The sequence below is a fragment of the Tachypleus tridentatus genome, chromosome 10, assembly GCF_004210375.1.
Source record: "Tachypleus tridentatus isolate NWPU-2018 chromosome 10, ASM421037v1, whole genome shotgun sequence".
NCBI lineage: Eukaryota > Metazoa > Arthropoda > Merostomata > Xiphosura > Limulidae > Tachypleus > Tachypleus tridentatus.
In genome coordinates, this window is record NC_134834.1 from 30,486,878 (window position 1) to 30,775,235 (window position 288,358).

Here is a 288,358-nt window from a genome sequence, read left to right on the forward strand (position 1 = left end):
ATACTAAAGGAAGAAAAGCTTCAACAAAGGCTGGTTGTAATAATTCACAGAGATAACATACTAAAGGAAGAAAAGCTTCAACAAAGGCTGGTTGTAATAATTCACAGAGATAACATACTAAAGGAAGAAAAGCTTCAACAAAGGCCGGTTGTAATAATTCACAGAGATAACATACTAAAGGAAGAAAAGCTTCAACAAAGGCTGGTTGTAATAATTCACAGTGACAACATACTAAAGGAAGAAAAGCTTCAACAAAGGCTGGTTGTAATAATTCACAGAGATAACATACTAAAGGAAGAAAAGCTTCAACAAAGGCTGGTTGTAATAATTCACAGAGATAACATACTAAAGGAAGAAAAGCTTCAACAAAGGCTAGTTGTAATAATTCACAGAGATAACATACTAAAGGAAGAAAAGCTTCAACAAAGGCTGGTTGTAATAATTCACAGAGATAACATACTAAAGGAAGAAAAGCTTCAACAAAGGCTGGTTGTAATAATTCACAGAGATAACATACTAAAGGAAGAAAAGCTTCAACAAAGGCTGGTTGTAATAATTCACAGAGATAACATACTAAAGGAAGAAAAGCTTCAACAAAGGCTAGTTGTAATAATTCACAGAGATAACATACTAAAGGAAGAAAAGCTTCAACAAAGGCCGGTTGTAATAATTCACAGTGACAACATACTAAAGGAAGAAAAGCTTCAACAAAGGCTGGTTGTAATAATTCACAGAGATAACATACTAAAGGAAGAAAAGCTTCAACAAAGGCCGGTTGTAATAATTCACAGAGATAACATACTAAAGGAAGAAAAGCTTCAACAAAGGCTAGTTGTAATAATTCACAGAGATAACATACTAAAGGAAGAAAAGCTTCAACAAAGGCTGGTTGTAATAATTCACAGAGATAACATACTAAAGGAAGAAAAGCTTCAACAAAGGCCGGTTGTAATAATTCACAAAGATAACATACTAAAGGAAGAAAAGCTTCTATTCTTGTGCTTAAATAAACTTCTCTGATAAATGTAAAGAAAAAAATAGAACCTCTATTTATCATACTTTATGAGGCCACAAGGGTTAAAAAAAGAAATATGCGTGATTATAGTCTAACACTAGTTTCAAGTATATTCAGGTAAATTCCATTGTAACGGTTGATACATGATTTATTACATGTCGACTTGTAGTAGTTATGAGAATCAGTAGAGCAAAAGAGTAACCAGTCCTACAAACATATTGTTTATGCGCAACCAGCCCATCAATATTTTTCCTTATTTGTGTGTAGGCCAGGCATGGTCAGGTGGTTAAGGCACTCAAGTCGTAAACCGAAGGTCGCGGGTTCGAATCCCCTTCACACCAAACATACTCACCCATTCAGCCGTGGGGGCGTTATAATGTTACGGCCAATGCCACTATTCGTTAGTAGAAGAGTAGCCCAAGAGTTGGCGGTGGGTGGTGATGACTAGCTACCTTCCCTCCAGTCTTATACTGCTAAATTAGGGGCGGGTAAGGCAGATATCTCTTGTGTAGCTTTGCGCAACATTAAAAAAAAAAAACTTTGTGTAACTATCTTATCGCAATTGTGATTTAGGATTTTATATTTCAATTGCAAAAAATTTTTTTTAAAGTAGAATTTTCAGTTCAATTTAAAATTGAAAACCAATATACTCACTTAAACATAATATTAAACTGTAGTTGATTCAAAAGGCTTTTTTTCAACTAAGCTATTACAAAAATAAAGTACTGTAACTGTATTAATTGTTTCTCATCCAAATTAGCTGAAGTAACACTTCAAAAGTATTCTCTATATTCCACATTTAATTCCAATGTTAGTACCTACTGCTTGTCGTAGTAAACTAGTTTTGCATAGTAAAGTGGGAAAACAGGTCTTGAGAGACTGTGTTCCAGTTCACTGTTATGGAAAAGGTCAAATTGGTTTGAACTTGCGTAAAATTACACGAGGGCTATGTGCGCTAGACATAAAATATTTAGGAGTGATTGAAAAAAGGAAAGGCAGCTAAGAAAGTACTATCCGCCACCAATTCTTAGGCTACTCTTTCATGAACGAATGACGAGAACGACTTTCATGTTATAATACCTCACAGCTGAAAGGACGAGCATATTCGGTGACGGGGATTCGAATCTGCGACCCTTAGATTACTGTTACAGAGAAAAATAAAAGTTATAATCGACATTCCTCTGACGACGTGAAATGTCAGTACTACTGTAACGAGATGTACAAGTTCTTCCTGTCATTGTTATTGTTATCAGTATGTTTAGGGTTAGCTGTTATTGTTATCAGTATGCCTAGGGTTAGCTGTTATTGTTGTCAGTACGTTAAGTGTTAGCTGTTATTGCATCAGTATGTTTAGGGTTAGCTGTTATTGTTATCAGTATGTTAAGTGTTAGCTCTTACTGTTATTAGTATGTTTAAGGTTAGCTGTTATTCTTATCAGTATGTTAAGTGCTAGCTGTTATTGTTATTAGTATGTTAAGTGTTAACTGTTATTGCATCAGTATATTAAGTGTTAGCTGTTATTCTTATCAGTATGTTAAGTGTTAGCTGTTATTGTTATAAGTGTGTCGAATGTTAGCTGTTAATGTTATCACTATGTTAGGTGTTAGCTCTTATTGTTATTAGTATGTTAATTGCATGTATCACGGAATACAAGTTATGAAGACCCAACATACAATATCTATCGTTGAACAATCTACTGAAAGTACACGCAAATATTTTCCTTTATAAATATAAATTAGGACAAAATTATGTTATTAGATTTGTGCTATACTAAGTTAATGCACTGAGGCTCGTGTATTTTATATTTTTCAGAGGGTAAGTAGCTATAAAGCTCATCGTTATTTATTTTATTCTATTTATCTTTCAACTTTTCCTTGCTCTATGTAGAACATTTTAGAACACTTGGGGAAAATGATAAAATTGGTGACCAAGAACCAAGGGAAACAGTCTTAATGGAAACAAAAGTATATTCTGTAATCCGATTATAATGACACGATATTTGAAACCGTGGCTAATTTACGTAAGCTTCGTGAAACAAGTATTTCATTCAGTTTGTTCAGCTAATTTGATTGTTTGTTACATCTGAGAACAAGCGTGTTTCTTTTTCTTTTAATTTCAGCGAGCAGTTTCCTTACCAGTTGTACATTACGAGTCAATGCATGTAATTCCATACTTGAAACATTAATTATTATGTTTAAAGTCTCAGGTAGATGTATTTTACCACATGGAAGGTTTAACATAAAGATATAGCAGGTTGACCTGAACTATGCAGTGGTATACAGACTAGGTATGTTAATAAGTTTGGTTTATTTCAAATTTGTCGTAAAGCTACGTGAATGACAAGAGGGAAGGGGAGCTAGACACACCAATTATCACCCACGGCCAAAGCAGGAGCTATTCTTTTACCAACGAATAGTGGGATTGACCATCACAGTATAGCGCCTTCACGGCTGAAAGGACGAGCATTTTGGTGGGACGGGAATTCGAATTCGCGATCTCAAGTTGCGAGCCAAGTGTCCTAACCACCCGACCATGCCAAGCTGACATAAGAAGGAAACTTTTAATGTTTTCTATAAAGGGGCAGCGGAGTTTAGGATCCAAACAACAGGATCCAAAACTAAATTCCGAGAACCAACCTGATGTAGAACCTCTGTCCACAAGAATAAGGCTATAATAATGAAAGAAAATATTTCGAAATACAAAAAGAACAATAATAAAAGTTGCTACATGAAACTATATACCGTTATGATAAACTGAGATTTAAAGTTTTTAAAAGCACAGATAATTCAAGCCACGCTTAACAATAAGCAACCGACTTCAAGAGAAAGATGGCTGGAGTTTCATTCTACCACATAACTTCAACTTCGGGGGATGTTTGTGGTTTCGGTATGCTCAAACATGAAAGAAATGTTTACAAAGAAACGGAGGGTAAGAAGTTTTCAAAATATGTGGTCTAAGAATAATCTCACCATCTCTTTCATAAGCTTGTTACAATAGGCACTGGACAGCATCTTGTAAGATCATGACAATCTGACTACCTTACCTGGACTGTGCACTGACAAGCGTGCCGCGACGAGAGTTTATAAGTGGAGTGAGTGGTGCTCGTGCTTTGGCTGATACAGGTAGATGTTCTTCTGATCCCTAGCCCCTACCCCATTCAGTGGCACCACAGTATGCTTACAATGCTAGAAAACGCATTTCGTTACTCATGGTGGGTCCGTTGTTTAGCATTGTCCTTAATTACAAACAAACGAGTTTTTAATGGCTTTCTGTCATATTAATATGTAGCCAGAGCTTTCAAAGAAAATAATTTCGTTGAAGAGGTTTTAATAAAAATAGTAGTAATCACAGAATAAGGAATCCGAAGACCGGAGATGCAAACTTTCTTTCTTAATTTATCATTTGATAAAAAAAACACACCAAAGCTTGACATTAAATTGTTTTGATGATAAACAACTCACTGGCATGCTTCAAAATCCAGCTTCGATCTGCCTACGAATCAGATTTGGCAGTTCGCTGTCAAAGCTTACTGGAAGAGAATGAATTATGACTGCCAAATGATGGCATGTCTTCCGAAAGAGCAAATGTATCCCTAAAAAAAATATTTGTTTGTCCTCGAATTTTCATGCAAACCTACTCAAGGACTTTCCACGCTCGCCCATATTTCGAACGGATACGTCAAACAGGAAGGCAACTTGTCAGCAACATTCACCCCAACTATTAGAATACCATTGTTTAACCGAATAGAGGGATTTCACTGTAATCTTTAAAATGCACCCAGAGTCCAAAATTGTGGACCGAGATTTTTATTTTATTTTTTTGCTAACCAGTGAGAACTGGTATGACAGCAACGATATGTGTATTGTGTGAACTGTACAACAATAACAATATAAGTATTGTGAAGTTTAGTAAAAAGTAATAATAAGGGTATCGAAGAAACTAGAAGAATAGCAATAATTTTGTTTGTTTGGGAATTTCGCACAAAGCTACTCGAGGGCTATCTGTGCTAGCCGTCCCTAATTTAGCAGTGTAAGACTAGAGGGAAGGCAACTAGTCATCACCACCCACCGCCAACTCTTGGGCTACTCTTTTACCAACGAATAGTGGGATTGACCGTAACATTATACACCCCCACGGCTGGGAGGGCGAGCATGTTTAGCGCGACGCGGGCGCGAATCCGCGGATTACGAGTAGCACGCCTTACGCGCTTGGCCAAAAAAATAATACAATGATTGTTAAAAGTAGTACAACAATAACAAGACAAGTATCATGATAACTAGTACAACAATAACAAGACAAGTATCATGATAACTAGTACAACAATAACAAGACAAGTATCATGATAACTAGTACAACAATAACAAGACAAGTATCATGATAACTAGTACAACAATAACAAGACAAGTATCATGATAACTAGTACAACAATAACAAGACAAGTATCATGATAACTAGTACAACAATAACAAGACAAGTATCATGATAACTAGTACAACAATAACAAGACAAGTATCATGATAACTAGTACAACAATAACAAGACAAGTATCATGATAACTAGTACAACAATAACAAGACAAGTATCATGATAACTAGTACAACAATAACAAGACAAGTATCATACAACACATGATAACTAGTACAACAATAACAAGACAAGTATCATGATAACTAGTACAACAATAACAAGACAAGTGTCATGATAACTAGTACAACACATGATAACTAGTACAACAATAACAAGACAAGTATCATGATAACTAGTACAACAACTAACAACAATAACAAGACAAGTATCATGATAACTAGTACAACAATAACAAGACAAGTATCATGATAACTAGTACAATAATAGCAATACAAGTATCATGATAACTAGTACAACAATAACAATACAAGTAGAAACAAGATGTCTTATTTACAGATACGCCCCCTAGTGGCACAGTGGTATGTCTTACAAGTAGTATAAAACCCTATCAAAAATGACGGAAAACAATTCATGACGGCTGGTATGAGTATTAACACTTTTACCAAAAGTAAATGTAGCGATTTCTTTTCCGGTACTTTGCCATGTTCCATATTTCTGTTTTGAAGTGTGCTACTGCTTGGAAAAGGAATTTGAATCTTTTAATATTTTTTACTCTAATTTTAAAATCAAAACTACTGTTTCAAATTTTTTATTGCTCAAGGTTCATTTTACTCGCTTGTTACCATTATGACCGTATTCCGATAAACACGTGAATTTCAACGTTGTCAAAAGGAAAACAAAACGTTTTCTAGTTTTACATAACCCGTCGCTTTAAATAAAGCTTCATTTTGAGTAGTCATTTTGCATATATTGCCACAATTACTTATTTTTTGTTTTCGAATTTCGTAAAAAGCTACACAAGGACTACCTGCGCTAGCCGTCCCTAATTTAGCAGTGTGAGACTAGAGGGAAGGCAGCTAGACCAACTCTTGGGCTACTCTTTTACCAACGAATAATGGGATTGATGTTGTCGAAGCATTTAACGTCCACCAATCGCTTTTTGTTGTCGTTTCTAATTATGAACTACTTGTCAGAATGAAAGCAACTGGCCAGAAGCACCTTAATGTCCACCAGTCGCTTTACGGGACTAAGTGTTAATTATAAATTTATCTACAACTTAAAGTGTCAGGAATATTTTGTGGTATTTCAAGGATTCAAACCGACATCGCCATCTCTGAAATCTAGAGTCCCTCAATATGTATAGAATATTTTTGTTTCTTTGTTTTTGAATTTAACGTAAAGCTAACGAGAGTTATTTGCGCTAGCCGTATCTACTTTTAGCAGTGAAAGACTAGAGGAGAGGCTAGTCATTACCACCACCGCTTGCTCTTTTACCAACGAATAACGGGATTAACCATCACATTATAACGCCTTCACGGCTGAAAGCCCGGGCATGTTTGGTGTATTGAAGATTCAAGCCCGAGACCCTCAGATATTGTCGAGTCGAGTACCTTAACAACCTGACCATGATGGGCCTATTCCCACAGTCATAAGTAAGCTATAAGTATAGTTTTGAATTTTGCAACTTCGCTAAAAGTCTTAAAAATATATAAGAATGATACTATAATAATGTATAGTAAATTAGGTAAAATAATTAGAAGAAATAAATTGCTTTCATATAAAGAAATGTAGTAATTATTGATAATAAAATAATTTCATTGATTCAAAAGCAGTAGTTACTAATAATAATGAAAAGTTTTTGTGTGATAAGTAAGAGGTTATCAAATTCATTGCGTGACCATGGCTTTAGGGCTTAGCTTACAGTATTATGACATTCACCGTTGAAAAACCATCAGTTTTTGTAAGGTTTGATTGTTTGTTTGTAGTTAAACGCAAGGCTACATAATAAGCTATCTGTGTTGTGCTCACCACGGGCATGGAAACCCTGTTTTTAGCGGTATAACAGCGCAGTCTTACCTTTGTGCCACTGAGGGGCGTTTATTTGTGTACATTTACTAGATGCTCAATTCAATGCTGCCACACAGCCCTGAGGAACACCTTCCACAAATGCATGTGAAGATATTTTATATCGCGGAGTTTTATTGGACAACGACACATCCTGAATATGTCTGATTTCATTAAGTGATAAAAAAAAAATCCCAAACTCTAAAATTACTCCTATAGGCGATCTAGTTTACAAATATGAAAGTGTGGGGAAGATATAAATATATGGTTTATAGTAAAAACGATAAGTGTAACATAAAGCTGCAATTGAAAAACGAAAATAGAATGAAGTTCCGAAAAAGTGAAATGAGATAAAATCGTTTATGAGTATTTATAGTCACTTTGATTTTCTTATGTACATGGAGACTATTTCACACTATAGGCTTTAGACAAAAGTAACAACTTTCTGTTCTTTAGAAGAAAGTTCAATTTACTTTACTTTAAAATAAAATGATAACTTACTGCGATTTAAAAGGTATTCGGTGTCGTATTGTTTTGGTCCAGCATGGCCAGGTGGTTAAAGTACTTGACTTGTAATCTGAGGGTCGCGATTTCGAATCGCTGTCACATCAAACGTGCTCGCCCTTTCAGTCATGGGGCAATGTGACGGTGAATTTCACTATTCGTTTGTAAAAAAGTAGCCCAAGAGTTGGTGGTGGGTAGTGTTGACTGGCTGCCTTCCACCTAGCCTTACACTGCTAAGTTAAGGACGGCTATCGCAGATAGCCCTCATGCAGCTTTGCGCAAAATTAAAAAAAAAAAAGAAATATTATGTACATGTAAAACATAGACTGCGCCTGTGCAGAGACTCTAGATTTCGGAGACGGTGATGCTGGTGGGAATCCTTGAAATACCACAAAATATTCCTAACACTTTAAGCTCTGGATAAATTTATAATTAACTCTTAGTCCCATAAAGCGATTGGTGGGCATTAAGATGCTTTTGACTAGTTGCTTTCATTTTTACCAGAAGCTCATAATTAAGAACGACAACAAAAAGCAATTAGTGGGCGTTAAGGTGCTCCTATGACAAAAAACTTAATATGAAGATTGCCAGGAGTAAAGTTTATCAGACGCGTTAGTTGATTATAAGACCTGCTGTAGTTAACGTCCATTCAAAGTAACACACGAAAGTCATTGTTTTGTTTGTCATGACTAGTTAGAGGGCGACCTTGGTGAATAAATAAATAGAAAAATCAAAATTCCACGCACAGTATAATATATTACACGTAGGAATGTCCTATTAACTTGTGAAATTATGTGTAGAGCTTTTGTGATTTCTGTCTCCTCTGAATAGTTAGTTAAATTTGTGATTATTGAAATTGTACTTTAATTGAAAACGGAAAACCTCTGTAACGTTATTCACTCATGTTTGTTTATTTGTTGAATTTCACAAAGCCACTTGAGAGTTATTTGCGCCTATCATCCATAATTTAGAAGTGATAGATTAGGGAGAAGGCAGTTAGTCAACACTATCCACCTTCAACTCTTAGGCTTATAGGCTTAATTTTTACTGACGAAAAGTGTGACAAAATGTCGCATTATGATGTACAAACGACTGGTTGGTGACAGAAGTCAGGTTGCAAATCAAGTGCTTTTGTCACTGGGCCTTGTAACATAAGCATTTCTTCTGTTTATTTACTAGATGCAACTTTTTTTTCTCTAAAAATCTACTCTCAGTGTGAGACATATTTGGCACCTATTTTTAACCTTGTTTCATTTTATGGAATATGAGGTATTGTGTATTTCTAACTTAATTAATACAGGCATCGCAGTGACGTTAATAAATGAAACTGATTTAAATTATTGCATAAATATATTTACCATAACAGGAAACTTTATCCAGCTGTACAAGTAGGTGTTTATGTATTGCGGATAGCTGTCATTAACAGTTTTCCACTGTTTTAATAAAATTGGTAAATATTTATTTTAGTTACTTTTTTCCATTGTGTTAATAAGAAGTGCCGTTTTGTTATACATGTAACACTGGTCGACGACCTCACGTACTGTAATAACACCACTAATTAAGTAGATAAAGTATGGTCTTTGCACAGATAAATATTTAATGTATTAATTTACTGTGGTAAAAATACAAATATTTGTAATATGTTAAGTTAACAAAGCAACTGCCTGTATTGAGACATATTATAATCAAAGGATTTCATGCTAGTTTGGTTTGGTTTTAATTTAGTTTGTTTCGAATTTCGCGCAAAGCTACACGAGGGCTATCTGCGTTAGCCGTCCCTAATTTAGCAGTGTAAGACTAGAAGGAAGGCAGCTAGTCACCACCACCGACCGCCAACTCTTGGACTACTCTTTTAAACAACGAATAGTGGGATTGACCGTAACATTGTAACGCCCCCACGGTTGAAAGAGCGAGCATGTTTGGTGTGAGGGAGATTCAAACCCACGACCCTCAGATTACGAGTCGAGTAACATAACCACCTGGCCATGCCATGCCTTTTATGCTAAAAAATATAAATTATCCATGTATGCTCAAATACATAAAATCAAAATCAACGAAGACATTTAGGTGAAAGTTTGACATTTAGAAAACAGTAAAAATTGACTAGTTTTAATTTAATGAAATTGATATTTGTACAATTATTGAAAACGTAGACTTTTTATATGAAATATTAGTTAGTACCTGCAAATATGAATTACAAATGTACTATATGTTGAAACACTGACAGATTTTGATATTAGAACTAAGGGAAGAGACCCGCTTCCCGTGTCTCAGAGCCTCATGAAGCTAAAAATCGGATTCTGATAACCACGATTGGCAGAGCATATAAAGATCATTGTGATTTTTGTTGTTCTTAATAACAAACAAACAACATAGTATTTAAACATACACTGTCAGATTTGATTTCGTTTGTTTCAGGTATGCGCGCGGATTTGTACAAAGGTTTATGCGCCTGCTGTTCCTAATTTTAAATTGTTTGTTTGTTATCAAACACAAATACACAATGGGCTATCTGTGCTATGCCCACCAAGGGCGTCAAAATTCGATTTTTAACGTTATAAGCGCTTCGAGGGACCTTGTTTGAAATAGTAAAGAGAAGACAGCTAGTAAAAAGCATCTATCCCGAACACTTGAGTTATTCAGTTAAAATGTTGAACTATGATCGTCTCTCTTATAATGCACCCTCGGCCCCAAAGTGTGAAACTTTTTTTTTTCATGCAACTACAGAACACGAGCCAGGTTTTCTCGGATCCACAATTCTACACGCTAACCATTAAGCCACATCCAGCCCATGTTGTAAGGAAGTATGAGAAAGATAATTTATTATGTGTGTGCCTTAATATGAGAAGTAGTAATTACAAAACGCGAAAATGCCATTAAGAGGAGTCATAAGTATACATTAACGTAATGTTTTACACTTGAAATTAAAAATACTATATGGTCAACAATTCATAGTTTCAAGTCCATTACGACTCAAGCAAATCTTTAAAAGTTTTTAAGAGGTTTTGAAGTAACCATAATGGATCCTTGTGGTTATTTATTGAAATAAAATCTCTAGAGTTTTACTCCATTCGAGAAGAAAGTCGAGAATGCCTTTTTAAACGAAATAATGGAAAAACAAAATTAAAACTAAACAAAAGGAAGAATGCACTCTATAATCTTCTAGTGGTCTATCCTTTAAGAATCACCATTACCAAAAACGTCGCTCGTTTTTATCTAAAACTAAGACATGTGACGTTTATAAAAAAGGTAATAAAATTATTTAATTAACATTATTATTATTATCATTATTCAAATGTGTCTAAATGTTAGCGGTGGGACATAAAATAGCTTTATCGATTGATTTATAAACATATACAGTTGTAAGATGAGTGAGCTATTTGAATTTTACACAAAAAACGAAAACAAAATAGGGGTTAGGACAAAAGTAGTGCTCCACTCGTGAAAATGAGCTTCATGTAATCAGTATTACATTTCAGTCGTTTGATTATCAGACCCATACGTGTGGAAACCCCATGTTGTATCGCAGACAGTCAAATATGGTTTCTTACGTTTAAATTGGACAGTAAAAATAACTCAAACAGTGAACTTGTGTACACAGAGATTATTTTATCTAATTTTGAACTGATGCATTAGAGGGAAGACAGCTCTCTACCCCTTACTACCTAATCTTGTCTCACAAGGTAGTAGAAGTGGACCGTAAGTGTTATAGTGCATCCACCTCCCAAAGTGCGAAGCGTGTTTCTGTGGCTATTGAATGTGAACCTTTAACCTTTGGAGCTTTAGTACGTTAATAATTAAGCTGCATCCAGCTTGTTACCACCAGGATTAAAAACAAATCGTTTCTGAGTTCAAGGTTTGAGTTTGTCCAAGAAATGTCGATGTTTTTTAAAGTTAACTGCTTTTCAACTCCTAAATGTTTAGCATTACAATAAATGTCTCTCAGCTATTTAAAAATAGGTTTAAAAGAAGAAGTTTCGTGACATATGATACATCACTCATTGAGATATGTTCATACATCATTCATTGAGATATGTTCATACATCATTCATTGAGATATGTTCATACATCATTCATTGAGATATGTTCTACAGAAATCATTGAGATATGTTCATACATCATTCATTGAGATATGTTCTACAGAAATCATTGAGATATGTTCATACATCATTCATTGAGATATGTTCATACATCATTCATTGAGATATGTTCATACATCATTCATTGAGATATGTTCTACAGAAATCATTGAGATATGTTCATACATCATTCATTGAGATATGTTCTACAGAAATCATTGAGATATGTTCATACATCATTCATTGAGATATGTTCTACAGAAATCATATATGTAAAAAAACGGCTGGTATGGGTAGAGAAAGCTCTATATAGACGAGCGAACAACGTTTCGACCTTCTTCGGTCATCGTCAGATTCACAAAGAAAGAAAGAGGTAACTGACCGATAGCTGACCATATGGTTAAAGAAGGTTGTGTAATTGAGTGTAGGAATATAGAGGGCGTGTTAGATGTTGGAATATATTTATTAATATAGGTATAAAGGTGTTCCTTTGTATTGGTTTATTTTGTGCTTGAGTTGTTGTATAAGTAAGGATTCTTTAATTTTGCGTTTGTTTATATTTGTTTCTTTATTTAGTATTTGAGTGTTTTCTATGGTTATGCTGTGTTTATTTGATTTGCAGTGTTCGAAAACGTGTGAAGGTGACTTTTGTGTTCTTTAAATCTGGTTTCCATTTTTCTACTTGTTTCTCCATTATAGAAGTCGTGGCAGTTATCACATTGTATTTTGTAAATAATGTTGGTGTGGTGTTTGTCAGTGTAGTTTTTATATAGTATAGACCTCAGTTTTATGCCTGGTTTTTGAATAAATTTGGTATTAACTGGAATGTCATATTTTGTTAATAGTGTTTGCCAAATGTTGGTTATTTGTCTGCCGATGTCGGGAATATATGGTATGCAGCAGTATATGGTTTCGTGATTTTTTTGATTCGTGAGATATATTTACTTTAGTTGGTTGATTTTGCTTTTTGTCTAGGTGTGTGCGTATAATGTTTTCTACGGTTTGTGGAAACTTATTGATGTTGATGAAGTATTATTTTATTTTGTCTAATTGATCGTTAATTTTATCTGGTGAGTATAGTTTTATGGCTGTGTTTATTTGGTTTCTTAGTATGTTGAGTTTTTGTTTTGTTCTACAGAAATATTTTTGTATAAAGTTCTTGAAAGTATTTTTTCTTCCAAACCAAGTTCCATTTGAATATGTTTTCATTTCGTTGGAAGGCATCTTTGAACATCTCAATACTACTGAACTTTCCCTTCAAAACTGATGGACGTTTTTTTTTTCTCTTCTAGACATCATTCCAATGTGTTCTCTACAACACCTTTTTGTGTGTACGAATTTCGAATAAAAATAAGGAGTGGAATTACAAGATCCTATTCCATTTGGAATTGATTTCTACCATTCACCGCTTTCTGTAACGATCTCGTGGCGTGATGAGCACGAGTTCTTGAAAAGACCGCCTTTACACCTGGCTCTGGAGTTTCGTATTCAGAGGGTTCACAAGCCACGAATTGCAGAATCGAAAAAAGCACGCGAGATGCAGGTTTATGTCGAAGTCTAGGAAGATATTAACTCGCTCCGAGTTCAGTTAATGAACAATTCGCTCGTTAGAGAGAAGGTTTTGGTGTTAGAAGACCCCATTCTGTGGCTATATAATTGCTGTAGTTGTCAGGTTTTAGTACCCCCGTGTGAGCTACATCTGTCTTTACGAGCTATTACCTTTGTAGCTCTGCAGGAACCTTTGAAAAACGACGTTCTTAATAAATAAAACTACTATAAATTTCTTGAGATTAATTTCGACTGTGACGGTTTAATCTCAGCTCAGTGATCTGTACCGGTTAAATAAAACTGTTTAATGTATCTTTACATGAAACCTAAATTTGGTCACAGTAGAGAGTATTAAAAAAAAACAGCAACAACACGACCGAACTAAAACGTGAGTGAGATATTTACGAGCATTACTATCTTTGTATCATGTTAGACATAAAATAACTAGACGATAACAATTTCAAAAATTAAGCAAATCTATTTGTTGTATTTAATACTTGCCTGAATAAGGTACGGCCCGGCATGGCCAAGCGTGTTGAGGCGTGCGACTCGTAATCTGACGGTCGCGCCAAACATGCTCGCCCTTTCAGCCATGGAAACGTTATAATGTGGCGGTCAATCCCACTATTCGTTGGTAAAAGAGTAGCCCAAGAGTTGGCGGTGGGTGGTGATGACTAGCTGCCTTCCTTCTAGTCTTACATTGCTAAATTAGGGACGGCTAGTACAGATAGCCCTCGAGTAGCTTTCTGCGAAATTAAAAACAAACAAACTGAATAAGGTACGAACAAACTGAATAAGGTAATGTGTTTGACGTTTTTTTCTGTTCATTAAGTGATATCATTTTAAAAAGAGAAACAGTAATTGCAAACAAATCCGTTTTTTTCAGGGCTGTATTAATTTGTAATTGACTAAATATTTAACCTGAACATTTTGTTTTAAGAAGCAAAGAAGTGTAGTGATGATAATATTGGTATTTTAATATGTCTTTGCATCCTTGGTTAGTGTGATGGATCAACATGTCTTTATGTTCTTTGTTCGATTAATAGTCTAACATGTCTTTACATTATTGATTCGATTAATAGTTTAACATGCATTTACACTCGTACTTAGAATAAAAGTTCACGGCCCTTTATGGCCACGTGGATAATGCACTCGACTCGTAATCTGAGGGTCGCGGGTTTGAATCCCCATCACACCAAACATGCTCGCCTTTTCAGTCGTTAGGGAGATATAATGTGCGGTCAATCCCACTATTCGTTGGTAAAAAAGTATCCCAAGATTTGGCGGTGAGTGGTGATAACTAGTTTCCTTTACTCTAGTTTTACACTACAAAATTAGAGACGACTAGCGCAGATATTTCTCATGTAGCTTTGCGCAAAATTCAAAACAAACCAATAAAAGTTCACATGTTTTTATGTTCATATTTAAAGTAAAAGTTCAACATATCTTCATGCTCATGTTTAAAGTGCAACGTCTCTTTATGTACCTGTTTAAAGTGAAGCACTTTCACTTCGAAAGACGAAAATTCGTTTTCATCATTTTTTATTAGAAGTGTTTTATACTAAACTTAACATTCTTCGTCTCAGCAACTTACATAATAAGGGAATACACGTTTTGAACTAGGATGTTCGTGAGATATCTCGTTTTTTACGATCATATTTGACAGTATTTGTTCATAGCATGGAGTGAAATGGCTATAGAAGGCAATATTCTCTTTCCTGGGGGACCCAATGATGCCCTGGAAGGAAGTTAGTGATTTGCCCAACACACTTATGCTGTCAAACTCAATGGAGGCAAAGCGGTGTTTAGCGATCTACAGAACTACAGAACAGTCTTTGATATTCGTTCATTCGTGGCCAAAAAGTCATCGTTTCTACATGTTCGGCGCCTAAGGGATCACCGAGAAAGATCAAATTCTCCATGATCGATGTTACCGCTCCCTCAAGACGATAGGCATCGATGTTCATGGCCTCGAGGCCAATTCGACTTGGTTAGAAAGCAGCTTGCGTCTAGCAAAGCCGCAGGAGACTAATATGGTCGCTGAGTTTTAATGGGCATCGGTTAGCTACGATTATTGTTCTTTTCTCAAACTGCCTCTCAGGGAACAAAAGTCCAAAGGAAAAAAAAAATCTGTCTATAGATACACGATGCGTTTGTAAAGTTCTTTTTTCTTTTCTCTCTTGCCGTTCTTTGAGTTCTCTCCTAAAGCAATGGCCCGTAAATAACTAGTTGGATTTGGCCACGGTAGTTAACTTTTAAATACAAACCGATGTTCATAATTAGTCATGCAAAACGAACTCAGTTCACTGTGTAGAGCCAAGCTATGATAGTTAGTCAACTCCTCGAGATTTGTATCTTTGAGACTGCAATACAGCTGTTTTTATTCATCGTAAACAAAGGTTTTAAATTAAAAACAACTGAACAATTTCACCTCAATCCTACCTTTGCAAGGATTGTAATAATGCAACTCGCGTCTTTGCTTTTCACGTTAATAAATGATACAATCGGTTAATTAAACTTTTAGAATTTTGAGTTAAGACATTTGTATCTGGTGTGTTGAGAAATCATTCAATTTTTCTTAACATGTTGATATTGATTACTCATATTATAATAAATTATTAATAGTTATTTTGGTAAATATGTCATGGATATGTAATTAAACATCAAAGCATTAGCGTATTTCACGAGGGTTAATAGAGCTTTATTATAGTGATCTAACAAGATACATTCAGATCCTGCCTGTTCACACACAGAACCCATTTATAACCCTCGAGAACAAGCATTTTTATTAGGCCAGACACTGAGTGTAGAAACACTTAAATCGTGTAGTATGTAATAAATATGACAACTGTAATTTTGAAAGTGGGTTTGATACATGTGTAGAGGTAAAAATCGAACACTGCTGCTCGTGTTTGTTACACACGGTATCTTTACTCTCGTTACTTCTTCAAGGTAATTTTATCAGTTTTCAGCTTAGAGTATTTGTTACTCATTTTGACTTTGGTTTTATTCTCAGTATTTATGTTAATGGCTTAATAGGTAGAGATTACTTAAAAATCCTTATAGATACGTAACCTACATAGCTTAATGTTATGATCTTACAAGCATGATTAAATATCCTGTAAGAGAAGTTATTAGCTGTATCTTAAAATGGTGTGTATACATAAATGTTTTAACTGATTTTTGTGTGTGGGAAAAGTATATCAGTCTGTGACATACATTTATGTTTTACTTCAACAGCTGGCCGTAGACCAATCAGACTTTTTATTTAATCAAAATTTGTCAACCGTAAGCTGGTTCATATAAGTTTAAAACTAGCTACACTTCTTCAAAGACAACTAAAATAAAGTATTCAAACACAGATATATGTGATATACATATGTGTATTTCATATAGGTAAGTTTGAACCTCATTATTGCAATAGCACATTTGTTAGTTCTAAGTGTTATCTAGCACTTTACTCAAATGACTCAAGTGCTACTATGCTCACCCTGTTAATGATTAACTAACGATAGCCTTATAGCTTTATCTTTTGTATTAACACCAAACTTTATGTATACAATTTGTGTGTTAAAGTCTACAGATCTCCTATAGGAGTCATATTTTGGTCTTAAATAGTAATTCTGTATAATTTAGGCTCAGAGTCATCTATAATGTTTTACTTGGGAGGGCAAGGTCTAGCGACTAGTGTGTAAGACTGGTTGGTTTAAGAGTCCTGTTCAGTTCCCCATTGCTCTATGTATTTTGGGCACGGGAGTAACAATCAAACCCCACTATTCGTTGAGAGTAGCTCAAAAGTTTGTGTATTGTTTGTTGTGAGTAGCTATATTCTCTCCAATCTACCATCTCAAAACCAACTAGGAATAGTGCCGCTTTGTGTAGCTTTAAGTAAATGTTCTATAGAAACAGTACTGTAAAACTGCTATATGCAGAAGACATATTTAGAAAACCAACAGCAGTTTAAGACTTGTATTACAAAGTTCAATAACCCAACTCTTTTTGCCATCTAAATCAAAGCTTAATAAACTTTTATAAAGCATTTGTTTCTCGTAAAGCAAGGGCCCTACATGGCGAGGTAGTTAGGGCTCTTAACTTGCTACCGGATGGTCGCGGGTCCGAATTCCCGTTCCATTAAACATGCTTGCCATTTCAGCCATGGGGATGTTATAAAGTGTCTGTCAATCCCACTAGTCGTTGCAAAAAGATTATCCCAAGAGATGACAGTGGGCGATCATGCCTAGTTGTATTCCCTCTAGTCTAGTTGTATTCCCGGCTAGCGAAGATAGTTCTCGTGTAGTTTGCGTTGAAAGAGCCAGCATGTTTGGTGTGGCGGGAATTCGAACCTGCGATCCTCGGCAGTTTAACTGGAACAATCTAGTGTGTCGTTTAGGTTGCTCGAACAATAACAAGCAACAAGTTAAGATTTTTAAATACCCGTCTAAAGTATGATTTCGGCCTTGAAATGCTTTTTAACGTTTCAAACTTCTGGGAACGGTTTGAATATTGAAGCGGAAATGATTCCGTACATTTGCTAAACGCAACTGAAAATATAAATTTTACTAGGTTTGAAACGCTTGTTGTCACAAGTAGTACGGGTGTTTTTGTACATTTGTGAACTTATGTTTTTCTATGAAGTGTTTTTTAAAATAAGGAAAGAAAAACGGCGTAGAGATTTCATGTGTCATGTACTTTTATCAGTTGCATTTAAGTTATTATGAACTTAAAAAAAACGTAAAAAAAATAATATGTTTAAGATTTCCTATTACATCTTTATTACGGCTGGGTCGAAATACAATTCTGAATACAATATTAAAATGATAAGTTGTACATAATTTGCTGAAAAATTTTTGTTTATGCATAAAAAAAATAGTTCGTGATCCAAAGTATGGAAGTCAATATAGAGTCAAGCAAATTTTAAACGTCTGTTAGGTTGACTGTCCTCAAGCATTGTAGTTCTGTTTTCTCAAATTTAACATTTTCATAAAATAGGTTCACTTCAAAATCGATTTCACAACTCAGAATGTAAAAGCAAGCTATCGGAAATTAACTTTAACTTTTTTCTATTTATTCGACATCTGGTTTAGGTCATTACATTGAATTCTCTCCGAAGAAAACTCTTTTAACTTTTCCCTCGCTACGAACTTAGAGTGATGGTTAAAAAAACAAAAAAAAAACAAGTAGTGACAATTCGCTCGAGACTGTAAGCAGACTAATTTAAATCATATACATGAAAGTTTGTTTTTTGTAAAAGTTTAGACTCGATCTCCTTCTCTGGCATGCTTCAATCCCAGATTTGAATCTAGATTTCTGTCCTGAATTAAGCGTTTTGTGGATTTTAATTCTCCAATTGAAGCTACAAATAGTTGTTCATGGTAGGAAAGTGAATTTTAGTCCTAAACTTATAAAATGTTTTGAGGTCTGGAAAGTGAAAAGTTGGTTAGATTTCTGAACATGAAAACTGAGTGTTTGACTCGTAATCTGAGGATCGCGTGTTCGAATCCCCGTGACACCAAACATGCTCGCCCTTTCAGCCGTAGGGGCGTTGCAATGTTAGGTCAATCCCACTATTCGTTGGTAAAAGAGTATCCCAAGAGTTGGCTGTGGGGGTGATGACTAGATGCTTTCACTCTAGTCTTACACTGCAAAATTAGGGACGGCTAGCGCAGATAGCCCTCGTGTAGCTTTGTGCAAAATTAACAAAAAACTAAAACAACAGTCTTGGACTTATAAATTGGATTTTACTGTGGACATAAAGGTCACTTTCATTCCTTAAAGCTTGGAGTACGTTCTACTCCTAAAAGCGTTTTGGGAATTTTAACTCTGCATGTAGTTTTATAACTACTTTTATCTTGGGATTGAAATGAACTTTCAGTTTTAAACAAATATCGCGGGTCCTGAACATTTAAAATATTGATTTTTTTTATTTTCTCGCAAAGCTACTCAAAAGCTATCTGCGCTAGCCGTCCCTAATGTAGCATTGTAAGACTAGAGGGAAGGCAGCTAGTCATCACCACCCACCGCCAACTCTTGGGTTACTCATTTACCAACGAATAGTAAGACTGACCGTCACATTATAATGTCCCCACGGCTGAAAGGGTAATCATGTTTGGTGAGACGGGGATTCAAACCTGCCATCTAAAGAAGATGTTAGTTTTAAACATAAGGTTATAAATAACTATTTCGGAAATGAAACTGAATATCAGTCTGTAACATGCGAAGCGGATTTGGGTCCTGAACATTAAAGTGGATTTTATTTTATAATGTGTAACCTGATTATTAGTCTAGAACATGTAATGGTGCTACAGTCCTGAGCATGTAAGCTGAACACACAAGTTGGATTTCAGTGCCGAATTTGAACGTTAGTTTCTGTCTTGAACGTTTTAATTGGGTTTTACTCCCGAAAGTGTTTGATAGATTTTAATCACGTTAGGAGTAGTTGTATTCGAGACACTAAACCGAATTCCTGTCAGTTTTACTCCAGAACAGGTAAGCGGTTTTAATTTTTAAAGTAAGTGTCTGATGGATTTTGACTCTTCATGAGACGCTACAATTAGGTTTTTTAGGTAAGGTAACTGAATTCCAGTTTTGAACACATAAAGTGGATTTTTTTGTTCATAAAATAGTACTTAAGTAAATTTTTCAACATTCTCTTCCGTACAAAGAAGATGGACTAAAGTTCTGAAAACTTAAGATGGATCTAAATCCTGAAATTTAAATTTAGGTTTTACCCCTGAACATTTGAAGACATTGTTTATAATAGAGCTTAACATAAAGCTGTTATAATCATACAAGATTAAACTCACTAATGTACAATAATTACATTAAATTGTATAATTTTCTGAGCAATGAGAAACGATTATTCAATGTAATATTATAATAGAACTTTGTAGGGAAAACAGCTTTCCTTGCGTGGTAGATTCTTAATCTTAAATGTATGATATTATATTCATTGCGTAGATGAAGCATTTTCATAATAACTTTGTTATTGTTAATTATATGGTTAGTTTTGTAGTTTTCACATCTCACCTGTAAAGTATAATTTTGTACTTATGATATTTGATTGATTATAGAATTATTTGGTTTAGTTATGAAAACATATTATTTAGACTGATAAATTACACATTTAACATATTTTTGCATCTCTATATAAACATTATCATCACCGCGGGTATGTTTGGCATTTTTGTCATACTTCTGTATTATATATTGTATATTCTGTGTTAATCATACGAACGTTTCGTGTATTTCAGTATTTTCTGTGTCAAATGCATTAGTTATTTTCTTATTTTTCACCTCTCTGTGTATCGTCACAGGTATTTCCATTACAACCGTTTGGATTTCCTACGTCACGCTTCTGTTGTGTCTTTACTCCACGTTTATCTGAGTGTGGATTTCAGATACATGAAATAACAATTCACGTTCAATGCTATTTTTATCCTTTCATTAAATTATACGTCACGGAAGGTGCTGCTACATTATGTTTTACAACAGCAACATCGTAAACAAAAATAAAACAAACTAAAAAATGCCGGAACACCTGAAGCTTATTGTCACGATAATATAACCCTAAAGAAAGCTAACAACTCTTTCAATCAGTTTAGATTTTTAGTGAAGAACATGTTTAATTAAAGATGTCTCTGTCAATTAGTTCTTTTGACTTGTGAAAGGTAAACTTTTTGTTTCAGCTTAGCAGTATGACAGTTACATTTTTTCTTCCTCTCTGTTTTGTTGGAGAGTCAGTGTTCACGAGATAACACGTAACCCTGGTAACTTAAGGTAAGACAAAAGAAGATAAACGAGTATGGGATTTTTGTTAGAGGCAAGTAAATCACTTACAGCCACAAGCAGTCGCTTGTCCTTATTGTATCGAATCTATAGAAACTAATTCGGCAGAGAGTGTGTTATGGGCACACGACTAGTCAGGAAAGACGCACTAGATAATTACGCTGTCTATCAAATCACAGTATCTTCAGCCGCAAGGACGGACAAACTTCCCAACAACTTGCAGCCTAATGGCCCTCTAGAGGCCAAAAGATGATGAGATTTTATTCGGAAGAGTCGGCTGTTGTTGTCATTTCGTTTTTGTAGATACACCTACCGCATCACACTTTTGACTCTGTAAAAGTGTTATAATCAAATGTCTATCGATATATATTTCATTAGAAATTCTGACATGTTCAAAGAAAAAGAGGGAGACAGAGAGGTTTTGTTGGGCATAATTAATGTCTCTGCATAGTAGCTAATCCTAATTATACTGAAACAAGTAGACCCTGTGTATGTAAACAATGGAGTAATCAGAAGGTACACATTCCAGTTATGAAAAAAAACTAATAATCAGAAAACAAAACGATAACATAAAATTATTTGTTTCTCGAGTAAATAGTATTCATGTGAATTTTTTTCTTTTATTATCTACTTATTTACAATCTCGTTGTATGTGTGCATTAAAAAATTGCAATTATGAAGAAAGCTGCACGAATCTTATGAACAAGTTGGGAAACAAGGAACAACAAAATGAATGCACTAATTCACACATATTTCACTCTAATGTTATATGTAGTTTATGTAAAAAACAAACAAACCCAAAACTACTAGCTTATTCATTAACTTGACTTTTGATCTTTTGTATCACAAGCTATCGCAAATTTTCAGGATGTGTGAAAATATTTACAGCGGAATGTCTGCGAACTCACACCGCTAAAAACTGGGTTTTGATACCCGTGGTGGGCAGAGCATGGATTATGTAATTTTGTGCTTAATTCTAAACAAAGAAACAAATATTTTATTGAGTTTTCAGGATGTCTGAGAAGTTTTACAGCATCATTGTACCGAATGTTTATCTTACAACCTCTTTCTTACCAGGAGAGCAAGCAAACAAACTGGTACGTATTACTGAATTCCTTACCCATAAGCAATAAAGTATAAGTATCAGAATAATCCCCGAGAATCTGTGAGATCGTGCACAGAAAACAGACGTACACATGTTTATACAAAAGTATAAGCTCCTGCATCAGGTGTATCTGGCTCCAAGCCTTAACAATGTATCATTCTACTTCATGTTCGTCATGGACATACAGATAGCTGTGATATTATATCGAATTAATCCACTTTTAAAATGTCACACAGAATTAAAGTTTCTTCTTAAAATAAACGTCGTCACCTGGTGAAACCTGAGTTCTGGTCATTTTAGTTGGGTGGAAATAATTTGATAAAGTTACTCTTGTTTATATCCAGTCTAAATGTAACTGTTAAGAAATAAGACAAAACTGATGTAAGATCATCATTTACGGATTGGAATTTTCCAGTAGAACAAATATTCTCTTTATTTTTACTGACTTGATATGTCCTGGAAGATAGGAACTGAGAACACTATTCCGAAAATCAATAAATTAATTAAGGTTTTCTGATTTCATACACGACCATTAATCTCCCTGTCCTATCCAAGTTTAGAACCTCGTATTATTTTGTCAAGATAATACATGTGTGATAAGCAAGATATTAATAGTTCAGTTCTAGGAATCCTTAATTAAGGAAAGAACTAATTATTGGAGTTGGAAGACAAGGCAATTTCCAATTTTAAATAAAACAAGATAATAACGGAAAAGTGCCCTAAAACAGTTGTTTTTCTGTAAATAGAGTTCACGTTTTCTGTAAATCTAAGTTACTTTGCAAAATGTCTTTGCCAAAGAGTTTCGCCCGAGTAGTTTACATTAGATTTTTGTAATGATAATAACAACAAATTTTATAATTCCTGTGTTTATTTGTTAATTAAAGAGGAAGACAAGTAATGGGAAAATACGTGTTTTAGTTTTATATTAGCTCAGAAGATTAGAAACGGTAAATATCAACTAACGTTGCGATGCTATTCGTTCATATGCAACTAGCTTAACGACATTTGGATTTAACAATTTTATGTTCTGGGGATTTTTGCAGGCTGTTGCCTAATGGCTGGCGTTCCTGAAATGTGAATCCAAGGTTTATGGCTCTTGTCTGGTAGTATCCCACCTAATGCTTTCAGCGCTTTGGGGTCGTATAATAGGGGTGGCTAATACGGTCAGAGTTGGCAACGATGGATACTGTTAATTAGGGGTATTCACTGCCATCTACCAGTTTAAAATTATTAGGATTTAGCTTGTACAAAAATTCTCAAACAAAACCTACTGTTGTTGTTTTTTTTTTGCAAGGATGAGCTTACATGTTAAGACTGCATATGTATATATATGTATACATGTTAAGAAATCTTTAATAATTTCACAGTTCGATCGAAATATCGAAGATTTGACTATTTTTAGACCATTTTCAAATCAAGAACACAACGTCTCGGTCTGCAGTGGAATCTGTTTCAAGTGGATTTTCTCTTATATAAATGGCCCCATGTTTACAAGACTTACTGAACAGTTCGCTAGAGATAGAGGTATTGAATGTTCGAGTTCTGAGATGTAAGAAACTGCTTACACGAACAGAGAAGAGCACAGTAAGCAAAACTAGAACTTTATATTTTTTTCTTTTTTCTTGAGCGATACGAAAGATTCTTGCCACGTAATCCATTCCCTTTCATCTGGCACTGATTGTCTGCCTTAATCTTTCTATTTTGTCGCAGCTGAGAACACACGGGACTGGCCTTTTAGCATCGTCGCACTGGCTCTTCCATTTTCTGTCGGGATAACATCTCTTCCGTCGTGTCTGTACAATAAAAGCCATTAGCGAAAATGCTTCTGTGGAATATGAGACCAAAAGTTCCCACCGGCGACTTGATTAGACCAACAGATCGACACACTTATGGACGCACGGAAATTGACACGCATCACTGCACGCAATCTGGATCTTCAAGTCCTTGATTACTCAGTTTAGCCGAATATCGAGTGCATACTACAAAAGACTTGTCACTTTCATTTTTTTTCTTTCATCATTTGTGTACGGCCGTTCATAAGAACGCGTTTCTTATCGCGGTTTTCGTTTCTTGCTGGGGCGTTTGCGCGCATTTCCGCGTTTACTTCTGCATTAGTCCTAGACCACATTCCATTTCCGGTCATCGGCATCTTGCTGATAGAAGGACAGACCGGATGAAAACCATTCTGACGTTGTATCAAAATTCTTGGTGTGATGAGAAACCTAGTTTCAGGACAGACGCCGGATATTTGCATCATTATAACAGGCTGTGCTCTGGAGAAGTTGTTATGTTTGTGGTGTTTCACAGGAAATTGAAAAATCTAATGTTCATTTCAATTTTCTCTCCAACTCTGAAGACAGCAAACATTTCGACTAAGATATATATATATATTCTGTAATTTCCGCGTTACGCAACAAGTCCTATACAGACACCTGTCTACCTACGTAGTTACATCCATGTGCGTGAGACGCGTGCAAAAAAAATGTGGTAATGTTGAAAAGGAGTCAGCTTTAAAAATGTGTGTTAATATTCAAAAGGAGGATTTGATAGATTTAATTAATTGTTTATTTTGAAAAATAAAAATAAAATTGCAAAAAAACAAAACTCAATACAATCAGGTAAATAACCGGTTCATCATGTATAGGTCAAACTACTTTGATATTTTGCAATTTGTAAAGTATATACAAATATTTTTACAAAGATAGTGTTTGATTAAATTCCGGTAGATGTGAAAGATTAGGATAGTGTCAAGCTATTTACCATTCTGGTTCCATTACAAAGCCACCATCTTCTTCGAAAAATTGCAAGTATGAGTAAAATAGAAGTTAAACGAAATCAGCCAAAACACGCATTTGCGCAGTAAAAAACTAGGCCTATGATGGCAGACGTTCATAATTCTTGCATTTAACAAAAGTGATAGCACTTTCGTGGTCTTAGAAATTGCTTTTTAGTCACACAGACAGTTTTGTTTGGTATGTTTGTTGATGGGCATAAAGCTTCAGAATGGGCTATCTGTGGCTGACATATTATAACGTTTTTAGTCTGGAGACTTACTGCTAAACCATTGGAAAGTGGGGGACATTGATAAAATAAAATAAATTGAAAATGAAGAAAAAGTTACTCTAGTTAATAATTCTACCTTATTGTGATTTTCTAGATCATGAACACGCTACCACAAGTACTTAATAAATAATATGTATATATAATTAAATAAACCAAATTTGATTATATTAATATAACAGAGAAATGTTTAAGCTTGAACAAAGCAACATAATATAGGAATATTATAATATTAAAAACTTTCACGGGTGTGTATCTTCCGCCAACTGGCAGGAGTTAAAACAATGTGAGAATGAGCACTCAGCTCTGCAACCTTAATTCAGTTTCCATCATTGTTAATTGGTTTTTCATCTGCGTTTCGGTTTTGTTCTGAAAGATGGGCTATCACTAACATTCTTAGGTGCTATTATCACAGACAATTTCCGTTAGTACTTTAAGGTTACACGTGAAAAAATAGCAATGAAAGTTTAAAATAAAGATAAAGACTTAATATATATTCAATTAAATATGATAAGTTCAATATGACACAGAAAATGTTTTAGCCAAAGCAAAACAGTATAATGTAGGAAACATAATATTGTTATTCATCTTTTCCATGTCCACATCAAAGTAAACAGTTAAATCTAATCTGAGGGTTACGATTTCGAATCCCCGTCGCACCAAACATGCTCGTCCTTTCAGCTGTAGGGTAGTTATAATGTGACGGTCAATCCTACTATTCGTTGGTAAAAGAGTAGCCCAAGAGTTGGCGGTGAAGGCTAGCTGCCTTCCGTGTAGTCTTATACTACTAAATTAGGGACGGCTAGCGCAGATAGCCCTCGTGTAGATTTGCACCAAATAAACAACAACAACAAAAAGCCTCTAAAATAATTTTTAATTTAATAAGTCATATAAAAAGTTATTAACATTTTATTGTTTGGGTTGGTATATGTTATTCTTAAAACATTGAAAGAAAAATGCCATTTAATGATCTCTAAGGGTTGGTTTTCCGAGCAGGAAAGTACACTAATTAAAGCAACACAACTAATTACGTCAAAAAAAAAGAAAGCATCCTAATGCAATAAGTAAATTAATAAAAAGTTATTTAGTGGTTAAGTAACCGCTGTGTAATTCCTTCGTAGGAATTCATTAGTGTAAAACTAGGGTTAACTAAGAGTTATAAACGAAACTTTAACTATTTAAAAACTTTATATAATTATATGATAATGAAGCAGTTGTATCTTGTACTTTTTTACATAGATATTAACACTTAAAGTGTTTACGAGGGGTTAAATTATCACCCAAGATGCAATTATTTACTTAGGCAACAATTACAAAGCATTTTGCCTACAATTTTCCTTTAATGTAGAAACAGTATCTGCCCAGTGTTATAATAAATTATCTGAGGGTTATATGCTGTTGGGATTAGAAGACTTAGAAATAAACAATTTCAATATATGGTCCAGTTTATTTCTTTTAACTGTGTGATTATTAACGTAGAAATAAACCATCAAATATTATAACATTCACTGTCGTATGGGTCCGCATGCAGCATTATATGGGACATTATGTTTTTGCCTTTTAAAATACCCAGTGAAAGAACTGACCAACACAATATATAGAAACACTGGGATTAGTTGCAATATAAATCATAAATAGTTTTTAAAAAGTATGTTTAAAAATTCGAGGGGATCCAAACTCTAATTAGTAATTTTAATGTTTCATGCACTGACTTCGCATTTAAAGAGTGTTTTATATCTTGTGTCTATGGTGACAAAGAAAAATGAATACTGCTTGCTAAGTACCTTTATTCATAAACTGTATTTATATTAACACATTTAGCAGACCAAAAGTATTATACAGAAATACCTTCACCTATAATATGTTTGTGGAGAATGATAAAAATGTTAATTAGAGATTATCAATATTTTCATATGTACGTTGTAATAATCCATAGTAAATATTAGAGGTTATCCATATGTACGTTGTAATAATCCATAGTAAATATTAGAGGTTATCCATATGTACGTTGTAATAATCCATAGTAAATATTAAAGGTTATCCATATGTACGTTGTAATAATCCATAGTAAATATTAGAGGTTATCCACATGTACGTTGTAATAATCCATAGTAAATATTAGAGGTTATCCATATGTACGTTGTAATAATCCATAGTAAATATTAGAGGTTATCCATATGTACGATGCAATAATTCATAGTAAATATTAGGGGTTTTCAATGTCATCATATGTACGTTGTAATAATCCATAGTAAATATTAGGGGTTTTCAATGTCATCATATGTACATTGTAATAACCCATAGTAAATATTAGGGGTTTTCAATGTCATCATATGTACGTTGTAATAACCCATAGTAAATATTAGAGGTTATCCATATGTACGTTGTAATAATCCATAGTAAATATTAGAGGTTATCCATATGTACGTTGTAATAATCCATAGTAAATATTAGAGGTTATCCATATGTACGTTGTAATAATCCATAGTAAATATTAGAGGTTATCCATATGTACGTTGTAATAATTCATAGTAAATATTAGGGGTTTTCAGTGTCATCATATGTACGTTGTAATAATCAATAGTAAATATTAGAGGTTATCCACATGTACGTTGTAATAATCCATAGTAAATATTAGAGGTTATCCATATGTACGTTGTAATAATCCATAGTAAATATTAGAGGTTATCCATATGTACGTTTTAATAATCCATAGTAAATATTAAAGGTTATCCATATGTACGTTGTAATAATCCATAGTAAATATTAGAGGTTATCCATATGTACGTTGTAATAATCCATAGTAAATATTAGAGGTTATCCATATGTACGTTGTAATAATCCATAGTAAATATTAGAGGTTATCCATATGTACGTTGTAATAATCCATAGTAAATATTAGAGGTTATCCATATGTACGTTTTAATAATCCATAGTAAATATTAAAGGTTATCCATATGTACGTTGTAATAATCCATAGTAAATATTAGAGGTTATCCATATGTACGTTGTAATAATCCATAGTAAATATTAGAGGTTATCCATATGTACGTTGTAATAATCCATAGTAAATATTAGAGGTTATCCATATGTACGTTGTAATAATCCATAGTAAATATTAGAGGTTATCCATATGTACGTTGTAATAATTCATAGTAAATATTAGGGGTTTTCAATGTCATCATATGTACGTTGTAATAATCCATAGTAAATATTAGGGGTTTTCAATGTCATCATATGTACGTTGTAATAATCCATAGTAAATATTAGGGGTTTTCAATGTCATCATATGTACGTTGTAATAACCCATAGTAAATATTAGGGGTTTTCAATGTCATCATATGTACGTTGTAATAACCCATAGTAAATATTAGGGGTTTTCAATGTCATCATATGTACGTTGTAATAACCCATAGTAAATATCAGGGTTTTTCAATGTCATCATATGTACGTTGTAATAATCAATAGTAAATATTAGAGGTTATCCACATGTACGTTGTAATAATCCATAGTAAATATTAGAGGTTATCCATATGTACGTTGTAATAATCCATAGTAAATATTAGAGGTTATCCATATGTACGTTTTAATAATCCATAGTAAATATTAGAGGTTATCCATATGTACGTTGTAATAATTCATAGTAAATATTAGGGGTTTTCAATGTCATCATATGTACGTTGTAATAATCAATAGTAAATATTAGAGGTTATCCACATGTACGTTGTAATAATCCATAGTAAATATTAGAGGTTATCCATATGTACGTTGTAATAATCCATAGTAAATATTAGAGGTTATCCATATGTACGTTTTAATAATCCATAGTAAATATTAAAGGTTATCCATATGTACGTTGTAATAATCCATAGTAAATATTAGAGGTTATCCATATGTACGTTGTAATAATCCATAGTCAATATTAGAGGTTATCCATATGTACGTTGTAATAATCCATAGTAAATATTAGAGGTTATCCATATGTACGTTGTAATAATCCATAGTAAATATTAGAGGTTATCCATATGTACGTTGTAATAATTCATAGTAAATATTAGGGGTTTTCAATGTCATCATATGTACGTTGTAATAATCCATAGTAAATATTAGGGGTTTTCAATGTCATCATATGTACGTTGTAATAATCCATAGTAAATATTAGGGTTTTCAATGTCATCATATGTACGTTGTAATAACCCATAGTAAATATTAGGGTTTTCAATGTCATCATATGTACGTTGTAATAACCCATAGTAAATATTAGGGGTTTTCAATGTCATCATATGTACGTTGTAATAACCCATAGTAAATATCAGGGTTTTTCAATGTCATCATATGTACGTTGTAATAATCCATAGTAAATATTAGGGGTTTTCAATGTCATCATAAGTACGTTGTAATAATCCATAGTAAATATTAGGGGTTTTCAATGTCATCATAAGTACGTTGTAATAACCCATAGTAAATATTAGGGGTTTTCAATGTCATCATAAGTACGTTGTAATAATCCATAGTAAATATTAGGGGTTTTCAATGTCATCATAAGTAAGTTGTAATAATCTATTGTAAAGATTAGAGGATAAAAATTTCACCAAAATATTTTGTTTGGATTAGAAAAGTTTTCATAAACTAAACAAGAGGTATATTATATATTATATATGATTTCCAAACTAATTTTTTCATTATTAATATTATTATAGTATACCAGATTCAACAACTTCAGATTGTTTCATCATCTATTCACAAGTGAAGATATTTAATGTTTCGTTGCTTTTGGTTTTAGTTATTCTGAAAGTTCTGAGAAACTTCAGAAAACATTTAGAAACATTCAGATTTCAACTTCTGATGTTTAGTTTTGTGTGGTAGTCAAACATAAGTGTTTAAAGTATGTTTATGCTAGAAAAACCGGGCATGACCTAGTAGTTTTAGTGTGTCAGGAGTGTGAAAAACGTGACCCGCGTTAAATAGTCGTAGATGTACCATAATAATGAGGTCACACATCATTATTTGATCAGATGAAAGTAGCCCAACAGATAAGTATGATCTTTAACCACCTGTTTTCTCTCTAGTCTATCTGTTCCAATTATAAACACCGATGTACGGATAGACATTTGTGTAGATTTGCAAGAAAATTATTAAACAAGCAAACTCTAACAATAATACATTCGTTACTTGTTGGTTAGAAACATTGTACACTTTTCTGAGGCACCTAATTTGGGATTCCACCAAAGACTAGCATTTGTCGGATATTTCAATGCAGTCCCGCCTCAAAAAATTGCAATCTTGCTTTCAGCAATTCTAGTCTCACTTATAAAATTACACTGTTGCCTTTAAAATGGCAGTAATCTTATAAAAATTATAGTTCTGATTTAAAAATCTCAGTTTCTCCCTGAAAACTTCAGTTTCACAATATATTAATATAATATAAATTATATTAATGACATCTTGAAGTTTAGTTAGGCTTAAAGAGGAATAAGGTCTACACCTTTGTTCGTTTATATACGTATTTCTTAATAGCAAAAATATCCTGAAGTTAGAAAGCTGTGGCCTGTCAAGGTAAAAGCAAAAAGTGTTTTGTTTCTATTTCGTGGTTTCAAATAAAAATAATCATTCTTTTAAGCACCACAGTTTGTTTCTATTTAATTAGTGATGATTAAAAACTGCGCTAAGTTAGTTCTAATTCGACTTTACGTAACAGATATAAAACAGTATTTCCTGTTAAATTTTAGCCAAAGATTTCAAATGTTATAGAATTAACAGTAGTAGATTTTTTTTCTTTTACCAGTGAGTTTTGTTATCTTACAATGCACAGGAGCATATGTTGTTGTTACAGTGGGCTTTAAGATGTGTCGAAACGTGAGTTAATTGAATGTTACGTCAAGGACATAAGTTCCATAGTTGCAGACTCAACTTGAACCTTTTCTTTGAGATGAACCTTTTTAATGGCTGACATCATTTTATAAGAAAACCACAAGAACTTTATTTATGCTCTCGAGCATAACATCTTTACTTACAGAACAATTCAACCATAAGCATACACAATGTGCATTGAATTCACACAACACGATGTAGCTACGAATACAGTGACAGATAATATACTTTAGAGGTTGTAATTAGATACAAGATAAAAATAAAACTTATTTAGTCATTTGCACCATCAGTGTACACGTGGAAAGAGAATTTATTTACTATTTTGGTCAACGAAATTCTTTATATGTGCATAAAATAAATGAATATATCCATGGGGTTCTTTCTTTATATATGCTTAAAATAAAGGAATACATGCTTGGGTGGTCTCTATATATGCTTAAAATAAAGGAATACATGCTTGAGGGGTCTCTCTTTATACATGCTTAAAATAAAGGAATACATGCTTGGGGGTCTCTCTTTATATATGTTTAAAATAAAGGAATACATGCTTGGGGGTCTCTCTTTATATATGCTTAAAATAAAGGAATACATGCTTTGGGGTCTCTCTTTATATATGCGTAAAATAAACGAATTAACGCTTGGTGTTATTCTTTGTTTAATTATCCCACTTTTTGATAGAAGTACAAATAGCACAATGTTCTTAAGAGCTCCATCTGCGTTCTAGTTCTGTAAATATGCATTCAATTTCTCGATGCTGTTATCTGTGTTCTCGATGTTCTTAATATAATACAGTAATAAAAGCCAGATTGAACTTCTAAAAGGCGTATTTATCCTGTTATATGAATTACGTAATGCAAAATGTTTTAGGAAATATAACATTTTCATCTGCTATTGAAAGAAAAGTTGTCTGTTCAGGGATCGACCTTACCTGTTACATGTTCTCTGCTTGTGTATATTTACACATACCTTTTTCTTAAGTTTCCGACTTAAGAAACAAGAGAAAGCAATATAAGTAAAACAAACCCATCATCAACACAAGAAATTTAAATTTCCAAAGTTCAACTGTCTTCTAGAATAACGATTATTGTTAAATGAAATTAAAGGAAAACATTGTTGTCATAATTATTTTCATCAATCTAAACAAAAATCTACAGAAGGGAAAAAAAGATTCATAAAATGTGTATGCTGTAGCCGAGTAGCGCTAGTTAGTCTACGCATAAAATATTGAATAATCCCATGCTTCAATTATTATTTCAAAAAAGAAAAAAGTGCGAAACCGAATAATATCCGTTTACAAAGATCTATTATCTCTAATATAATTTATACGTATAAGATAATATAGTGTAACCGTATAACATTACTTTTTCTAGTATTTTGCGTTTTTTTCTTGGTTTTTACTTGACAAGTTATATCATTTACAATCTTCACGATAAAGCCCGGCATGGCCAGGTTGTTAAGGCACTTGAGTCGTAATCTGAGGGTCGCGCATTCGCACCAAACTATGTTAAGAACAGTAAAATTTAGCAGTTATAGAGTTATAGTAAATTATTTCTTCTCTGTCTGGTGCAATCAAATTTTCAGTAGGTGAGTTACTGATAATTTGGAAAGTTAGGATTATTGTAAGTGGTTTCAAACAGCCTGGGTCCGTCATAGACAGGTAAATAGTGCGCTCGACTCGTAATCTGAGGATCACGGGTTTGAATCTTCGTCACACCAAACATGCTCGACCTATCAGCTGTGGGAGCGTTGTAATGTACAGACAATCCCACTATTTGATGATAAAAGAGTAACCCAAGAGTTGGCTGTGGGTGGTGATGACAAGCAGCTTTCCCTCTAGTCCTACACTGCTAAATTAGGGACGGCTAGCGCAGATAACCCTCGTGTAGCTTTAAATTAGGGACGTCTAGCACAGACAGCCCTCGTGTAGCTTTAAATTATGGTCGGTTAGCACAGACAGCCCTCGTGTAGCTTTAAATTAGGGACGGCTAGCACAGATAGCCCTCGTGTAGCTTTGTGTGAAATTAAAAAACAAACAAACAAATCTTCACGATAATGCCTACAATGATATTTTTTGTTATTTAAATCTCAGTGTAAATATTTTAACTCATCTCATACTGGTGTTTAATTTGCGCTTCCGTATTCTAAAGGCTTATAAGTAGCGCGTAATAGGCTGTATTCTAGTACAATTAATTACTTAAACTGAAAAAAACAAAACAAAAACAATAACAATAGATGGTAAGTTTTGTTTTTATAAATGTCATAAATTTGGAAATAATAGGCTTAAATTTATAAACAATGTCTACGACCACATAACCGACCTGTACTCCAAAGTATATAATCCAACATTAACAATTGGGACAATATTTCGTATTAGTTTTGACCTCTTTTATCATATTGGGTATTTCTTGTTATGTGAATGTTGATTTCGTTTTTCATCACTACGTTTGAGATGAACTAACGTGAATCTACTAACAAGAACGTAACGCGTGTCATTTGTTACCCGTCAAACTCTCTCTTTACCTTCTGTGAAAGTAATTAGGAACTTTCCCAATCATCCTTCGATTTTCCGGCGACCTGACCACGGCTCAGTTCTTACAATGCATCGTTCATGCTAACGCAAACACCATACAAGATGTGTGCATTCCAATTTCGGACATAGCGTGAGTGCGGGAAGAAAAAATGGACGTGGTCGCGTGGCATGAGCGCGGATGCGACGTGCGGGAAATTGGCTGGGGCTCTAGAATGGGCAGCAAACTCGCCCAGCGTGAAATTGAACCCCGTATGCAAGAAAACGGGCGGAAAATAGAGTGCATTAGGCCTAGGTGCTGCTGTCCTTTTCTTGATAATCAAGCTGTAGCTTGATTCCCGAATGTTCTCTCTCTCAGCAAAGTGTTATAAGAAAAAAGAAGACAAAATTGTCACTACAGTCAATACAGTTCTGTAGGTTCAAGTGGTTTCTTTGCAAAAGTTCAGTGAATTGTAAATAAAGTAATTTGTGTTAGGATCATCAGTTTAAAGATTCTACTTTTTATTCAGAGAGAAGCGCTGGTTTGAAGACAAAGTTAATCGCTTATTCTTTCGCACAAGTAGAAACGGTAAGAATGAAGTTTTTTTGTAAGCACGCTGCAGTTATTTCGGTGCTAGACCTGCTCTGTGCTTTCATTCAGAAAATGAAAGACCATAATTACTAAATTCGTGTTAACCAAATTACTCCGTACGAGAGGAAAGTTTCTGTTTTGTACGAACGCTCTAAATTATTGGGTTAACAAAACATTGGTCTAAATAAGTATAGTTTCAGAAGAAGAAAAACTACTTACCTTTGGTCGTATAGAGTATCGTGGTTTCCTCTAATACCTGTTGTAATAACACTGAATTATGACCAGTAAGCTAAGACAGTTCTGTTGGTCGCAGGAGGTAATTTCAAGATCAAAATGCACAGTAATTGCCGTATTTAACACGGTTGTTACACTTCACTTGCTGAGAAAGGAAGTTTGCTAGTGTAAGTCTGGTAGAAAAAAACGTACTGATGAATTTTATTTTGTGTTGAATGAAACACTGAACGACGTTTACTGTAACAGACTATGTCAGTAAGCACTCTTAAAAGCAATGCACTGGGGGACTGGTGCCCCTCATCCACCAGTAACTTATTGACTAACTAATTCATTTTGCGGCACATACGCAACGATACGGATACCAAAGAAAAACAAATGAACATCTGAATCAGTACTGAACAACGAACAGTAATAAATGATTATCTAATGGCTGCAGCTCTGCCTATAAATATGTCTACGTGGGTTCTAATAATTCTATATGAGAACACCCGGAAGAACAAACGTTAATAATGAACAACGAACTGTAATTATCTTAATGTTATATCTTTGCTAATGTTTATATACAGACGTTCTACTAATTTTTTATTATATTCAAATTAGAATCATTTGATTATATCCTGGATATAGAAAATATTTTGGAGCTTCCAAAGTTAACAGGGAATATTTTACACTTACTCTATAAGTAACGACAACCATTATACAAAGGTCTCACTGATGACACTTACTGTATCAGTAACGAAAACCATTACATATAGGTATTAGTGATAACACTTACTGTATCAGTAACGAAAACCATTACATATAGGTATTAGTGATAACACTTACTGTATCAGTAACGAAAACCATTACATATAGGTATTAGTGATAACACTTACTGTATCAGTAACGAAAACCATTACATATAGGTATTAGTGATAACACTTACTGTATCAGTAATGAAAACCATTACATATAGGTGTTAGTGATAACACTTACGGTATCAGTAACGTCAACCATTATCCATTGGTCTTAGTGACGACACTTACTGTATTAATAATGGCGACCACTATACATAGACTTTAATATCTTAGAGGTGACATTTTCTGTATCAGTGACAATATCCACTATATGTCCGATGATTCTTACTGTATCGGCAATTTCAACTGTCATTATATTTGATCTTACAGTAATCTGTCAATCTATCTATAGAACATTATATGTTATACAAAGCAAACAGTGTAATTGCTAAAGTGCGTGTTTAATTTTAGAATCATATTAAGCTAATTTTATTCTCTTTGTTAACATCAGGACCCTTCAGTAGTTAAACATAATGGAACGTTCCTTTATGATAAAACTCTGAAGATTACAGGTTCAGTGCATGTTGAGCCATTACTCCGATCAAATAAGGGTTGCAATAATATCGTATTGTCTTGATGTGATCTGCTTGCTAGACTACATATCAAGGCAAGTAAAAGTAATCCGGTCTCCTAGTTCTCGTTTTATTGGATTTAGGAATTAGACTCTACAGATGATGAAGAGATTGTGGACCGTAGCTATATCGGGGACCGTATGTCATTTTCTTGGGGCATAATATAAAATAAAACCGAGCTACGAGCATATTTGCATTCTCTTTTAGCCTTGCTCATACTTGGTTAGCTCTTTCATCGGTTTGTGGGATCGAATGAATTACCACAAGAATGTATACGACAATGAAGTACTGTGGTAGTCCCCTTGACCTATTCTTGGATAGTATGATGAGTCATACTTTCTTTTACTTCAGCTTTCTCATTACGTTATTAAATCTCATAAAATCTCGATTAGCGAGAATTCAAGCGATCTGGTTTTATTTTTATCTAGGCTGCCTACAAGGGATGATCACAGTGAAGAGGTTATAAGAAAGTAAATATGCTCCTACGAGATAGTCTTAAACTCTGTATAATAGATACTTAGGACCGAGAAGGTATGGAATTTCATAATACAAAATACTTTTCCACTACTATTTTTTCCCATATCTTATATTATATACTAGCTAACCCTTATTGACAGCACTCGCCTCTCACTATGCTACATAATTCAAAGTTTTCGGGCTGATTGTACATTAATATTATTTCGCATTCTATTACTGAAATCTTCAGTAAAAGTAAAACTTTCGTATTTATGATACTGGAACTAATTATTAGAACACAATGCCAAAATGAATAATCGAGTAGTTTTTTCTTAATGGATACTTAATCTGTTAACCTTTCTTTGAATATTAGCTTACAAATTTAGAAACTGAATAGGGTTGAGTGCGGATCAATGGTTAGCGAGGACTGAGGACTTGAGGTTCCATTGTTCACATCCCTCTGCCGCAAAAAAGAGAGAGAGAAATCGCACTTTGCACTCAGAGACTGTGAGTGCATTATAAGAGTGACAGTTATATCTCATTTTTCGACATGACTAGAGTAGCCCAAAAGTTGGTTTTGGGACCTGTTGACAAGTTGTCTTCTCTCTAGTCTATAACTTCTAAATTAGGGACATATGAAGCAGATAGTCTTCGGGTAGTTTTACAAGTAGATCAACAGATGAAGAAGAAATTGAATACTGATAAGGGGTACTATTAATAATTATAAATAATTCTGTCACGGGCTACTGAAAGTAATTTTTATGTGTTAAACAAGTATTTTAATGCTGCCAATTTATAAAAACTTGAAAGAAAATATAATGGAAAGGGAATTTATTTATGTTATGAATGTTTGTGGTTTAACGTGTTTAGTTTATTAAGTGCAATTCCTAGTTATAAAACTTCAAACGTATATCTATTTAGCGATATCGTAAGGTAGGAAGATAAGGCTTCATTAGATTGTGTGATATGTGGTTTTCATTTCACATAAGAATCTTCTTTGTAATAGCTGAAAAGCATTTTACTGACTACAGAACTTGTGAATTTATTTTCTATTTGAATTTTCGTATTTATTTAATGTTTAAACTTACAAAAACATAAGAAATTTGGAATACCGTGTTCATGATTAATGTTTATTAGTTGGGAAAATCAATAACTTAGGAAGATGAGAATTTCCCTTTATATACTAATGACAAACTGAGAAATGCCCAGCCGTTAACGTAATGCATAACTGGACGTAGAACAGACCATTCTTATTGGATTAACTGTAAAACTTAATTACTTCATTAAATCCTGTGTTAATCCCACTTTACTGAATTACAGAATGGTTATAAACTGTACTGTATAAGGAAAGCGTAATCTCCTGCCAGACTGGAGAAACTGAAAATGTACAACAACAACGAATTATAATATATTGTTTGAAGGAGTAATTATAACTTTCTGCAAACGGTGAAAATTAGCGTAAGTTTATTGAAAATCAGATAAAGCACTGGAGAGCTATTTTGTTAGAAGGTAGGAATCAAATGAAATCGAAAGGAAAGAGTAGAAGCGAAGCAGAAAACTGTATTCATGTCAGGATTTTACCACGTGCTACACTTTTCCCTACAATAATTAAGGCCTAGTGCGCCTTTTGCACGCTTCAGTGTTCTCTCCACAAAGGGACAGTCTATAATTCGCGAGCGTCATCTAGTGAGACACAGAACAATAAACTATTTTCGGTTGTGAATAAATAATTTTTTGACTGATTGAAATGCCTTGCGCTCGAGCTTACGAACTTCATATTGTGATTGATATCCTTTCAGTACTATAATACACTTTAAAAGTTTCTTAATGTAAACAAACATAGATAGTAAAACTATATACACAAGTCTTAAATGCATTTACTGAAAAGGTTTTCAGAGTTCAAAAGCAATATATTAATACGCATCAGCTTGCTAACTAGAGGTGGACTGAATTGAAAGAAATTAAACCATATATATATATATATAGAGAGAGAGACGACGTATGCACATAAAAAATTCGAAATATGTCATTGAATCTTTCAATAATACTATAAGAATGATATAACAAAGAATTAGATAGATTAAAGATGTATAAGCTAGTAAGTAATGAAGGGTATTAAGCTAAAATGAAAATGCTTTAGAGCTGTTTGAACACACAAGGGCTATCCTAGCCGTACAGTAGAGGGAAGGCAGCTAGTCATCACCACCCACCGCCAACTCTTGCACGTTATAACGCCTCCACGGCTGAAAGGGCGAACATGTTTAGTGCGACGGGGATTCGAACCCGCGACCCTCAGATTACGAGTCGAACGCCTTAAAGCACCTGGCCATGCCGAGCGAGGCTATAGAAAGGACATTAAAGAACCAGTTAGGGGTATGAAGCTGTCGAAACGCCAAAACTTCTGAGGGTCGAATTAAGAAAGATGTGTTCAAAAATGAAACCATTTTCCCCAGAGTTGCTTATTTGTTTATCTATCTGTGCTAGCCGTTCACCAACAAATAACTTGAGCAGTGTAAGACTAGCCGTCCCTAATTTAACAGGACTAAAGGTAAGGCAGCTAGTCATCACCACCCACCGCCAACTCTTGGGCTACTCTTTTACCAACGAATAGTGGGATTGATCGTCACATTATAACGCCACCACGGCTGAAAGAGCGAGCATGTTTGGTGTGACGAGGATTCGATCCTTCAAGCCTCTGATTGCGACTCGAGTGCCCTATCCACCTGGCCATGCTGTGCCAGTGGACGGACGTAAGATTACTTTTTTTTAATCTTGTAGATATAGGGTTAATTCTAACTTCTAAGACCACTCATTTCACATTCTTATCTGATAAAGCTACTTAACGAGGCACCAAAGTTAAGACATTGTCAGTATTTCTTCTGACACTAAAGTTTAATAAAATCATAATAATAGGTTATTATGTTTGTTTTATTTTTATTTCAATATTTTTTAATAATCCATCTCAAAATCAAGACTTCCTACTCTGTCACTTCAGTGGAACTTTGACAAAGTAAACATAATAGGTTTGGGAACCATAAAGAACTGTTGAGGGAAACTGAGACGACGTTTCAGTTTTTAAACTGAGGCAAAAAGGCTGAAATGTCATATTCTTCTTTTCTTTCAACCGGTAGTTGCAGTTCTATAGTGTTTTAAAACCTACCAAGACTTCCTACGGTTTTGTAAATTATGTTAATTTTACCATTCATACCAAAAATTTAACTGTATCTTACATAAAACTCGCTTGTTCTACACCAAATTTATTCAGGCGTTTGAATAACTTTACAAACTTGTATGCTGTTTTTTTGCTTTTGTAATTGCCTTTCTTCTAGTCTTACACTGCTAAATTAGGGACGGCTAGCGCCGGTAGCCCTAGTGTGGCTTTGCGCGAGATTAAAAAAAAATAAAACAAACAAACTTTGTGTGTTTAGCTTGTAAAATGCCAAGGTTTGTGTTTTGGGGCTCATTACCATAAAAACGCGCTCCGTACGTTGAGATCTATGGTGCGTTATAAGAGTAGTGGTCTAAGCTTACTATATTAAGTCTCGTAAAAACAGTCCAAGAGCTACTAGTTGTCTTTTTCCCATTTTAAAATTTTAAATTTAGAGGACATTTTTGCAAAGATAGTTATTTGTGAAGCTTTGCAAAAAAAGATTACAAAAGAAAATAACAACATGTGTTTATTTTTGTCACAATTTCACATCGAAGTAAAGCGCCCCCTTCCAGTAGCACAACTGTATCTCTGCGCTCTCACACCGTTAGAATCCTGGTTTTGATACCCGTGGTGATTAGAGCACAAATGGTCTATTTTGTAGCTTTGTACTTAATTTGAAACAAACAAAATCGAAGTAAAGCATTTCCCTTGTATTTTAGATATATCTCAATCGTGTCCAAATAAAATACTTCGTCGTTCAAAGCTGCGACGTTCATACTTTGAAACTTTAATTTATTTACTTAAATTTGTGCGATTGACGTATTTCTGAATACTCTTAACCTACGCGATACTTTTCATCTATGTATATATGTATCACATACTTTTTATCTATCTATATATATATATATCATATTTATATGTCAAAGTATCTGATGTTGTCGTTACTTTAACACGTTTTTACCATAACTTGATCTTTTTGCAAATTGATTTCCTCAGTGAATATTAAATCTAAACAAGTATTTTCCATTTTCTCTTACACCTTAATGTTTTAAAGTCCATTCTTTATATCCTTCCAGACTTCTTATTGACTTATAGCTATAAAAATCACAACATGAGTATTAGGTTTTTTTTGACGTATTATTCTTATAGCTTTAAAAGAACTTGAGCAAAGTACTATATAAGAATTCGGTTCAGAATATTCTGATGCCCAATTCGCATTATTAATATAATAATTTTATAATGTGACAATACTTAGATCTCCAGGTGTTCGTCTTTTCTAAATTTTGGATAATAAGTAAGAACAACTAACTTGCAAAGTTTCCGATAAAAAACAAATGAAGGAAAGTTGGGATTGGTTAGTATATAACTTTTTCTTTTTTTTTCTTTACAAAATAGCTTTATAAAATAAATCACGAGTGCCACACTATATTCTTCAAGGAAAGAATTATTGAGTGATTTCATGTTTCAGAAAAATGATTCTCGGACTTGCTACTGTGGCCCAGTAGATAGAGAGGTAGGACAGTGAAACCGTATATTCATGGTTTGCTGTGAGTCCACTAATAAGAGTAACTAACAAACAGAGTCGAGAGTTCCTTACTGAGATATCCTTTTTCTGGTCTATCAGTTCGAAATTAATAGCGACCATTTGCAGGCAGGTCTTTTGTTGGCAGTGCGCGAAAACATATATATAAAAAAAGACTTGTTGCTTACATTTTTTTCGTTTTCGAATAAACGATAGAGGGTTTCTCTTATGCGTAACATGTTTCTGTACTTTACAAATTTTACTTTCTAATATACACTTCTGAAGATGAAACATGTATGAAAGTTTTTGAACTGCTTTTCTTTACTGCTATTTAACACGGTTACAACTATACAAAAAATGTGTGGAAAAGGCTTAAATCACCTATAAGCAACAGCATTAGTTGCTAATTGCCCCATGGTACAGTGATAAGTCTACGAATTGGCAACGCTAACGTCAGGGGTTTGATTCCTCTCGGGGAACACAACATATAGCCCGACGTGTCTTTGCTATATATGATTAGGTACTCTTGATAGGATAGCTGTCACATACCGCTTTGCGAAATATTAATGTACTAGTTTTATATAACTGAAACAGTATTTAACTACAAACTTGTTTGCGTTTCTCTCACATAGTTATATAAACTAGACTGCTTTCCTATTTATGCATTTAAAAATAATACAATAAAAGATTATTTGTTTCTTAAAGACACATTACACTCAAAAGAATAATATCCGATACAAAGAACCTCTAGTGGGATTACTGTTTTGTGTTTTCGTCAAAAATTCCAGATTTTTTTCAGTTTATATGCTTAACTTAGTACAGGTTATGGCTTGGGTAAACTGGCAAAAGTCTATGGAAAAAAAGGAAAATCGTGGGTTTTCGTTAAACAAGAACTTAGCTGCTACACTATTTTATATTTATCTAAGTTTACCACACAATCACACATAAACGAAGTATGGTTTTGGAGTTAATGCCATACTAATCAATAAATAAATGTTCGAGTTATGTTTTAACTAACCTGATTAGCACATGATGCGATACATGTACTGAACGACCAGTTTCAGAAAATCTTAGAGGGTTCAGATATATCTGCCCAAAAGAAGGACGGCTTATGAACAACACCTTCAGCAACAAGAGCATTACTCAACCCTTAGAACCAAGTAAGAGGACTGGCTGTCTCTTTTATAACGCGTCAGAGCATAGAGTACTAAAGGTGATCAGTGGTATCCAATTTCAAACCCTGGACTCTTTGATTTGCAGTCTGAAGTGAATAACTTACCTTCAAGCTGTGCCTTTCACAGCAACTAAGAAAATGGAATCGTCCGAATGATTTTCATGTACAGTGAGAGTTTTGACGTTCAATCGCAACTATGATGTGAAAATAATTTTAATTTCTGAATCTATACCAGGTTCTAACAAATTAAGGAATGTAACCTAATCGAATTATGAACTATAACCCAATTAAATGATCGAGATAGTCTGAACAAACTGGCGAGTATGTATGTGTGTGTTTCAAAGTTTATAGGTCATGCAGTTATCGTTAGTTTAAATTATTATACAATGATATCCATTTTATCAAAATAAATCAACTCTCCCGTATGGAATGATATTAAGCGTAAAGTTGATTAAAATGGTAATATGCTTACGTAAGTTAGTTTACCAAACCTGAGACGAAGGTAAATGGGAATACACCGAGTTTATCATATAAATCACTGGTTTAGGATCTGACGCCCCTGTAAAACTGTCTATCCCGTATTACTACATAATTAGCGAAAACTAACTACGTTTCTGTTACCTCCAAATGCCCGGCAAATTGAAAATTAAATCTTAATGCTCTCCAAAATAGGAATTACAACTTTGAAAAAAATACTTCGCTTTTTTTAGCGTTTCCTACTCTAGCAGTCATAAATTGTATTACTGGATTTTAAATGATATTATTCCGCCATTAGGCTGGTTTGTTTGCACTTTTAACTTCTACGCAGACTTGTCGGTCAGATGATGTACATTCTTTGAGATTGATGAAAATTTGACAATACTTAACACTTCTGACAAGATAATCTGCTGTTGCATGGGTGAGGAAGTTAGCATTTCGATGATTAATTATAAGAATTAGGTAATGCACTTTTAAATTCACTTAGTCTGTGAAACGGAAATATCGTGGAACATATAAAAGATTTGTTCGTTTGAATAGTCAGTAAATGAGCCAGTGGTATGTTTACAGAGTTATGGACTATAAAACAACTCAACTTGGATTACTCTTCGAATAGAAGTAGGTTAACAACGCTAAAATCCGGGGTTTGATTCCACGTAGTGGACAAAGCGTTGGTAACCTTTATTTAATATTGCGCTAAAACTAAATAAAGTTTTTGAATGTGTCTCAGAGAAAGTACTTCTATTCGAAGAGTAACCCACGTTGAGCTGTCTTATGTTTTAAGTTGTTTGCAATTGGGTTACTCAATACTTTAATTATATGCCAAAAATAGTTATTTCGATGAAGATACGCGCTGTTGAGACCTCAACTGATACTCGAGCAGTTGTCGTGGAATACTTTCAATATATAACGAATGTGTTGCAGAGATTTCAAGTTACATGTAACAGAACCTACTGCTATGTACAGTGATCAATATCGGTGCAGATACAGATGTGGCTGTAATACGTCACAGATAAGCTCCGATCATTAAAACAACTTATTGTGGTAGTCTTTAAAATATCTTATAAACTCAAAGCTTTGTTCGAGAAACAACAACACGTGCACCTACATAAACAATGGAGGAAAGCATATAAAATGTTTTTAGTGTATTTTATAACTATATACTCGAGTGTAATATCCAGAGTTTTATAAAAATCATGTTTTTGACAAACATTGTATTCAGACCAGTATATATATATTGGTGGTGAGCATATACTTAAATAAAAGAATACTGTTGGCAAACATAGTTTTAGGCCAAACTATACTGACGATAATCAGTGTTTACTTTTAAGCCATGTTATTATTAAGCACTTATCTAAGCATATTTGTTTTTTAAACTGTCTAAGACTTGAATGAAAGTACAATCTTCAATGAATTTACGTATGATAGTGAGCTAACTTCTAATGAATCCTACACTGTTGACCTCAAACAAGAGGATATTATTTAATAACTGAGATTCGAATGAACCTACACTGCTAACTATCATAGTTTTAAACAAGGATATAATTCTAGTAGGCACGTTTTTAGCAGTTTGGTTTTCAGTCTCAGTTGCATCTTAAGTGATAAAAAGAGATCAACAACTAGGTCAGAGACATCAATAGGCAGCCACAGATGTCTCTAATTTGACCTGTTGATCAGGTGGACACTGCCACTTTGTAACATCAACAACCAGGTCAGAGACATCAATATGCAGCCACAGATGTCTCTAATTTGACCTGTTGATCAGGTGGACACTGCCACTTTGTAACATCAACAACCAGGTCAGAGACATCAATATGCAGCCACAGATGTCTCTAATTTGACCTGTTGATCAGGTGGACACTGTCACTTTGTAACATCTGCTGTAATAACTAACAATAAAGTTGTCTTCACTTCTGTAACGTTTAAAGCGAGAAGCGTATTGTTTTTTGAAGTTAACCACAAATCTACACAATAGACTATCTGTTCTCTGTCCAGCACGGGTATCGGAACCCAATTTCTAGCTTTATAATTCTCCAAACATACTTCCGTGTCACTGGGAAGCGGAACGTGTTTATTGGCATATTATGAGCTATAAACACGGACTTTCTAATCTACAACTTAGCAAACCACTATTCAGTATTCAACTCTCAGGCCAGAGTATGCTTCTTTATTTTTTTAATTTCGCGCAAAGCTACTCGAGGGCTATCTGCGCTACGCCGACCCTAATTTAGCAGTGTAAGACGAGAGGGAAGGCAGCTAGTCATCACCACCCACCGCCAACTCTTGGGATATTCTTTTACTAACTGACAGTTAGACTGACCGTCACATTATAACGCCCCACGGTTGAAAGGGCGAGCATGTTTGGTACGACAGGGATTTGATACTGCTACCCTCAGAGTACAAGTCGAACGCCTCAACCCACCTGGCCATGCCGGGCTATTTATGCTGCTTACAAAGATAATTTAATATACATTAAACTACACGGATTGCGATGACAGAATATTGGTAAACAGTTTCTGGTAAAGATTGTTGTTGACTAAGATAATTAGATAATCGAATGAAGTAGTTTTATTCAAGAACTATGATTTTAGATTAAGACATATGATTAACCTACAGCAATGTAAGTGAAGACGTACATTATGTTATAGATTGTATTGCAGATTCACTTTAATTTACTACGCGTTGTATAATGTGAGAAATATTTCAAGACACTTTATGCAGTTTTATAACGCACGAATTCCCCAAAGATTACGATATTTTGAAAGTCATGGCACTCATTGGAAATAATGTATGTAATGATAAAAGGAGTTGGATTTACTTATTTCAGACCAAAATTCAAGCGTTGTTTTGTTAGCAAAACACGCAGATGCACACAGATATAAGCGACGCATATTCAGTAATCTTAATGCTATAACATAGACTCTAGTAGCTTTAGCCAGTTTTCTTTTCCTCAAGCTTCTCTCGTTTCGTACATTACTTCTGGTCTAAGAACGGCTTTTTAAACGAGTACTTTCGCTGAGTGATCTTTTTAGCGGAATATTTTTTGCATAGTATAACACTGAAATCTCCTGGCAGTGGGACTGTAATAAAGACCAGTCCAAGCGCACGCAGCAGTTAAGGCGCTAGCTAAAAAGGAAGGAGCACTCTTCATCGACATTTGTTTAAACAGAGTGACATTTGCGAACACAAGAAAGCTTTTAGTGTAAAAGCGTCCAAAACTCCTGATTACAATGCAGCCGTCTTTTGAATCGGAAGGCGAGTTTCCAACATCACCTCTTGTCAGTAAGTGGGCCATACTTTCTAGAGATGAGCCTTAAAAGCTCGGCTAAAACCGGCGTTCCGCTTGGTCTGTACTTCAGAGCTAAATTAATACATCCGTTCTGTTGTACGAATCAAGACAAGGTATTCCTTTGGAGACAAGTGCAGCATGATTGTTCACGTGCGTGTTTTGGTGGCAGGAAAAGTGCTTCTCTTTCTCTCTTGCTCCGAATCGTCCGGTTAGCGTAGAAGTAGAACAGTGCACTAACGTTTCTTGACCTGAACAACGAACTGCAGGTCGTCCTATTGCCCACCATTTCCGTAGCTTTAATGCCTCTTCCGCCTGGTTTTCCGTCGAGTATAAAGCAGCAGTCTCAGATCGCTACCGTCAAAAGCTCATTTCCATTATTGTTCTCGGCAGGGAGTCTCCGTGCGTGCAGCTAACCTCTGACTAAAAGTCACGACTTAACGAACCTGTCAAACAAAATACTGAAACGTCCAAAGTAATATCCTAAGTAATAGTGAACGCATTTAAAACAGTTCCGTTAGGGTTTGTAATTTGTAATACAAGACAGTTTTGAGAAAAATGTAATCCCCATTCCAGTGATATATATATGTAAATATTTAGCTGTTCTTCTTTTTGTTTTCCTTCTATCTATTAGTCTGTCTACGAACTTTTTTTTAGTATATTTTAAGTCTTGTCTGCTTATCTTTTCTTTCTTTTCTCTATCTTCTAATTGCCGGCCTCTGTCTACTAAGATTTTATAAACTAATATGTAATGAACGACTACATCATGAAGGGCTTTCTGCATATGGAACACCAGTGTATATTAACTTGCAATCTTGTTTATCTTTCTGGTGTCTTCTTGAAAGACATGACCAGATCAACCGCGAATATATGGACTTACAGCGCTAGAATCTGGTGTTCAATTTCCGTGACGACCAGAACGCAGATAGCTTATTGTGTAGCTCTAAGCTAACACAAGCAGTTAGTAACTATTTTGTTTCAAGGGACTCTGTCTATCGAAGGAATTGAGCTCGGGATTTAGAGTTGTAAATCTGTAAACTTATCGCTGATCCACTAGAAACAGTGACTAATTCATGATTGGAATCAAATGATCCTTCATGCTACGAACCATGGCAGTCACTGATGTTCATTAGTCACACTTTTACCAAACTAACTTAAAGAATAATACGTTTCTGTGTCGCATCCAGATATTTTTAGTTAAAAAGTGGCTTACTGAAAGTATAAATAGAGTCCTATTTTTCAAGTTGCACTGCTTGGTCTGTAATACAAGGTGGATCACCACAAATGTCGGTGTGCTCTGATAACCTCATTAGATCCACGCTGAGACTAGAGTGCTTACTGTTTATTGCTGACTTATTTACTTATTTACACGTTGGGGGAGTTTAGAACTGAGCAAATCACGTGATCTTCTACTATTCCTAATTCCAACCGTCGACTACAAGGAGGCTGCTTGTCAACAAAAACCAGTTTTAAAATTAATTTTCTTCTTAATAATAATTATCATAATATTCCTAAAAATACTTTTTATTCGAAACACTTCGTACTAAATCATTGTAAATTAGATGGTGTTTGTCCTGTTGCTTTTATTATTATTATACGCTTGAAGTACTTAACACAAGTCTTCCCTTGGTTCAAGAAAAATTAACCCTTTCCATAAGTTCATTTTCTCTCCTCTTCCATACTTCCATCCTCTTTCTTCCGGTCTTCTAGTAGTCGTCCAATGAATAAATAATTTATAGTTAATAATTCAGAAAGTTTAACGTATTTATTGTATTATTGGTAAGATTACTAAAATTTGCGGCTCAGTGGGAAGGTTGATTGGTTTTAGAGCAAAGTCACATTAAGCTCTTTGCTGTGCTCACCGCAGATAATCGAAACCCCAGATTTTAGCAACGTCAGTCAGTAACTTTACCGCTGTCTCATCTGGAGGACTCAGCAGTAAGCCTGCGTGCATATAATCCCAAAAATCAGAATTCGATATCCCGATGAGCACAGCGTAATTTCCCATTGAGCAGTTTTGTACTTAAAAACAAACAAATACATTATATAGTTGTCAATGTCCTTGTATAAGAAACCATTAACCTGAGCATAAACTACATTAAAACTACATTACTATTTTCCGCATACACTATACACTTATGATATGTCATCTCATTCTAATATTCTGAAGGGTTCAGAAACTGGGAAACTCGAGGACGACATTTTTGAACATCTGAGGTTAGATATTATTTACATATAAAATTAATGTTCATTATATTTGCGATGATTGGTGAAAAAGCTTGTGAAATGTTCTATCAATACTGTTGTGGTGTCTGCATAACATCAAACGTCAGCTTCCATAACGAACTTTGATACTTAATTAAGATACAGTGGTAAAAAATGGTACCTTACAATTTCTTACATTTTTGTTCATACAATTAGACATTGTTATTATTAATAAATGACTATATTTTGTTTTGTTTTTTAAAATAGTGCTGTAATCCCACACTAGGTTTTGAATGTGTTATTTTTAAAAAGTTGAAATACGCTTGGGTATATGTATCTTTAACAAATGTGTTTTATTTTCACCTCAAGATAAAATGTAATAATTTTTTCCTCATGTAATTTATTACGACTAGCAAGTGTTTCTGAGGCTCACTTAGCTGCCATTTCTAAATTAAGGATCGGCTCGTGCAGATAGCTCTCGTGTAGCTTTGCGCGAAATTCAAATAAAAACCTACAAACCTTAATAACTGAGTATTTACATAAAAAACTCAGAACAAGTGGTTTTTTAACGTCTCTAACCAAGTAATTGTTTTGTACAGTTAATATTTTCTGTTACTCGGTGGTTAGGGTGCTCGTAATCTGAGGGTTGCGTGTTTGAATCGCTGTCGCACCAGACTTGCTCACCCTTTCAGCCGTAGTGGCGTTATAATATTACGCCCAATCCCACTATTTGTTGATAAAAGAGTAGCCCAAGTGTTGGCTGTGGCTGATGAAGACTAGCTGTCTTCCCTCTATTTTTACGCTGCTAAATTAGAGATGACTATTTTAGAAATAGCAGCTGGTCAATACCAGCCACCGCCAACTCTTGGACTACTCTTTTACCAACGAAAAGTGGGATTGATTGTCACATTATAATGACTTCACTGCGAACGTGTTCGTTGGCAGTATTTCAACTGGCAATCCACATATTGCGAGTCAAACTTCTCAGCCTTCAGATAATGCCAGGTCGCGGTCTCAATTTAAAATGTTACACCATGTAACAATTATCCATAAGAATTGAATTTACAAAGCAGTTTCTTAGATGGAATGGATATTCTGTACATGTTCATGTATAAATTCCGTATGTTACACAAAGCTTAAGGATATACGTATTTACATTTTAAAAGGGGAAGCAAAGTTTTCAGAAAGCTGTAAGAGCAAAACCGTTACAGCTTTTATTGATAGATAAAAGAATATAATGTTACCGTAAACATCATCGTTCATACTTGTAGGCTTAAACCAATGATGTTAAATACGACAGCTCTTACTGATAGGCTTATGTATATACTTCAGTATAAACACCATAGAATTGCTGAGGTTAATTAACGAACTGTAAAGTTCTATATTTCCTCAAGAATGCAAGAGAGACAATAGCGATATTTGTAATTAATAGTAACTTCTGAACATAGCAAACTACTTAATTCGATCAAAACTAAACAAACAACAAATGAACTAAGTAATGAGAATTGCTAATTAAATATATTTTTGTTTCGGTCTTACATTCCTCATTTAGATGTTTTTAATTTTGATGATATTTTTGTTGGTTTATTTGCTTGTTTGCTGTTAATTACAAAGCTACATAACAGGCAATCTGCGCTGTGCGTTATAAGCTCTCAAATTTATCACTGAGTAATTGGAGAGCATTTTTGGCCATAATCCCAATAACATCTTATAATGTTCAGCCATTTGACTTAGTCTTAAATCTTTATAGAAAGCTAACAATGTAAAATAATTTCTGTAATGAAAGTTGAGAACAAAATGCTACGTATATTAAACATTCTGGTCAATACTGTTAACGAAAATGATAGTGAAGAAAGAATAAGTTAATATATAAAATAACTAAACGGTGAAAATGTATTCGTGGATTTTACAAACCAATTCCTGCGTATTATGAAGAATTACAAGTTTTTTGTTTTTGAATTTCGCACAAAGCTACTTGAAGGCTATCTGTGCTAGCCGTCCCTAATTTAGCAGTTTAAGACTAGAGTGAAGGCAGCTAGTCATCACCACCCACCGCCAACTCTTAGGTTACTCTTTTACCAACGAATAGTGGGATTGACCGCACATTATAACGCCCCCACGGCTGAAAGGGCAAGCATGTTTGGCGCGACGGGGATGCGAACCCGCGACCCTCAGATTACGAGTCGCACGCCTTAACACGCTTGGCCATGCCGGGCCGTAGAATTATAAGTACACAACCTATTGAAGACCGTGTGAACTGAGCAACATCGCATGTTAAACACATGCAAAACCTGAAAACGAACACTGTTTGGAAAAAGAAAATCATTTATAAAGAGAAGATAATGTTTTTACAGTTGTTATTCACAAAATGACGCGCTGTTGCGACGTTTTGCGATTTACAAATTAAAAGAACAGTAATAAAAGTAAAAATAAAAACTTTCTTTATATATCGTTATATAGGTTCAAAATGTAGCATTATTGGCGTTTCAAACTTTCACACTGCATTCTCTCCTGAGCACACAGGAATATCATAAATCGCCCATTATTTATCCTGCCACTGATTAGGTATGCATTCTGGCAATAAATTATGCCATGATGTACTTGGGCTGGGCCATTAAGTTAAAACTATACATTAGTCTAAGAACTGTATATATTATTCATATATCAGTCATTAGTTAGAGATTTTCTGAGCAACACTCACCTCTTCTTTCTGACCCTTTGGAAGCGAAGGAACGTATACGTAAGTACATGTGTGTAATTTAAAACCAGGCTTTAAGGCGACAAGATTAGAATGTCTTATTTCCTTGAGCGTTATTCCATTCCGCTGCTGAAAATGATGGAACGCCTCAGATACCTAGATTATGGTGAAAAATGGCTTACTTTTACGGCCGTGCTTACCATTCTACTGATATGATACATAAGGGAATACAGTAATTGTATTACACGTTCTGTTCTAGTTATTCATCTAACTTTAAGGTAATCATTTTCCATTTTAAATTCAGCTCAGCATCAGTAAAGTCAGAGTTAAAACTCATTCACGGAAACTGTTATAGAGCTGTTTCGTTTTTCTAACTATTGAACTGTCTGAGGCTAAACCCATGTCTTGAGTTTCTTAACAAAAAAACCTTTATTTTACATATGTGTATAAACCACGATGGTCCAGACAAACGACTGTCTATGTTCTATATCCAAATAATGTTTTGTACAATAATAACTGACACAAACAACTTAATCACATAAAAAACTTATAGATGGCATCGTCGTTCTAGTAATTTTATAGATTAAAAAGTGAAAATTAACGTGTGTGTTTTTTAACGTTTATTCACTGTAATCATAACGTCGGGGACCCTGCATGACCTCGTGGTTAAGGCACACGACTCGTAATCTGAGGGTCTCGGGTTTGAATCCCTGTCACTCCATACCTGCTCGCCCTTTCAGCTGTGGAGGCATTATAATGTGATGGTCAGTTCCACTGTTCGTTGGTAAAAGAGTAGTCCAAGAGTTGGAGGTGGGTAGTGTTGGCTAGCTGCCTTCACTCTAGTCTTACACTGCTAAATTAGGGACGGCTAGCGCAAATAACCCTCGAGTAGCTTTCCGCAAAATTAAAAACAAACCATAACGTTTGGTAACCCTATAAGTACACTCATACAATAACTTTGGCATCTGGCAATTTTAAAAGTACAAATATAAAATTAAACCATCCTCCAACATCTTTAGACAATATATTTCGTTATTCTCTTGCATAATGTAATCAAAGTTTTATTTTTTATTTAATAAAACTCACATGTTTTTTATAGAATAATTCATAGATCAAATGAGGTATCTTGATAAACATTTATGTTACTGTAAAATGTTTAATTTATTAACTTCTAAATAAAATGTTGATCTAAACCTATTGACAACACATTCTAGGCCTGATATGGTCTGATGATTAGGACGTTTTAATGACGCGGATAATCCCACGCTGGTAAAATAGTAACCAAAGAGTTGAAGATGAGTGGTGTTGAGCAGCTGCCTTCCTTCTAGATGAATTAGGGACGAATAGCACAGATAGCCTTCTAGTAGCTTTGCGCAAAAGTAGAAAGAACAACACATCTAATCTCAATGGCATGCACAGTGCAACATACGCAATCAACAGTGTTCTAACTGAATGATAACCTATAAAGGTTCTACTCAAAGCATTGTAACACAACAACAAAAAAATGAAACCTAAGAAAAAAGCTGCTTTACTTTGTATTCTGTTATTGTTATAAAAGTTACTGGTTTGGGATATTACTCTTCTATACAGATTTTTTACAGCCTTAATTTTTTTCTGTTGAAACTCATGTTTAAGTTTTCGCGACATATTCAACGTATAATATCATTCCTGGTCAACTTTAACGCGTTTATCTTTCACGATTATCTTTCTACTTAAGTTGTAATAACGTGAAACTTGTACTTCTTTGGAAGGGTTATTCGATTAAATAATAGTGGAAAATCTGTTACATACATATTTTAAAATGATTTAAAATACATTACCTCAATACTGGGAACATATAACGTCATGTCTGACATAGCTCTGGCATAGCTTGCTTTTCATAAGTTGAAGTAGGAATGCAGTATCGTTAATGGTATGGTGCCATGAGCACTTTACTGAACGAACTGGTTTCTTTTTTCCACCACTTTATATATATATATACATACCATTTCCTAACAATGTTAAGTGCTTTTTCGTGTCCCCTTTCCAGTAAGTATGTTGATCAGTTGTTGGCGGTTTTATAAATTGAAAGTGAATATACTAGATTATGAAGAAAACTTTTCTTTACATAGAAAGTCAGTAACTTTTATTCTCTAATAAACTGTAGTTTTTCTTTAGTACGCTTTGCAAGTTTTTGAACGTCTTACATATAGTAATATTTCGTGTAATAATTGCAGGTTAATTTTGAATGTCTATGATCTAACAAAGCTCTCTCAAATGTAGAGGTGACATTTGGGCCTCAAGAGTTCTGTGTCCAAACGGCCGAGTCAAATTTAAGTAAAGCTATTTTAAAAGTCAGTTATCAGAAGTCAGTCCAGTTAAATTTTATTAAGTTTTAGTTTGTAAGGAAAAGAGTCGCGTTTTTTTTAATTATTTGATTTTACTGATTTTTCCTTCTTTTTTTATAACTAAGCACGAAACTACACAATGGGTTATCTGTGCTCTGCCCACCACGAATATCGAAACCCGGATTTTAGCGTTGTAAGTCCGCAGACATACTGCTGTGCCCCTGGGGGGCGCTTTTCTCAAATAAAAGATAAGATCACGGTTGGATCGGAGAATAGCGTAACCTAATATTTTTCAACTGATTTTCATTAAAGGTATTCTAATGTAGTGTAGTGTGTGTGTGAAAGTGATTGTTTATATAAATAGAGTGTTTAAATAGACAACTCTCCCTCACCATAATGAAATTAATTATAATAGTTCTTTTTCGTATTTTATGGGACTCTCTACATTTATTTCACACGTACATGGTTAACGCTTTTAATACCAGTATACTTCATTAATCGCGTATATACACATCAATGATATTTGTATTAAAATGTTAATTATTTTGCCCCTAATGGCACAGCGGTATGCCTGCAGACTCACGCCACTAGAATTCGGGTTTCGATACCCGTGATGGGTAGAGAACAGAGAACCCATTGTGTGGCTTTGTGCTTAATTCCAAACTATAAAATATATCTTAATTTTCATTTACTAAGAGCTTCATTATGACCCACCTAGTGTATTGAACACGTTACGAAGTAAGTTTACCAAAGAAGTACGTTTGACTTTCCTTCTTAAGTTTCAATCCAGTCATTCGTAATTAATAAAATGGAAATTGTCTCTCTGAGTTCAACACCAACTCTTTATTCGTTACAGTATATTAGCAAATTGACGTCACTTTCACTTCAACATCTTGAATTTAACTAAAGGAGCAGTTTAAAAAATTGGGTAATTTTAGTTTCAATAATTATGGTACTTTAATTGAATGAACTTAACTCATACGTCTGCTCTTCGCCTCCGTGGGTCAGCAGTCTGCTAACTTCTGACGCTAAACGTTTGACGCTAAAATAAGTGCAAGGCAACTCTTCAATAGTACTCGCCGCCAATTCGTTAACTGCTCTAATAAGTGAGATTTCACCATCACTCTTATAACTCAAACAACAATAACATCCGTTACTATACCAACAAATTCTCTTTTAAAAAAGAAAGGATAACGTTTACTCTTGTGCTGTGAAATCTTTAATTTCTTATAAAATGTTATTTGTTGTCTGCTCACGATGATAAGGGCTCCCAGATGATTAGATGAGAAACCTGATTTCTTATAATGCTAAGATTTGAGCTTCGATAATCGCCATGGATGAAGCTAGCTATCCTATTTTCCAGCCTCGTGCGGAAAGAGACGAACAAATCTCGTGATCCAATTAACAATTTTAAGTATAATTACTTTTCAACATGTACGACCAAATGGTCAATCTCTTGATGTGATGCTATACAATCAAGATAGTTTGCAAATCTACGCAGTTGCTCTCTTTTAACGCTCCTAAAAGGCAATTTAAGAAACCATGTTATATTTAAATGTTATCATCCTATATCATTCAAAGCTGAAGCGTCACATTTTCGTAAAACTTTTCAAAACTTAGGTGGCGTTACTTAAGAGACAAAGTATTATTTTGAATTATAACTTGATTGCAGCTTTAAAAATAATATTTGGCTATATAATAATGATATATTGGGCTGCTGAAACGTTGTTGTGCGAAATTATCTCCAACCCGCAAATTCTCTTTCTTTATACAAAGCTGCATAATGGCCTAGGTGTACTCCGTCCACCACGGGGAATCGAGTCCCAAGTGTTATTATTGTATCTGTAGACACGTTGTGACAATAGAAATGTTGCCCTTTCGAATGAAATTGTGCAGTGAATTAAGAAAATTATTCGTATTAAAATTTTCTAGGCCCGACATGGCCAGGTGGGTTAAAGCGATCGACTCGTAATACGAGGGTCTAGGGTTCGAATCCTTGTAGCACCAAACATACTCGCTCTTTCATACGTGGGGGCGTTATAATGTGACAGTCATTTCCACTATTCGTTGGTAAAATAGTAGCTCAAGAGATGGCTAGCTTTCCTCTATTCTTACACTGCTAAATTAGGGACGGCTAGCGCAGATATCCCTTCAGTATCTTTGCGTGAAATTCAAAAAAATAACAAATAACGTATTAACATTTTCTAGTCCTATTTTTCCTGACTGAAAATCGAATAATTTTATTAGCAAAAATGTTCTTATATGTACGGCCAAGTTTAGTAAGCCGCTTAATTTGTGGAAGATGTGTGTGTCATGCACGTGATGGAAAGTAGAACCTCATGAATCCATAAATATTTTTATCTGCTATAACATCCTTATATAAAAGGTTAACGTTTATATGCAACTGTGATTCAAGTTGCTCACATTTTTATGGGAAAGCTTATTTCTGTCCTTTAGGGAATTTTGAAACTTTAATTTATATATGTGATGAAATTATATTGCTTCTCAATGACAAAATATAGAACCAATTAGTTTTTTAATCTGATTTGATTCAGATATATTGATATGTAGAATACTGCTCCTGGCGGCAGCGTTTCAGGAAATTTATTGAGTGTTCATATTACAAACATGTGGTAACTTAGTCTAAACCATTTGTACGATTTAGATGATAAGATAATTTAGCATTTAGATCTGAATTGTTTCGAAAGGCTGTAAACTGTTTCCTGTACTGACAGATTGTTGATTTGTGGTAATATTGGTGTGATAGAGGGCGATACGAATAACCTTTACTCTCAGTCATTTGGTTCTTGGTTCTAACGTGATGTGCATTTGGCATACTAATCTGGATTCTTTCATTTTTTTGCCATTTTGTTTAAACTGTAACAACAGCTTGTGGATTTGTAGTAATATTGGTGTGATAGAGGGCGATACGAATAATCTTTATTCTCATTCATTTGGTCCCTTGTTCTAACGTGATGTGCAATGGGCATACCAATCTGGATTCTTGCAGTTTTTACCATTTTGCTTAAACTGTAACAACAGCTTGTAAATTTGTAGTAATATTGGTGTGATAGAGGGCGATACGAATAATCTTTATTCTCAGTCATTTGGTTCTTGGTTCTAACGTGATGTGCAATTGGCATACCAATCTGGATTCTTGCATTTTCTACCATTTTGTTTAAACTGTAACAACAGCTTGTGGATTTGTGGTAATATTGGTGTGATAGAGGGCGATACGAATAATCTTTATTCTCATTCATTTGGTCCCTTGTTCTAACGTAATGTGCAATGGGCATACCAATCTGGATTTTTGCAGTTTTTACCATTTTGCTTAAACTGTAACAACAGCTTGTGGATTTGTGGTAATATTGGTGTGATAGAGGGCGATACAAATAATCTTTATTCTCAGTCATTTAGTTCTTGGTTTTAACGTGATGTGCAATGGGAATACCAATCTGGATTCTTGCAGTTTTTACCATTTTGTTTAAACTGTAACAACAGCTTGTGGATTTGTGGTAATATTGGTGTGATAGAGGGCGATACGAATAATCTTTATTCTCATTCATTTGGTCCCTTGTTCTAACGTGATGTGCAATGGGCATACCAATCTGGATTCTTGCAGTTTTTACCATTTTGCTTAAACTGTAACAACAGCTTGTAAATTTGTAGTAATATTGGTGTGATAGAGGGCGATACGAATAATCTTTATTCTCAGTCATTTGGTTCTTGGTTCTAACGTGATGTGCAATTGGCATACCAATCTGGATTCTTGCATTTTTTACCATTTTGTTTAAACTGTAACAACAGCTTGTGGATTTGTGGTAATATTGGTGTGATAGAGAGCGATACGAATAATCTTTATTCTCATTCATTTGGTCCCTTGTTCTAACGTAATGTGCAATGGGCATACCAATCTGGATTTTTGCAGTTTTTACCATTTTGCTTAAACTGTAACAACAGCTTGTGGATTTGTGGTAATATTGGTGTGATAGAGGGCGATACAAATAATCTTTATTCTCAGTCATTTAGTTCTTGGTTTTAACGTGATGTGCAATGGGAATACCAATCTGGATTCTTGCAAGTTTTACCATTTCGCTTAAACTTTCTGTGATGGTACTACAAATCAACAACAGATTAAAAATACACGATATTTTCGAGTTCGTAACGTTCCTTTTTAACTAATATGTGTGTGCTTTACGTATGTTAATATATTGTTATTATTAGAAAGCCTTCACTGGAACATAAGTTTTAAATATTGTTGCGCTGATGAAACAAATACCACCGAACATTTAAAACACTGATGTTAAAGGCACAAAAATTACAAACATTAAAAAATTACCTTATTTTTCTATCGCTTTTATGTTCATTTTTAAACTAAAAAATAAACTGTTATTTGTGAACGAAACGAAGCGAATATTTTTCACGTTACAGTTAAAGTGTATGGTAACTAAAAGGTCGAATATTTTCTGTTGCTGGCGCCCTCTGTTGTGAGATGGTTTGATGGCAGAAACGTAAACTTGAAATTAAATTACGGGTATGAGAAGAACTACAAGGATAAATAAGCTTTAATACATATATTGGTTCTCAAATCACTCTATATTGTAAAATTATATTTACTGTGAAGTATTCACTTCGTGAAAATTGTCACTATAGAATAACACGTAATGCAATTTCTGTAAGAAAGGGTTCAGCGAAGTCATAACTTATACAATATCTTATTTATATTTTGCTGGCTTCCTCTAATAGCATTCATACATTTTGGAAAGCATTTGAGCTGTATGTGGTATATATTGTCATTTTCAAGGAAGATTAGGAAACGATTCAGCAGATACTTATGAATTATGAACAACACAAAATAATTTAACCCTACCCCGTCCCCAGCTGGTACAGCGGTTAGTCTACGGATTTACAATGCTAAAATCAGGGGGTTCGATTCCCCTCGATGGACTCAGCAGATAGTCTGATGTGGCTTTGCTATAAGTAAACTCACACTTAACCCTAACCACAGAAGATAAATTATGCTTTATAGCGTTTTGACACTAAATGTAAATGACACGCTAACAACTATAATCAACAAAACATATTAATACGAAAGAGCTGGGCGTGGACAAATGATAGGGCTTTCGGACTGTAAGTCAGGTTGATCACGGTTTGCGTCCTCTCGCCACAAAACGTGATCCACATTTCAAGGCTCTTTTGATGCGCTACAAGTATTTATTTGCCCAATCTCATTATTCGGTTGGTGGTGGGTGCTGTCGACTAGATTTCCTTTGTAAAATTTCGTACGAGAAATTCTAAATGAATTGCTGTTTGTAGTTGAGCACAAAGTTACACAATGGGCTAACCGTGCTCTTCCGACACCAAGGGTATCGACACCCAGTATCTAGCACTGTAAGTTCGCAGACATACTGCTGTGCCACTAGGAGGCATTTGGAAAGAAACGAAATGAAGGTCTTAGACACAATTTTATATATCACGAGTGCTTTGAAATCATAATGTGTATTCACTTCAAAGAACCAACGTCAGTAAAGCAACATCGCTTAAATTGTGCACTTCTGGTTAACAGCTTCTCTCTAGGATAGTATCAAACACAATTTCCATATTTAATAGATGAAAAACGCGAAAGTTAAAAGAACGGTTTTTCGTGACAATAAAACGAATGTTTAGTATAAAATAAGTTATTATGACTTGAATTTGACATAAGAAAATGAAGAAAAACGTGTGTCTTAAAGAAAACGTAGAACTTGTGTCCAATATGCAATCGACAAACGCTTCAACGCCCCATTTACCTTATGAAGGATATGTCTTCTGGGTTGTAATAAAATTTAACTGGTAACTGTGATCAAAACTATCCCATATCTTTTAAGATATAAACCATTTTATACCAACTGAGTCGTTTCGTGTTTTTTTTCTCCTTTTCGGTTATTTCAAAAGTAAATTATCTGCTCTGTGTGTATATATTAAAAAATAAATTCAGTGGTATGAGTCTTTGTAAACACTCACTGAGAAAAAAAGGTTAATGAGTCGTTTAGGTCTGTAAGGCTTTAGCATTAATCATATATGTATCATTAATCTACAGGGCCTTATTGAATGGATTAGTAATTGCGGGGAAGAAGGGGGAAGCTACAAGTACAGGACACATTAATATAATTTGCTGTATATAGATTCATCTAAATCATAAATGGTAATTTTGCTTGCAAAATATATAATTTATCCATTAATAATAGTGTTACATGTTTCAAATGTTCGTGTACTCGTGCACCCGTCTCTAAATTAGTTATTTATACAGGAGGTCATTAGTGTGCGCTAGTTTTGTGGTTCAGCTACGTAAATATAATCGAACAAGTCGCTTCATGGTTAAGTGACACAGCCTTGTTCTGCTCGTCGAACCTAGAAAATTGTTTTAAATATTATGTCATAATATTTGTCAGTGTAATGCGAATTATTGCTATAATTCTAAGAGCTATAAGAGTTGTATTTGAACGACTCGCTAAAGTAAATATAAACGCATCCTACACCTCATTAAGTTTCGGAGGCCTCTAGGAAGAAATAAACAGATTGTCGTCCCAAGTCCCATATCGTTCAAGTCCCTGCTAAACATATTAAAGATAAACAAGCATACCATAGAAACTGTACATCGCGTAGTTTACTTTGTTTGGCGTGCGTCAAAAACGACCAGAACGAATAGAAATTAAGTTGACCCCCTGAGGAATGGAAATTATACGAAAGATTCCAATTAAACTAAATGAGATTTTACCAGAAATGATTTTCGGCCTTACGTAGTTATTTTCAATTAAGCAGGTCTTGTTTGTTCGCATCTCTTTAATGACATGAGATGTTTCCATCACTAAAGAAACTTTTGTTTGATATCGGTTGTTTCATTTCGCGCTAATTTCCCCAATCTCTTTCTGTCTTCTCGAATAGCACACACTCCAAATTATAGCGCGTGCATGAGTGCCTGAGGGCTATTAGAGGATAAATGAAATACTTGTTTGTACAACAAAATTTAATCTAACGCTTATTTCCCTGGAGTTTACTTTCGAACATTCTACGTTTGTTCTCTATTCTTATAATATTTAAATTCCCTACGGAGCGCTTCATGTTTCAATGCGAGCGTAATAGGCCAGTAAGGCATGCCGCTACCAGGCGGCACTATTTAGTGACTGCAGTGTTGTTGTAGAAAGAAATTAACCTAATAAATATTTCTTTTTCATGCAATGTAATATACCTTATTGCATGTCGATGTGATTTCATAGTCACGGTGCATGACGTCGTTCCAGTTCGTTTCACATTCGAATTTTTATTTCGATGATTGTTTGGGAATATACCATTTAACTTTCTAAGTTCAACACTTTTAATACAATTCCATTTAACTCCATGTAAATTTGTATTTCTGTGGGCAACAAGAAGTACGATAAAATTACGAATTGTATTCCTTTCTAGTTTATATAAATTAATCTACGTCTTTATTAACCAATTCGCTAGAGGAACTAAGTGCATAGGTCAGTTAAACACAGTCGAGTTACGGCCTACACGTATTAATTGTTGCTAATTCACAGGCTTTTAAAGTCGCTTAAATCCTATAGAATTCACTAGGAGGCGACGATCTATTTAGTTACTTTCTTGTACTTCATTTTATTCCACCACAAGGCGAGTGATTGGAACAATTTAACAGTCGCGGAAAATTGTTTTTATAACGTCATAGTTTTCATGTTGACGATTGCCGCAGTAGGGGGACAAACACTTTGTCAATAAAAAAATTAATATTATAAACGCCCAATGGTAATTTTTCTCCATACAAACTTCAATGAGGTTGATTTGTTTTGAATTTTGCGTAAAAGTACACGAGGGCTATCTGCGCTAGCCGTCCCTAATTTAGCAGTGTAAGACTAGAGGGAAGCCAGCTAGTCATCACCATCCACCGCCATCTCTTGGGATACTCTTTCACGAACGTATAGTGGGAATGACTGCACTTTGTAACGCCCTCACGGCTGAAAGGGCGAGCATGTATGGTGTGACGAGGATTCAAACCTACAAACCTTGGATGGCGAGTCAAGTACCTTAACCACCTAGCCAACTTGCATGAGACATTTGTACTGGGTTAGCCTTCATTCAAAGAACTTTCACACTTATAGTAAAGATTATTATTCTATAAGTTATAGTAACTGGTTTAATATTAAATAGATTAAATTAATTAATTGCTTTACAAGTTTTTGTGTTCTAGAAAACATATAATGTTTTTTTTTGTTGTTTTTTTTACTAAATGGAATTTTTACAGAAAATTGAAGCAACGTGCTATTAGAAAAGTTTCAATTCTTCAGCGTTTATCATGCATCACAGAGTCGTTATTAATCGGTTTTTTGATATATTTAAAAGTAAAATCAATCACAAAACATTCACCTTTATGTCCCGCTCAGGAAGTTAAGCTCGAGTTTAGATTTTTAAGGGAACTTAAGAACAATAGGTTGTACAATTAAAAATGTTGTGAAAATCACTCTCTTAAACTGTAGTTGATGCTTGACCCATTATGCTGGTTCTCAACCGAAACGTTGCGCACTCAAGTACAATGGGGAAACAAATTAAGATTTGAGATATCAAGCATTATGTAATTCATTATGTAGTTCATTAGTTCATCTCAAGAGTAAAGGAACAAGCTTAAAATAAAACGAACGTCGAATTAGAAACATCCAAGATGAATTCCCACTTCAGCTTAATTTCGAATTCACTCATACATTTATAAACGATTTAAACTTTTTTTAAGAGATCTTTTTTTTTTCGTTTCTGTGAATGATGTTAAAAGCTCATTTTCGCTAACATTTATTTTCCACAAACTATCTTTCAAAGATCGGCGTAATCTCAGCCTTTTCCTTTTCAACTATTCAATACTTATGTAAATCCTCGGTGGGAGCGTAATCGATTATTCTTGAAAACCTTTTAAGAGAGTTTTGCCACACGCATGCCATGAGTGGTAATTTGATATTTAGAAAATCTAAAAGGAATTTACTACACTTTGAAACTACGTTTCTGTTTAATGAATTCAGGAACATACGACTGACTGCACATTCTGTTGAAAACCTAAACATTCTTAATAGCAAAGTTGTAAATTGGTAATGCAACATGAAACAAGTTGGAACTGATTTAAAACTGTAAAACTGGTCTTCTATTCTGTATTCAACATTTGTTTTTACGTGAAGAACTCTTAATTGATGAAAATAGCACAAAAAGAATACAATACAACTCTTTTGTATAATACCACAGCCAAGCTGTTCCTTTGTATTATACAATGATACACACTGTAAAAAAAATTAATTTATTTCTTGTTTTATCAAACATGTTGTTCGTAATTGCAAGTTCTGTAAGATATAATCACGTGCATGAGATTTAATTGAATAACTGGATGTCTTATACGTGTCTGGTGTCTACAGTGGAATTTTTATCATTTGAGTGAATGGTTAATCTATTAAGAGTTATACTACCAAGAAGCCTGTACTGGTATTTAAGTACTTCAATACTCGTTGGATATAAGGCAAAACTAAACCGAAACTCTAGTCCAGATGCCACACATTTAGGCTTAATATTTTCCACTTACAAACAGCATTTAAGTTGTCATGAACCAGATATGATTAATTATAACTAAGTGTTTATGGAATACGAGATAAAAATAATGAAACTGATTTGTTATTAGTGTATTAATATTGCCAAATTTGAATTAATCGAAATGATCTAAATCGATTTTCATACTATTTCACCAGTCACTTTGAAGTTTTATCCAACAACCCTGTAATAATAATACAGGAAATTCAAGTTATTAATATTTTGGATATTTTTATGTATATAATATACGTTTATATGATCAAACTACAGTACAGAATTAGTACAGCATAACAGTTGACACGAGATATCAGTAAACCCATGCAAGCTTCATACTTCTTCGGACGTGTGCGAGATGTCTTGTAATGTCTGAAGCTAATAAGAGAAATAAAAAATATATAAAATATACGGGGATATAGTGCGGATTGACCTTCCACATCTGTCCCTCGTGCCGTCCTCTGATGAGCCTCGATGTTTTTCGCTTTAGGAAGAGGAACATCAACTCGTCTGGAGCTAATGAAATAACGAGATTAGGGAAACGTTTTCAGCCTCACTCTTAGTGAATTTCGCCTCAAGAGGATGAAGACGAAATGGGACTGTCTTGAAGCATGTCGGTAAGTGACACTTGACGGGTACACACGAGTCTTGAACACGACATACGACGGATTGAACCACATGGTCACCACCTCCCTCGACCTTCTTAACACACTTCTTCCCTCCTAAGAAGTTAACGATCAGGATTCTCCATTATCGACGACCTTCCCAAATTGGATTTGTTTATAAAGATGCCAGGATCGATTTACTACCAGCCAATTCTGAACTGAAGGCACAATTAAGATTTATGGAGAAAGAGACCTCGTAACCAAGACAACACTTAAATTATGCATTGCCAACTGACACCTGAGGGGCGCAGATGAATCTGTTTAGTATTAAAATCGAGATAATGGGCTCAAAAATAAAGGCCTAGTATTATTGCTTAAGATTAATAAGTGTAATCAATTGAAAGTTCTACTAGGTATTATTAGTGAAAGGGTAATTATGATGCACGTTAGGTTTTCTTATAAACGTTGCAATCGATTTCGTAGACGTCGCATATAATAATGTCGTATTAGTATTGTACAACATACCTAATAAGCATTAGTTTCAATAAAATTCCGAAATTCAAATTAATTATTGGATTATCAAATGGCTGAATTACAGTTACGTAAGCCTAAAATAACTGAGATTCCAATCAATGAAGATATCTTAAGTACAATGTAACCAATTTGAACACAGTACATGTGTGGAAATGAGTATCTACTACCGTTTAAGAACGATTCTTAGCGATATTTGCTTCATGACTTTGAAAGACTCCTTCACTGAATTGACATGTGATTAATAAAAGTAAAACTTTAGTTCGGAATAACTCTAAAAAAAACAAAAAAACATGGTGTGTGATTCCAAGAACGAACTTTGTGGTTCAGAACGACTTCAGATAAGAATTTGTACGTGATAACAGACGTTAAGTTCTATCTTACAATGACTTCATAACAAAATTTATATGATTATTACGGTGATAAGTTTATATAATTATTGGAAGCAAGGGCCTATTTAATTAATTACTTAATCAGACATTGCTACTGATAGAGATAAAAGTGTTCGAATCAGAAAGTTATTTTATTTTAACCTGTCTACGAAGTTAACCTGAAATAAGGAAAGTGCAAGTGAACAGAGAGAATATGGTATAACCATTCTTAAATCTGCATAGTAACAATTTCTGCCTTAACGTAAATATTGTCCTTTTTATCTTATTAATGGATCTTATTCTGCTCTGTAGGATAGCATGGATGATCCATCTGATAACCCTGGAGATAGCTTTGGAAGTCTTAAACTTTATTTTATTATTTCCAAACAGAGATATAGCTTAACAGAAAAATCTAAAATACAAAATGGCATCTTACTTGGTTACATAGACAACCTTTTATTTACAATTACAACAGGATAATCATACAATTATAAAACACGACTAGAATAACATAAACACGTTGCATTTATACAAGTTGAAATATATACAGGTGTTCTGAAAACATGAAAAAACGAACAGTTTACTTAAGTGTAGAAAATTACTGTAATTTGAGCCTACAACGTAGCCTCCATTTCCTCACGTACTGTTATGTTTAAAAATGCATTTAAACTGATATTTAGAAGTCAAATGTAACTAATTATATGTACAAGTTTAACATTATAACGCGTGCCTTATAACATCAAATTAATTAAATGTAAATTAAATGCTCATTTAGAAAGCTACTGAAAGAATTTTCAATAATAAGAAAATAAATAAACATTTGTTTCATGTGTCTTATTTCTCTTTCTTATGACAGATATTTTATACCGAAATCCATATTACATTTAATATGGAAATGTTAACATTAAGTAAACATTTCTGACAGAGACCTCGCCAAGTAGAAGCAATTCAACTTTCTGCGGCCACGTGGGTGGTAACGACAGACATTTCCCTAAATGTACTCTAAAATCTGATAATAAGCAAATTATGGTGATGGAAGTGAAAAGCACAAGAATAATGTTTGAATATTTCTTTTCTTGCGTCGGGGACTGTTGAAATACAGTAGTTCTTTTACACGATAAACAGCTGCTTAACTCGATGCTTTAAGCTGCGACTTTCTTTTTTGATAAGTTTGATAGAGACCAGTTGGTTACAAGATAATCTGGTAATCATTAGAAGTGTTATATCGCAACAGGAATTGTAATTGATAGATTTACAGAGTGCAAATAATAGCTAAGTGTATAAACCGTGATCAATCACAACATTTGAAAGACTTTATCCATTTTAAATCATGTAACACACACACACACACACATATATATAGAACATTCTAAATCCTCACTGAGGCTTCCCACCCAATGAATCTATAAATACTGATCAACAGTATTGTGTATTTCCTACGATTCGTTTTAGATGCAGCTTCATGAAGGCCGCAGCCCCAAGTTTATGAACTCCTGCAGTACATAACGTTTGAAATATTTATTGATTTCCTAGTGGTTATTGTGTTTGATATAGAATATAATAACTTTCGATCAGAGTGAGCTATGAACCTAGAAAGAAACTAAATTCAACCTGGCCATCAGTATAGCTAATATTTTTTTCTTATGTCTCTTATTGATATTAGAGTGCGCTGTTTCATTAGCCAAATATCATCGTTAGTAACAATACTTTTGGTCATAATCCCAACAATATCTCACGAGCTTCGAGCAGTTTAGGAGACGTAGACTAGTCCTAAATATATATATATATATATATTATGCAAACAATGTTAAAGAATCTTTACAATATATGTATAATAATAAACAATAAAATCGAAAGGAAAAATAATGAAATTCGATATACTAAAAGGGAAGAACGAAGTCCTCAAAGTTCTCGTGTTCGTTTTCAGAATAATAATTAGAGTATTATAAAGTGTACACTAACTATATTCCCATACAATTCTACGTAAACTTAAAATGTGAAAGCAATACTAATCACAGTGATTGACTAAAGCATAAAAAATATTCAGGTAAGATCTATCCTATGAAAAACGAATCTCTGCTGCTACATTTTACGTCTTCTAAGTAATAGTCACATGTAGACATACGTATAAAAACTATAATGATGAAGTATGAGAGACAGTAGAGACTGAGAGCAGTGCTAAAGCACGAGACGAAGAAGAAGCTTCATAAACAAGCCAACAGTGTATTAATATCGACAAACAAAATAACATTAAAATATTACTAAGATTTTATATTGAGATATGTAAAACACGATATCTTTACATAGTTTATTAGCAGTTTGGTTGTATTTTTATTTTATAATTTTCTCTATTCTGGTGCGGTTAGCTAAATCTTAATATACAAGCAAATGAGTAATTTAATTAAACATAAAGATAATGAAACTTCTAAGCCTTCTTAACATTAATTTTAAAGAGTGTTTAACTCGTTATGATTACCTTGATTCGGTTAATTTATCTGAAAATTCTGTTCGTAATGAATGTTTTAAAAGAAACGTTGCTTAGTAATAACGTTGATCAAAATCAATATTGCACATATTTGGGATTTTCTTGTAACTAATTATACTTTGAGAGAATCTAAATTCTTGAAGAATAACACTACGAGTGCTAAGCGGGGTATGAGGCCAATCGTTTCAGTGTAGAGATTTAAACGCATCACTACGTCACATCGCTATCACCTCGCTTCAACAAGGCCACGGTTGTTCTTGCTGTCCAAATGTTCACGGTCATGATTTCGGGGATCTGTAACACAGCACACGTCATCTGTTTTGTGTCACTTCGCCTCACCACAGACCGGGTCTGTGTTTCCATAGCCACTACATCCTCCTTCCTCCGATCGGTTCAGCCCGATTCTCGCTGCTTGACGTTTCATCTGTGTAATGCTGTCATATGACATGTTGGCAAAAAGCATCCTTTCCTCGTAATCGTACTCACATAGTATCTTGTTTTCATGCAGGTAGAATCTGTCTCCTACACAAAACCTGGATACAGAAAATCTCAAGATTGACAACTCTCTATAGTAACACACAGTTAACAACTACCAGATCTGTAGTTAACAAATGAGCTAATTTCAATCTTTTGTACGTAATACAATGTTTAAACATCTTAAACTTAACCGAACACACGCATACATAATACACACACACACATTAAAACTTAAACTCATTATTATTACTAATTTTTACAAAATTTTGTTAGGAGCCCGCGCATAATACGAAGTCAGATATCGAAATTCTTAATAAAATGACAAACTAAGAGTTAGTTTGACACCCGCAAAGGAAGATAGAAGTACCTGCCCCCAAATGTGTAGAATATTAAAGTGCTTATTGAAAAGAGGAGAAACAGGCACATAATAAAAATCACACACAAGAAAATTATTATACAGAAAATATATCAAAAGCAAGACAAGTTAGACATTGATACCAATAAACGACGGACGAAATCAACTTGAGTAAGTGAAAATAAGGTCACAAGTAACGAACAGTTGAGCTTACAAAAACAAAAAATATATATATACATACGATTTGAGCCACACCGGTTAACAGGGCGCTAAACACGTAGACAAGAAAACTCGAAATGAACACAACTTGACAGTGGTTGGAAACCAGAAACAATACTAATTAGAACTAGAACAGAGCTCACTAGGCGAAACTACTGGTCCGTTCAATGTTCATGCATTGGCTGATATTGATGTTGAGACAACACCTAACTGCTCTCATAATAAGCCACAAGCATAAAAAGCTGTTCTAATTCTTTTATAAATATATATAAAAGTATACCTACTTTTTCGGTTAACTCACAAACGAAATTGTTTTTATTCCTAATCACGTAAGTGTCCATAGAAACACTTGATTTTGAATACTTTATGAAAACAATGTTTTATTAAAATCCTCTTCTAAAAAAAACAACAAAAAACTCCTAGCTGAGATCTGTAATTAATTATTTTGAAAGAGGTGAATTCAGTCATTTGTGAATCGTTTAAACAGTAATAACGGTTGACTGAAAGACTGTATGAATTTTAGGAAACATTTCTTATATCATCTATTCCTTATTATTGTTTGTTTTTTTCTAGTATACGTACCAGCATAGATGAGTATAATTTTGTTAAAACGTATTTTAGATGATTAATTAGGGAATACTTCATAAATATTGTTTTGACTCTTTTGAAAATCGTTCTTTTTTTTCATTGATAAAAAAAAATTGGTTTAAACAGAAAAGCCAAGAATTTCCTGAAGGATATAATTCTTAAAACATCAGACATCATTGCATTGGAATACGCAAAGAAAAGTAACACAGTCGAATATTACATTGTTCAGGGTAAGAAAAAATATATAGGAAATTTCAGTAATTAATTGGATTAATTCCAGTAATGAGGGTATTTTTGTATTTCACAAAATTTTTATGAACCCCATAACCAACAGAGTCATGAATTCACAAACAATTTGGTCTAAAAATAGGCTAAAATATTTAAAAACTCAATTATTCATGGATACCATCGACAATCCAAATGTTCGACTTCGAGTGTACTCCAACTAAAACACTGTCTTAGGGGAATGTCTCTTGTGTACCAAAAAAAAACAACAACCCAAAAACAGCTTTTCACCAATACTGGTCCAGAACTATCTAAAGTATTGTAGCTGTTTTGTTTTTTTGGCTAAGAAGCAATATGGCGTGTACATTAAGATTTTGTTTGTTGGATTTCGTGCAATGATACAAGGGACTACTGGTGATAGCCATCCGTAATTTTGAAATGACTAGCAGGAAGATAGTAAACATCATCCACCACTAATTCAGACTGAATAATATGATTTTAATGCTAATCTTATAACGCATGCGTGACGTTAAAGTGCAAAGAGTGTTTCAATTTTCTGAAGTCAAAAATCATGGATCCTCAGATCCACATTCTCGCATGTAAACTACTGACCCAATCTAGTTTATTAATCAGGGGTCGAATTCTCTAAAACCGGTTTAACTAAGATATATTTATTTATAGTGTGTTTGTTTGTTTTTAATTTCGCGCAAAGCTACACGAGGGCTATCTGTGCTAGCCGTCCCTAATTTTACAGAGTAAGACAAGAGGGAAGGCAGCTAGTCATCACCACCCACCGCCAACTCTTGGGCTATTCTTTTACCAACGAACAGTGGGATTAATTTTCACATTATAACGCTCCCACGGCTGAATGGGCGAGCATGTATGGTGTGATGGGAATTCGATCTCGCGACCCTCAAATTACGAGTTGAGTGCCTTAACAACCTGTCCGTGTCGGGCCTTATTCTTTTAGTGTGTTAACCAGTTTGTCTAATTGGCATGTAATACTCTTGTGGTTAGAGCGCTCGATTCGCGATCTGAGTTCGAATCTCAGTCGCCGAACGTGCTCATCTTATCTGTACGGGTGTAAAAAGTCTGCCGAATAATTTAGAATAAATGTGTTTCATTATTACTACATATTCTTCAAAAACCTATATAATTATCGATTCATTACGGCGAGTAAAATATAATGAAAAACAATATACAATATACAACCCATCACCATAAGAAGCTTAGTTTTGTTTTATCAAGCCTACTGACGAGGCTTTATTAGTTTGTTCGTGAGACCACCGAGGGAAATCGAACCCCTTGACTTTAGCGTTGTAAATCGGTAGACTTACTTCTGTACCAGCAGAGGGCTGAAAAGAGTAACAATTTCCCCAAAACAGATATAAATCAGCAACTACTTGAGTGACAGAAATAGCTCCAGGGTTATTTTTGATTTTTGTGGGGTGTTTCACATTTGTGCCAAGTGTTTCATAAGAAACACAACGAAAGGCAAACAGTAATTAAATCTCTACATATTAATAGTCTAAGAAAATGACATTTTGTGTATTTCCACGAAAAGTTTGTAGAGTAGAAAGATGTTTTGTATGCCAAGTGGATTCAAGTCACGTCATTGGCTAATTTTTACTACATATTACCAGAAACTCTGGTACCAAATAAATTGTAAAAAAAGTTTGTCCTAGAGTTCTTTATTTTAACCCTAGGTGGTTCTCTTGATCTAACGAGTAATTCAGAGAAGGGGAAAATGTCAGTTATAGAACACATAGTTTGGGTATCACAAAGCAGTGACTTAGCATTTCTTGTGAGGTCTCTTACAAGACATTTCTAAATCTTGGCTTACATATAGCAGGTCAAAGATTCAATATCAATAAAGTCTCTGCTTTAACATGCATGAGAAATCAACTGATGCAATATGACTGTCTCGCAGTAGAATTATGAGTGAAATAAAAGTCTTGGCTTCGTTAGTCCGAGAAATTTGGATTCATGTAATATGAAAAACTTTACACCTGGAAAGGTTCAAATAATAATAAAAAAAGCCAATTCGTTACTTAGATCTCTTTAAGACGTAGAAAATTAAGACTCTCTAGAAAGATGGAAATCAACGATTTAATTAATCTGAAAAGATAACACGTGAGGAAAGTGATCTCCGTATGAGGCAACACATGATTTGAATGAAAGTAAGGTAACTTTTGGTGTAGACAATCTAGAAAGGAGATTGTCCGTTATTAAGACGAAGGTTTGGAAGGTACTAATAAAAAATGGGCGATTTTGGCTTTCTTTAGAAAATTCGCGATTTATGCTTTCTAAAAGGCTAAAAATTTACGATTTAACCAGTTTGGAAGATGGTCCAAGATTTAGAGTGTCATAAGCATGGAAATTCGTGATTTATTCAATCATGGAGAAAGAAACCTTTTTACACAGGCAGTCTGGAAGAAATATAATTCACATCACAGGTAGTATGCAAATAGATAAACAGGCAGTGTGAAATGATAGATAAACTGTGTCACTTGCAGTGTGGATAGATAGATAAACTGTGTCACATAAGGTCTAGAAAGATAGATAAATTATGTCACAGGCAGTCTGTAAAGGTAGATAAACTGTGACACAGACAGTATGGAAAGAAACTAACCCATAATTTAAACGTTCTACAACTTATGGCTCTTATGGGAGGAATGAACATAGTCATTTTCTAAATCGTTTCAACATTATTTAAAATATGAAAAGAGACTAAACTATTTATAACTTAATTAAAAGACTCTAAATCAAAGCAAGGAATTCATTAATATAATATTAGTTTGTGGGGAGAACTATATTTCTCACCTTGAATTTTTATCAACTGGTGTCATAACTGCACACTATACAATTCTAATACTTTATATTAGGGTATGTTAAATGATTAAATGGGTGGAAGAACAAGGTAATGTTATTTGCTAGATAATATTTGAACCAAATATTTCATGTAACTGTATTAAACGATTATCCCAAAGCTTAACTTCTGTCCATACCTGGTAAGACCATAGAATAAATAAAACGATTCGCCGTTCCCTCTCTTCCGTTTCTTATTCTTGTTAGATCAATGTCAACTGATGATGAAAAGAGCTCAATCAAACTTGCCTGGAGCATCAGAACTGAATTTAATCATGATGAAGACAACTTCTGAGAACAAATTAAAACCCCACCCTTTGCTGATTGATTCGATAAAAGAGCACGTGAGCTAACTCGGTGACAAACCACATTCAGCTGGCCAGTCGCCCACCCTGTGTAAACAGACAATTACGGAAAGGAGAGACCACTAGAAGGCTGCAAACACACGATGCAATTTGTGCACTGGCTCAGGTTAATCGTCTATTTCTCTCCGGGGATGTCTTGGAAAGCGTGCCGCACGAGGAGACAGCGTTCGACGATCATCAATTGCATTGGGCTTGATAGGCAAGCTAATTAGGCTTAGCCATGCCCTTGATTGGAGCCTGATTGTTCCGTGTAGGTAAAAATTCTGTTCCTATCTCATACACTGTCTGGCATATCAAGCCAGGTGATTACAGCGATCATGAAGTCGTTACTAGAAGTTCCCCGTTTTATGTGCTTCATTACCGTCTTCTGATCAGTGGCTCGACATAGATTATCTAACCAGCAATGTTTCAGGAAAATCAATGATCGAGTCTCTAATATCGCGTTTCACTCTGACTACGACAGCTCAGACTGCTATATAATTCTTTTGTTTTTTTTAGTTATTCTGTTCGAAGTACGAAACGGTATCTATCCAGACATTTATGCGATTGATGGAAATTAAAAGTCCCGTAGGTTCTCATAAGTGCTCATAATTGAATTGTTATAGACTGTTGTCGTTACAACAGATGTAGATATTAGGGTAGCATACTTGGCCAGTGAGAGATTTGTGATTAGATATATACCAATCAAATTACGTAAAATTCGAATCATATTTATATAGATGTTAACCATCAACGTCAACTCAAGATAACGACAACGTATGCAATTTATTATTCACTTATGTTCTTACTACCATATAGATAAGTAATCGTTGTCGTGTTTAATCAAGCTTAACAAATGTTTTCATCGCTAGGTTCCGAAAGTACAAGCACTATTTCAAATAAATCTTCAAACAAACAACATTAGACATATTTGTGTGTTTACATCTACGCTACAAGACTGAGTTTATTTCTAATAACCTTAATATTCTCTTAACTCATGATTCCATAAATAGTGTTCCACAATTCTGAGATTTCACAACTGTAGGTAAACCTGTCTCTTCTGCTAGGAAAGAAAGGTCAAAACTGTTAACAACAGCTTTGCAAGAGATAAATCTTGTTCAGTTTGTTGGTTTTGTAACACTTCTCTTTAAAGCACTCTCTATAGTACCACAGAAAGGACAGGTCTAGTCTACTCCTCGCAAAGACATTCGAAGACATGATTACAGTATGCACACACTTCAACAGATGCAATTCTTAAGACTCGGTGTCAGTGTAACTGATCAGGTGTTCTTCAAAGACAAAGAAGGGAAACGTTTATTTTTTTATCTTTATCTAGAATTCGTTCTTGAAACACACCAGGTGGTCTGCAGTACAATTTGTAAAAGTTCCTGCTCTTTGGAGCAAAAGTATCCAAATGGCTACTTAATAGCAACTCCAGCTGTGTTTAATGTTTTATTGACTTTTTGATATTGTCATGGTAGTCGGCAATATACTTTAACTCTTCTTTTTTAGAACTAGGTAATAAACATAACGTCTTGTGTTATGTGGCACAGTAAACAACTGTTTTCCACGTGACGTCTCAAAGGACTTGTTATAGTTGTTCTGCAGTTTCCACGCACAAGCCAGAAGCAGCTTAAGAGACATGTCTCTTCTTTAGGCCAAGATTTTTATGGATTCTGTCATTTACAGTTCCTGCTACTAATGTGTTATGATTTACCCAACTTTTACGTTTTTACTAGCGAATGTATAGTTTAACCTTTTAATCCTTAATGGTGAACAAGTGGAAAAACGTTTCTGTACCAAATAATTTGTCAATTAATTTTGTTATCAAAACAGACTTAAAGACAATGGAGATTGTTTTTAAACAGCAAATGTTTTGGTTAACACATTTTTTAAAAAATTTGTCTTATGGATAGTTGACATAGGAATAAATTATTATACGCGCTTAATACAACGCCTTTCAATATAGGAATAAATTATTATACACACTTAACACAACGCTCAACAGCATAGGAAGAATTATTATACACCCTTAACACAACGCTTAACAGCATAGGAACAAATTATTATACACACTTAACACAAAGCTTAACAATATAGGAATTGTTATACATCGTTAACATAACATCTAACAACGTAAAAAAAACAAACTGTTCTACATATTTAACATGACACTTAACAATGTAGAAATAAATCATTATACACTCTAAACACAACGCCTAACAACGTATAAGAAATTGTTATACATCGTTAACACAACACTTAACAACGTAGAAAGAAACTGTTCTACATATTTAACATGATACCTAACAATGTAGAAATAAACTATTATACACTCTTAACACAACGCCTAACAACGTATAAAAATTGTTATACACCCTTAACACAACGCCTAACATCATGGAAGAAACTGTCCTACATATTTAACATAACACTTAACAGTTTCTGACACGCAACTGTGTTCATCACTGCTGCACCAGACACGGATGTGAGAAGAGAGAGTGTGGGTTGTTGTTAGGGAACAACACGCAGGAGAGCTGAGGTCACAACAAAATAAACGAAAATTTGGTGGGTCAGTGGGTGTCAAGATAAGATGACTGGCAGAAGAGGTAAAATTGGCGGAAAGTAAGAGGGAGGGTACAGAATGAAAAGAAAAAAGATACAACGATTGACTCAATAATCCTACTTAAAACATTCAAACCAAGTAAAAACAAACATAGCCTTTATTTACACAGATGGCATTAAATTAGGCATGGCATGGTCAGGTGGTTAGGACACTTGACTCTCAATCTGAGGGTCGCAGGTTCATGTCCCTGTCACACCAAACATGCTTGCTCTTCCAGCTGTGGGGAGCATTATAATGTTCGGTCAATCCCACTATTCGCTGGTAAAAGAGTAGCCAAAGAGTTGGCAGTGGGTGGTGATGACTAGCTGCCTTCCCTCTAGTCTTACACTTCTAAATTAGGGACGGCTACCGCTGATAACCCTTGTGTAGCTATGCGCGAAATTCAAAACAAACAAATAAACAAAGTCTGCAGATAATATTGATCATACATAGTCTGAGTTATTTAAAGACAATTAGAACCATAAATAAAAGGTGGACTAGTCATTAGAAATGACCTTGCATCTCGAAAGGACAGCAAAACTGAACCTTTTAAATAAACACAAAAAAGGAAGCACTTGTATATAATTTAGTCTTAGTAGAAAGCTACACGACAACCACAAGGGACATAGAAGTTTCAAAACTCGCCCGAGATCACCTTTGAGATTGTCGTACCACATACTGATGAAGGTCAGCTTTTTAAGTTCAACAGTCATACGTGGTCACAAAGACTGTTTAAGGTTATTGTGCTTTGCTCAAGAACGATTTTAAGGCTCTGGTTTGAATGGATCAGTAGCGGGTGCTAGAAATACGCAAACATTTTTGAAATTCTAGAATTAAAGTTATATACGGGTAGGCGTAATATTATGAAAGTCATTACCAACCGTCATGAACAACCATCCGCAAAGCTTTAAATATGTGTTTTATTCATAACACAATGATGGTGCTTAGCTTAATATACATATATTACCTGTGGTTGCACTGTTGGCATGCGAAACATTCCAAGTGATACACATTTCCTCTGGCTCTCATCACCATCTCAAAGGCTGGGATGGTTTTGTTACATGCTGAACATAGTCCTGTTGTTCCAAACAATCTGGAAAATACAAATGGAACAGTTAACTTCTGTACTGTATTTGTTTCAACCAATCTGTGTTGTAGAAGATGTATCATTTACTTCGATAATAATTATTAGATTTAACATGTAACGAAGAACACGTAATGTTTATCTGAAAGAGACTCACATAATAATAAATTTGACAACGTTACAAATACATTGTTTATTCAAAACCTTCGTCAAAATATTTCAGACTATACGCAAAAGTTCGTATAATTTCCATTAAAGAAAGTGTCGTAAGAATGAGTTACTGTAGTACAGTACATTGGAACAGTTGGTGATGTCTTAATCCACTTAGCTTATCCATGGCGGCCGCACAACCATATTCAAGTTGAAATAGTGTTCATAAAACATTCATAAAAAGGCTTAACATGCGTATATTTATTATACACATTTATGACCTAATTATTTTTAGACGTCTAACTGGATACAATCTGAAAAACAGCTGAATGTCCGGTAAACTGTAGATAAATCTGTACTGAGCTCTGAAACAAGTTGGATCAATTTATTTAAAAAAATCTACTTCTTGTTTCTCATTAAAAAATGAAAAATCGAAATATATGATTTGGGGACATTATGTAACTACTAAGACTAATAATGAATATACTCGTCCTTTAAAATAACATTTGGTCTTAAAGAATAGTGTACTTCAACGTATATTGCAAATATAAATGTTTCTGGTACTAGTAGTTGTTTGTGGGTTTGTGGCTCTAGTATTGTCATCAGGGAAACAATGTCCAGATACAGCCAATGACTGCTACTTTTCAAACGTATTTTTATTTTAATCGATAAAAGATCTCCTGCTTACAATGTGATGAAAAAATACTGGTGAACAAACAATTTGAATGTTCAGTAATCAGTTTTACGGGCATTAGATATTAGCCTCTCTACATTCCATACCCGAACATTAAGCACTTTATGCAAGTTTTTTTCTCTCACTTTTAAGTTTAATGTACAAAGTTGTTAATAGCTCGCTCATAATATAGATTTCTCATCTTGCCGATTTTTTTTTGGTTTATTTTGGGTATTTCGAAAATTCAATGAGGTAGAGAGAGATTATGAAAACTATCTCTTGGTCGTTCAGAGAGTGGTAGCATTTTTCTTTTTTCTGCAAAGGTTACAGAGGTTGTTAGAGCATTAGAATTCCTTGAGATAAGTGGATGCTTAAGAGTTATATTATGTATAACGTTATGGTGATTTCAGGTTTCATTTACATTTCCAGTAACGGTTTTTAAAATTTTGTTAGTCTCTGGTTAACATAGCCAACAGGATTCGGCATGTTTCTCTCGCTCTCTCTCTATGCCTAAGAGAGAAATGAGGCGTGTTAGAGGCTTAAGGTAACCCTTAATCTCAGACGAATCGTGAATTTCCGTACCCAATGAGACGTGATTTGTGGGGAGAAGCTCACGTGCTGATACTGTAGCAGCTGGTTTACTACCTTTTGATGATCGTACACTCAACGGTGTAATGCATTGTATCTCAACATCATGTTGCTTAAATTTGTTGATTTGAGAAGCTAAACCATTTTAACCCTACTTAGTTACAAGACTGTGAATACTTTCTAGCTTGTTTAATGGTGAACACTTCTAGAATTTTAAATTTAAAAATATAAAATATATGCAGACGTTAGATATGGAAATATATATATATATCTATGCACAATTTACTTAACGTACTTTAAACTTCTGAACTCTGAATTAACATCACACTGACGTAGTGCATTTACCAAACGTTAGACAGAAGCAAGCTTCATGAACCCCACTGACACAGCGGCTTGTCTGCGGACTCACTTCACTAGAAACCGAGTTTGGATACACGTGGTGGGCAAAGCTACACAATGGGCTATCTGTGCTCTGTTAGAGCACAGTTAAGTCCGTTAGAGTTTAGAATACTACAACATATTACAAAATGCTTCAAGTAAAATGATTTTTGTACAGTAATTGCATGAAATCTGTCCTACAGGATTTTAAAAATGAGACTGGTAATCAAACTTGGACGAAAATAGAAACATATAAATAATATGTACTTACTTTATGAAGGACATGGCATCATTTACAGAGCGTTTCAATGCTTGAGTTGAGCTTATATTAAATTCAGAGTATTAACGCATTTTCGCAGATATGTGATAGCCCCTTAACTTCACGTGAATAAATTTCTCATCAACTGTGGTCCTAGTTAATTGGTGGAGCTTATTACATCTATTAATTACAAAGTTACAGGGAATAGAAACCCATTATGGTTGTTGGTCGACCAAATGAAGCCATAAGTAGTAGTCAAAGCGACGAGCCTGTTTCTATGTAAGCCTTGACTAAACCCCTGCCATTAAACTCTCCAACTTTCATTAAGTTTATAGTGGTATCGACTTATATCGGAAATGTAATGGACTTAAAAACCACATTAAGTCCGAAGCGTTCTAAGTGTTTTATTTTCCAAACAGCCGGACGTTTGAGAAATAAGATACTCATTTTGTGATAAGAACGTTTTTATTCCTGTCATATAGACCTCATAGAGTGTCATTAGCAGTAATAAAACCAAGCCCAGATATACGTAACCTTAGACAATGTCGCGATAAATACACAGGTATACTCAGTAACGGTAAGAGTTAAGGTAGGTTACGGAACAAATACTTGGGTGTTAATACCTGTAGTAACAGCAGATCGTCAAACACGCTGTTGCTTGGTCTGCGTGTCAATGACGTTTGAATATACATTTTAATTTCCTGCCCACTTTCGGTGGACACAACCCAGATAGCCTATTGTGCAGCTTTACGTTTAACAACAAACAAACGTAAGAATGGGTACGGTTCTATTCGAAGATAACTGCAAATTCACTGGGTTCGTAGAGAGTACATTCGTAATCTTGTAATTTTCTTACACTATTTCGCGCATGTATGTGTCTTCTTATAGTAAAGCCACATTGGTTTATTTGCTGTGTCCATCGAGGGGAATCGAACCCTTGATTTTAGAATTGTAAATTCGTAGACTTACCGCTGTCCCTGCGGGGAATTTTTATTTCGCAAATTAAAATACTAACACTTAGGGATAGTTGTTTGTTTTTTGTTTCAGAAGGGCTACCTTCGCATTGTCGTTCCCAGTTTTGAACTGGTAGACAAGAGAGAACAACACCTACCGCCAACCCTTGGCACACTTTTCTGACCAATAGTAAGATTTTACCGTTATTTTTATAACTCATCCACAGAGGATTGTATTTCTATGAAAGTGTGAATTATTCAATCCTCAGATTCTTAGCTTCGTACACATTAGTCTGAGGTCGACTTTTACTTAATGAGAGAATTATATACATATATGTATTATTCGTAGATTATGAAATTTTCAAAACCAAGCTCAAAACGCAGAGATTAAGACTAGGTCATAGATCAAAGTCACGTTGAATATCACTGATACATAATAATATGACAGACCAAAGGAAGTAGTTGGCTTTCATACAGTGTGTTTATTGGCTACGGTGATTTCAAACCACGCCTCGATAATCGAATCCAAAATTGTAAATCATAGGTAAAAACAAAACGAAGCGAGATAAAACTATTACAGCTCTAGTACGATAATAAACCGGTTGAGAGCTAGAGATACGAAACTAATTACATAAAACAAGATTGGAAAAAGGGTTTAAACTTGAGAAAAAAGTATGGCAAAGCATTTTCATCATTATTTTTTGAAATGTCGTAAATCATTAGGTTTAAGAGAAACTTCAGAATATTTCCTTTGAAAAGAGTCACAATCCTCAAAGCTGTTATCGTAAATTACATATACGCGTGTTTTTTCCTTCTTTTTATGATAATGTAAGGAAGGTTTGTTTGTTTTGAAATTCGCACAAAGCTGCACGAGGGCTATCTGCGCTAGCCGTCCCTAATTTAACAGTACAAGACTAGAGGAAAGGCAGCTAGTCATCACCACTCATCACTAACTCTTGGGTTACACTCTTTTACCAATGAATAGTGGGATTAACTGAAACATTATAACACTCCCACGGCTAAAAGGGTAAGTATGTTTGGTGTGACAGCGATTCGAACCTGCAGCCCTCGGATTATGAGTCATGTGCCTTAACCACCTGGCCATGGCGACGTGGAAGGAAGGTATTGCTTTTTTATATTTCGTCTACAGATTTTTTTACAACGCTAAAATGAGGGGCTCGATTCCCTTCGGTGGGCTCAGCAGATAGCCCGATGTGACTTTGCTATAAAAAACAACATACACTCTTATATTCTACTTTCAATGGGTATAAAAATGTAAGTAACAGGCTTGTCTGTTTTGGTTTTCTTTACCATTTAGTACAACTGAAACTTATATGTAGTTGATGTGATTGATAAATAACTACGCCTATCTATAATGATGTTGTTTAACTTATGTAGTGCTAACTACAGTGGCAAAGACATAATATACCATATGAAAACGACTATAAGAATTGAAAAATTATATATATAATCAGTCTTTCACTTTACAGTTAAACTTAAAAATTTCCAAGGAAAACTCCATAAAAACTGTAAAATGTAAGGTTGTCTAAATATAATTTTATCTTCCCATCCCACCCCCTCGAAGTCCAAGAACAATTTTTATGCTGTTTATAATATTAGAAGTATTGACTTATTTGTTGGAGAATCATTGTTGGAAACCTAGAATATTGAAGAATACAATGTTCACCACGCATCTGGAAAACCGAGAACAATTTCTCAGATCCCAGCTCACTATCGTAATCGTTTGACGCATACGAAGGGGTCATTCGTGTATTTCATAGTGATTTCTTAAAGAGTACAATGGGTATAGAAAAAAACACATGATCGTTACGGCGTGCCCTCGTGACCATTTCGTCTCCAACCTCCCATAATCACTAGGCCTTGAGGTCCCTTCTCCTGCCCACTAGGTCATTTTTACTTTACAACTATTTTCTTTCTCAAGCACTGGAGAGAAGGAGAAAGTAGGAGAGGTTGTAGAAGAGCTCAGAGCAAACATATATATGCCACGAGTGCCTTGAGGTCAATTATTTCTGGCGCGTGCTGTCTGCTTTCCAGCCACTTGATTGCGCTAACCTCGTATATCTAACGATATGCTAGAAGTTGGCTTTTATGCTGGGGGATGTAACAGATAATTATCAAGACATTACGCTGTGGTTTTGGTTTCTTTTAGAGAAAGATGTTGCTTCAGTACCTTTAATGGATATACCATCAAACATAATAATAAGACAACTAATATAACTAAGAACATAATAAGACAACTAATATAACTAAGAACATAATAAGACAACTAATATAACTACAAACACAATAATAAGACAACTAATATAACTACTAACGTAATAATAAGACAACTAATATAACTACAAACATAATAATAAGACAACTAATACAACTACAAACATAATAATGAGAAAACTAATATAACTACTACCGTAATAATAAGACAACTAATACAACTACAAACATAATAATAAGAAAACTAATATAACTACAAACACAATAATAAGATTTTTTCGTAGACTAACGTATTCTTTTATTATCAGTAATTTCTGATCAAGCAGGAATTTGTAAGTTATTGAAGATATCTTTTTATAATTAATTAAATTGGTGCATATAACTTGTGCCAAATCTATAAAGATTAGAATGCATTGATTCATCATGCGGGTCCCTCGCTATTAACGATATTTGCAGCCGTAAAAACCCCACTATATCAAACAAAATTTGCCCAACTTTGAAAATTAACCTTAGTCCTAAATTCATATATTAAACAAACAGCACAAAATAATCTTCATAGGTATAAGAATTACTAATAATACAAATATTGAATGTTATTTTTCACAGCATAGCCAATAATGACGTATTTTGTTTGTTTTATCGACAGTCTTAAATTAATTTAGTGTGCCTATTTTACACACGCGCAAAAACTTCATGCGCAAACCAACAAAGTGCTCTGTCTATATTCTGCCAATCTTGGGTATCAAAACCCTGTATTTTGTGTTATGGGTCCTCAAACGTAACACACAACTTACCTAATCTTTCACTAATATCCTTAATTATAAATATTTTGTTTTTTTTCGCGTGTTTCGTTTTAGTACAAAGCTATATACACATTAGGCTATCTGCGCTATGTCCGTCACAGGAATAAAACCCCGAATTTTAGTGTTAGAAACACTGGATCTTATCTCTGCGCTGCTGTCGTTCAATTGTCATCCCGTTTTGCTTGTCCATTGCTACTTTCGTTAATAATATTGGTTATATAATTACTGTATCGAATATAATTACTCTTATTTCGTTTTAGGTTCTTGATATATTACTGGGTTTACAGTGAAGGCACCAAACTGATGAAACCACACATTCTGCGAAATGCAAGAAAAAGTACGTTTAATTAGATATACTAAGAGACACGTTGATTTTTATCTTACTCTGATTGGTAGATGGTATTGTTACAAAACAAACGAATAAAAAATTAAACGATCCTGGAAGATTATTCAAATACTACAATCTTCCCAAAAAACATCTTCTTAAAGCGTTGAAGTTACGGTTAATTTAAATCATCCAATACACGTTTGTCTGCTACAACTACAATAAAGATACTGTTCACTTTGTCCGTCCGTCCATGCATAGTATAATTACATAAATGTAGATAGCAGCACCATCGCTTGTCTTTAGTTATTAATACAAATATGATTCAATGTCATTCATATTAGTATACGAGGTCTGTTCAAAAAATACGCGGACTGACGTCATAAAACAAAATGTACTTTATTTAGAAGTTACAGGTCTGGGACCCCTTCAAAGTACTCTCCTCCCGAACGCACACACTTATCCCAACGGTGTTTCCACTTGTAACAGTCGTGGTACGCTTCTTTTGTAATGTCCTCCAGCTCCTTCGTCGCATTTGCCTTAATCTCGGGAATCGTCTCAAATCTTCTTCCTTTCAAGGGTCTTTTGAGTTTGGGGAACAAGAAAAAATCGCAAGAAGCAAGGTCAGGTGAGTAGGGGGGTGGGGAAGAACAGTGATCGAGTGTTTGGCCAAAAACTCACGAGTTCTGAGGGCTGAATTTCGCAGCAACGCGGTGCATCTTCAATTTTTCGGTCAAAATCTCGTAACAAGATCCAACTGATATCCCACACTCTTCAGCAAGCTCCCTGACAGTCAGACGTCGATTTGCCCGCACAAGGGTGTTGATTTTGTCGACGTGTGGGTCGTCAGTTGACGTGGAAGGACGTCCAGGACGCTCATCATCTTCAATGGACTGTCGACCATCCTTAAAACGTTCATGCCACTTGAAGCATGCCGTACGCTTCATAGCAACATCACCGTAAGCCGTGTTAAGCATAGCAAAAGTTTCAGTCGCAGGTTTTCCATGTTTAACACAAAATTTCACAGCAAGTCGTTGCTCCTTCAGGTCATTCATTCTGAAATCCGCCAAACGAAAAAAATCGCACTTCACTTAAAACCGCGTAGCTAATACACAAATAAAGATATCTGCAATCGGGAAATGGCGTCGTAATCAGCTAATTTGTGCAAACCTAGCGACACCAAGCAGATTCCCCTGGAACTAACTGGAGCCGCGCAATTCAAACAGTCCGCGTATTTTTTGAACAGCCCTCGTACTATAATAACTTCGTATATGGTGGAAGGGCTGTTTTTGATATAACAGATTTAAAATGCATAATATTGCACACATGCTTAAATTAAAGTATTGTCAATGCCGAAGCACAAAGCTGAAATAAATTGATTTATTTTAACTAACCTTTCGATTAGTGTTAAATGGTGTTAATAAAATCAGAATCCGAGAAACTATGTATAATACACATTCCTTGAATAATAACGCTATTATATTTTGCTGTTTGTATTAAACATATCAAAATCGTTTTAAGGGTTCCACCTAAACAATCTACATAATTTGTCAATTCTTCTGTTTCTGCTCTGAAAGCATTTAAAACAAGTCACATATACTGAACAACAGATACGTGGAAATCACCTGTCGCAACGTTTACAGGAGGGAGAAAGAGCCAATGTTGTTCATTAACAAATAGTTAAGCATCTACCTTCTACAGAAACAAGGTATGTGTATTTGAAGTTTCGTGTGTAAATGTCATCGATTTGAAATCTATACATCTCATCATTCTAAATACACTAAAAGTGAATACTTTGCAGACACGTTTTTTTTTCGCATTAAAATTCCCGTGTTTCAGTTTCCAGTGTGTTCTACACCCAAATTCCTACCTCGAGTTTCAGAGTCTTGTATGCTCCACTCAAAAAGTCCTTTTCCAAGTTTTAGGGTCTTGTGTGCTTCATCCAAAAAGTCCTTTCCTAAGGTCCAGTATCTTATATGATCTACATTAAAAATCCTCTCGAAGTTTCATGGTCTTGTGTAATTCACCCTAAAAGTACTTCCTCGAGTTTCAGGGTCTTTTGTGTTCCACCCTATAACCTCTTCCCTGATACTCAAAATCTGCTTCACCAAAAATGTCCTTCCCTGAGTTACAGGGTCTTGTGTGCCCCACCTAAAATTCCTTTTCCGAGTTTCAGTGTCTTGTTGTTCATAAGTGTGCTCGGCATGGCCAAGTGTGTTAAGGCGTTCGACTCGTAATCCGAGGGTCGAGGGTTCGAATCCCGGTCGTACCAAACATGCTCGTCCTTTCAGCCGTGGGAGCGTTATAATGTGACGGTCAATCCCATTATACGTTGGTAAAAGAGTAGCCCAAGAGTTAGCGGTGGGTGGTGATGACTAGCTGCCTTCCCTCTTGTCTTAAACTGCTAAATTAGGGACGGCTAACGCAGATAGCCCTCGAGTAGCTTTGTGCAAAATTCAAAACAAAAATGTTCATAAGTAACATATTAATGTAATTCATCTTTATTGGTGAAATCCTTCATTAATTTTTTCCCAAAATTTAAAAATACTCTTGTTGCTTACTGTCTTCTTCTGTCATTAAAATGTTCTTGTCATCAATATATTAGTTATCTTAAATATATGTCACCAACGTCTTTTACTGGTAAAATACTCTTTTTACCATATCATATATCGGCTAGATGCTTTTTTCAAGTAATTCATATAATAAAACATAATAATTTTGTAACTTATGTACTATATTAAAAAACTAGCCGATCAGTGGCACAGCGGTATATTTGTGGACTTACAGCGTTAGAAACCCGGTTTCCTCACCTGTGGTGGGCAGAGCACAGGTAACCGATTGTGTAACTTTCTGCTTAACTTCAAATAAACAATGAACACGCCAGTAAAATTACTTTGTAGGTATTCTAGTATGCCGATAAAATACCCTTGGTACCAGCCTCATATATCGGTTAGACACTCTAGTCGCTAGTTATGTATATGTATATGGGTTAACTATTCCTGTCACTGTTAGACACTCTAGTCGCTAGTTATGTATATGTATATGGGTTAACTATTCCTGTCACTGTTAGACACTCTAGTCGCTAGTTATGTATATGTATATGGGTTAACTATTCCTGTCACTGTAGTCCTTCGTACTAATATATCTTCTTCAATTAATGTATTATATTAATAAAATTTTTCCACCTCAGTCTCAACTGTCGATGAGATACTCTCGACACCAACGGCCAAATTACTCGGTCGTTAGGTCTTGCTGTGAAAACATTTCTTCATTAAAATCATTTTAAAACACACTCTCCTAACTGTAATTAAATTATCTATCATTATAATCTTCTTGTTACCGGTTCACCTGTGAAGTATGTGGTTTATTTTTGAACAAAGAATCAATGTTTTGGAGAGACAAATCTTTCCTCTTGCTCTTCACAATACTGTTGACATCGATTTTCTTAGGGTAATGCAGTTGATAAGTTGTGACATTGGAACTCGTGAATAATGCATGTTGAAAAATAATGTCTCAAAGAGTGCATAGGCTCTGTCTCAGATGGTGGTTATTTAGATTGTTTGCTACAAAACAAGGCCGTTACTGTGGATACAGTTATCTCCACCGCAAGCAGAACGCGTCTTGTAGTAAATTTAAACACAATAAGCGTATAAAGCGCCCTTCTTCATTACCAGTCCTGACAACTTTGGCACACAAGTATATCAAACTAATATGCTACTTATGCACACAGCCGCCAGGTGAGAACACTCAGAAATGAAGTTTAAACATAACTTTAATGTTGACTTGCTGATTGCAATTGGGCAACATTGTTAAAGGCTATAGTGTGAGTAACGTAAGTAGAATATAGAGGAACATTCTTGTAAAATATATATAACAAGATTAAGATAGGTATACGCAATACCATTAACGAATTCATTTAGGTACAAAAACAGAAGGAGGTAAGGAAAGGAGCGATTTTGTTCAGGAGTTTAATTTCCACCAAATTATCTTTTAGCAGGCTGAACGTGTATGATTTTATTTGAGCGCGGAGTATCGTTACACTAAACAGTAAGCCCTCTTGCATGACCATTACATCCATTATCAAAATCAGTTCAAGCTTAGGCCCGATAAGCCTCTTCTGGAACACGCGCCTTATGAGGAACTGAAGTAAAACGCTTGCACTTTAGTGCTTTTCCCGTACGTTGCATTTTGTAAAAGTCGTTATTGGCCCATTAGGCATGTCGTAGCGCGGCGGCCTCTCGTCCGATTAGATGATTTACATGAACAGCACGCCCGGATCAATTACCTGGCCGCACTTATCTGATCCCGAGAAATGGCAAGCCATTATAGCCAATAAAACAAAACTGTGCGGAGTAAAACGTCGGTAAAGTACGCTTCGGTGAATAAGAGTCGAATTTCAAATCAAGGAGTATTTACCGTTATGGCACTCAAGTGCTTCAGAAATCCAGTAGAAACTTTTCTGCTTGTAATCCAATGGTGGGTTAACGGCTCCCAGCGGGACCAGGCTTGTAAGCAGAACGTTAGAAACCTACAGCCGCTGTCTGGCGTTATCGTGAGTTGCACCATGTGTCACGAGGCTGACTTTTAAGTAAGACCAGATAAGAATCATAGGCCAAATAAACATAAGCCCGTGTTATATCTTATGAAGGATGCAGGCGAAATCCATTCATCAATGTTATGGGTGAGGAGTTTTCAAAAGAGAGATTTTTCGAAGCATTTGAAACTCTGAGAAAAAGAATCCGTCAGAAAACCATAGAAACGTCTAGAACATGGGAGATAGATGTAACTGAAGAAAGTACTGGTGTGCAAAAAGGTGGATACCACAATTCCGTTAACAACTCATTTTCAACATGAACATACAGTTAAAATCTTACATTTATATCGTGCCATATTCACTTTGTTTTGACCGAGATTATAATATTTTATGATTTACCAAACTTCAAGCTAAATTTTTTCTATTTTATATGCATGAGGTATAATTTTAGCAATCGGACGATGAACAGAAATACAACTTTCGCGATAAATGGAAACTTTTTGTTTGTTTGTTTTGGAATTTCGCACAAAGCTACTCGAGGGCTATCTGTGCTAGCCGTCCCTAATTTAGTAGTGTAAGACTAGAGGGAAGGCAGCTAGTCATCACCACCCACCGCCAACTCTTGGGCAACTCTTTTACCAACGAATAGTGGGATTGACCGTCACATTATACGCCCCCACGGCTGGGAGGGCGAGCATGTTTAGCGCGACGCGGGCGCGAACCCGCGACCCTCGGATTACGAGTCGCACGCCTTACGCGCTTGGCCATGCCAGGCACAAATGTAAACGTACAGTCGCAGAGATGTTCACAGATTAATATACTAACCTAGGATTACTTCACTTACGTAGCAGTACACTCCTTAAAAGATGTATTTTAAATGACACCCCACAGCAGTGAGATTGCAGATTAGAGCATGTGATTACCCCTTTTCACAGCAGTATGCAGCTGAAGAGATGAATCTAGAATGATATCCCAAGTCGCGAAGTCGTCCACAGATGAAGCATGTACGTAGACCCCCCCCCCTTAATTAGTAGTTTTCAACTTAAGTGATGCTTCTATGATGGCAACCTACAGTTGTGAATCGTGAAGTTGTCCACAGATTAGAAGATTTACCTAGGATTACCCCTTCCTCTACATAACAGTATACAGCTTAAGAACTGTGTTTAAGATGACATCTCACAACCGTGAAGTTGTCCACAGATTAGAAGAGGTTTCTTGGATTACTCCCTTTAAATAACTCTATAAAGTTTAAGAAATGTGTTTAAGATGACATTCCACAACCGTGAAGTTGTCCACAGGTTAGAAGAAGTATCTCGGATTACTCGCTTTACATAGCAGTATATAGCTTGAAATATGTGGTATCTCGCAGGCCTGAAGTTGTCTGCAGATACATCAAGAATTAATTACTCATTTAACAATAGAATGCATCATCTTATGTGTTGACATTGTGCATGTAATTGTCGAAAAAACGTTTCGCTTTATCCTCAAAAACAGGCCTGCACTATCGTTTTAGACTTGATAATTTGCCATAGATTCTGTTCAATCAGCCCCATTGTATATGTAATGCAAGAATAAACTATTATACATATGTTTTTCGTATGTGTGCATACGTGGAACGTGTACAATTGGACATAGCTGTATAATAAACGTATTTGAAATGACAGTTTACATATATGATGCTAGCTTTAAACGAATTATAAAATCCAATAAACCTTCGCGTAGATCCTAGGGAGACGACAAAGACCTTTTCATTGTAATAACTACTGCCATGAAAATAAGAAAGAGGGCTTCATCTAAATAATGCAAAAGCCATAATGTTATTATGTACGTACAACGAGAGAAAATGAGACTGTTGTACAGCATAACCTTAATATATAGCGTAGTGTCCATTCACATCCTGAGGCATAACTATATTGATTACATATGAGTAAAATAAGTTTATAAAGGGGGGGATGTGAGGCTTCTCTTATTAAACATATACAAATTATAAGAATATCTTTAATATTAAGCGTAATAACGTGCTTATTGCTTGGGTGACTCCATGTAATTTAAGGCCATCATATACATACATATTTTACCTAATAACGTCTTAGAGCTTTAACTGTTAAATTTCTTCTGTAGTAATATGAGTTACCATTCTACTGAATCTTTATTACGTATGTGTATCTTTTGCGTTATAAAGTGCTTCTTTAATTTTGATCTAATTTATACAGAAATTCCTGTTTGCAATTTGGAATATTTATGCCATATATTCAACGGAATTTTTATCCGACGAGGGTTATAACTTACTCAATAAGTTGATGGAATATTGTGGACTTCGCTTTTACTCTAACTATCAATCACGTAACACGATTTATTCTAACTATCAATCACGTAACACGATTTACTCTAACTACCAATCACGTAACACGATTTACTCTAACTATCAATCACGTAAAACGAAATTAAATTTCATACAGATGATACTTTTAGTTTAACGACACGAATTAATTTTCGTAAACGTAACAACCTCTGAGATATTTAATCTTAAATAAACCCTTCCTTGTGGCTCAGAGGTAAGTCTGCCGGCTTATAACAACAAAAACTGGATTTCCATCCTTGTATTTGTTTGTTTGAAGTTAAGCACAAAGCAACACAATAGGTTACCTGTGCTCTGCTCACCACGACTATCGAAACCCGTATTCTATTATTGTGAGTCCGCATGCATATCTCTGTACCAATGGGAAGAAGAGGAGCTTGATGGGTACAGCACAGATAGCACATTGTATCACTTTGTGCTGTTGATTTTGTTTTTAAATTTCGTGCAACGCTACACAAGGGCTAACTGCGCTAACCGCCCCTAATTTAGCAGAGTAAGATTCGAGGGAAAGCATCTAGTCATCATCACCCACCGTCAACTCTTGGACTACTCTTTTACCAATGAATAATGGGCTTGATTGCATATTATAACGCCCCAAAGACTGAAAGGGCGAGCATATTTGGTGTGACAAGCATCTGAGCCCGTGACCCAGAGATTGCAAGTCGAGTGCTCTAATCGCCTGGCCATGCAGGGCCCCAGATTGCGAGTCGAGCGTCCTAATCGCCTGGCCATGAAATTTGTGCTGATAAACAAAGAAGATAAAATTTTTACATTTTGAGATTGATATATAGTGGAATACGTTATTTTCCTAAATATTCGTGTGTTCGACATTTTAATAAAAAAAACATTTTTTATTATTTTCCTCATTCTTTATACAGTATTTACCTAAAAGTTTAATACCACAGAAAAAATACGTTATAGACAGGTAATCTACTTCGAATGTGGATTTCACGAGAAACAAGGTAAAAACTAGCTAATTGCGTTGTGCTATTTGATTTTCAAATGAAATTAATATCATTACTATAAGGTGAATTAGCGCCTCCTACCTTAGGGAAAGAACTTATTGAATATATAAAAGTGAGGAATAATTGAATATAATGATACGTTTTATAAAATGTCTCCAATGGAAAAGAAATCGACGTGAGCAATAATTCGTTTTTTTTTTACTTGTAGTGAGGAAATTTACATTTTTAAATGGCATTAATTAAGAAGGTCGTTAGATTTCATTTAGAAAAAATAATTAATGTGTTGTTTACTGATTACACAGTTTTTCGTTTGGTTTTGTCTCGAGCTAAAAAAATCTACCGATTGATCTTTCTTACAACAACCTGTTTTGTGTTTCTTTGTCCACTAACACAAGGCTTAGATTTCACTTTAACATAAAGAATTAGGCCTATTCATGCAGCATGTTATTAATTTCAGTCTTCATTCAATTATAATGAGTTAATCTAATTTCTTAATATTTGATTAATAATTTGTGCGTCATTAAATTGTTAAAATTGTGGCAAGTTGTAACCATATTTGAAAAATCCTCAGGTAGGGCAGGTGGTTAAGATACTCGACTCGTACTTTGAGGGTCGCGGGTCCGAATCCCCGTCACACCATAATTTTCGCCCTTTCAGCTGTGGGTGTGTTACAATTGGCGGTCAATCCCACTTTTCGTTAGCAAAAGAGTAACTCAAGAATTGGCGGTGGGTAGTGATGACTAGCTGCCTTCCCTCTGGTCTTGCACTGCTAAATTAGGGACGGCTAGCACGCATAGCCCTTGTGTAGCTTTGCGCGAAATTTAAACCAAACATAAGTTTAAGGAGGCTCCCTGGTGGCTCAGCAATGAATCTAAAAGGATATCATGTTAAAGACGGGGTTTCAATACCCATAGTAACCACAGCACAGATAGCAAGCCAACGAATTCTAAGATGTTTCTAAATTAACGTTAAACAATTTTAATGTAACCTTTTTTATTAAGTCTGCAGTTTCACAATACAACACAGAAGTAAGTTAGTATCCATTGATTACAAGGTAGTTCACAAGCTATTCACCTGATTCTAAAAAAAAACGAAGAAAAACGAGACACACTTATAAAGACGAATTATAAGATTATCTTCTCTAGGTGACAGCACTGCTGCGCTGTGAAGTTTATGCAACATAATACGTGTTCCCTCAACAAAGCTCGATAATTCGATGCAAAGGTAACGAGGTTTTCAGAAGTTTTCTTTCAAGAAAGTTTCAGAGAACTTTTCGATGCTATTGGTCAGTTTCAACTAATAAATCAAATAGCCACCTACGACTGTGTAACATTAACAGGCATAACGGATGGCTTGTGAACATTGGGCTTCTACTGAGTCCACTCGGAAGATATGGTATTGTGATATTTTGTTCTTAACATGTACACTAATACTTAACTCCAAATTTTAAACATTAACACATCAGTTTGTGGGAAAACGTTAGATCGTTCAAAAAGTAAAAATTTGTTTAAAAAAAGAAGAGAAAGTACTTATGAATAATTCTAATAGCTGTGCCTTTCAAACTCCTAAGAGAAAATATTTTTAAAGCGGTGAATACAGTTTGCTCTTAATTCTATATTCGATGTTTATTTAACTCAAAAGAAAAAGAAACGGTAGCGAGAATATATTTATCTGAATGTGTATTCGCTCTTCAAAGTACATATAATATGAGTAATTCCCAACGTAATTGCTTTAACGTACGCCAGTTTATGTGTTCCCAAATGAAAAGGGTATCGGATTCTTTAAGGCAAAAAATATGAACTTATCCGTATATATATTTGCACTCCATTATTACTGATATAATTAATATTTTATTTTATTGAATTTTACGCAGAGCTACTCGAGATGTATCCGTGCTAACGTTCTCTCATTTTTGCCCCACCCCCGTGGCACAGCAGTATGTTATGTCTGCGAACTAACACAGCTGGAAACCGGGTTTCGATACACATTGTGTACCCTTGTGATTAATTTCAAACAATCATTTCTCTAATTTTGAAATGATAAACTAGAGGTAAGGTAGCTGATGAACATCAATAAACGCCAGGGTACTTTTTACCCAGGGATAATGGAATTGATCGCTTCATCAAAAAGTACTTTATTTGAATTTGATTGTCTGTTATAAGGCCTGGCATGTCCTAACGAGTAAGGCGTGCGACTCGTAATCCTGCTCGCCCTCCCAGCCGTGGGGGCGTTATAAAGTGACGGTCAATCCCACTATTCTTGGTAAAAGAGTAGCCCAAGAGTTGGTGGTGGGTGGTGATGACTAGCTGCCTTCCCTCTAGTCTTACACCGAAAAATTAAGGATGGCTATCACAGATAGCCCTCGAGTAGCTTTGTGCGAAATTCAAAAACAAACAACAATTGTCTGTAATAAAGCACAAATGTACACAATCTGCTATCTGTGTTCTGCTTACGACGGGTATCGAAACCGTATTCTAGCGTTGTAAGTCCGCAGTCATACCGCTGTGTCAATAGGAGCATTCCATTTCTAACGAGTAATAATACTCACGTAAAACACTGAATTACATCTACATCTCTAACGAAGTAAAAGTATTCAACAATACAATTCTGGTGTAATAAAAAAGATTGTAATATATTTTAATATCAAATGATTAGCACTATAATTACAAAATTTCTTTCCTTTGCGAAATGTTTGTTTTCATTTACAGAAAATTCAAAACAGGGAAAAATTGTGATAAAAGTTATCAAGAAAAGAGTCGTCCAGATTTTTAAAATCCATTTATTTTTAAGTATTCATAACTTTTCATATTCTGATTTGTTTGTAATTTCGCTCAAAGCTACTCGTGGTCTATCTGCGCTAGCCGTCCCTAATTTTGGAGTGTAAGACTAGAAGGAAGGCAGCTAGTCATCACCACCCACCGCTAACTCTTGGGCTACTCTTTTACCAACAAATAGTGAGATTTATCGTCACATTATAATGCTCCCACGGCTGAAAGGGCGAGCATGTTTGGTGCGGCGGAGATTCGAACCTGCGACGCTCGGATTACGAGTCAAATGCCTTAACATACTTGGCCATGCCGGACCACTTATATTCTCTAAACTAGGCTTTGTATATAATTAACTATTTCCCTGAACCCAAATAACGTTCTGAATAGATTAATCTTTTAAATACGTGTGTTTTTTTTTTCTCATAGCAAAGCCACATTGGGCTATCTGCTGAGTATATCAAGGGGAATCGAACCCTTGATTTTAGCGTCGTAAATCCGTAGACTTACCGTTGTACCAGCGGGGGGCTTTTAAATGTAATCAGAATATCATACAATGATTAGAACAATACAGAGATGTCTGACCTTAACTGATAATAACAATACACAGATGTCTGAGCTTAACTGATTACAACAATACACAGATGTCTGAGCTTAACTGATTACAACAATACACAGATGTCTGAGCTTAACTGATTACAACAATACACAGATGTCTGAGCTTAACTGATTACAACAATACACAGATGTCTGAGCTTAACTGCTACCATTACTGTTTGGAATTAAGCACAGAGCTACACAATGGCCTATCTGTGCTCTGTTTACCACCGGTACCGAAACCCGGTTTCTAGCGGTTGGAGTCCGCAGATATACCGCTGTGCCAATGGGAAGCTTCTGAGCTTAAACACGGAAGCTGGTTGCTTTCTTTTTAATTTGTTGTCCTTTCTGGGAATATAGATTGTTGTTAAAAAGCTTTACTTAATAACATATCAATTAATAAAAGATTTCCTTTCATTTACAAATTTGTTAACGACAAGGTTTTCGCTAAAATCTGAAGTTATTGCCACATTTATAAAGAAAACTGAACACACAGTGGATTAAATAAAGAGTAGAAAACTTAACACGAGAGGCACCTTATGAGAAACTTGGTACAAACGACCAGATCAGGCATACTAACAAACTACTAACTACAGGGAGGGGCAGCTACTACTGTGACGTTTGTCAGCTATTTGAGCGAAATAAAGGAACTTTTGCCTTTGTAACACGCAAATATATGAAATGCAATTCGTAATCAGCAAAATTAAGACTCGAATCTTGGACTCTGCGATCCGCAGATCGACACGCTAATTAATATAGTTCTTTCGATTAAATACGCTGGACATTTATATTTTCTTTTTAAGGATCTATCAAAGGTGGTAAATCATCTTGTAAGGCTCTCTGTTGTTTAGGAGTTTTATTTATTTTTACCCAAATACAAGCTTTTCTGAGTTATAACGCGAGTGATTGTTGTGGCGATATAAACATCGAAGATTTCTGAGTTTTCTACTCACCAAAATCACACACATATCTAAGAACTAAAAAAATAACGCTAGTAAAAAGTTATTCATCTGTTTATTTTATCATAATTAAACAGCAGATAAAGTAATCTATAATAATACATAGAATGTCATGCGGACATGTCATGAAATAAATAGTTAACAACTTTTTTTACTAACATTAGTTCTTTTACATTATTACTGTACCTGCAGCTAGGCTAAAAGTGGTAATATTAGGCCTAGCAGAGCAAATATGTACTTCTAATTCTATTAGGCCTAGCAGAGCAGATATGCACTTCCAATTCTATTAGGCTTAGCAGAGCAGGTATGTACTTCCAATCCTATTAGGCCTAACAGAGCAGATATGTACGTCCAATTCTACTAGGCTTAGCAGAGCAGATATGTACTTCCAATTCTAATCTTTTTTTAACTTTTCTAGATGACAGTTACTTTAACAAGTAGTCCTAGTTAAAGACTGATAAAAATGTTAAGAATTTATTTATGCTATATAATAGTTCATATAATACCTGACAACTAATATTTTATTGGTAATGCAGCACGTGCATTAGAAAAGTCAGAAATTCTTGCCTTCAGCAAATTTTTCTTGGTGTTTAATAAGTGGAAAGAATAGATGTTACTTAAATTAAGTTGAAATGTACGTTATCACTAGAAGAACCTTAAGGAAATGGCTGGAAATATAAGAGTCTGTGCTAAGGCCAGCGCTAAACTCCTCAAGCATATACTACTAAAAGACACTGACAGTATTAAAATTATCTTATTAGCACTGGGTACTTGGTATTAGAATAACAATGAATGGGAAATAAAAGGTAAGCAATAACAATCTGTAAATCAAATTAACCTAACAACATAAATGACATGCAATTTTCAATTTACAGCTGCGTCTGTTTAAACACACTGTTGCGTTGTGAAGTAGTATTTGGTGCGTCATTACGTCGTATAAAATGGAACTAAAAGACTGTATAACAGCCAACATGTCTGTGTTGTGTTTTATCAGCTTCTTGCCACTAGTATTTCTATACGACTTTCAAATCACCTCACTTTGTCCTTTGCCTCATAAGGCGTTTTGTTAACTGCAGAATACAAAGCATTAATACCATATTTCTTGATGAAAAACAAGAAAAGAGTTCGTGTTGTAATGTTTAGCTCGCAAACAAAAACATTGTTACGAGAGTGTAAAACCCTCAACACATAATAAAATCCTTAGAGACCATCAGTTCCAAGGCTATCAGAACATTCCTTCAACTCACAAGGCTTGTACGTTATAGACTACATTATAATTTCTGGACGGTATAAAGTTAACTGACATAAACTTAACTCATAGCCTTGCGTGACGTTTGTGGCAGAAATACTCCAAAATTTGTTGTTCTACATACAACAGTTTATTTAGTTATTAAAATTGTACCCCACTTCTTCCTACAGTGATTTCTTCACTTCCATCTAAACAGAAAATGTTTTTCTTCTTATTTATTAGGAGTTTTGAGATAATAATATTTATAGCAAGTTTTTATTTCTCTGACTCTTCTAAGACTGACATCTCTGTAGATTATAGAGTTGACATATTTTCTATATCTCTTTGATTAGTTGTCCGAGGTATCTCATTTCTCTTGGCTATACTATTTGTAATTAACGACTTTAATCACAGCCTGAGGTTTGATAGTTGCAATGATATTCTTAGGTTAATGCTTGTACTGATATTTTGAGCCAATTAGAACTAGTTCTGTGACTACGACTGTAAACAGAAACTCGTGTACAATGTATCAATAGTCAGGTTTGGCCAATAACTTTAGTCCAGTATTTGTCATGATAACTATCCTTTATTGAATATACAGACGTGTTTGGCATTCTGACAACGGTCTCTAGCGGGTAAACATAACAGTAATTAAGATTTTGACAAATTCAATGACGCAAGCAGCTGTACTAGAAGTCAATGATATATATATAAGATTCATGGTTTGTAGAGAGTATTACTCCGTTAACATAGTTTATTCGCTTAAAAAGAGTTGGAACATTTTTCTTGAAAACCAAATTATTACTATTTTCTTACGACACGCCTATCAAGTTTTAATAGAAAATAATACAGTATTTTGTACGATATTATAGTATCATATATTTAGTGGGATACCATAATATTATGTGTGATATTATAGTATCACAGTATTTTGTGGGATACTATAATATTATGGTATTTCGTACGACATCATACCATCGTAATATTTTGTTGGATACTTTAGTATTATAGTATTTTGTCCAATACTCTTTTCTACTTTTGGAACGCCAGAGCATAGATTTATAATATATATATAAAAGACAGTCAATACACTGCTTCATTTAATTGTTATAGAGTTAATACATATATAACCGCATTTCATAAAATCAAATGTCATGGAGACTGTTGAAACAGCACTAGAAATAAACCATAGCTACAATGACAGTGTGTGTGTTCTTATAGAAAAGCCACATCGGGCTGTCTGCTGAGTCCAACAATGACAGTGTCTTGGTTGTTGTTGTTGAATTTCGCGCAAAGCTACACGAGGGCTATCTGTGCTAACCGTCCCTAATTTCGGAGTGATAGACTAGAGAGAAGACAGCTGGTCAACACCATCCTGGGTTATTTCTTTTTATTAACGAATAGTGAGATTGACTGTAATGTTAAAACGTCTACATCTGCTGAAAGGGCGACTATTTTCGGTTATAAAATTCAGACACATAACCTGCAAATTACAAGTCGAGTGCTCTAACCGCCAGACAATAAAGAGTTCTAGCTTTTTTATGTTTTGTGACTTACATCGTGGTTAGAGGCTCTATCAATGATTAGAAATTCAAAATATTCCCTCCTCTGAATGGTATTTAAATGTCACAAGGGCACACCCACACGTCCGCAATAATATTTAGTTGTCAAGAAAACACACCCGCATTTTTAGAACACTAATTAGATCTCAAGAGCGCAAAGCCAGACGTTTGGAACTATTTAATTGTCAAGAGGGTACAACTAAACGTTTAGTGACAGTATTTAGTTGACAAGAGAGCATACGCAAACGTCTGGGACAGAATTTGGCTACTAAGAATGTACACCCACACGAGTATTTAATTATCAAGAACGTACACCTGCGCGTTGGATAGTATTTACTTGTCAAGAACGTGCACTTATAAGTTTGGGACAATATTCGCTTGTCAAAAACGTACACCTACACGTTTGGGATAGTATTCACTTGTCAAGAACGTACACCTACACGTTTAGGAGTGTATTCAGTTGTCAAAAGTGTACACCAAAACGTTTAGGAGTGTATTCAGTTGTCAAAAGTGTACATCAAAACGTTTGGAATAACATTTTCTTGTCAGGAACGTACCTCGACGTGTTTCGGACAGTGTTTAACTGTATAGAAAGCGCACCCACAATTACGAGTGAAAAATTACAAAGAAAAAATTAAAACTTTGTCGAATAACAAACAACAACAGTAACAACAAATGAATTAAATCATTTTTTGTTTTTGTTTAATGTTAGCGCCCCCTGACATTAATAGTAACGGTTAAATACCACCATTAAATTTGACCAAAATATTATGTATTAACTTGCAATTTAAAGTACAAGAGTTCAGATAACGACATGAAAAAAATGGTAGAAAAAGAAAGATAAATATTCTTTAATTGTGGAATGTGTGTTTGAAATTGTCTAGTTTTTCAGTCAGAACATCAGTCAGAACTAGCGGTCAACTTTTTCTAACCGAAACTCTAATAAGAGTTATAATAGGACGGCAGTGTAGCTACACACACACATACATATATATACAACATTTCCAGCCCAATTCAAAGCAGCAATTTTTTTTTATTCTCTTGCTATGTCCCTCAAAGCATCGTTGTTCGAAGCTTCATTTCTCAGAAATTTTAAAACGGCGTTTAAACATTTAAATAAATAATCAGTGTTAACGGTAATACTGTGTTGAGATGTCTAATAAATGCTTAATATGGGACAAGCCTAATAAAAAATGTCGTTCTTGTCATAATACGGGACGAAGGATACTGAACTAAGTTAGTTTATATTTAGTTAGTTTTTCCTTACTATTACCAGATAGTTTACATTTTTGACGCCTCCAATGGCACAGCAGGTACGTATGCAGACTAACAACACTAGAATCCGGGTTTTGTTACCCGTAGTGGGCAGAGCACAGACAACCCAATGTTTCACTTTGCGTTTAACTTTAATTTTTTTTGTCTAACATTGCGTCCTCTATCGTGAAGGACCATATCTATTGTACTTTAATATTTAAAATTACAAGAAACTATGTTGTGGTATTAATTCGTAATGATTCCTTTTATAAGTTTCATAAAATTAATTTGATGAAAATATTGGAAATTAAATTCCAAACAATTTTTCAAGATGTTTAATGAGATATTCATGAATTACACAAATTCGTAGCTTCTAACTGTTCCCAGTGCATTTCCAAATGAATAAAACATATATGTATTTGATTACGATTATATTATGTAAATTTACCCTGGTAAACATCTCGGTAGAAAACACAGGTGAGAGGAGGTGATATTATTAGTTAAGTTGTTAGTGCTAGAAAATGATAAGTATTTTTATTTGAGTTCGATGAATAATTGATTTAATAAGCGAAAATGATTGTTTGTTATCATTTCTTCTTCAACGAAAACAAACCCATCACGAAGAAATTTCTTTCGTTTACGTTAAACGCGTATATTTAAGTACAGAAATGATAGTAAGAAAATAAAGATAGTTTTAGTTCACGTTTTATAATGGTTACTACTGTTTTGCGCACAAAAAAAAACATTCTCGTTTCTTTAACAATTCCCACCATGTAGAGTTGCTTTGTTGTTTTTTAGAGTTCGGGTTTGAGTCACCTGTTTTCTATATGTAAATACATGTTGTAATACCAGTTCTCATGATGTTTTTCACATCAACTGTCAACAAGAATGTCAGAACCAGACTGTGTTTGTCACGTGTATTCTAGTACTGATCTCGTTATTATCCTAATCTCCAAACAATGTAACACATGAACCTATTTAGGCAAACACAGTACGGTGTAACACAACACCACAGTTAAATAGGACGAGAATATTCAGGCATTCGCAGTACAGTGTAACAAACATCACAGCTAAATAAGACGAGATTATTCAGACATACACAGTACGGTGTAACACAACACCATAGCTGAAACAGTACAGTAACTTCTACTGCTTTAAATTAACACAACAAACAGAATATGGTGTAGAAAGAATCCATTAATTTAAAAAAAAAGTTAACTAAGAGGAGATTGTTTTTCTTGAAAATTTCGAGAAAATCTACGCAAAATACTATTTGCGCATAGCTGTCTATAATTTATATTGATAGACTTAGAGGGAAAACAACCAAAAACACTGACCACAGCTTATGACCATTTCTATCTGACCGACTGGTGATATTTCACCGTAACGTTTACACTTCACCAATGGCCCCAAGTTGTGGAACAGACTTTATCGTCAGTGACCCGCGAACAACCTTTGAATTTACTGTCCGGACACACTAACCACTAGGCCACATCCACCCCTCCAAAAAAAAAACAGTCGTTATTAAAGCTGGAAAACAAAATTTACACGTTAATATTTAAACTTTAAAATTGTTTGGTTTTATTCTGAAGAGAAAGAGCTCTCAACTTGTTTTTAAATTGAATCTACCAATAGGCGTAATTCAATAAAAAATATTTTTCACAGATATTACTATTTTTTTCATCTTACCTACAATCTAGAGGTGAGCTGATAAAGCCTTATTCTCATTTCTAGTTTCTCAGTTGAGTAACACAGTGACTGTGCGCCCTACTATTCGAACGAGAGTAAGTAAACAGTGCCAAGTGTTTGCTAAGTTTCATCGAAGTGTGGATTGGATGCTAGTTTTGAAAATTGGCTGAAGGTAAGAGATAAACATTGTGGCATGTCTAAATGTTTCAAGAAATTATCACCAAGTAAGAGTGAGGAACAGTGAGAGAATGATCGGTTTCATCAGGTACTGCTCTGTCTCTTACAGCTCCACTTGTGAAGCCATGGAAACCTTACTGCTAGAAAGAAAGTCTTAAAGCACAGTTTACAGTAATTGGATTAAAATTTTTAATAGAGGTTCTAGAAAATATATAACCTACCCATAATATATAAATGATAAAAGAAATACGTGAGTCACATTAATTTATTCCCCCATCCTCTATACATTCAAATGTTTGGGAAGATCGTACCTGATAATTATCCTTGCTTTGAATGGTGAGAACGAACACCCGTTATTTTTCTGTTTTATTTTTTCGACAAACACTGGTAAGAGTATTGGACAGAAAAGCCCAAAATAACCACACGAAAACTTTAGGAGACAAAATGCAATAATACATTTATTAATATTAAATAGAAATGAAAGAAATTACCTACTTAAAACGAAAGTAAAAGGAAGTTTTACAATGACTAGAACTAATTAAACATAGTTTTTTATGTTTTACTTTTAAAGGTTAGAATGCATTGTTTCATTAATTGGCTATTCTGTTAACAATGTTATGGACTGTAATCCTAGCAATATCTAATAATATTGACTAAAGTAAGAGTTTAGGTTAATATTAAATTCTTAAGTTAATCTAACAATACAAAAATATCTCTATAATATAAACATAAAACAATAAAATTAGATATATTAAACATTCTCATCAAAACTGTCGTTGAAAGTTATAAAATACACAAACAATAGGTGTCAGCTTTAAGTACAGTCATGTAGTTAATGTTTATTGAACAATGTAATATCAGAGTAATGGTGTGTAAGTAGAAATTTCCAACAATCTCTAAAATGTTTGGTGACCAATGAAAACCCATTAAACAGGCCAGACAGTATAATTTCAGAAGAGTTTAACATTTCAAATAAATTGCTAAGTTATGTTACAGTGAAATTAAACAATAGGACATTGCCGAGAATACAGCAAAAATAATTAATATTTACGAAGATAGAAAATATTAAACGAGAAATTAAATGAGTGTATAACATAGAATACATATTTAGAATATTAATTCGGTGAACACAATATAACTTAAATGTAAAACAGATAATGTAATGTGTTAAACTATGAGGTGTGTTTAACACAATAATTCCCACATTACCTAGCCTCTGCCCTCTGTTAACGAATTGCATGAACCTGATAACAGGAAGTTATAAATAAAGTTAAATATTTTGTAAAAATCGACAAATAAACGCGATGAGCCTCGCGATAGCTCAATAACAATATTGAGACTTATAACAATAGTATATATGGCAAATTAAGAAACCGGCCAAAGCTAATATAACTCAAATAATTATAGAATCATACCATACACGGAAGTTTTATATATCTAGTACTAACTGTATGTAACAAGAGTAGGTGAAACAAGCGCTGGTTGATTTACTGAAGCTGTTTATGATTATCTTGAACAGTTTCCAAAGAAATAAAGCTATAAAAGTTAAATTTTGAGAATATTGTGAAATCCTAAAACGATCACAAACTCACAATTAGCAGCAAGGATATGCTGTGGAATTTTCCACAACAGTAAATTAATTTTGAATTGAAACGATCCTTTATGGAAGGTTCACTTTACGTGATTCGGTGTGTGCCGGGAAAGTATGGTAAATGCACAACGTCAAGGTTGGACGTATGAAGGTAAATGGTAAATGCACAACGTCAAGGTTGGACGTATGAAGGTAAATCACAGATTTACTTATTTTTTCTTCCTTCTTTCTTTTTCTTTTTTGTACACGACACATGTGTGTCATTAAGAATACTCAATAGACTATAATCATTTTGATAACTTCACACTTTAAGTAATGTTTTATTTATTTTTGATAAATTCACACCTTAAGTAATGTTTTTTAGTTAGTTTTGATAACTTCACACCGTGAGTAATGTTTGATTTATTTAGTTAGTTTTGATAACTTTACACCTTGAGTAATGTTTTATTTAGTTAGTTTTGATAACTTCACACCGTGAGTAATGTTTGATTTATTTAGTTAGTTTTGATAACTTTACACCTTGACTAATGTTTTATTTAGTTAGTTTTGATAACTTCACACCGTGAGTAATGTTTGATTTATTTAGTTAGTTTTGATAACTTTACACCTTGAGTAATGTTTTATTCAGTTATTTTTTTATAACTTTACACTTTAAGTAACGTTTTATTTATTTTTGATAAATTCACACCTTAAGTAATGTTTTTAGTTAGTTTTGATAACTTCACACCGTGAGTAATGTTTGATTTATTTAGTTAGTTTTGATAACTTTACACATTGAGTAATGTTTTATTTAGTTAGTTTTGATAACTTCACACCGTGAGTAATGTTTGATTTATTTACGTAGTTTTGATAACTTTACACCTTGAGTAATGTTTTATTTAGTTAGTTTTGATAACTTCACACCGTGAGTAATGTTTGAGTTATTTAGTTAGTTTTGATAACTTTACACCTTGAGTAATGTTTTATTTAGTTAGTTTTGATAACTTCACACCGTGAGTAATGTTTGAGTTATTTAGTTAGTTTTGATAACTTTACACCTTGAGTAATGTTTTATTTAGTTAGTTTTGATAACTTCACACCGTGAGTAATGTTTGAGTTATTTAGTTAGTTTTGATAACTTTACACCTTGAGTAATGTTTTATTTAGTTAGTTTTGATAACTTCACACCGTGAGTAATGTTTGATTTATTTACGTAGTTTTGATAACTTCACACTTTAAGTAACGTTTTATTTACTTAGTTTTGATAACTCAACACCTCGAGTAACAAGTGGAAATTCAAAATATTCCCTCCTCTGAATGGTATTTAAATGTCACAAGGGCACACCCACACGTCCGCAATAATATTTAGTTGTCAAGAAAACACACCCGCATTTTTAGAACACTAATTAGATCTCAAGAGCGCAAAGCCAGACGTTTGGAACTATTTAGTTGTCAAGAGGGTACAACTAAACGTTTAGTGACAGTATTCAGTTGACAAGAGAGCATACGCAAACGTCTGGGACAGAATTTGGCTACTAAGAATGTACACCCACACGAGTATTTAATTATCAAGAACGTACACCTGCGCGTTTGGGATAGTATTCACTTGTCAAGAACGTGCACTTATAACGTTTACCTTAAGTAATGTTTTATTTAGTTAGTTTTGATAACTTCTCATCTTATGTAATGTTTTATTTATTTATTTTTGACAACTTCACACCTTAAGTAACGTTTTATTCAGTTAGTTTTGATAACTCAACACCTTAAGTAATGTTTTATTTATGATAACTTTACATCTTAAGTAATGCTTTATTTATTTATTTTTGATAACTTCACACCTTAAGTAATTTTTTATTTAGTTTTGATAACTTCACATCTTAAGTAATGTTTTATTTATTTATTTTTGATAATTTCACACTTTAAGTAATGTTTTTATTTAGTTTTGATAACTTCACACCTTAAGTAATGTTTTATTTATTTATTTTTGATAATTTCACACTTTAAGTAATGTTTTTATTTAGTTTTGATAACTTCACACCTTAAGTAATGTTTATTTATTTCTGATAACTTCACACCTTAAGTAATGTTTATTTATTTCTGATAACTTCACACCTTAAGTAATGTTTTATTTAATTAGTTTTGATAACTCAACATCTTAAGTAATGTTGTATTTATTTAGTTTTAATAGCTTCACACCTTAAATAACGTTTATTTATTTATTTTTGATAATTTCACACTTTAAGTAATGTTTTTATTTAGTTTTGATAACTTCACACCTTAAGTAATGTTTATTTATTTCTGATAACTTCACACCTTAAGTAATGTTTTATTTATTTAGTCTTGATAACTTCAGACTTCAAGTAATGTTTAATTCAATTAGTTTTGATAACTTAACATCTTAAGTAATGTTTTATTTGTTTAGTTTTAATAGCTTCACGCCTTAAGTAATGTCTTATTTATTTAGTTTTGATAACTGAACACCTTAATTAATGTTTTATTTATTTATTTCTGATAACTTCACACTCTATAGAATAGTTCATTTAAGGGTTGAAGAATTCTGTTTAACATACAATAAAAAATCATCCTGGTGAGATATTGTAGGACTACCACTGTTTGTTTTGTTTGAGGTGTTTGTTTTGCCACTTCTCGGAAATTACATGTGATGCGGTTCTCTGATGACGATTTGAGTACCTCTAGGCTTGTGGTGGTGTATAGTAAGTTCCTAGATCATATAATTATTTTGTTTTTCTGTAGTTGTGACTCTTTTATTAAGTAATTGTGTACAGTTTATTAAAGGCGATAAACTTTGTGGTTTTTTTTTGTCAAAGCACAATGTCATAAATCCATATTTTTGTATGACGTCTATGGAAAAGTTTTGCATTAAAGTCTTAATGCTTTTGGTGAACCTAATGGTTGATTGTTCACATTTTATTTTGGAATGAAACTTTGACAAATGATCTCACCTTATTGTCTCTTAAAGGAACTGATAAGAGAAATATAGTAAAAACTGGAGAAGATTTTTACATGTAATATTTCCTTAAACTATTATTTTTGTGTTTCAACATGTAGATTTAAGAAATCAATTTAACACAAAAGACTCGAAACTCTTTAATCTGAATGCTTTCAAAAAGTTAGTCTTTCTTCTTGAAGAACAAAAATTATTCCCAGTTTGGCCCTAAAAAAATGTCCACCTTTTGAAAGCGCTCGGTTTATGTCTCTGTGTTTTTGCACTTCAATGTGGACTTTTGGGTAAAGTGGACCAACTCTTTTATTAAACAAAAAGTACTTTATTTCTTGGATAAGCGTTTTGAGTACTAACTGTTGAATAATCCGTGATGACGAGAAAACCCACTTGTAGAGAAGATTATATACGTAAAAACGTTTCTAAATATATAATTTTAACTGTTGAATACCTGTAACTGTACATTTTAATTAAATGTAAAAATAAGTGCTAGTACTTGATTCAGGCAAATTGTGGTAGTTTGACAAAGTGTTAAAGTTTCAAGAACGATGTAACACAAACACTTATACACAATTAATACCGGGTTTTATAATTATAAGTATTGATCTATAAGGGGTTTGTCCTTTTTGTTGGACAATAATCTTGTTATAATTATAACTATTGATCTATAAGGGGTTTGTCCTTTTTGTTGGACAATAATCTTGTTATAATTATAAGTATTGATCTATAAGGGTTTGTCCTTTTTGTTGGACAATAATCTTGTTATAATTATAAGTATTGATCTATAAGGGGTTTGTCCTTTTTGTTGGACAATAATCTTGTTATAATTATAACTATTGATCTATAAGGGGTTTGTCCTTTTTGTTGGACAATAATCTTGTTATAATTAAACTATTGATCTATAAGGGGTTTGTCCTTTTTGTTGGACAATAATCTTGTTATAATTATAACTATTGATCTATAAGGGGTTTGTCCTTTTTGTTGGACAATAATCTTGTTATAATTATAAGTATTGATCTATAAGGGTTTTGTCCTTTTGTTGGACAATAATCTTGTTATAATTATAACTATTGATCTATAAGGGGTTTGTCCTTTTTGTTGGACAATAATCTTGTTATAATTATAAGTATTGATCTATAAGGGGTTTGTCCTTTTGTTGGACAATAATCTTGTTATAATTATAAGTATTGATCTATAAGGGGTTTGTCCTTTTGTTGGACAATAATCTTGTTATAATTATAACTATTGATCTATAAGGGGTTTGTCCTTTTTGTTGGACAATAATCTTGTTATAATTATAACTATTGATCTATAAGGGGTTTGTCCTTTTTGTTGGACAATAATCTTGTTATTATTATAACTATTGATCTATAAGGGTTTTGTCCTTTTTGTTGGACAATAATCTTGTTATTAATATAACTATTGATCTATAAGGGGTTTGTCCTTTTTGTTGGACAATAATCTTGTGTTCTTAGAGAGCTGTTACGCCAAAGTCTCAGACATAATCATGCATTTCTCTTTCAGAATTATATCTGTCTGGTATATTTACATATGATTGGTGTTTAGGGTAAGTTATTTGGATTTTAGAAATGTTATAAGAACTGTGGTGTTTGATTACTACATACCATCTGTCACTGACTCATGGCATTCAGATGAAGTTTTCTCACTAGAATTTCGCATTGTTGTGACATGACCTTTCCTGACTACAGGTAACGACATTTCAAATTAAATGAATTTTATTAATGTATTGGGTTTCTCACTACAATTGCGCATGTTATGTCATAACCTTTCCTGACTACAGGTAAAGACATTTTAAATTAAGTGAAGTTTCTTAATGTATTGGGTTTCTCATTACAATTGCGCATGTTATGTCATGACCTTTCCTGACTACATGCAACGACATTTTAAATTAAGTGAAGTTTCTCAATGTATTGGGTTTATTTTCCGTGGTGGATGAATGCCTTAAAATTTGCCTGTTGTAGTATATTATAAGGGGCTTGGGTATTGGATTGTTGCAAATTAATTGTTATTCTTTATGGGTTTTTATCTGGAAATGTCAAGATCACTGAAGATGTTAACGTCAAAATTTTCCACTGTGGCATCACTTGTCAGATATTTCATTAAAAGAAAAGTATAGCATTGTGTCTTTCACTTAGTTTTCACCAATAACTTGATCATGGAAGTTTACAAAGAATGTGAGCGATGGTTGGAAAAATAAATGTTTTAAAAATTACTCTGTTTGGGGTTTGACTGTGATAAGTGACAATTTGGTAAAAAAGAAACTTATCGATGCAACTGACCAACTGAAAGACTTGCAATCAGTTTTGTTGTCATTTAATAACTGTAAATAAGAATAATTGAACAATAGTATACGTACGGTCTCTTTCTATAGAGTTAACAGAAGAAAAGTTAAATTTTTAAATATTTTGTTTTTATTGCTTAACACATGGTTCTGGGACTCAATAGATAATGGAGTTTTGTTCCTAATTAAATTTAGACGTTTAGAACAGTAAAATTCTTACAGAAACAAAGTTTGATGGAAAAGAATAGAACAAATACAACACAGGTCTTATCACATATTCCAACTAAAAAGAGAGAATACCACGTCTGTGTCTTGTATTGAATTATTTATTAAATAATAATTAATAAGAAACTCGTGTATTATTTAAAATAAGAATATTCTAGTAAAAAGTATTCCTTTTATTTATTTATGTTCTGTTTTTACTAATTTATTTGCTTATCACCACATCATTGTAACTCCAAGTGTTTCAAGCATATATCAAGATTTACTTATATCAAATAACTATAACAAAAAAAAAAACGAAGAGGATTCATGTTAATCTGCGATATTTTAATTTTTGTTTGTATTTTTGTTTTGAACTGATAATTCGTATTTGATAGTAACACAAAGATCTTAACAATACATCGGACATTGCTGTTTATGATGTGCAATTACTAAGCGTAGTCAAGGTTTTACACTTTCATATCGAAACTTTTTGTTTTCAAATTACAAATGCAGTTTATCCTGATACGTAAAACAATATTTCTTTCATGACTTATTATACTCTATAGATGTTATATACTAACTTAATGAACGATATATCTCAAATAAACAGCTGTAGCGCACATAACATTTGTGCAAATTATATAGAAATTTGCAAAAATCTTTGAATCGGTTGAAACTTTCCAAGATAAGCTACTTATATTCTTTAAGGCATTCTGATGCTTAACGAACTAAAGATAATGAAAGCTAGATGAAAGAGATGAAAATAGATTATTTAGTATACGAGTTAAATATTATTATCTATTCACTAACCTGAGATAGTCTCTCTTACAGAGGATTAGATTGGCCTTGGTGAAGAGAGTGGAGCCCACCTCTCCAAGTCTACAGTCACAACAGGTACACTTCAGACAGTCCTCGTGCCAGAACTGATCCAATGCTTTTAGCAGATATCTTTCTCGGATGACTTTCTGACAACCAGCGCACTCTGGGATCCCAGCATTAGGAACCTTATTCTCCTCTTTAATTTCCATCTCCTAACAGACATTATATAACAATAATAATGATCATTCTCAAAGTCACTAACGAATATGTATTGTGTTTTCTTAAACATAATGCCAACAACTCTTATGGTTTTTGTCTACGTGATAAAAGTAATTTATGCGATTTGAAAAACAAAGTCTAAATATCACTCTTATTCGAGGCCCGGCATGGCCAGGAAGTTAAGACACTCGACTCATAATCTGAGGGTCGCGGGTTCGAATCCCCGTCACACCAAACATGTTCGCCCTTTCAGCCGTGAGGAAATTATAAAGTTACGGTCGATCTCTCTATTCGTTGGTAAAAGAGTAGCCCGAGAGTTGGCGGTGAGTGGTGATGACTAGCTGCCTTCCCTCTAGTCTTACATTGCTAAATTAGGGACAGCCCTCGTGTAGCTTTGAGCGAAATCCAAAAACAAACAAACAAACGAAAACTTATTCACACACGTACTCGAGCGTTTGCTTATTAAGGAAATATAAGTAAAGAAGGGACGTTTTAATTGGATTTGTACACTCCTGTCGTCACGCAATGTTGAAGCTGTACTCATATAAATTTACATAAACATTCTCTGTAAACTTCCAATTGAAACATGAGACAGTCTCCACACCGACCAGCACACATATTCTTAAACTAAAATACGTCTAAAAAAGTTTTTTATTGCATATTAACTTTGTATTTTGGTCTTTAAAATGAAATGTTTATATGATATAAAAACATGGTTTGAAACTAGATATAATCGAACTTTCTCGGAGAAAACGAAGCGATCAGAGAATTGAAATTTACTTTAAGCATCAAATCACTATGAAGGACACAAATCAATTTCAAATTAAGGACATTTTCTTATCATTGAATACTGAGCATAGTTATATTCATTGTTCTTTATCTTTACATCAATGATTTCGGCAAATCATTTGAGTGATTATATAACGGTTTTATAATAACAGAACGAAACGTTTTAGATTATAGAAACGTGGTCTCAAGTGAATTATGATTCATACGAACACAATACTTCATTGTTTATGTTAGGTTTGATCCTCGTATAATTCATGTGATTTTTATATCCGTGTCTAATGTATTTTATTACCTTCAGTAATGTTCATTTTACATTGAATGACATTTTTTAGTTATACGTAATATCTGCATAACATCGGTACTGGCGAATAGAAAATGTTACAAGTATCAGTTGTGTCTTACACAGTATGACGTTAGAAGTATTTAGTTTAAATTTGGGTAAGTCTAAGCTTGAAATATTTCGTTTCAAAATACACTGTGGATCATGGTGTATAACCTATTAAAGGCAAATAAACGAAAACTGACATAAAATGACTGTATGTATTTACATGCTCATTGAGACATAACAAATGTTGTGTCCACAACAGTTAGTTTCTTTATTGGAACTTTGTTATGGCTCAATCTGCACTGATAGGATCATTTTTAGCAGGAAACTTTCAGTATTTGGCCAATCATCGTTTTAACCATAATATTCTACGTATTGGATAAGAAAGGTTAATAATAATGATCACAACAATTGTATGTATCTCGAGAAGACGATGGGGTCGTTAAATTAAAAACGATTTTCAAGTCTCACTACTCCATTCCGTTCTATGTCATCACGTCTTTCATGTTGTATTTGATGACCGTGCATTTTAACAATAACCTTTCAGCGTATGTTTCGCCACAAAATAATGTCACGACTGTTGTGTCAATAGCATATCACTCATCTTGGAGGCTCTCCATAATCCATTTAGTATACCAGATTGATGGCTTCCTTGTCCTCGTTTCAACAGTCCAATACAGGATAGGATGGATATCCGTTTCATTCTCCAGCTGCTTGAGATAAGCAATAGATGTACGGTAGCTATGACTGAAAGTCTTATACTGGTGAACTTATACCATAGTAGTTTCATTTACTAGACATATACCTTCTTGACTATGATATATATATATATATTTATTCCTGGGGTACATGTTCATCCCGTTTTTGCCACTGACCTTCCTGGGTTTTCATTTGTTACAAGATGCTGCATTTTATTTGAATCAGCTGGAATACGACTTGTTGCAGATTTCATTTTTGATAGTCCTGGTACTTCAAGTTGATCCATGTTCATTTGATTTTTCTATTGCCAATAAATATCAAGTAAAATAATTTTCACACTTCAGAAATTTTCTATAAATGATACGAACACATCTTTGTGATCTGAACGTATGAATGAGCGTAGAAAAGATTTCATACATACTTTTCACAAAAGTGTTAAATATCCGGTGGCATCCTACTATCTATGTAATGTCAACTATAGTCAAAATATAGTTTTAACACGTCTTTCTACCTCAGCTTTATATTGGCTGTGGTTTTCACATGACTTATTGATTTGCATATTAAATTTCTTTTAATATAACACACTCAAACCTCTGTACATATGGTGGCCAGTGACAACTGTGAAAAGATGGAATACATATATATATATATTCAAAAATATTTGAACATTAACAGATAAAAAACATAATTCCCGGGCAGATTTGTGTTTACATTTAACACATGAATGTTTTCTTAGAATTATATTAAAAGTGAATAAGAATATAAATACGTGCAATATCTCGTACTCATATCGAATAAATGTCAACTTACGTTTAGAACTAATATACTTATGTACTTCATGGCACACTGCGCTGAATTACTGGCATGCTTAGTAGCTATATCTTAAAAGTTAAACTAATGAAACCTTGTTGTGGTGATATTTTCAGTCAAACAGTTTAGCATAATAAAGCAAGACAGAGTGTACATAATGATATTATAACTACTTTAAATTTTTCACAGACTTAAAACGTTCCAGCTCGAGTCAGCATTTAGAAAAACAAGAATAATAAAGAAATGTATATCGTTAGCTGATCTTCTGTAAACATGGCGTATTTTTATCTTCATTGTTACTTGGTTCTCACTGACGCGGAAAATACTGTGTGCAACCTCCTCATGTTCATTTGTTTGTTTGCTTTAGGGTGAAGTTGCAAAATGGGGCTATCTGTGCTCTGTCTACCGCTGGGAATCCATTCACGGATCTTGTTGTGGTATTTTTGGTAACTTTTAAAACAATGCCCTTCATTTGAAGATTTTATTACTGGAATATGCTTGATAACAAAGCAACACCAAACAGTCAATATACTTTTAGGAACTGAAATTTCCAGAAATGTTATTTCTATTAAAATCTTCACTCATTACTTCCTCCGAAGAAAATATTTAATCCATTTTTCCGATTTATTACGCAACGTGTTACTTAAAATATTTATACTGAAGTATAAGAACCATCATATGACAATTACATTTCACTGTGCTGAAATGTACACAAAACGTCTGAGACAAATATAGAAGTTATACAAATTTAGACGTGTGATGACAAACAACGAAAGAAGTTTGTATTCGTTATTCCAACAGATTTGACGTAAAGTTTTAAAGCGTTAAAACGTGTTGAAGTTTTATGTTAGAGAGAAGAGAAAGTACTGGAACTCCTGATAAAGAAGTGTGAAACTTCACACAGTAGTTGCTAACATTGACGCTACCACTGTCACAGTAGTGGTACTGACTACCTGTTGGCTGTGTTCCTAATGTTTCTCGTTGTAGACTAAATTCTATGTCTACAGACTGATCAAAACTAATCTGATTCTGTCAGGTAGTCTAAGTAGCATTAATAAATCTTTAAATATCTGATATACTCTTTTCCAGTGTCAAAGAAACCAGAATCGCGACTGCGCTTCATTAATTCGTGGCTACAATAAACGAGAAGTCCCAAACGAAGCATTTAGCAGTTATGACATTAAATTATTTAGAGAATAATTCATCAACAAAACCAGTGTTTAGGCTTTAATTTATGGTGAGGTCTTTTTAGATTATGTGCCTTTTGTATACTATCCTCGTAATGTATAGTTTATATCTTTACGGTTGACATGACACATTCTATTTTCCCTCCTCTGAAAACAATACGTCTGCGATAAACATGAATATGGTAAACAGCATCTTAGCGTTTATCTTCTTACTTTCCGTACTTATGATGGAAGATTTATTAAAAAAAGTAAAGATAAGTTGGAAAGTCGTTGTTTATACCCCAGTCTACGCTCTTAAACCCTCAGAAGTATCAAACAGAATTAACACTTCGCCCGTAGGAAGATTACTGTTTTTGTCTCATGCATTTTCGATTGGTTGAGTGGACTGGAAAGGCGTGTAGAGATGATGGATTTGGTTAACAAGTTCAGGTCCTCCTGGACGGATTTCGCCGGAGACAATGGTAGAGAACCGTGTTAGTTCATGAAAGTTCAATGAGACTAACGAATAATACTTGTGGCTAGTAAGAATCTCTGCAGTGTCATATCAGACAACCAAGGGACGGTAGTTGAATTACGAAATCTGTTTCTTCACCAATAAATCTCTTCTCTCGTGAAGTCAGAAGATTTGAGTGCTTGAAACTTCCGGTCACAGAGACAAGAAGCTAGGCACAATGCATCTATCATAGCAAGATAAAAGCCACATCAAATTTAGATTCAGTATAAGGATTTGAGCAACGTCACTTCCGCAGAGTAGACAAGGCATGGAAGAGGACACAAAAGTGGCAGGCTTTATCTATTATGATTTATTTTTTTTACGGCTGAGGCGGGATCTGGTAAATAGGAGGAAGAATACTGACATTGTCGAAGATTATATCACATCAACTTATAACTGTCATTCATAAAGATGTATATATGCAGCAGAAAAGCCAAAATTAACATATGATTCACTTAAATCAACACTTTCTTGGAATTTTGTTCGGTCTCGCATAAGTCTGACCCATCAAAGATGAAATACAATTTCAGTAAAAGTTTTATCAGTAGAATAGGAAATAAAACAAAGGATAAGTTCGAAAATGGCCTCGCTAGAAACTCGGTAAATAAATAAAACATCTGTGTTTATAGTTAGTTATCTGGAAAGTCAACAATTGCTATGTTGTTCTTTTTATTGCATTGTATACAGTACCTCTGTAAAATAAACATGTTTGTAAGAATTTTGAACATACATTCTTAAGAATAGACTTTAATGAAAATATTGTCGAATAGGTATAAGATAATAAACAATTAGAAATATATTGTATGAGGTATATTTGCACATTAAACATGTACAAAGATGATGTATATAATGTATTTGAATAATAAACAAGTACAAAGATCTTGTTTATTGTACATTTGCGCAATAAACAGGTACCAAAATGCTGCTTCTTTACTAAAATGATTGTTTTGAATTTCGTACAAAACTACACGAAGAATATTTTCGCTGGCCGTCCCTAATTAAACAGTTAGTGGAATTGATCGTCGAATTATAATTCACCCCAGTGTTGAAAATGCAAACATGTTTGGCGCGAAGGGGATTCGAACCCGCAGCCCTCGGATTATGAGTCCAACGCCTTAACACACTTGGCCATGCCGTGCCGTACAAGAGAGGATTCAGAAATTAAAAATCTATTGTTAAAATCATTAAGGTAAACAAATTAGGTAGAAAATATAGAATTATCAAACCTGTAGATAATAATCTTTTTTAATATACATAATCCACAAAAAATAATAGTTCTCAGTTAAGGCTAAATCTATTTGTTTACAATACTAAAAATATATATATTAAGTTTAAATTACTATTCAGATGAATCCACTAGTACTATCAGTACTACAAATTTTTTAAATGTTATAAACACAGGTTCACTATGGAGTAAAATACACTTCAAAACACCATAAACCTACTATTGTTTATATAGCTGAAACTTTTCAAAGAAAGACGTACAAGCATTCTTCTTCACATCAAGTATTTTAAAGGAACTGAACGAAAGAAAACGATGAATATAAGTAGAGGTTAGTTGTTGTAAATTATTTTAAAATACATTAGTTTCTAGAACATTTAATCTGATTTTTTCTTAACAGAACATTTTACTGATAAAACATGTCTCATCACGAGAAAGAAAGTGAGGAGAGAAGAAAAGAACAGCTGGTAGTTATACAATTTGAAAAGTAGAAAATTAGATTTCTGATACGCTGTGGTACTCAAGATAACGTATAGACTACATAATCTGATATATTTATGCATGTGTGTACACTCATATATACGTACACGTATACATATTATAGTGCTTTATAATTTGCTTTTACTCAAATAGTCCATCAACTCAAAGTGAACTTACTTTATGGGTATCAAGAATAGAGCGACATTTTTACGAATGCGCCGTCTTTAATTTTATTTTTCTCTGTTCTACTGTATAATTAATATTCGTTTCAAATTTGCCATTTAGATGTTTTTTATTTGTTTTTAGCCAATTCTATATATATACACATATATATGCTTAAATATATAATATATATTCACTTTAACAGCTGATAATTCGATTTATGTTAAAAAGGTAACTTAGATCAAGCATATGCGAGGTTATGAAAGAAACATATTCAGTCTAGCAGTTTGGGATAAAACTGTGTTAAAACACTTCTGGCGCTTTCATTATTATTCCTCTGATTTAATCACAAGCGCTTCAGTTTGAACATATAAAATGTATGTCGCATTAGACTTAACAGTCTTTTTTTTAAAATCTTAACTGTAAATGAAAATCTGTATAAAACGTTGTCATTGCTGGTTTTAAGAGGCAAAAGACGTGACAGCAACTCACACACACATATCATTCACACAAGTAAAAGGAAATTGACAATGGAACGTCTCTCCATCTAATCCTGTTCCAAATCGAGTCGCTTCCATACACACGTAATACATCTGCATCAAGAAGGTAAATTGACTCGCCGATTTTAAGGCCCAAGATAAAAGCCTTGGATTAGGTAGAAACGTAGCAATTCCGACAACCACTTAGGTGAAGATGAATAGAGGTATCTAGGCAAGGATCTATCTCAAAGAGGGCGAGCTCTCCTACAATGAATAGAGTCCTTGTTTGATTTAGCTTTGTTTGGACTCTCCACGTCAGCCGACATTGTGAAGCTGTATGTGTGTCTCTTTATAAAATTCTCTATCGAAATTACTTCAAGAGAAATGGCCTGGCCTCAATAGGTGGAAAATGTAATTTTTCTTTCTTTCTTTTTTTTTTCTTTCTCTTCAGCAGGGTTTGATTTATCATTGGGATTACATTAGCTTGAAGAGTCTCTCCTGCGTTACTGAGAATTTAATCCCTTAGCCGCGGAACACGAATGTTTGCCGGTCTGCGCTATATATTCCCCGTAGACAGTAAACTGCAAGGCATCCATACATCCATATCTTTACCGATATGGCTAGGTACATAAAGGAACCCATCTATTTAAATAAATTTCCCAGGGCTCACAACGTTTCGAGCTGATTGGAGACTTTACAAAATTCTCTAAAAGTCGAACATTTACTTTCCCCTCTTTTGAAATCGTTTACTATTTCCTGCAAACTTTCGAAACTCACACAGTATTCAAAACAAATATTTAAGCTTACATCCAAGTTCATTCTTACAGTAATCTACATACTCTAGCTTAGAAAAGAGAGAGAGAGAAAAGGCAGCTGTAATAGCCTTTAATGTATTCATAGTTATTTTAGTAAAAAAAAACAAATAAATAAACCGTCATTCGTGCGTTGTCACTTTGATAAATAAGTTTCTAAAATTGGAGTTTACATAAGAAAACTCACTTTAAGAGATCCGATAATAAAGTTGTAATAATATTTCAGTTAACCTGTTTATAACGGAAACAAAATCACGATTAAATTCTAAGTCATGATGTCTCTCAAGTTTCAGTTCTTTGATATAATCCATTTCATGTAGAAAAACAGGAAAGCTAAACTGTCTCAAATACGCAAAATTTGTTTTTCAACGCGATGTTTTGGGCAAAATCTGTTACCTTAACCGTAAAAAGCAAAGCGAGGTAACGAAGTAGGGCAAATATTTCCTTATATTCGAAGCCAAGAAATATATAAACGAAAGGGCTTTGATTGATGATAAAGGAGTTTTAGAAATATAAAATAAATAGATTAGTTCCCCGGCGGACAACAGTAAGTTTAGGGACTTACAGCGTAAAAATTAGAGGTTCAGTTCCCCGCGTTGTGCACAACAGATAACTTACTGTGACTTTTGTTCTAACAAACAAACAAAAGCTTATCAGTTCACGCTTCTACGAGAATGTATCTCTGTCTCCAATAGAAAAACATTAGAAAGCGTGTGTGTTTTTTTTTAGTATAGCAAAGCCACAAAGGGCTATCTGCTCAGCCCACCGAGGGGAATCGAACCCCTGATTTTAGCGTTGTAAATCCGAAGACATACCGCTGTACTAGCGGGGAGCCGTTAGAAAGCATCTATATAACACTAATGGATTTTCATCACGTCATATGGACTATTTAAAATTAAACCACACACACATCTTTCTCTTCTGTGCTATAGACCTCTGTGTTGCGTTAACCACGTTTATTTACAGTTAAGCGAAAAGTCTAATGATAGACTATCTTTGCTCTGCCAACCGTGGGTATCGAACCCCGATATTTTACAAACGTACATCTCATGACCTTTCTTCAACTTCTTACAAACGTACATCTCGTGACTCCCTTCACCTTCTTACAAATGCACATCTCATGACTTCCTTCAACTTCTTACAAACGTACATCTCATGACTCCCTTCAACTTCTTACAAATGCACATCTCGTGATCCCCCTTCAACTTCTTACAAACGTACATCTCATGACTCCCTTCAACTTCTTACAAATGCAACTTCTTACAAATCTCTCGTGATCCCCTTCAACTTCTTACAAACGTACATCTCATGACTCCCTTCAACTTCTTACAAATGCACATCTCGTGATCCCCCTTCAACTTCTTACAAACGTACATCTCATGACTCCCTTCAACTTCTTACAAATGCACATCTCGTGATCCCCCTTCAACTTCTTACAAACGTACATCTCATGACTCCCTTCAACTTCTTACAAATGCACATCTCGTGATCCCCTTCAACTTTTACAAACAGTACATCTCATGAATAACTTACAAACGTACATCTCGTGATCCCCCTTCAACTACAAAAAAATGCAGGAATAATCGTTAACTAGAAAATGAGCTTGTGCTATGTTTAGTCATAATTCTCCTACATTACACCTTAAGAAACCCTTTCTAAACGTAATAAGGCTCATAACTTCAACACTTCATTATTATTGTGAATGTGATATTACTTGAACTGAATGACGGTGATTCTGTTTGAGCAGTATTACTGAAATCCCTTGAAGCTCAAAGGTTTACTCCGAGTTATACCAAGATATTTAAGGTTGTAATAGTAATTAACCCTAATAACAGATTCAATACAATGAATTATGACGAGAAAGCCAGGACTTAATCTCTTGTTGTGCCACAGATATCCAACAGGTGAAACGATATGGGTTCCATTCACATACATCTTAGTTTATAACAATTTCAATACCTTGGTTTTATATTGACCAGACATGTGTAAACAAATTACGGCAAAAGTCATCATATTAAACTATAACCAGCTCAACACATCAGTTTTAACTTACCACAGAATTAGCGAGTCATAATACCAATGTCTAACACTTAACTCCCCAGAAAAATCTTCCTACAAAGCTGTCTTAGAAAATACGTAAAACTTCAGCCTCATTACATGCCTTTCATAATTCTGTTGAATTTTTTTTTAGATTCAGCTTTCTACATGCTCAGGGTCTTGTATTATTTTTTTCGTCACCTAGATCTCAAATGTCTAAGCAATGATACCATTGATTGCTTGAATTCGACTCAACTCAGAAAATAAAATTTTCTATAAATTTTAAAGGTCTTTACGCTCCTGTCTTAAACTCTACTTAGTTTATTAACCTCAACTCCTAACATACACCACAAATCATTATATTGATGTCTCAGACTCGACTCACCTCACTAACCATAGCTTTCTATACATTTCACTGATCATTACACATTGATCTTAAACTCTACTCAGTTTATTAACCTCAACTCCTAACATACACCACAAATCATTATATTGATGTCTCAGACTCGACTCACCTCACTAACCATAGCTTCCTATACATTTCACTGATCATTACACATTGATCTTAAACTCTACTCAGTTTATTAACCTCAACTCCTAACATACACCACAAATCATTATATTGATGTCTCAGACTCAACTCACCTCACTAACCATAGCTTCCTATACATTTCACTGATCATTACACATTGATCTTAAACTCTACTCAGTTTAGTAACCTCAACTTCTAACATACACCACAAATCATTATATTGATGTCTCAGACTCGACTCACCTCACTAACCATAGCTTCCTATACATTTCACTGATCATTACACATTGATCTTAAACTCTACTCAGTTTATTAACCTCAACTTCTAACATGCACCATAATCGTTACACCATTATTTATATTCCACTCAATCTCTTAGCCTCTACTTCCAACTGACTTCACAAGTAATAACTAAGTTTGTAGGTTATTCTAAACTTTATGATTTATTACTCAGTTTTCATGTTCTACTCAAGTTACCAACTTCATTTTCCTAGAGAATTGACAGACCACTAAATTATATTTTTACATTACAGATTTGAGTAATACTTATATATTTCTTTTTACAGCTTTCATATGTTCTAAGTTAGTGGATTCATAGCCGTCATAAATCATGTTTTGTTTTGTTTTTCTTTTTGAAGGCTTCACGTTTTCTCAGACTGGTTTCTTATTGATATAACTGACTATTAAGCTATGTTCTCCTAGACCTGATAAATCACCCTTCCTAACTTATTAAATGCTTCAATCATCTTCAGAATAATATTCTTATAAATATAACAGATTACTAGGTCAAGTTTTATGAGAAATGATGAATATTTAGGCTCGAAACTTTTAACAGCCTACAACTGCCTCAGTTTTTTTTATAGTTTTCTACCATTAACAACAGGTTGTGTCTTTGAGCTTTAATTTCTTGTAAATCTGACAAGGCCCGGCATAGCCAGATGGGTTAAGACGTTCGACTCGTAATCTGAAGGTAGTCCAAGAGTTGGCGGTGGGTGGTGATGACTAGCTGCCTTCCCTCTAGTCTTACACTGCTAAATTAAAGAGGGCTATCAGCGCTAGCCCTCGTGTAGCTTTTTGCGAAATTCAAAAACAAAACAAACAAAAAATCTGACTCGTAGTAGCTCTTACTTACAAAAGTTTGATCTGTTGCAATATTAATATTTCAATGAATTCAGACTCGTTGTAAAGTATGATGCACCCCAGTAGCACAGCGGTATACCTGCGGACTCACCCCGCTAAAATAAGGGTTTCGATACCCGTGGTGAACAAAGCACAGATAGCCCACTGTGTGGCTTTGTGGTTAATTCAAACCAAACACTGATTTTTATACGAGCCTCACAAAACTTTCTACTCAGATATCTGAAAGGCATGAGAGATTATCAGTATTTAATGTTTCTCAGAATACCATGCCCTCAGATTCAGAGATTATCAGGATTTAACGTTTCTCAGAATACCATGCCCTCAGATTCAGAGATTATCGGGATTTAACGTTTCTCAGAATACCATGCCCTCAGATTCAGAGATTATCAGGATTTAACGTTTCTCAGAATACCATGCCATTAGATTCAGATTTTAACATCATCCTAGGTTTAGATTTTTTTCGCAACTGACAGGCCATCTCTCACAAGTGTGAACGTTTTTCTTCTTTCAACGTATTTACCGATAGGTATATATGGTTTGCCAAATATATTTATATAAACAATTGATGCGCTAAATTGGTTGTTGACCCACGAATTTTTTTGGTTGCATAGATCCTGTAAAAAAGGTAGCTCACACAAAATTTAATAAATAACACCACCAATGCTGTAATTAATCAAACTATTTATTTCTGAGTTTTCTTCTGTATATTTTCATAGAAAGTGAGTGATTTCGTTCAATATTTCTATTTTATTTTGATCAGTTATTTTTACTACGTATTATAAGAGGCAAATACAAAATAATATGATGCATCATTGGTATTCCAGTGGTGAAAAACAATGTAAAAACATACCAGTAATTGCAGGGGTAATATTACAAACATGGAAAATATTCTGTAAACAATAACAACTTAAAAGAGGGCGCTAATAAAAGACAACAAACGTACAAGGGATTTTAATTTCAGACTTATATGCTGTGTAATAAAATTTCAGAATGAACCAGAAACTTGAATAACCCTGGTATAAAGTAAGTAAAATGTTTGAAGCTCTGTTATAAAGCAAATAGAACAACATGAGAACGAATAGTATCCTTATTAATTGTAAAATACTGTTTATAACATACGGTGAAAAGTATGAAAAAATTGTACTTTAGCCACTTTCCAAATCGTTTCGTGGACTTTTCCAGCAAATAAACAACAAGCATTTGTTTAAACAATATGGAATATACTGTAGCGCCCAATATTATCCAATTATGGATTTGTTTATCTCATGGATTTTACACCAAACTACGAGAACTATCTGCGTTAGTCGTCCATAATTTCAAGGTGATAGACTAGAAGGAAGGCAGTTAACATTACACACCGCCATCTCTTATGGGATGTAACCGCCACTTTTATAATGTGTTTAGTTTTTTTTTTATCTCGTTTTATCTATTTATTTATTTGTTGAGGCAACGGGAAGCAAACCACTAATCTTCACCAATGACACAATTGAACTTATATTTATTTATATTCAATTTTATTTTGCGGTATTTCGCTACGTGAACGACATGTACATTTCTTGGGATTTGCAATTATTTTCAGTTTTTTTATTTCTTAAACAATATCGTGAGACGTTTATTCAAACTTTCTATTTGCATAACAAACATTTTTTTAAATGATTTCTAGAACAGCAAGGAATCAGTCAGTTTCAGGGCTATCAATGAGAAAAAACTTTGCAAATTTGCTTTCAACAAGATTATCTTAGTAACATTTATCTCAATAAAAAATTCAATACCATTAAAAGAATAAAAAAGAAGATAATAGTCGTTCATCTATAAAACGTAATTAAAAATCGTTGAAGTCTGGCATAATGGCTTTTCATCATCTTGTTATCTGACCTGGGGATAGGTGGAAAAACTTTTCAATATTAAGTTTGTGAATCATGTCCTCTTTAAAGCACAGTAAATCACAGCACTCACACACGCAAATCTTGCGTGAGGAATACATTTCCGATAAAAAGGAGGCCGGCAGCTTTCTCCTAGGGCGCACCCTGCGAATGAAGGTAAATGACTGGCCTCACGTGAGTCCAGGTGTGGTACCAGTGTGTCGGGCGTGGCACGAAATCAGCTGATATGATCTTGTTCATTTCCTCTGGCAGGTAAACACGTGTAGCTAGCTTCAACACCGATTAACAGTTTCTTCCCATGTCACGGTTTCTGTTATGCCAGATAGGACTTACCCCTTAATTTCGAGAGTTGACCCCCACCCCACAAAACCAAGATCTGTTCTCTTAATGAGATTGTGAAGTTTGATTCTCTGCTAATTAAGTTAATATTTTCTACTGATTGTTCATTGTTGTTATAAATACAGAACGGAGTGAAATTGAACGTTAGTAATTTTAATTTGAAGAATAATAATAAATAAGGCTAATCACGTGTACCAGTTAAATGAAACAATTCGAATTAATATTTATAAAATGAAATAAACTTTGATATTTGTGAATCTCCAAAGTCTTTACAGCTATATCATTTTAAAGAAAATTATTAGTTTCTGAAGACTTCTAATCTCTAAAGCCACCCTTCACTATGTCTTGTTAGGGATTGTAAGGAAACTAGTTTGAACTGAGAAATAAGTTGTATCATCAAACTCTGTTATTTTGAAACTAGAAGGCGAATTTTATTATTTGCCTTGTACTCTAAGACTTACTGTATCTGCTGATCAGATGCTAGTTTGTAGAATACTAGATGACCTGTTTGTTAAGTTGATGGCTTGCACCAGGCAAACTGATTTATAGATAGAACACTTTTGAACGGGATGGAAGAAAAAAAATTCCCAGAGGAAGAACACGCGTCTCAGCGATAGGAAAAAGATAAATAAACACGCTTTACAAAGGAAAACAGCTATATGTAAACTATGCAAAGGTGGGGTGCAACAATATAAAACTATAAAGGTGCACCCACGTACAAACTCAACACAGGAGATGCAACTCCGAAACCTTTATAGGAAAATGCAACCACATGCAAATCCTATACAGAAGAACAATCTAAACCCTTCATTATTCTAGTGAGTAGGGAATATTTAAATAAATAATTTAATTTTGAAATATCACAAACATTTGTATCGCTGTGGTTATAAGTTTCGTTTCGTTTTGAATTTCGCGCAAAGCTACACGAGGGCTATCTATGCTAGCCGTCCCTAATTTAGCAATGCAAGACTAGAGGAAAGGCAGCTAGTCATTACCACCCATCGCCAACTCTTGGATTACTCTTTTAGCAACGAATAGTGGGATTGATCGTCATGTTGTAACGCCCCCCCCCGACTGAAAGGGCGAGCATATTTGGTGTGACGGGATTCGAACACGCGACCTTTGGATTACGAATCGAGTGTTTTAGCCTCCTGGCGGTGGTTATGAGTAAAGCTGTCACGAGAAAAGTTCGATGAGGTAGTGGATAAAAAAGTGAAGAAAATTTAGTAGAACTTTTAAACACGTCTCGATGTATGGCGGGAGAGATTTAGATGTCCAGTTTTTCTTTTTAGAGAACGAATAATTTCATTTCAAGAATCATTCAGGTCTAAGATGGGTTGATGTGATGACGAGAAATGAGCCTTTTTTTTCCTTTTTTTTAGTTACTGACAAGCACAGAGACAAAACTTACAATTCTCACTTGCCCAGCCGATAGAATTGAGTTTTAATTAAAGTGTGGTTCGGCAAGCGAGAGGGACAATTCGTGTGGAATGATGGATGGGGGACAGCTTTTGTTCGTCAATTAGTGACACGCCATTTCACCTTTCACTGTTCGACGATTCGAAGAACGCCGCCGATTGTTCGCACATTTGGGACGCCGCGGGAGCAGAGCTGTGAAGTGTAGGTAAGACATCAGTTGACGAGAAAAATGAGAAAAAATTACAGTTTTTCTTCTGCGTGATTGCTTGCTTCTCTTCTTCTTGCTAATCACAAGAAAAGAAGTCAGGCGCGTGCAGAAGGGATTAAAAATTAATGTACCAACTACAAGTAAAACGTTTAGTTAACTCTCAGTTTTAATTCTCTTAAGAAAAACAGTTAATTTAAAAGACAGCGAAACAGTTATTTATTAGAGGGGAAAAAACCAAAAAGAAACCAGTGTTTGACCGTCTAGTTTATTTTTTTTTAAGGAATGCATAATGAAATACTCATCTAACTTCTTTTCGTTTTATTTTTTAAATGGTTGCCTAAACTATGGAAAATTGAACGCAGCTACTGTTATATGTTATTAATAAAATACTTACCAATTTTTAATCGTGATATTGGCGCTTTAGAAATTTGAATAATTTTTTTTTCAATGTAATATAGAATATAGTTTCCATTCCCTGCGGCAACAGTTTCTTTATAAAAGAGCGCACAAAATTGTCACTAAATTAGCATAATTTTACCTCCTTTACTTGATTGGTTGTTTAAGTGAGCATTAATATGTGCCGCTCTTGTTTTTTGTGAGAGGGGGATTCTTTAAGTGGAAAAATAACATAGCAAAAAAGCTCGATTTTGAAAACATTGAGAAACGTATCCTTCGAAGTACCGGATTGTTTTTGTTTCGTTCCTTAGCAGTAATTGTTTTCCCCCTGTTAAAACATTCACTACAAAGAATTGCTCAAGGAAGTCGTTTATTTTCTATGTAAGATGCATAGTTAAACTCTAACAGTAATTAATGGCGATGTTGATTTTTTTTTTCACATGTGCGATTGATATGTTACAAGAAATTATCTAGTCAGCAAATTCATGGAACCGCCACAGTGTGGTGCATAAATACGTTAGAAAAACGTATTTAAAAACAAAACAAAACAAGTGGCGTCTGGACCCCTGTCGGTAATTATGACGTTAAAGATTCCGTCGGTGTGAAAAATGTTAACCCTAAATGCAATGGGAGGCTGCAAAGTTTTAACCATACCAATAAAAACAAATCATATGGAATGTGTGAATAATAAGTTCTCACTGGAAACACTTGAAAGTGAATATTAACATTTAAATATGATCAAAACACTTAGTTTAATTGCGTTACTTAATATACAGAGTGTCCATAAATTATATGATTCATTTTAAAAATTAATAATTTCAAATATATTACAGACTGAGCACTCCGGTTTTATTTAACTTGAGGAACAACTCATAAAGTTTCTTTTTTATTTTCCATTGCAAATCTGTCAAAGGAGCATCGCTAGAAAAGAGGAAAAGTGAAAAGAAGAAACGACAACACCCCAGGTAAAGGTGCAATATGTGGTTTGGTTTGTTGAATCCCAGTCAGTCGTAACAGCGCAACGAAATTACCGACGCGTTTATGAAAAGGATCCACCATCTAAGAATAGCATAAAACCTTGGTTTGAAATATTCCTAGTAACTGGTATAGTGTGTTGCAAAAAAAAAGAAAAAAGAACTGGATATCCATATGTATCTGATACAAGAGTATGTGAGATGCGTTTCTTAGATACACACAGTGCACATCTGAAAGTATAGTAAAACAAGAAAAAAAGATTTTTCAGGTTAAATAAAGTTAGAGTGCTTTGTAATACTTTAAAGTTCTGATTATTTTTTTTTAAATTGAATCAGATAACTTATGAAAACCCAGGGCCCAGTCGCTTTTGTGAACACTTTATTTTACACTAATCTATTTAGGCCCCAAATTGATAGTATGTTTGTTTATATAATTTTGTTGGATGTGGAGTCTCCTAGTAAGAAAAATAAGTTCCACAAATTATTTTTGAATTCCCTGTGCATCTTGCATAGAGAAATCTGTGGTTTCGACCTTTCTTCCTTTTGATATTGCCCGGCATGGCCAAGCGTGTTAAGGCGTGCGACTCGTAATCTGAGGGTCGCGGGTTCGCATCCCCGTCGCGCCAAACATGCTCGCCCTCCCAGCCGTGGGGGCGTTATAATGTTACGGTCAATCCCACTATTCGTTGGTAAAAGAGTAGCTCAAGAGTTGGCGGTGGGTGGTGATGACTAGTTGCCTTCCCTCTAGTCTTACACTGCTAAATTAGGGACGGCTAGCACATATAGCCCTCGAGTAGCTTTGTGCAAAATTTAAAAACAAACAAACAAACAACCCTTTTGATAGTTTCTTGCAGTGAATGTTACGGGAGGCAAACCTAAAATTACTCAGTTTCCTGTGTGTGAATTTCATTGGCTGTAAACGTTATAAATACAAGATAGTAATATGAGGGTTAATTCGTCCATTATTTTTACAGAGATAGAAGAATATATGGGCGCACAACACTTCTTTGATTATTTAATTTATCTCTATACATTCCTCAAATATCAGGTGTTTACGTTTGTTCAGACTTTTTTCATACTTTCAAATCTGACCAAATTTGATACAATAATACACGAACTGCCTTAGCCTCATTTTTTAGTCTCTTGAGATTTTATGGTGCGTGAAAGTATAGTTATTATAATATATATATCATTAGTTTTAGTTTATTGAGGATGTAAACACAATTTCACTTCTGAAATAAACTGTTTTTTTAATTTTTTTACAAGACAGGAGGGCTACATCCTTATCTCTTAAAACTACTTTAATTATCATAAAGAACAGCATGCAGAAACAAACATTCATTTCTGTACTAAGCTAGTAAGATTTTGACGAAACCAATTGAAACAGTTATCCGTTGATGATCCAACTATATCCGTTTTTTTTTTTCATTTGCGTAATAGAATATTTAAATTTACATTACAAAACGTAAAAACATAATAACCTTCTACGGCGTAATTAAAAGTTTCCTCGTGTGTAGGTGAATATGTCTCGATGAAAATCCCCTAAAACTTTTTCCGAGCTAAAGGCATTCGTATTGCCTTGAGATAAAATTAAAATGTAGTAATTAGTATTCCTACCTCAGGTTGATTTGTTGCAAGTGTTATGCCGTAATTCACTGATTGCAGCAACGTACTGGTTGCACTCTGAATTACTATTCTACTAATGTATTTATATGTGTGTGTGTATATATATACACCAAAGCTATATATTATCTTTTCTGAGCCTATATATTCAACATTGCATGCTCAAATAACCACATTACTTAAAATGGCTACACACTCTCTGTTGCTCACGCTGTGTGCCTTATGTAAGCATTGACGTAATTAAAATAAATGCACCTTTTTCGACTCCATCATCGGGATGAGAAACACATTACCTTATGTCACAGGTACATCGTTCTGTACCGTTCAGAGATGTACTGGCTTCCATTTGCTAAATGTACTCCATTTCCCGGGTGAGCGGTGTTGCGACAAGTCCCGAACAGAGTGCCGACCATACGAGAAAATTAAATGGATTCTTTCACACACGACCAAGAATAATGATGAAATGTAGAGAGTTGATTTTTTTCTAACGTCAGAAACTCTTTCTCTCTGCCTGCATCACAAAGCGAAGTACGAACGACAGTTTCATTCACTTTGTTCGGTAAATGTGATATTTATAAGAGAGAAAAAAACATCCATACGTGTCAAGAGAAAAATTAACATAACTTTAAAAAACCAAAACCAAAAACTAATTATACTAATTTAAATATTATCGTACAATTAGATATCATATTAGAGAAAAATATTTTGAATATAAATACCTCCTGGTAGTGATACTATAAATACCTCCTGGTAGTGATACTATAAATATCTCCTGGTAGTAATACTATAAATAACTCCTGGTAATGATACTATAAATATCTCCTGGTAGTAATACTATAAATAACTCCTGGTAATGATACTATAAATATCTCCTGGTAGTAATACTATAAATATCTCCTGGTAGTGATACTATAACTATCTCCTGGTAGTGATACTATAAATAACTCCTGGTAATGATACAATAAATATCTCCTGGTAGTAATACTATAAATATCTTCTGGTAATGATACTATAAATATCTCCTGGTAGTGATACAATAACTATCTCCTGGTAGTGATACTATAAATAACTCCTGGTAATGATACAATAAATATCTCCTGGTAGTAATACTATAAACATCTCCTGGTAATGATACTATAAATATCTCCTGGTAATGATACAATAAATATCTCCTGGTAGTAATACTATAAACATCTCCTGGTAATGATACTATAAATATCTCCTGGTAATGATACTATAAATATCTCCTGGTAGTAATACTATAAATATCTCCTGGTAGTGATACTATAACTATCTCCTGGTAGTGATACTATAAATATCTCCTGGTAGTAATACTATAAATATCTCCTGGTAGTGATACTATAACTATCTCCTGGTAGTGATACTATAAATAACTCCTGGTAATGATACAATAAATATCTCCTGGTAGTAATACTATAAACATCTCCTGGTAATGATACTATAAATATCTCCTGGTAATGATACTATAAATATCTCCTGGTAGTAATACTATAAATATCTCCTGGTAGTGATACTATAAATATCTCCTGGTAGTGATACTATAACTATCTCCTGGTAATGATACTATAAATATCTCCTGGTAGTAATACTATAAATATCTCCTGGTAGTAATACTATAAATATCTCCTGGTAGTGATACTATAAATAACTCCTGGTAATGATACTATAACTATCTCCTGGTAGTAATACTATAAATAACTCCTGGTAATGATACAATAAATATCTCCTGGTAGTAATACTATAAATATCTCCTGGTAAAGATACTATAAATATCTCCTGGTAGTAATACTATAAATAACTCCTGGTAAAGATACTATAAATATCTCCTGGTAGTAATACTATAAATATCTCCTGGTAATGATACTATAAATATCTCCTGGTAGTAATACTATAAATAACTCCTGGTAAAGATACTATAAATATCTCCTGGTAGTGATACTATAAATATCTCCTGGTAATGATACTATAACTATCTCCTGGTAGTGATACTATAAATAACTCCTGGTAATGATACTATAAATATCTCCTGGTAGTAATACTATAAATATCTCCTGGTAGTGATACTATAAATATCTCCTGGTAGTGATACTATAACTATCTCCTGGTAGTGATACTATAAATAACTCCTGGTAATGATACTATAAATATCTCCTGGTAGTAATACTATAACTATCTCCTGGTAGTGATACTATAAATAACTCCTGGTAATGATACTATAAATATCTCCTGGTAGTAATACTATAAATATCTCCTGGTAGTGATACTATAAATATCTCCTGGTAGTGATACTATAACTATCTCCTGGTAGTGATACTATAAATAACTCCTGGTAATGATACAATAAATATCTCGTGGTAGTAATACTATAAACATCTCCTGGTAATGATACTATAAATATCTCCTGGTAATGATACTATAAATATCTCCTGGTAGTAATACTATAAATAACTCCTGGTAAAGATACTATAAATATCTCCTGGTAATGATACTATAAATATCTCCTGGTAGTAATACTATAAATAACTCCTGGTAAAGATACTATAAATATCTCCTGGTAGTAATACTATAAATATCTCCTGGTAGTGATACTATAACTATCTCCTGGTAGTGATACTATAAATAACTCCTGGTAATGATACAATAAATATCTCCTGGTAGTAATACTATAAACATCTCCTGGTAATGATACTATAAATATCTCCTGGTAATGATACTATAAATATCTCCTGGTAGTAATACTATAAATAACTCCTGGTAATGATACAATAAATATCTCCTGGTAGTAATACTATAAATATCTCCTGGTAGTGATACTATAACTATCTCCTGGTAGTGATACTATAAATAACTCCTGGTAATGATACAATAAATATCTCCTGGTAATGACACTATAAATACCTACTGGTAATGATACCATAAATACCTCCTGATAATGATACTATAAATAGCTCCTGGTAGTGATACTATAAATAACTCCTGGTAATGATACAATAAATATCTCCTGGTAGTAATACTATAAACATCTCCTGGTAATGATACTATAAATATCTCCTGGTAATGATACTATAAATATCTCCTGGTAGTAATACTATAAATAACTCCTGGTAAAGATACTATAAATATCTCCTGGTAGTAATACTATAAATACCTCCTGGTAATGATACTATAAATATCTCCTGGTAGTAATACTATAAATAACTCCTGGTAATGATACTATAAATAACTCCTGGTAATGATACAATAAATATCTCCTGGTAGTAATACTATAAATATCTCCTGGTAGTGATACTATAACTATCTCCTGGTAGTGATACTATAAATATCTCCTGGTAATGATACTATAAATATCTCCTGGTAGTAATACTATAAATAACTCCTGGTAATGATACAATAAATATCTCCTGGTAGTAATACTATAAATATCTCCTGGTAGTGATACTATAACTATCTCCTGGTAGTGATACTATAAATAACTCCTGGTAATGATACAATAAATATCTCCTGGTAATGACACTATAAATACCTACTGGTAATGATACCATAAATACCTCCTGATAATGATACTATAAATAGCTCCTGGTAGTGATACTATAAATAACTCCTGGTAATGATACAATAAATATCTCCTGGTAGTAATACTATAAACATCTCCTGGTAATGATACTATAAATATCTCCTGGTAATGATACTATAAATATCTCCTGGTAGTAATACTATAAATAACTCCTGGTAAAGATACTATAAATATCTCCTGGTAGTAATACTATAAATACCTCCTGGTAATGATACTATAAATATCTCCTGGTAGTAATACTATAAATAACTCCTGGTAATGATACTATAAATAACTCCTGGTAATGATACAATAAATATCTCCTGGTAGTAATACTATAAATATCTCCTGGTAGTGATACTATAACTATCTCCTGGTAGTGATACTATAAATAACTCCTGGTAATGATACAATAAATATCTCGTGTTAGTAATGCTATAAATATCTCCTGGTAGTGATACTATAACTATCTCCTGGTAGTGATACTATAAATAACTCCTGGTAATGATACAATAAATATCTCGTGTTAGTAATGCTATAAACATCTCCTGGTAATGATACTATAAATATCTCCTGGTAATGATACTATAAATATCTCCTGGTAGTAATACTATAAATAACTCCTGGTAAAGATACTATAAATATCTCCTGGTAGTAATACTATAAATATCTCCTGGTAGTGATACTATAACTATCTCCTGGTAGTGATACTATAAATAACTCCTGGTAATGATACAATAAATATCTCCTGGTAGTAATACTATAAACATCTCCTGGTAATGATACTATAAATATCTCCTGGTAATGATACTATAAATATCTCCTGGTAGTAATACTATAAATAACTCCTGGTAAAGATACTATAAATATCTTCTGGTAGTAATACTATAAATACCTCCTGGTAGTGATACTATAAATATCTCCTGGTAGTAATACTATAAATAACTCCTGGTAATGATACTATAAATAACTCCTGGTAATGACACTATAAATACCTACTGGTAATGATACCATAAATACCTCCTGATAATGATACTATAAATAGCTCCCGGTAGTCAGTGATACAAGAACCCTTATATTAACTTTAATTCAATTAAGAATGAGGTGTCTATTTATTCCAATTTTTTTGTGAAAATTCACTATGTTTCTAGGTGATGGCATGGCATGCAATCTACCGATCGCGGGTTCAAACCCCCCTCGTCAAATATGCTTGACATGCTTAGCCGTGGGGGCATTACATTATGACGGTTAATTCCACTTTTCGTTATTAAAGTATAAACCAAGAGTTGGCAAAGATGGGATTGACTAGCTGTTTTTCATCTGATCTCCATCACTTCAAAATTAGGGTTAGCTAGCTCAGATATCCTTCGGGTAGCTTTCATCTTAATACCCTTTAACACGGTCTCAGATGAAACCTATTGCGTTTGTAAAATACATTGTACGGAATGTAGATGTTACTGTATTGAAAACACACTGTAGTCCTTAGCCTAACGCCCGTCTAGTGACTACTTTAATTCATTATTACATTTAATATTAATACTTATGTTATTTGTGTTCTGAACCTTAGTTTTATGCAACTAAGAAGCAAGCATAAAATTTAGTTGCTTTCGAATATGGAATGTATGTTTCTGAAAATTAATCATGTGATTTGGTGGAAGAAAGCGTTAGTCTTGACCGTGTTGTTTTATTGGTAGAAGCTACGAGGTAATGCCACGTGTCTTTTTGAGAAATAATTCTCCATGTCTTTTTATATGCAGTTTTGTTTGGTTCCGTATAATATACTTTAGGCTATAAAGATTATACTTGAATATACATTGCTGAATTTTTGACTCGTGTTTGTACTTTCTGCAATGCATATATGTTTGTAGGCAGTTGTAAGATCATATCACAACAAAAACAGTAAAATCTAGGGAACTTAATGCTAAGGACTCGAACGGATTTACTGAGTAAATAGAAAAATATTAGAACCTGAGCTATTTCACTTGATAAAATTACGTTACGGAATATATCAAGGGCCAAAATGTACATTTATCTCGGAGTTTTCATAACGTACGATGTATTAGTGTTTGTTATATTTCTGTTTCATTGGTTAATAAAGTATATGAAAGAAAAATTTCCTTAAAAGTTCCATGTCCTAACAATCATTCTAAAATGAGGACCCGTCATGGCCAGGTGAGTTCAGGCACTCGACTCGTAATATGAGGGTCGCGGGTTCGAATCCTCGTCACATCAAACATGCTCGCCCTTTCAGCCGTGTGGCCTTTATAATGTGACGGTCAATCCCATTATTCGCTGGTAACAGAGTAGCCCAAGAGTTCGCGGTGGGTGGTGATGACTAGCTGTCTTCCCTCTAGTCTTATACTGCCAAATTATGGACGTCTAGTGCAGATAGCCCTCATGTAGCTTTGCGAGAAATCCATAACAAACCAAAAAGTAATCAAATTCTAAAATGAGATTAATAGTTTAAAGTATTCCTGTGACATCCTATGTCGGGCAATGAATTGGATCAAGGTGTATTTTTTTATAAATACGGTTTGGTGTTACATGTCATTTATTTACACGTGTTGCCAAATCATTTTTTTAAAAAATCGAACGTTTGTAATGTGCTTGCTCTGAGCTCTGTTTGTATGAGAGTTTCTAAAAACAAAACAGAATTTCTCAAAATTTACTTCATTAACATTGAAAAGGTGATTCAAAAATTCAGTTTAATAAAGCTCCAATAAACATAATCACGTGCTTGTGAATTAATATACAGTTGTTTACTAATGCTTCAGAATGTTGCTTGGTACATATTCGTTTTGACTGAGACAAGTTGTCATTAATTGATGTACATGTTGCCAGGAAAGCAAAGTTAAAAAAAGAGTACTTATCGTGACTCTTTCTCTGCATTTTTGGTCAAAAATAAAGTTTTATGAACCTAAAGTACTTAATGTGTATGACCAACAATTATGTTTGATGAACTTAAAACTACCTAGTGTGTAATACCATGCCTAAAATCCCCCTTTGGTCAACAATTAAGTTTGATGAACTTAAAACTACCTAGTATGTATTATCAAGCCTAAAATCCCCTTTTGGTCAACATTAATTTTGTTGAACTTAAACTACTCAGTGTGTAATACCATGCCATACATAAGCTACACGGAGAAACTGGAAAATAATGAATTGTAGTTTATGTGTATTAGCAACATAACGTTGGGCAATAAAATGATTATCTGGATAAATTTCAACACCTCTCGTTTTGGATGTTTTAAAATGTTATGTTTGTTAAGGTGGAAAAACACAGAGATTTGAAAATAATTCATGCATGTGTAGGTCAAAGCCAAAACAACTTAAGGAAACTGATTAAAATATCTCAGTTGTAAACTTACAGATTAGAGGATCCTCAAGCCGATGTCTTACAGATTATAGAGACATAAAGTCGATATCTAACAGATTAGAAGGACATCAAGTCGATGTCTCACAGATTAGAGGGACCTCAAGTCGATGTCTTACAGATTAGAGGGACCTCAAGTCGATATCTTATAGATTAGAGGGACCTCAAGTCGATATCTTACAGATTAGAGGGACCTCAAGTCGATATCTTACAGATTAGAGGGACTTCAAGTCGATGTCTTATTGTTGCCACGTATCGCTTCACTATGAAAGTGCACTACTATTCCGCAAGGAGTTTTAATTGGACTTCGTAAAAACTAGTGAAATGTGCATGTTGCTACTTGTACCCCCTGTGGGGCACGAGCAACATATTTAGGAACTATACATATATTTATATCATGACAAATATCCGAAACTTTTGACAGTGGACTGCCGTCTTAAAATTAAGTATGCTATGAGTGAAAGAACGTTTCACAAGCACTTTCCGAACAGTGCACACCAGTTTAAAGGGTGCTATTTGTAACATGTTTAGTAGCAACGATAAAGGAGGATCGCACATACATACACATGCTGCTTATAATTGCGAAATTTCGTAAACTAGTCGTCTCCTTTCCTATTTATTAAATTATTTCTAATTAGACACCTACATAGCATAGACCACGAGTTCATTCTGAGACGTTGGTGGAAGAAAGAGAAACTTTAAAGCAAAAGAAAACCTTCTCGCGTGGAAGGTAGAAACTTGGTATAACGTTGAATGGAACTTGAGTGTACTTGAACGAAAAGAAACAAAACAATTGCGACTGACCACAAAAAGATACGGACTTTCCATCATGATAAAGATACGGACTTTGCATCATGATAAAGATATGGACTTTCCATCATGATAAAGAGAATGTAAAGGAAATTTCCCTTCGTTGTTTATGGCTGCTATGGATTTTTCACCTAACATAACTTTTAACAAAAAGTACCTATCAAGAAAGGTTATTTGTCCAACACAGTTCCTGTACTGTATAACCAGCAAGCCAAGAATATCTGGTCACATTAGAATAAACTACTAAGTCACATGTCTCAGTCCACAGCAGCGTTTTTACGAATCGTTGTCTATGAAACCAGTGCTCATGCTTTCCCCTTTTCCGAAATTTCTATAAGGTTACCTGAGTGGGAACCCGTGAAATGCCGTACTTTAGATATGTTATTCTATTGACGGAATTTCATGTCCACGTAGACTGGAAAGTTGGATAAGATGTTAGTTTTAAAATCAACACCACCATCCTTTTTCAGTAGCTTATCACAATAGAAATTACAACATTGAGCTGTAATAAGTAATCATCGGATCAAGCATGACCAGCTAGGCTTAGAACATAACTCTAATTTATACGATAGTTAATGTTTTTATGTTGAGATTAATATTTCTTACTGTGGTTAGTTTTGTTTTTAACTGGCTCACAAGTCGTTAGTATACACGATTATTAGGACCTTAATAACGAAATTCTAATCCCCTTCACAACAAACATGCTTTCCCTTTCAGCTGTGGGAGCGTTATAATGTACGGACAATCCCACTATTCGTTAGTAAAAGAGTAATCCAAGAGTTGGTGGTGGATGGTGATGACTAGCTGAATTCTCTCTAGTGTCATACTGCTAAATTATGAGCTTTGTGATAATTTAAAAAAAAAAAAAGCAAATGAAAGAAGAACAAATAATATGCCAGCCACACTATATGTGATATATCGAGAGAAGACGAAGGCTTTTGCCCAATTCCATAGTTCATCAGGCTGGTAGATACAATTTCGTGGACGGCACGCTGTTTATCTATCATCAGTTACGTGAACAACAGTAAGTGATTCGATGTGAACTAAATTACGTTGGTGATCTGAGGTTTTTTTTATCAATTCAGTTTAAGTCATTACACATTAGAATTTTGTTTATTATCTTCATTAAGAAAAAAATATCTACATGTGACTTGGAATAACATTCTTAAACCGTGCGTTTAACCCTCAACTTAGCGTAATGCTAGCGTTGTAGTTGTTAGCTCTTGCAGTACATTGATTAACCTGATTAGTCAGATATAACAAAACCAGTCAGCCCAGAAAAGTTCTATAATCAATATAACTTAAGATGTAATATAGTGTATGTTGTTCTCACATACGTATATGCGATCGAGAAAATGAAACTTTATTTAACGTTCGCTTCAGATCGACTTTCTATAGCGTAAACGATTGTTGTATTGTCGCTAGAAATTGATTTTTGAAATAACAGTCAAATGAAGCTAGAAAGAAAGTAATATTTGGAAACTGGCCAAACAACAGAACTCAGTCTCAGAACTGAAACTTCAACAAGCCGGGTTTATGTAAGATCCGTCTAATGGTACGAGACAAATCCAGGAAGACTTATCAGTTTGCTGTTTATAAACCACATTACAAGCATATAAAACAAATGCTCACTTTTGAATAAGTGAAGTAAAAATATATTTGATTTAAATTTTATTTGATGTGTGGGGGGGTGTATAGCGAGGAAAATATACATAAAGTAAGAGAAACGTTGATCCAGTCAATAAATTGTGTAAGTGAAATTAATGGTACAACAGTAAGTTTTCATTGTAAATATACAGGGTGTTTGGAAAGTCACTGTGCAGTTTTGAAAGCAGCGATAACAGCATTCATTCTGTCTATTTCAAGCCAGCAACTGATAGCGGTGTTTAGAAACAAAATAAGAAGGATCCAGGCCTGTATTGATGCCAACATTTCAACATTGTTTATAATTGTCGTTCATATTTACCTCCTGTATTCTATATTGAAACATGTCTGTTAATAAATATATAAGTGCACAGTGACTTTCCGAGCACCCTGTAGTATGTATGATCTGTGACGAAAACCAAGTACATATAAGTCAAACCTTAATTGAAATAAGGTTCACTACTAGTGCCAATAGATGGCGATACCTATAAGTTTTCACCAAATGTTTTGCCACATGCTCTTGGCACTTGCTGTCGGCAAGAAAACACAAAAACAAGTACGACTAATTAGTGTAGGTTTTGACCATTATTCCAATATTGTTATCCTAATTCACTAGTGTTTTTCTTCTTCGAATATTTGTAAAACAATATGACTGAAACACATTTGGTATAAAAAGTGTTAAAATAAAATAATTCATATTGAAAGAAAGAACAATATTTGTTACAGTTTAAAATTACAATCCTTTTTCTTTAGAACATGTGAACCAAATCCGTCTTTCCTTCCCTATCCAAAATTGCCAGCAGTGGATCAGAGGTAAATTTATGAACTCACAATGCTAAAATACAGAGTTCGATTCCCTGCGGTGGACAGTGCACAAATAGCCCATTATGTTGCTTCGCGCTAAAAACACACAAACTGTACAAAAAGAGCATTATTTCAGAAACAACACTTAAACTAATATTTTACAAAATTCAAATGAACTATCGTTCTTTCACATCAAACAGGAAAAAAATGCAGTTTTAACAAGTTAAAAAATATAACAGGATTGTACCTTTATAGATCGACAGAAATAACTGGAAAATCGAAAGCCCTGTCGGTTTTCAGGTGACAGGTGACTTGATTTTCTTACAACTGATGTTCATATCTTCTACATAGGTAACTAAACAGATGCCAACAAGGTTGTCAGCACACGGGGATAAATTTGCTTTGTTCCAAATCTACGACTATTATTGTTGTTATTTTACACTGGGAAGACCAACTGTTATCGCCTGTACAAGATGACAACGTCCGCCTACTGATCGCGAGCCAGAAAACGCAAGGAGTTTTCAATTTCTGCTGCCAACATGCGTACTATGGCGTTCAACTCAGCGCGTCTGCGCTGTGACGTCACCTAAGCGCCCTCTTGCCACTTTCGCACGAGATTAAAAAACACTCTCACAGTCACGCTTGGGACACGAGCTCAATCATGACTTAAATTACAGAAGCTTTTGTCTGATGTGGGAAATCTAAAACAGTCTGTAAAAGTAATTTAAATATCGTGTTTTATGAAACGACCGAATCAGTCATTGGTTCGAAAATAATGATTTACCGTATTTAATTCTACTTAACTGAACTTTTCCGTAGCCTTACAAGAAAGGGCGGGTCACAAGTTTGTTTCATTACAGGTGAGGCGTGGGCTGTATCTGGGAAATGTCGCTGCTATTTCGGGTGCGGCAGTAAACCAGGTAAAAACTTCGCCCACTAATTAATTAAACAGCCACTGCTTCAACCGCCACGGAACGCAGCAATCACGCTCGCGAAATTACGTCGCTGAATGATTTTTCCCGTCAACACACGCCTAGGTGCGGATAGAAACAAGTAACTCGTGGGAACGCCCTCCTCGCGGCCAACATGTTCAACTTCCCGCCATTACCAGCAGGCGTGGCCCGTGTGACACCCGGTCATTACAGCACGCGCCACAGACTATCTCAACTCTGAGCACAAGGCGGTCAAGCAGACAGGTTGCACGCGCCCTCGCACGCGTGGTGCTACTCTGAGGGGCGGATGCCCACCAGTGTGGTCACGCAACCATCGTGTACCTCTGAAATCTGGCCGGAAACCCGAAGTTTTTACCCATAAATTAGAAAATCTAGACTCGCCTGTAACTGATTTGTTTCTATCGTATAACAAACTCTAGGGAATTTTTCATAGGGGTGATTAGTGCTAATGTTCCTAGTATACATTAGGTCTAAAGGCTTTTAAACATTTATTCTAAGGTCATTTATCACGTTTCAAAAAGAGTATGTTTTACTGTGATTGATATTACGTGCGCGTTCTTTCGGTCGGAGATTAATTAAACCTCTTCGTTCGTGCTTCGATATCTGGACGACGTACTCTTACTTAGCCCGTCAAGTCCTCAGATCTTGAATTAAGCGCGTATAAACCATGCATTTAATGTGTATACAGATGGTTGGCGTTTAGTTGTGACCTAGTGAAAAGACTTCCTGCAAGTGAAAACAAACTTGCTTTTGTTTCCTCCTCGATCTCACAGTTGTACCGTCGGTATAAAAACCTCTGGGTGATGAAAAAAAATGGAAGTGAAAATTATTCTTATTATGCTTATTTCGATAGCAGCTCCCCAGTGACACAGCGGCATGTCTGCGGACTCGAACTGCTAGAACCCGGGTTTTGATACCCGTGGTGAGCAGAGAACAGATAGCCCATTGTGTAGCTTTATGCTCAATTCTGAACCGACAAACAAGATATACGTCTTCAAACGTTTATTAGATTAAAACTTTAAAGAAATGATAGAATTTGGTATGTGAGCGTAGTAAAAACAAACAAACAAACAAAATAATGTGATATTGGCTGGGTGTAACCTGGTGGTTAACGTGTCAGATTGTGAATCCGAGGGTGCTTGGTTCACTTCCTGTCGCTGCCACATTACGCTTTACATCCCGGAGTCGTTGGTGCATTATAAAAGTGACAGTAAACTCCCACTAATAGATCAGACAAGAGTAAGTCAAGAATTACAGCCCTAGAAACCGGATTTTTATACCCGTGGTGGGCAGAGCACAGATAGTCCTTTGTGTATCTTTGTGTTCATCTTCAAACAATTGACAGTGGATGATGAGTTGCCTTTTGTCTATTAGTCTATCAGTTCAAAATTAGATAAGACAGATAGTCTCGAAACAAACAAATGATAAAAATCACATAAACTACAAATTGTTTCCCCACATCCTAACCTGTCCATCTTGTATTCAAAATCAGAGACGTGTAAGAACATCATTTCAGGTGTATCTCTTGTCACTCACAAGTACACTACCGAAGATACCTTTAGCAAATATTAGAATTTCTTTGCTGGGCTGGACTGGGAAAAACAGAAGTTTTCTGTCAACCGCTTTATATATGTATATATGCAATATAATATTTGAATAGTTACGGTCAGATTACTAAAAAGTTGATGACGTATTGATAAGAAATGAAGTAACTTATTAAAGAAATAATTATCGTCATTTATGATATTATTGAACTTTAGTCTTTCGAGTACTTTTTTAGTTAACTGACTGAGTTCACATGCGTAAGATGTTTCCTTTTTATTCCGCCAGGAGAACCGATTTCAGTCCGTCGCATTATTTCGTAACCCTCAAATTTCCGATGTTGATTTTGTTTAATATATTTTTTAAATATTCATAACCCGTGTTTCTTGTGGGTCTACGTCTCTTGGTTACAAGTCTCATAACAACACACGAGACATGCGAAATTGAAACACAAATGATTTCAATATTACCAATAACTTCAATAATTACTGCTGTTAAAATTTCCTATGTATCATTTCTATAAAGAGGTTGATTTCATCAAAGTTTTGGGGCTGCACTTTGTACTAAGTGTTGTAGCAGGAAAAACAGGAAACCACTCAATATGATGTAATATACATGTACTTTTCACGGTATAAAAACATGTCGATAACTTGGGGTTTAATTTTAAAAGAAAGTCATATTTTTTTCCAGTGTTAGGATTATTATTATTAGAAATAGAAAAAGTGAAACATAAAAGGCGTTTGAGAAACAAAGCAAAGACTATTAAATCTGTTTAAGTTTATCAGTTTATCAATCTGTATTCCCTTTTTCGTTCTCTTTTTTCTTTAACTTAATTTTTTTAATAATATACAGTCACTTTCTTACAAATATAACTTTCAAGTCTTTACTTCAGAATTTTATGAACATCTATGTCACCGAATTTCTTATTTGTATATTTAAATGTCGGATAAATGATTCTAGGTTTGTTTGTTTTGAATTTCGCGCAAAGCTACTCGAGGGCTATCTGCGTTAGTCGTCCCTAATTTAGCAGTGTAAGACTAGAAGGAAGGCAGCTAGTCATCACCTCCCACCACCAACTCTTGGACTATTCTTTTACTAACGAATAATGGGATTGACCATAACATTATAACGTCCCCACGGCTGAAAGGACGAGCATGTTTTGTGTGACAGAGATTCGAATCCGCGACCCTCGGATTATGAGTCATGTGCCTTAACCACCTGGCCATGCTGGGCCAAATGCTTTTAGGAATAAAACGTTTACTTATTTGAAGAACATTCTCGACAGAAGTCGATACACTTTGTTGTGATGTAATTACAAAAACGGAAGAGTAAAAACCACTCACTGAACAATTTGTTCTTGCGACTAATGCCAACAGCTTGATCTTTACGTTTCAAATATTATCCTCAGTTCATATTATTTTTCAGAAATGTGTGTTCAGGTACAGTTTCTTGTCCGTCGACGGTGGTCAGAAAAAATCAACAAGACAAATGATATAGTTAATGGCAAATACGTGACTGTATTGTGCGTTAGAAATGTGTCCTAATACACGCGTTCTGTTGAACAGTGCTTTTCAAGTTACTTTTAACGCTCACCGTAACTGTGATTAGGGCCGACATTGTGTCACGACATGAGTACTAACCTCACAGCAACGACGATATGCGCAAAAGCATAATCGTGAATGCTAAGCCTAACTGCAGCGCTCAAAATAAGGACTGCGTTACAACACATAGGCTAAGCCTATGGTTGTGGTTAGCATTACAACCATGTCAAAATAAGTACTATAGCGTGTTAATAGTGGCTACGTAGGATACTAATAGCTATGGTCAGTATGAGAATCGTGTAATGAGGTAGGAAGAATTCCAGTAAATGTGGTCAGTATTAACACTATTTAATGACGTATCCTAGCAGTTATGGTTACTATTAGAACTGTGTAATGATGTGGGTAGTATCTCAGTAATGGTGATCAGTATTAGAGCTATGTAATATCTGTAGTCTGTATTAGAACTGTGTAAGTCTTTAGGTAGTATCCCAGTAAGTATAGTCAGTAATAAAACTATTTAATGATGTATCCCAGCAGTTATGATCACTATTAGAACTGTGCAATGATGTGGGTAGTATCTCAGTAATGGTGATCAGTATTAGAGCTATGTAATATCTGTAGTCTGTATTAGAACTGTGTAAGTCTTTAGGTAGTATCTCAGTAATGGTGATCAGTAATATACTTTGTATGAATGTTTTGGATGTTTTGGGACTATCCAGTAGTTATAGTCAGTATTAGAACTGTGCAATATGACTGTAATATTACAATAGCTGTGGTCCGTAATAAAACTGCATACTGTTGTTGATAATATCTTATCAGTTGTGGTCAGTATTAGAGGTGTGTAATGCTGTAGGTATTATTCCAACTGTGTAAGAAGAGGGTAGTATTCCAGTAGCTGTAATGAGTATTAGAACCATGTAATGATGTGTAATATCCCACTCTATGTGGTGATTATAAAAACGTATATGGGTCTGGTATATTTTACACATAGATCTTGTTAAAGGAGTAGTAGTTGTAGTTACAAGTCCAGATAGATCTAGTCGTATTTATCAGTCTTGTATGGTAGGTGGTACAAATATGAATCTGGCTGTATAATTATAAGCGATGTACTTGTGATTAGGGATAGAAATAAAGATTTGTTTGTAGTTACAACTCTTGTAGATGACGTCAGTATTACAGTACCTTTTAAAGCAATCGTTATCATCACGGGTCCGTTAATTGAAGAGCTGATTATTTAGTGTTGACACGTTTAAAAATGCAACGTCAGTGTGCGGTGCAGTTTTGGAATGGACCGCTAGCCAAGCTGTCGACTCAAATCATTAATGTTCGTATATATGAACCCGAATCCGAAAATTCACAAATGAAAAACTGCTTATCTCTTGGTTTATAAAAGATGTAAGCGACATGTAGAGGGAAATGTTATATTTCTTCCCTTTTTATGTAGCCACTAGCTTCATTACATGTAATTTCAAAGGTATCTATACTTTGTTATGTTGAATCACTTACTTCTGCCATCACCAACAGGATCTTGCTCCGTTATTAATATTTCATTTTTATGGAGCTTAATTAGAATCATTACCATTATATTTATTATTTTAAAGAATGATAATTTATGACCTGTGTAATTTTAATCGATGAAGTACCATTTTTAATACCGAATTATATCTCTGTCAGATATGTAAATATGTAAATAGTGGTGCCATCAAACTGTGCTTACGTGACGAACATCTTCCAGAATGTTACGTTGATTGACGTCCTCAGCTGATACAGCAGTAAGTCTACGGATTTACGACTTTAAAATCAGGGGTTCGATTTCCCTAGGCAGAATCAGCAGATAGCCCGATCTGGCTTTCCTATAAGAAAACACACACACATTTATTAACCCTCTGGAGGTGTATGTCTCTTTATAGCAAAGCCACATCAGGCTGTCTGCTGTGTCCACCGAGGGGAATCGAACCCCTAATTGCAGCTTTGCAAATTCGAAGATTCCTCGCTGTCCAAATGGAAAGCCCTATGGAGGTATTTATTTATTATACTGTGCGTTGTATTCTGTTACACTTTCTTGACATATCGTTTTATTTATCTATAACACAGTGTGTGATCTATCAACTAATAGAATAAATCCTTGAAATGAGTCCTCCAGTATGTCAGTGGTAAGTTTGCAGACATGCAACTCTAGAATCCTGGGTTCGATTAGCAACGGTAGACAGCGTAGATACTCTAGCTTTTCTTAAATAAAGACAAGCTTAAAACATTGTTAGATGATTTTCTTGACATTATTTTCTCTTTGTTGATGTGCAACAATAAACCTACACAAGATTACCGTCTTTATTAACATATAACACAAAAAGATTGCATAAAATTATCATGTTTATCAATGTGTAACAATAAAACTCCACACGAGTACCGTGTGTGTGTCAATATGCAACACAAAACTTTGCACGACTAAAGTGTTTAACAATGTGCAACAATAAACCTAAAAAAGATTACCGTCTTTATTAACATATAACACAAAAAGATTGCATAAAATTATTGTTTATCATTGTTTAATAAACTACACATGGACAAAGGGTTTAACAATGATATAGTATTTATCATTTTTAATAAACTATGTAATACAAAGCTACAAATGAGTGTCGTGTACGTTAATGTGAAACACAAAATTACACACGAGTATTTTGTATGTCAGGGCTTAATACAAAGTTACACGTGTATACCATATTTGTCAACGTGAAACCGACTCGCATCTCATCACGAATCGTCAGGGGCGTCTTTGATTGAGGTGATCATAACAACTCTAAGATGGTACAGGGCGGAACGTAATGTTACGAAGTGGCTCTACCCGTCATTAAAACTTTCCGTCTGTAAACATAGGTCATACATGTTCTTTTAACTAAAACTTTGGACTCGAATCGTTATACAGAATATCGTGCACAGAATGAAGTAATTCACTACTCTAAACACTCTCTAAGTAATTCACTACTCTAAACACTCTCTAAGTAATTCACTACTCTAAACATTCTCTAAGTAATTCACTACTCTGAACACCCTCTAAGTAATTCACTACTCTGAACATTCTCTAAGTAATTCACTGCTCTAAACACTCTTTACACTCTCTAAGTAATTCAATACTCTAAACATTCTCTAAGTAATTCACTACTCTAAACACTCTTTACACTCTCTAACTAATTCACTACTCTGAACATTCTCTAAGTAATTCACTACTCTAAACACTCTTTACACTCTCTAAGTAATTCACTACTCTGAACATTCTCTAAGTAATTCACTACTCTGAACATTCTCTAAGTAATTCACTACTCTAAACATTCTCTAAGTATTTCACTACTCTGAACATTCTCTAAGTAATTCACTACTCTGAACATTCTCTAAGTAATTCACTACTCTAAACATTCTCTAAGTAATTCACTACTCTGAACACTCTCTAAGTAATTCACTACTCTGAACATTCTCTAAGTAATTCACTACTCTGAACATTCTCTAAGTAATTCACTACTCTAAACATTCTCTAAGTAATTCACAACTCTGAACATTCTCTAAGTACTTCACTACTCTGAACATTCTCTAAGTAATTCACTACTCTGAACATTCTCTAAGTACTTCACTACTCTAAACACTCTTTACACTCTCTAAGTAATTCACTACTCTAAACATTCTCTAAGTAATTCACTACTCTGAACATTCTCTAAGTAATTCACTACTCTAAACACTCTTTACACTCTCTAAGTAATTCACTACTCTAAACATTCTTTACACTCAAATGTTTTACACGACTAGAGTCAGACTTAGTCCTATAGCAAGGGTTCGGTGAGGAGTGAATATTAGTATTTTTGTATTGCCTCTTAATGACCACATGATGCGCACGTGAAGGTCTGAATTTAGTTCTATAACATATTTACGTGTGAGGGTATTTCTGTGTGATAAAGTAATTCACTTATACTTTTTGTAGAGAACTTCTATCAATACCCACCTTCTCAGCGATAAGTTTACGGACTTACAACGCCAAAATTCTGGGTTTGATTCCCCACACGATAGATAAAAGGGACTATTTGTATTTAATCTGTATTTTAAATTGGATAAAACCAAACCAAACTATGACTCCTGTCAGTACCTCCTGAAGAGAATGCACTGCTTAGTTAGCATTACACATTACCCTGAATATTTATGTGTTGATACTGAGAATAAATCGAATAGCCTTAAACAACATAAGTGGATGAGTAAAAAAAGAAAAAGAAAAGATGTTTTATACTTTCTTAGAAAGTTTTAACTATCAGCTGTCTTACTTTTGAGGTTCCTCTGATGTAAGTAATATAATTAAATAAAAAATATTTAATAATGAAATAAGCATTGTTTGTTTGTTTGTTTTCGTTAATTTCGCACATAGCTACTCGAGGGATATCTGCGCTAGCCGTCCCTAATTTAGCAGTGTAAGACTAGAACGAAGGCAGCTAGTCATCACCACCCACCGCCAACTCTTGGACTGCTTTTTACTAACGAATAGTGGGATTGACTGTTACATTATAACGTCCTCACGGCTGAAAGGGCGAGCATGTTTGGTGCGATGGGGATTCGAAACAGCGACCCTCAGATTACGAGTCGAACGCCTTAACCCACCTGGCCATGCCGGGCCCGAAATAAGTAATCTGCAGATCAATACATGTAAGCTTTTGACGTTGTTTAGTTAAAAGTACAAAGAACTTTCGTTTACAGATATATATACTTAAATGTATGGACAAGTATCATTGCTTTGGGCTTAATTTATCATTCGCATATTAATAGGAATCGTGTACTCTGAGAAGTGGGCCATCCTCGAATTTAATTACGTGCTAAAATTTCTGTATTTCAGGTTGTTGTAGTAATCGTTGTTAACAATTCTGTAGCAAACATTCAAATCTTTATTAAGACATACGGATTAGAGGTTATTTAATGATACTTAATGAGTAACATTTCCACGTCATTTAATAGCGGGCCGAATGCATTCCATTGGTTAGCGCACCTGACAGTGGAGCTAAGGTTCCATGGTTCGCGTCCCCTACCCCCTCCTCGATACCCCAAAAAAGAAATAGTTCTCAGTATTTTCTTACATTCGGTGTGTTATAAGAGAGACGTTCATATACAACTATTCACTGTAACAACAGTACTCCAAAAATTGGCGGTGGATGGTGCTGCCTTGTTATCTTCCCTGTATTCTTTCAATTTAAAATTAGGACCGGTTATAGCACAAAGAGCCCTCATGAAGCTTTGACGAAATTCAACAAGAACAAAGGTTCATTAGCACAGTGATGAGAGCAAAATTTCCGAGCGAATCATCATGAATAGAAATAAACGTATTGCTTCTTGCTTATGTAAGGTGACCTACATGGTTAAGAAGACGACTATTTAGCTGCACCTGACAAAATGTTGGTCATAGTTTATAACTATCAGCATGACTTATCATAGTTTATAACTATCAGCATGACTTATATCTTCACGAATATCAGTTTGGATGTGCTCACAAATAGCATAATCATCATTGTACTAAAAAAGAAAACTGATTAAAAAAAACACAAAACAACAGAATACAAACATTTATCGTTGAAACTGTGTTTATATTTTTTTAAAACAAAACATACTAAGGCAAATCTTCTGCGTCTAATTTTATAACAATGATCACAGGAAACATAACCACGCAGCAGTGCCTTAACACCTATTATCCACGATAAAGGATTGGCTAACATTCTCATAACCCAATCACAACGTTCTCCCCAAATCTAAAATCCTGCGCTTTGATACAAGAGCATAACCCGTGCCAGACTACTTTAGGATGTGTCAGTTTTCAGAATATCACATACCCACACAAAAATATTAAAGTGAATAACGCTTAGAGCTTTCTTAGTGTTTTTTTTTTTTTAATACACACCACGAACTGGAAGATTAATTTTGTACAAGCTGTTTAATAATTCATTTCCCATTAAATAAGGTATCTGGTGAACAGATACAATTATATAGCTGGGGGTCGGTAAGCCCGATTATACGAACAAAGTATACTTTCTTTAATGTTGTTTTCGAGTGGATAGTTTTATGATCGTATAGGTTTTTTATCAATTAAAAACACACAAAAGACATTCATATATGATGTCCATAATACAGTTGTTTACAACCGAGTTATTTTCAATCGTATATTTAGTTTATTTGCACTTTTTTCCAAGTTCCTCTTTTTCTCAAGACCCCTTCCACACACACACACATATTTCCCGACTAATGACGCTTTACACAAAGGATTGGTCAACATTTGTTTGTTTGTTTTGAATTTCCCAAAAAGCCACACGAGGGCTATCTGCGCTAGCCTGTCTCTAATTTAACAGTGTAAGAATAGAGGGAAGGCAGCTAGTCATCATCAACCACCACCAACTCTTGGGCTACTCTTTTATCAACGAATAGTGGGATTGACCGTAACATTATAACGCCCCCACGGCTGAAAGGGCGAGCATGTTTGGTGTGACGGTGATTCGTACCCGCGACCCTCAGATTACGAGTCCATAACGCCTTAACCCACCTGGTCGTCCCGGGTACCGAAAATTTGTTAATACGTATAAAAGTAAAGCAATAAAAACCCAATCGCGTATGAATTATGGTTAGACACTGTTGGATCATTTATTTTCTTTCTAATTTGTTTACATTTTCTAAGCAGTACCAAAATAATAGCGTTGTTTTTAAAATGCGTTGTTTATGAAGGACAGTTATGGAACTTCTTCATTCTAAACACTCCAGTTAAAGAAAAGAAGAAATGAGTTATTTTCTCGATCACATTAAACATATAAATATAACTTGTAAGCGTTTCCTGTTTAAAAGTATTGAATATCTAGAACTGAGAGATCGTGTTTAAATCGAAATAAAAACCAAAGTTACTTTAATCAAAACTAGGTCAACTTTTCAATATTTTTGATTCAAATTGACTAAAAAAGAAATTAAAAATGAATTAACATAAACATTGCATGTGTTATTTCAATAAGTTATTTTTAGTTTAAAATGTATTGAGTTAAAAAAAAAACAGTATTAGAATAGTTTCAAGTGAATATTTACAAAGAGGTGTACGTGCCTGGCAGAAATCAAACAGGTAATAGAACAGACTATTCCTTGTATTGCTTATTTTATAAGTACATCAAGATGATATGGTCAACAGTTTTCAATTTGAATTGCATTTCTTTTTCTTTAAATGCACAAATCGTATATAAACAAAGCTAGAGAGTTATTTATATGCAAAAAAAACAAAACAAAACAACAACAACAAAAATCTGACAGTCTTCATAGGTAAAATTCTTAGTGGTTAGTCTTCAGAAAAACCAGTGGCCGGCATGGCCAAGCGTGTTAAGGCGTGCGACTCGTAATCTGAGGGTTGCGGGTTCGCATCCGTGTCGCGCCAAACATGCTCGCCCTCTCAGCCGTGGGAGCGTTATAATGTGACGGTCAATCCCACTATTCGTTGGTAAAAGAGTAGCCCAAGAGTTGGCGGTGGGTGGTGATGACTAGCTGCCTTCCCTCTAGTCTTACACTGCTAAATTAGGGACGGCTAGCACAGATAGCCCTCGAGTAGCTTTGTGCGAAATTCGAAAACAAACAAACAAAACAGAAAAACCAAAATGGTTTTGAATAACAAGATACAAAACACGTTTGTTGCTTTTAACACGTCACAGACATAAATACTCGACATCACTAAGGCTTATGGTCCGTTGGTCATTATACGGAAACACTTTACTAGCAACCTGTCGTTACAATCCTGTGTTTTTAACCGGCCAACATAGCAGGATTTCTCTTATTTCGCTTCCAAAGAGTAGTCGCAAAGAACTGGTATCCAAGAGCCTCTTTTCGGGACTTAGAAAGCATGATACAAACCAGTTTAAGTGCAGAAGAAAGGTGAGGTTGTGATTGTCTCCGTAACGTACAAAGCTTGTACTCTTAAGTAGCTGATCGTGTATACACTGACACGAAATAGATGGGAGACGTGTCAAACATTCACCAGGTGGAAGAACATTAAGAGAAAATAGGTAATTACTGAGGGACCGTTCTGTAATTTCAACGATTCTAAAATTAATGTACCATATTAGGTTTCACTAAGTAGAAGGGTGAAAGTGAAATTAAAAACATAAGACAATATATGTCACAAAGCCGAATTGTAATATTTATCTGGAATCCTTTACAGCGCGTGAACAACCCCCCCCCTCTCAAATACACACATTCCGTATTCGTGCACTCTGATTTATGTGTATCACATAATTAACATACGTATTTCCCATGCACGCACTTCAATAAGTATTTCTATTTTTCAACACATTTTTTTTGGTCGATGCTAAGTAAAAGCTATATAATGTGATATCTGTGCTGAATAATAAAGCAAGCTATAATCATCAATCGTTTTGATAGTTAACTAACTTGCTGAATAATAAAACAAGCTATAATCATCAATCGCTTTGATAGTTAACTAACTTGCTGAATAATAAAGTAAGCTATAATCATCAATCGTTTTGATAGTTAACTAACTTGCTGAATAATAAAGCAAGCTATAATCATCAATCGCTTTGATAGTTAACTAACTTACTGAATAATAAAGTAAGCTATAATCATCAATCGTTTTGATAGTTAACTAACTTGCTGAATAATAAAGTAAGCTATAATCATCAATCGTTTTGATAGTTAACTAACTTGCTGAATAATAAAGCAAGCTATAATCATCAATCGTTTTGATAGTTAACTAACTTGCTGAATAATAAAGCAAGCTATAATCATCAATCGTTTTGATAGTTAACTAACTTGCTGAATAATAAAGCAAGCTATAATCATCAATCGCTTTGATAGTTAACTAACTTGCTGAATAATAAAGCAAGCTATAATCATCAATCGTTTTGATAGTTAACTAACTTGCTGAATAATAAAGTAAGCTATAATCATCAATCGTTTTGATAGTTAACTAACTTGCTGAATAATAAAGTAAGCTATAATCATCAATCGTTTTGATAGTTAACTAACTTGCTGAATAATAAAGTAAGCTATAATCATCAATCGTTTTGATAGTTAACTAACTTGCTGAATAATAAAGTAAGCTATAATCATCAATCGTTTTGATAGTTAACTAACTTGCTGAATTATCTTTTGCTAATCCCGTATTTCCACTTAGATAAGCTTATTTTATAGGAGAACATCTAGGGCTATCTGCTCTGTCCAGAACGGCTAAAGAAACCCGGTTTTTACGACTAACAACTGGACACTCAGAACAACTTGTACACATACTTTTCGTGAAGATATTCTCTCCTAACTATTCTTGAACGCTACTATTTTATGGTACCCTAATTCTTACAGAGTACAGTGTTCAAGCTGGAGTACCTTCCGTTGATATGTAACATATGTGTCCTTACATTAGAAAACGCGATTATTTGATTGGAATTAAGAACAAAGCTAAACAATAAGTTATGTATGCCACGAGCATCGAAACCCGGTTTTTAGCGGTGTGAGTTCGCAAACAAACCGATGTGGCACTGGGAGATGGGGGAAAAAGTGTGACATACAATTTCCTATCCCAAATAATATTCAATAAAAATACACCTTTTATTAGTTGTATCAGTTTATATCACGTTTATTTGAAGATAAATGAAGAATAGGAACAAACTTAAGAGAGCTACTAAATGTAAACTTAAACTATAACAAACTATTTCTTAAAACAAATGGTATAGTACTTTTTTAAAAGGTAGATTAAACGAGAAACTGTTTTATTTTCCTTAACATTCTTCTGAGTTGTCTTCTGATTGGTTGTTTTAGGATGTTCGTCCAAAGCTACATTCGGGGCATTTTCTCACAACCGTCAATAGTTTTCAACTATTCAATTAGAGGGAAGGTAACCTTTCAACAGCATGATGAACAAACGTTAGGATTTGACCGCCACTATTATTACACTTTAAATGTTGGAGCACGACGTTTTATTATTATTAATTGGGGGAAACGGGACGCGAACGCTGGACACACCTACCTCCTCAATCTGGTATGATAATCACTAAGCCATGTCAGCAAAGTATCTTTCTTTTGTTTTTTGCTTTGAATTTCGAGCAATGATACTCGAGGGCTATCTGCGCTAGCCGTCCCTAATTTAGTAGTGTAAGACTAGAGGGAAGGCAGCTAGTCATCACCACCCACCGCCAAGTCTTGGGCTACTCTTTTGCCAATGAATAGTGGGATTGACGTTCATATTATAACGCCCACACGGCTGAAAAGGCGAGCATGTTTGGTGCGGCGGGGATGTGAACCCGCGACCCTCAGATTACGAGTCGTACGCCTTAACCCACCTGGCCATGCCGGGCCGGTATCCTTCTTACATACAAAATTGTAATACTAATATATAACGTACAATAATATTTTATCCGTATTGACGTACTTCACAATACTATCTTACTTTTATAAAAGGTCAAGTTACTGTAGTCTTTGTAGTTTGGCTACACTTTATCAGTAGTTATTTCTACTAATAAAAATTCACAGTTAAAGAATAATGAAAAATGAGTTAGAGTCACCTGTGTTTATGATAGTTAACAAAGTTAGGTATTTTTTTCCTATTTTATATTCCCACCTAGTTAAGTTTGTTTTAGAACAAAGCCACACTGGACTATCTGCTGTGTCCACCGCGGAAAATATAAGCCGGCATTTTAGCGTTCTAGGTCCAAACATTTATCACTGTCCCACCTTGGGGCGTAGGATGGCTCTTAGTTGAGTAAATTAGACACTTAGAAGTTTTATTAGTTGTAATTAAAGTTGCAGAAACTGGTGTAGTTATTTGAGATTTTCATGTTTAAAATGTTAGTTCAACATCGCCCCTCAGTGGCACAGCGATATTCCTGCGAACTCACATCGCTAAAAATCGGGTTTTGATACCTGTGGTGGGCAGACCACAGACAGCCCATTGTGTAGCTTAATCCCAAACAATCAATCAATTAGTTTAAGGTTATAGGTGATCCTGACATTACTTTAATCAATCAGCTATTAAATTATCAAAATTAAACATTAAAAGACTTATTTAAGAGAGAGGCAAGTTGCACAAAGCACACTAGTGTAATATATCGTCTTTTAGATATCTTCATTGAATTAAAAATAACTTTCTTCTACCAAACAAGTACACATATACCTACCTATATATTAATTTATATTATATAATATATAATTTAATGTAATCTTAGCTCGATTCTACTTCTTATGTTTCATACATTCATATCTGTTTAATAAAATCTTAACTCTTCTACTTTCTATATTTCGTACATTTATATATATTTAATGTAATTTTAATTCTACTCTACTTTTCATATTTCGTACATTTATATATATTTAATGTAATTTTAATTCTACTCTACTTTCTATATTTCGTACATTTATATATATTTAATGTAATTTTAATTCTACTCTACTTTTCATATTTCGTACATTTATATATATTTAATGTAATTTTAATTCTACTCTACTTTTCATATTTCGTACATTTATATATATTTAATGTAATTTTAATTCTACTCTACTTTTCATATTTCGTACATTTATATATATTTAATGTAATTTTAATTCTACTCTACTTTTCATATTTCGTACATTTATATATATTTAATGTAATTTTAATTCTATTCTACTTTTCATATTTCGTACATTTATATATATTTAATGTAATTTTAATTCTACTCTACTTTTCATATTTCGTACATTTATATATATTTAATGTAATTTTAATTCTACTCTACTTTTCATATTTCGTACATTTATATATATTTAATGTAATTTTAATTCTACTCTACTTTTCATATTTCGTACATTTATATATATTTAATGTAATTTTAATTCTACTCTACTTTTCATATTTTGTACATTTATATATATTTAATGTAATTTTAATTCTACTCTACTTTTCATATTTCGTACATTTATATATATTTAATGTAATTTTAATTCTACTCTACTTTTCATATTTCGTACATTTATATATATTTAACGCAATTTCGATTTCCTACTCCATTTGTCTTTTGTTGTTAAGCTTATTTAAATTTCGTTCGTGTTACTGTTATTAAAACCTAATTCCACACAAACACAAAAATAATCTCTTACAAAGTAAGACATATTAAATCTTTTATACTAACATAACACCGATCGTCTAACTAATTTTTTTGAAAAAGGAGTTAAGAAACTATAAAAAAATAATGTTTTTTTAAGCGAATGGAAACACAATTAATTCACATGACTTCTATTTTCATTCTCTACGTCTGTGGCCTGGTCTTGTTACAAAAACTGATGTATTGGTGGCCCGATTGGAAAGGTTTGTGAATATATTTCATGCCTTGTTTGAATTTATACAATAAGTAATGACTTACCGCAAACACAATTGACGACTCGATATTCGCAGAACTTACTTGACCACTGAAAGTAATTGTTTGTTCAGTCAAATTTATCTTTCTTGTATTAATGTCAGAACATTACGCTCGGCCTACCTACCATCTCTCAACTCTTCGCGTTCAGCCGACTTTGAACCCTTGTATATATAAGTACATCATGCTGTGCAAATATTAGTACACTGTTGTATATATATATATATGTTACGGCCACTAAAGAGCTTGTAAACAGCTGGTACAGAATGTAAATGGTATTTGCACACACACTTACACAGAGCTTTTAAATGTAAACATAACAATTCATTTATGCACTTTATATTTTAAATTTGTGTAAATAACACGCAATGGAGCCGTGACTACACTCCAACGTATGGAATAAAGTTTATTTATTTGTTTTGTTTTTATCACGATACTAGTTTTATCCGAAGGAAGAAACAATGTTTGAACGTATGAGAACATATATAGTAAATTCAATTCTGTTAATTTTATCTTTTCTCTCCAGGAAACTTTGATTTTTTTTTTTTCAGGCGTGACCGTTTCTCTCATGTTATTTACATCACTTTTATATTTCCTAATAACACCGCTGCTTTTTGCAGATTATATGTATTGATTGTTTTGTTTTGAATTTCACACAAAGCTACACGAGGGGTATCTGCGCTAGCCGTCCCTAATTTAACAGTATCAGACTAGAGGAAAGGCAACTAGCCATCACGAGCCACCGCCAACTCTTGGGCTACTCTTTTATTAACATCCCCACGGTTGAAAGGGCGAACATGTTTGTTTTGACGGGGATTCGAACCCACGACCCTCGTATTACGAATCGATTGCCTTAACCACCTGGCCATTCCGGCCCTATATGCATTGATAACATCATATATCATTGTTTTTTAGTTCGCCTTTTTGCACAAATGAAATATTTACAACGTAAGTATGACGTATATCTTACTACATAAAACTACTCATTATTTTGTGAAATATTCAAAGAACATGTGAAATATTTCATGCATGCTTCACTGTATGTAATTAGATAATTATGTAGGAAAATGTGTATATTAGTTAACATGAATTTAAAAAACAAACAGAAAAATGTCTGTATTCTAGTACGTGAAAATAATTGGACCGAAGCTAACAAATAAATTTTGTTGTAAAATTATTAGTGATGACATACAGCTGTGATGATTTCTGGCGCCAGTGAATCGTAACTGGTGAGAGAAACTGCGGCTCATCATCTCGCGAGCCTGAGGGTGGAGGGGAGTTTGTGACTATCCTTAACTAAAAGCAAAATAAATGTATGTGTGTCTATATATAAATATATAAAGTTAGTATAATAAAAAGGTAGATATTAAAAATATAGAGCGATTGAAATAGTTAACATATATTAAACAACGATAAAACTAGATAGTTGTATATTACTATTATGTGTTGTTACCAATAAAACGCACTGACTACACTGTTTAGGCTTAATGACAAATGGTTTTTAATTCACTGAATTTATCACGTTGTGAGACGTTACTAAAAATTATTAATCTTGTTTCTTGTTATTATTATTATTTTATATTTCAATTAGTTTGTTTTTAAACAAGAAAAGAATATCCATTTATTGTAATATGTATTGTAAACTCCTGAAGTAAAAATATATACTACAAAAACTTTCGCACATGACGGCGTGCTAGAAGTGTGGTTCACGGGCTATTGCTGAAAAATAGCATTATAAGAGCGACAGTCAAATTCTACTGACCGAGCAGTAGGATTTGACGAAAATTGACGATTGATGCTATTAGCTAGCTGCCTTTTTCCTAGTTTACCAATTCAAAATTAGGGACAGATGTGTGTAGGTAACACTGAGTGAAATTTTTAAAACAATAACAAACAAATCCTATCTTCCCTAAAAAAAGCTGATATAAAATTAAGATTAAAAATTTGGAATATTAATAACTTCGTTATTATTTGTTATTGAAGTCATTAAGATTCATAATGTTTCAAAATATGAGATTTTAACCAACTTTTTTAAACATTTTCTTGTTACCTAATGCACAACTCTATGTGGGAAATACGATGATAACAACATATTAAAGCATTCTATGTTTAATTATGAAAAGAAATTTACTTTGCAATGATATATTTTCCACAGTCAGTTCTAAATACCGACTTCCCCCACTCCAAGGGCATATGCCAGGTGTAGTGGCAAATGATCTAGCAGTCCACCGGTTACAAGCGAACGCACACAGACTTTTGTCAAATAACAATTTATATAAGGTCTTAAAGAGTTACGATTTGATAGATATTGAATGAATTGCATTTTATTAAAGAGTTATTTTCAAATCAATTTTACAAGATATTAGAAGAAATACAACAACCACACAACGTCATTATTTTTTAACTTTCATAATTTCTGCAGAAATAAAAAAATGTCTTATTTGTTTGATGGAGGTAATTACCTCGAGTTTCCAACCTTTTACCTGTAAGTCACATATTGTGTATCATCTTCAAATAATGTGGATCTAGTTAATAATTAACCGGCAAAGGAGGTTATTCATAAAGGATTCTCTCTTATACGTCACAGTTTCACTCAGTCGTGATTCAAAAGGGAGGGCAGGCATCGAGGATATTACATAAAGATTATCGAGTTTTAATGATGAGTTGGCCCCTTGTGCTTTCCAGCGGTATCATCCCAAGCTATCTTCTCGCTGATAAGTGAAAACCACCTGAAGTAAATATGACTTATCTTCCCCCCAGGCCCTTAGTGTTTTGCTCGGACTGAGGACAGATGAGATTGCCACTAATGGAGTGTACCATAAAAATTTCATGTTCGAGCCGGATCTGCCATGACTAAGCCTAATGGAAAAGCTGTAACGTTCAATTAGCACATGCCTCGTGCGGAAATAGCGCCCTGATTAGTGTCGCAAGAACTCTTTCGTTTTCCCTGACTCTTCCCTCCTTCCCTCCTTCCCCTCACCTCCACAGTTTACTCTCTTTTTCATAGCCGAAATAATAAACCTTGTATATTATCTTCTAACTAACCAGATAATATTACTACAGTGAAGCGACTGGTAATGAATTCGTTTTGTTAAAGGAAAAGACTGGTACATCAATTAAAATAGTTTTATATTCTTGTTAAAAAGAGAGAATAAAATACAACAAAGTGGATTAAACAGAAAAGAAGGTTTTTTAATTACGATTCAAACCAAAATTTACAAACAAAACATCAGTTCATTTCTTCTTAACTACCTTTATTTTCTCTCTCGATATAAGATTTTAAACCTCTAAACATCTATTTTAACTGGTTTGTTTGTTTGTTTGTGAATTTCGCGCAAAGCTACTCGAGTGCTATCTGCGCTAGCCGTCTCTAATTTAGCAGTGTAAGGCTAGATGGAGGGCAGCAAGTCATTACCATCCATCGCCAACTCTTGGGCTACTCTTTTGCCAACAAATAGTGGGATTGACCGTACTTTATAACGCTCCCACGACTGAAAGGGCGAGCATGTTTGGTATGACGGGGATTCGAAGGAGTCGCGTGTCTTAACCATCTGGCCAGTTAACTGGTTGGAGAAACATGATATACTTTCTGGTTTATATATATAAATATTCTATTGCAATTATTTTGTGAAGCATTCAAACAATGTTATGCATGTTTCAGTATACTTAATTATATAATTATATATATGAGTATTTTTATATTATTTAACGTAGATTAAAAAACAGAATATATATATATATATATATTCTATTGCACAACTTCAAATCAAAGAGTAGCGAGTTTCAAGGATGAGCACAATTATGATTAGAAACCAAAAACGGTTTCACTGTGTATTAATTTCAGCATCAGGTAGTAGTTTGATAGTGACTCACATACGAGACAATAGTAACATTCAATGAATATGTTTTTCCTCACTTAACTTTTGATATTAGTCATGTAGATTCGATTGTTAACTCATAATAACCATGAAATATATAACTATAAAATAACATGTATTTTATTGAATTACAATTGACGTATTGAGGACCAGAATATCTTTAGGATAACAGATGGAAGAATATATATTTTGTTGCTCGTATTTCATCATAGTTTATGATGAGGAAACAAACGTTTGTAAGATCCTTATCCAATGAACTAGTATTTTAAATACTTCGAAAGATATCTGTTGGTTTCTGTTCGATGGATAAAAATGGCGATTTTCATTGTAAATTTATGTTAAAAACCATGTTTTTATTTATTTTTACTAATGGACATACAACAAATCATTATACCGTGAATACTGAACACATCGAAACAGTATTTCATTTTTCATTATTTTTTTAGTAATTTGTGGATAAGCCCCTAGTGGCTTAGCGGTAGGTACAGCTAAAATCCAGATTTCGGTAGCTTCAGTGGGCACAACACAGACAACCCATTCCGTAGCTATGTGTTCAACAATAGATGTTTGAAGTTAAGCACAAGGCTACATAATGCTTTGGTTACCATGGATATCGAAAACCGGTAACGGAAGATAAACAAAGGTTTAATACTTTTCAAGTCAAAATTTATTTTAAAACTAATTAATATCAAGTTACTGAACACGAAACGGTATATATGAAACTCTGACTTTTTACAACTGTTGTGGGCTTTTGAGCTGGGAGAGACTTAGTGGTTAACGTGCTGTGTTGTGGATCGAAAATCCACGCCACCTCTCCCAGCGATACAGCGGAATGTCTGCATACTCGCAACGCTTAAAACTGGATTTCGATACTCGTGGTAGGCAGAGTACAGAAAGCCCATTTGTAACTTTGAGCTTAACTACAAAACAAACAGACACTTCCAAGTTCGTACTGTGATCCCATTAGAAACTCTTAGTTGTAGTTGTGTTATACGAGTGACAGTCAATCCAGTTGTTTGGTTCAAAGCCATTTTGATGGCAGGTGCTGTTGACTGGCTTACTTCCCTTTTGTCATTACTGCTAGAAAATTGGTAAGGGCTTAGTTGATGCATCGTGAAAAGTTTTGTTGAACTAAGAAAATGTCAATACTTTATTACATATGTGTCAATGATATGAGGAAAAATGGCCGATTATACAAGTATGTATTGTATAAAATGAAATAAAAATTCCCACAAATATCTTAATAGATGTGGGAAATTGTTTCTAGTTTAATTAATTAAAGTAGTGGGTGAAATTCACTTCAAATTTTTTTTTTACAATTTTTTGATCAAGTTGTCAAAATAAAACCATTTTGAGGAACATTTCATCCACCCTTTTAATTACTATAACTAGAAACTTTTTCATATAAATCCTATACGTATAATAAAACTAATATCTATCAATAAAAACCACTGTCAAAAATTATGTGAAACATAAATACAAAGATGGTTCAATTAGTGTCATCAGATTGTAGATATCAGATACACAAAAACAGCTGGGTTATAAGTACTGTTAGCATTCAGTTGCAACTTTGAACACGTATATACTGTACAAAACAAACAAAACTAATGTTAAAAAACAACACAATTGCTGTTGTTTAACAAAACCAGAAACAACTTAACTGATGGATAATTGTGTTGAATTTCATACAGTCTATACACGCATAATAAAAACGTGATTTTATATCACAAAAATATATTTCAAATGAAAATCACACTTGATTTACCTTGTTAGAATACAACAGAAGTTATGCGTTTATATCTGCCCAACAATCGGTTGTGTTATGTTTCACTTAAGTCTGTATTTCACGAACATATTTTGTATTGTTGTTAAAAAATAAATTGTTTTTTTAACTCTAGAACATAACTTTTTTTTACCTTTTCTCCATAATTCTGAGCCGATATGAATTTTATTTTAATCAGAAAATACAAAATACACGTTACACGTGAATATTGTAAAAGTGTTTTGTGAATTTGTTTTACGTTCTAAAATCTTTTATTTATGCCTTTATCTAAATCCTAGGTATTTGTTTTTATCAGAACAAACTGTATACTAACTGTAAAAATTTTCATATTTTCTTTTCTAAGTAAACAAAGTTTTAATGCTGTTTACATAAGATATGTTTACATAACACAATGATTAAAATAAAAGTTATGAAACAACGGTTTCTTGTCACGACAACACACGATAAAATGTATAATTATTGACAAAATAATACTTAAAAAAATTATCTTAATAATGCAAAGACCGGAATCGTAATACATTTCTTTAGGTTCGAGTATAATATAATATAGAAAACAAAGTATTTTGTTCATAAAATACGTTTTGTTTTTTTTAATTTCCTAATAAAAGTCGCATGCTTGGACTTGATAATCTTGATTTAATTGTATGAAACTAGAAAAAAACAAAACGATTGTTTTTCTAAGTAAGAAAAAAAAGAATTGTGTTGATATAGAGATATCTGATTCTATAGAAGAATCTTTTATAATTACCTTGGGAAGTTCAGTCTAATAAGTTTTCACAATAACATAAACAGGTGCAGAAAATTAAGGCTGGGAACATAATACAAATAATTTTAATGCAGCTGTTAAGCAACTTAAAAATTTTCGACAGCCATTAAAATATCCGTTTTTCTTTTTTTCAATTTAACCCAATATTTTTTAGTTAAGTGTGAATATAACACGTTTCCTCTCATTTCAGTTACGGTAAGTACAGTTACATGGTTTGGTGAATCATTCGAATCCCTGTCACACCAAACATGCTCGCTCTTTCATACGTGAGGACGTTATAATGTGACGGTCAATCCCACCATTCGTTGTTAAAAGAGTAACCCAAGAGTTAGCTTTGGTGGTAATGACTATCTGCCTTCTTTCTAGTCTTACACTGCTAAATTAGGCACGGCTAGCGCAGATAGCTCTCGTGTAGCTTTGCGCGAAATTCAAAATCCAAACCAAATCAAATACCTCTATCATTTAATTCAGTTAAACAGGCAAAGACGAGAAGTGTGTTTCTTTTGAGGGTGTGTTGGTGTTTGGATTCCCTTCAACTTAAACACAAATATCGAAAATAAAGTCGAAAAAGCACGATATTCGCACTAATTTTGTTGAAAAGTGAAATTTTAATTAAATGTATATGTGAACGTACAAATGAGCTTCAACCGTACATAACTTTAGGTTAATGAGGTAGGTAAGAACATGCTAAGCCTATGTCTAAGGAATGATACCTTATCATTATTGATATGCTAGGACCTTACCTAAATTCTATTATTAATGTTCATATCTTTCGTATGAAGTATAACAGTTAATTCTTTCGCACATGTAGTAGAATATTTTATGTTTTTTGTTTGTTTGTAATTAAACAGAAAGCTATGCAATGGATTAAATGTGTTCTGCGCACCACCGGCATCAAAACCAATTTTCTGACGTTTCTACTTACGTATAAAAGGCTCTACTTTGAGCTGATAGAATAGAGAGAAGACAGTTAGCTAACAACACTGAGCAACTTTTGTTCATTGCTCGTTTAGCGGACTTAGCCCCCCAAAGTGCAGAACGCACTTTTACCATAGTGAGACGCATACCATGAACTCACGAATTCACAGTCCGAGCATGCTAACCAGTAAACCCAGCCAAGTAGATTGTAGGTAATGTCGGAGGTCTTACAAACACCGTGACGAATATCTTATCTGGTAATTATATATATATATTAGTACAAAAATAAAACTGTGTAATTAACCAGCAAAGAAAATATTTTTATCCAAGTAATTTGTTTAGAAACTGGTGGATGGAAAAAAATGAGAATAGTGTAATTAATTTTTGATTAAAAAGTATACACATCGAAATATTTAATTCGTACTTCACGCTAGGCCTTTCCATTTGGTAAATGAATGTGGATTCTTTTTCATTTGTCAGATTAATATTAAAGGGTTAATTTTGTGACGAAAAAACAACAAACAAACAACAAGGCTAACTCCGAATATTAGTTGCTATGCGTTTATAATCTTGTTATCATCATAAGGTATGTCAGACCATTTACACAGAAACCTTTTTATTTATCAGGTATAACGAAATTAAATACTTAGTACATCTCTCCAATATGCCTCCACACTTTTCAAATTATAATGCTCAAAGTAATGAATTTCTATTTATTTCAAGAAACGTTTTCTGTCACAGTCAACAAAGTATTGATGTAGTGTTACTGTAACTGTAACCTTTAATTGAGATGGATAAGTTATCTTCGACATTGTTAAGGCCAAATTCTCTAATAACGTTAATTAACAAAGGGAGCTCTTTCGGTGCCGTCTGGAAGAATAACTGCCTCCGAGACAGAGGAATAATTAATTTATTTGATTAATGAGAACGGCAAATTAATAAACTTTGTAGTTCATTTTGCTTAAGTACTCGCCAGGATTTCAACTTCTTCTTTTCTATGAAGGTGGTTCAGGGAAATTAAAGCAGACGACTGGCGAAGTAGTGTTTACCAAGTTTTCAATAATTAAGCGATTTCTTGAGCATTAATCTGGCAATGCACAGGACTATAACATAGCCGTTAGTGCTTCCAAACTAGTGAACAAGATAATTAGTTCTGACTTTATAAATTATTCCCTTTATTCTTACCGCTTGAAAGGAAAACGAGCATCATATGACAATACGCATTTTAACAATTCACTTGTCCTTTCCTCCATTTCTTGTGTTTCGTTTACATTGGTAAGCATTGTTTACCATTTAATATGCGACATGCTATTCAATGCGTTTAACGTAAAGGCAATTTCAATATACATATATGGCTGGGTCAACAGTATATCTACAGACAGAGAACACAAAAATCCAGGGTTTGATTCCAAGCAGTAAACAGAGCATTGTTAATAACGTAAAAATTATCGCCCTTTCAGTGGCTCAGCGGTAAACTTGCAGGCTTACGGCAATAAAAAGTGAGTTTCAATACCAGTGGCGGACAAAGCACAGATAGCCCGTTGTACATATTCGTGCTTAACAACAACAAACCAAAGAAACGAGCATGAAATCAATTTGTTAATAAGAAAATTAAACTTTGGTTGTTTCACATCAACAAAGAACAAAAGTAGAATCTTCTGTGAACTCATTAAGGTGTAGTTAATATTCAAGATCAAAACATTATTGTTTCATCAGTAAAGTCAGTTTTTTTAAAATTAATAATCTAAATTACTCATCTAATGCTCCAGAATAAAGAATTCAAATGAACAAATATTTGTCACTTGTAGAATATTCACGACAGTCTAGCTACAGAATTCGTGACCATTGAAAGTAGTAACAAATATAGGATGTTTCATACAGTGTAGTAGTGCAATCACTTTGACGTTTGACTTCGCACTAGTTGCAGCAATGGATAGATCAACTGTTCTATCTTTACAAATGTGATCTCTGTAACACACTAAAAGTCTTAGTGAATCGAATTACGGGAGGAAATCCTAAAAAATGAAAAAAACGACCTTCACGTAATACAAATTATATTATCTTTTCACTTGATACAAATTAAAGCGATGCTTTTAGAACATTTTTGACATGTAGAAATTGGCTGAAAGCAAAATAAACTATTTGGAACTAGTCCTTCTTTGTCATATTTTGTTATATATCACCACGAAATATGGACAGCCAGCTGTATTGTTCAATGGATATAATAATGCATCCACAAAGGACGTCACGCATCAAATGAGGACAGGAGGAAAAGTTGAAGTAGCCATAACTTTTAGTGATAAGATGTGCGTTGCAAGGAAGATAATCGACTTCATGGCTAACACGACAAACGAATCTTATAAACGAAAAAATGCCAGACTCATGATGTCCAAGAAGATGAGGAATTCATCATTAAACAGTCAGTAGTAGAGCTGGAGACAAGGATTAACCCTGTACTAGGAGGCGATGACGCTGCTGATCCTACTCTGTTATCACACAAGCATGGAATCACTTGATTTGTTCTTCTAGTCTGAGGAGGTAAATGACCAGATAGGCCCGGATATCTGCACGAACTAGTGCATACTTTATTGGGGCTTAACAGAATGTGTGCCTCTTAGGATAACATCGCCACAGCTGGACAGAAAGCCGTAGTTTTCTTATAAAATGGCAAGCTTGATGAAATACAGCTTTCGTTTGTACTACCAAATTCTACAGTGAAAAGGACCTAGGGGAAACATATTGCTAGAAAAAAAACATGGGTATGGGTAGAGGGGGAAGAGTGAACTGTTCTTTCGATGACAAACTTGCAACCTGAACCTGACACACTTCTTCGTGTGATCACAACAGCTGTTACGCTGGCTGTATCAGTTTGAAGTGCATGTGCAGGAAGCATAATGTCAAATGCTCTGTTGCTGGATGTGGCCAGTATAGATGATCTGGTTGTGCCACTTCAGCACAACTCGCTGACGTTGATGTTAGAAATCATGATGAAGACGTGTGAATTGTTGCCTTGTAAAAATAATCTTATATTATTATTTTATGTTTATTTGGCATGAAGGTAGAATAATTTGTGTCGCATATGACAACCATCTTTTTTTTTTTTTTTTGTCATTAGTGGGGTTTTCTCTCAACATGATTCACTAAGACTTTTGATATGTTACGAAAGATAACTAGTGTTGAATTAGGCCTTATTTTTCATAGAATCTCAAACTATACGAGTAGCCTATTACACGTATACAGAAATCAGACATTGTGACAGAATGCAATATTTTCGGGTAAAAGTCCATTTTTAAGGTAATTTGGATATGCTGAACCCAAGTATTTAAGTTTCCGAATTCTCAGTTTTTCAGAAAAAGGTAAATAATATTAAAATAAAATATGAAAGTCAGTTTTTTCCTAAAAATTACATCTATTTTACAATTCTGTAAAAAACATAGCCACTTCCAATTTATATTTTATAAAATCTACTAAATAAAAACATTGTTTGCTACAAATTTGTTTTATTTGCTTCTTTTTACGTTAACCTGATATATTTTAACATAGTTATTATCAACTACACATGTTTTAAGGTGACAACTGATGGAAATTTTGTTTGTTTTTTAATTTCACGCAAAAATACACGAGATCTATCTGCACTAGCTGTTCCTAATTTAGCAGTGTAAGACTAGAGGGAAGGCAGCTAGTCATTACCCCCCACCACCACCACCACCTCCAACTCTTGAGCTACTCTTTTACTAACGAATAGTGTGATTGATTGTTACATTATAACGGATCTCATGTCTGAAACGGCGAGCATATTTAATGTGGCTGATATTCAAACCCGCGACCCTCAGGTCGAGCGCCACAACCATCTGGCTATATGGAAAACTAAAAAGTATCATTATCATATTAACTTTAAACTACTGAACTACTAACTTTGATGTATTTAAATGGAATAAATGAAATAAAGTTACAAATAAAATGAGGGAAATTCAAGTCTTTATTATGTTTATTTCGGTGCGTAAACGTTACAAACTGCTCATTTTATAGAAATTCACACCTGATGTAAATTCAGTTTACTAAATTTCAACGCTTTTGGGTAAAAAGGCCTCAGAAATCAAAGAAGAATCATCTTCCCTTATTTACAAGGACACTTATTCACGTTATTGTATTACAAAAATGCATTACAGGTAAAACACTTAGTATGTTATGTCTTTCCATACACAGCACTTATAAACCCCCCACGCCTTGTTTACTCAGACAGCCAAGCTCTCTATTCTCGTGTTTCTAGCATCCACGTGCTTCTGTGCAACAAAACAGTATTTCTTGCATTTGCAACGTAGTGTTTCGCAATGGTCTGCGCACTGACGGGTGACGATCTCCAAAGAGTTGTCTATAAGAGCAGTTTCAGTGAAACTTTGTTTCATTAAAGAAGGACCGGGTAAAATAACTAGTCTACATATTTGTCTATTATTTCCACTCATCGTTTGTCAACTATCTATCAACTACGTACGAGAAATGCAGTTCTACTGTACAACTACGTACGAGAAATGCAGTTCTACTGTACAACTACGTACGAGAAATGCAGTTCTTTTGTTCATCCTTGCATAAATATAAATATAAATCGAGTGTACATTTCACACTAGTCTAAACTGATATAAGTCACTTTACTTAGTTGCTATAACAGTATACCTACACGGTACTTATGTTCTGCCTCATTACAGTATTCTGATATGGTCACTGAGACTTGTCATTGGTTGGCTACCAGTTATGTATTGCGGAACGATGAGGACAGCTACTAACTACTCATACTAAAGTAACTAAACTTAAGCCCTGCCACTTCCAACTGTGGAAGCAGTTAGTTTTAGTTTTGTTTTTTCCCAATCTACAAATTTTATAAATTTCCTATCTGTACAAAAATACGAAGGAAAATACAAAACCAACTTGTATTAATACAACAAAATTTTAAAACCTGTCTGATTAATTGTTTTTTGACTTTTGCTCAAAGATACACCAGGGCTATTTGCGCTAGCCGTTCCTAATTTAGCAGTGTAAAACTAGAGGGAAGGTAGCTAGTCATCACCACCCATTGCCAACTGTTAAGCTACTCTTTTATCGACGAATAGTGGGATTGGCCGTTACATTATAACGCCCTCACGGCTAAAAGGGCGATCATATTTGGTGTGACGGGGATTCGAAGCCGCGACCCTCGGATTACGAGTCGCGTGCCTAAACCATTTTTTTATAAAACACTTAAACATCTGTCTCATGAAGTTCTTATACACACTATTACTTCTTATAATGCAAACGTTAACATAATGTGATGTAATAATTAATATGTACTCATGTTAAATAATGCATTTCATAAATTAATGGGGTTTGTTTGAGTATTATATCCCCCTTAAACATGTAAAAACATACACATATATTGTAACTACAAGCGCTAAATGAAAATTAGAGGCACTTAGAGGAGAAGGAAACTTGTAAACTAAATTTTCAGATTTAACACCAACTAAAGTAAGTGACTGACTTTCATCCCTAAACAGTTCCACCTCATCTCTCTTGCCCCCTTATCTAATTATTTTACTAGGTTAAGCTTCACACTTTTAAAATTAAAGATAAATCACAACATTAAAAAAATGCAACTCGAATATTGATTGTTGTTCATTGAAGGATTATGTTGCTAAGTTACGAACTTTATATATTTCTGGGATTCAAATAATAACAAAAAAATCAGTCTTCTTTCAAGTTTGTAATTACACCATTACCAAACTACTATTCTTAAGCATAGACGTTGAGCGTAATAAACAAGATAGTATAAAATCAACCAGTGGAACTCGTGGTTGAGCTACATAAAATACACAATACGTTTAATAAATTGAGCTATTGGTTGTACTAACGCAACATATAATAAATCTGGAAAGGAAAAGTGTAGTTCGTATTATAAACAAGACACTATAAAGCTAACCACTTTTTAACCCGAAAATTACCTAAGAAATTTGAAACGTTATTCTCTGCTTTATTAGTAAAAATTTCAATACCCATACCAGCCGTCCTGAGATACATTATTACTGCAAGGGGATATCTCGTCATTACAAAGCTGGTCGAACTATATAAAATAAACCACAGATGTAACAAGTGGAACAGCTTGTCGAGCTATATAAAATACACTACAGATCTAACCTGTGGATCAGCTGGTCGAACTATGTAAAATAAATTACAGATCTAACCAGTGGAACAGCTGGTCGAACTATGTAAAATAAACTACAAATCTAACCAGTGGAACAGCTGGTCGAACTATGTAAAATAAATTACAGATCTAACCGGTGGAACATCTTGTCGAACTATGTAAAATAAACTACAGATCTAACCAGTAGAAAAGTTGGTCGAAATACATAAAATACACTACAAACCTAAACAACTTAACTGCTTATTAGACTACAGAAAAATTGATGTAGTCTGATCAGTTGAGCTTTTGATTGTAGTACATAGAAAAATAATAAATTTAAATAGAAAATCTGTTTGTTGCGATATAAACAAGACAATATATATATATTTTTTTTTTCTAACCAGTTGTGGAATTGCTGGTGAAACTTCAAACATATATTTAACCAGTTTTACTGGACGTCAAAAATCTATCAGTGGAACTGCTAGTCGTATTACACAAAATACACTGAAGTTTAATTTGTAGAACTGATGAAATAGTTTTTGTCTGTTTGTTTTGGGCCCCCCGCTAGTACAGCGGTATGTCTCCGGATTTACAACGCTAAAATCAGGGGTTCGATTCCCCTCGGTGGGCTGAGCAGATAGCCCTTTGTGGCTTTGTTATAAGATAAAACACACACACTGTTTGTTTTGGAATTTCGCACAAAGCTACTCGAGGGCTATCTGTGCTAGCCGTCCCTAATTTAGCAGTGTAAGACTAGAGGGAAGGTGGCTAGTCATCACCACCCACCGCCAACTCTTGGGCTACTCTTTTACCAACGAATAGTGGGATTGACCGTCACATTATAACGCCCCCACGGCTGCGAGGGCGAGCATGTTTGGCGCGACTCGGGCGCGAACCCGCGACCCTCAGATTACGAAGTGCACGCCTTAACGCGCTAGGCCATGCCAGGCCCTGATGAAATAGTGCACACTGCAACCTGAGAATGATATTATATTATATTATAAAAGACTATACTAGAACAGTTGAACGAATCGTTCCCAATACATCGCAATCTTAACCAGTACGGTTGTTGAGAAGGTTGTGTGCAAGGTACTGAACCAAAGCACTGAGTCTGTCGTTACTACACACACTCTCAAGTGCACGTACAAAAGATGTTGTGCAAGGTACTGAACCAAAGCACTGAGTCTGTCGTTACTACACACACTCTCAAGTGCACGTACAAAAGATGTTGTGCAAGGTACTGAACCAAAGCACTGAGTCTGTCGTTACTACACACACTCTCAAGTGCACGTACAAAAGATGTTGTGCAAGGTACTGAACCAAAGCACTGAGTCTGTCGTTACTACACACACTCTCAAGTGCACGTACACTAGATGTTGTGCAAGGTACTGAACCAACGTTCTGAGTCTGTCGTTACTATACACACTCTCAAGTGCACGTACACAAGATGTTGTGCAAGGTACTGAACCAACGTTCTGAGTCTGTCGTTACTATACACACACTCTCAAGTGCACGTACACTAGATGTTGTGCAAGGTACTGAACCAAAGCACTGAGTCTGTCGTTACTATACACACTCTCAAGTGCACGTACAAAAGATGTTGTGCAAGGTACTGAACCAAAGCACTGAGTCTGTCGTTACTACACACACTCTCAAGTGCACGTACAAAAGATGTTGTGCAAGGTACTGAACCAAAGCACTGAGTCTGTCGTTACTACACACACTCTCAAGTGCACGTACAAAAGATGTTGTGCAAGGTACTGAACCAAAGCACTGAGTCTGTCGTTACTACACACACTCTCAAGTGCACGTACACTAGATGTTGTGCAAGGTACTGAACCAACGTTCTGAGTCTGTCGTTACTATACACACTCTCAAGTGCACGTACACAAGATGTTGTGCAAGGTACTGAACCAACGTTCTGAGTCTGTCGTTACTATACACACACTCTCAAGTGCACGTACACAAGATGTTGTGCAAGGTACTGAACCAACGTTCTGAGTCTGTCGTTACTATACACACACTCTCAAGTGCACGTACACAAGATGTTCAGTCAGTTTGCATGTAATTAATTTTACTGTAAGTAATCCATACACTTGTTGCATTTATACAATGAAGTAATTATTACTCTTGCTGAGAGTATTACGAGAGTATTTCATATTTATAGGAAACTGCATCCTATCTAATTTCCAAACGAACTGCTTTAACCCGTTCATTTTCAATCCACTCTTCCGAGGATTTACTTTCACATCGCCTGAATAACTTTTGATTAACTTCCGCCGCTTGTAGTCGTTACGAAGCTTTATTTAACTTCATGGGCATCGATACATTTAACTAATAAGAGTAAAAATTCCTCCACAAAACAAAACTGTTCTAACTATGCGGGACCGTTTCGTTCATTCAAAGAAGGCAAGCTTCTCAATTTGTAGGATTACGATAACGAAATTCTTTCTGAACTCGTTACAGGAAAGTGACAACTTTTAAATACTGCTCAATTTCTAAAAAAGAGACATTTGAAACTGCAAAGTACGTTATATACTCTAGCGTGGAAAAAACTCGATTTTCTTTTCTCCACTGTATTTCAGTTCACTAAAGTGTATCGGAAGTACATTTACTGGCAAAATTCTTCCATTTTTCTAAATAGTTTGAATGCTATAATCTGTTTTTTTCTGTTTAATACCAAGAGACGATGTATATGTTTTCTTTTTCAAAAGACAGTATTATTGATTTATAACCCCTCGTAATTTAATAAATATCACATGCAGACGTTTAGAGATACATTTTAAGTGGTTCATCTAAGTCCGTCATACATAAACTAACACATTTACGATCAACTATAGCAACATGATTTTACGATTATAACATTTTAATGCAATACTTGTTATTCAAGGTAAATGTTTTATCTTATCTGACACTTAGAATGAGGTAGGACTATTTATTCTATTACTTTAACCAAAAAAATTTGCAATAAGTATATAATGTGCTAAATATTCTTATCACGACTTAACTAATAAACTAATATTTTTTTTCTATGTAGAAATTTGGAATTTGGAATGACAGGAAGGAATTTAACCGTAATCATACATACTACGTTGATGTCCTAAGATTTTATACGTTACTGTACTGGATTTCGCACAAAACCAGACTAGGGCTATCTTTGCTAGCCGTCCCTCGGTGATACACTAGAGGAAATTTAACTACATCACACTGCCCGGTGCTGGCTTTTGGGCTACTTTTGTCATGTCGTTGTTATTTGTTTTGAATTTCTCACAAAACTACACGAAGATTGTCTGTGCTAGCCATCTCTAAGTGGTACACACTACATACTGCTGGCTCGTGGGCTACTCTCATCAGGTCTTTTTGTTTGTTTGTTTTGGATTTTGCTGTCTTTAATTTAGCAGTGAAGGACTCGAGGGAACACGGTTAGTCATCACCACCCTCCGCCAACTCTTGGGCTGCTCTTTTACCAACTAATAGCGGAATTTATCGTTACACTGAACGCTCTCATGGCTGAAAGGGCGAGCATGTTTGGTTGTACATGGGATTGAACTCGAAACTCTCAAATTGTGAGTCAAGCGCCCTAACCACCTATCTATGCCTGACCATTCTTAGATCGAATAGTGGGACTTGACCATTACTGTTCTAACGAACGCATGGCTCCAAATTATGGAGTGCGATGTTTGAAAATAAGGAGTCAGTAACTGGACGCGAACTACTGAACCTTAACTCATAGTCGGGCACGATAATCAATAGGAGTCAGTAACTGGACTCGTACTACTGAACCTTAACTCATAGTCGGGCACGATAATCAATAGGAGTCAGTAACTGGACTCGTACTACTGAACCTTAACTCATAGTCGGGCACGATAATCAATAGGAGTCAGTAACTGGACGCGAACTACTGAACCTTAACTCATAGTCGGGCACGATAATCAATAGGAGTCAGTAACTGGACGCGAACTACTGAACCTTAACTCATAGTCGGGCACGATAATCAATAGGAGTCAGTAACTGGACTCGTACTACTGAACCTTAACTCATAGTCGGGCACGATAAACAATAGGAGTCAGTAACTGGACGCGAACTACTGAACCTTAACTCATAGTCGGGCACGATAATCAATAGGAGTCAGTAACTGGACGCGAACTACTGAACCTTAACTCATAGTCGGGCACGATAATCAATAGGAGTCAGTAACTGGACGCGAACTACTGAACCTTAACTCATAGTCGGGCACGATAATCAATAGGAGTCAGTAACTGGACGCGAACTACTGAACCTTAAGTCATAGTCGGGCACGATAATCAATAGGAGTCAGTAACTGGACGCGAACTACTGAACCTTAACTCATAGTCGGGCACGATAAACAATAGGAGTCAGTAACTGGACGCGAACTACTGAACCTTAACTCATAGTCGGGCACGATAATCAATAGGAGTCAGTAACTGGACGCGAACTACTGAACCTTAACTCATAGTCGGGCACGATAATCAATAGGAGTCAGTAACTGGACGCGAACTACTGAACCTTAACTCATAGTCGGGCACGATAATCAATAGGAGTCAGTAACTGGACGCGAACTACTGAACCTTAACTCATAGTCGGGCACGATAATCAATAGGAGTCAGTAACTGGACGCGAACTACTGAACCTTAACTCATAGTCGGGCACGATAATCAATAGGAGTCAGTAACTGGAAGCGAACTACTGAACCTTAACTCATAGTCGGGCACGATAAACAATAGGAGTCAGTAACTGGACGCGAACTACTGAACCTTAACTCATAGTCGGGCACGATAATCAATAGGAGTCAGTAACTGGACGCGAACTACTGAACCTTAACTCATAGTCGGGCACGATAATCAATAGAAGTCAGTAACTGGACGCGAACTACTGAACCTTAACTCATAGTCGGGCACGATAAGCAATAGGAGTCAGTAACTGGACGCGAACTACTGAACCTTAACTCATAGTCGGGCACGATAATCAATAGGAGTCAGTAACTGGACGCGAACTACTGAACCTTAACTCATAGTCGGGCACGATAATCAATAGGTCACGGTCGGCCTTTGACATATCCTAAAATATTTATTTTCCTTGTGTAGAACCTGGCCTGATGGTTGGTCTCTCGACACACAATTTATCAGTTGCGAGTTAAAATCCCAGTTAAAATATTTGTTTGTAAAAAGTATCCCAATAGTTAGCACCGGATAGCGTTCATTAGCTGCCCTCCCTCTTGTCCATCACTGTGAAATTAGGCATGGCTAGCGCAGATAACTGACGCGTGGTTTTGTACGAAATTCAAACTAAACAAACAAATCTCTTGTGGCCTGGCATGGCAAAGTGGTTAGGGCGGCACTTGACTCGTAATCTGAGGGACCCGGGTTCGAATTCCCGTCGCACCAAACATGCTCGCCCTTTCAGCCTTGAGTACGTTATAATGTTACGGTCAATCCCATTGGTAAAAAAAGTAACCCAAGAGTTGGCGGTGGATGGTGATAACAAGCTACCTTCCCTCTAGTCTTACATTGCCAAATTAGGGAAGGCTGGCGCAGATAGCTCTCGTGTAACTTTGCGCTAAATTCACAAAACAAACTAACACACTTTTGGAGACCTTGCACACTATAAGAAATAAATCATGCAAAAATTTTGTTACAAAAGAGAACTCTAGAATTTTCCTGAGAAAGTATTTCAGCCGAAATCTTTATTGTTAAGGTGTGCACATCAGTGTCCGTTACGAAAAATAATCTTTGCAAATATAAATACAAATACAAAAGTTCCACAAGAAATTTGACCAATTGACTATATCATATATATGTAAAAACGGCTCGTTTGTGTTGAGAAAATATTTTACGTACGATGATGGCCGAAGAAAGCCGAAACGTTGTTCGCTTCTCTACGTAAAATATTTTCTCAACCCAAACGAGCCGTTTTTACACATATAGTTATCTACAAGTGGGTTTTCTCGACATCAATAGCACGGATTAGTTATTGCTCAGTCGTGACGTGGTAAAATATCTTTAATTTACTTACTTTAGTAAAAAGAAAAATTTCAATCGCCGTTAATTGCATGAAGAATGTGTAATACCGTCAGAAGTCCATATTTCTTACGTATGCTGTCAGCTCTATTCTTGACGAAAATGTCACTTAGAGAGTGAGTCTATAACACAAGAATAACTTAGTTTCAAAGAAACATAAACTGTTAAACAATTGCGTTGCTATGGAACTCAATTTTAACCCTTTATGCCGTGCCATTGGAATGATAATTTAACAAAAGTCACTGAGAGAAAGACAGACCACTTATAAATAACGCCTGAAATATGAAACTAGTATGTTATTCTGTGATTAAACTTTCGTGTTTGGAAAAGCCAGCTTCATGAGAAAGAATTGACGTCATGTTATTTTAGCATAACATTGCTCTGTATAGACCTCTGGGGTGGAACCACTAAATTTAGTGATATAAGCCTTCAAGCTTACTATTGAACTACCAGAGGGCAGAAGTCGTTGAAGGTAATTATTGAAAATCTTAAACAACTGTGTTGGTTATTCTTATCCTAACACTTTTCTTTATCTAATCCATTAAATGGATTACAGATTTATGAAATCTTTAATTTAAACTGTAAAAGAGTTACAAGTTTCAGTAAAACAATCAAATTCAGTCGCACGTACTCCATTTTAATTTATAGTAATTTTCATTTCTTTAAACAAGTGTAATAATTATGATTTATTCAACCATTTCACAGAATCTTTATGCAGTTTAAACGATTTATAAAACCGAGTAAAGATACTTTTGAGAGCTATAAACTATGTTTCTGGGAGGAAACTGACCAATCAAGAAAGATTACAACTGAACTCGACCTTTTTTTTATAAAACGCTCTATAGCTTATGAGTATCACTAAGCAAAAAAAAAAAAAGTTCCTTGAAGACGTCAGTCAATGTACCATTATAAACCACTTATCGTAAGTTTAGTTCCAAACAATATTCACATAGATTATTATAAATGAGTAAATCAGTCCTAAAGTTTTGTGTCGCCGACATAGACATTTGATATCCACTGCGGCGGGAACTTTCTAAACGTTCACAGTGCTCGCTAGAGGGCAACGCGTTGCTCTCTGGACATTCAAATTACTTACAAAGACAAAAGAAACTGCACACAAGTTTAGAACGTGGGTGTTCAGTAAATCTTTATCTAATTCGTTATTTTTAATACATCAGTTGTGGGAAGCAAGAAATCGTTTTATCAAAGGCGTTAAAGAGAACAATTTTTTGTTAAAGTAAAACTTCACATACGTCCCCCATGGTAAGAGTAGTATCTAAGAGTCTTATCAGCGGTGTAACTAGAGAAGTAATACCTTATCATATATCCAACAATTGACTAGTGTGCCGAGGTGTAGCAGGAAATTCTACATCTCGTTAGCGAGGGTTAATTGGCAGGCCTCGGAAGTGACTAGGGCATTGAAAACGAGTGGAGTGTTTGCCCTTTGCCACTTCCTCAATGAGGACTTCTTAATTGCTTCATTAAAACTTGAATCAACATGGGAATTGAAGAACATAGAACAAAGTATGTGCAAACAGCCTACAGAGTAGGAGAGAAATTTAGACATTCTAAAGGATTTAAGAGTATGGGTGATGTGAAAGTGAATTGGGACGTATGATGGTTCGTTTGGAAGTAAACAATTTTTGAAAGGTTTCACGACAATTTCATCTTCTAGAAATCGTTATCTTCAGGGGCAAAAACATAAAACAAAAACATAATCACAATCGGAGTATTGTAACAGTTTCGTTTGGATTATTTGGTTAAAATAAGAGTACAAAGTCCAGTCCGCTTACAGAATACAACTTGTACGCTTTCACAAACTAACAAGAGGCTTAACTTCATGAATCAATAACATCACCATAGAAACTACACATACTTGCTAACTTTTGTGCAGGTATGACACCTCTCATATTGACAGAATTTTTTGAAAACACAAACTCAAAAATTAACAGCTCTGAACTAACTGACTGAGTGACTTAATGGTCAATCAACAGTATATAAAAGACTTGTCTAACTTGCGTTATATACTGTTCAAATAGTTTCCTAAACTTTTAAGAAAGTTTTAGTCATTGAGATATTCGCTCATCACGCGACGGAAATCCTTTGTTCTAGCAAAACAACAATATAAACAGTTATAAACATCTAAATAAAAAAGGCAACAACAACAAAGAACGTTTTTATACATACAACTTCAGGTTTTCTAAGATATTTGTTAACCCGTCAGTTAAAAGGTAGAGTATTCTTCTTCAACTTATATCAATCATATCTTTTGGGTAAAAAACAACAACAAAAAAATGTTCACCATGACAAATTTTGTTCACTTCCATTGTAACATATACGTAGTTCGAGTTTCCAGAAGGTAAACGGGTGAGTATAGATGTAAATTTTCACTTTTGTGTTTGACAAGTTTTTATGGCTGAAACTTCAATTATGTACTGCATACCATATATTCCCGACATTAGCAAAAAAATAACCAATATTTGAAAAATAATTATTTAAAAAACACAACAATCTGGTAAACACCAGGTTTATTTAAAAAACCAGGAACAAAACTGAAGTCCATACTATGTAAAAACTATACTGACAAATACAACGCCAACATAATTTATAAAACGCAATGCAACAACTGTTACAACCTCTTTATTGGATAAACAAACAGAAAAACGGAAAACCAGATTCACAAACACCTTCAAACGTTTCTGAACATTGCAACTCAAATAAACACAACATAGCCTTAGAAATTACTCCAGATACTAAGTAGAGAAACAAATATAAACAAACGCAAAATCAAAGAATTCCTATTTATACAACAACTAAAACCAAAAGTGAACCAATGTAAAGGAATACTTATATACTTATGTTAAATAATAACCGAACATCTAACCGCAACGCTCCCTACAATCCTGTTCCCATTTACACTCGTCCCTAAGACATGTGCCTGGCAACAGTCAGTTCCAAACTCTCTCTTTGTTAACCTGAAGATGAGCTAAGAAGGTCGAAACGTTGTTCTCTGCTTTATTTTGGTAAAAGTGATAATACCAATACCAACCGTCCTTGGATACATTCTTACTTCAAGTGGATTTCTTATCATCCTGAATTTCCAAGGTTTTCATTTGAGGGGTGGATGACGTAATGGTATCAAAAAGTTAGTTTGGAGGGGCACAAGAATTAACACCTTTATCATAATAGAAATCGCAATATAACATATTTAAATTTTTTCAAATATTGTCTCACAGCTCTCCAATGGGATGAGGTTGAGGCGTTGACTCTGATCCTGCATCATGCCGGTGTCAGTAGTAACAAATGTAACCGAAAGTAGACTCCTACCTAGTAAGTATAAGCAGTCCCTAATGGTCCTGATACAAGACATCCTGATGTTTTCATTGACATCGTTACAAAATTGTGTCGACAGCAACATGCTCAGATGCAGCAGGAGATTTTGATTTTAGGTATCAAAAAGGGTAATCTAATCTAAAACAACTTGCAGTGTATAACTCAGTGAAATTTTTAAACTGTTCATCATTTTATTAAATGTTATTTTTTAACTGTGGATTGAACGAGGCTTACTGCTTAGCGTGTCCAGTTTATGAATTCAATCCATGGTTGCATTCCATTAGCTATAAAACGTATTTTGTACTTTGAGACTGTCGATGTATATTTAAGTGTGATGTTCAAATCCCACTATTCGGTAAAGAACAGTACCACAAGAAATGGGAATGGACATTGTTGACTATATTCCTTCTCTGCATAGTCTATTATGCTTAGATATCCTTCGCGTAGCATTGTGTGAAAAATCTATAAATACAAACAAACAGTTACTGCGTCAAACATTTAGGGTTAATAACGGTAAATTAGACCTAATGTTACATGAAATTCTAGTATTTAGTTACTATAGCACATACTATATTTTCGAATTATAAGACAATCATGACACAGCGGTATGCCCCCCCGTTAGTAAAGCGGTACGTCTCCGGATTTACAATGCTAAAATCAGGGGTTCGATTCCTCTCGGTGGGCTCAGCAGGTAGCCCGATGTGGCTTTGCTATAAGAAAAAAAACACACACACACAGCAACTTAACAATGCCTAGAAACCAGGTTCCAATACCCGTGGCGAGAAGAGCACCGATAACTTTTTGTGTAGCTTTGCGCTTAACTAGAGATAAACGAATTATAAAAATTTTGTAGTATTACTACAAAAGAAACGGGAAAAATTGGATTGGACAGTTCACAAAACTAGTCATCTCTGATTTAGCTTCTAACATTAGTATCTTTAGGATGGACGTACTGCTGTTAAATTCGCCTATTTAATTGTGACATTAATGTTATGTGGAAGATTTATTTAATGACTGACAGGAACAATAGAGTGTATTTGGCAAAAGGAATAACAATACCTATCTATACATAAGTGGCTTCCGTGGCATCTGTGTTGTGTATAACAGATTTACCGTTATAATTTTATGTTATCAGTATAGTTTTTTCTTATACATGTGATACATTTTTGACACGTATTGCGCAAGTTCTGCCTGTTCACTAAATTTGTTGAAGATTCTTGAGAGTAAGAATCAACAATATTTGCCTTACGAAAACACTAGAGTCTTTGACCATTGTTGAACATTCTAAAATCGCGTTCTAAACTATATAAACCAATGCGCCAATGAATAGCTATAATTATTATTAGTCAGCTACAGTCGGAAGCTATAGTTGTGATTAACGTTTATTAATTGGAAAGCTACAGAATTTGACGAAGAACATTTATAGATTTCGAATATTACACACCGTTCAATGAATTACTTCGCACGTTATTATTTCTACGAGGACATTAAATATCTTCTTCGGAAAAATTCAGCTTGTGAATGTGTGACGTCAAACAAGAATAAAGTTAGCTAGCATTCTCGTTAAGTGAAGTGTATTTTTGCACCAACGTAAAAGTAATTTGCGATTCGTAGACCTGGATCGTTGTTAAAATATAAAGTTCTAGACCGAATATAGGCCTCAGAGTTGTCTGTACGTTTGTAAAACCGTTGTATATAAACCATCATTTGTAATATTAGTAATAACTGTTACTGTAAATTGTATTGTATTTTTGGTTGTATATTAAAATATATTTGTGTTGAAAAAGAAAATTGTGTTTATCAGTATTGTTGGCAAATATAAATTTGATATATATTAATATTTAATTCAATTCTAAATTAAACTTTCTGGCTGTTTGAAATCTTAATAAGTGTAGTACGTAACACGTGTGATGTGGTCATGAAATCTTTGTATGAAATAAACTGTTCGCTCTCAAGAAAACAGGCAACATTAGTTAAGACAATTATCAGTACAGGAGTTATGCAATAGGTTATCCAGCCATACGTTGATATAGCCATTTATGTGGTAACATATCCGAGGCTAGCGGTGATGCTAGAGTTGTGCCTATTGCACTGCATCCACGAAGGAGCAAATAACCGTTTGAGGTTATTGGTGAAGGGCTGTGCAAACAAACTGGAGTCAACAAAACAAAAGCATCTCAGCTATTGATTAGTTGAATAGGCCAAAAACTCGTAGATTGGGTCTAACAACGATAATTCTTTAACATATAGATACAAGCAACATATGTATAATCAAGCAAGTACGACATCGGTTTTCGTAGAGCACCAGGAATGTAGTCAGTCTTGAGATAATGCAACTTTATGAGTGCTGAGAAAATATTTAAAACTGCTTTTTAGTACAATATAGTTTTAAGGTTTTGGTATTAAGGCATTTGAACTGTTTACAATACACTCGTCACTTTTGAGATGCTAATGCAACTCACACTGAAGATGCTGCAATGGGTACAATCCAAACTGTAACGCATCATCGGCAGTGGATGTGTTTAAACTCAATGTTTGGAATGCTGTTTTCGTACATGCTGCTAATTCTTGAAAACCCATTAGTGTTAAGGTGCACTGTTAACAAATATAATGAGCTTAATACAATTTCTTATGACAACCATAAGTCATGCAACATCAGTCTGAAAAGGCATTTGCACTATTGCAGTTGTTGTTGTAACATTATTTATATGAACAGTATTCTAACAACTATCGTGTTTGTTGTGACCCAGTCAGCCTGATGAACTCTGGAATGAGCAAAATGCATCGTTAGCAATTGGTATGGTGAGAATAGTGTGAATTGGATACTGTTATTACACCATCTTTTATTTTTTCAAAATATTTAAGGGACTGGATAAAGAATACTTTGACAAGAATAATATGTTTCATGATAATGTGTTATGACAAATATAATGAATTAAAGGTTATAGTTGTGCTTAAAGAACCCTTCTTAATGTATTGATTTTCACTGTTAAGCGGTTTTTCAGAGTGTACTTGCATATTTGTCGAAGTTTTTTCGCATTATGTATTATATTTCTTTGTTAAAGATTTGTATTGTTTTTATTGCATTTCGGTCCATTTAATGTGTCCATCTCGGCTGTCCCTGTAGGTTCCTTGTTCATGAACATTATGTTATCTTAAGTGCTTTTTAGGGTTATGAGAAGGTTACTATACTTTTGACCAACGCACGTTTGAAAGTGTAATTAATTTTACAATTAAAATTAGTTCCTAGCTTTAGGACGAGCCTGAAATGGGGAGAGATTATAATGATACCATGTGTTTTCTACATTTATAACTAATAAGTAGAATTTTGCAAAATGTTTTATTATTTTCAAGTATATACAGTTTTCACATAACACATGGTCAAGAAATTTATTAAGCTGATTTAATTCTAGCCATCTTTGTTCTTTATGATTCCCTTGAAAGTGGCCCTTGGTCTGCTTATGGGAATATAGCTGTGAAGTTGCACTATGTGGATGAAGGTCGACAAAAATGTCCTCCAGTGGCAGAGCAAGTCAAATTTCAAAGTTAAAACATTCTTTACGTTTGAATGGGAAAACTAGTCACGTGGATACTACTTGTTTCTCCGGGTAAGCCTAAAATTCATAATTCGTGACGAACAGTTATAATAACTAGGAAAGTCAGCTGGGTAAGCAACTAATGTCTGGAAAGGATTTGCTTCTCTTACCTTCTGAGTTACGGGGTGTTACTGCCTGACATGACGTGTGGACACCATTTGTAACCAACAATAGCCATTCAGTACAGTGAAATTTAATTCTTATAAGAAACATCAAATTGAGTGAGTCGGTCAGTTTGAAAAGAAGTTTGAGGTAAGAGATCTATTCTATTCAGTTCATATCTGACTGTACAGTATCCAACAAAACCACTCATGCTTATTGGTGTCTGAGGTATTGATAAAGATTGTCTGTTGTCCTGAAAATAATAGAGGGACGTATGTTTGCTACCCCGCTTAGCAATAAGAAGTTTTAAATTTTCAGTGTCTTTCAGGTTCATTTCTTCTTAATATAGAACATTCGCAAATGAAACTACTAAGTTTTTTTTTTATTTTCACTATTCTCGAGTATGCATGAGTCACCTAATTCGTTAGATTTCTTTTCCTTTAAAAGAGACCATTTAATATGGATGATGCTATGAACAGAAGCAATAATCGGTTCTGATGTCAAACCATGTGATTCCTTTGCTAACAAGATCGGGACCGTCATACATGTGGTTGATGGTTGCACCTTGAAAGAGAGAGCTTTGTATGTAATGTTTCCTAGAGGTAATATTTCACTCACATTTGTAGTTTGAGAGACTTTGCAGATATTTCTCATATTGTTAAAGATTATTTGTCGGAAATGTACTTTACTAGAATTCAAATTAAGATTTCACTGTTAGATGTATTACTACAGCTTCTCTAATACAACTGAAACCCTGAAGGCACTTTGGCGATAATTTAACTTAAACTCTCTCACTCTTTGATCTTGACCTACAAGCACTTGCTCTAGTGTTGAACTTGAACCTTTTTTTTTTTTTTTGTCAGCGTATAACGAATCCTCTTGTACATGCGTTATGGTCGGTTTCAATTACACTGTTTGCCCCCATCCGCCCTATGCTTCCTCTATTGCGTCTCCAATACGACAAACTACGTAAAATTTTATTCAGATTTGTTAAATTATTCTTAACGATTTTATTCATTTTTCACACTTCTCCTGAATTGAACCCCGGCATGGCCAGGTGGTTGAGGCACTCGACTCGTAATCTGAAATTCGCCGGTTCGAATTCCCGTCACACCGAACATGCTCGCCCCTTCAGCCATAGAGACGTTATAATGTTACGATCAGTCCCACTATTCGTTGGTAAAATAGTAGCCCAAGAGTTGGCGATGGGTGGTGATTACTAGCTGTCTTCCCTCTAGTCTTAAACTGCTGAATTAGGGATGGCTAGCGTAGATAGCCCTCGTGTAGCTTTGCGTGAAATTCAAAACAAACCTAACCAAGTCTTCTGAATTGAATGTATTGGGCAGTTGTAATAACTCTAGTTCGTTTTTTTTGTCCAAGTGATACGTTGTGAAGAAACTTTTCTCTATTGCAAAATTAAATACAATTTTTCCTGATCCTAATTTTAAAATTAACTTACATATGTAGGCTGTTTATCAAAACTTTGATTTTGTTTTTAGAAGAGACATGCTCTGGTGGACGACATGCAACTCGAGGGATCGAAAACCCGGTGCCAAGTAAATATTAGCATTTTCAGTTGAGGAGATATTATAATGTGACTGTCATTCCAAGTATTCGTTGGTGAAACAATGGCCAAAAGATGGTAACTGGTGCTACCGGCAGGTTGTCTTTCAGTGGATGGCATTTCAAAACTGGGGACGGCGGTAGATAACCTTATTAGCTTTGCCATAAACAAATACAGAGATGTAGGTATTTAAAAAAATATACAGAAGTGTCATCGACACCAAACATGCTCGCCCTTGCAGCCGTTGGGACGTTATACTGTGATGGTCAATCGCACTATTTGTAGCTTTGCGCGAAATTCAAACCAAACCCTAAATAATTAATATACAATCTTTAATTTATCTCGGAAAATTTTCCTAATACTTTAATAACAAGTGTGTTACTTAACAAAATAGTTCAAGTTTTGTCTTAAAACTTGACATAGTTATACTAAAAATAATTTAATTTAAAGATAGCTCTCACATTTTAGGGTTTAGTCATTTAAGTGATGTCATTTATGAACTTATAATTCAAACATCCTTTTCTTAGAATAAGCTTATACCATGCATTAATTGTTCTAAACATATTTAGCACATATCACAAAGACGTTATAACACTGAATTATGTTTGGATTGTCACAGCTGTTTGTTTGTTGTTAAGCACAACTTTACAAAATTGGCTATCCGTGCTGTTCTTACTATGGATATCGAAACTCGGATTTTAGTGCAAAAATTCTTCAAACTTATTGCTGGGCTACTGGGAAAAGGGATCAAAATGTTGTATCTTTCTATCTGTACTCAGTACACCGCGGGGAATCGAGCTCCGAGGTTCGTAAACTCACCGCTACTCACTCCCAAAAAACTATTATAAAAAATCGTCTTAAAACTCTCACGTTTTTTTCACACTTTCATAGTTCATGGTTAAAGTAGTATTTCTGAAGAAATATTTCACCAGACATCTGAAAATATGTGAGGGTCGCGAGTTCGCATCCCCGTCACACAAACATGCTCGCCCTTTCAGCCGTGGGGGCATTATAATGTGACGGTTAATTCCACTATTCGTTGGTAGAAGAGTAGTCCAAGAGTTGGCGGTGGGTGGTGATGACTAGCTGCCTTCCCTCTAGTCTTACAATGTTAAATTACGGACGGCTAGCGCAGGTGCTCCTCGAGAAGTTCTGCGCGAAATTCAAAAACAAACAAATAAACGAAATGAAACATCTGACAATAATTAGGGGCAATAAACATGAAAAAATATATTAAATTCCTTTAAAACTAAACAAATTACAATATTTTATGGACAAAAAACAAAAGAGAAAGAGAAAGACTCAAGTATAATTTTAGGATGAAGAAATTTCTCATTTGAGCCAACACTGTTATTGCTGTTCTTCAAGGTTATTATATTTAAGCGTCATAAATTAACTGAAAATAAATCCAGTAACCGGTTAGACCAGCGATAAGTTTAAAGTTTATAGCAGAAAAAAATCGAGACTCTATTTCCGTGATGCATACAGCTTTACGTTAAAACCAACAGAGATAAAACTCTGGGTCGGAAGGTACTGTAATCTTTGCACATTTATAATAAAGGTAAACAGATCCAAAATTATATAAGGAACACTGAAAACCCTCTTGCGTTACTAAACCTTATTCAGAATATGGTAAGGTTAAAGGTAGACTTCAGCTTTACTAGGCTTAAAAGATTTTTTTGACAACGTTTCAGGTACCACTTTAATAACATCTTTCATTCCCAGGATATTTTTGTGTTTACATCTATTTACTAGGCCTAAAATAAGCTGATGACAACATTTGAGGTGATTAAGGCGTTCGATTCGTAATCTGAGGGTCGCGGGTTCCAATCCCAACAAGCTCGCCCTTTCAGCCGTTGGGAAGTTATAATGTTACAGTCAATTCCACTATTCGTTGGTAACAGAGTAGCCCAAGAGCTGGCGGTGGGTAGTGATGAATGGTTCTCTTCCCTCTGGTCTTATACTGCTAAATTATGAACAGCTAGTGCAGATAGCCTTCGTGTAGTTTTTCGTGAAATTCAAAAAACAAACAAACAATCTTTTATTCACAAATGCTGTTCTCGTGTTTACTTCTTTTTAGTAACTTTAAGAGGCATAGAATAATTTATAGACAACGTTTTAGGAAACGTTTTAATAACTTTATTTATTCTCAGGCTGTGTTTACTTTACTTTACCAGGCCTAGAATAATTTATTGGCAAAGTTTCTTGTTACCTTTTTTTTTCAACGCGTTACAACCCTACCATAGTTTATTTACTGCCGTTCCTTTGTTAATATAATGTTTTAACTAATGAACAAGCAGTTGCACCGATTTTAATAAACTCTATCGTAATCTTTCCTTCTTTTTTCTTTAGCAGATGAGGGAAACACCACAAATAAAAAGTTTGTACTTCATTAATGCCGTATATTTTTGTGTCTTTCGAAAGAAGCCAATATAATTATTATGCTAACGTCTCAGATGCTTGAAGAAGATCATTGTTTTATGTTGTTGTTTTTTTTAATTTCGCGCAAAGCTACAAGAGGGCTATCTGCGCTAGCCGTCCCTAATTTAGCAGTGTAAGACTAGAGAGAAGAGAGCTAGTCATCACCACCCACCGCACACTCTTGGGCTACTCTTTTACCAACGAATAGTGGGATTGACCGTCACATTATAACGTCCCCACGACTGAAAAGGCGAGCATGTTTGGTGCGACCGGGATTCGATATCGCGACCCTCGGATTACCAGTCGAACGCTTTAACACGCTTGGCCATGCCGGGCCAAAAGAATAAGATTATTAGTTACCCCCTTAGAAATGTTTAATGTCTTATGTAAACCATAAGCCGTTCCTATGTTCTCCATTTTTATTCAACAGAAAATTTACTATGCATTCTTTATTCATTGTTTTCGGTTGGCGCATGTGAAGCAACTTTTCAAAGCATTAGTTCTATACTGTATCATATACAGCCATTGAAACCTAATCCTTCGCTTCAATTTTTCGGCCTAGTTTGCTGCCGATTTCAGCCTAATGGCGTTTAGATGAAGATAAAGCAAATAAAACAACGTTTTGTGGTCGGGAGTGTGATGGCAGGCTTCCGGCGCCAGGGACACCATGCTAATGTGACTCGTTAAATTGATGCATTCGCTGTGCCTTGGATCAGATAGCAGGCTCATTAAAATTGAACACGTTTTTATGTTAGCGGCACCCTATTATGTTGGGTATTTCCAGCGTGAATTGATGGGACTTAAAGCAACGAACGTTTAAGAGCTGACACGTAAGTATGCTCTGAATCGTCATGTGATATCTAAATTAAAATCAGAAACTGGCGTGTCATCCGCACGGCGGCGTAATTCAAAACTGTCCACTTTTCTTTGCGGTTAACGCTTTCATTCATGCTTGCGTGCTCACAATCTTTGAGCCCCTCTTGTCATTTCTCTCTTTTTCAATCAGAAAGAGGTAGATTGTGGGGCTGATGATCTATTGTGTGGCCAAAATTTGCTTTAAAGCTGCCTTTTCAGTCACGAAGATAACAGTCCATGAATGTGTTTGTCATTACTCATGGAAATAAGACCTTCCGTCACACACGGGTTGCAGAGACGAGCTTAAGTCTTAATTACAAGCGGCTTTAGGTTCTTATTATGATACTTGGAAATTAATACATGTAAAATAAACACAACGTAAAACTTTCTTTAATGGTGACAGAAGTGAAAAGTTGAGATATGTATGTATGTGTGTTTATCATATGCGTTTAAACTTCTTACGCTTTTTGAAACCTGGAATAACACAGCTATGTAAAATAATAAACGCCCCTTGTTCCATATTAACTTCATTAAACACTGCTTATCTTTGTTACCTCTCTCCTTCTTTATATAAACTGTTGCCTCTTTAGGAACGTATTTCTTATTAAATAGGTGTGGGGATCCATTTCTTTCCATTACCTAATTATTGTACTTACTGACAAACGTAACTGGATTACCATCATCTGTTTACCAAACATAAATAGTTAGATTATGATCTGTTTACCAGATAACTAGCTGGGCTACATTCTGTTTATATCTAGGTGAATAACCATCTATTTACAGACATAACCAACTGGATAACAATCTGTTCACCAGATAACTAGCTGGGTACATTCTGTTTACTTGACATATCTAGCTGGGGTACATTATGTTTACTTGACATATCTGGCTGGATTACCATCTATTTAGTAGACATAACCAATTGGATAACAATCAGTTTACCACACATAACCAGCTGAATTACAGTGTTTACTAGACGAACCTAGCAGGATTAGAACGTTTACCAATGAGACTATCTTGTTTTTTTTTCACGAATAAAATTTGCATTGTTTTTATTTGCATAAGAGTATGAATCACAAGGTACAAACTAAACATTTCAGACTGTCTTTAACACTTTGAAAAAGGTGGTTCCTAAGTAAAGACAGTTTACTAACACTCAGTGAATAAATAAGAAATTTGTCTGAGAAGTTAAAAACACTGTAGTGCTCTCAACCAGTCCCACCAGTAGAACAGTGGTAAGTCCACGAATTTACAGCGATACAATCAAAGGTTCGATTCTCTTTGCACACAACAGATAACTCGATGTAGCTTTACTATAAAAATACAAATCAAAAAACGTATTAAATGAGAACCTCTAAACAAAACATGTTTTAAATGTGTTCTGAGAACTACATAAAACAACAGAATTTTCGAAACTCGTAAGAATTTGATAGAATTTTTAAATTATAATGCCCCCACTTTCCTGTCAAGGATTTGGCGAAAGAGAAACAGTGCAAACTTCAGTAGCATTTCATTTAGAAAGGGACTATAAACTTAATTAATAGTTTCGTTTCCACAACAGTAGTTTATTTTAAAGTTCTTACACAAAATCCGAGATACAAACTCCAGCGAGACCCGTCATGGCCAGGTGGTTACGGCATTCGACTCGCAATCCGAGGGTCGCGGGTTCGAGTCTTCTTCACACCAAATATGCTCGCTCTTTCAGCCGTGGGAGCGTTATAATGTGACGCTCAATCACATTATTCGTTGGTAATAGAGTAGCCCAAGAGTTGGTGGCGGGTGATTATGACTAGCTGCCTTCTCTTTAGTCTTACACTGCTAAATTAGGAAGATCTACTGCAGATAGCCCTTGTAGTAGCTTGGCGCGAATTTAAAACAAAAAACTTCAGCACTTATATATTTTTACAGAAACATGTTTAATTCACTAAAGACATGTTTATTTTTATCACAAATTTCAAACAAATAAAAAAAACTATTTTATTATTCCGTTTAGAGGAGGTTTGTTTAAGAAACATTTTCATTTGTTTGTTGCTGAGTACAAAGTTACACAATGGTTATTTATGCTCTATTCACTGCGAGTATCTAAACTCGATATTTAACGTCCTAAGCCCTCGAACATAGCGTTGAGTTTACGATGGCTTTGGAAATGTAAATTACATAGCTGTAATGCTAAGAATTCTGACCACTGAACTTTAAGGACTCTTATTTTGAGTCAAACTATTTTTCTCTATCCGTCTATCATCTATTGATCCATTAACTTATCTATCTATCCGTCTAACCATTGGCCATTCTATCTATCTATTCACTTCTCTATTATAATTAAATTTGTAAATTTGTATCTCAAAATGGAAAAATCAAAGATTTCATTAAAAAATTATATCTGCCTGCTGGTTAGGGCGCTCAACTCGCAATCTGTGAGCCATAGATTCGAATCCCCATCACACCAAATACACTCGCTCTTTCAGCCATGAAGGAACTATAATGTGATGATTAACACCCCCCTTTCCGTTCATAAAAGGGCAGCCCAAAGATTGAAAGCAGGCTGTGTTGAATAGTTTATCAGTACTAAATTAGGGACGGTTAGCACAGATAGCCCTCGTGTAATTGATTAATAAGCATTGGTCACTTTAATAATCAGACAAGTTGTAGGTAACTTAGCAAGAAAGTACTCTTATTAAATAAGAACATCCACTGATTTGCACTGCATGATGCAGCATGTTTTGTGAGAAATCTAACTTAGAGAAGCAGATCCTTGGCGAACAAGTGCAACGAAATGTCGAGTCCTTTTAGTTTTCATACTCCAAAGATATTTTAGTATGTAATATAAATGCTGGCCTAACATGACCTGCTGCTTATTCCGCTCGACTTGCAATCTGAAAGTAGCTGGTTCAAGTCTGCTTCACTGAACATACTCGCTCTTTCTGCCGTTGGACATTATATAATGTGACGGTAAATCGCACTATTCGTTAGTAAAAGAGTGACCCAAGTGTTTTATGTGGGTGATGCTTGCCGCCTGCTCTCCATGTAGTCTTTTACTGCTAAATTAGGGACGACTATGTATAGAAGAGATGGATGACATCAGGGAAATCTGCCCGGTGTTTCAGGATCTAAGGAACCCCAATGGTTGGTAGGGGTGTTGGGGCTCAAAACACAAAAGCAAAAATACAACAACAAGAAAACAAAACTACAATTATCAAATTGTTTACTTGTCTTAGAAATACACTGTGATCAAAATTATGCAAAAAATAAACAAAAAACAACAACAACTACTAGTTATCTAGTGGTTAGCGAGCGAACTTCATTACGGAAGGTCCAAGGTTCAAACCGATGAACAGGCTCCACACTTTCGGTGTATAGAATCAGTCGGTAATTCTAGAGTTAATACAAGTTGTTCTGACTGTTATGAGCTGAAAGGGTATTAGTTATAGATGAAACTATACCGAGATTCAAAATTACATCTAAGACGATAATCGTAAACGTAATGTATTTCATAAAACTAGCATAAAGGTCCTTCAAAAATGGCAGAGAAACCAATGATTAATTAAAGTTATAGATTTGAACTAAAACGAATTTCTCCACACCTCCAATTTGCACCTACTCTTCACTTATTTCATTACTCTCGAAGTAATATTGAATCACCACATTTTTATCACAATTACCCCGAGAAATGAAGTGTTATTGTGAACGAAAGTACGTGTGCACGCTAAGACAGACTTAAGTAGCACTGTTGAAGCTATTTACTGTATTTTACATCAGATATTATAAAATTGTGCTGAAATTCAGACACAAATTTTAAATTCTTTCGACTGTACAAAAGCTAAAAGAGATTTGGTAACAATAATTTTTTTTGAAAGCTAAGTAGATAATATACGTGTTAAAATACCAAAAAAAATATTTATCAACTAGTTGGAGTACCTGTCCCCTGCACTGAAGTTACGTAAATTCATTATTAATAAAAAGTTACCTTAAAACACAAAAAGTTGATTCACTTATACATAAATCACAAAAACTCCTACAAACTGCAAAACAAAAAATTTGAAACCGCAACTTGAGTCCACATAGACTCAATGAACCTTCATACTAAATTTGGTGTATATTCATCAACAGGGGAAGAAATAGTGGTACAAAATACAAAAACTTCCATAAAACCCCAAAACTGAAAGCTGTATGTATCTTTTCAAAGACCCAATGAACTTCCATACCAAATTTGATGAAGATCTATCTACAGGGGGCAAAGTAGTGGTTAAAACACCAATAAAAAAACCTCGACTCGTAATCCAAGGGTCGCGGGTTCGAATCCTCGTTACACCAAACATGCTCGCCCTTGCAGCTGTTGGGACGTTATACAGTGATGGTCAATCGCACTATTTGTAGCTTTGCGCGAAATTCAAACCAAACTCTAAATAATTAATATACAATCTTTAATTTCTCTCGGAAAATTTTCCTAATACTTTAATAACAAGTGTGTCACTTAACAAAATAGCTTAAGTTTAATCTTAAAACTTGACATAGTTATACTAAAAATAATTTAATTTAAAGATAGCTCTCACATTTTAGGGTTTAGATCCTATATTTCAATATACTAAAGATACAGTCATTGTATTACATGTAACCAGTTTATTTTATGTGTTATGTAATATTATCATTTTCCACGGATAAAAAAAGCGTCGTTTCCTTGTTTTGAAGAATATCTATTCATGTCTCCCGCTGGTACGGCGGTAAATCTATCGATTTACAACGCTAAAATCGGGGATTCGACTCCCCTCGCTGGACTCATAAGATAGCCCAATGTGGTTTTGCTATAAGAAAACACACACATTCATCTACCTATCTTTCTCATCAAATAACTTGTTTAAAATTTATACTGAACGCCTGAATTGTTTTTATGTAACAGAACTGATATAACACACATCTGTTCATATAACCTTCTGGCTAAGAAACAATGCATTATTGGAAGAGCACGCTGTCAGGTCAGATTTTTATCACGTATACTAGTATGTGCCTTTGAAAGTTTAGTCTGTATATCAAACCCAGAAATACGCAGCACAATCGTAAAACTCCGGTGTGTCAAATGGAACTTAAGATATAGGACAAAATAAATATATTAACAGGAGAGCTATGCAGTATAAGAAATTACAACATAAATTTGATATATTGCACTCTTGGTTGTATTCGCTGATGTAACATGTTTCATTTATTCGAAACAGCCACCAAATAACACTTATTTTTGTTAAGAAAAGAAGAGATGTTCATAAGTTCAAGAAATTTCTGCCCACTACGGAAACTATTAAATCAAATTTGATCTTACCAAACTCAGTATCCCAGTCTACGAATTTACAATCACGGGTTCAATTCCCTTCGATGTGGCTTTGCTATAAGAAATCACACAGATATTTTATTAAATAGAAAACAGATTTCGTTTGTACTTTATGTAAACGAATGTTCATAAGTTATATGAAACTGGAATTAACTTTAAAATATCTTTTCAATTTTTATACTTTCGCGAAGTAATCTATTTAGGTAATTATGATAGCCCTGGTCTTTCGATAGCGATACAAAATATGATATTTTTTCCAAAATAATTTATAAAAATATATCTTCGTGATAAATACATTTAACAAAGATATCATACGTGTTAGTCATTTAATAACATATTTTTAAATATATCTTTTCATCATCTTTATCAGTAACTAACTTAGGCAATTCTGAGTTAGTTCAGAAATGCTATATTTCTGTGTTATAGTTGTTATAAAGTCACTACGTACTTTTATTATATTTCTAATAACGTATGAGTGAAAGTAAAGAAGACAATGTTAAGATATGTGCTATAGTTATTTCTGAAACACTTCACAAATGTACTACAGTTAATCAGAGATAACTTGTAATTGTTCTACAGCGTAACAAGAATGAAGTTCGTAAATATAAAACAATAGCGTGCGTACGTCGTGTGCGAGACTGTCAACAATATCACCGTTCTTCGGCCGTAATTTCCATTACAGATTTGTTTTAAGTAATGCTTTCTGGGCGTTTTACGATTTGATTATTTTTTTTAAATAAAGAGCCATCTAGTATTAAACCCACGAATGTTAAAAACTATGTAGAACCGACACTGTTTTTGTAAGAATTGTTTAGATTAACATGAAATTGTATTTGACAAGCAGAATACTCAGCGGTGCTCGAATCCAAATGGCTTTAAACATCCTGAATTGTTAGGATTAAATACGCCATATTAATCGTGATTTTTTGCCAAAAGACCAAAATTATCTTTTTACTAAATTAAAAATTTCGGCCTGGCATGGCCAGATGGTTAGGGCGCTTGAATGAATCCCGTTGCACCAAACATACTCGCCATTTCATCCATGGAGACGTTTTATTGTTACGGTCAATCCCACTATTCGTTGGTAAAAGAGTAGCTCATGAGTAGGCGGTGGGTGGTGATGACTAGCTACCTTCCCTCTAGCCTTACACTGTTAAATTATTGGAGGACTAGAAACTAAAACAAACGGCAGCGAATCAGGTTTATTGGCTTAATATAAACTAGAATAAACATCAGCAGATAAGTTTTACTGGACGACTAGAAACTGGAACAAACGTCAACGGATAAATCTTCTGACCAACTAAAAACGAATTTTAACAGATAATATTTACTAAGCGACAGTAACAAATAGCAGCATATATAAAGTTTACAGAACAAACTTCTGGAGCTAAGCTTTTAGCTAAATCAAGTTGATAAGTGAGTTGATATATGCGTTGCTTTATCAGGTTGATAAGAATGTTGTTACATAAGATTGATAAATATGCTACTATATCAGGATGGTAAATGTATTGTACATCAGGTTTTTAAAGAAGTTGTTACATGAGGTTGGTAAACGTGTTGTACATCAGGTTTATAAAGAAGTTGGTACATGAGGTTGGTAAACGTGTTGTATATCAGGTTTATAAAGAAGTTGGTACATGAGGTTGGTAAACGTGTTGTACATTAGGTTTATAAAGAAGTTGGTACATGAGGTTGGTAAACGTGTTGTACATCAGGTTTATAAAGAAGTTGCTACATCAAGTTGGTAAACGTGTTGTACATCGGATTAATAAAAGTGTTGCTATAACAAGTTGGTAAACGTGTTGTACATCAGATTTATAAAGGTGTTGCTGCATCAGGTTGGTAAACGTGTTGTACATTGGGTTTATAAAGGTGTTGCTGCATCAGGTTGGTAAACGTGTTGTACATCAGATTTATAAAGGTGTTGCTGCATCAGGTTGGTAAACGTGTTGTACATCAGATTTATAAAGAAGTTGGTACATCAGGTTGGTAAACGTGTTGTATATCAGGTTTATAAAGAAGTTGGTACATGAGGTTGGTAAACGTGTTGTACATTGGGTTTATAAAGAAGTTGGTACATGAGGTTGGTAAACGTGTTATACACCAGGTTTATAAAGAAGTTGCTACATCAAGTTGGTAAACGTGTTGTACATCGGATTAATAAAAGTGTTGCTATAACAAGTTGGTAAACGTGTTGTACATCAGATTTATAAAGGTGTTGCTGCATCAGGTTGGTAAACGTGTTGTACATTGGGTTTATAAAGGTGTTGCTGCATCAGGTTGGTAAACGTGTTGTACATCAGATTTATAAAGGTGTTGCTGCATCAGGTTGGTAAACGTGTTGTACATCAGATTTATAAAGGTGTTGCTGCATCAGGTTGGTAAACGTGTTGTACATCAGATTTATAAAGGTGTTGCTGCATCAGGTTGGTAAACGTGTTGTACATCAGATTTATAAAGGTGTTGCTGCATCAGGTTGGTAAACGTGTTGTACATCAGATTTATAAAGGTGTTGCTGCATCAGGTTGGTAAACGTGTTGTACATCAAGTTGAAAGTCATGCTCCTTGGTTGTGTTGATATATATGGTGCTGTATGAGTTAAGCATATTGTTACTCAAGAATGCTGATGTTGGTGGTATAAGGATACAATATAATTACGTTCTAGTTAGCCCAATAACACTAAAAGTCTGTGTTACAGTTAGTCCAAAGATACTATACAATTTAATTACAATATGTCCAAAGGTATATATATATAACTGTTTTGTAGTTACTTCAAAGATACTAACTGTGTTACATTTAGTCGAAAAATACCACATATCTCTGTTTTACTTAGCCTGAAGACTATGGATGTGTATTGCTCAGTCCAAAGATTACATATATACTTGTCTTAAAGTAACTTTAAAGGTACTATATAATTGTTGGTCTGTGGAAAACTGCACCAACTCTCTGAGACCAACTGGATGTTTTTTATACTCAATCTCTCTCACAATTGTTCGCGGTGTACTCGGGGCCTGTGGACTGTCCATGGTCCGTTTTAACACATGTGGTGAGGTCTAATGGAAACGTCCGGAAAACATGTCGGGAAATTCCCTGAAGTGAATTATCTTCCAGCCAATGAAAACACTTTTTTTTTTCTATGGCCAAAAATTACAAGAGTAATGACACTAAGACGTCCAATAAATACAATAGTATAATGACATCAACACGTCCAGAAGGCATAATAGCTTAAACAAACTTAAAAAAACAATTACAAAAGCGTAAAATTATAAGCACACCCCAAACACCTTAGAAAAGTATAACACTATGTAACAAAATTTTTACTTTTTCTTGTTCCTGAGCAGAAAGTGTTATTTCCCTATTTCGTATGCCTAAAGTAAATGGAAAAGATCTATTTTTCTCTTTAAACTTTGCTTTTGTCACCTGAGTAATGAAATTTTCAAATTTACCCAATTTTCCAGAACATTCCAGGTAAATTCAGTGCTGAGAAGCTGATAGAGAATTTTTTCGAACTTACAAGAATTTTCAAGAACTTTCTAGAATATTGTAGAACTTACGAGAATTTTCAAGAACCTTTTAGAATTTTCTAGAACTTTCTATAGTAAAATATATACAGGGGCTCACCACTTCAGTATAGTTCTAGTTGCCTAAGTGCACACACAGACCTACCTGATTTTATTACAGATGACATCAAGAAGCTGTAAGCATTCTTCAGACACATTCTGCTATGTATGCAGCCAATTTTTCAAGACAAGAGCGAAAAAGTACTCTGTGACAGTATCTACTAAAATGTATGAAGCCTACAAGGCATATTTCGGCATGCCTATCAGGGATCAAGACAAACCCTGGGCACCTCAGTTTACCTGCAAGCACTGCAAAAGAACTCTAGAAGATAAGACGGACAATTTTAGATTCCTTGAATAGTAATATTTTAGACCTTTTAAAATTTAAATATCTTTTATTTTACTTTTTTAATTTCCAATAGTATAGAAAAAATATCACATATAAAATATTTTGCATGAACCTCTTACACATTAGTTGTGGATGAAATAAATTTATTCTTCATAATAATTTTATTTTGCTGTTTTGCGGGATGGTACAGAGGGGAAAAGAGAGCCATGAAGTTCACTATTCCAAGAATCTGTCGTAAACTCACTGACCACTCAAGCAATTGTTACTTCTGCATGGTGGACCATTCCAAACGTCAGGCTGACAAGAATATATCTGCTATCATGTATCAGGCCGGACCTTCCATTATCCATCGCACCAGTGCCCCACTGGCCTGAGCTCCCTGTACCCACTCCGCCAGAGAGAAAGCAGTCATCCTCAGAAGAGAGCAGCAAATCAGAAGAGGAAGTAGACGTTGAAGATCCAGATTACAATTTCAGAGGTGCAGCTGGTGAGAGAAACCCATACTACCGCAACCAAAGAAACCTCAATGACTTGATCAGAGATCTTTATCTAACAAAGTCGAATGCCGAGACTATATCTGGGTGACTGATACGTGGAAGTGATTTACATTACAGTCGAAAATCTCGAAAAACCACTCACTTCTAAACATTTTTGTTCAATTTTGTATAACTTTACTATAAATACATGTAAATATTGATTCATATGTTGTTTTATTCAGACCTTATGCAAATGAAAATATGCAAATTTGTAGGTTTTTACATAAAAAATAGGTTAATTTTTAAATTTCATTATCTAGGCCACAAAAGCAAAGTTTGAAGGGAATAATGGCCATTTTCTGAACTTTTACAAAATAAGCAATTAAGAAATAACATACTATCCAGGAACAAAATTTGTGTTACATATTGTAATCAATCCAAAACATCCAGAACATAAAATATTATACTAATATAAAAATATCTAGGAAACGGAAGTTTATAATCACGAAAATGCATCTAAAAGACACAAGAGTATAACTACACAAAGCATACAGGAAATAGAAAAACCTAATCACTCCAAAACACTGAGGGCTCACAACACCGAAATCGTACCAACAAAAACAGAAGACATTAGACTTTAAACACGCCCAGAACATCATAGAGGTATGGGAATATAACAATAATAAAAATAAGAAATAGGTAAAACAACACTCAGCTTATGTCATACAATAATAAGCCAGACATTCATATAAAGTTATTACACCTGAAATATCCAAGATATACAAAATGATAATTAAACTAGAACATATCTAAAACGCGTGGTGATAAGTATGCGCAAATAATATATCATGTATCGAAGCTTACACGCTGTCAGAGTGTTCCAGTAACATAACCGACTCTGAATCATACGGGAGAGTTTGTTTGTTTCTTTGAAATTAAGCAAAAAGCTACACAATCTTTGCTCTACCCACCATGGGTATCGAAACCCAGTTTCCAACGTTATAAGATCGCAAACATAGTGCTATGCCACTGAAGAGTCATACAGGAGAGGAGTAGATTATAATTAGTCCAAACTATCTCACATACACATGAGTGTAATCACACAATATACTCTTCCTAGAGGTGTAAATACTCAAAAAGTGACATAGGAAGAAAATTACATCCACAGTATCTCAGAATTTAAACAGTTGAATAAAAACAGTGAAGGTATTCCAACAACATTATTACATCCACAGTACTTCAGAATATAAATAATTGAATAACGACAGTGAGGGTATTCCAACAACATTATTACATCCACTGTACTCCAGAATGTAAACACTTGAATAAAGACAGTGAAGGTATTCCAACAACATTATTACATCTACTGTACTTGAGAATGTAAACAGTTGTATAAAGACAGTGAAGGTATTCTAACAACATTGTTACATCTACAATACTTCAGAATATAAATAACTGAATAACGACAGTGAAGGTATTCCAACAACATTATTACACCCACTGTACTCCAGAATGTAAATAATTGAATGAAGACAGTGAAGGTATTCCAACAACATTATTACATCCACTGTACTTCAGAATATAAATAATTAAATAACGACAGTGACGGTATTCCAACAACATTATTACATCCACAGTACCTCAGAATGTAAACACTTGAATAAAGACAGTGAAGGCATTCCAACAACATTATTAGATCCACTGTACTCCAGAATGTAAACACTCGAATAAAGACAGTAAAGGTATTCCAACAACATTATTACATCCACTGTACTCCAGAATGTAAACACTTGAATAAAGACAGTGAAGGTATTCCAACAACATTATTACATCCACAGTACTTCAGAATATAAACACTTGAATAAAGACAGTGAGGGTATTCCAACAACATTATTACATCCACTGTACTCCAGAATGTAAACACTTGAATAAAGACAGTGAAGGTATTCCAACAACATTATTACATCCACTGTACTCCAGAATGTAAACACTTGAATAAAGACAGTAAAGGTATTCCAATAACATTACATCCAAAGTGCCCCAGAATGTAAACAGTTGACTAAATAACGGCACTGAAAGTATTCCAACAATTTTCTTGTACGTTCTGATATGTAAAAGTATAATGAAACAAAAGGTGTAAATTTGAATCAGTTATTATTTGTGTGATGAGAATGTGTGTCTACAGAGCTAATTGAACTGTTTGGAACGTGCATAGCTTTAAGTTTAAAAGACAAGAACTAGTTAGTTTTTTTCTATTTCTGTGTCTGTTAAACTAGATTATGATGACCGTCCTTCTAACAGTGTACCTCATTAGTGGAGAAACGTCGTCCTTTCTAATCCGGCATCCTTCATAACGAGCCATGTCAATTAAGGTCTTATTAATTAAAGTGCTTTCCTTTACTCGGGCTTGCAGATGAGGCCTTATGATCACGGTGTCTTCAGAGCATTTCGTACTTTGGTTCGCAAGTTGGAGACAGGAGCCAGACGCCTAATTGACATTCCAGCTATTAAAACCTCGGTTATAGTTATGAAATCTTTCGGGTATGCTTTAATAACATCTGGGATCAATTTAATTTGAAGGATAAAGAGATACACTCCTATAAATTTTAATGACTACACGTTTCCAAGAGAGGGGAGGGGGTCGGCAGAAGAGAGAAGGGAACAGAAAGATTCTAACATAATTAAAACGGTCTGCAAATGATTTGTTATAATCTGTGTCAAAGTTAAAAGTCACTCTTTCTAGTGGCTTTAATTTTGAATTAAACACGTTTCGTATCGACTAGGGTAGGCGATCACATCTTTGATACAAAGGCTTGCTGTCTTTATTCTGTTTCTATTTTCAAAACCATGTTAACTTCTCAAGTTATAGTGTCTAGAAACAAAAACTGCATAAACTATGTTTTATGAATGGTAATCAGGATAGCAGTTTTTGTAAGTAGCTAAAACAAAGTGTATTTAAAGTTACATAACCCATAAAGTTTTCGAGTTAGGGATTTAATATACGTTATTTGACATGAGGAATATATATTATTTTCCTAGTTTGGAATGAAATAATCTTCAGCAATCATCCCATCTATTTTATCTTGACAAATCTATTGTTCTTGCGTTTTTTATCATAATCATATATTTATATTAATTGTTTTACTTCGAAAGATGTTATAATAAACATTACTCTACAACAGCGCCTCCTGGAATTTGCTCCTCTTGAACGAGGTAAAGAAACACAAACACCTTTATCAACAAGTTTAAAACGCTAGGCCTGTGGTACGTTTTGTTTAAGTAAAGTTTCATTGCAGGCTATTCTATTGTTTGTTTGATAAGCAGCGTGTCTGAAAATGAATATACTAAAAATAAAGTTGAATGTATAACTTTATATTTGTTTGAAATAACAACAAAAATTGAATATAAATAAAACTAAGGCTTGTACGTTCTGTTTTGTTCTTTTTTTTTTTTTTGTCGAATGAACTGTTTCTGGAAATTCCTATCTACACATGACACAAGAGTTATTTATTCTACAACTTCGAGAAATTTCTGACTTGGTACAAAGAGCTATCTTTCAAGTTTGCTTGAATTGTTAAAGTATTTTTAACCAAACTTTTCCAGAGCGTTGGAGTGGTAGGGAAAGACTTACCAGATCTTCACCCGATTTAACCCCTTACGTGCTCACTTCTGGGCATTTAAAAAAAAAATCCTATTATAATAAGTCAAAAGGCCTTGAAGAACTGAAATATCGGATTCGTGATGCTAATTTATCCATCCGTACTTCTGTGTTGGAAAATGTTTTCTCTGAATCAGAAGGCGCAGAAGTAGATTAATTATAGCAAATGATGTAAAAAATGTAGAAGTCCAACTTTATTTTTGGTATATTCTTTTTCGGACACTCTGTATATATATTTGTGTTCGTAAAATATGTTTGCCTTTCTTTGTACTTACACAAATTTTAGGAGTTCATTGCAATTCAAAAGGGTCGAGTGTGGCTCTGTGGTAGCTTGCCAGACTATAGTTTTGCGTTTTCAATGTTTCTGTCCCGCTACCGCAAGAACAAAAAGCACCTTCTACATTCTGCACTCCGGGGCCGTAGGTGCATTATAAGTGTGAATGTCAAATTCAACTATTTAGTCGAACAAACGTAGACCAGGAAAATGCGGTGAGTACCGTTGACTAGTTGTCTTCCCTCTATTTTATCATCTCAAGAGTAGGGACAGCTAATGCAGATGGCGCTTAAGTAGTTTTGCCCGAATATCCTAAAAAAAAACCCAACAAGTATTATATAAATAAGCTATTGCCCTCCTTTCTTATCCAATTTCATAAATTAGCGTAAATTTAGCTGTTATTCTTGAGAGTGAATTTCTGAAACATAAAGACCATTTTCCAATTAATGCTATTGTTTACGGCTTTGCGTTTTAACTATTGTTCAGTATCGCAGCTGGGAAAAAGAATTAGCTACAGTTTTCAACAAAAGCTAGAGTTCCACCTACTATAGAAGACACACACAGTATTCTGTGAGCATGTGCAGCTAGCTGTCTTATCGCTAAGCAAATGTAATGACACCTGTGTATGAGAATAGGTTAATGTTGGTGTTAAAATACTCATGATTTTTTAAAATGAAATAGAAGATATTTTGTAAGAGAGTGAAAAAAAACTTAAATTTGAATACCTCTTTTTTTTTTTGTAAGAATCATATACTTACTTAGTAATAAACGTCTAATATTAGATTGTAAGCTAAGAATACAGTAAGATCAAAAACAGATCTACTGAGAAATGTTGAAACATGCTTATCACACTAGTTGATCCAGAGATAAACTGTCATGATAATCCATTCCTTTCATGTTTTCTTATTATCAAACTACATCACGATATGTTGATACAGGGATCACTCATTTCTCATGTTGTGTTACTATTTAAAAATGTTACGGTTAATGTGTTGCTTCAGAAATCATCTGTGGTTATAAATTATTTATCATGTTGTGTTATTATAAAAGGATATCATGGCTGACATGTTAATACAGAAATCACCCGTTATGATAAACTATTTCTCATTTTGTGTTCGTATCAAAGGATGTCATGGCTCACACGTTGATCCAGAAATCAGCTGTAATGATAAATCATTTCTCATATTGTTTTATTATAAAAAGATAACATGGTTACTGTGTCGACCGACAGAGTACCTGTGACAATCGTTTACTTCTCACGTTGAACTGTGACCAGAGAACGTCACTCTTTACAAGTATTTTCATTTTATACACACGAATGTAATACGTGTGTGTGTGAATGATTTTGTGACAAACATAACTTCATGTGTTCACAGAATACCTACTAAATCCAATAATCTCGAGGTATAGGTATAAAACAGCTGAAGGGGCAGGAAGTATGGATTTCACAATACACACGTGCAACGTGTGCATACGGTGTATGGTTCAAATGGTCAAATACACGCTGAAGTTTCCAGACGCTAATCCTAAACTAACAATACAATTAATTAGGAAGAAGAAAAAACAACTGAAAGGTTAGACTGCAGTTTGTTAGTTTAATTAACATCAAAACTTCCTGGTCTTAATGTCTCAGACTTTTTTTTCTTTCTTTTAATAAACACACACACACACATACACACAAAATGTTCCTGCGTATTTAGGGTACCTACTGCCTTTCGGATGTAGTTAAAATAAATATAACACGTTCTTGTTAACTTTAATGTGTTTCATAAATAAAAACTGAAATAAGCTAATACAAGAATAATGAACACGAAGTAAAGTCCGTTTTGTGTGTGAAAACAAACGATATGTAATAGCCTCTACAGTTACACTATTCAATTTTCTAAAAATACACTAAATCTCCAATTAAAACACTACACAAAAGTTCTACGGATGTTATTTTAAGTTATGTACCCATCTAACTTTGACTCCAAGCAGTTAACAAATACATCAAAGTAAAATTACACACTTGTATTTCTGTGTCAAAGTCGATAAAAGTTAGTGCTCACGTGGCATTAATAACTACGATTACATTTCATGTTCCTCCCTGTCATTATCTCTGTCATGACAACAGTATTCAAGAGAAGAAAGAGTATTTGAAATGAAATTTAATGACGCGAACGTTTGGTACATGAGTAAGTTATATTACCTTCCAAACAAGTTCGTGAATTCGGAACAATGAACAGTTTTTTTTTCCCAGAATAGTGCATAATAAGAAAAAAATCGTGTCTTTATAACTGTATATTTAACTGAGTCATATATCTGTGTCTCATTAACTAAACAATTGTTTACATAAAACTGAATATGAGAGACTTATTCGTCTGATGTCTTAGCTAGAGACGAGTGTAGGTTATGAGATATTGTAGGGAAGTACGAACAGCGTTTCTACCCAGCACTAGCAAGCATATGTAATTGTCATTGAAAGTTAATAAATGAATGATATATGCATGCTATGGGTTGTAAAGTATGGTTACCATGGCATAAATAATGTCTAGAAATCTCCCTAGACAGGCACATTGCTTGAGTGATTTGTTTCATGTCACAGATAAAAAATTATAAAAAAAAGTTACGAAATAGTGTTTTAACGACATGCAATTACACGAAGAGGAAGAAAACGCGAAATTAAGACATTTCTATCTGGTGTGTTGCCCACAACTGATGGATCGACAGGCAGTGTGCAAAATAGTCATATTCTTACATTATATCCATTTTTAACTATCATTCCTATTTACAGTCAACTTTTGTAGCCTTGATTAACATCTTTTTAAAAGTGAAATATTGGCTTACCCTTTTTTCTTTACAGTAATTTATTCGATTTTATAAGAACTATTTTCGTAAGCTAATACATAAGCATGTCGCCAAGGGCTACAGGTTTAGGAACTATATATGTAGAGTACAATGAATTTCTGACCACATGTTTGCTGTGGGTACGTGTTTCAGGTATAAAAAAACGACCAGTGGGGTGAAAGTTGACTCTGTGATAAATCTCTGAGTTTCGGATCCGACGATCCAGGTTCAAATTTATGCGTAACCATATAGAATGTTCCATGCACTTTAAGCTATGGGTAATTTATAAAAGTGAAGGTCTGTGGTGGCGTGATGCTGATTAGCAGCATTCCGTCTGGTCAGAAGTTTAAAATTAGGGATAGCAAAAGATAGCTTTAGTGGTATTGTCCTAAACATAAAATACGAAGCGACCGTCATATTTTACAATAAAATGAACACCGTCGGACTGAAATCACTTTTGTGTTTGTGTGTATCCTTTCTTACTTCCTGGTTGATTATATGTTCTGGTGAACACCGTAAGACTGAAATCACTTTTGTGTTAGCCCCCCACCGCTAGTACAGCGGTATGTCTATGGAATTACAACGCTAAACTCAGGGGTTTTATTCCCCTCGGTGGGCTCAGCAGATAGCTCGATGTGGCTTTGCTATGAGAAAAAACACACAATAGATATTCCTACAAATGAATGATTTATTTTAGGCCCGACATGGCCAAGTGTGTTAAGGCGTTCGACTCATAATCCGAGGGTCGCGAATTCGAATCCCGGTCGCACCAAACAATCTCGCCTTTTCAGCCATGGGGGCGTTATAATATGACGGTCAATCCCACTATTCGTTGGTAAAAGAGTAGCCAAAGAGTTGGTGGTGATGACTAGCTGCCTTCCCTCTAGTCTTATACTAAATTAGGAACGGCTAGCGCAGATAGCCCTCGAGTAACTTTGCGCGAAATTCAAAACAAACACTTTTGTGTTTCTGTGTACCCTTTCACACTTCCTGGTTGATTTTATGTTTTGGTGAATATCATAAGACGGAAATAACTTTTGTATTTTTGAGTATCCTTTCACACTTCCTGGCTGATTCTATGTTCTGATATTCTATATTTACAGTATTTACATTTTCGTTTCTAAGATATTAAAATTATTGAACGTTTCTAGACTTTGGATGACTCCTTCAAACCAACATCTCAGAAAAGTCACGCCCGTTTAGCTGCAGTCCATCTGTAAGGTCTTCGTTTTCTTATTGACAATAGAAATAATATGTTATTAGGGTTAATGACCCACTATACATGGAAACTTACACAATTCTTATCGATATTTAATTCTTTCACCAATTGGTGCAACTTTAGAAACCGTTTTTCAGTGGAGTTTTGTTTTCAAACGATTCCTTGTAATAATTCGGTTGAATTTACAGAGCTTGTTGGAACACACTCTCAAAGGACCTTAATCCACCCTATTAATAACTTAATAAAGTTTAAAGTTTTAGCTCATGCAGTCACCTTTAAAGAACAAAAAAATTACTTTGAATTATTACAGAGTTCTTTCAATATATTTTCTGTTTTTACTTGTGTACGGTTTAGTATCTGCGTACTCTGTTCTACTCTGCTTTATTTCTAATCATGCTTATTAATTTCCCCAATTCGGTCATATTTAACTTATATTTAACTAACCTATTCTTATAATGCTGGCGATCCTCCTGTTATTACGGAAGCACGATATTTCTTTACAGCTTTATATAAACCTCCCCTTCCTGAGCGTCTTGTTTATTTTTTAATTTCGTTCCAAGCTACACAGGGAATATGTAAACTAGCTGTCCATAGTTTATAGTAATAATCTAGAGTTAAGCAACAACACTCATCACAGATTCATCAGTTACACTTCTTAAACCGAATGATGTGATGAGACGGTTACACTTATATCATATCCACAACGCTCGAGTGAGAGGCCCTGTTTTTGATGTGGGAGGGAGGGGACGGTTAACTTCTCAACCCGGCACGTTGACCTTTTACCTGAGTAGGGTGATTAGCCCGTGAACTCTTCCTATTTATTATGATGAATGCATTTTCATCACTGTAATCATTATACGCTTCCTAGATGGCTTTGTGCACGTCAGGAAAAAATTTCTAAAATTTCGAATGATAAGGTGTATCAATATTAATTTCTTAGAGGGCAAACGCTTAACATTATCCTTGAATGCGTTTCAATATCAAAATAGAGAGGCACACAGTAGGGCGTATACCTTCGCCACGCGGCGTTAATCATATTAGTCTCTCAAAAACACAAAAATATGTCTGTATGTCCGTCTTTATCTAAGGACGCAAACCATTTTGGTCGTAACAAAATGAGAAATAATGTCCTACATATGTCCACGAAGTTTCATCAGAATCAAATCGTTTTTGACTGAGTTGTAGAACGAAAATATGGTAAAAAACAGTCCATATTTAACAGATAGATTTTTTTTTATATTCATGGCCTTGTTCTCTCAACTTGACCTCCAAAACTAATCATTTCTAAGTTGGGTCGTATTCCAAGTATATGCCAACTTTCGTCTCAGTCCATTCAGCCGTTTTCGAAAAATCTTGCTGACAAACAAATACACAGAGGTGAAACATCACCTCTGTCTTCTTCGGTGGCAATGATAACAATAGCAATGATAACAATGGCAACGATAACAATAGCAACGATAACAATGGCAACGATAACAATAGCAACAATAACAATGGAAGTGATATCAATGGCAACGATAACAATGATAATGATAACAATGGTAATGATAACAATGGTAATGATAACAATGGCAACGATAACAATGGCAACGATAACAATAGCAACAATAACAATGGAAGTGATAACAATAGCAAAAATAACAATGGAAATGATATCAATGGCAACGATATCAATGGCAATGATAACAATAGCAACGATAACAATGGCAACGATAACAAAGGCAACGATATCAATGGCAACGATAACAATGGCAACATAGCAATGGCAACGATAACAATGGCAACATAGCAATGGCAACGATAACAAAGACAATGATAACAACAGCAATGATAACAGTGGCAATGATATCAATGGCAACGATAACAATGGCAACATAGCAATGAAACGATAACAATGGAAATGATAACAATGGCAACTTTTTACTAAAACAATATTTTTGAAATTACTTTAATGTTCCAACACTACTGAGATTTTACTGTTCTGTTGTAGGGTTAGTGAACAAGTACTTATTAACGTTAGAGATAATTTACCTTCGATTTTCAACGCTGAGTTGTTATTATTACGATAAAAAATTTCAAATATTAGTAAAAAAAATGATGTGAACTTTGACTCCTAAACGTGAATTTCCACATTACATTTCATTTGTTTCTGTTTAATTGTGTGCTTTAGCATTGTGAAAACACTGAATACACATGCTTCGTAGCACGCGGATTTGGGAAGTGAAAACAGTACTCACTGTTTAATAACTGGTGAATTCGAAGAATTTACATCAAGTCCAGACTTGCCCGTTCCATTTCCGACCTCTTCTAGTTCTGTCTATCCTGTTTGTTTAACACTTGCCGGTTTCTGAACTATCACCGGAAGATGCGACAGCAGGCTCGCACCCACTTCCGGCAGCGTTCTGTCCTAAAATATTAGGCTCTTCTTTTGTTTGTGTTGTCAACGGTACTCGTTTTAGAAAAAAAAAAAAGATCTATAGCATTTTTAGTCAAGCATTTGTCTGAAGGCTGACGTTTACGTCATGGTTTCTTATTTGCTTTGTTCTCTTTTAGACAAAATAATAAATCGTCTTTCAATTTGTGACCTACGTTTTTCGTTTACCAAACGTTTCAAAAGTTTAACTACATTTTCTCTACTAATCTGATGAACAGGTACGTTTTCTATTTAAAAATAGTATATTATAAAGATAAATTTACCACTTCAATTAACTCCACATGTATGTCTCTTTATACAGCCGTTCGTGATCTTAAACTTCTGACCAGTTGTGAAGGTAACTCTACTCAATAACAACGTATACTGCTACAGGGGCTCTGTCCTGCTTTGGATTGAATCATGGGATTTCCTAATCCTCTCTTTTAACGTCCCTCCCCCTCTCCCACAGCTGAAAGTGCAGAGCGTGTTCTACGGCATTGCAGCGTAAACCTCAGACCCTCGAGCCGTAATTCGGTATAATAAGCAGTTGGCCACGCCAGACCACCAACAGCACGAAATGAAATAATTATCCAATGATTGATGTCATTGATACCTGGAGGTTTATGTTCGCTTGCTGCTTTATATCAAATAATTCGTGTGTTATATCTACACAGAATGTTCTCTAACAATTTCGAATAGAACAACGTGACAAAACCTTACATCGTGAACAGTTTCTTCGATCTAAAGAACAAGTGCACTATCACGGAATGTTTTTTTCACAAGTTTCTCCAACAGCAACAAAAAAGAGCGAATAGAACAACACAGTTATTCCTGTAGCTCAGTCAATTTTCGGTTTACAATACGATCCAGTGACAAGAAGGAGTCGTGTGTTATTTTTAAACTTGAGTTCAATTTATTGCTTGGTGGTGTTGTCCCCTTTCTTCCACTCGAAACCTACAAGTACGTTCTCAGAAAATTGTAATTTAATTTCGAAAAGGAATGTTTTCGAGACATTGTTGATAAGTAATAAGAAACTAGGTTTGTTTGTTGTTGTCGTCATCATTCTAAACTTCGCAGCATAAAACACTTGTTGACAGTCGGGTAAATGAAACAAAATTTAAATGTTTTCTGATTGGCAATTCAGTTGCATCCTGCCTAACGCTGAACAGACAGAGCTAGTTGTGTAATACACCGGGCTTTGGATCCGAGGATTCATGGTTCACATTGCATTACTGTGGGGGGGAAAATGCTCTCCGAACTTTAAGTCGTGGGCACTGTTGATGTTATAGCTAGCTGTCTTTCCTTTTGCCCATCAATTCAAACTTAGGGACAGCTGTTTAATGCAAATAACTTATTTACAGCTTTGCACAAATATCCTAAACAAACAAACTTTAGCCGTAATTGCGGAGAGCTTTGTCTATTACCAATTAACAACATTGCACATACTAATTTTGTACCAGATAATTTAATATCAATACAAGTGACCTGGTAGGTTTTCGATTCTTAATATCAAAACGACTGGATGCAGCTAGGTTTTGTGAAACTTTAAAGAAATAGTGTTTTTCATATTCGTAATAAAGACCGGACGCCAGGGTCGAAGACATGTCGAGAGGTTAACAAGCGCTACCAAGTCTAAAAGGAGCTTCCATGCAGGGGTTGTTTATAAATCGTTATCCGGTTCGTCATTCTCGAAACGAGGACTTGCCTGTAGCCGTTTAAAGTTCGTTAGGGCTGTCGCAGCCTCCTGATACATACACCCCATCAATGTTCTTTCTTGATATTGACATCACCGCACATGCAAACAGAACCCACGTGCGTTTCTAACTTTCACCTCAATTACTCGGATCTTATTTTAAAACTTTAGAAAGAACTCTTGTTTGTGTTAAATTAGATATTTAGCAAATCTGACATACTTAACGAACCTTAAAGTCTCGTATCTCTCGTACTTAAAAAAAAAAAATACAGTTCGGTGCTTACAAACGAAGGTAAGAAGTTCAAGGAAATGCTTGGATACTATTATCTTTTCGCATGCTTTACGATATAGCTTTATTTAGATATACGAACGATCCAAAATCCTGGTAGCTTTAAGAATATGACATAAACAAAAGTAATAACATCAAACAGGTTTGCAAACATATTACAGTTGTATATCACGTCTTCTAACTCTGTAAGTTAAGTCTTAAGGATGAACCTCAAATTATAAAGGTATTTCTTTCTTTGAAACACTGATATTTTTCTATATCACAGCAGTTATTAATGAGTTTTAAGCCTGATAACTTTGTAACTTAATACACTACCTTTCACCTCTAAACTTCTGAAAGGTTGAGTTTATCCTGATGAAACAACTTGAAACTCTATTCGATGAGCCCCCCAGACCCATAAACAGACACTAAACACCATTCTATTACAATATTATGCACATAAAAAGTTGAACAGAAACATAAATGTAATTGAAAGAGTCGACTAAACAAACAACAAACACCTTTATAATACCCACGTTATATATCAACTCGAATAGAAGTCTAAATGTGATTGGAAGAGTCAACTAAATATACCTAAACACCATTCTATTACCCACGTTATATATCAACTCGAATAGAAGTCTAAATGTGATTGGAAGAGTCAACTAAATATACCTAAACACTATTCTATTACCCACGTTATATATCAACTCGAATAGAAGTCTAAATGTGATTGGAAGAGTCAACTAAATATACCTAAACACTATTCTATTACTCACGTTGTATATCAACTCGAATAAAAGTCTAAATGTGATTGAAAGAGTCAACTAAATATACCTAAACACCATTCTATTACCCACGTTATATATCAACTCGAATAGAAGTCTAAATGTGATTGGAAGAGTCAACTAAATATACCTAAACACTATTCTATTACTCACGTTGTATATCAACTCGAATAAAAGTCTAAATGTGATTGGAAGAGTCAACTAAATATACCTAAACACTATTCTATTACTCACGTTGTATATCAACTCGAATAAAAGTCTAAATGTGATTGGAAGAGTCAACTAAATATACCTAAACACCATTCTATTACCCACGTTATATATCAACTCGAATAGAAGTCTAAATGTGATTGGAAGAGTCAACTAAATATACCTAAACACCATTCTATTACTCACGTTGTATATCAACTCGAATAGAAGTCTAAATGTGATTGGAAGAGTCAACTAAATATACCTAAACACCATTCTATTACCCACGTTATATATCAACTCGAATAAAAGTCTAAATGTGATTGGAAGAGTCAACTAAATATACCTAAACACCATTCTATTACCCACGTTGTATATCAACTCGAATAAAAGTCTAAATGTGATTGGAAGAGTCAACTAAATATACCTAAACACCATTCTATTACCCACGTTATATATCAACTCGAATAAAAGTCTAAATGTGATTGAAAGAGCCAACTAAACAAACAACAAACACCTTTATATTACCCACGTTTTATATCAACTTGAACAAAAGCCTAAATGTGATGAAAAAAATTCCACTAAACGAATATCAGATATAATTCCATTACTCACGTTTACACATTAACTTAAACAGAAACCTAATATGTGACTGAAGCAGTCAATTGAATGGGCATTATACAGCATTCTCTTGCCCACGTGTATATACCAACTTTAACAAAACCGAAACGTTATTGAAACAAACTCAAAACGTCATTGTATTTTCCCCTTACATATATATTAAGTTGAAAATATTTTAAAAAATTTTCACATGGAACACGTTTGAATAATTTCCAACTGAGCCATAATATTGTCATGCGTGTTAACACAATTTTTATACGTAAAATTTCAACTGATGTTTAGTAACTAGCTCCTGGTGATCACAGTCGTAGATACTGTATTTCTTTGTTTATGAATGCCCATATTAACTTTTTCAAAAATGATGTTTTCCCTCGCAAAAACCAACAAAATTCACATTTAAAGAACCTGTAATATTAATGATCTAGTTATTATTCTAATGCAATACTTAATAATAAAAAATAAAGAACTTTCTATCAGTTAATTGTAATAACATTATGTAATAAAATTTTTACTTTTCTTATTCCTTGGCAGAAAGTGTTATTTCCCATTTGCTTAAGCCTAAAGTAAATGGAAAAGATCTCTTTTTCTCTTCAAACTTTGCTTTTGTGATCTGGCAGCATATAACAAAAACACGATGAGAAACTATATTTCGGGGCTGATACGTGAAAGTGATTTACATTACAGTCGAAAATCTCGGAAAACTACTCACTTCTAAACATTTTTGTATAACTTTAGTATAAATACATGTAAATCTTGATTCATATGTTGTTTTATTCAGACCTTATGTAAATGAAAATGTGAAAACTTGCCTGTTTTTACATAAAAAATAGGTTAATTTCTAAATTTCATTATACAGGCCACAAAGGCAAAGTTTGAATGGAATAATGGCCATTTTCTGTACTTTTACAACATAAGCAATTAAAAAATAACACATAGAATCCAGGAACAAAATTTGTGTTACATAGTGTTACATCTACGGTTTTCTACCTGGAGACATTTTAAAGCATAATTAACCTTCTACTGATATACAATCGAAACATTTAGATTTAATCATTTTGTAAGCTGTAAAAAAAAAAAAACTTGATGATTTTATTTCAAAAATGACGAGTTTCGTGTTTAAAAAATTCTATATTGAATTATTTACACAAATTCTGAAGGCTTCGTTTTCAAGTGTTGGTTTTGTTTACATTTCGCCCAAAATTACTCGAGGACTATCTTTGCTAGCCATCCCTAAGTTAGCAGTGTAAGACCAGAAGGAAGGCAGCTAGTCATCACCACCCACCGCCAACTCTTGGTTTACGCTTTTACGAACGAATAGTGGGATTAATCGTAACATTATAACGACTCCACAACTGAAAGGACAAGTATTGTTGGTGTGAGGGGAATTCAAACTCGCCACCCTCGGATTACGAGTTGAGTGCCTTAACCACCTGGTTATGCCGGTTCGTTTTCAAGTACACCAGGCTTCATTGCAAGTCATACTTAGTTTGTTTGTTTTTCAGCTTTAGACTCATGCGATACTCAACATTTTCTTAATATAAAATATATTTTTGTGGACTCATCACCAGTTGTGTGGTGTTTTTTATTATTATTTCAACATTGTTCACTAATACAATGTTTACGTGCTGTCAATAATACATTTTCTCGACAACTACATGTTTATTAACATTTTGGCTTTTCGCACTGAAAACACTAAAAACAATCCAACTGAAAGTAAATTAGTTAATTAAATGAGTATTTGAATCAGTTAACGGTTCAGATATATTCAAGTAAATTATAATTCATTATTTTCGAGTAACTGTTAAAATGTGTATTTCTGTATATAGGGTAATTCGTTATTTATAGAAAATTATGTTTCTATGACTTAATAATGTTAATTCGATAAGTTCGAAGCTATGAGTGAAGTTTACGAAAGTATTAATTCGAAGCAAAGAAATTTAATCTTAAGAAAAATACCGTGGATCTCGCCTTTTCAATTTGATCTAAATTTATACCTGTATTTTTAAGTGCTTTATGATGCACTTAAGCTGCACATCATACCATATTTAAAGAACGATCTGATGGCTCAACAGATTTCCAACCAACATAACACTTTTATTATGCTTTCCATAACTTACAATATTTCTCGCGAGGTGTGCTAAAACTTACTGTATACGTTTTATGAAATATAGACATTTGAAATCATAGGCTTCGTCTCATATATCTCCGTTTATAAATTCCTAAGACACACAACACCACGCAGTAGCTTTCAGTACAGTTTTATAGAGATCTGTCGATGGGTTTCTTCTCGGTCCATCTTCTAAAATTGAATTTGCTGACGTGTGGCATTTCGTAATCTCATGGAGAAAGCAAGGCAAGCAAACGACCCTGAGGCCTGCGGATTGCTGCAAGTAAAAGTGCCGCGTGTATTGTAATTTTTTGCACCATATTTCCCGTAATGTGAGTTTGGTTATCGAAGTAACGTGTTTCTGAAAAGCCAAGAAAGTGGCTGATAAACCGCAATTTTCTGCCCGCGCTGGATTGCAGACCCATTCCCTGTGTGTGGTTACAAATCATGCGTGTGGCAAGCCATTTCGCTTTCTACACCAGTCATTTTCACAACGTTCAAACAGTAGAAACCAAAGCTGCCTGTTTAAAACATATTTGATGTTCTTCTTTTTCTTTATATCGGGTCTTATGCGCGTCTAATATTCATGGAAATACAGGCAAACATCCAATCTACCAAAAACAAATATTATAAATATCTGTCAACATGTTAGTTGAATTCAATATACGTAAAGTATTCCAGTAAACAAAATATTAACAAGATAAATAATGAGGAGGTAGATATTTCAAAAACCAGTTGATTTTAGTTCTTTCCCAGTTTTTTTAATGGCAATCAACAAATAAATACAAAATATTTAAAGTAACATTTAATTCATCTATATAGGAATCATACGGTCCGGCATGGACAGGTGGGTTAAGGCGTTCGACTTCCCATCGCACCAAACATACTCACCCTTTCAGCCGTGGGGGCGTTTAGATTGTACAATCAATACCACTATTTGTTGGTAAAAGAGTAACCCAAAAGTTAGCAGTGGGTGGTGATGACTAGCTGCGTTCCCTCTAGTCTTACATTGCTAAATCAGGGACGACTAGAGCAGACAGCCCTTCAGTAGTTTTGCGCGAAATTCAAAAACAAACATAAAAAATCAACTTTGGTTTGAAGTTTACGAAAGATATTCGTTTAATTATCTCGGATATTTGTAGAAACCTACACAATAATTATGTAAATTACCCGTTCCTAATTTTGTGCTAATAAACGAGAGAGAAACCAAGTAGTCTAATCGAATAGTGGGGTTTAACTGTGAATGTTAAAAGTATCCAAGGCCCGGACGTTATGAACGTAGTTTTACAATAAGGGGACGCAAACCGTGGAACATCAAATTCACAGTTGTGCACGCTATCAAATAAAATACGCGTGGTCTACTTCCGTTTCTATTACCTGAAAAGATCTTATAAATTTCAAGCCATTCGAATGTAGCCCAACAATGTCGTTTTGGCGCCCTCTTTTATTTTCGGACAGGACACTTGATCGCTTATTCATATTTACGCCAATGACGGTCTATTATACTCTTTTATATATATATATGTAGGCATAAGTTTCGTAACCAGTTTTAAAAGATTACTCTTGATAAATACTGTGGAGTCCTTTTAGTGGACAAAAAAACAAATACTGTTTATTTTAGTCGTTTCTTAAGCGGTTACTAACTTATCTTGATTGAATGGAAACGGAAAGACGTCAGAAAAGGGCGTGATATTAGAAGAAACGCCATAGTAGATAAATTGCTTGTTCGTGGCGATGTCCAGTAGATGGAAGACAAAGTTTGTCGAATGTTCCATTACACTTCGCCACGTTAAGAGATACAAATACGTTGTTAAGACATAAGTGAAATAAGTGTATGCTATTCCTTAAGCAGAAAACGTCGTGCTTTTGAATTATGGTTTCTTTTAATAGCTTCATCATTTCGTTACTATCAGAGGTCAAGTCCTTCCAAGTACTTCGTTATAGTCCAACAGGACCTTCGTTCATCCCCCTCACGGGAATTTTATACCGCAAAAGCAGAATCGACTTTGAGTACGTGAAAATCCTTTATTCTAAAATTTAAACACTAGAGGACCTTCGTTTAATGTCTTTATATGACGAAGCGTTTCTCCTGCTTTAGTCTTTAAACTCATTCAACTCAAAAAAGTAAAGTGTAGTCCAATGGTCACGGGTTTGAGTCCCCGTCACACCATACATACTCGCCCTTTCAGCCGTGGGGGCGTTATAATGTAACGGTCATCCTACTGTTCGTTGGTAAAATAGTAGCCCAAGAGTTGGCGGTGGATGGTGATGACTAGCTGCCTTCCCTCTAGTCTTACACTGTTAAATTAGGGACGAGTAGCGCAGAATTCAAAACAAAACAAACCAAAAGTAAAGTAAACAAGACATAAACTCTCAAGGAGCTGGGACACTAACTCTTATCATAAAACGTTTTTAATCAGTTTTGTTAAGTATCGTCTATAGGTTTCTTTATTCACACGTGTCTCAGGACGGCTGGTATGGGTATTAACACTTTTACCAAAATAAAGCAGAGAACAACGTTTTGACCTTCTTGGGTCATCTTCATGTTAACCTAAGAAGGTTGAAACGTTGTTCTCTGCGTTATTTTGATAAAAGTGTTAATATCCATACCAGCCGTCCTGAGACACATTTTTACTTCGAGTTGGTTTCTCGTCATCTCGAATTTCTTTATTCATATGTTTGTACACTATAATGTAATGCGAAATACGGGAATTTTTACATTAAAATAGTGTTCAAATAATCTTGAAAATATTTACCTTACGTTTGGTAGACATATTATTTAAAGCAACACAGTTAGGTTTACAAGAAAAGTCTGTTGTTTTATGACGAGATAATACATAGTACGATGTGTCATATTAAAAGTGACAGAAATATTAGTTGTTTTTTTTACTCTTTCTATACTATATGTTACTATAACTGACGTATTATTTTATATAGGTTTATATATTATAATATAATATAAGTGTCAAAAGTGTTACTTAAGACACTCTTTCTAGAGTTTATCTTAATTTCTAAAAGGATGTGTTTTCGTGTTTTTTCTTATAGCAAGCCTCATCGGGCGACCTGCTGAGCTTGTTTCTAAGAGAAATAATGTATTTAGAAAACACTTGGCATAGTGATTTAGTAAATAAGTTGTAACTATCTTTACCAACAGTTGCTAATATGTAAGAGAAACATGAAACTTATTTACACTGACTTATCAAAATATTTCGAAATTATTAAAACAGTTAAGCTAATATGTTAAAATATTAATGAAATGCGTCTATACTGACGAACTGACAATCGAGCCGGTATGACCAGCTGGTTAAGGGGCTCGACTCGTAATCCAAGGGTCGCGAGTTCGAATCCTCGTCACATCAAACACGCTCTCCCTTTCAGTCGTGGTGGCGTTATAAAGTGACGGTCATATATTTCTCAGAACGGCTGGTATGGGTATTAACACTTTTATTGATAAGTAGAGAACAACGTTTTGACCTTCCTAGGTCATATTCAGGTTAAAAAGAAGAAAAGTAATGATCAATCCCACTATTTGTTGGTAAAAGAGTAGCCCAAGAGTTGGCGGTGGATGGTTATATGTAGCTGCCTTCCTTCGAGTCCTACACTGGTAAATTAGGGACGGCTAGTGCAGATAGCCCTCGAGTATCTTTGCGTGAAATTCAAAACAAATAAATAAAATATATTTATTTTGAAATGATAAAACCAGTTACTTAGACCTATCAAACTGTTATGTGGAAAAGTGAGAATCACTTACCACTTACACCGGCTGACTAACGGATTCTACAAAAACAAATATGTTCTGATTAGATTTGAACAAAGTGTGAAAATAGTTTTTAACTAATTTAACAAAAATTTTAGCAAAGAAAAAAGGAAATTGGAAAAGATAATTTTAGTTACTTTGATTTACCAAAACTGTTAGACAAATTGTGTAATAGTTACTTACACTGAATGGTTAAAAATTTAGTTTAAATGTGACAAAATTTTGTATGAACTCACTAAATATATTAGAGCAAGGTACAAATAATTTACATTAACTTTTGAAAAATATTAGCTAAACGTACACTTCGTTCTGTTGATATGCAAAAATGGTTTAGCTAAATGTAAAATAGTTTATATTAATATATTAGATATTTTAATTAAATGTAAAATGATTCTTATTTATTTATCAAAAGTATTAGAAAAATAGAAAAATCATTTTTCTTGATTTATTAAAAGAAGTAAAATAATTTGTATGACCTCACAAAAGAATTAACTAATTACATAATAATTTATATTAACTATCCAAAAGTATTGTATAAATGCAAAATTATTTATATTGATTGATTTATCAACAGTGTTAACTAAACTGAAATACATTTATATTGATTTACAAAAAGTATTAGCTAAATACAAAAATAATGTATGTTGATTTAGAAGAACAAAGTGTTCGCTGAATGTAAAAATCAGTTATATTGGTTTACCAAAAGCGTCAAATTAATAAATAAAATCATTTGCAGTGATTGACAGAAGTGAAGTTTGGTAGTTACAATAATTAAATACAAACGAGTAAAAAAGAATGAAACTTGTTGTACCTTACTTGTAAGAGGTGGATTTGGGTTGTTTCGAATTTCGCGCAAAGCTAGTCGAAGGCTATCTGCACTAGCCGTTCCTAATTTAGCAGTGTAAGACTAAAGGGAAGGCAGCTAATTATCACCACCCACCACCAACTCTTGGGTTACTCTTTTACCAACGAATAGTGGGATTGGACGTCACATTATAACGCTCCCATGGCTGAAAGGGAGAGTATGTTTGGTGTGACGGGAATTCGAACCCGTAAAAAGTGGAAAGAAGTACGAAACAATTCGTTTTTTTTCCATTACAACAAATATTTCTGTAACTATCACACTATATAAAATCAAAACGGCTCGTGAAGTGTGATTTTTCAGTATATATATATATATACACGTAACTTCTATGATTTGTATTATAAATTCGCATTGATGGAGTAATTTCATAAATTTCAGTCAATGCAACGTGACTGTGAGCTCGTAATAAAGCTACTCATAAATAATTACAAAAATATATTATTGTCATTTCTTTTCTTTCGTATAATGTTGAACAGCCAATAAGGGTTCTATAAACTCTCTCGAAGGATATAACCTTGTTTTGAAAAGTTAAGGCTTAAGGATTGTTGACGATTTATAAAAACAAACAAAAACTAACAATAAATGATTAAGGCAAAACTTATGAAGAAATTTGAAAAATTAATACAAAATTTACCGCCACCTCGTAACCTCTGCCACCGAAGATGAATAGAGGTTATGTTTTAACCCCTGCGTATGTGTATGTGTTTCTCAGCAAGATTTCTCAAAAACGGCTGAATGAATTTGGACGAAAATTGGTGAACTTTCGGACTATGATTAAACTTAAAAGTGATTAGTTTTTGGGGGAGATCAAGACCACAGCAAAGTCACGAATTTCAAAAATATAATTAACTCTAAACACAGGAAACAGATATTTCACACTATTTGTGGTTTATGCTTCAGAAAACAAATCATCGGATTATCAAGAAACTTACTCAAATTATTTAAAATATCATTCCTCGTTGTTCAACTCAAAAGGATCCACGTTCGTTGATAACGACGGACATACCTATACATTTTCGAATTGTTTTAATAGATGAATATGATCACCACTGTGTGGCGGATGTAAGTGCTCTAATCACCACTGTGTGGCGAATATAAGTGCTCTAATAAGTGCTATTAGTTCAGATGTGCTTAATTTAATAAAACATAGCATTTTTAATATCTTCTATTCCTTCTGAAAGTCGAAATCCTTCTTTCCAAAGTATAAACACTTTAAAAACCAAACAGTACCTCCTCTTTGTTCAATGTTAAATTATTTGCGGAGTTGTTTGTGGAACTATGAATTTCTTGGCTAAAGTGTTTCCAGTAACACACTAGTTACATATGAATATACATAGAAAAAAAACCAAAATAGAATCATTATTACAAATAATCCTACTAGCCGTCCCCTATGTATTTTATATACAAAATGAGGGAAGGGAGGAAGAGATAAGCTCTTCAAACTTAATGTTGTAACAGGCACAAGTCTAAAACTATTCATTACGATGGAATATTTGGACCCTATCGGTAATGAACGGTATAAAAAAACATGTTGGTATTTTTAAAGTAAAGCCGAGCAGCAGAATCCAATAAATATGTAAGTGCGTGTAGCGTTTAGAAAATTAAATTCTTCCTTTATTAAAATATTCAAATTGATTCTTCTTACACATTGTAAGCATGTCAAGCTATATCCTAAACATGACGTAAATAAGACTAAACGGACATAACGTTGTTGTGAACGGTATCTTAAGCATGAATTAAGTAAGAATAAACAGACGTAAGCTTGTAGTGAACTGTATCTTAAACATGATTTACGTAACTCTAATAATGAATTTAGTAATAATAAACAGACGTAAGCTTGTAGTGAACTGTATCTTAAACATGATTACGTAACTCTAATAATGAATTTAGTAATAATAAACAGACGTAAGCTTGTAGTGAACTGTATCTTAAACATGATTTACGTAACTCTAATAATGAATTTAGTAATAATAAACAGACGTAAGCTTGTAGTGAACTGTATCTTAAACACGATTACGTAACTCTAATAATTAATTAAGTAAGACTAAATAGATGTGAGCTTGTAGTGAACTATATCTTAATCATGATTTACGTAACTCTAATAATGAATTAAGTAAGACTAACTAGATGTGAACTTGTAGTGAACTGTATCTTAAACATGATTTACGTAACTTTAATAATGAATTAAGACTAAACAGATGTAAGCTTGTATCGAACGGTTTTTATTAAAAAAGGATTTGCAAACGGACCGCTCTTTCATACATATTTCCACAAACAAACACATATACGTGCTAATAATTCTGTAAATGCAGTCTTTTTGTCTCGTTCGCTGCTTGCCTGTAAACAGTTTTATGTTTCTATTGCTAAAGCACCTTTCGCAGGCGCGTTGCTAGGAAACCACTCCGAATCGGTCACTCGTTATGAGAATGAAAGTTTTAGCGTTGGCAAAGTCAAGGAAGCGAAAAGGAAATTGACTGAGCGCAGGAAGACTTACAGTATTATAAACTAATAAGTTTCTTTTTTGAAATAGACGTGGTATGAAAGAAACTGTTTGTTGTTTCTTTTTTTCGTAATGTGATTGCCTAAACTACTTCTGTTTTCTCATACAAAACCCCACAATAAACTCTCTGAAACGAGTTAATCAACTTCGTGTTCACCGTGTCAGCAAGTAGAGGGACTGATCGTGCTATTTCTGAGGTAACGTGCTCCAGCCCCACGTGTATTTTAACCTATAAAGAAAACAAAGATATTGACGCAGCGGTAAACAAGCATGGAAAGCAGCGGGAATATAATTCATTCTATACTCTTTAATAAGCTGCTCACTTAATTTCCTGCTCAGTTTGTCGCGGAACTAGTGTTATTCATAACGTCTCACGCCAGGCGGCCGGTTAGTGGTCTTGATAAACGGCTAGAGTGCCCTAAAGGGACTGAGTTAGTGCAATATGTTGCCTAACGCTTTGATAACTCCTTTCGACGGTTATTGCTTCTTTAGTAAAGACTAGCTGGCTAAAACGATCTCGCTTAATAACACGGTTCCCAGTAATCGAACACAGTAAAAGATACTAAGTCAGGAAATTCTTTGCTTTGATGAGTATATTGTGCGGCAAAGGCCGGAAACCCACGAAAATACTTGGCCGGGTTGGATGGAGAAGATAAGAGAACAATACGGCTCGAGAAGAGACCAGCTCGTGTCTCGCGCTCTCTTCTTGCTTTATTCACTGACGGAGTGTTTTCGTTTCTGCCTCGGAGCAATAGCGTGCCAGCAAGCAAGTGCTTTGTGTATATATATTGGTTAAGCACCAAAGTTTCTACAATGTATGTTTTCTTCTAAATATATGCCTCATCGGCACAACGAAACGTTTCTTTTGTAGATACACCGTTTTTTATTCACGAAAAATTGTCTCGAGCACAGCGGGCAGGGAAGTGTGAAATAAATGTAACAACTGTAAAAAAACAACAAAAAACTTTACACACATATACAATGTCCGAATGTTGTAGCAATGATATCGAATGAAAGTCACAAACCAGGAGTAGGCTCGAAGTTATTATTGAGAAGAAAAAAAGAAATAACTTTTTTATTGAAAGGGGAGGTTTGGTTTGAATTTTGTGCTAAGCTACACGAAGGCTGTCTGCGTTAGCCGTGCCTAATTTTGCAGTGTAAGACTAAAGGGAAGGCAGCTAGACATCATCACCCACTGCCAACTCTTGGGCTACTCTCTTACCAACGAATAATGGGACTGACCGTCAGATTATAACGCCATCACGGCTGAAAAAGCGAGCATGTTTGGTGCGACGGGGACTCGAACTTGCGATCCTCATATTACGAGTCGAGTGTCTTAACCATCTGGCCCCCCCCGGGCCTGGGAGGAAGGTGTCTATTAAAATTAAATAAATATTTTCAGATAATTTTTTTTTCTAAGAGGACTGATGAACATACGTACACATACATTATATATAAAATTGATGAACATACGTACACATACATTATATAGAAAATTTGCTAAAGAATTGTTGTTATACGACGAAGTTGTTAACTAAACGTTTATGCCTCATTAAATAATTAAAGTTAATATAACGCTTCCCTGTGAAACTAACGCCACCTATTCCTGTTTAAGTATTGCCCACGAAATATTTTGTTGTTACTCGATTGTTAGCACTAAAAGCATATTTTGAAGAATGGGCGTTTTCTGTAAAAACAAAATTTTTGATGTGTAGCATTTTCTGTATATGTTTGAGAGCAAATTTTGAAAACGATTAAAAAGAAGAGAATACCAAACACAATCTAGAAAAACGTCAATAAAAGTTCATTATGTGTCTATATAAGGATTATATGCGTGAGATATGTTTTAAATTCTTTTTAAATATTTCCCTGACCCCCTTTAAATATGCTTTCACCGCATTATTATCCAACCATACACTGAAACATCAGAGTTTCTAAGTTTGCAATGCTTAAAATAATTTTAAAAATTACGTTTACGAAACTAGATTTGCACGGGAGGAATTGTTCTATATATTTTTATAAGTGTTTAAACTTCTCTGTTTTAAATTTAGAATTAGATTAATACGCAAATGCGGTTGTTTTAAAATCATAAAAAGTGGAATTATTTAGAAAGTTTAGTGTTTTGTTTTTATGATTTTCAATAAACACTTGTAGAAAATAACTCGAAAAAGTTGACTACATTTCCGTAAATGTATTAGAAAAAAGTTTCAAGCCACGTAAAAGTTCACGTTTGATTGTTCTTAATATACTGTGCACTAAAACTACAGTACTTAATAAATGATATTTAAGTTTTATCTGTGTAACTTTACTCGTATTACACTAATGGTTAGTGTCTTTTTGATTACTTCTTTTTTTCACTGAACATACGGAACGGCAAATAAGTAAAAATAAATATAAAAATAATTAGGCATGATATAATGTGATAGATATATATATATAATACACACACATAAATATATGTACGCAGAATATCTGAAATTGGAAAGCAAGGGAATATTCTGAATATTTTTTTAGATTAGAAACGAAACACTTTTTGATTATTTGTGCAGAGTATAATTTACTCATTACAATTTATTTATATGAGAAGTTTGATTAATAAACTTTTCAAATTGTAAGAACGCAAATGAAAAACAAAGAAAACTATTTTTTGTCAGAAATACTTATTGTTATTAGTTTTTGAATGAATAATTCGTAGAAACAATCCCCACATATTTGGAACACATTGTATTAAATATCTACAAGTATTATAATATCATGTTGTTGTTGTTTATGTATTTTCAACAATATGTTAAATATCTACAAGTATTCTAATATTATGTTGTTGTTGCTTATGTATTTTCAACAGTATATTAAACATTTTTCAGTGTTCTAGTATTATGTTGTTGTTGTTGTTTATGTATTTTCAACAAAATAATATTTTCCCAAGTATTGCTTTGTTTTGAGCCACTGTTAGCGTAAAATACTATAACTTAGATTTATAAGACTAAACGGACGTAAACTTGTAGTGAACTGTATCTTAAACAGTATTAGTACACAAATACGTATTTCATCGAAACCTTAGTCATAACAAACATTTCTGTAATACATTTTATTTTAATTTTCATAGTTTTCCAGGTAATTACAAAATGTACTGCAACGTGACTTAATAAGAAGAAAAAAAGAGATAAAATATTTATCAGTATTTAAAGGCCTTGTGGCGAAAAAGCATATATTTTAAAACATTCAGCAAATAATAAAAAACAGAAGGAAAATTTGAGCCTTTAGCACTGGGCATAGTAACGGTGTTAAAGGTAATTGTAATTGACCATAAGCACAGATATTCGTAACTAAGATAACAGGCAGTTATATATTTGTTAACAGCCTAATGCACATATTGTTATCTATTAAATGTAGAATGTCCTTTAAAACATTAACAAGGTTACACTTAACACGTGTGAGGTTTTATAATTTATCCGTATATAAGTCACTAAACGTACGCTTCACTGTAGCAAAGTATATACAAACTACATATTCTACAAACTCGACGTTTTTTAGCAATCCGCAAAAACTAATCTTACGTCTTATTCCAAGATATTCATAACATTTAAATACATTCAGTTACTTTCCCAACAACTAAGTATCTCGAACGTCTTGCCGTAGCTTTACGACGTAGATTCACCTCTCCGAGTTATAAACTTTCACCAAAGAAAATCACAGGTGGAAACAGATACACAAATTTAAATCTTTCTTTAACAAATACCTAAAAAAATTAGTTGTATACCTACTATTTTCGTGTATCTTTTGACGCTTCCCAAATGTAACAATAGTATTTATTTCATTGTTGTAATAATTGGTTAAATTCTCTGGATATTCATTTTCAATTCTTCCCTACACACACAATAATATCAACATTGTTTTATATAGTTTACAATAAATAAACACGCCTTAAAAACGTTCTTCAGTCCACGTTTCATCAGATTTATATTTAAAACAACACAAAAACTTTCATTATTTTACTTCTTATTAACACTATAATTACTTGTGAAAACAGAAAGGTTTTAAATCATTTGGACATTTGGGTTTGTTTTATAAATGAAAACAAAATTGACTGGCAATTGGTACAATAATACTTATAAAAAACAAACGTTAACAATCAATGAATAAGAAAGGTTTCCTGAAATCACAAGAACTGGAATTTATTTGCTTTGTTGTGAAAAATATTTACATATTACAATCTTGTTCAATGTCAAACAGTTAAAGCATTAGCTCTCTTCTCACCCTGAATTAGCTATGTATAAGATTCATTTGAGAAATATTTATATTTGATATATTTCGACTCTTAGAACTTGTTTCTAATACTTTTCCTACTTTATTTCAATTAACAGAATCGACGGAGTTCTGCAACAGGTTTGTTGGGGTCACTTAAAAATTCAGTTTCTGATTTGAAATCCACTGAAGAGTGTTTGAGCTTTGTTTTGTTTTTAATACGACATTTCCATAAGACTTTGACTAGGTTGTTTTTCTTTAAAGACCATCTTTCTCAGAGTTTTGTTTAAGTTCTGGTTTGAAACGAGCAATTTGATCAAAGTTTCTGAAAAGGTTGTTAGCTCTGAGCTTCAACACGAACTAGAAAACGACAATCTACTGTAACACATCATGTGTGAAAGAGATTTAGTAACTAAATTATCTTTACAATCAATTCCCATCTTGTCTTTTTTTTTCTCGCTTAACATTCTATTTACAGGTCAATATCTGTACAAACACGGCTTCAAATATAACCGCTGAGTCTGTAAGTTACCGGCCGTCGTAAGGCGAATCTCCGCTGCCATACCCACTTGAGCCGTCATCTCTAGGCCCCGTTTGGAGACCGAGTGCCTGTCTTTTAATCTGCGATAGACCGTTGTAGTTGTAGGGCAGACTTGCAAACAACATGCGTTCCTCATAATCATATTCACACAATATCTTGTTCTCAAACAGATAAAACTTGTCACCGACACAAAATCTGAAATAAATAAAGTAGGAAGATGAAATATTCAGCTAGGGTGGCGATTTAAATGAAAAGTTAAAAACAACACCAAAGAAGACTTCGGTTCTCTTAAAATAACTGATAAGAAACTGACGCTTATTCAAACCAAATTCTTGTTCTCACTTCTCATATATTGAAAAGAGTGACTGCATATCAAATGAATAATTTTATTAAGAAATTTATATCTTGTAATAATTGTGACATAGTCACACTGAGACACTTATCGGACTGTTTGGCATTAGGCATGCTCACTCGTGATTTGTATTTACATATCTGTTAATAACGTCTTTCAAGTAGTACCAGAAACAACTTCTAATACCCTGTTTTAAACTTACGTACAATTAAAACAATGAGTTTGTGTAACGTATTGATGACCATGTCCGAGGTTCATTTGTTACTTTAACAACATAAGAAATTCATGTAATTTTTTTTCAAAGTTTATTAAACAGTACTGTCTTTTTGTTTATTATTATTTATATTAATAAATTTTAGCAAATTTTGTTTTGTCGAAGATTTTCGAGTAACAAAAAGGGTATATTTTTAGAAATGACGTTTAGTAACCTGTTATTCGACGGATTTTCAAATTACTTATTTATTTTGTAAAACTCACCATATTGTACCATTTTTATTTAATTTGTGTTTTCTTCTTGCACCATACTGAGTTATTTTGTGTATTTTCTTGTTTCACTATACTCAGTTACGTTGTGTATTTTCTTGGTGTTACATACTCAACTATTAAGTGTTTTTCTTGTTGCACCACACTCAGTTACTTTGTGTGTTTTCTTGTTATACCTTACTCATTTATTTTGTGTATTTTATTGTTGTACCGTAGTCAACTATTTTGTATGTTTTCTTGTTGCTCCATATTCAGTTACTATATGTATTGTGCAATGAATCCAAATAAGTAATCATAAAACTGAAAGAAGTCGATCATTTTCTAAGTCAAATAGATAGCAGTCTCTGTACTGACTTGTGAGCCTAACTACTAGGTGGAATTTTGTGTGATTTATATATTATGACCGACCCTGTAACCAGCAAAGTTATAGAACGAAACACAATGTGGTATATAAACAGTTTTAAAAACTTTAATCTAAACACCCATTGATAATTCTAGCATTAATTACCTTTTTTTATCTTTCAGATATTTTTGTAATATCTTACAACAAAACTGTTCATTCTAATTACTTTTATCTAGTGTTCAGGTTTTCACTGAAAACTCTCAAAAGTTTAACTCACAATTTGCTTTTCTTCTCATAACACGAATCGACACGTGTATTTAATTTCGTCTTTAAATCACATTTATCGTTGTCAATTACAGTTCAGTGAGCTTGTTCTCACACTTAGCTGTGTTATCTTTTCTTTACATAGTGTAAAACACACACACAAAAACAAGTATCGGAATATTATGTGTAGCTTTCAAATGCCTTAAACATCGTGTTACATGTGATAAATTATTATATGTTACCATCGACGTTATGGGTCATTATTTGAGGTTAGTATAATTCACATTTTGTATTTTATTTTGTTGTTATCTGCCTAACAACTTTAAATCATTCGCTCTGAAAGTGCTAGCGAGTTTACAAGCATATATATATGTATATAACTTTAAATTAAGCAGTATTTTCGAACTATTATATGATACATTTATTCGTAAATCACTCATCTTTAGTTCTTTTAGGATAAACGAGGATGCTAATGTATTTACACAAAATAGAATAACAATCAAATACTCTCAGAACAAGTAAAGATATCCAGATCAGTCCCTGAGAATGACTAGCTTCGTTAAAGAGCATGTGGCGTCAATTTGAAACTACGGTAGGACAAAGAGTTCGGGAGTTAAGTGAAATATTTTAAGATTCATTTCAAACAGCTAATAGCACAGACACACTAGGCAAGTGCCCCAAAACCCCAGTTGGTGTATTTAAAAATATCAGAATAAAAAACCGCAAAAGATATAGTAATGAAGGAACCACCCGAAAACATCCGCACCTATGGACTCGAGCCCCGAATATTTTAACCACCTAACGATGCCCCTACAAAAAGTCATTGTTAAAAGACATTCATTGTAAATATATATATATATATATATAATCAATAATTATTTAAATTATAATAAGGACCTGTGGTTGCACTGTTGGCATGCGAAACATTCCAAGTGATACACATTTCCTCTGGCTCTCATCACCATCTCAAAGGCCGGGATGGTTTTGTTACATGCTGAACATAGTCCTGTTGTTCCAAACAATCTGGAAAATACAAATGGGACAGTTAATTTCAATACTATAACTTCCACCAATTCGTGTTATAAACTTCTTGTTTGTTATTAAGCACAAAGCTACACAAAGGGCTCTCTGTGTTCTGTCCAATACAAATGTCGAAACCTGGTTTCTAATAGTATAAGATGTGTTGTGCCACTAGGGGGCAACTAAAAATGTACCAAATACTTTAGTAAAACCTTTTACTTCTCAGAAATATATTGATAAGCGTAACTAACATTCAGAAGTTGTTTTATTATAACGAGATTCAGGATTTATAGCGTTTTTGCTTCTCTAATTCAAAATGCATAAAATTTCATAATGTTTTTATTTCCGTGTAACCTATGATTTATAAAATTTCCTGGCATTGTGGTCTTCAAGAGTTGAAATCTTTGTGTGATTTAAAAAATATATTAATTCAGTTTTTAATATAATCGTTTGTAATTATGTGTGTGTGTTTTGTTATAGCAAAGCCACATGGGGCTATCTGCTGAGTCCACCGAGTCGAGTCGAACCCCTGATTTTAGGGTTTTAAAACCGCGTAATTATGTGTAGCAAAAGATTGATTCTGGTTAAAAACCATTTTCATTAGTTTGATGAAAAACAGTTCTTTTTCTTTCTGAATGTATCTCCATCACTAGCAGTAACGATAATTAAAAAATGACAACCAACACAAACACGCATTTCGAGTTACGACGCATGATGTTAATACATCTGTTAGGTGAACTTCGTTTCGGTGATTTTAGTTTGTCGAATCAATTTCATTAACTAGACTTTATAGCAAAAAAAGAAAAAGTTCTTGAAGGGTATCTATTTGGTGTAATATTTATTACTGACGTAGGTAATAGAATATTGAGGGTCTGTATTATCAAGTCAAGGCAGCGGATACGGTAGAGTGGTTAAGCTGCAAGGAGTTGGAAAATACAACGTTTTTAATGGTAGAAACATCATGTCACGTTTAGAGAAAGTGAATTATACGTCATATAATCACATGATACTTACGAGAAATATCGCGAAATTACCCCCCTCCAAAAAAATACAGACTAGGGATTTTTGTTGTATTTAAATTTTGACATTTCAGCAGGACCAGTAGTAGTAAACTTGAGGACTTTTTAGGACTAAAAATCACATTAGATCCCTATGGTGAATACAGCGCAGGTAGCCCGTTGTATTGATTTGCACTCAAGAACAAAGAAACCAATCTAGAAGTTAAATCGTAATATGTTTAGTCGAATATGTACTCCAGCCATATTTATAGAATAAGCGTAATTGTAGGCGTACACGTTATTTGCAAATGTTAAATATGACTTGATACATTACCTAAAACACTCCTGCATAGTCATAATGCGGGTAAGTTTTCATTCGATGGAAAAGCTTTTGTGCTACTAATGTGAAACTTAAGGTGCCTTAAGGATTCCCAGACTAATAGAAACATTACTGTCAATGGTGTGACTTACGTAATATATTGATTCATATGTGGCTTAAAACTGAAATAAGCCTTGGAAGTGTAGCTTAGTTTTCCTTCCAAAAAGGGCGTCTAACTGTTTTCTTTGGAAGTGTGTTTACTTAAACGTTCTGCATGGAGATTATGAACCAGGAAATGAACTGACTATATTATATGCTATAATAATTCTATTTACTAACCTGAGATAGTCTCTCTTGCAGAGGATGAGATTGGCCTTGGTGAAGAGGGTGGAGCCCACCTCTCCAAGTCTACAGTCGCAACAGGTACACTTCAGACAGTCCTCATGCCAGAACTGATCCAATGCTTTTAGCAGATATCTTTCTCGGATGACCTTCTGACAACCAGCGCACTCTGGTGCTGACTTACTGTCTCCCGAGAAGCGAGCGAAAGATTCTGTCTTAACGTCCATCGAAACTGAGAAGGAAATTACCAACAAAGCATAATGTAACATATGTGTTAATAGGAAAGTTTTAGATTTTCAATGGTCCTTTAATGAAGTGTTTCAGAGAGAGATTCGCTTCCTTCAGTTTCTTGAAGACCCTTAAACTATTAAGAGTGTGCAGCAAAAATATGTTCACCTTGAACACACCTGTTCGGCTCAGTTCGCAGGTCATAGTCATGTGGTTCTACTTGCGTAAAACTTTTATTTCTGTCAGAAGTAAAATAGGTCCTATCTAAGAACCTTGACAGGCATATGAAAGTTTTCACTGTACAGCTAGAAGGTTCATTACGTACGGAATCAAAGTCTCTAGGAAATATTTGATGGTTAATACAGTTGAAAACGGTAAGATCACAATGTAAAATTGCGCGACATTATGTTTGTTTCTTTTTATTGTTGATTCTCCTGTGTATTGATTGATTGTTAGATGCATGCTACAGGTACGAAGAAAATTAAGTTTCAATATTATAAAATTTTGGATTGTTTTATATTATGAACAGAAACTTGTAATTAATTGAATATGAGATACGCTCTCTACAAATACAGATAATAAAAAATTCAGTATCTACAACATTAACAAGAGTGACAAGTTAGCCTGCCATAACAACAAAAACACGCGAGACGACCATTGGCAACAATATGGGAAATCATCTTATCGATAACAAATATGAGAAACGATCATTGACAGCAAAACAAAGAGAAAGCCACTTATAAGAAAAATGCAGGAGAGAAAAATCACTAATAATAAAAACACAAAAGAGGGAAAATGACAATAAACCCCTGGAGAAGGATACTTACAACAAAAACAGGAATGAGGGCGGACGACATGAAAAAAAAAAGATGAAAAAAGTGCTAAAAAAATACATGGAGTACCACTGCAATTAGAGAGCCCAGAGAAGGGCATGTACAACAAAAGTAGGACCACTAACGCTAAAAACAGAGCACTGATTAAACAAAAACATAAAAGAGAACCAGTGATAATAATAGAGAATAACTGAGTTGAAAAGCAAAACAGTAAGACACTGAAAACAAGAACAGGAAATAATACGACGACAGAAAAATACAAAAGGTACTGAGAGCAGTAACAAGATAGGCCACTGATCGGAAAATGTTAAAAGAGGTCCTCTATCGAAAGAAACGTTTAAGTAAATAAATGTTAAAAAATACGAGAGAATACACTGACAAAAAGCAGAGAGGCTTGTTTGTTTTTTTGGGAATTTCGCAAAAAGCTACACGAGGGCTATCTGCGCTAGCCGTCCCTAATTTTGCAATGTTAAACTAGAGGGAAGGTAGCTAGTCATCACCACCCACCGCCAACTCTTGGGTTACTCTTTTACCAACAAATAGTGGAATAGACCGTCACAGTATAACGTCCCCACGGCTGAAAGGGCGAGCATGTTTGGTGCGACGGAGATTTGAACCAGCGACCCCCAGATTATGAGTCGAACGCCTTAACCCACTTGGCCACGCCGGGCCAGCAGAGAGGCAAAGTAGAACGTACGTACAGGGCAAATTACTATGAGTTTCTTTTAATTTTGCGCAAAGCTGCACGAGAGCTATCTACGCTAACCATTTTTCTTAACTTAACAGTGTAAGACTAGAGGGAAGTCCGCTAGTCCACCACTCACCATCAACTCTTGGGCTATTCTTTAGCCAATAAATAGTTGGATTGACCATCACATTATAATGCTCTCACGGTTAAAAGAGCGAGCATGTTTGTTGTGAGAGGGATTCGAACCTGCCAGCCTTAGATTACGAGTCCAGCGCCTTAACCATATGGCCATGGCGGGCCTAAAAATTACTGTCAAAACAAAACAAAGAATCGAAACTAGTCTGCCTGTTATACCAATGACATGGAAGAAAAGCATCCATAACTTTATTTGATCCGCTTCTATCTGAAAAATTACATTTTCGAACGCACGATGTAAATTACATTTCAGGCACATTAGTTGCGTTCTAATGGTTTAATGCATCCAACCAAATTTAACACTTAAATGAATAAACCACAACCTCCTCGCTGTTGTTCAACTTTATATTAGGTCGCTGTTTTTCACCGTGCTACCTTAATAACCTAATTAAGGCTGCTAATGCTTCGTTTTATAATTCTCTCTGTGTTGTGCTTGGCGCTAATCAACAGCAAGTTGGTTTAAAGCACTTTCACTGCACTAGTACTTGCAACAACAAATGTAAGCGAACCCACGTTCCTTTTTTTTTTTTTAACTCCCGATGGACTGTTGTCACATTGCTTTTCGCCGACGGTGAGAGCTGAGCCAATTATACGCGAGCAACCCTTAGATTCTCGCGAAAAAGCGCGTCTATTTCTTTGTTCGCATACACATGTATATAGATAGAGATTATAGTAGAACAGGTTCACCAGAAAGTGTGGAGGCAAAAGGCGGCTTGTGTGATGCACTTAGCACGACAGGTCCATTAGAGAAAAATAATGCAATTTGAGCGATCGGCGCTCGACCAGCGATAGTCCCAGTTGTGGTACTGAATACGTTTCAACAACACTGCTTCCTTCTATTTTTGAAGAGCCCTTCCTTTAAAACCCACTGAAAGAAAGGCTTCTCACGATTGAACCAAATAGATAGTGTATTAGTTTCGGTTTCCTTCTCTCTTGTCTCTTGGAGAGAATTGAGAAAAAAAACAACAACAAAAAACTCGTTCCATCGTTGTCTACGTGCCTAGCAAGTTTGAAGTAGTGACCAGTATATATACATCAGTGTAATAACACAGCTTGCTGGATGTAGCATTCTGGGTATTTCGTAGGAGGCAGTTCATTCGCAATGAAAAATAAAAGTCTTACTTAGAAGAATTTCATTACATGTGGAGATACCCTGGAAGCGTTAAAAATATCAGTATTGAGATCGATGCTAGTTTAAAGATAAGGCAGTGTAAGACGTACTGCAACATAAGAGTTACTGTAATATACTACTAAAGCACAACAAAGTACAAGAAAGCACTTTCTGTTTAATAATCTTATCATCATGAGTGTTTTACTCAATTGAAAGCGATAAAGTAATAAAGTAATAAACAACAAACTCTCTTAAAAATTAATAAACTGATACGACACGTTTTCTTTAAAACAAACCAAAATTTCTCTGGAAAATGTGCGTGGTATTTCATTTTATTCTGTTCATTTGAAAGATATTTTCTGGGGTAAAAAAACAACAACAAAACTCTTCCTGTTTTATTTTTCTATCTACCAGGATCTACGTAGTTAAACGAACAACTAAATGCCCGAGGGTGATGATGTTTCTGACAAGCTGCTTGACACAAATCCAAGAAAATTAATCGCGTCCTGTGTATTACACTATATAGTTCACTGACCACTACCAATTTTTTTATCTGTCCAGTTCGGTTTTCTTGATGGGTTTTGTGCCCTCAGGGAACCACTCAAATTCGACAGGCACAATTCGAAACCGGAGATTCATCGACAACTTCAATTACGGTAAAGTCCCGTTTCCATAGTGACATTCTTTAATCGAATAAGTAAAATTTCAAATAATAAAAAGACACCATCAAAGACACTCTGATCAAAGACAGACATTTTTTTTATGAAGAACTATAAAGTTTACAACAAACATTTTGTTATACCGAGATAAAAAACAGTTATTGTGCTACTTTTTTTTAATATAACCGAAAAACATCAGTTATACGACGAAACGCGAATTACGCAAACACTACAACCACTGAAAACTCACATAAGAAGTGATTGCTTCATCACGACTTATTTATAAATGATTGCCCAGAAAAATGCTGTTACTGATATAATTGAGTATCTTATGCATTACTGCTAAGCTAATCAGTACACCACGGCATCAACAAGCAATAAAGTTTGTACATCCAAGTAAATAACTAGGATGCCATACGTGAATGTTAACAGATTAACTGTAAACACGTGTTCCGGAGTATTAATTACAAATATACTGCCAATGTGAACGAATAACGTTTAAAAATTAAATACAAGTTAACCGAATAAACGTCTTAATATCAACTAGTTGTGAATTTGTATCTAATAAAAGTAAATTGTTTATATTAACTAAAAGAGTAGTAATAATATTTAACACATGCCAACCACGTGCATCAACTATAAGTGTAGTAATAATTAATAGAAGCAAACTGTTTATATTAACTAAAATAGCAGTAATAATATTTAACACATGCCAGTCACGTGCATCAACTATAAGTGTAGTAATAATGAATGGAATGTTTATATTAACTAAAAGAGTAGTAATAATATTTAACACATGCCATTGTTGATGCACGTGGCTGGCATGTGTTAAATATTATGACTAATCTTTTAGTTAATATTTAACACATGCCAGCCACGTGCATCAACTATAAGTGTAGTGGTAATTAATGGAAGCAAACTGTTTATATTAACTACAAGTATGTTAATCCTTAATGCAAGTAAACCATGTTTAGAAACTACAAGTGTGCATATGTTTCATAGAAGTTAATTTCCAACAATTACTTATGAAATAATCTCAACATGCGTTAGGCACTTTCATCAACTATAAATGACATTGTGCTTAATATGAGTAAATTACATGTGTCAGTTACAAGTGTGGTGATACTTAGTAAAATGTACTTAATAAATTGTTACGTCAGATACAATATAGTGAAGTAAAATACAGGTAAACTACCTAAATCAGCTGTATGCAGGTACGTTAGTCAAATCAACTAATACACTATCTGTATCAACTGCATACGGGTAAATAACTCAAATCAACCAAATACACGGGTAAAGTACTTACATCAACTGCATACAACTGTTTGAATTAACTATACATGTTCTACTCTAAGCATGAACAAATTCACTTACATCAACTCAATGCTTACGAACAGTAAGAAACTTGGAAATAACGTATATCGTCAGTTGGATCATCAGTAAGTACGTTGATAACTAATTAAAATAAGAATTTCAAATCGACTTGATGGCTTTACCAATATGCAATTTTGGTAAAATACATTATACTGGCTGAAAGCTGTATGAAGTTTAGAAGTGAAAAAAATGCTCGTTTTATCGGAGTTTTAAAACGTCATCTATCTTTATGCTGTACAAAGATGAATTTCAAAGACGATACAAGTAGAAGCAGATGTCTTACAACAGTTGTATTTAATGAGGTTCTGGATAAGTCTATATTATATTGACATCAATTGTAGTATTACAGGTGTACTCGTCCAAAAGATTAAATTGTTTTTTTAACTTAGCCCACCTACCCCCAAAAAGCAAATAAATATTTAAAATGAATATTTTTATTTATCAACATACAAAAAAATCAATACTTCATAGTTTTGCCGCCAGAAATATGCAGCGAAGCGCTATGTAATTCTTTTTTTTTCTCCTGTTGGAAACATTATAAGAAGATTTTAAATTTGGTTTTATTTATAAGCCTTTTATTTTCTGTCAATAACTTCTTTTGGAGAAAATACGAAAACCTTATGTAATATGCACTACGGAAGGAAAATATACGTCAGGTAATACAAGCAAGTGAAACTTCATGCTCGCATTCAATGCAAATAGATGTACGCATGCGCAAGGAGACGTTGTTTTCAATACAAATTCCATGTGAAACTTGTCTTCGATATAAAGGATAAATACATTGAAACATATATTAACATAAATCATAATTTGTTCTCCCACAGAAATAGAAAACAAGTTAACAATTTTGATGTTCTGTTTATAAATATTACACATTCCTTAGGATTTTTGTAATTTATCAATTAATAAAATAGTTTATTACGTATGTATTGTCCTAATACGATAAAGAAAAAGTATGTCGGATTTGTGAAAAAAAAAAGAAAAGCAATACCCGAGGAAAAAATATCTGAGCTCTTACTAGACGAATTCATTAGCCTAATCGTGGCCATTTTGCTAGGTTTGAGTGACAAGTTTCGTGTGATTCAGACGCGGTAAAATAAAGTTCGGTTTAGATGACAATCTTATAGAATACTATTCTTAAATGTATATAATTTTCATTTAGTTGGTAGAAGAATGACGAATTTTTGTATCCTTTGACAGATCTGCAAGCAGAATACTTTTTAACCGACGAAAGTCTATAAATCCTTTAATAAAGGACAGATGTACTGTATGATCTCTACATATAATCACTAACAAGGAATAGCGTCAGTAAAACAGCAGTATACACTTACTTGGTAAAATTTGAGTCGGATTGTTGATTACAGATTATAACGACCATAAGTTGAAGTATATATGTGAATGTTGCCAAGTCCTGCGCAGGAGAAAAGTCCTTTCGAAACAACGTGAAAAAGTGAATGATTACCAAGAACTAATGTAGAATTACGAACAACTGGTAGTAGATACCTATATAAAATGTGTTGTTGGAAACTATTCTGGTCTACTTTTGATTTTCTATCTCAGCTCTCAACACACAATTGCCGTGGCTGTTGATCAGCGACGAGCAGAGACGATTCAAGCCGTGACCAAACTTGTCAAGATGTGCTCGAGTGTTCTTCTCGGTTCGTGGTCTGAGAGCGTAATAACGATATAACGTGTTCCGCTGTTTATCTCGTGGCCCACTAGAGGGCAGAGTAGAACACGTAACGCGTCATAAATGATGTCACCAGAGTGTATCGATTAAAAACTTGATCCGAGTGCAAGCAAACAACCATCTAAATAACCACACGAGCTCTTAAGAGTTAAATAATTTATTTTTACTAAATTAAAATATTTAATTAGTGAGTATCATATCCTACCGGCATTATTATTAAATAAAGATTGCCTTTAACAGAAATACCACGCTGTAGGAAATTTATCTTAACGATGGAATTTCTCCAGCACAGAAATATCTATCATATACAATTAAACTCGCTTTAATAAATACGTATAAATCATATATATCACAATTGTAAATGAGCTAATTACGAGGTATATGGATTTTAGATTAAAATAAGTCCAAAAATTACAGTAAGGTATTTTACGGTAAAACTAAAATAACGTACTGTAAAGTAAGAATACAATAACCTGTTTCATAGTAAAAAGGGCCCAGCATGGCCAAGCGTGTTAAGGCGTTCGACTCGTAATCCGAGGGGCGCGGGTTCGAATTCTGGTCGCACCAAACATGCTCGCCCTCTAAGCCGTGGGGGTCGTTACAATGTGACGGTCAATCCCACTATTCATTGGTAAAAGAGTATCCCAAGAGTTGGCGGTGGGTGGTGATGACTAGCTGCATTCCCTCTAGTCTTACACTGCTAAATTAGGGACGGCTAGCACAGATAGCCCTCGAGTAGCTTTGTGCGAAATTCCAAAACAAACAAACAATATTTTCTTCTAATTTCGCGCAAAGCTACTCGAGGGCTATCTGTGCTAGCTGTCCCTAATTTAGCAGTGTAAGACTAGAGGGAAGGCAGCTAGTCATCACCACCCACCGCCAAATCTTGGGCTACTCTTTTACCAACGAAAAGTGTGATTGACGGTAAAATTATAACGCCCCCACGGCTGGGAGGGCGAGCATGTTTGGCGCGACTCGGGCGCGACCCCGCGACCCTCAGATTACGAAGCGCACACCTTAACGCGCTAGGCCCTGCCAGGCCCAGAATAAAAGAAAAAAGTAAAAAAGTGCATTGAAACTAAATATTATAATATGGTATATTAACAGTTACAAGAATATTGGATAGTAAAAATACTACAAAGTACTGCATTAATAAAAAAAATAGTAAAATTACAACAAATTGTAAAGTTAAAAAACGTGATTTAAACTCTTATTCGAGTTTACTGATTTTCTTGTGCGACTGGGAACCAGAAACTGAGTCAAACACTTGACTCGAAGTAATCTACCAACCTGAAACTATGTCACCTGTTATATTTATATGCATACCAACCTAAAATGAGATGTTTGCTATATTAAAATAACCTGTCAACCTCGAACTGTGCCACCTGTTATTCTCATATACATGCAAACCTGAAACGAAGTTATGTGTTATAATAAAGTAATTTGCCATTTTGAAACTACGCCACCTTAAAATACATTCATATCAGGAGTAAAGTTATGTGTCATATTAATGTAACCTGCCATCCTGAAACTATGTCATGTTTTCTTAATATACATGCAAACCATAAAAAAGTCATGTGTAACCTGCGATCCTCAATCCAAGGCTTGTTATAACGATGTTTATGCAATCTAAAAACGGATCAGGTGCTATATTAATGTAACACGTGAACCACAAATTCAAACACACAGTACAAATATGTAGACTATAACCAGAAAAGAGGCCAAATGCTATATCAATATAACCAGACGAGAGTCACGTGTTACAGCTAATATAACCTGGAGACCAAAACATAAGTCATCTGTTACAGCTCATGTAACCTGTAAGCCAGAAACCTTAATGTGTTGTATCAAAGTATCTTATAAACGGTAAGCTAAGTGTTATATATTACATTAGTGTAAAACCAGAACTAAACCAAATACGTATAAGACCCACACTAAGCTATTTCCCGAATCAAAATAAATAAAAAAATTGTGAACTACGTTGCATGCAGAACGTTTTAGGTGTTATAATCTATAGTGCTTATGTTAAACAGACCTTTTAAATACGTGCTTTGTGTAGACGCAACAATGAAATAACGCGATGTGTTTAAATATGTTTTACATAGACACAACAATGAGACAGCGCGATGTTTTTAAATACGTGTTTTCCATAGACACAACAATGAGACAGCGCGACGTTAACCGCTAATCATGTTTCATGAAACTATTTCTTCTTTGCAGAACTGTATGTGTTTTATTTAAAATTAAACGGTGTTTTCATGAATCCTTTAAATACTTTGGAGACCTGCCATTTGCCTTACAAGCTAGCTCTCGGAAAGTACGCTATTCAAATAACGACACCTAGTGAGAGGTTTCAGAGATAATCTTTCGTGTGTTATTTATATAGGTAACAAATACATTTATGTCCGGAAGCTGTGCGTCTATTTGCTTCCCGTCGCTGAAATAACAAGAAAACGTATTGCAAGATCTATATATTTTGTTATTCGGGTGGATAGAACAGTAATATTTTAACAAAATATCACAAAACACTGAGGCAAAAATTTGAAGTAACACCAACTCTTTAAACGTACTTCCGTGTAATTTAATTTTTCCTGTTTCAACACATTTTAAGTGTTGTTGTTTTTTTAATTTTTGCTATGGCTAAGGAATATTTTAATACAGAAATATACAACTCAAGTGTGTCGTTATACGCATAAAAAAAGACAATATCACTACGCTGGAATTGATATATCGGCCCGGCAAGGCTAGGTTGTTAAAGCACTCGACTCATAATCCAAGGGTCGCGGGTTCGAATCTTCATCTCATCAAACATGCTCGCCCTTTCAGCCGTTGGGGCTTTATACTGTTACAGTAAATCCCACTATTCGTTGGTAAAAGAGTAGCCCAATAGTTGGCCGTAGATGGTGATGACTAACTGCCTTCCCTCTAGTCTTACGTTGCAAAAAATAGGAAGCTAGCGCAGATAGCCCTCGTGTAGCTTTGCGCGAAATTCAAAACAAACTGAGCCATTGATATATCAGAAATCAAAGTTATTTCGTCCACAATATGTATAATTCTATTTAATATTTTATAAAAAACTATACAAATTGTGACAAATCCACCAGGGTAATATGTTGAACAAAGTATACTAACTCTTCTAACCTGAGTTTGTTTGTTATTGATTAAGCATGCGCTATTAATTCAAATTTTCTACTTTAACTATGTAAAGATTCTTAGGACTTGCATCATAAATATGAAAGCTAATGCGGAAAACGAAAAACAAATAGACAGGTGATTACAGGTAAAGGAAGATGAAAGTTAGAGAACTAATCTGAATGAATTATATTATAAGTACGATTTTTAAAGTATTAAATCAAGGAAAGAAAACTGGATGTATGTTCTGTACATTTGAATATGGAACGGGTAATTTAAGTACTATGTCACTTCAAGGTATTTAGTGACTGAAGGTCACGTGACGTCTTAGTTTCACAGGGTGGCGCCAGGCGGATAATTTCAAAGTGATTCCGAAGAAAATCATTTTGATAAGTTCCTTTCAAACATGTAAAAAATCATACTATTTTTAGATTACTTTAATAATAAAATAGTAATCTTTAACCCATTCCTTAGGAAGCATCACCAGATAAATAGTTAAACTGTATAAATAAAGCTGTGAAAGTTTATCTTAACCGATATTTAATAATAGTTAAACTGTGTAAATAAAGTTCATCTTACCCTTTATCTAGTAATAGTTAACCTATGTAAACAAAGTTGCGGGCCCGGTAGGGCCAAGCGTGTTAAGGCGTACGACTCGTAATCAGAGGGTCGCGGGTTCGCATACCCCTCGCTCTTTCAGCGGTGGGGGCGTTATGATGTTAGGTCATTGGTATTATTCGTTGGTAAAAGAGTCAGCGGTGGGCGGTGAGGACTAGCTGTCTTCTCTCTATAGAGTCTTACACTGCTAAATTAGGGACGGCTAGTGCAGATAGCCCTCGAGTAGCTTTGCGCGAAATTCAAAAAAGCAAACAAACAAAACAAAGTTGAGAACTCTTCTAGTTTTATTTTATACTTTGGACTTCAGTTTCACAATTGAACATATATTTATAAAATTTTCAATTTATGCATAACCCATAATGGATAGAGAATTATATATTTTATAAGGACCAGTGTAGGGCTAATTTAGTGCAAAAATTTACACAGTAGTCGTTAGGAGGCGTAATCTAGTCCCAAAGGATGTCGACACCGGAGGACATGAAGGAGAGTGGCTGTCATGAGTAACGCTTGAGACTGGATGGTCACGTGACGTCCTAGTTCCACAGGGTGGCACTAGGTGGACAATTTCAAAGTGTGGCACTGCGATTGGTATCTCCATTTTGCGTTACTACGGGGACGGATGGTTCCAAATTGTTGGGGCAATGACCTCATCTGTGCACGTGGACAGATGTTTTTCATATGGTTTGCTTGCCAACCACCAGAGGGCGCTGTTGAAAATGAATGCCAAGCTATGTCCTGCTGTATTAATTCCTAAATTATCGTTAGTGTTAACCTTACAGTTTCATTTTAATAAAAGTAATACATAAAGTGTTTTTCAGATACTTAAAATAAATATTTTATGCTTTACATATCGTACTTCATGAATATTTATATACCAGTTTAACTAACAACAAATAAGAGTCTGATATTCATAATAACATAAACCATTCAAACTCTAGATATATATATATCTTATGTAAATACTGTTACTCATGCATTAATTTAACGTAAAATATAGAGAGAAAAATACTGTACTTTATCGAATTACACGTAAAATATTCAAATTTAAGACACTTTCGACTAAACTATACAAAATGAAAGCAGTATAGTATTTGAAATTGAAACCATGTATAGTATGAGAGTATTTTTGAATACCTACAATAATATTGTACTTTGATTATTGATATACTATACTTAAGGGTTATAGACATATTAATTTATCTCACTGTCTGTTTAGAGGGCTATTTTCCACATTAACATGACACTTTGAAAATCTAATTCATATAAAAACGTTAAAGTTGTACGTCTAAACGGAAACGAAGGCCCGGCATGGCCAAGTGTGTTAAGGCGTTCGACTCATAATCCGAGGGTCGCGAGTTCGAATCCCGGTCGCACCAAACAATCTCGCACTTTCAGCCGTGGGGGCGTTATAATGTTACGGTCAATCCCACTATTCATTGGTAAAAGAGTAGCCCAAGAGTTGGCGGTGGGTGGTGATGACTAGCTGCATTCCCTCTAGTCTTACACTGCTAAATTAGGGACGGCTAGCGTGGATTGCCCTCGTGTAGCTCTGCGTGAAATACAAACTAAACGGAAACGAATAGTTTTATTAAACTTGTGATGACAGAGTTTTTCAATAAGTAAGATTATTGTCCTGTGTTATTAAACTTGTGATGGCAGAGTTTTTCAGTAAGTAAACTATTGTTTTGTTTACTAATTGTTTAGTGTACTTTATAATTTACTTACGTAATTATAGACTTATTAATAATTATACAGTTATGTAAATCTTCATGTATGTTACACAAATAGTCTAACGCTGTGAAACAAAATATTATGTTTTCTTATTTAAACATTCCGTTTTGCTATTGTGAATTGAGGACACAGTTACGTTGTCGAAGGTTATGGTATTCATACTAATATAATGATACATTAAACATATATAGTCTTTCTGTATCTCATGAACATTATACTGTCTGTAGCTTATGAACATTATACTGTCTGTAACTCATGAACATTATACTGTCTGTAGCTCATGAACATTATAGTATCTGTAGCTCATGAACATTATACTGTCTGTAGCTCATGAACATTATACTGTCTGTAGCTCATGAACATTATAGTATCTGTAGCTCATGAACATTATAGTATCTGTAGCTCATGAACATTATACTATCTGTAGCTCATGAACATTATACTTTATCATTGCTGCTTTTATTTTCTTTCATGTTTTGATTGATTAAAAAAAATCAAACTTGATTTAAAATAAAATTTATATTTAACGTGCATACTTTTATTGAAATTGGAACACGAATTTAATTATCATTTACTTTTAAAGCATTTCCCGAGTCACGTATTTATTCCATTTTTAGATTAATAAACAGTAATTAATGTACAAAACAGTTTAAATAATAAACTTTGCGCAGGTTTTAAAATTCGCGAAATCAATGTGCAAGTGCGCAAACATTTTGTACTGTCAAAAACTAAGATATATAACTATTTTGGGTAAGCCTGCTGTAAAACTAGAGCAAAGCCACATTGGGCTATCTTCTGTGTTCCCCACGAGGAATCTAACCTCGGGTTTTAGCGTTATAAGTCCGTAAACATATCGCTGTTCCATAGGGAAACTATTGGAATGAGATCCCCCCCCCCGATTTCTCTTCGCATTATATGTTATAGGCGAAGTCATTTGAAAAACGTTTGTGCATAAATAAGGCTTAGTGTCTTTCATTTCAAAGCGAATCTTCTACAGAATTTCCTAAAAGCTGTGATGTCCTGGCTGATACTACGACAAAACATAAAACTGGTGTTGCTATTTAGTTTTCGTTTAGTTTATGTAATATAAAGTCAGAAAAGATTACTTAAGTAATTGTATTTGTTTTACAGCAAGTGATTCATTTAGAAAACTGTTTAAGAACTTATAATATTGGTGTTATTATATTCAACTGAGTCAAAGCGATTGTTTAGGGAGTGTGTTTTCGTATAACAAAGCCACATCGGGCTATCTGCTGAGCCCACCGAGGGGAATCGAACCCATGATTTTATTATGGTAAACCCGTAGACTTACCGCTGTACTAGCGGGGGACGATCTAGAGAGTAAAATAACTCTTAAGTTAAATTAGTGTATATACGGATGTAATTATGATGCATAGGTTCGAAAAGTAGAACTTGGGCATTTTAGATCAATACAATAAAGTAGTATTTTCCAGGACTATTTATATTGTAAATTAAACTCATGTATTTACAATCACACGAGTAAATCATGAAGTACGTTATACAATAACTGAGACTATAACAAAATACGAGGAATTTAAATAATAATCTTAATTATTGAAATGCTTTGTTATTTAAAAATTGAATACAACTGTCCACTTTCGTTTTCACGTACAACTTTTATGGTTTTATAAGATATATAACTATATATTTTGAATGATTTATGCTAGCATGGAAAATAGCCCTCTAAATAATTTTCAAGTTAAACTAATACAAGTGGAAAAATATGTAGCAAAAATTAAAAGAGTAGGAAATAGTTGACTAAAAAGTGAGGAAACTAGGTAGGAATGAGCATGATGTAATTAAACTTACTCTGTACAACATCCTGTTCATGCCTACTTTGTTTATTCTTTCTAACCTCTATACAATAAGCTAAAATGGACTGAAGATATCACACTTAATTATGCTTATCATATGATAACTAGAGATTGCTGTGAAACAACTTATTAGAGACAATACATGTACGGTATATAACATCTGTTTATACGACACCAGAATAATCATGTTGTTGTTCTTCTCTTCACAACTTTTCCCTTCTTTTGCAGTTGCATGAAAAAGGCAACATGATTTAATACATTAGACTTATAGGTGGATTAAAATATAAAGACGATTTTGCTCTACCTACATAGCTTGTTTCGAGCGAAATTTAATACTAATTGCAGGGCTTGTTAAGTTAGGTGTGGAAAACCATACCTTTAGCTAGAAATACTTAAGTTCATGATAAGGTGAAGTGACGAATAAGAGATAAATAATATATTGAGTGCAAGTGGTCTTCAATCAAGAATATAAAAAAGTAAGCCATAAGTTATTATGAAGTAAATATTTTGTAATCACACGTGCATTTGTGAATCTTGAACAACAGACCTTAATAACCCAGTCTTAGGTTGTTATCAAGTAGCAATACTGGGTTTGGTCATCCATGAGTAATAGTTAAACAATAATTACAAATGTCCTGAATTTTATTAAGTGGCAATACTGGAATTACTCATACATGAATAATAACTAAACAACAATTGTAAATAAATCAGACATGATGGTTGTCAAAACAGGATACAAAACTTAATCATCAACGGATAATCATGAAAAAAAGGTTGTGAGTTAGCGTGAATGTTCATTTGTAAACAGGTTGTGAGTTAGCGTGAATGTTCATTTGTAAACAGGTTGTGAGTTAGCGTGAATGTTCATTTATAAACAGGTTGTGAGTTAGCGTGAATGTTCATTTATAAACAGGTTGTGAGTTAGCGTGAATGTTCATTTGTAAACAGGTTGTGAGTTAGCGTGAATATTCATTTATAAACAGGTTATGAGTTAGCGTAAATGTTCATTTATAAACAGGTTATGAGTTAGCGTAAATGTTCATTTATAAACAGGTTATGAGTTAGCGTAAATGTTCATTTATAAAAAGAATAATAATGATCGAATAATCATTAACAACATTTTAAACTGACAACATCGATAGATAACCCTCATAATTGATATATAAAAATCTCTAATGGACTATTTATATATATATATTTTTACAAATAATCTAATGCACTACGTATCAACAGTTATGTCTCGGAATTGCTACTTGTATTATTATTTCTGTATTGGGGCATATACAGACTGAAAATTTAACATCAAATATTTTCCATGACGGGTCTCATGTTTGTATTAATATTATGCATTGCTGGCTTCTAACAAATAGCTTGCATTATAAGGTTCTCCTCACCAAATAACAAAGCCATTGTGATTATCGAGTCGGACGTTGTTTTTAAAATATGGTCGAACAACAAACAAGTTGGTAACGTTTCTATGACAGCATGTACTTATGCTACCCACATAAAGTTGTCACTGTTTGTTTGTGGAACAGAACGTAACACGAGACAGAGCGAAAGAGAGGCTTAATAGCACGAGTTTATTACAGTGTTTTTTTATAGTACTGTATACAACTGTTAATTTATTTTCCAATGTAGTTTTCCTTGTTCGAATGTGCACATTTTTTTTACATTTATTTTATCCATGCTCAGTTGAAAATAGAATAAAAGTGCTGTATTTGATCAAATATTTATTCACGTTTCAAAGCCAGAATTCCTTTGAAAAATATTCGATTATTTAGACATTCCTCTTGAAAGATAAGTCTGAAAAATATTATAAACAAAGTTATTAACATAGTTATTCTAGATGTGGCATTCTACGATATAACAATAGACTTGTGGCTCAACAGAGCTGCCCAAGAGATATATTGTAAGTAGAATAGAACTACTACCCACCTACCTGTGTAGACAGTTTCAACCCTTTATGTTCACGCCATTGCTGTTACTCAGAGAAAATATTTTAGAAAATCTAACGATGTTACATTGTTTTAAAATTATTATCAAAAACACTAATAATTAATGTTTAATGTAGAACATACTAACTTAAGACATAAATAAGAAATACTATAACTAACTTGTGCAGTTAATGTTTAATGTGGAACATACTAACTTAAGACATAAATAAGAAATACTATAACTAACTTGTGCAGTTAATGTTTAATGTGGAACATACTAACTTAAGACATAAATAAGAAATACTATAACTAACTTGTGCAGTTAATGTTTAATGTGGAACATACTAACTTAAGACATAAATAAGAAATACTATAACTAACTTGTGCAGTTAATGTTTAATGTGGAACATACTAACTTAAGACATAAATAAGAAATACTATAACTAACTTGTGCAGTTAATGTTTAATGTGGAACATACTAACTTAAGACATAAATAAGAAATACTATAACTAACTTGTGCAGTTAATGTTTAATGTGGAACATACTAACTTAAGACATAAATAAGAAATACTATAACTAACTTGTTTAGTAGACAAGTAATAATTAATAATTAATGTTTAATGTGTAACATACTAACTTAAGACATAAATAATAAATGCTATAACTAACTTGTACAGTGGACAAGTAATAATTAATAATTAATGTTTAATGTGGAACATACTAACTTAAGACATAAATAAGAAATACTATAACTAACTTGTACAGTGGACAAGTAATAATTAATAATTAATGATTAATGTGGAACATACTAACTTAAAACATAAATAAGAAATACTATAACTAACTTGTACAGTGGACAAGTTCTAATTTTAACGAATGCAACATTTCGACACATTAAATTCAACTCCCTTTTTTGAGTGTAACTTTTACAGGTGGATGACCCCATGTTACGTGATCAAAATGTTGTCATTATTAAAATCAGAATTTGCATATCGTGAAAGTTAGTTTTTTAATTAAAAATTAAAATTCATTTTATTTCTCTGTTACCTTCGGGCAAAGTTTTATCATGAAGACCTTCGGGCAAAGTTCTATCATGAAGACTTACTTAATCCACGTAATTTTGACTTCAGTCTTTTTTATTGTGTACAACTTTGTGGATATTCTATTACTATAAGATGTGCTTTAATAAGATTGGAGTCCAGTGTGTTGTTCTTATTTTTATTTATAGAGAAACGTAATAAGTATTAATACGCAGTCTAACTTATCACACACTACTGATGTAAAAAGTTTAATTTATAAACAAGTACTAAATCTTTTTTGTCTTTCTTTTATAATCAGTTAAATTAAACGAGCACAATAATTAATTAATTCGAACTAAGCCTTTTCTCGCCTGAAGAAATGGCATTTTCAAATGAATATCTTCGTGTTTCCAGTGTGTGTGAGGGCCCGGCATGGCCAGGTGGGTTAAGACGTTCGAATCGTAATCTGAGGGTATCGGGTTCGAATCTCCGTCACACCAAACATGCTCGCCCTTTCAATCGTTGGGGCGTTATAATGAGATGATCAATCCTACTATTTGTTGGTAAAAGAGCAGCCGAAGAGTTGGTGGTGGGTGGTGATGACCAGCTGCCTTCCCTCTAGTCTTACACTACTAAATTAGGGACAGCTAGCGCAGATAGCCCTCGAGTAGCTTTGCGCGAAATTAAAAAGAAACAACAAACAAAACAAACTAGTGTGTAAGCTACAAAATATAACAAAAATTGAAGTGTAATGTCATTTCTATCATATTCACGAGAAAAATGTCGTAACAATCATTACTATTTACACTGGATAATGAATATTCTGCAAAATGGAATAAACCAATAAATGTTTATGTGTGACAAAATACAGCTTCATGTGTGTGAATTCTATTTTTATTGAATCTATGAAATTTGTACCTTAACTGAAGCGCCATTTTAACATTAGAGACGACGACCCTACCCAACGATTGACGGCTTATAATACTAACAATCGGGTTTCGGTTACCTGCGGTGGGCAGAGCACAGATAGCCCATTGTGTAGCTTTTTGTTTAAAAAAGAACAGCGAATGAGCAAAAAAAACGTGGACGATACTAGGGACCCCATGCGGTAAAACTATAGTATCATGAACCTCTCATCAACAATTTTATAAATGGAAGCTCACTTATCTAAAAGCTTTTGATGGTTTTTTGTAAGATGTCACTACTAATAGATGTTTTTGTAGTGAGCCGTGCGACAATCTTGTTGTTTTCTTCTGGCGGATAAAAGCTTGGACGCTCACACGAGACTCCAAGTTCTCTATTTAGTGATGATGTAGACATCCTAAGCTGAGTCCCGGTGGTATAATACCATTTCTATGACTTTTCTAAGAAGGTTCAGACAAGGCCTTTCTAAATGGATATCACTGATACACGTGTGACCATTCGATACCGATCCAAACAAAAACAGAACACCATGTCAAAAAGTATTAGACGACTGGTGTTAAGAACGAAAGAGTGCCGTCAACTCAGCCTTATAATATAAAGCTATTGGACATGCGGAATGATGAACACGTGTATAACTGAACGTCTGAAATTATAAATAATGATGAGAAACCATTCTGGAAAGAAGTTCCATCCATTTTGTTCTGTAAGCATTCGTCCGTATATCTATGTACAATCGATTCTGTTATTAGATCATATGTTTTACTCTGTCTGTTGTTAAAAGCACACTGATATTTCTGATTTTATTATTGAACCATTCATGTGTATATATATATATACAACCGACTGTGATATCAGAGCTTATGGTTTATTGCATCTGTTGTTAAAAACATATTGATACTTCTGATTGTGTTTTTGTAACTGTCGACATATATATATATATATGCAAAACCGATTCTTCTGTTAGAACATATATTCGTTATGCTTCTATTCTAAAACATTTTTATGCATCAAAATGGATACCATCACTATTTCAAATTGTGGATTTCACACAGATGAAAGATAATAGAAACAAAATTCGAAAGAAAAATGAGAGTTCAAAAGGTTAGAACATACCTACCCTTCCCCTGTTATTTTAAAAATCCCACCTGGATGGATTCGTTATCTAGTTCTGTCATTATCTCGTAAAATTACAAGTTAACACATTTCCATTAGTATCTTTACTGAAAAGAGGGATAAAGTTTATTCCCCAGTAAAAGTTAGCACATTTTTATTAGTATCTTTACTGAAAGAGGGAGAGATCTATTATCCGTAAAAGTTAACATATTTCCATTATCATCTTTATTGAGAGGATGAGATGCTATTCTTTCTTAGAAGTTGACATTCTTTTAGTGATATCTAGAATAATTTTTAATGAATCTATTATTGGTAACTGGGATCCCACTTTGATAAACCTGCTGTTATTGCTTTTCCCATATGGACTGTGTCTGTCTTCACAAGTGCTAATATGGGTGATTTGTTTGTTTATTTTCACACTTCCTCGTGCGAACTCGTTGGAAAAATGTAAGACCACATGACATGAAGAGTTGAAAGACATGTGTATCACGCTAAAGCATACTGGATGAATAATGAATCAGTTATAAACGTGCTTCGATTGTGGTTCGTTTATATTTTAAGCATTCAATGTTATTTCAAAGTATATAAGCGGAGTTATCTGTTATCAGCATCTTCCACGTGTCACCACTCAGTCCTAATCGCTGTTCAATGACTGGACTTTTTTAAGGTCCACTTAAAACCCACCGAAGCTTCGCAATTCTTTATACAATGTTGTTGTTGTTTAATTAAAACTAACAATATATTAATCAGCACACATTTCGTTTATCGCTAAATATACCTTACCTTCTAATTTAAAGAAAGCTGGTAATAAAAACCGGTGTAAATTAGAAGCCTACAGAAACCCGTATGATTAAAAATTCTACTAATTAATTACTTATAACTAAAATGTTATATACAATTTATTCACCTCCTATACACCAAATTACAAAAACTGATTCTTCTAGTACAGGGGATAAAGTGCCTTGAGATATTCTCGAAGTCTGAAAACCATATTAAAGACTGACAGAAAGGTATAATACATCAATTCTCACAATCTGATTTCCATAGTATGGGGTGTTAAAGGGAAAAAGACACTTATTCTCATAATACGACTTTCCTACTACAGAATAGCAAGATACTTTCAAATGTTCATTCTCACAGTCTGATTTTCCTACAATAGGACAATAAAGTGCTGTAAGATACCCATCCTTACAACCTAAATATTCTACAAAGTAATATAAGACACCCATTATTATTATCTGATAACATATAAAGCGATATAATACGCCCGTTATTATAATCTGATTCTTCTATAAAGTGATATAAGACACCCATTATCATAATTTGAATATTTTATTACGTAATATAAGACACCAGTTATTATAATCTGATTATGCTATTACTTGTTATTATAATATGATTATTATATAAAGTGGTATACATCTCTTCTTATAAAGTTATTTTTCAACTATTTAGGTTGAAAGCATTATGAAAAATGTCCCAAATATTGTTTTTAAAGTTGTCGTTTTTTAAATAGAAATTTCCAAAATGAAAACTGAAGTTTTCTTTCAATAAACTAAATAACAAAGATCAGAGCAAATACATAATTCTTTTAAAGCAGAGAAGAACACGGACATACACTCATAATCTACGTTTTGATAAGCTCAAGTTTTGAACCATCTGAAAATAATGATAAAGTATTTACTGATTCAGAACACTCGCCGAGTCAGATCTTCCAAGAAGGACATGGAAGTTAACTGACACTCTTGACAACGAAACATTTTAAAGAATAATGACAACATTCCTACCAGAAAAGAACACTAAGTACAGAAAATAATCCAGTTATTGAGTGTTTCACTGAAAGAAGTGAACCAGCAAGCGTACCGGGTGATTCTTCAGAGAGCACCGCTTTGTGGTCACTTGAAACTGCCAACAGTGTATATTTGTGTAAAAAGAACCTGGCACTGTTGAAATAACAAGTAGTAGTTTAGTTACAAAAACAGCAGCAAGGCGGCCACACACACCAGCAATGACTCCGTTAGGTTAAAGCAGATCTCGAAACATTTGAAACTGATTCCAAGTGTACTCGTTGCCTTAGTGATAGTTTGATTGACTTAAGTGTGTGAGAAAAATCCACCTACACATGAAGAACAAGCTGTTATGATTAATTATAGATATGTATGTCTGCAAAAGCAATAGGAGGATAGATTCAAATTGAAATATATAATATATATATGTACATAAATATGTTATAAACTTTAGTGACGTGTCAATTCCTTTATATTTTATCTTCCATTGGTACAGCAGCATGTCTGCGCACTTACAACGGTATAAACCGGGTTTTGATACCCGTGGTGCGCAGAGCATGGCAACCTATTGCGTAGTTTTGTGCTTAACTTCAAACAAACAAATTTTATTTCATATTTTAAACTAATTTTAGAAAACAGAATTCTCCCTCCCTCTCTAGATTTCGTCAAAGATGTGTTACCTTGGCCAACTATTATATAAGTTAAATAGACATCGGGCCTAATGACAATATTTGTTAACATTATGAAAATGCTAAAACAGTCATTGTTAAAATATGTTAGAATTGGTACAGCTCGTATGTATAATATTCATTTCTAGGGTAGAACTAACAGGTTGGAAGGAAGATAACAGAGCACACTAAGTTGCAATAATTGTCTTACTTAAAGCAATTTTTTTTAGTTAGTGTCTCTAATGGTTAATTTAATTTTTGTCAGACACGTTTTGTAGTGTCTGTAATGAGTGTCTTCTCAAGCGTTTCGTAGATTATGTACTGGTTGTTTTATTATCTTCGTTGTCTTCTTAGAAGAGTTTCGTAGCATTATTAATGAGTTTTTTCTGAAGGATTTTGTAATGTACGTACTGGTTATCTTTGTTAGAAACGTTTTAGTGTTTCTAATGAGTGTCTTGTCAAGCATTTCGTAGATTATGTACTGGTTATTGTGCCAGAAACGTTTCCTATATATTATTGTCTTCTAAGAAGCGTTTCGTAATATCTGTAATAAAGGTCTTGCCTGGAGCGTTTCGTAGTGCACGTAACAATTGCCTTCATTATAAACGTTTTATGGTGTCTTTAACCAGTGTATTCTTAACAACGTTTCACAGTTTCTATAATTATTGTCTTGTAAGAAGCATTTTTAGTATCTTGTAATGGTTGTCTACCTTTTGTTTTATAAACGTTTCGTAGCGATTACTTAACAAAACAGAGTCACAGCTGCTTCGGCTGGCAGGAAACGTCAAAAACCCAAGACTATTTTTATTCCAATGTCGTAAAAGACTATACGTTTTGCCGTGATGAAATAATAATCAGTGATGACGAGAAAACCCACTTGTAGAGAAACATATGTGTAAACATGGCTCGTTTGGGTTGAGAATTTTTTTTTTTTTTTTGTGGAGGAGCGAACAACGTTTCGACTTTCTTCGGCCATCGTCAGGTTCACAAAGAAAGAAAGAGGTAACTGACCGATAGCTGACCACATGTTTGAAGGGGGTTGTGTAACTGAATATAAGAATGTAGAGGGCGTGCTTAAATGTTTAATTATATTATATTATATTATTAATATAGGTATAAAGGTGTTCCTTTGTATTGGTTTATTTTAGGTTTGAGTTGTATAAGTAAGGTTTCTTTAATTTTGCGTTTGTTTATGTTTGTGTTCTTTGAATCTGGTTTCCATTTTCTACTTGTTTCTCCAATATAGAAGTCGTGGCAGTTATCACATTGTATTTTATAAATAATGTTGGTGTGGTGTTTGTCATTGTAGTTTTGTGTCTGGTTTTTGAATAAATTTAGTATTAACTGGAATGTCATATTTTGTTGCTAGTTTTTGCCAAATGTTGGTCATTTGTCTGCTGATGTCGGGAATATATGGTATGCAGCAGTATATGGTTTCTTGATTTTTTTGATTCGCGAGATATATTTACTTTTGTTGGTTGATTTTGCTTTTTGTCTAGGTGTGTGCGTATAATGTTTTCTACGGTTTGTGGAGGAAACTTATTGATGTTGATGAAGTATTGTTTTATTTTGTCTAATTCGTGGTTAATTTTATCTGGTGAGCATAGTTTTATGGCTGTATTTATTTGATTTCTTAGTATGTTAAGTTTTTGTTTTGTTTCATGTGCTGAGTCCCAAGGAATGTATAGTCCAGTATGAGTGATTTTTCTTATGTAAAAACTACACTGACAAACACCACACCAACATTGTTTATAAAATACAATGTGATAACGACGACGATGACCGAAGAAGGTCGAAACGTTGTTCGCTCCTCTACATAAAAAAAAAAAAAAATTCAACCCAAACAAGCCGTTCTTATATATATATATATACGTTTCGCCGTTATAAGAAAAATGTTACATAGTCTTAGAGAACATTAAACATTATCTTGCTGTAACATTACAAAAATTAGAGAGTTACAACCGTAAATGTTAGTATGCTATCACGAAGGTAAGGCATTCATCCCTTTTTAAGTTTGTTTAATTAAATTTCAGTAAGTCACACATAGGGATTTGAGTATTTCTAATGGGAAAGAAAATAATGTTATGCAGTAAATGCATAATTTATGTTAAGACTTTTTCTTTAACTGTAGAAAAAAGAATCCAAAACGTATTGGATTATGTGAGGAGTTAATAGTATTAAGGTTTAAATACATATTCAATAAAGATATCATCACACGGACCGAATAATATGAGTAAATGTGTGGGTAAGGTTTGTTTTCACAGAAATAATAGCATTATTTTATTCTGCTATTACACGAACATAATTTTTTCTTCTTGACTATAATCCGACTGTTTTAACTTTTAGTGAAAAAAGAAAGATTAAATCTTAGCTAAACCATAGCCGACACAAGTAAGCTGTTATAAACCCACTTAACAGCAACGCCAAACCCAAGAATATTACTAACTAATGCTAGTTAATGGGGAGTCGACAACGTAACGAAGTTGGCACATCAGTATCAGGGCTGCTGCTTGTAGGAGCAAAGCTTTCTGAATTACTTTTATTCCCTCTAACGATATTGGCCAGATGAGGGGCTCAACCCAGTCACAGGTATAGAACTACAGTCGTGAAGGCAGAATGTAGCTGTGGAAAATCATTACACCACGTATTCTTTAGGATTATCTTACTTTCTGTTGCACGAGATCAAATGACGTAATAAAAAACCCAGACCTGGTGTTATCTGGCTGATACAACGAGATCTGGATTATTAATGACTGTAATGTGTTTTCTGGAAACTGCTATAGATATTTCCTCGTAGAAGTTAAATAAAATTTGAATGTAGAACATATTAGTTTGTAAAACTATTGATGATTGCCTGTTTGTCTTTGAATTTCGCGCAAAGCTACACGAGGGCTATCTGCGCTAACCGTCCCTAATTTGGCAGCGTAAGGCTAGAGGAAAAGAAGCTAGTCAGTACCACTCACCGCCAACTCTTGGGCTACTCTTTTACCAACGAATAGTGAAATTGACGGTCACAATATAACGCCGCGACCCATATTTGGTATGACTGGGATTTGAACCCGCGAGATTACGAGTCGAGTGCCTTAATCATTTGGCTATGCCGGACCAAAAGTCTTGATAAAACAATATATCGCTGTGAATATACACTTGTTATGAAGTGCTGTTAGTGTGGTTAAGTAATTCAGTGATATGAGCTTATTTTTGTTGTTACGAAAAAATAACGTAATTCAAATGATATATTGTGTTGAAGTGCCCCAAGGAAGTGTTCAGCGGAAAGATTACGGGCTTTTATTTTAATACCGGAGCTCAATCCCCCGACGTGGACAGAACACATATTGTATAGCTTTACAATAACATAGTGTATAGCTTTACGCTCAAATCAAACAAAAATCATATAAAGCGATTATTCTGCACAGATCGACCAATCATAAGAAAACAGTTTTCGTTGCATTAGATTTGTTTTTTTGTACAAAATATTTTTTTTAAATATTTGTTATTGACAACAGTTATGTGTTCACCATCTTCAATTTTCTGAAGAAACATCAAATCTCTGAGAGTTAACAGGCACTTGTCTTTTAATAAAAGAAGACCTACGCGTTTAACATAAAAATAAAAAAGATCACCATGCTCGTGATTATCGCTGTTCAACATCATAAAGTAATATGACGTGTAGATAATTAAATAAGTAATTTTTGAAACAGAAACACAAGATTGTTTGTATTCGAACATCATATATAAGTGATGAATCGGAACAGCTGATTTGTTAAAGCTGATTGTCTAATACCTTATTAGACAGAATCATCTCGCGAGTTGAATCTTTAGCTCAGTTCATAAGAGCTTTCTCTTTGTTTCGGTTTTTACCAGCTGATTGTGCAGGGTTTCAAACCTTGAGAGGCCCAGCATGGCCAGGTGGTTAAGGCACTCGACTCGTAATTTAAGGGTTGCGGGTTCGAATTCCCATCACACCAAATATGTTCGCCTTTTCGGCCGTTGGAGCGTTATAGTGTATCGTGTAGCTTTGGTCGAAATTCAAAACAAACTAATCAAACCTTGAGGGGTGCCAGTAGCGACACCTATTGAGTGGTGGTTAGTGTAAACTTTTTTTTTTTGTAAAACTTGCTTATTTGTTCTTGATTTGGCATTTAAGTGGATAACCAGTAATTCGGTACCTTTAAACTTTTAACACTAGCACAGTACCAGATTAAAATGACTTTAAAAGAATAATTTGCCAAGGCATGGATCAATTTAAAATTGGTCTAATAGATCAACCACCGCCATCTTAATAAATATTTCTACGAAATAATGAACATTGTTTTATTCGTTGTTAAGCACAAAACTACAAAAAGGTCTGGCTGCGCTGTGCCCAACACGTGTATTAAAACCCAGTTTTTAGCGGTATAAGTCTACAGACGTGCCACTGTAGGTGGGGTGTGTTGACATGGTTCCAATTTCTTCTATATCAGAAAATAATCCTGAAGTTTAAGTTGTGAGTGAATTTTAACAGTAACAGTCTGTCTCTTCTTGTGTGTGGCTGCTTTCCCTTTAATAAGTAGTTGTAGATAAGAAACAGTAGCATGTAGTGAAAAATATATATGTAAAAACGAGCCGTTTTTACATATATATTTTTCTCTACAAGTGGGTTTTCTCGACATCACTGATTAGTAGCATGTAGTCTTATTCATTTTACTATAAATATAAAATACAACTACATATGCGAGGGGCCCGGCATGGCCAAGCGTGTTAAGGCGTTTAAGGGTCGTGGGTTCGAATCCCGGTCGCACCAAACATGCTCGTCCTTTCATCCGTGGGGTCGTTATAAGTGACAGTCAATCCCACTATTCGTTGGTAAAAGAGTAGCTTAAGAGTTGGCGGAGGGTGGTGATGACTAGCTGCCATCCCTGTAGTCTTACACTGCTAAATTAGGGACGGCTAGCGCAGATAGCCCTCGAGTAGCTTTGCGCGAAATTCAAAACAAGCAAAAAACAATACAAATGCGAGAGACAGATAAAAATAAAAGTAAATTTAGCTTTTGAATAATATTGAAAACATAGATACCATAATCTTATAGTATTTAAATACTTAGGGCGTAAGTATGTATAAACCAATGCAGGTGTGAATGAATAAATATTCATAATACACTTTACAGTAAACAACGGGTTTTATTATCAAATATTTGTAAAAATATTTCCGGATTGTATATAGCTTGTCAGAAATCACAATCAGGAAAGACCTTCGTTTATTACCAAAACTCATAATAACTCTGGGACGCTATTCTGCTAATTATGTTACATAATTGTGTTATACTGTGCTAATTGTATTATGCAGTGTCTATCTGTTTCTGTATATAAATCTTTGTTTCCGCTTTGATCTAAAATCTTCAATAGTATTCGTGTGTGTGTTTGTTTTAGGGACACACATTGGGCTACCTTGTGTGTCCACCGCAGAGAATCGAACCCCAGATTTTAGTGTTGTTAGTCCGTTAACTCACCCGTATCTCGTCGGAGAACGAAATCTTTACTAGACAAATTAAGACTAGTCTGACATGACAAAACGAATAATTCTATTGGTCGTTTTCCAATGCTATGCGCCGCGCTAGTACAGCGCTAAGTTTATGGATTTCCAACGCTAAAATCACCGGTTCGATTTCCCTCGGTGGACACACATATACACACACACACTCGGTGTAGATATAAAATATTTTCAACGCATTACTAAGTTTCTAATCTTAATCATTAATCTCAGGTAAGATTAATGACGCACAAATAACATAATGACACGATTTGTTTATGCACTTCAAAGCAACGTTAGCAAATCATTAGAAACATATGAAGCAAAGTGTATCAATTTGTAAGGAGTCATTGCTAATATTTAACTCAATGGCTCTATACACGTGTTTATGTCCTATGACTTAACCATTAACATACATCTATATGTAATTACGTTAATTTATTAGGAGCTTATCCCCACACTCTTGCACATGCTTTACTACGATTACAATTAACTCCCTCTGTATTCATTGGCAAATATTCTTTAGTGTGCTACGCACCAAGTATTTTCAATAAGAGTAAGTGAACAAAATATGTGTGAATATAACAAAACTCTTCTAATGGTGTATTAAATGTGAACAGGGCGTGGCATAAGGAAACTGTTGGGATATAAACCAGAAAGTCCAGGTTTCCAACTTTAACACTGATAATCAAGCCAACTATTAGATTCAATGACGAACAAAGCGCTTGTGAGAGAGTTGGTATTTACTGGATTTAAAATTGGGTACGGCCACACCCTACGAGCTCTGAAATAGAATTTAACCCACGTGTCGTAAAAGGTGTCGTTCATGTTAAAAAAAATCAGATATATTTGTTTTATGAATTTCGCCCAAAGCTACTCGAGGGCTACCCGTCTCTAATTTAGCAGTGTAAGATTAGATGGAAGACAACTAGTCATCACCACCCACCGCCAATTCTTAGGCTACTCTTTTACCAACGAATAGTGTAATTGATCGTACATTATAACGCCCCCATGACTGAAAGGGCGAGCATGTTTGGTACGACGGGGATTCAAACCCTCGACCCTCGGATTACGAGTCAAACTCCTTAACCCATCTGGGCATGCCGCGCCTGTCAGATACGTATAAAATGTTACTAATAATTTTTATAGAATGATACTATGACGAAGAAAAATCAGATCAAGTAACGAAAGATGAATGAAAAACACTGCATTCTCATTTTCACGTTATTTTGCGCTGATTGGTGTATTTTGAATCTTTCAAAAATAAACGACCTGTAGATAAGCTTAACCAATAATTTGAAAATCTGAAGAAAATGTAAACGTGAAACGAAAGTGTGAAAGTAAAAATCGCTTGTTTGCAAAAATTAAATTAACTAATCTTTTATTCTTTAGTTGTTAACTAACGATTAATTGGTCTTAACTTCGAGAGATATTTTAAAATACAACTTTTCAGGATAATGTTTAGTCCATTTAATGCAACTTTTGAAATGATAATAATTTGAGGTTGAAAATAAATATTGATAAAGAATTTTGTGTTTTCTCAGACTGTTGTAATTAAACATCCGCTACTAATTAGCGAACAAAATTATAATGCACTATTTAACGGCTTGTTTCATTAAAATCAATGCAAATATTGGAAGTAATCCAAAAAACATGCGTTTCTCTAAACATACCTGAACTGTGTTATATACGATTACAAGAAGAAATACAATAAATACACTCAAACATGATTTTGTATGATTATCGTATGAAAAAGTTACATTTATTTCACTGCATGTATATATATATGAGTATCGATAACCACCTACAAAATCCAACATCAGAAGCCAAAAGCCAAGAGACAAAATAGTATAAAAACGGTAGTTACAATCAGTGTGTATTAGTCAATAAGAAATAATATAAAACAATCTCAAAATCAACTACCTAGATATTTCAACTCAGAAACCGAAATAGGTTTCAACTATATATGGTTTCTTTCTAATGCAGTGATATTGTTTCTTCAAAGCCTCCAGTTTCACAACACGTAAAGACTCAAACACGTCACAACTGATTTTAAGAAACGAAACTTTCACTGTCAGATTAAAAAGTCTGAGTGATCAACTAATTAGCAGCCTTGAGCAAGTTAATTGAAAATAACTTCTCAAATTACGCTTCATCAAAGTGGTTTTTAGTTGTAAAAACCAGGTGATGACCCGTTAATGGCTCTATAAAGATTTTTCTTTTTCTTTTTGTTCTTATGAGCTTGAGTTTGTTGTGAAGCAAGAATTTATTAACATGCAAGAAATACAGACGTTAAACAACACATACAGAGAACACGTTGCAGAAACGAAATGCAATTAACTTTCCTCCACTCTTTCAGTTTCCATTAGCTTCAAGTCTTATTAATGGAACAGATCGTATGGCCAGAAATTAACACCTCTGCCAGTTTGTGTTACTTATAATAACGTACACTAGCCGCTGCAGTCGACAAATCCCACTTCAAATCTCCTCATTTGTCTCGGATAAAGCGTAGAAGTAGGCTAGAATGAATGAGGCTAATACATCTTGCCACATAAATCCTTGTCTAGCACATACAACGAATAGACTTAATAACATTCTGTTGAGTATCTTTTCTCTTCTTGGCTTATATTCCAAGCTATGCTATGCATTACTCAGTAATGGAAAATGTATTTCTTTCAGGGTAACATTTAAAACTGGTCCTTTATAAAGCAATAAGAGATGTAATTAAAACAAGAAATCTGATTTAAACAACAACAATAAAAACAATCATGTGTTCGAACTCTTATCGACTGTAGAAAATGAACATTTCAGATTGAAATTTTTTTTTTTCAAGAAAACTAATACATGTTTGTTGACATACAAATACAGACGTTTAAAAACACTAGTGTTTTTGTGTTTTTTATAATTTTGCGCAAAGCTATTCGAGAACTATCTGCGCTAGCCGTCTCTAATTTAGCAGTGTAAGACTAGAGGGAGGGCAGCGAGTCATCATCACTCATCGCCAACTCTTGGGCTACTCTTTTACCAATGAATAGTAAGATTGATCGTACATTATAACGCCCCGACGGCTGAAAACACGAGCATGTTTGGTGCGATCGGGAGTCGAACGCCTTAACTCACCTGGCCATGCCGGACCTAAAAACACTAGCGTTGTCATAATTTTACTAGCAAAAATATACAAAGAAAAAAATGTTTTTCTCATTACGACAGTGTTTGAAAAGTTAAATTCAACATTTTAAATGGGATATGGACACATTTTATTGCAGCCTGTATCAAACCTTACAGTGTGTTCTACCACACCCATTTACACCCAATAATTGTTCTCTGAGGCGCCTTATTCCACATTTTCCCCACCCAGTAGCTTCTCATTGTGGTGTCATACCTAACACTCTCCTCTCAACCTGTAACTGCTCATTTTCATGCTCAAGTCACACCGTCCTTCCCTTGTCTCGGTTCCACTTTATCACTATAATTTACGTCATCACTACCTTGTTACTGACAATTTTCGCGCTCTAGCCCACATCTTGCTCTGCACTGCCGTTGTTAACTTTAGCGCTGTATTCCACATCGTCCCTGTACTGTCAATGTTCACCCTCTTGTTTGAATCTGCATCGGTCCTTTCAAGTCGCACTTTTATTCTGTTCTTTTATCTACTTAGTTCTTACCTTCTTCCCGCTATTGTCTTATATGATTACACAGTTACTGGCTAAATATATAATGTTTAAAGTTATCGTAAGTAAGTCATTGATTTTTCCTACACGGGTTCACTTTGAAACTCAGTATAGTCAATTACTCTAAAGAGAGGAGTTTTATTCTTAAGCAATTTTTAATGTAAATATTATATTTCTCTAAACTTTCAGGCACGATAAGTGTTTTTTTGAGGTTTAAAAGCTTGAATTTTTAAAAATGGTGTTTGGATAAGTAATGTATGTTGGGTATATCTCAATCGAATTTATATTTTGTATCTATAAAGTGCATTTTGTTGACTACCTTAACCAAGTATGGAACCGGTTTATATTGTCCGACTCGTACCTTAAAAAGGTAGATTTTGTTGAATACCTTAACAAATATTGAACCAATCTGTACTGACTGACTTGTGCATCTCCTAACCGTAAGGTTATAGGGCCCGCACTACCCAAAGGCTACCTGCATATAAACCTTCCTATTTTATAGCTGATAAATTGTAGGTCAACACGTTCCGTCATCAACTCTCAGACTTCAGTTATTTGATCGAATATTAAGTTTTGACTGCCATTTTCACAAATTACCCATTACACTTCTGTGTTAAAGGATCGCAAGGCATAAAAATTTGGTTTCACATTTCAAGCACGCTAACACCTAGGCCTCTCCTAAGCCATATTGTAAAACCGTGAACTTAAACTCTGGATAAATGCATAAAATATTTGCATCGAAAATTCCAACCAATGGTAGTTCTTTCGAAACTATTGTTGTTTTTTCACCATACGTGCACTGAAATATAAAAGTTCGAAATATCTGTTTCACTTTTTTATTGGCCCGGTATGGCCAGATGGTTAAGGCACTCGACTCACTCCTAATCCTAGGGTAGCGGGTTCGAATCCCCGTCACACCAAACGTGCTCGCCCTATCAGCCATAGGGGCGTTATAATGTTACTGCCAATCCCACTATTCGTTGGTAAAAGAGAAGCCCAAGAGTTGGCAATGGGTGGTGATGACTAGCTTCCTTCCCTCTAGTCTTACACTGCTAAATAAGGGACGGCCAGCGCAGATAGCTCTCGTGTAGCTTTGCGCGAAATTCAAAACAAACAAACATACGTAAAGTCACAAAACAAATACTCAAACACTAGAATTCATTGATTCATTAGCTGATTATTTTCGCTATTAACAATATTTTTAGCCCTAATCACAATGAGACCTCAAAGGTTTTAGCCAACTTAGAAGATTAACAATAATCCTAAATAGAAATACTAATGTAACAGTAAAAAAATAACTGTGTAATAAAAACGAATAGATTGATAAAAGTATTATATATATATCTGACGTTTATCTAAAAACATAGAACATTTTGTTATTTCAGTATGTCCTATCTCACAAACGGGAGGGCATGAGAAGGTGGAATTCCGCGTGGGTATAAATGAAGCCATGATATACAAATGTCACAACTAGATGTTGATACCATGGTTTTTTGTTTGTTGATGGTGTTTTTTTAATTTTATTTATCTATTTTTAAATCTGTTTCATATTTTTATACACTACAAATGAGGTTGTTGCTGTTATTTTGAATTAAGCACAAAGCTACTCAATGGGCTATCTGTGCTCTGCCCACCACGGGTATCGAAACCCGGTTTGTAGCGTTGTAAGTTCGCAGACATACCGCTGAACCACTGAGTGTTCGTTTAGTTGGAATTTCGTGTAAAACTACGCGAGGGCTACCTACGCTAGCCATACTTCATTCAAAAATGACAGATTAGTGGGAAGACAAATAGTCAATATCATTCAATGTTAGCTTTTGGACTTCTATTTAACAGTGAAAAGTGAGATTGATCAAAACATTATGACGCCCCTTTGATTGAAAGGACGAGCATGTTCGGTGACGAGTAGGATTCGAAGTTGGCATTCTCAGATTGTGAGTTAAATTCCTAAATATCTAGACCATGCCAAGCCCATAAATGTGACCCAAAGTTTAGTTTTAAACTATGATTTATTGATTTTGTACACTTACAATTAAGCTATACTATATTTTGTGGAACATAGAATTATCTTTATGCATTAAAACTTGTAGAAACAGAAAATTCATAAACATTGAAATTTAAATTATCAAATACAACTTATTATGTATCCTATTTATGTCTATTTTTCAAACCATTTTTTGTGCTTAAATTATAGCTATTTGTATATAAATATATATGTATATGTAATTCAAAACGTATCGGTTATCCGCTAATGTTCGCGAATAAAAACATCAATAAACAAGTACTTTGAAAGTATATTAATCGACTATTGATAATCCCCATTCACGACATGTGTCGGACTTGCCCTATTTTATCTAAACTTATAACACCTACCACTCTATAAAGAAATAATAAGAAACTCAAACCGCAGTAGAAAGACAAAGAAATCACAATGAATACAGAGTTCTGGTCTGCCCTAAGGGGCACCGAAGGTAATAACTTAAAGAACTAAAGAAACTGTCGCTGATTCGTTAGCGTTTAGACTTCCATTGGTTGGATGTCGGGATGATGATGCGGTCGTAACAGTAGTTGTAACAACGGTAGTGGAGAAATCTCGCTGGAAAAAGTGACTCCTGTCAATCGAAACCCATTGTTTCTCTGTGAGTGTGTTTTAGAAATGGTCGATTGTTACAAGTTTCGTTTTCCAGCCACCGAATAACCTTGATGGAGATGAATCGTTCACGTCTCGAATTGCGGAACACGCATTCGGCATTCCTCTCAATCTCTTCCTCATTATCTTAGAGACTTATTGCCTCCAACGGACTTGTGGTCTGAAAATTAACGCCTTTGGCTGTTCCAGCCATAATAACGAGAACTCATACGAAAGCCAAATCCTCTCTTATATCCCCTAATTTGCCAAGATAAATTGGACAGATAACTACAATAGTTAAGCCACTGCAAGCGAATACTCACGCCTCTTTTGTGTACTTCATTCATTATTTGGTATTTTTTTATTATTTACTCAAACCTACACGGTATTGGTTATGTGAGACAAGGTGACGTAGTTCCAAGTCTTCATCTGCACCCAATCGTTAGGAGGTTAATTATCGGGTCTCAATCTAATTACGAAATTGAACTTGTAAAAGTCAAATGCAATCCAGTGTCATTTCAACAACCATGCACATCAACTTTAGTGGAAGAATAAGTTACTTTTGGAACACATTTCGTCGGTAAAATGTGTCACGTGTTACCATTACTGTGAGTGTTGTACCACGAGATTTATAGTAAAATTTGCATTGATACGTTGATATATTGTGTGTTATCTTTCTTGTAGTGTATGAAGAAGTAAAATTGATATTGGTAAATTAAAGTGCGTCGTCTTTACACTATTGTATCGTAGCAGTGGAGTAAAATTTACAATGATGGATTTATGCACCATGTATTGTATAAGTAGGTAATGGAATTTATACTGATCTATTACGTACTGTTGTTACAGTGTGTGACGAGTTAGAATATAACTTGTAGTTTTGGTTGTTTTGAATTTTTGGGCAAAGCTACACGAGGGCTATCTGCGCTAGCCATCCCTAATTTAGCAGTGTAAGACTAGAGACAAAGCAGCTAGTCATCACCACCCACTGCCAACATTGGACTACTCTTTTACCAACGAATAGTGGAATTGACCGACACATTAAAACGCCCCACATATGAAATGGATAGCATATTTGGTGCGATCGGGATTCCAACCCACGACCTCCAGATTACGAGTCAAGTGCCCTAACCACCTAGCCATACCGGGCCGATAATACACAGTGCTAGATTGAAGTGTTATGTACTGTACGAATTTTTTTAAAAAAACTGTTTTCGTTTATATATGGATGTTTACGGTACTTATAAAAGTAGTCGTACATGTGTAAATAACTAATCTATATCAGTAATATGTTTCATCATTGTTACCTACTGCGTGAGTGAACAAGTCTTCTCAACTACTGCGCATCTCCGACTTTTTGTGTATACTGTCTTTTTAAAACATTTCAACAATGATCACCATATGTCAGAATAACATCTTACACAGTATTACCTTATATAATCAAAGAGCAAAATACACATGTTAACAAACTGAGTGGTTCTGTTGTTGTTAATTACAAAGCTGGGCTCACGACAGCGATCGAATCTCGAATTCTAGTGTTATAAACTCTCACGAAGGCAGATAGAAAGTAGATTCGTTTGGTTTGTTTTGAATTTCGCACAAAGCTACACGAGAGCTATCTGCGCTAGCCGTCCCTAATTTAGCAGCATAAGGCTAGAGGGAAGACAGCTAGTAATCACCACCCACCGCCAACTCTTGAGTTACTCCTTTACAAACGAAGAGTGGGATTGTCCGCACATCATAACGCCCCCACGGCTTTAAGGGCGAACATGTTTGGTATGACAGGGATTCGAACCCACGACCCGGTGATTGCAAGTCGAGTGCCTTGATCACCTGGCCATGCCAGGCTATTTTTTTGTGTCACGTGTGTGTTTAATGCAGCACCAGTTCAAATAAGATTTTTGTGCTCTTAAAATACAAAGTCAATAGCTTCGTACAAATTAGGAACTCAAATTACCGATACTGACAAGCTATAATATAGAACAAATTACCGATACTGACAAGCTATAATACAGAAAACGAACCTCATATCTTTTGTTTTTCTGAGATATCGCTCAGATGCTGCATCGAATATAGTGGCCCCGCTCATGTCTTTTCTTTTTTGGAAACGGTCCCTGATATACACTTATTACAATATATGATATATGAATAGCCTATCAAAACTCAAAATGATCCCTAGTGGTTTTATCAACTGTTTTAATGTGTTAAAAGGCCATTTCTTTCTTTCAAACCAAGGTATCAAGCAGGTGGGTTGTATCTTTAGTTTACTCAAATTTTCATATTTTTTAGACCGATATACAGCTTAATTACTAGCTTGATAAATTTAAATGAAATATTATGGTATCATTATAGAAATTTATTATTGTTGTGGCTATTCAACTGTATGTATAAACTTTTAAAAAGTATTTCTTTTCACTTCCTCCACGTGCGAAAGTTTAGAAGGCTTAGCAATTGAGAACAAAGGCCGTTGTGACTGAAAGAAATAATTGTTTGTTTTACTTCTTTATTTACTGTTCTATGTTTCAAGAAAAATAAGTTTAATAACTTATTTCTAATCAGTAACCAAGACAGGGTTATTTTGTAAACAGTTTTATGTTATTGGACACAATAACATGAGGGCCCATGTGCCACGTCATTGTAGATTTTATGTTGATAGCCAGGGACAGCTGAAAGTTCAATATAATAAATATATATAACTGTATAATGTTTTGAGATTTAAGCTACTTAGTCTAAACATTTTTGTTTTATCATCGTAATTTTGTTGTAATTCTAGAAAAAAGAAGCATAAGTTATATTTATTTCCTAATTTTTACGATGGTTGCGATGTTGGTCAAATCTACCGAAACCGTGAAAATAATAAATAAAATATAAAGTTTTAACTGAAAAAAACATTTAATAACTATCTGGACGTTACAAAGAATTTGCATGTAAAATTTAAAAATTTCTGATGCATAAAAGCATTTTAATCTTAAAATGGAAATTACTTTGCACAGGCAAAATGTGAAAATAAAAAAGGCTTCAGAATCCCACATAAACCCCAATGAATTTTTTGTTAAGAAGTATAAGAAAGGTCTTTAACAGAATATCAGTCATATCAAACAGGTAAAGAGAACTATCTTTAATACTAGAACGAAACTCAGTGTTTACTATTGGGGTTCCCCAAGTATTTACACAGCAAATGAAGTATTATTTACCTTGCTTTTTGGGGGAGTCAGTTTTTTTATACAAAGTATTTAAATAGAGAAAAACAATATGTGAATCCCCAACGATATAATAGTAAGTCAGTAATCTGAAGGTAAAAGAAACTTGCAACATTTTAACACATTGTGGTGTTTCCCGCTTCAACGTTTGTACGTGTGTGTGTTTGTTAGCTGTTGTAAGTATGTATTATTTTATATTAATGTATCTGTTTCTACAATGTAATCAAGTTACAAATTCAAGTCATGCTAGCATATTCAAAATTTTAAAAATTACTGAATTTCTTGCCTACCCCTGGTAACAACTGGTAACAACTATTTTACGGCTTTAAATTGCGTTTTCTTTTACATGCTAATAACTTGAGCTAATACTTAGTCAAGTACGATTGACCAGAAATTCGACGGAATGGACTGAAATACAACTTACATTTACAAAGTCCACGTGTGTTTTTGTTTTGTTTTGTCTTGTTTTTGTTGTTGTTGTTAGTACTCAGTCTGCAAATCAATGAGTTCAAATTTAAGGATGGGATACAGAGGGGTGTCCAATATTCAAATTATAGCCTGAAAATGTACCTCAATAAAAGGGTCAATCTGCTTACCCCGAAAAAATTTATTTTACTGTCCAAAGAGCTTAAATCTTTGGTCGTAAGGAAGTGTAGTTTAAGGAGTTGGACGAAAGTTTTTCTTATTTTATAGTTTACTTATATCTTTGGCCATAAGGAAGTGTAGTTTAATGATGTAGTTTACTTGTTTGCTTTTATAGCAAAATTACATTTGGCTATCTACTGTGTCCAAAACGAGGAATCGAGTAAGATTTATATTGACCAGGTACCACTCTTAGCAACCTTACGGCAGTAAATGAGATTCATGTTCAGCAGGCACCACACTTAGCAACCTTACGGCAGTAAGTGAGATTCATGTTCAGCAGGTACCACACTTAGCAGCCTTACGGCAGTGAGTGATAGTCATGTTCAGCAGGTACCACTCTTAGCAAGCTTACGCAGTAAGTGATATTCATGCCCAGTAGGTACCACAATTAGCAGCTTTACAGTGGTAACTAATCTCCATTGACCTTTACTTGGCTATCTCAATCGTCATAGCTCGCAAAACTGTGGATAAACTTGCTTTATAATAGACTCGAAGAAACATATCTTATACGCAACCTGTGCAACCACTACCGATGTTTGTGTGGGATTTTGAATTGGGTACAGATGTTACGCCCTCATAAACTAGACTCTGTTTAAGTTTCTTGTTTAAGTTTCGCTTAAATTTGATCCAATATAAATCATTTCGGGGAAAAAAGTATCGATTTTAGTATGGATTCGAGCAGAAAATATTTGTCAATATCAAATCAAATTGTCCAACATCGTAAACATCACAAAAGGCTAGGTTATACAATCGTCTGTAATGTACTTAGGATACTTGTCTCGTAACCGTGATAGAGAAGAAATTGACTCAAGAGAATGAAGCTCGGCTAGTGTAATTACACAAGACAGAGTTCTGCAGCTTCTCATACAAATGCAGGCGTGTTATTAACACTCCGACCACACTAATTCAGCCCGTCATCACAGTCTAGCTTTGGCTTTGTGCTGTTGATAACTAGCTCATGGAGTACAGGCATCCTCTATCACGTCAGACAGCGAACAGCGGCTTGATCGAGCGGCAATTGAAGGTGAAAATCCTTCCACAGGAAGAAGTAAGAGCTGGACACGCTATCCATCACATTGGCTCAGAAAAAGATCACTGGTGGGTCTCAGGATCTGCAGTATCTGAGTCTTTTTTACACACTACTTTGAACCTCTCCACCAGGGGTTTGCAAAGTATTGAAGTCATGTGATAATTTAGAATGCTTTGATTTCTGTTGTAATTTTAACAAAGAGATTTTTTTACGACGGAGAAGATACACGAGTTTAAAATAAAAATAAGGAATTATTTCTTAATAAGTAATGTCACAAGAACGCATACATACACAATAACAAATATACGCATACTGTAATATGTAACAAAACACTTAAGTATAAGACTTATATTTTTGCTCTACTTTAGTAATTTCTTTCAGTCGGTTTCGTGACTTCAAAAACTACTCTTCAGGGTATAATTTTTCTAAGAACCTATAACAAAAACATTGAAATAACTTTTGCACACCAATTTTAACAACACATATGCACGTACAGATAATATATGGAGACATATATACATTTATATGCATAACCATATTTCTTTTCATAGGAAATTAAGCTTTATATCAATACATTAAATTTGTTTCTTTACACAATCTACTGTATGAGATATAAAAACGTTCAGTAATGCATTTTGACTCGCCTTAAATAAAATTATGCACCAGTCATATTAAAGTTTTATATGTACTTGAGAAAATAAGAGACTCTATATTACTGCACATGCATTAAAACTGAGAGATCAATTATAAAATCTTCCTCGTAAACCTGCCAGATTTTCTAATTTCCGCTCGTCAGGTTTTTTCTCTTCTTCCCTGAAATCAGTAAAAGTAGATTTATTGCAATTTAAAGTGTGAATGAAGATGAGCCAACAATACGAGCTTTGTTTCATCGTATTTCCAATCGTTTCATTGTAATGTGTCTTTTGTACTAAACAACGCTCCTAATTTCTAAATTTCTAATCTTCTTTTGTGAGACTAGCGAATTGGAGGTTAAGACTGATAGACGGTGTATCCCCATCACTATGTGGGTCCTACACTTCAGTCACCTCCAAAACCTAGGATACATTTTATAATCCCACGTTGTAACTTGTGCCCTAGGATCTTTTTTTTTTTAAATATGCAGCCTATTTTGTTTGATTTTAATGTGTTTTGTTTATGGCTTATAAAATTATGGTTACATACATATATGTATACATGAGATTTGAATGTCTTATTTTGGCAGGAAATAGCAAAACGTGGGTATCACACTCACGTATAATACAAAAGCAATTCAGTTATTTTTTGTATAATGTATTTGATTTCTATCAGTAATGTCCTATGGTATTTCAAACTGAGAGGATTTTGTTTTTTACAGTAAATTGTTACAAGACTACAGTTCAAACTGTGAAATACATTCTAAAGTGAAAGTGATGGAAACATAGAACTAATTATAGTGTTTTATATCATGTCAATATGATTAATTATTTCAAAGATGCATTTAGGGTTGGTGAAGTGGATAGTGGCATCCAAAAATCCATAATTGAACCTTGGTGAGGAAATCACTTTTATCAATAGACACGTAACTCTTTTATTTAAGTGAAAAAACAAATTATCTAATAAGAGTAAAACAGTAAAACCGAATCTTAATCACTAAAGAATTTCTTTACCTGTCACTTCAATCACACATGCATAAAAAATGTCAAGTAAGACAAACCTCGAAACTAGAGTTAGAAAGAAAAGAAATAACTTGGTCAGAGATGTAGCGTTATTTTTATTATAGCATTTGAAGTTAGGATGACTGAGCGACGTTTTTGTTCCTATTCTATTTATAAGAAATTGCAAAGGGTGAAAAACAAAACATTAAACAATTTTTCTCATAATCAAAAGTTACCAAGTTTTGTCTTTACAAATGAAAGAGTGGTAATGTATATATTAACACGTTAAAATGTAAACTCTTACTAATCTCCTTAGCAAACAATATCTGTTTACACTTTGAAGAGTAAATATTAACAAAGCATGCTGATCTAGTTTCATGCTAGTTTGAACTCATTGTGAAGTAACAAAGAGTGTTAGTGTAGCTCTATGATAGTTTGAATATATTCTAAAGTAAGAAAGAATGCTGGTATAGTTTCATGTTAGTTGAACTCATTCTAAAGTAATAAATAATGCTGGTATAGTTTAATATCAGTCTAAACTCATTCTAAAGTAACAAAGAATGCTGGTATAGTTTCATGTTAGTTTGTCTGTACATTCTAAAGTAATCAAGAATACTGGTATAGTTCCATGTTAGTTGAACATGCTGGTATAGTTTCATGTTAGTTTGTCTGTACATTCTAAAGTAATCAAGAATACTGGTATAGTTCCATGTTAGTTGAACTCATTATAATGTAAAACAGAATGCTGGTATAGTTTCATGTTAGTTTGGGTACATTCTAAAGTAACGAAGAATGCTGGTATAATTTCATGTTAGTCTGAACTCATTCTAAAGTAATAAATAATGCTGGTATAGTTTCGTGTTAGTTTGACTGTATATTCTAAAGTAACAGAGAACATAGTCAGTTTCACGTTCCTTTCTAAGATAGCAAACCTTCTTGATTGAAAAGACAAAAATTACATTTCATTTGTCATTAACATAATTTTTAATGACATATTTTTAGCACGAATCATAGAACTTTGCCATCAGCAATCCCATTGTGTTTCCTTCGTGGCTTCCAACATGGCATTGATCAAACATGTCATTGTTTAGCTTAACATAGCAATGTGCTGGTCGTGCATCAGTGAATAGAATTGTATGGAAGCATAACTAATTTCAATTACGTCTGAGGTTATAGATCTCGTGTAACATCATTTAACATTCACTTCGTTATATATTTAATACTTAACTATTAAATATATTTTATCTGCGCTGTGTGTAAATAGATTACATTCAATGTATTTTGCTAATAATTTGAAAACAATAAAACATATGCGTGCGTTATAGCGATATATTTATCTACCTAACAGATGCCAAATTGAACAGATATGCCAATCTGACTTATCATTACGTCATAAGTTAATTTAACAAACTTAATGTGTAATATTGTCTTTTTAATGACTACTCTGGTATTTTCTCTAGTTTTCATGAGGAACTTTTATACACGATGATTCCAATATTATACCAAATTCACATTATTTTTCTCGAATGTTCTTGAATGTATAATGCCAATATGGCAAAGACCTTTATCTGAGTCCCAGTTTTATGTTCATTGTATTTCATATAGATTTCTACTTTAACAAAAAGACAAGAAAAACAGTATTCATGCATCATTTTATCACGTTGGTGTTAATAGAGACATCTCGGTGTAAAACAAGAGACGAATTTGTAAAGTGTTTACGTGTATATCATAATTTCTTTTAACAGAGACATCTGTCTGTGATACAAGAGACAAATTTCGAAAGTGTTTACATGAATATATTACTTTGTTTTAATAGACACATCTGTATGCGTAACAAGAGACAAATGTGTAAAGTGTTCAAATTTGTATATTACTTTGTTGTAATAGAAATATCTGAGTTTGATACAAAGATGAATTTATAGTGTTAACATGTGTATATTACTTTCTTCTACTAGAGACATCTGAGTGTGATACAAGACACTAATTTCTAAAGTGTATACATGTATATATTACTTTATTCCAATAGAGATAACTTGGTGTGACACAAGAGACGAATTTGTAAAGTGTTAAAATGCTTATATTACTTTGTTTTAATAAAGAATTATGATTGTGATAAAACAGACGAGTTTATAAACTGTTTTAATGTATATATTACTTTGTTTTAATAGAAACATGTGTGTAAGACAAATTTGTAAAATCCTTACATGCATATATTAATTTGTTTTAATAGAGGCATCTGTATCTGAAACAAGAGACGAATTTGTAAAGACATCTGTAATACAAGAGACGAATTTGTAAAGTGTTCATATGCACATATTACTTTATTTTAACAGAGATATCTTAGTGTGATATAAGAGAATAAATGGTAATGTGTTAACATGTGTATATTACTTTGTTTTAATAGAAATATGTGGATATGATACAAGACACGAATTGTAAAGTGTTTACATGTACATATTACTTTGTTTTAACAGAGACATCTGTGTGTGATACAAAAGACGAATTGTAAAGTGTTTACATATACATATTATTTTGGGTTAATAGAAACATCTGGGTGTGAAACAAGAGACGCATTTGAAAATATTTTACTTTTATATATTATTTTGTCTTAATAAAGAATTCTGGATGTAAAACAAGAGACGCATTTGGAATTTGTTTACATGTATATATTACTTTGTTTTATTACAGACATCTTAGTGTGATACAAGAGACGAATTTCTAAAGCGTTAACCTGTATATTTTACATTGTTTTAACAGAAACATTTGTGTGTGGGACACGAGACAAACTTGTAAATTGTTAATACGGATATATTACTTTGTTTTAATAGAGACATTTGGGTTCTATACAAGAGACAAAATTGTAAAGTGTTAACATCTATATATTACTTTTTTATAGAAATATTTGGGTGTTATACAAGATACAAGTTTGTAAATTGTTTAGATGTATATATTACTGTGTTTCAATAGAAACATCTGGATATGAAACAAGAGACGAATTTGTAAGGTGTTTATATGCAAATACAACTTTTATTTTCACAAAGACATCTGGGTGTGACACAAGAGACAAATTTGAAAAGTGTTTACATGTTTACCTTTGTATATTACTTTCTTCTAATAAAGATATCTGAGTGTGATACAAGAGACGAATTTGCAAAGTGTTAAAATAAATATATTACTTTGTCTTAATAGAAACATCTGTGTGTAAAAGAAGAGACAAATGTGTAAAGTATTTACATGTATATATTACTCTTTTTAATAAAGACATCTTGGTGTGAAACAACAGACGAATTTGTAAAGATTTTACATGTATATATTACTTTGTTTCAAGAGAGAGTTCTCGATGTGAAAAAATAGACGAATTTGTAAAGTGTTTACATGTACATATTACTTTGTTTCAATAGAGATATCTGTGTGTTTAAAAGGGATGGGGCCTGGCATGGCCTAGTGCGTTAAGGCGTGCGCTTCGTAATCTGAGGGTCGCGGGTTCGCGCCCGAGTCGCGCCAAACATGCTACCTTCCATCTAGGCTTTCACTGCTAAATTAGGGACGGCTAGCACAAATAGCCCTCGAGTAGCTTTGTGTGAAATTCCAAAACAAACAATTAAAAAGAGATGAATTTGTAAAGTGTTTATTACTTTATTTTAATAGACACATCTAAGTGTGAAACAAGAGGCTAATTTCTAGTGTTTATATGTATATATTACTGTGTTTTAATAAAGACATCTTAATGGGATACAAGGACGAATTTGTAATTTGTTTATATGTATATATTACTTTGTTTTAAGGGAGATATCAGAGTGTGGTACAAGATACGAATTTTAAAGTTATAAAATGTATATTTTACTTTCTTTTAATATAAACATCTGTGTGTGATAAAAAGACGAATTTCTAAATTATTTACATGTATATATTAATTTGTTTTAAAAGAGAATTCGAGATGTCAAACAACAGAAGAATTTTATAAAGTGTTTATATGTACATATTACTTTGTTTTAATAGAGAACTTTGGGTGTGAAACAAGAGATGAATTTGTAAAGTGTTTATATGTATATATTGCTTTGTTTTAATAGAAACATCTGGGTGTGAAACAAAAGACAAATTTGTAAAGTGTTTTCAAGTAACTATTACTTTGTTTTAATAGAAACATTTGGGATTAATACAAGAGACGAATTTATAAAATGTTAACATGTATATATTACTTTCTTCTAATAGAGACATCTGAGTGTGATACAAGAGACAAATTTGCAAAGTGTTAAAATGAATATATTACTTTGTTTTAATTGAGACATCTGAGTGTGATATGAGAGAATAAATTGTAAAGTATTAAGATGTATATATTACTTTGTTTTAATAGAAACATCTGTGTGTGAAACAAGAGACAAATGTGTGAAGTGTTTAGAAATGTATATTTTACCCTTTTTAATAGAGACATCTCGGTGTGAAACAACAGACGAATTTGTAAAGATTTCTCATGTATATACTACTTTGCTTTAATAGAGAGTTCTGGATGTGAAACAACAGACGAATTTGTAAAGTATTTACATGCATATATTACTTTGTTTCAATAGACACATTTGGGTTGTGAAATAAGAAACGAATTTATAAAGGGTTAACATGTATAAACTACTTTGTTTTAATAGAGACATCTCGATGTGAAACAAGAGACGAATTTGTAAAGTGTTAAAATGTATATATTACTTTGTTTTAACAGAGACGTGTGTGATACACGTGACAAATTTGTAAAGTGTTCACATGTATATATTATTTTTGTTTTAATAGAGACATTTTAGTGTGATACAAGAGACGAATTTGTAAAGTGTTTGTTTACCTGTGTGTATTACTTTGTTTTATTTATGCTACGTAATATGATGGATATGAAATTACGAAAGGCTGGCGGAATAATGAATCAATCCTGGGTCTTAATCAAGCGAAGAAAATATGATAATCTAATGAAACAACGAATAAAGTCAGAAATCTAATCGAGAGAAGAAATTGCCCTAAACTGACAAGCACTTAATTAAGTCTCAGTTGTGACCGAGAAAGAGAAGACGTTAATCTGACGGACCAATGAATAAACACTGATTGTTAATTAAAAGAGAAAATACTGTAATCTGAAAGATCAAAGGATAAAGCCTGAACTCTAATCAGTAGAGGAAAGATACCATAGTCTGACAAATAGAACTAACATTTTTCAGAGCAATAATAGTGAAATTATTCAAACGAATCTTTTTCTGTATAATTTTCTTGCTTTTAGTTTTTTATGGCAGGAATATTTAAAAAAAACATACAGTAATAATGTACTTTTGCTTCAATAGAGATTTTTATTGTTGCCTATTGGTTGATATTCTGTATTTTTTTCTGTTATTTCCTTGTTTATTCCTAGTCATATTGGAATATGTAATACTGAAAAAATCAATATTACTAGTCTGCAGTAATTTACAACTTACATGAGCAGAGTGGACGAGTTACTCCTTTCTTTATAATGAGAATCTCTTCTTTGGTTTAAGCTTTAGTCCGGATGTTATATATCAGAAGAACGAACGGTAGCAGTTTTTTTTTTAAGTTATATTTATGACGAAATCGCTGAAAAACCTTTTTCACCTCTTTCCTCCACACGAGGGCAGGAAGTGATGCCACGTTATGGAGCCTTTTAGGCATAATGTAAAATGACTGTTTAGAGTAGAAGAGCCTAGAGGCTCAGTCCTTAATGTGAGTAGATGGAGTTGCTGTTGTCTCTCCCACTTTTCTTCATTCAGAGTAAAGAGAATGTGCTAGACAACTAATAATGTATCGCTTCTACGAGAGCGACTGTAATACAGGATCTGGGTATAGCTATTTCCAGGCTCAAAATGGACATAAAAATAACCATCACAGGGTCGTAGAAGTTTGTAAATTGTACATTGGGATTTAAGTGATAAGTTGGGCACTGAAGGGGATTCAAAGAATGTGTCATCAGCAAGAAGGATTTCACCGCACAATGAGTAATGGATAAGATGGATTCACCGTGAAGACACTTAGCTTTGAGAAAGGTGATAGGACGCTTTTCTCACGACTACAGCAGAGAAGGAGATAAAAATTGTTGTTTTTTTTTCAGAAAGATTTGGATTCCATTAGGACACTCTTATGGTGTTTTCCTGGCCTACTGGACTTATAATATATCCCACGATTTTATATAAATTACGTCTTTTGTCTTGAACTATATGAAAAAAAAGTTGTTTTATTCTTTTCAGTAGGATTTCTTTCGTTACCAAAAAAAAACAGAGGGACATTTTTGACAGGTTATTTCGATTTTTATTTGTAAACAAAAGAAAAAACTCAAAGTTTCGATTTAATTTTATGAAAATAGTAAAACATTTTAGTGAAATCGTTTAAGCAAACACTTTGTAGCCTTAAGATTCCAAAACAGAAACTTGGGTTATACTACATTCGAAAACTGTAATTTGACCACAGTGCCTGCCTTAGAAAGCGCGAAATTCTAAACGACAGTGTAATCATATCATACAGTGTAGTTGCGTGCTGGCTGGAACGTTTAGGGGGATGGTTCCCCAATATATATAAGTCAGTGTGTGGTAAACACATATACTGAATTAAGGAATGAAGTACATTGTTAGATTTGTTTTGTTATAAAAATACATTTATTGGTTTTAAACTTAACTTATGAGAAAGATACTAAACTGTCTGTCTCTGTTTCTAATTTTGAACTACTCACCAGAGCCGTTTTCCACCTATTGTTTACAGTAACAAACTAATTATGTTCTATAACGTTTCCACAGCTTAAAGTACAAGTACTATCTGGTTGTGCACCTCAGATACGAATCCGGCCCACCAGCTACAAAATCAAGATCTCTGCAAAAGAATCTGTCTCGCCAATTATAAAAATCAGAACTCTACCACAGGGCCAGTTCGCGTCCCTTTGATGATAAACGTTACTTTTAAGACACCAATATAAGAAAGAAATTTGTCTCCCAAGGTTAAATAATAACACAGCTTCTCTACAGTTAAGTTATTTCTGAATAGCTTGTATTATATTGTTATACTTGTTACATTATCCCATTCTTTCTTGTTTATCTTTTAATTTATTTCATTCTTTCAATCTGTTTATTTTATTACTCTTTATAGAATGTCTGAACTTTATAAGTTTTGTACTTAATGTTTTACCCCGTTTAATGCAGCTTACTGAAGATAGAATAAGTATATTTTGAAACGTTCAAAAATTAAATGTTTGTCACCGTACACAGTGTCAATTGTTCATTGTTACTGCAGTCGTTCTATTATCCACCAATATAAGAAAGCACGAAAAATGCGCGGCCTTAAGCAGTCATTTATCTTGGTTGTTTACACTCTAGTATTATGGCGATTTTACATTCTAATAATGAGAGATGGTCTATTACAGCAAGCACCCCCTTCTCTGTTCACTTTTGATCTTTACCAAATAAATGGTTACCACAAATCATTGTACGTACATGATGGATCGTTATTTCTGAGTCTAATAAAAACTTCATTTGAAGGTAACCACCACTTGAATATTATTCATTTTAATAATAATAGCCAGTAATTAAAAGTTAATTTCTTTGTATGAACTCTGATGTGTAATTATTGACTTTGAACATTCAGAAGAAAACACATGTTTAATAACTATTATCATTGAAATATTGAAATTTGTGATGGATAATCATGAATTGAAATAATGTATTTTAAACACAAGATCTAAAACAATTAAATATTACATGATATTTAGAGTTTCCTAGAGGGTCAGCTAAAACCCAGAGTTCCATTCTCTGCGGTAGAAAGACCAAAGATAGTCTATTGTTTAGATTTCAACTAAATCAAACAAAAACAGACATTTATTACACTTTAGGAGCCAACATGTCCATGTTAAGGTATCGTTTCTTACTCTTATAACTCCCACATAGTAAAATGGGGAGATATTTCGTGATATCACACGAATTCGAATACGACTCACCAGCTCAAAAATACAACAAGGTAAACTGGCACCTTCTGTTATATAAGTGTAAAAATACAAACTAAACTACACTAAGTTAGTTAAGTAATGTTAGAAAAATTGAGTTACTCATTTTGAATATCAATGCAAATAAATTAACACCTTCACTTCCTCATTCTGAATATCAGTACAACAAAGTAACACTTTCACTTACTCACTATAAATGTAACTAAAGTAATATCTTCGCTTACTCATTATAAATATCAATACAACAAAGTAACACCTTCACTTACTCATTATAAATATCAATACAACAAAGTAACATCTTCACTTACTCATTATAAATATCAATACAACTAAAGTAACACCTTCGATTACTCATTATAAATATCAATACAACTAAAGTAACATCTTAATTTACTCACTATAACTGTAACTAAAGTAACACCTTTGTTTACTCATTATAAATATCAATACAACTAAAGTTACACTTTCACTCACTCATTATAAATATCAATACAACTAAAGTAACATCTTAATTTACTCACTATAAATGTAACTAAATTAACACCTTTACTGACTCATTATAATAACTAAAGTAAAGTAACACCTTCACTTGCTCGTTGTGGATATCGATGCGACTTAAGTAACGTATTCACTTACTTTTAGTAAAATATTTAAGTGCAATTTGCAAGTAAACACGTATGTGTGATACTCTTTATGTTCCCATGGTCTCTCTATCACGAAACTAGAATTGTATGTATAAATACCGCAAGGGACGCATATCTTGCAATATTTCAGTAATAAAACAAATGACTTCCGGTTATACGTATCCGTTATTACTTTCTGACTTATAAATTATTTTGTGTTATGTAATCCCACATTTCTCACTCCTTAGTTTCCGGTTTTATATATATATGTATTATATTATTTCTGCTTCATTTTACATTTTCTGGTTACACGCTTACTAGTTTCTGGCTTCCGTTTCTAAATATCTCTGTATTTCTTTACATCTTCCAGTTGATTTTGTTTTCTAGTTATGTATCTGTTACATTTTTTTTTCTGGTTTTGAGTAGCTCGTTATGCTTTTAACTTTCTTTATTGCTGAAGTTGAAATATTTAAGATACGTCTGTTTAATGTGACACTTTGCGTGATTGTACATACAAAATAAATTTAGTTTTTGAGGTTTTTTTTCTTGGCCTCGAAGGTTTTTTTTTTTTGCTATTCATCGCATTCATCAATAAGCCTTGCATCAGGGATGTTAGCAAGAAAGCGATGAATTGTAAGCAACAGTAAAATAAAAAAATTCAATCATAATTTATCTCACTTTCGTTTTCGACTAGTGGCAGAGCCATGGTTCGAGTCCACAGCGCTGTGACAAATGGATCATTTTCCTTTCATGTTCGGTAAATACCTCTGTCCCTTGGGTTTCGTTAAAATTGAGAAACAGATGGATCTCGACAAGCACAGTAATGGACGACCGATGTCTTATGGGTGAGGAACTAACACGAAAACACTAATGCCGGAAATCCGTGGTGTATTTCATTATACGTCCATTGAGATGGTTGTTCAAGTAATACAAATGAACTAAAAGAGATCATAGCGATATCGTAATGTATCACTTTCCCATGTCTTGTCTTTACTACAGTTGGACAAGAGTCTTAAGAACAGTAGAGATGTAAGTAAGAAAAATGATGTCACGACAGCATAAAACTACTTGCAAAAAAGTAAGCATAGATAAATAGATTGGAAGAAAAAGAAAGTAGATGAATAAGTAGATAATAGGAAGATAAATGAATAAATAGGCATAAACAAATATATGTGTGTGTTTCTAAATATACGAACATCAATGATTACACCAACCCGCGAATTTAAACTTCATACAAGTTATTTTGATTTTTAAAATAATTCAGCTACGTAGACTTCAAAAATACTATTTTTTTTCCTATCACCTAAGGATTTTTTTTTTTTTTTTACAAATCGAGAAGCAGAAAACCTTTTACTTACATTATGTTATTATTTCGTTTATCACAATGAGCATTTTTTTATTAGGTTTGTTATGTTTGGGCTCTAAAACGATCAATAGCACTTCGCAATCTATAGCCATAGGTTGTCATCGTTTCAAGCATAACAAAATGAGACACCATTTCAATGAAAGTTATTCCCTGACGTAGACGTGCATATGATGTTTGTGAAAAGTCTGTACGTGATAGTCAAAAATGAATATAATTTCCGGATTCTACGTATAGGAATTACTGCGTGTTTTCTTATAGCAAAGCCACATCGAGCTATTTGCTGAGTACACAGAGGGGAATCAAACCGCTGATTTTAGCGTTGTAAGTCCGTAGACTTATCGCTGGGCCAGCGGGTGAGAAGAATTACTGTAGCACATATAAAATTTCAAGACAATAAAACCACTGCAGATATATGTTACGTATATAGTTAATAACTCCATATTATGAAGTTAACTGGGCCCTGCATGGCCAGGTGGCTAAGGCATTCGACTCGTATTCTGAGGGTCGCTGGTTCGAATCCCTGTCACACTAAATATGCCCTCCCTTTCAGCCGTGGGGGCGTTATAATGTGACGGACAATCCCACTATTCGTTGGTGAAAGAGTAGCCCAAGAGTTGGCGTTGGATGGTGATAACTAGCTGTCTGTCGTCTAGTCTTACACTGCTAAATTAGGGATGGCTAGCGCAGAAGCCCTCGTGTAGCTTTGCGCGAAATTGAAAACAAACAAAAACAAATCAATTAAGTTAGCTCGATCATCTTTTGTATTTAACGACATTTCTCTTCAACTGACACTATGTTCCAATCATTTAGTTCTACATGTATTTATATGGGACATTAATAGGTGAAAATATTTGTTTACTTTTTGTTAGAACTCACAAATCTTCAACAGTTTCTTAAATTCCCTAAAGCATGTTACAAAACAGAATACTTAAGGCAGATAGTTAGCTCGTCCTTAAAATGACTAATACGATATTCTTACCTTCAGATAATTCATTACAATTCACGCACAAAGTTCAGTCTTATGAACATTAAAAAGCTAAACAGTAACATAGCATCAGTTATGTGTTTCACACTGCAAGTTCAATTTCTTCTTAATGTCATTAAAACGTACTTATTTTAAAGCATATACTTTACAAATGTCATTCTTATGGTTTTAACAACGTCTCTAATGTTACTTTACTGACACTTACCGGAGATGTATTTATAGTTAGACTTCGGTGTTATTTGTAATGATCTAAACAAAACTGTCCACTTGACTCGAAATCTGAGGATCGCGGATTCGAATCCCCATCACACTAACATGCTCGCGTTTTCAGCCGTGGGGAAATGTTTCAGTCAATCCCACTATTCGTTGGAAAAGAGTAACCCAAGAGTTGGCGGTGGGTGGTGATGACTAGCTTTTTTCCCTCTAGTCTTACGCTGCTAAATTAGGGACGGCTAGCGGAGATAGCCCTCGTGTAGCTTTGCGCAAAATTCTAACCAGATTGTTCATGCTTGTGTATGAATAAACATCAAAATCAGAATTTCAATTTTTTATATAGTTTGAACACATCTTTTCTATTTAATTCGGACGTTATCCTACCTTACTGATTCTTCATACATTTCAAAGTAAAACTCGTAGTGCGTATAGCAACTTTCAGTTCTATATGTCTACAAATTAAACGTAACACTTGTATTGCATGTAAGTTAAGTCGTTTAATATTTTAATTTTTTTAGCAATCAGTTAATAGGGCTGGTGTGGTCTAGCAGTTAATGTGTCGAGCTACGAAGTCGATAGCATATTGTTCGCAGTTTTCTCTGCGTTTTGAGGCCAGAAAATGTTATAAGAGTGACTGTCCCACTGTTCGACGAGAGTATCCCAAAAGTTGGCGGTGAGTGGTGTTGGCTACCTAGTCTATCACTTTAAAACAGAGATGGCTGGAGCAGGTAGCGTTTGTGTAGCTTTGCGCAAGTGTGCAAAATGAATATTTAAATACAATAATTCTAAAAAAACATTTTATTAGCTCGTTTAATTTCACCTGTACTAAATTACTTCGATTAAAAGTCAAAGATTTCCCGACCTATTTAGACAATGAATAAAACGTATTTCTAAAGAATTTAAAGCCCTAAAAATGATAATTAGTTTATAATCAAGTTAATAGAGTTGTATAGCCTTTACACCTAAAACCTAACAAAATTTTCAGGTTTGTAGCCACGCTCATTTGAAATTTAATAAAATCAGTAGAAATATACCTTCTATTCTTGAAACCTGACAGAGTTCGTACAGTTGCACTATTGTCCACGTTAAACCTCACAAAGTTAATATAATTGTAGGCTTATCCACGTGAACAGTGACAATGTTAGAAATAATTTAGTCTTGTCCACGTAAATAGTGACAAAGTAAATACAGTTGTAGTCTTGCATACGTGAAACCTGACAAAGTTAATAGAGTTGTAGTTTTGTCCGCTTAAATTGTGACAAAGTTAATAGAGTTGTAATCTTTCCCGCGTGCAACCTGACAAGGTAAATACAGTTGTAGTCTTGTACACGTAAAACCTGACAAAGTTAATAGGGTTGTAGTATTGTCTGCGTGAATTATGACAAAGTTAATAGGGTTGTAGTCTTTCCTCGTGAAACCTAATAAAGTTTGTAGGAATGTAGTCTTGTCCACGTCAAACTAACCAAGTTAGTGTAGCTGTAGTCTTGTCCACGTCAAACTAACCAAGTTAGTGTAGTTGTAGTCTTGTCCACGTCAAACTAACAAAGTTACTGTAGTTGTGATCTTGTCCACATCAAACTAACCTGATGTTTTTAATGAAACTTGAAATCATTGCTTAGAAACCATTTCATCGAATTCTTATCATTATGCTGAACTTTATAAGAGATCTAAGTGGACAACACAAGAGAAAAATGGCATCGTAGTTTTATTGACACTTAGTTTCCAATAATATTTTGATACATATGATGCAAAAGGTGAAATAAAACATCTTTGCACTACGAGTTTTACTTATTTATTTTACTATTAAAAACGTTTTACACTTAAGGTATAATTAGTCACTACTTGCCTGCTGTTGAGTTGGTTATTTTACTTGCATCTGATATTGTTTTTGAATTTTGCGCAAAGCTACTCGAGGGCTATCTGCGCTAGCTGTCCTTAATTTAGCACTGTAAGACTAGAGGGAAGGCAGCTAGTCATCACCACCCACCTCCAACTCTTGGGCTACTCTTTTACCAACGAATAGTGGAATTGACCGTCACATTATAACGCCCCCACGGCTGAAAAGGCGAGCATGTTTGGTGCGACAAGGATGCGAATCCGCGACCCTCAGATTACGAGTTGCACCCCTTAACCCACCTGGCCATGCCGGGCCTACATCTGATATAAACTATAACTTTGAATATTTCCAAAACTTCGCTTCTGATAAGCAGTTAGTACGTACACAGAAAGTTATAAAATTTTGACAGACAACCTTGCTATTTTCATCAGGAGCAAACTCTAAAGCAAAATGTAAATAAAATAACTTTGTGTGATGCTTTGGTCAAACACGTTATCGTTTTTCTCAAAATTCTTGTTTAACGCTTTTACATTGTAGCGCCATCTACTGAGCAAGTAAAATACGTTTTGTACTTTAATTACCAGGAACTAAATAAGTGTTATGTTGAATGCTTAAGCAACAGATAAAGATATAAAACAAAGAAGTTTATTTGATCAACATAAAATCTTAGCTTGAATGAAATTCTCTGTCAAAAAGAACAAGATTTAATTGTCATTTTAATTGCGTTTCAAACTTAGATGACTAAGTTTGGTTCCGTATGTTAGTTTTCTGTACTTATTCAATGTATTTACTTATGCTCTAACGTAAGTTTTAAAGCAGTAAGCTGATGAAAGCCAGTAGCCAGCTATTATTGTTGTCTGTTAATATCTAATACCACTTGGAATCGAGAACTAATAGCGAGGAGGTTCAGAGTGATTTATAAAACTGATTCCACTCAAGTAATTAAGTATCAACTTTCATAAGCTTACATCGACCAAAGAAATGTACTGCGAATATGAGTTTGTGATCATTTTAAAGTCTGAGTTTTGAAATGGTGTTATAGTGACAGAGAACTGTGGTTCCATAACATAACTCGCGTAAACATTACTTGAACTACAAAATATATTACCTTTATTTATTTAAGGAAATGTTGCCTAAACTTACTCATTCAACGTGAATTGAATTGTATAAAACAACCGGAGAATACCCGGAATCCTAAGTATCATAGCTGTAACAAGGTAAAGCCAAGAAATATTATAAAATCATGTCAACCATTATACCCAGTTCATCATGTCATTATTGTATAAACGAGGTACCTTAATATTATTCAAGCTATCTAACATAGAAATTACTAGTATTTTTGTTTGCTACTTATGATAGGCACAACCTTTTTCTGGATGTCATTAGAGTATATCACAGAGCTGAAAGAATTTTAAATTATTCATGGGCTATAACCAGCTTTAAAGAAATAATTTGAATGGTTCTTTCATCGAACCAAAGAAAGCCAGCCAACTCAACAAACTGTTACGAGCTGCGGTTAGTGTTATGTATTATAATTTATCTCAGACGAATCTACGATTTATCACATTACATACGTTACGTATTACACTTTCAAATAATCGGAATGCTTAATTTTAATTTATATGTCAATTCAATGTTGATATGTATCAAAGTTATGATATTTACCAACAAGATTGATACACAGTTTTCTTTCTTAACACAGTTATATTTTAATATACAAACAAAAGTACAATTTATAATAACGGCTATTACAAATAGTTACTACAAATATTGCTTTATATACAAGGGATTTACAAATTTATAAACCATAGTGAGTCTTCTATCCGGTCTAGAATTGAATATATTATCGATGGTTTAGGTCCACGACGAGCAAATTAATTCTAATTTGATATTGTTACATAAGCTAGCTAGCTGTCTTTTCTTAGCTGGCCTCACACCGCTTACAAGCTTACTTTTAATCAATGAAGATATTTAATGTCCTCGTAGAAATCTTAACATCCTAAGTTGACTGGCTTGTAATATTCGAAATCTATAAACGTTTCTGAAAAAATTCTGTGGTTTTCCGATTAATTATAGCTCCCGAGACTTATGGTATACTTACTGTTGCTGTCTCTCGGCATGTTGGTTTATATACTCATTAGGCAAGAATCTCAAAAGTTCAACAATATTCGATGATACGATAGTGTTTTCGCAAAATATATACTGTTGGTTCTTACTCTCGAGAATCTTCTACAAATTTAGAGAACGGGCAGGACTTGCACAATACACATACAAATGCAACAAACTCAGATATTAAAATAAACGCATGACAGTAAATCCATTACATTAGCAACTTTTGGAGCCACTTGCAAGAATACAGTTATTCAGATATCCGAAAAAGGTTGTCCATCATTTATAACATGGCAGCTGTCTGTCGAATTTCTTGCTGTAATTGTGAGATACTTACTCTGTGGCTAAATCAGATTTTTATAGCCACGTTTAGACGCTGAGCTAGTGTACACATACAAACAAACCTTACAAGATTGATCTATATTGCAGGCATGGTTATTCCAGATATGGTTATAAAAGTTATAAACAAGGGGAATAATTTTTTATGAGAATGTTGTTAAAAACATGTTTCACATTCGAAACCTAAACGTACATGCAGCAACATAGTTTTTAAACTTGTGCTTGCTTGTTTTTTTACGCACATAGCTTCATAAAGGTCTACCTATGCTCAGCCCATCACGTGTATTGAAACCCGGTTTCTAGCTTTGTAAGTATGCAGTCATATCGCTGTGCTACTGAGGGGGAGCTTTAAGTATACGATAGCTGCTGAAAATTATTATTGTGTTGTTGGGCAATGAGGAGAAACCACAACACTTTTGAGAGGTAACAAATAGAAAAAGATAAAAAATACAACATTGAAATTGTAATTATTTTTGTGTATTGATATAAACTGAATGTTTGCAATAAAAGAAAAAAAAACAAATCAATCTTATTGACAAAATTGTAAAAATACTACATAAAATTGGAGAACATCAATAAGGTTTCATCAGAGCGGACAGCAGTATTAACGTGCGTTCACCGAAACTAGAGTGAATATGATTACAAACTTAAAAAAGTTCAATTTTAAATCAGATTGTGAAACAGGGTATGAAGAATGAAGTTCAGGTAGAACTAAGTAATTAGGAGAAAACAAAAGAGATATGAGTTAAAAAGAAATTACTCGTTCAAACATTATTCATGAAGAAAATTAATCACAACTCTCAGGAGAAGGAGAGAAAAGAACCTAAAATGTAATGAGAACCAAGACTAAACTGTTACAAAACAGAGACGTGTCTTCTTTAGAGCTATGCCTTATTTTACTCGTTCAAAATGCATTGTATAATTGCATAAACATCCATGAAATTACTCACGGTTTATTTTAGTGATAATCTTACACGTTATCAGAGATAAGCATCATAGGAAAACGAATACTGGCGAGGATGTCGTATGGTTTTAAACGCCAAACAAAGAAATTGATAAGCCTATTATCAGATTTGTTGGTGTCATTGTTCATCAACATTTATCTTTTAAAACAATAACATTCATTGTATTGCCCTGCCTATAAAACAACACTTTTAACAAAGTTTTCTCTCCCAAAATGTCCAGTCCAGCTGACAAGCTTTAATAGTAAATGAAGGACCTCTTGGACACTGACAGAGATAAATTTAAAATGCAAATTTTCCACGCTTATAATTTGAAAATACAAAGGATACTAATTAAAATGAATGTAGAAAAAAATCTGTAATAGTAGTTTTGTGTCGAACTGTGAGTCTGAGAATTTACTGTTCGCAGTCCATTGCGACGTATCACGCACTGCATTTTCATCACGAAAGTGCATTATAAGAGTGATGGCCAAATCCTATTATTCGGTTAGAGTAGCTCAAAAGTTGGCGATGAATGCTCTTAACCAGCTGCCTTCTCTTCAGTCTGTCGATTCAATATTAGAGACAACTAGCGTATATCTATCTATCTCCTATATATCTTGGATTGAATAATATTAACAAACAAGTAGTTTCACGTTTTTAAAGGGCATTTTTCGAAATTCGAGATAACAGTTCCTCACGGCCATCATAATTCGGAGAATGGCCTAACCGTATCTACCTCTTGACACAAGCATACGTGAACTCACTGTGGTGAAGCCATGAATATATAATAAGTAGTTGCTAGTAAAAACTATATGCCTTTCTTTCTTCATCTGCCACGACTGCGAACCGCATGATATCGGAAATTGAGAGGGTACTTTCCACAATTCCATGTATAGAGAGGAAATTAAACGTTACCAGGAATCTCGTGTTTTACAGGCTCTGTTAAGTAAAACTAATCTTCAGAGGCTTCAACGAATCGATCGGATTAATTCTGTCATTTCTATGGCCTTTTTTAATAATCTCGCCTACGAAGCAAAATATATCATTAAGAGTACGGAAACAGGCACTGATGGTTCGAAATTAAAAACAGCTATTAGGGACAAACCGAGAAAACAATGTAAAGCACAGTTAAATTGCTACAATAACGACAAAATATCGGAATAATATACATAATCAATTATGAAATCCGGGGTAGAATAAATTAATCATGTGGAATAAATTTGATGTTCCTGCAAAACTTTATGCGCATGATTCACTGTGCTGCATCAACGTTTCCAGCATGAACTTAAATTTATGAACCGATATATTTTGCAATAAACTTATTATTTGAAACCATCCCGTAATGGACGTCGCCTGTGTTTCACAGATTGTTCTATTATCAATCCGCTCGAACTGTAGCATATCGAGAAAAATAAATTAACCTGAGAATGAGAACCACAAATGAGACAACAAAAATATTTTGTTTGCTCTCTTAAAAAGCGCAACATTAAGAACAGTTTAATAAAGTCTTTGCTCGTGAAAGTAACACAGTATCATCTGTAAACGAGTCCTTCCCCGACCCTTAAGCTTGTTGATTTGTAATGATAAACTTGAGGCTCGATCCCCGCAATGAGCACAACGCAGACATACCATTATGTATCTTTCCGCTTAAAAAACAAACAAACAAACAAATTGTCAGCGTTGGAAACTTAGAAAAAGCCAAGTTTTAAGCTTTGAATCATGTTTGGTCTAATCATTCTCATTGGCGAGGCTTGACAAGTTTAATCGGCCTATGTCTCTCTTAACGTTAGCGTTTTCAACTTGTGTATTTTGTAAGTTGTATCTTCCCCTTTCCTTTACGCTAATTTCATTAACAATATTGATTACCGTTGTTTAATCTAAATATACATATTATTAGAAATAATATATACCAAGCTATGTAAGTTTATGATTAATAAAAGGTTATCTTAAGACATGAAAAGTTGCTTCCCTTTTATGTAATTATAATAAACGCCCATAAAAAAAGCTATACATAAAATTTCGAATAATAAATATTCATGTATCTTTGCATGGACTCAATAAACCTTCATGCAAAATTTGGTCAAGATCCATTAACAGGGGGCGAAGTAGCGGTAAAAAAATCAAATATGTTCATAAACATCACAAAATGAAAATGAGAACTGAAAAAGTGTGTGTATGTGTTTTTATAGCAAAGCCACATAAGGCTATCTGCTGTGTTCACCGAGGGGAATCGAACTTCTTCTTTTAGCGTTGTAAATTCGAAGACTTACCCAGAGAGGGACGTAAAATTATGTGTATCCCCATGGACATAAGAACTTCAACACTCTGCGAAGTTGTTACATGGACATACCATTGGCAATACTATTATATTTATATAGATTATATACCAATACGATTAATTTTCATAGTTACCTTAGCATAGGGGTTTAGAACTGACCTAAAACCCATAAGTTGGTTGATTGAAGGCTAGTTTGTTTGTTTGTTTTTGAATTTCTCGCAAAGTTACACGACAGCTATCTGCGCTAGCCGTCCCTAATTTAGCAGTGTAAGACTAGACAAAAGGCAAGTAGTCATCACCACCCACCGTCAACTCTTGGGCTGTTCTTTTACCAACGAATAGTGGGATTGAGTATCACATCATAACCCCCCCACATCTGAAAGGGTGAGCATGTTTGGTGTGACGGGGACTCGAACCCGCGACCCTAAGATTACGAGTTAAATGCCTCAACCACCTGGCCCGGCAATTTTGATGGATCGTTTTCTTTACTCGTTTATGATATTTGTTTATTTGTTTGGAGTTAATCACAAAGCTATACAATGAGCTTTCTGTACTCTGCCCATCGCTGGTATTAAAACCCGGTTTCTAACTGTGTAAGTCCGCAGACATACCGCTGTGCCACTGAGGGGCTTGTACCATTTGACAAGGTTTTATTTTTCTTGGAAGTGCGACCTCTTGATTTTGAAAACACTTTTTTTATATTTCCAGAATATAAATATCAGTTTCGTTTGATCAGATGCGAGATTAGGCACTGACACACGGGGCCCGTGCCTCAATTATGTTTGACAATCCTCCAGATTCCCAGTTGGTGTATTGAAAAATCATAATAAAAAAAAAACATGATAGACATGATACTGGAATGAGAAAATTTCCACGTCTACGGGTCTGAGACGCATCTTCCCTGGATAATATAATTTTATATTCAATCCATTTTGTGCAAACCATAGATATGATAAACTATTTGTAACTATTTGTGCTTGACGCTCGATATATGAAGGCGCACATATCTTCTCGCCTCCGTGAAGTATAAGTGTATTAAAATAACCATTCAGAGCACAAGAGTATAAGATTATATATATTTACTCTAATGTTGTTTGTTTGTTTGCTTAAGAGCAAACCTACACGACGAGCTATCTGTAGTCTGTCCAGCGCGAACTTTAGAATTGTAAAGTTGCCGCTGGCCCATGGAAAACTTTTAGTTTGATTAACAAAAAGTAAAAAAAAAATCATTCTGAAATTACTAGCTGGTCCCTAATTTCCTTTCAATATCCTTTAGTCAATACCCTAATGGGGTTTTCTTATGTTAAGGAGGCGAACAACTTAATAAGATGGATAGTGATGTAAAAGCCTTGATTTTTATGCATCACCATTCGCGCCAAAATTAGATTAAAAGCCGCGGGAAGTCGTACTCATTTTAGAGGGTCATCTAACTCAATAAGGAAACTATGGGTAACCGCTTAAGTGTACCGTGCCGTTCCATCACGTCGTAATGACCCCTTTCCATTATAACAAAGTAGCTTTTCCTACTTTGTCCATATTCAAATTTATCGTAATCCTTCTGATTATAGCACGTGCATAAGCGCTTTCTTTCGCACGCGTGCTAGATTCATCTAATTCGGAAAGTGGGCTTTTGTGATATATATATATATTTTTAAAGTCTATATGTGAAAATACTGTGATTAGTTAGGCTTTGTATCAAGTAGACGTTACTTTCACATTAGCAGCGCTAATGAAGGCCAATATCTTCCTGAGCCAAAAGCCATAGATTAGGATGTGGCTTTCAAGTCTATATGTGTCATTGTTTCATGTCATTAAGCTGTGTTCTGTCGACAGTCCCCGATTTGATACTCGAACGAACTCTTCTGTAAGGTTCTAAGAGTTGAGATTTATCCTTGTTTCGAAACGGGCTGAGCTAACTGCGTGTGTTTAATACCGAGCGATCGATTAATACGTCGTATAATATATATCCTGTTTACAGTTGAATTAAATTGCTTTAATGCATGGCTAACATTATTTTAATACTCGCTTGATATTATATTAATGCGTATTTACGCAACATTTTAATGCATTATTGGGTAAACGTACAGATAATCGATATTTCAACCTGGTGGGGCATTTCTTTGTCCAAAAGTCATTTATCGATATCACTTTGAAAGTCACGTCGGGTTGTGGTTAATATAAAAGAGTGGTTATAAGATAAAAGTCTCTAGGTCAAATAACTATGAAGTATTTAAATATGCTAGCAAATTAGAATAAAGAGCCGAAGATTTGATGTGCAAAACAACGTTTTATAACACGTTGTACAGTTCAATGTCTTTGTGACAGACAAATCCTTCTAACATTAGGGACGCATATAAATGTAAAGTAAGAGATATAATCGGACGACCATCAGTAGTGAATGGTTAGACCTCTTCCTAGCACCTAGCAAAATACCAACCGTGGATACAGTTACAACCACAGAAGACACAATTTACAACCAACCCGAAACAGTTGATGAAGAACTCAGAATCAAATTAAAATAATCAATCTAAAAAACCATGAAATTTAACCCTCACCATAAAACCAACTCTAACAGAAAAACAACTCTAACAGAAAAACAACTCTAACAGAAAAAGACCTTGACTAGTTATTACTTGATGATGACTCGTCGACGAATGACCACTATAAGAAAGATGACAGTTCTACCAGCGGACAAGGATAATATTACTGTAATTCTGGACAAAGTTTACCACTATAAGATAGTTATTACTTGATGATGACCACTATAAGATAGTTATTACTTGATGATGACCACTATAAGATAGTTATTACTTGATGATGACCACTATATAATTACTTGATATAAGTTTATTACTTGATGATGACCACTATAAGATAGTTATTACTTGATGATGACCACTATATTGATGACCACTATAAGATAGTTATTACTTGATGATGACCTTGATGATGACTATAATTACTTGATATGATGACCACTATAGGATAGTTATTACTTGATGATATTATTACTTGATGATGATAGTTATTACTTGATGATGACCACTATAAGATAGTTATTACCTATAGGATAGTTATTACTTGATGATGACCATATAGATAGTTATTACTTGATGATGACCACTATAAGATAGTTATTACTTGATGATGACCACTATATTACTTGATGATGACCACTATAAGATAGTTATTACTTGATGATGACCACTATAGGATAGTTATTACTTGATGATGACCACTATAAGATAGTTATTACTTGATGATGACCACTATAAGATAGTTATTACTTGATGATGACCACTATAAGATAGTTATTACTTGATGATGACCACTATAAGATAGTTATTACTTGATGATGACCACTATAAGATAGTTATTACTTGCTGATGACCACTGTAGGAAGATTTAGTCCAATTTAACAACTAACAGAAATAGAGGGAAAATATTTCTCCAGAAACATAAGAAAAATTCAGGGCAGAATCGGTGAAACAAATAACAGTGCAAATAGTACCAGTCCACACACCTAACCATACACCACAGTAGAATCCAATATATCTAACATCACACTACATCATCATTCACATATCTAACAGTACATCAAATTACCACTCCAAAATTTTAAGCACCTAACTGTTGTACCCAGTATCACCATCACACACCACTAACACAGCACTGCCCACACCTAAACTTCACAAACAACGGTCTCTGTCATTGAT

The 288,358-nt window shown here is 34.3% G+C and overlaps 2 protein-coding genes and 1 long non-coding RNA gene across 4 annotated transcripts; 1 reads left to right on the forward strand and 2 right to left on the reverse strand.

The window, feature by feature from the left end:
- Nucleotides 1-64,881: 64,881 nt before the first annotated feature.
- LOC143228984 (LIM domain only protein 3-like) lies at nt 64,882-204,338 on the reverse strand. 2 transcript variants are annotated; one of them, XM_076460540.1, is made up of 5 exons: nt 204,255-204,338; nt 189,647-189,710; nt 108,082-108,302; nt 75,664-75,789; nt 64,882-67,548 (listed from the first exon to the last, which is right to left on the reverse strand). In XM_076460540.1, the coding sequence occupies exons 3-5, from the start codon at nt 108,297-108,299 to the stop codon at nt 67,341-67,343; spliced, it is 552 nt and encodes a 183-aa protein (XP_076316655.1). In that variant the 5' UTR covers nt 108,300-108,302; nt 189,647-189,710; nt 204,255-204,338; the 3' UTR covers nt 64,882-67,340. The 2 variants fall into 2 exon arrangements, with proteins under 2 accessions (XP_076316655.1, XP_076316654.1); XM_076460539.1 differs by lacking the exons at nt 189,647-189,710; nt 204,255-204,338 and adding an exon at nt 136,771-137,688.
- A 107-nt stretch (nt 204,339-204,445) lies between these two features.
- LOC143228985 (uncharacterized) lies at nt 204,446-207,445 on the forward strand. Its single transcript, XR_013015590.1, has 2 exons — nt 204,446-204,669; nt 204,753-207,445. It is a non-coding gene; the product is annotated as an uncharacterized LOC143228985 (long non-coding RNA).
- Nucleotides 207,446-220,288: 12,843 nt separating this feature from the next.
- Nucleotides 220,289-232,918, reverse strand: LOC143228983 (LIM domain only protein 3-like). The gene is made up of 4 exons (XM_076460538.1): nt 232,545-232,918; nt 226,123-226,357; nt 224,344-224,469; nt 220,289-222,199 (listed from the first exon to the last, which is right to left on the reverse strand). Exons 2-4 carry the CDS (start codon nt 226,350-226,352, stop codon nt 221,992-221,994), a joined length of 564 nt encoding a protein of 187 aa, XP_076316653.1. The 5' UTR covers nt 226,353-226,357; nt 232,545-232,918; the 3' UTR covers nt 220,289-221,991.
- Nucleotides 232,919-288,358: the final 55,440 nt, after the last annotated feature.

Coding starts and splice junctions, on each gene's coding strand:
- LOC143228983 (XM_076460538.1), bottom strand. CDS start 226,352: ATGGACGTTAAGACAGAATCTTTCGCTCGCTTCTCGGGAGACAGTAAG. Junction 224,470..226,122: donor TGCAAGAGAGACTATCTCAG/GTTAGTAAATAG, acceptor TGTATTTTCCAG/ATTGTTTGGAACAACAGGAC. Junction 222,200..224,343: donor TGCCAACAGTGCAACCACAG/GTCCTTATTATA, acceptor TATTTATTTCAG/ATTTTGTGTCGGTGACAAGT.
- LOC143228984 (XM_076460540.1), bottom strand. CDS start 108,299: ATGGAAATTAAAGAGGAGAATAAGGTTCCTAATGCTGGGATCCCAGAG. Junction 75,790..108,081: donor TGTAAGAGAGACTATCTCAG/GTTAGTGAATAG, acceptor TGTATTTTCCAG/ATTGTTTGGAACAACAGGAC. Junction 67,549..75,663: donor TGCCAACAGTGCAACCACAG/GTAATATATGTA, acceptor TTCTGTATCCAG/GTTTTGTGTAGGAGACAGAT.